Source organism: Mustelus asterias, chromosome 23, assembly GCF_964213995.1.
Source record: "Mustelus asterias chromosome 23, sMusAst1.hap1.1, whole genome shotgun sequence".
Lineage (NCBI taxonomy): Eukaryota > Metazoa > Chordata > Chondrichthyes > Carcharhiniformes > Triakidae > Mustelus > Mustelus asterias.
Window position 1 is genome coordinate 47,051,254 of NC_135823.1, and position 285,634 is coordinate 47,336,887.

Below are 285,634 nucleotides of genomic sequence, written 5' to 3' on the forward strand. Positions count from 1 at the left end.
AAATAAAACCTAGTTGCTGTATGTTGCAATTCACACAGTGAGCGGAAACACACCAATATTCTGAGATTATTTGCACATCCTGCCTCGAGTGTCACATAGCCACACAGAACCTCTGGTTTATTCATTGAACAAATGTTTTCTCCACTGATATAGGACACACTCTCTCATCAGCCCAGGTCCTGCTTGCTATAAAGTTACTGTTCAACAACCAAGGACCTGCCCTCTCTGAGTTCATTAGTTCAGGTCCTGATCTTCATAAGGTCACTGTTCATATTCAGGCACTGATTTCTGTAAGAGTGTTAAATTATAGCTTCCCAGTTGCCCTGAAGATCAGTGAAGGATTGGTTCAATTCGCAGATCTCTGTTGGCTAGATGGATTGAGTTTTCAGCCCGCACTCCCTCACATACACTCCCACATTTTGACTAAAACATCTCCAGTTATCCTAGAGCTATGGGGAAAGGAGCGGTGTCTGTACTGGCAGCCCTTGAGCTGGGCTAATCAGTTTTCAGAGGATCAGAATCCACTTGTTCAGTTGGACAAACATTGTTGGGAGTTAATGATGAAATGCGCCACTGAAGAGCGACACAATGGGCAAACAAGCATCGACTCCACAGGCCCGTCAACCGGAAGGGCACACTGCATCAGGAAGGCTGCCTGTCAGCACCGAGTCCAAACATCACCTCATCTCTCCACTGCATCACAGGAACTGCATCAAGTCCTGCACGTCACCAGGCATGGACAGGGCTGAACTGACTGTCTTTCCTACTCATCGTCCCCGAGTTCAGCCCGAGTCCTGCGGAGGCCTGGGGCCTTGAAACTAACTGAAAAAGGCTGCTTTTCTTCAGGGTGGCACTTTCACCCTCCGTCCATCCAGTCAGGTAATACTGGATTCCAGGAATCCCTCACGCATCTGACAGTGTTGGATCTAAGGAGAAAAGGAAAACGGAAAAGCATAAACAACAAAAGCAGCAAAGACATCAAAAAGGACAGGATCTAGCTTGAACATCAGAATTTATCCCCATACAGGACTGGTTCATGTGTCATTCACCTCCCTTCACTCAGCACAACCCAGCCAACCCAGATTCGGTGGGGAGTAGGGAGAATGCCAGCGAGAGAGCAGGGCCTGAACAGCACAATCAGAGCAGAGCCAGAGAGAGGGCATGGCCACATACTGGAACAGCTGCTGTACTATATGTGAAATGAAAGTGCTGTGTTAAGTACCTTAGTGTGTGCTTCACCCACCAGTGTCAGATATCGGTGGCCTGTCTCCACTCGGGCTCCTTTTGTCCGAATTCAGCAGGTTTTCCAGATTCTGTTCAACTGTTTGTACAGCTTTACCTAGAAGCAGAAACTCACAGTCAATACCGCTTCAGTTGAAATCCAATCAGGGTCACTCACTATCAGTCAGGTTGGGTCATTCCCAGTTTGGTGGGGAGTGACTCCCAGTTGAGGAGGGGCATCACTCCCATTTAGGGAGGAGTGAGGCGTGTCACTCCCAGTCAGGATCCAGCCTACAGTTCAGGGTGAAGTCAGTGAGTGACTCATATCTTTGGGATGGTTGGCATATTTCACATCTAGGCTAATAGAATATGCAGCTGACCACAAGCCTGTGGAGGTGGACAGGTAGGTAATTCCAATAGATAGCAAAGGCTAGAGAGCCTGGTGACACAGGAGCTTGGTGTGTCTGCACACCTATCGATGGGTAATTACTGTTCTCTGACAATGAAGGAGGCTGTTCCACATGTGGCTAAGGCAGCCAGCAGCCTCTGTATAAAGCAAGCTGCAATCCACACAGCTGCTGATTTTTATATGCTCACCCATTTCTCCTGTACATTCTTTAAGAGTTGCACTCAGTTCCGATATGTTTAGGGATCCTAGAAGAGATTTCCAGTTAGCAAGGCCTTCTGGAAAAACAGAAAAGAAGATTAGCAACATCATCAGCCTGGGTTACAGGTCACAGAATGTAGCAGTAACCAACTACGTAACTCCACTTGAACACTGAACAGGCAAATCATATCTTGATTACTCAATGGAGACTGCAACACTCCCTCAGTACTGCCCCGCCGACAGTGCGGCACTCCCCCTACTGCCCCTCCGACAGTGCGGAGCTCCCTCAGTACTGCCCCTCCGACAGTGCGGCACTCCCTCTGCTGCCCTTCCGACAGTGCGGCACTCCCCCCAGTGCTGCCCCTCCAACAGTGCGGCACTCCCTCTACAGCTCCTCCGACAGCGCGGAGCTCCCTCAGTACTGCCCCTCCAACAGTGCGGCACTCCCTCTACTGCCCCTCCAACAGCGCGGCACTCCCTCTACTGCCCCTCCAACAGCGTGGCGCGCCCCCAGTATTGCCCCTCCGACAGCGCGGAGCTCCCTCTACAGCTCCTCCGACAGTCTGGCATTCCCTCAGTACTACCCCTCCGACAGCGTGGCACTCCCTTAGTACTGCCCCTCTGACAGTGCGGCGCTCCCTCAGTACTGCCCCTCCGACAGTGCGGCGCTCCCTCTACAGCTCCTCCGACAGTGCAGTGGTCCCTCGGTACAGACCCATTGACAGTGCAGAACTCCTTCAGTATAGAGCATCCAATCGTGCAGAGGTCTCTCAGTGCAGCCTTTCCAACAGTGTAGAACTATTTCTGTACAGACCCACTGACAGTGCAAATGTCCCTCAGTACAATCCCTCTCAACAATGCTGATGTCCTTCAGATCCGTTGGTAGTGCAGAGACTCCAACAGTGTGGAACTCTTTCAGTTCTGCTCCTTTGACAGTGCAGAATCTTTTCAATAGTGCCACTCAATACAGACCCACCAACAGTTCAGGGGATCTCTCAGTACTGACCCTCCGACACAATAGAACTCTCAGTGCAGACCCTCTGGCAGTGCAGAACCTGCACAATACTGTCGTCCCTTTGGCAAAGTAGTACTTCCTCAGTACTACCTCTCTGTCAGTGCAGAATTCCTTCATCTTGCTCCTTGGAGAGTGCAGAATTCCCTCCATATTATCCCCCCAGCAGTGCAACATCCATCAGTATTGTCCCTCTGAAGGTGCAGACTTCCCTCAGTACTGCCCCTTCAAAAGTGCAGCATTCCCTCATATTGTCTCTCCAACAGTACAAAAGCCACTCAGTACTGCCCTTCTGGCAAAGCAGAACTCCTTCAGTAGTATCCCTTTGACAGGGCAGTACTTCCTCAGCATTACCCTTCCAACAGTGCAACAGTCCCGCAGTAGAATTCCCTCAGTACTGCCTCTCCGTCAGTGTAGAACACCCTCAGTACTGCCTCTCCGTCAATGTAGAACTCCCTCAGTACTGCCTCTCCGTCAGTGTAGAACACCCTCAGTACTGCCTCTCCGTCTGTGTAGAACTCCCTCAGTACTGCCTCTCCGTCAGTGTAGAACTCCCTCAGTACTGCCTCTCCGTCAGTGTAGAACTCCCTCAGTACTGCCTCTCCGTCAGTGTAGAACTCCCTCAGTACTGCCTCTCCGTCAGTGTAGAACTCCCTCAGTACTGCCTCTCCGTCAGTGTAGAACTCCCTCAGTACAGCCTCTCCGTCAGTGTAGAACTCCCTCAGTACTGCCTCTCCGTCAGTGTAGAACTCCCTCAGTACTGCCTCTCCGTCAGTGTAGAACCCCCTCAGTACTGCCTCTCCGTCAATGTAGAACTCCCTCAGTGCTGCCTCTCCGTCAATGTAGAACTCCCTCAGTGCTGCCTCTCCGTCAATGTAGAACTCCCTCAGTACTGCCTCTCCGTCAGTGTAGAACTCCCTCAGTACTGCCTCTCCGTCAGTGTAGAACCCCCTCAGTACTGCTTCTCCGTCAATGTAGAACTCCCTCAGTGCTGCCTCCCCGTCAGTGTAGAACCCCCTCAGTACTGCCTCTCCGTCAGTGTAGAACACCCTCAGTACTGCCTCTCCGTCAATGTAGAACTCCCTCAGTACTGCCTCTCCGTCAGTGTAGAACTCTCTCAGTACTGCCTCTCCGTCAATGTAGAACTCCCTCAGTGCTGCCTCTCCGTCAATGTAGAACTCCCTCAGTGCTGCCTCCCCGTCAGTGTAGAACCCCCTCAGTACTGCCTCTCCGTCAATGTAGAACTCCCTCAGTGCTGCCTCCCCGTCAGTGTAGAACCCCCTCAGTACTGCCTCTCCGTCAGTGTAGAACTCCCTCAGTACTGCCTCTCCGTCAATGTAGAACTCCCTCAGTACTGCCTCTCCGTCAGTGTAGAACTCCCTCAGTGCTGCCTCTCCGTCAATGTAGAACTCCCTCAGTGCTGCCTCTCCGTCAATGTAGAACTCCCTCAGTGCTGCCTCTCCGTCAATGTAGAACTCCCTCAGTGCTGCCTCTCCGTCAATGTAGAACTCCCTCAGTGCTGCCTCTCCGTCAGTGTAGAACTCCCTCAGTGCTGCCTCTCCGTCAATGTAGAACTCCCTCAGTACTGCCTCTCCGTCAGTGTAGAACTCCCTCAGTACTGCCTCTCCGTCAGTGTAGAACTCCCTCAGTACTGCCTCTCCGTCAGTGTAGAGCTCCCTCACTACTGCCTCTCCGTCAGTGTAGAACTCCCTCACTACTGCCTCTCCGTCAGTGTAGAACTCCCTCAGTGCTGCCTCTCCGTCAGTGTAGAACTCCCTCAGTGCTGCCTCTCCGTCAGCGTAGAACCCCCTCAGTACTGCCTCTCCGTCAATGTAGAACTCCCTCAGTGCTGCCTCTCCGTCAGTGTAGAACTCCCTCAGTACTGCCTCTCCGTCAATGTAGAACTCCCTCAGTGCTGCCTCTCCGTCAATGTAGAACTCCCTCAGTGCTGCCTCTCCGTCAATGTAGAACTCCCTCAGTGCTGCCTCTCCGTCAATGTAGAACTCCCTCAGTGCTGCCTCTCCGTCAGTGTAGAACTCCCTCAGTGCTGCCTCTCCGTCAATGTAGAACTCCCTCAGTACTGCCTCTCCGTCAGTGTAGAGCTCCCTCACTACTGCCTCTCCGTCAGTGTAGAACTCCCTCACTACTGCCTCTCCGTCAGTGTAGAACTCCCTCAGTGCTGCCTCTCCGTCAGTGTAGAACTCCCTCAGTGCTGCCTCTCCGTCAGCGTAGAACCCCCTCAGTACTGCCTCTCTATCAGTGTAGAACACCCTCAGTACTGCCTCTCCGTCAGTGTAGAACTCCCTCAGTACTGCCTCTCCGTCTGTGTAGAACTCCCTCAGTACTGCCTCTCCGTCAGTGTAGAACTCCCTCAGTACTGCCTCTCCGTCAATGTAGAACTCCCTCAGTGCTGCCTCTCCGTCAATGTAGAACTCCCTCAGTGCTGCCTCTCCGTCAGTGTAGAACTCCCTCAGTACTGCCTCTCCGTCAATGTAGAACTCCCTCAGTGCTGCCTCTCCGTCAGTGTAGAACTCCCTCAGTGCTGCCTCTCCGTCAATGTAGAACTCCCTCAGTGCTGCCTCTCCGTCAATGTAGGACTCCCTCAGTGCTGCCTCCCCGTCAGTGTAGAACCCCCTCAGTGCTGCCTCTCCATCAGTGTAGAACACCCTCAGTACTGCCTCTCCGTCAGTGTAGAACCCCCTCAGTGCTGCCTCTCCATCAGTGTAGAACACCCTCAGTACTGCCTCTCCGTCAGTGTAGAACTCCCTCAGTGCTGCCTCTCCATCAGTGTAGAACACCCTCAGTGCTGCCTCCCCGTCAGTGTAGAACCCCCTCAGTGCTGCCTCTCCATCAGTGTAGAACACCCTCAGTACTGCCTCTCCGTCAGTGTAGAACTCCCTCAGTGCTGCCTCTCCGTCAATGTAGAACTCCCTCAGTGCTGCCTCTCCGTCAATGTAGAACTCCCAGTGCTGCCTCTCCGTCAGTGTAGAACTCCCTCAGTGCTGCCTCTCCATCAATGTAGAACTCCCTTAGTACTGCCCCTCCGTCAGTGTAGAACTCCTCCAGTGCTGGCTATCCAAAAGCACAGCGCTCCTTCAGTGGTTCTTACAGTATCTGCCTCTGTTTCTAATAGTGTCAACAGTGGGGCTTTAATTCATAACCACCTGACTCAGATGGGAGAGTTCTATCAAAGGGATATTATTCAGCCCCATTTCTTACCTTCTACCCTTCCAAACTTTGGGTTATGGGGGCCAGGGAGGGGAAGGGGATGGGAAATATAATCAGCTAGCATTCCTTCCCAATGTCGGAAGTCAACAGCACCCTCGACATTGTTTCCCAAGGACTCAGCACCTTCAGTTTGTCTGGTACATTGGGACAGTACAGCAACACTATTAGTTACTACTGAGACTGCTAATGCGGTAATTGGTGTCATGAACACAGCCCCTAGCTAAGCCATTACTGACCTTCCTGTATGTTTTGTGGTTGCTTCCAGACCTCTGCTTTCCTCCTCTGTCCACTGCCATCTTTGAATCGGGCTGATAGTTCAGATTGACAAGCCCTAGCAAAGAAGATAAAGTGATGAGAAACTGTTCCCCAAGCTGAGAAGATGCTTGGGTGGTTCAGGGGTTAACACAAGGGGTTGAGTCTATATCAGTCAACACTGAGACACTCACCAAACACATAACACAAAAGGGAGCTCACACATTCTCCATGCTGCCCCACTCTGTTGTTGTCTGAAGATGTTAAGTCTTTCCCATCTCCACCCATCATAACCCTCCATGACAGTCACTCTGTCACACAGTCACTGAAAAACACACACAGACCATCACATAATCAACCCATGGTACCATTACTCAAGGCACCCTCACTCTGTGCACCCTCATTCCATGCACCCTCACTGCCTACACCATTACACATACAGCCCATTAGGAATTCCATATCCTTGATAACTGATAGTACTGACTCACTTGATTTGCTCAAGGATAATTGCTGTGTCTCGACAGATCCTGTGTGTATCTTCAATCTGTTCCTGTTGTTGTTTCCAGGCCATTTTATCCTCCATTAAAAACCCTTCCACCACAGCTCGCAGTTCCTGCTCCTGTGATACTCGTCCCTTCAGCAACTCCACTTCTTCACACTTCTGACAAAAGAACCACAAAGCTTCAATTAACTGATCCAGAGGCTGGGGTTCGACCTGTTCCTGGCTACCCAAAACATTCATAATCACACACCTCCTGGATAGTGAGCAGTGAAGAGGGATCTTTACTCTGTATCTAACCCCTGCTGTACCCACTATGGGAGTGTTTGACGGGACTGTGTAGAGACAGCTGCATCAAACCTAGCCTGTACCTGTCCTGGGAGTGTTTGATGGGATAGTGTACTATGCCCTCCTGAACCTGCCTGGGAATGTAGAAGGAGATTTACTCTACATCTAATCTATCTTGTACATAGGAGTGTTTTATGGAACATTGTAAAAGGAGTCTTACTTTGTATCTAACCTGTGCAATACCTACCCTGCTGCCAAGGAAATGGGGCAGTGGTTGATGGGACAATGTAGAGGGAGCTTTACTCTATATCTAATCCATCTTGTACCTCAGAGTATTTGATGGAACAGTGTAGCAGGAGTTTTCCTTTGTATTTAACCTGTTGAACTCATGCTGTATCTGCCCTGAAGTCTTTGACGGGATAGTGCAGAGGTTGTGTTACTCTGCATCTAAACTGTGCTGTACTGGCCCTAGAAAATCAATGCCTCAATTCCCAAACTTCATCACAGATACAGTTTAATTATTTTCAATCCCATGAAATAAATTGCACCTTGTGAAGTTGAATAGCCATTTCCTGCATTTCTGTCTCCAGCCGGTCAGCGTAGACCTGTTCCAGGGTGTTATTGAGAGGCAGGGCATTACTATGCCAGCGGGCAATCGCAGCCGTCATCTTTCTTTTAGGTCCAAACAACCTGCAGAGACAACAGCAATGAATCACACTCCCGGAACTTTACCAATCACCTCGTCCCACTTCCACTGCTTCTCCCCACCCTCCAACTAATACTCTTTCACTAGTCGTCTTACTAGTCATACATACCTACATACAAATTAGGAACAGAGATAGGCCACTCGGCCCATTGACTATTCACCTCCATTCATCAAGATTGTAACCTCAACCCCATGTTCCTGCCTACCCCCAATAACCTTTCGCCCCTTTGTTAATCAAGAATCTATGTCGCTGTGCCATAAAGATATTCAAAGGTTCTGCTTCCATCATCTTCTGAGGAAGTTTCAAAGGCTCACAATCCTCTGAGAAAAAATTCTCATCTGTCTTAATTTTTCTCTTCTTAATTTCTTTTGTCATTCTTTGTTGTTCTTTATACTCTGTCCAATCATCTGACCTAGCACCCATCTTTGTGCTTCCACTTTAAGTTTGATACTTTTTTAGTTAACCATGTGTGGTGGGTTTGCCCCTTGGAATTGTTATTTCTCATCGGAATGTCTCTGTTCTATTTATTCTGAAATATCCCTTTAAATTTCTGTCACTGCATTTCTATTGACCTATTGTTTGACCTCATTTGCCAGTTCACTTTCATTCGTTCCACCTTCATGCCCTCATATTACCCTAATTTAAGTTTAAAATACTAGTCCTTGATGCACTCTTCTCTCCCTCAAACTGAATTTAAAATTGAATCATATTATGATCACTGCTACTTAGGGTAGCTTCACTATGAAGTTAACAATTAATTCTATTTTGTTGCACAATACCAGGTCTAGTATAGCCTGCTCTTTGATTGGCTCCAGAATGTGCTGTTCTAAGAAACTATCCCAAAAACATTGTATGAACTCCTTGTTCTCGTAGTTACAACGCAACAGTGCTCTGTGTCCCCTACATGTTGGCTCTACCTGCTTACGTAGCACCTACTCACGTAATGCCTACTTCTTTCAGATCAGTTTCTGTCAGAGTGAGGAATATTCGCAAATCCACGTCCTGCTCTTCAAGGATGTGAAGATACTTCAGGCAGCCAATCTGCTCCAGAAACTGCGGCAAGTCCTGTAACCAGAGGGAATGTTGACAAAACTCCACAACACCACTGAGGGTATGAAAATGATGCAACAGATAGGACAGAGGAACAGGATCAGCCCATCCAACTACTCAAATTCAATGCACAGAAAAGTGGGAAGAAATAACTGAGTTCTGATGCTTCATAAGTATGGCCGAGTGGATTAGTGCTTTAAATATCATTAACCACTGCCTTAACCATATCTATGCCAGCAGAGTAACAGTATCCCAGAGTCTGCCAGAGAGGGACCACTGCATCCCAGTGTCTGTGATGTGAAGATGCCGGCGTTGGACTGGGGTGGGCACAGTAAGAAGTCTCACAACACCAGGTTAAAGTCCAACAGGCTTATTTGGTAGCTCACCTCACCTGAGGAAGGAGCAACGCTCCGAGAGCTTGTGCTACCAAATACCTGTTGGACTTTAACCTGGTGTTGTGAGACTTCTTACTGTCCCAGTGTGTGCCAGAGAGGGACCACTGCATCCCAGTGTGTGCCAGAGAGGGACCACTGCATCCCAGTGTGTGCCAGAGAGGGAACACTGCATCCCAGTGTGTGCCAGAGAGGGAACACTGCATCCCAGTGTGTGCCAGAGAGGGACCACTGCATCCCAGTGTGTGCCAGAGAGGGACCACTGCATCCCAGTGTGTGCCAGAGAGGGACCACTGCATCCCAGTGTGTGCCAGAGAGGGACCACTGCATCCCAGTGTGTGCCAGAGAGGGACCACTGCATCCCAGTGTGTGCCAGAGAGGGACCACTGCATCCCAGTGTGTGCCAGAGAGGGACCACTGCATCCCAGTGTGTGCCAGAGAGGGACCACTGCATCCCAGTGTGTGAGAGAGAGGGACCACTGCATCTGTGCGTGAGAGGCACCACTGCATCCCAGTGGGTGAGAGGGAGACCACTGCATCCTAGCATGTGAGAGGGGGACCACTGCATCCCAAGGTGTGAGAGAGGGACCACTGCATCCCAGCGTCTGAGAGAGAGACCACTGCATCCCAGTGAGTGAGAGAGGGACCACTGCATCCCAGTGAGTGAGAGAGGGACCACTGCATCCCAGCGTGTGAGAGAGGGACCACTGCATCCCAGAGTGTGAGAGAGGGACCACTGCATCCCAGAGTGTGACAGAGGGACCACTGCATCCCAGAGTGAGAGAGAGGGACCATTGCATCCCAAGGTGTGAGAGAGGGACCACTGCATCCCAGCGTCTGAGAGAGAGACCACTGCATCCCAGTGAGTGAGAGAGGGACCACTGCATCCCAGTGAGTGAGAGAGGGACCACTGCATCCCAGCATGTGAGAGAGGGACCACTGCATCCCAGAGTGTGAGAGAGGGACCACTGCATCCCAGAGTGTGACAGAGGGACCACTGCATCCCAGAGTGAGAGAGAGGGACCATTGCATCCCAGAGTGAGAGAGAGGGACCACTGCATCCCAGAGTGTGAGAGAGGGACCACTGCATCCCAGAGTGTGACAGAGGGACCACTGCATCCCAGAGTGAAAGAGAGGGACCATTGCATCCCAAGGTGTGAGAGAGGGACCACTGCATCCCAGCGTCTGAGAGAGAGACCACTGCATCCCAGTGAGTGAGAGAGGGACCACTGCATCCCAGTGAGTGAGAGAGGGACCACTGCATCCCAGCGTGTGAGAGAGGGACCACTGCATCCCAGAGTGTGAGAGAGGGACCACTGCATCCCAGAGTGTGACAGAGGGACCACTGCATCCCAGAGTGAGAGAGAGGGACCATTGCATCCCAAGGTGTGAGAGAGGGACCACTGCATCCCAGCGTCTGAGAGAGAGACCACTGCATCCCAGTGAGTGAGAGAGGGACCACTGCATCCCAGTGAGTGAGAGAGGGACCACTGCATCCCAGCGTGTGAGAGAGGGACCACTGCATCCCAGAGTGTGAGAGAGGGACCACTGCATCCCAGAGTGTGACAGAGGGACCACTGCATCCCAGAGTGAGAGAGAGGGACCATTGCATCCCAGAGTGAGAGAGAGGGACCACTGCATCCCAGCTTGTGATAGGGGGACCACTGCATCCCAGTGTGTGAGAGAGGGACCACTGCATCCCAGTGTGTGAGAGAGGGACCACCGCATCCCAGCGTGTGAGAGAGGGACCAGTGCATCCCAGTGTGTGAGAGAGGGACCACTGCATCCCAGTGTGTGTAAGTGAGTCACAGTATCTCATGATAGAATCATAGAAACCCGACAGTACAGAAAGAGGCCATTCGGCCCATGGAGTCTGCACCGACCACAATCCCACCCCGGCCCTACCCCCACCCATATCCCTACAGATTTACCCACTAATCCCTCTAACCTACGCATCTCAGGACACTAAGGGCAATTTTTTTTTTAGCATGACCAATCAACCTCACCCGCACATCTTTGGACTGTTGTCTCAATTATATATTTCACACTTAACAAGCCAATTTCAAGCCAATGAGGTGATTATGTGTCTCATTCTTAACACTGTTGACAGCTGTGATTCTATGTTAATATGATAATTAGAGAAGATGCAGAACATCAGGTTCAGATTATAGGATAAAGGCAAAATACTGCAGATGCTGGAATCTGAAACAAAAACAGAAAATGCTGGAAAATCTTGGCAGGTCTGACAGTATCTGTGGAGAGAGAATAGAGCCAATGTTTCGAGTCTGGATGACCCTTCATCGTGAGCTCTGATGAAGGGTTATCCAGACTCAAAACATTGGCTCTATTCTCTCTCCACAGATGTTGTCAGACCCCCTGAGATTTTCCAGCATTTTCTGAGATTATAGATGTTTCTGATCTCAAAGAGAAACCTAGAAAGATAACGGTCTACACAACCTAACTACTGTGCTTAAGATCAAACTGTACCTTTGGTCCTTGGTATTTCACCGCCTCCTTATTTGGAGTCTGTAGCTGTGGACTGGGAATCGTGGGAACGTCACTGTTTCCTGGACGGATGCCCTCCATGCTCCGGCCATGGCCTCTGCGAATCCTCAAATGCTTTCTGCTACTGTATTTACTGGACTGATCTGAATCCTTCAAAGGATAAGAGGATGTGATTTACAAAGAACATGGACAATGCAGCTGTTAACACAGTACTCAGAAATCATATCCCATTCCCATCATCAACATCTGGGGAGCTACTATTGACCAGGAACTCAATTGAACCAGCCATATAAATAATGTGGCTACAGTTCAAGTCAGAGGCTGGGAATTCTGCAGTGCATAACTCATCCTCTGACTCCCCAAAGCCTGTCCCGAATGTACAAGGCACAATTTGACGGAAGACAATGGAGTAGTTGTATTGTTACTAGTAATTTAGGGACCTAGAACAATGCTCTGGGGGCTGTGGTTCAAATCCCACCACAGCAGATGGTGAAGACCATTAAACCATTGTTGACTGTTGCAAAAACTCATCTGCTTCATTAACGTCCTTTAGGAAAATAAATCTAGCATCTTTACCTGGTCTGGCCTACATATGACTCCAGATCCACAGCAATGTGGTTGACTCTGAAATGGCCTATCAAGCCACTCAGCTCAAGGGCAATTAGAGGTGGGCAATAAGTGCTGGCCCAGACAGCGATGCTCATATCCCATGAATGAATTTTGCCTTGAAACCAGATCCTATGCCTTCACTCGGAAACCAGATCCATAATAACTCCAGAAGATAATTTTGCAATTGTCAGATCAAAACTATACTATTGTCCATATTAGTGCCCCAACTTCAAACTGGAACGGCTGACTGGATCTCCAGGGGGCTGCCAACGGGCAATTTAAGCAGGTTCACTTATGGTTTGGTAATACCTTGAAATCTGCATAAATGACCAGCATCTTTGTGCATCCTTTCTCACCTCGTTACTTTCCACAGATCCCTCACGGCTAACACCGAATGCCTTCACCAGCCCTTCACTGCTGCTGCCGCTGCTCCTGCGAGTGGCCACTGTGTCGGTGATGCAAAATGGATTTTCCTCTACAGAGGAGGAAAGCTGTCAGTTATTGCTAGGAACACTGTCAAAAGAAAAATACTACAAATGCTGGAAATCTGAAATAAAAACAGAAATGCTGGGAAAACCCAGCAGGCCTGGAAGCATCAATGGGGAGAGAAACAGCGTCAACATTTTAGATCAATGACTATTCTGAATAAAGGTCACAGACCTGAAATGTCTCTGTTTCACTCTCCACAGATGCTGCCTGACCCGCTGAGTATTTACAGCACACTCTATTTTTATATCAATAAAACTAATGTCATCAGCATGAGATATCCAACATGCACAACCTCACCACAGGGAAACCAAGCCAAACCACAGATCACTTACTATGCTGAGAGAGCAAATAAAACTCACTAGAAATACACAGACAAGAGCATGAGCAAAAGAGAGGAGGAAAACTGATTAATGGTTCAAGTGGGGGTCCCAATCAAAGATCTGTAGCCAAAGCAATAAACTGCCTTTTAAGCTGCTGATAATCCCATTCTCTTGAGATACACAGGTCAGCCTTGGGGAATAGGAAAGATGCACACAGCTCTGAGTGAAGAGCTGTTTCTCTCACACAAATGCATGCTTATGTGCATTTACCCATATGTACGCAGTCATGTTCATGTTTGCTCCACACATGCACACGTTGACTCACGGAAGACCCATGCTTATGCTCTCACTCACACATGATTCTCATTTGCGCACACACACGCACACACCCATCTGCAAGGAAGCAGCCAGACACTCAGACAGCAGCAGCAGCACTTACCCCTGCTACTGTTGCTCTCTACGTCATGTTCATTAATCGGGGAGGTGACATCACGGTTCCGGATATCCTCTTCATCTACTTCTTGGTTGTTTTTGAATGTGACGTACCCTTGTGGTGGGAGAGACTCTGAAAGACAGCGAATATGAGAATGCAGAGAGAAAGAATGGTGAGGGTGGGCAGGGAGCAGAAGACTTCCATTGTGGATTGATTAACACAGGACTCTCCTCTCAAACAATAGTTTCTCAATTTTTTTGTTGACCCTTTTCAAATGGATTAATCATGTATCCCCGCCTACCTAAATTAAAATACTATATAATACTCAGAATATCAAAAGCTGCTTGTAAAGAGTGCTTTAATAATGATTCAAGAAAGTAAGTATTTACATAGACATCAGTGAGATATGCCTGCTTCTCACTGCAGAGTCTGTTCATCCTTGGCACGAACCCAAGGCAGCAGCATGGGGCAGAACAGACACACAGAAAGCATTAGGGGGTAGAGAGAGAGAGAGAACGCAAGTGTACGAAGATGACTGCAGCCTGAGGAGAGAGCAGGGGCCCGGGCAGAGAGCAGGAACTGGCTTTAACTTGACCATGGTACTTTCAAATTATTTCACAGACCCTCTGAAAACTCTTTACTAACCCCACGCTGAGACTTGTGCTTTAAAAGGCAATCTATTAGTTTCCCAACACCCCCAAAGTTCACAGGGAATTTTACCCGCTGCCTCTATGCCGCCCCGTCAGATTAGATCAGTCATAGCTCAGTGGGTAGCACTTTCTCTCTCACCTCTGAGTCAGGAGACTATGAGTTTCAGTCTCACTCCAGAGACTTCAGCACAAAATCTAAGTTGACTCTTTGGTTGAGATGTTAAATAAAGACTCCTCCCACAGCCCACCCATCACACGATTCACCTTTGTTCCCCACACAGACGATCAAACCAGTTATACCGTACTGCTGTGGCCATCCCTTTGTTCCACGACCTGTGATGTGGGCCAGTGCCTGTGGCCCATCGTGAATGCTAGGGCCCTTGTTTCTCCGGGAATGTGAGTGGCGAGTGTGCGGGTGATGTGGTTGGAACGAGCAGGACTCATCGGAGGAGCTGAAGTCTTCGTCCATTCCTGTAGAGAGATTAAGCAGCTTCATACCAGTTCTTTCACACTCTACTTAGCAACCTCTTAATATGTTGCCCAGCAATCTTGCTGGGAAAATGGTTGATAGAAGCTATGACTGAATTGCTATGCATCACCCACTCCCCCTCGTGCTCGGAAAGTAAATAAATAGACCTGTTTATTCCTTGATTGGCTTTTGAGCCACAGTTGCACCAATTCTAGTGACAGAATAAATTGGATGTCTCTAATCCAGCAACAACTCCCCAATATTGCAGGTTTCTCTCTATTCCCACCAACCCTCCACCTCCAGTTTTACTGTGTGACGTACTCCCTATAGCCTTCCTGCCCCAGTCCCACGCTCTGGGATCCCTACCCTAGAGCATTCCTGCCCCCAGTCCCACACTTGGAAACTCAAGCATATGAACATACAAATTAGGAGCCAGAATAGACCATTCAGCCCCTTGAGCCTTCTCTATCATTTGATAAGATCATGACTGATCTGATTGTGGCCTCAACTCTATTTTCTGGCCTATAACCTCTTGACTCCCTTGTTAGTCATGAACCTGTCTACCTCTGGCCTTGAAAATATGCAAAAGCCATCGGTATGGCTCCTACCATTTAGAAAGCCATGTGCCTGACTTCGCAGTTGCAAAGTTCTATAGTGACTATAAATCTAGCCCTTTCAGCCCTCTTTGATAGACAGGATCAAAAATCCCTCCTTAAAAGATTTCTTGGGGTGATGAGAGGAGCTGGAAAAATGGGGGTTAGCGCACAATTTTTCCAGCATTTTGTTTAGCCTCCTTGTTGAATCAGAATTGCTGGTTTAATTGCTCTATTTTTCATCTGGCATTCCTTTAAATTCATTATGTCTGTCAGGATAATTTGTTGAACTGAACTGAATCTTAACAGTTCAAAATGCCTGAGATGAGTGTGCTGGCAGGACCCCTGTGATTTGATTACTTGCCTTTTACAATCTCTGGGGAAGAGAATTTCAAGATTCATGACCTTCTGAGAGAAAGAAAATTCCTAATTTTTAAACTGTGCCCCTTAGTTCTAGTCTCTCTCTCTCTCAAGGGGAAACATCCTTTCAGCAACCTCCTCTATCAGGTTCCCTCAGGATCAATAAGATCACTCTCATTCTTCTAAAGTCCAAAGTTCAACCTTTCCTCATAAGATAACCCCTTTTATCCCAGGAATCAGTCAAGTGAGCCTTTTATAAACTGCTTCTAATGCAATTATGTCCTTTCTTAAATAAGAAGACCAAAACTGTACATAGTACTCCATTTGTGGTCTCACCAATGTCTTATACAATTGTAGCAAAACATCCCTATTTTTTTAAGTTTCTGTTGCAATACATGACAATGTTCCATTTGCCATCCTAAACACTCGCTGTCCTCCATACTAACTTTTTGTAATTCATGTACCAGGACACCCAGATCCTTCTGTACCTCAGAGTTCTGCAATTTCTCTCTATTTAAATAATATGCTGCTTTTCTATTCTTCCTGCCAAAGTAGACAAGTTAATAATTTTCAACATCTGCCAATTTTTTGGCCATTTACTTTACCTATCTATATTTCTTTGCAAAATCCTTAGATCCTCTTCACAATTTAATTTCCTACCTATCTTTATGGCAGCAATCAATTTAGCAACCATACATTCGGTCCCTTCATCCAAATCATTGATATAGATAATAAATATTTACGGCCCCAGCACTCATCTCTGTGGCACTCTAATCATTACATGTTGCCAACCTGAAAATGACCCATTTATGCCTATTCTGTTTCCTGTTAGCCCTCCAGTCCTTCATTCATGCTAATAGATTACCCCCAAAGTACACCACAAGCTCTTATTATTTTAAGCAAACCCCAAATGTACATGAAAATGGAGCAGCCTCGTACATTGGTACTGCAACCTACCTGTGTCCCTACGGACAGATTTGGACACCGGGGCTGTGTGCAGGTCGATGAGGCTAGCTATCTTCACGTAACCATACGTCAGTGCCAAGGAGCGAGCCGTCTCCCCAATTTTATCTTTCACATCAACCTGGACATCCTGCATTCAGAATGGGGAAAAAGGAGGTAGTTTCATTATTGGAGCTATAGGATTGGCTACATGGCAGCAATGCTACTGAGCCAATAGCTACCAATTGGCTACCACTGAACCAATAGCCCAGAGGCCCAGGCTAATGCTCTGGGGATGCAAGTTCAAATCCCAGCAGCTGCAGAATTGTATTCAACCACAATATATGTAACTTTTATGGTTGGCATTTCTCTCACACGACCATGACCATTGAGGCAAAGGATCAATTCTGATTCAAAGAAGAGTGCAGAAGAGCATGTCAAGAGCAACAGCAGGCTCACCTGAAAATGAGATGTCAACCTGATAAACTACTGCAGAGGACTACTTGCATGTCAAACAGCAGAAACAGCATGCGCTAGAGATAAGCAACCCCACAACAAATGGATCAAATCAAAGCTCTGCAGTCCTGCCACAATATGCTGGTGGACAATTAAACAAATATGAAGAAGGAGATACCACAAATATCCCCATCTTCAATGATGGATGAGCACAGTTCATTAATGCAAAAGACAAGGCTGAAGCATTCTGCAACTATCTTCAGCCAGAAATGCCAAATGGATGATCCACCCTGGCCTCCTGCTGAGGACCCCAGCATCACAGTCTTCAGCCAGTTCAGTAATATCAAGAAATAGCTGACAGCACTGGATACTGCAAAGGCTATGGCCCCTGACAACATTATAATAGCAGCACTGAAGATGTGTCCCCTGAATAAGCCATGCCCCTAAACAGGCTTTTCCAGTACAACACTGGCATCTAGCCACTAATATGGAAAATTGCCCAGGAATGTCCTGTCCACAAAAAGCAAAATCCAATCTAGCCAATTACTGCTCCATCAGAGTACTCTTGATCATCTGCAAAGTATGGAAAGTGTTGTTGACAGTGCTTTCAAATGGCACTCATTCAGCAATAACCCGGTCACTGATGTTCAGTTTGGGTTGTGTCAAGGCCACTCAGCACCTGACCTCATTATAGTCTTGGTTCAAACATGGATAAAAAATGCTGAACTCAAGAGGTGAGATACGATTGATTGTCCTCAAGGCAGAATCTGACTCAGTGCGGCATGAAGGAGCCCCAGTAAAACTAAAGTCAATGGGAATCAGGAGGAAAACTCTCCACTAGTTGCAGTCATATCTAACACAAAGGAACATGGCTAAGATTGTTGGAGGCCTATCAAATTAACTTCAGGAACTCTCAGCAGGAGTTCCTCAGGGCAGTGTTTCAACTGCTTCATCAATGACCTTCCCTCCTTCATAAGATCAGAAGTGGGGATGTTCACTGGTGACTGCATAATGTTCAGTGCCATTTGCAACTCCTCAGATACTGAAGCAATCTGTGTCCATACGCAGCAAGACCTGAACAACATTCAGGTTTGGGCTGATAAATAGCAAGTAGCATTCACATCACACAGGTTACCATTGACCAGAAATTGAACTAGACCAGCCACACAAATACTGTAGCTACAACAGCAGGTCAGAGGCAGGGAATTCTGCAGTTAGTAACTCACCTCCTGTTTCCCAAAAACTTGTCCATCATCTACAAGACAATTCAGGCATGAGATGGCATTCTCCCCACTTGCTAGGATGAATGTGATTCCAACAACATTCAAGCAATTTGATGCTATTCAGGACAAAGCAGTCCGTTTGATCAAAGCCTTAAACATTCACTCCCTCAACCATCAATGCCAAGCAGCAGCAGTGTGTACCAGATACAAGATGCACTGCAACAACTCACCAAGCCTCCTTCCATAGCACCTTACAAACCCGTGACTTCCACCACCTCGAAGGACAAGACAACAAGACAGCATGGGAACCACCTACCAGTTCCCCTCCAGGCCACACACCATCCTGACTTGGAACTGTATCTTCATTCCTTCACTGTTGCTGGATCACAATCCTGGAAATCTCTTTCCAGCAGCACTGTGGGTGTAACTGCACCAGATGAACTGCAGCAGTTCAGGAAGGTAATTCATTGACACCTTCTCAAGGGCTATTAGGGATTGGCATAAATTTTGGCCTTGCCAGCAACATCCACAGCCCATGAAAGAATTTTTTTAAAATCCCTAGTGGAGCCTATTTCTAGCTGACTCAACATGAGCAACGACTGACATCTGCCTCCCTCTTCTGTGGGTCTCAACTGCTCACCACTAATGATGGGGCCTGTTGGCCTGACCCTGAAACAAATTCTGTATGGGGTCAGGACAGTAACCACATGAAGCAGGGGAAGCGTCTGTCATCATGAGATAGCCGAATGACTGTTACACCCAGCTTACCATTTCACTTCTAACCATCTGCCCACACCCAGAACTCTTAGTGAAGATAGGATAAGGTGGGAAGTGAGAGACACGTACGTGATTCAGGAGGTACTGGACTATGATCTCATGACCAGATGCAGCAGCTTCCATCAGAGGTGTAAATCCAAACACAGGCTCTCTAAAACAGAAGATGCGGTGTTAGCTCAGTGACTGGACAGAGAGAGGTTAGCAATGTTAGAGATATTGGGGAGATTTGTGTTATTTAGGAGGCAGTAGGTGTGGTGGGGCGTTGTGAGGTGGAAGGAGATGGATGTGAGGACTAGAAATATATTGAGGCAGTGCCTTGAGATAAAGGACCTGCAGTAAAAGACTCTGCAGTGACTAGACAAAACCTCCGATGCAAGGTTGACATTACAGATATTTTGCTTGGAGAGATTATTGGTCCTTCTAAAGCTGAACAGGTTAAGTAGTGACAGAGATCTTCAAGATCATGGGGGATTTTGATAGAGTAAATAGTGACTGTTTCCATTAATTGGTGAGATGGTAATGAAAGGCACTATTTTAAGATATTTTAAAAGAATTAAAGGGGATCGAAAAAAATGTGTTTACCTAGAGGGTGGGTAGAATGTTGAATTCTCTGTCCAAAACTGTGTTGATACAGAGTTTAGAAATTATTGTAAAAGGGAATTAGATAAGTTGCTTCAGAGAGAGAATACAGTATAAAGATTCCAGGATGCTAGCAGAAGACAACATTGCCATACTCTAGTTTACTCTTGGCCCTCATTTCCACCTTTTAAGTGGAAATGAGGGCCCAGTGATTAGTTTTGACTTAGCATATTATCAGCTATCTAAATGCAGATACTGTATCTGCAATATTTTTATTACTTTGTGTGAGCAGTGAACACAATATGACACATGGGGCAAACTCTGAGTGAAGGACATGCCAGCCGTATCTGTCCTATGTCTTACTTTAGGTTTGCGTCAGCCCCATTGTCCAGAAGGAACTTCACCATCTGCTGGTGTCCGGTGCTCGTGCAGTGGAACAGCGCAGTCCAGCCTCTGTCATCCTTCAGCTCCAGCTCAGCCCCTTGCTGCACGAATGGAAGAAAAGGCATTTAGTTATCAAAACTCTGATACCTTAACACTCCCAGTGAAGCTTATCCCTCCAGTGTCCTAACTCACCCATTGAAGCCCCAATTTTTATATCTGGTTCTACTTTTGTAGCTGTTTGCAGCAAGATTCTGCAATGATACGCTCTAAATTCCCTATTTAATATTTACATCCTGAATGATGCCCATTAAGTACCTCCTCCCCTCACTGTAGATTAGGGTCTTCTCTAATCTTTCCTTGTAGCTCCTTCCTTTTTACTCAATCAGCCTGTGTATCTTCTAGTACAATTTTGGTGTTGTGGTGATCATTATGTTAAATGAGAGATGCCCAGTGCATTGTATATCCCAGCATGACCACTGTGGAAACATACACAACTGTTGTGGCTTCATATCCAAGCATCCTAGTTCCATTGCTTCACTAAAATAAGCAAAATACTGTGGATGCTGGAATCTGAAACAAGACGAGGATGCTGAAAAAATTCAGTAGATCTGCAGCATCTATAAGAGAGAAAGCAGAGTTAACGTTTTGAGTCCTTTTGGCTCTTCTACACTGACTGAACATTCAAATTAATGAGTCTTATAGTCCTAGTTCCTCTATGTCTGTGCACCAATTCAATCTAATTCATTGCATAGATAGTCAGGATGTTCTGTTGCCTTGTGTGCATTATCATTCTTCATTATCTCCATCAGCTTCTATAACCTAACCTATATCTCTGACATGCCTCAGGAAGAAGTTTAACAACACCAGGTTAAAGTCCAACAGGTTTATTTGGTAGCAAAAGCCACACAAGCTTTCGAGGCTCTGAGCCCCTTCTTCAGGTGAGTGGGAATTCTGTTCACAAACAGAACTTATAAGACACAGACTCAATTTACATGAATAATGGTTGGAATGCGAATACTTACAACTAATCCAGTCTTTAAGAAACAAAACAATGGGAGTGGGGAGAGCATCAAGACAGGCTAAAAAGATGTGTATTGTCTCCAGACAAGACAGCCGGTGAAACTCTGCAGGTCCACGCAACTGTGGGAGTTACAAATAGTGTGACATAAATTCTGATTCTAGGATCGCATGATAAAGACTCAGGAGGAAAAAAGCAGAAATATTTATGTGAAATAGTGTGACATAAACCCAATATCCCGGTTGAGGCCGTCCTTGTGTGTGCGGAACCTGGCTATCAGTTTCTGCTCCGCGACTCTGCGCTGTCGTGTGTCGCGAAGGCCGCCTTGGAGAACGCTTACCCGAATATCAGAGGCCGAATGCCCGTGACCGCTGAAGTGCTCCCCAACAGGAAGAGAACAGTCTTGCCTGGTGATTGTCGAGCGGTGTTCATTCATCCGTTGTCGCAGCGTCTGCATAGTTTCCCCAATGTACCATGCCTCGGGACATCCTTTCTTGCAGCGTATCAGGTAGACAACGTTGGCCGAGTTGCAAGAGTATGTACCGTGTACCTGGTGGATGGTGTTCTCACGTGAGATGATGGCATCTGTGTCGATGATCCGGCACGTCTTGCAGAGGTTGCTGTGGCAGGGTTGTGTGGTGTCTTGGTCACTGTTCTCCTGAAGGCTGGGTAGTTTGCTGCGGACAATGGTCTGTTTGAGGTTGTGCGGTTGTTTGAAGGCAAGAAGTGGGGGTGTGGGGATGGCCTTGGCGAGATGTTCGTCTTCATCAATGACATGTTGAAGGCTCCGGAGGAGATGCCGTAGCTTCTCCGCTCCGGGGAAGTACTGGACAACGAAGGGTACTCTGTCCACTGTGTCCCGTGTTTGTCTTCTGAGGAGGTCGGTGCGGTTTTTCGCTGTGGCGCGTTGGAACTGTTGATCAATGAGTCTAGCGCCATATCCTGTTCTTATGAGGGCATCTTTCAGCGTCTGGAGGTGTCTGTTGCGATCCTCCTCATCCGAGCAGATCCTGTGTATACGGAGGGCTTGTCCGTAGGGGATGGCTTCTTTAACGTGTTTAGGGTGGAAGCTGGAGAAGTGGAGCATCGTGAGGTTATCCGTGGGCTTGCGGTACAGTGAGGTGCTGAGGTGACCGTCCTTAATGGAGCACTTCAGCGGTCACGGGCATTCGGCCTCTGATATTCGGGTAAGCGTTCTCCAAGGCGGCCTTCGCGACACACGACAGCGCAGAGTCGCGGAGCAGAAACTGATAGCCAGGTTCCGCACACACAAGGACGGCCTCAACCGGGATATTGGGTTTATGTCACACTATTTCACATAAATATTTCTGCTTTTTTCCTCCTGAGTCTTTATCATGCGATCCTAGAATCAGAATTTATGTCACACTATTTGTAACTCCCACAGTTGCGTGGACCTGCAGAGTTTCACCGGCTGTCTTGTCTGGAGACAATACACATCTTTTTAGCCTGTCTTGATGCTCTCCCCACTCCCATTGTTTTGTTTCTTAAAGACTGGATTAGTTGTAAGTATTCGCATTCCAACCATTATTCATGTAAATTGAGTCTGTGTCTTATAAGTTCTGTTTGTGAACAGAATTCCCACTCACCTGAAGAAGGGGCTCAGAGCCTCGAAAGCTTGTGTGGCTTTTGCTACCAAATAAACCTGTTGGACTTTAACCTGGTGTTGTTAAACTTCTTACTGTGTTTACCCCAGTCCAACGCCGGCATCTCCACATCATGCCTCAGGACACATGGCACAATTGCTGTGCTTGAAACAAACTGACCTGAAGCAGGAAATAGGCAATGCTCTCATTGCCACAGCTAGCTGCCAGCATCAGCGCGCTCTGGCCTCTCTCTGTCGTTGTGTTGACATCCACTCCCGCCTCCAGCAAGAGGTGGACGATGGTATCATGGCCGATATATGATGCATACATCAGAGGGGTCCAGCCTCCCCGGTTCTTCAGGTTCGGGTTTATCTTTCCTCTAAACATGACAAATAATGAATCACTCTCTGCTCACAGCAAGTCTCCCAAAAACTGATCCAGACACACACCTGCACGCTGACAAACCCACACACTGCTTGATGCAAACAAAGACAAAGACCCCACACACACTGAACCAAAACCACACCTACACACTAACCCACATAGTGACGTAGTCTGATGCCCACATATTGGGCCAGTCGCTGTCATTTGACTTCACCCACCGGCATAGTCACCGATGACTCCCTCAGCCCAGGGGTGCTCTCAATGCTGGCATCAAATTCAAAGATAAATTACAGTCTATCCAGTTTAACACTACTTTTCTCCTTCTGTAAAGCAATAAATACAGATTTGTAGGTTGGGGGTAAGGGGAAAATACCTACAGATTCCTGAAGGTGGGGACATTATTTAATGCAATTATTGATTTGAGTTTTATACTGGATTACTGATGTGGAATTTACACTGGAATTGCTGGCAGATTGACGTAATACTAACCAGCTGAGGTCCACACCAACACTTTTGAGCTGGGGCAGTTCATTCAAACATTAAAACGTTTAATCTAATGGCACATTAAAATACATAAAGGGATTAGTTTAAACACTACCAGTAGATTTAAGGCCAATTCAGAAGAATTGACATCTTTGAAATAAAAGCAATTACCGCGGATGCTGGAATCTGAAACAAAAACAGAAAATGCTGGAAAATCTCAGCAGGTCTGTGGAATCTATGGAGAGAGAGTTGGTTCTGTTCTCTCTCCACAGATGCTATCAGACCTGCTGAGATTTTCCAGCGTTTTCTGTTTTCACACCTTTAAATGTAGGAATTTACACTTGCTGATAAACTTCCTGGTATCAGACACAGCAGCCAACAATCCTCTGGCTGTTACCTCTGGATGCATTCCTTCACCACATCATACTGCCCAATGGATGATGCCGTGTGAAGGTCTAATGGCACGTCCAGATCCTCACAGCCAATCCGCTGCTCAAAGCCATTCCACATGGACAGGCTACGATTCAGAAGCTCCGTCTCACTCGACTCATCGCTCAGTTCAGACATGGTGCACTCAATTCCTGTACAGAGACACAAAATCATCACAACCCTCCATCACATCAACCCTGGGTAGAAATCCCAGTCAGTCCAGCCCAATCAGCCTGAACTTTTACAGATGCACCATAGAAAGCATTCTTTCAGGTTGTATCACAGTTTGGCATGGCTCCTGTTCTGCCCAAGATCATAGGAAACTACAAAGGATCGTGAATGAAGCCTGGTCCATCATGAAAACCAGCCTCCCATTGATTGACTCTGCCTACACTTCCCGCTGTCTCGGAAAAGCAGCCAGCATAGTCAAGGCCCCCACAAATGCCGGACATTCCTTCTTCCACCTCTTCCGTCGGGAAAAAGATACAAAAGTCTGAGGACACGTACCAACCGACTCATAAATAGCTTCTTCCCTGCTGCCATCAGACTCTTGAATGGACCTATCTCACATTGAGTTGATCTTTCTCTACACCCTCGCTCTGACTGTAACACCACATTCTGCACCCTCTCCTTTCCTTCTCTATGTACGGGTATGCTTTGTCTGTAGAACGCGCAAGAAACAATACTTTTCACTGTGTACCAATACATGTGACAATAATAAATCAAATCAATCAGGTTGGAGGAGCGAGTGTGTTCAGCATCTGTGGGGTTGATATTGTGCTCAGGCACTAGTCACAGCAGCAGCTATGTAAACTGGCCACTCTTGACACTAGATCTGCCAATGTACGGACCTCAGTGGCATCAGATTGTGCAGCATCCCAGTATGTAATCTGCTGCTGTGAGGATGCCAGGGAATGAGTGACATTGTCTCAAGATGAGAATGTCACGGGTCTGTGAAGAACCGCTAATCCACTAAAATATTTCAAATTCAAATCGATTAACTGATTTCAGGAGGTACAGGAATTTACAGTTGGCCCATCAGGGTTGCTATGGGTTACAATCATCCCTGTTGTTATGGTTACTGTGCCTGTGGCGATGTGTGTCAGTGACACCCGTTGCTATGGGTTACTGTGCCCCCCCATGTGTCAATCACCCTTGTTGCTATGGGTTACAACTCACTGTGACCGCGGCGCGAGGTTATTTCTGTTCCGATCTTCTCCTACATCCGCCACGGCCGAACCCTCTTGTCCCCCACCCCCTGCGGTGTTCGGTACCTTTGCAGATGCAGGTTTTGTCCGTTGGACAGAAAATGGCCACCGGCCTTCTCGGCGATGCTTCTCTTCCGGCTACACGGTCACGTGTTATTAACTAGCCAATAACACTGCCCGGGAGGCGTCATAAGCAACGAGAGGCTGGTGGAAATAAGAAGGGCTTCCGCTTGTCCAAAGAGCTCTGGTCCGCCAAGCACAGCACCACCACCTTGGAGGACTTCCCCCACTGACACTGATCATTTTAGCTTGTGTGGAAGGAAACTTTGCTGCTATTTCGAAGTTCTGGCTCGTTTAATGCTTCGTTTTAATAAAGAGGAATTTAGAAGCCTCAGTACAAAAGCAAAATACTGCAGATCTAAAATGCAAACAGAAAATGCTGAAAATACTCATGGCTAGTCAAGCTAGATGTGGGAAAACATTATTGTTTCTCTACACAGATGTGGCCTGACCTGATTTCAAGCATTTTCTGTTTTAATTTTGTTATAATAGCCAATAAAGGGACACGGGAGCGTCATTAATAGATCGTGCCGTGGGCTTCATGGAATATCAGTATCCCTCCTGAGCAAGTGGGAGCTCACCCAATGAGATGAGTGGTGGGAGTTTAAAATCCACACTCACAGCCTGGACTGGGTTATTATGTAGGCACAGTAAGAAGTCTGACAACACCAGGTTAAAGTCCAACAGGTTTATGGACTTTAACCTGGTGTTGTTAGAATTCTTACTGTGTTTACCCCAGTCCAACGCCGGCATCTCCACATCATTATTATGTAGGTTCAGAGCACAGGCCTTGATTTGTTATAAGCTGTTGATGCAGCCTTTCAACAACACAAACAGAAAACGCTGGAAAATCTCAGCAGGTCTGACAGCATCTGTGGAGAGGGAATAACATTTCAAGTCTGGATGACCTCTCATCAAATGCAGCCTTTCCTTTGTTTTAATAAAGCAGTGTTGTACCAAAAGATTGCCCTTGACGAGGTTATTACAAATTTCAAGAAACCACAAAATGCTTTACAGTCAATTAACTACTTGTATTTTTTCCCCAGATTGAAACATGATTCTCCGGTGCGTGTGCTGTCAGCAACCTGAAAGAGAAAAGTGGAATTGCAACTCTAGTCCTCTGCTCTAACCTCTGCTTCCCCCATGCTTGTATGCCAGTGGTGTATCCTGCCATTGATTTCCCCTCAGTCAAAGCATTCACACCTCAGTCAGAGGTTGGGGCTTCAAGTACCATGTTCAGACAGCTGAACACAAAATCTAAGCTGACGCTCCAGAGCAGCACTGGTGCATTTGTACCATCTTCCAAATATGAGGTTAATCTATGTGAGTGCCTCTTTGCCAGCTCAGGTAAAAATCGCCCACTGCACCATTTGAAGAAGAGCAAGGGAGTTTCTCCTTGGTGTTCAGGACAATATTTATTGCTCAAATAGCATCACTGAAGCAGACTATTTGGTTATTCATCACATTGCTGATTCTGGCCCTTTGTTTTACACACATTGATTGCTGTTTCCTACATCATAATAGTGACTACACTTCAACAACCCATTGTTACCTATAAGTAATGATGTGGAGATGCTGACATTGGGTGGGCACAGTAAGAAGTCTCGCAACACCTGCTCCTTCATCAGGTGAGTGGAGAGGTGGGTTCACAAACATGGCATATATATAGACAGAGACACAATTGCAGTACAGACAATATGAGTGGAGATAGGGTTAAGCACAGGTTAAAGTGGTGTGAATTGTCTCAAGCCAGGACAGTTAGTAGGATTTTGCAAGCCCAGGCCAAATGGTGAGGATTACATGTAGTGTGACATGCACCCAAGATGTCGGTTGATGCCATCCTCATGCATGCAGAACTTGGCTATTCACACCTCTTTAACCTGTAATTATCCCTCTCTCCACTCGCATTGTCTGACCTGTAAAGACTTGAGTACCTGTAAAGACTCACACATTCCAACCGCTATCTTGTAATTGTGTCTCTGTCTATATATGCCGAGCAATGCTCCGAAAGCTCATGATTGCAAATAAACTTGTTGTACTTTAACCTGGTGTTGTGAGACTTCTTACTGTACCTATAAGGGATCTTGGGGCATCCTGTGATCCTGAAAGGCATTATATAATGCAAGCTTTTTTTTGTTTTCTTCTATCATGCTGGCTCTCTTATTTGCTGCTTGGATGTAGCTAAAGCTGGCAGGGTTGCATTTATTGCCTGTCCTTATTTGCCCAGAGAGACTGTTGAGGAAGCTGCTCTCACTTTTTTCTTCTGGCACTATTTCATCACAGCATTTATATGCAAGTCTGAAATGAGCTTGTGATGAGATTCTGAATGGAGGGTTTTGATGGGACCTGAACTGAACAATGGTGAACAAGTTATTAGATTACTTTTGAGTGATGTCACAATTGAGATTCCTTTCACCATTCATGACTGGGAGCCTAATAAGACAGTCATTAGCTGTGTTAATTTGATTCTGTTCCTAGTATGAGATATCTAACCAACTTCTAGTGTTGGGTGAATGCTGTGTTATCACTGCACTAACACAGTTTGACTGGGAATGGCATGAACTACTCCAAACAACGCAGGAGAACAGTAGAGTTCAGCACCTGTGGTTTGCACCTGTGTACTTCCTTTGCCTGCTCACAGGTGGCCTCAGAAGTTCTCACATGAGATCCCATCCAAAACCTCCAATGCATTACAGAACAAGGTAAATGCAGTAACATTTTTTGCAAATTATGGGAAAAATCACATGATCAGATGTATATGATCACAAATAGATTCGGCAACATCCCTTCTCTGAGTTTTTTTAGTGTCACAAGTAGGCTTACATTAACATTGCAATGATGAGACTGTGAAAATCCCTCAGTCGCCACACTCAAGGTGCCTGTTTGAGTACACTGAGGGAGAATTTAAGCATGGCCAATGCACCTAACCAGCACATCTTCCCAGAGAGAACCCACGCAGACACGGGAAGAACGTGCAGATTCTGCACAGACAGTGACCCAAGCCCAGAATCGAACCCAGGTCCCTAATACTGTGAGGCAACAGTGCTAACCACTGTGCCATTAACCAATTCGATAGCAAGCCACAATAAAGGTATTCTCAATCCCATGAAAGTTGGGAACCGCCTCAGCCAAGTGTCCCTGCAACAACGACTGAAAGTCCTCCCAGATGCCGGCGCTATCGGGAGCGCACTTTGTAATTTTGGGGGGAGCTACCCATCTTGCGCGTCACTAGCTCCTTCTTGTTGCAATTCTTGCCAACCTCCCGTCTGATCGGCGTCCTGTAACCATGGACACCGGCGGCAGCCATTTTGTGCCGGGTGTTTTTAAACAGAACAGACCGTTAAGAGGTGAGAAGCAGTTGGGAGACAAAACAGCGGCCCAGGGGATGGGCAAACACCACGTCCTGACCCCGGGGAAGGGGGCAAACAGCCTGTAATGGAGGCAAATAGGCCACGGCTGGGGGAAACACACAGGGAATGAGGGTAAACAAAGGGGGTGCACAGGACACGGATGGGGAGGGCACAGGACATGGATGGGGGAACAAGACACGGATGGAGAGGACACAGGACACGGATGGGGGAACAAGACACGGATGGAGAGGACACAGGACACGGATGGGGGAACAAGACACGGATGAAGAGGACACAGGACATGGATGGGGGGGCATAGGACATGGATGGGGGCATAGGACACAGATGGGGGAGGGCACAGGACACGGATGGGGGTACAGGGCACGGATGGGGGCATAGGACATGGATGGGGGCATAGGACACGGATGGGGAGGGCACAGGACATGGATGGGGAGGGCACAGGACATGGATGGGGAGGGCACAGGACACGGATGGAGGCACAGGACATGGATGGAGGCACAGGACACGGATGGAGAGGGCACAGGACACGGATGGGGCGGGTACAGGACACGGATGGGGGCACAGGACACGGATGGGGGCACAGGACACAGATGGGGGTGCAGACACAGGACCCCTGGGGCAAGGGTGGCAAACACAGGTCATCAGAGAGAAGCAAATATAGGCTTCCCAGAGGGGTGGGGGCAAAGTGATTGTGGGAGGGGCAACACAGGCGTTCCCCCCTTGGGGGTGGGGATTCAAATACATACTCCTGGAGGAGAAGGGGATGGGGGAAACACAGACCTCCCCTGGGGACAGAGGATTCAAATACATGTTCCCATGAGGATGGGGAATTGTAAACACAGGTCCTGGGAAAGAAGAAACAACAGGTCTAAGTGCAGAGAAACAGGGCCTGAAGTAGGTCCAGGTGCAGGGAAACAGGCCCTGAAGGGAGGAATACAGGACCCCAAGAGGTGGGATGCATAGACCCTATACACAGACCTGGAACAAGGTGAAGCACAGGCATGGGGAAAACACTGGCCCGGGGAGGGAATGAGAGGAAACACCAGCTGTGGGATGAGGGAGTGTGGGAATGCATGCCTGAGGGGAACACAGATGAGAACTGGGTGACAGTTTGTATTTTTGCACAAAAGGTAGTGGAATTCTAAAACGCTATCCCCCAGAAAACTGTTGATTCTGGGTCAATTAAAATTTTTAAGATAGAGATCCATCAGGTGTTGTTTGGTAAGATTATCCAAAGGCAGGGAAATCAAGTTGAGGTACAGACCAGCTACAATCAAATTGAATGATTGAATGAGCTTGAGGAGCTGAATTTTCTTCTCCTGTTCCCTTGCTGCCATTTTAATCCTCTTTCCTACTGTATTTTCATATTCCATGGGTTATTAATTTACTTTTGATTATGGCAACCCTCTGACTGGAACAGGTTGTATGAAAGATTTTTCCTTTCACTCGTGGGTGCATGCATCTTTCATAGCCTGACTGGCTGGAGAACCTTTGAGCGTGTCCTGCTATCCTGGATAGATTAATCACTAAGAACGGTAAGTGATCTAAACCATTTAAATTGTTTCCGTTTCCAGATTCCTAATATATGGAGGAAACAGGGCTGTGAATAAAAATGACTTCAAAAAATCAGAAACCAGCTCATGTTGATGAAGGCAACTGTGAACTTCAGAGAACATATGACAGCTCAGAGATTGATTGTGGTAGTCTCGAATCGTATTGGGATAGGATATTCGCTCGTGTTAAGGATGAACTTCCTTCCATTGATTCAGACTTTTCATCAGTAAGTCTCAACTTTGGAATCTCACGGTTAAATGTGCTTCTTACTGAATATGGGAGTGAATTTCCTGACCCTATATTGCACTATCTCACCTGTCACCGAACATCAGCCCAACTCCTTTTATTCTTCCCCTTTACTACAATCCAATCCAAACCCTTATGTTCTGCATTTTTTGTTGCACAGTCTGGTTCAGAAGATGGTGAAATTCCTATTTTCCAGCGTGGTACCATCGGGCTAATTTCCCACCTGCCTGAGGATCTGAAGGAGATATCACTCGACGATCCAGTTCTTGAGGTAAAATGAAACTGTTCACCACAAGATATCATGCTGCCTTTGCCCTGCTCCATTTTATTTTACACAAGAATCTGACTTTTGAATTTTTCATTGCAGACATGCCTCAGCTCTGACCTAATTTCAGCTGATTCCATCTTGACTCAATGTTCACATATCTGTGATCGAGCATCTGCTCACCTGACATTGCACTAATTTGAAGTGCATGTACTTGAGGCACAATATTGAAGTGCATTGTAAATCATTCTATTGAATCAGTGAAACAGCAACTTTAGCTTATTACAGTTATTCATCAGAATTAATGCAAAGCTGAGTCTGTCATACATCGCTGTCCATGAATTGCCGGTACAGGCAGCATGGCAGCAGTTCAGCAATGTGCCTCCTTCTCCCACAAAAAAATAGGTAAGATTAATTTTTCAGACTTGAATAAAATTGGGCACGTTTTGTTCTGCCAGGTGCAAACTAGGATGGGAGCAAAACTGCCAAATCTTCTGAATAAAGGAACATCTGATTCTCACTATATTTTATATAGGACGCTAAATACAAGGTTTGTGTGTTGGTACCGAGGCACTAAACACCAATACAGAGCAAAGAATTGTGACTATCCGTATTTTACTTCTTCCTTTGGCCCATGTTCATACCAAGTGAGGCTTCCCATCCTTCTGATTTTTAAAATGTTTTTCTCACCTCTTTCCTTTTGAAGTCTTAACTCTCAGACATGAATTATCCAATTTGGTGATAATGATTTCTGAATGTCCACAGGAAATGCTGGAATCTGCAAGATACCCGCATGAGGCTTGGGCACAAGACTATAAAGAAAAACCATCTGATGGTCACCAGAAGTTTAGGAGTGAAAATTCAAGACACTTGGAAAAGTCAACCACTGCTGATAAATTTAAGATGGCTGAAGCTGGTCCTTTAATTGATAACAATGTTGAATCACAGGGGCTATCAACAGCTTTTAACACTGGTGAGAACAAGAACTCACTGGACTTTGAAATGGAATCCAGGCCTTTTAAAAAAGAGCACCCTGTGGACCCAGGAAATAATGGCGGAGGCGATCCACAATCATCCATAATACCCAAAGCCATTTACAATAAGAAACAGAAAATTCTAAGGTGTCAAGGCAGTGGAGATAGAAATTTAGATCACTGCTATATACCAACCAAAGCCACAGCTGGGCTTTCAGAATTAACAACTGAAAAGGACTTCATCCAAAATACCCCAGGAAACACACCAGAAACTGACCTGAACAAGGCAACATTGACTGAAGGCCATTTAATGAATTCCAATAGAGACCAGGAAACTCAAGTGTCGAAGGAAGGGCCAAACAGAATGAAGTCAACACGTACTGGATGGCATCCCCACAGACCGCCTATACTCTCTTTAGAGGTGAGCTGATAAATATTATCCTCTTCTGCTGCAAACTCAAGATATTCTTGAAGAGGGCAGGATGGTATTGAGTTAGAATAATGACCATAACTAATTTGGTAGAAGGTAGATACTGCCCTTTCACCTCTGGGTAGGATACTGACTCGATATGGAAGGAATCATTGTGATTATTGTGATTTTTTAAAATGCTGGTCATGTATGTTAAGAGGCAGAAGAAATTATTCTTAGGGGCTTCCCCTTATGGATACACTTTCTAAGCATTGTGTCAGAGAGGAGGAGTCCAGGTACTTCAGGTCCCACATAGCTTCCTCCAGTATTCATCAGCAGTAAGTTGGACCTTTAGGTTTATCTGCTGCTGCTATCCGACACCAATACCAAATACATTATTGGAGCATCCGGTTCTCTGACTGTCTGTCAGCTGACCTCCTCCTCACCTCCACCAATAGCATTTGGTAAAGTCCAAAGTGATGTTCTCTGTTCCAGTCCTGGTACCAATACCAGTCTCAAAGATCAAGTCTTCCTAATGTTTGTCCTTGGCTTCTGAAAGCTGCTCTTGGATTATTTTCTTTAAACAGATGCTCTCTTTTCATTTTAAATCTCATAGTATTTAGTGTGAGCTAACAAGCTAACCTCCAGCTGCTGTTGTTTGTAGTGTATAGAACAAGTAGACCTGGATGGAATCTTGCAGAGTCTGCAACAACTAGAAAACCACAGCAGTGATTTTGACAGCATCATGAATAGTTCTTCATCTGCTACATGTAAGTAGGGGTCACATTCATGTATTTACAATTTATTAATATTTGCTCTTTCTCCTTAGCCTCTGGCAACCTGTTCATCATTAAAACCCTCCTTCAACCATGGAGCAAGATAGCTTGAGCTGTACTCACCAGGATGGGATACTCTAGGGTTGGGGAACCATTCTCTCCACAGACCCTCCTCACTTGCATGAAGGCATTTTCAACAAGCTTATGGTATTATCAAACTGAATAAAATTAACAGAGCACAATACAAAATTTACAAAATAGTTCTTCCTAAAGAAGGAAACTAGGCTATTTGGATACTCATTACAATTTAACCTCCTCCAGCTAAGTGCTCTGAATTGTCTGTATATTCACCATTGTGTTTCTTGGCTGTGAGAAGATTCAGCTTGAGACTGCACTACAGGAGTGCCTCTGGACAGTGTCCAAGGTTCAACAATCTTAGCTACTTCATAGAATCATAGAATCCTGCAGTGCAGTAGAAGGCCATTCGGCCCATTGAGTCTGCACCGACCACAATCCCACCCAGGCCCATCCCTATAACCCCATGCATTTTACCCTAACTAATCCCTCCCCTAACTCTAAGGGGCAATTTGCATGGCCAATCCATCTAACCCACACATCTTTGGACTGTGGGAGGAAACCGGAGCACCCGGAGGAAACCCATGCAGAAACACAGGGAGAGTGTGCAAACTCCACACAGACAGTGACCCAAGCCAGGAATCGAACCCAGATCCCTGGCACTGTGAGGCAGCAGTGCTCACCACTGTGCCACCGTGCTGCCCTTCCATCAATGACCTACTTTCCATCATAATGTCAGAAGTGTGAATGTGCCCTGATGATTGCACAATGTTCAGCAATATTCGTGACCCCTTAGATACTGAAACAGTCCATGTCCATATGCAGCAAGACCCAGACAAAACTCAGGTGTGGCTGACAAGTGGCAAGTAACATGTACCATAAATGTGCCAGGCTATGGCCATCTCCAACAAGAGAGAATCTAACCACCTTCCCTAGAGCTGGGTCATTGTACATATTCAAGGTGAGTTAGACATATTTTTAATCTACAAGGGAGTCACGGGTTTTGGGGACAGGCTGGAAAGTGGCGTTAAGGCCACCATCAGATCAACTATGATCTTTTTGAGTGACAGAGCAGGCTCAATGCAGCCAAATGGACTTCTCCTGACTATTTATGATTTTATGATCTTAAGGTGATGAATGGGGTGCCAATGAAGTAGTCTGTTCTTTCCTACATGATGTTGAGCTTCTTGAGTGTGTTGGAGCTGCACTTACATAGATGAGTGAGAATATTCCATTATACTTGTGATCTGTGCCTTGTAGCTAGAAGCATAGAAATTAGGAGCAGGAGTAGACCATTAAGCCCTTTGAGCCTGCTTTGCGATTCATTATGATCATGTCTGATCATCCAACTCAGTAATCTGATCCCGCTTTCCTCCCATATCCTTTGATCCCTTTAGCCCCAAGAACTATATCTAACTCCTTCTTGAAAACTATGGTGGTGGGAATGCTTTGGAGAAGCAAGGAGTTGAGTTACTTGACACAGAATCTCCAGCCTCTGACCTACATTTTTAGCCACAGTACTTATATAATTGATCCAGTGAAGTTTCTGATCAATGGTAACCCCAAAATATTGACGGTGGGAACTTAGAAATGATAATACCATTGGATGTCAAGGGAAAATGGTTAGATTTTCTCTTGAAGGACATGGTCTTTGCTTGGCATTTGTGTGGCACAAATGTTACTTGTCACTAATCAGCTGAAACCTGAATGTTGCCCAGGTCTTGCTGCATCTGTAAACAGACTGTTTCAGTACCTGAGGAATTGTATATGGTACTGAACACTGTGCAATCATTAGCAAACCTCCACACCTCTGACCTTGTGATGGAGAGAAGGTCATTGATGAAGCAGCTGAAGAAATTTGGGCCTAGGATACTGTCCAAATGTCCTTAGACTGAGATGATTCACCTCCAACAACCATAACCATCATTTTTTGTGCTCAGTATGACTCCAAACAATGGAGAATTTCCCCCTCCCTGTTTCCCATAGGCTTCAATTTTGCTAGAGCTCCAGGATACCACACTTGATTAAATACTGCCTCATGCTATCTTTCTTGCATCAAGTCTTGAATTCAGCTCTTTTGTTTGGAACCAAGTGGTCCTGGTGGAATCCAAACTGAACATTGGTGAACAGGTTATTATTGTAAATGCAACTTGATAGCACTGTTATTGACACCTTCCATCACTTTGCTGATGATTGAAAGTGTAATGATGGGGTGGTAATTGGCTGGATTGCGTTTGTCCTGATTATTATCGACAGGAGGTACCTGGCAATTTTCCACATTGTGGTGAACATGTCAATATTGTAACTGTACTGGAACAGTTTGGCTAGGGGCATGGCTAGTCCTGGAGCACAGAGCATGTGTTCAGTATTATTGCCAGGAATAGTGGTCAGGGGTCATGGTCTTGGCTGTATCCAGTGCCTTCAGCCCTTTCTTGATATCACATGGAGTGAATTAAATTTGCTAAAACCTGGCATCAGTGATGTTGGGGATCTTAGGAGATGCCAAGATGGATCATCCACTCAAATCTTCTGGCTGAACCCATTTGCAAGATCCTCAGCCTAGCCTCTTGCATTGACATGCTTGAAAACGGATATATTTATAGAATCACCTTCTCAATTTAGGTCTTTAATTGTTTTGCCACCATTATGACTGGATTTGGCAGGATTGCCAAGTTTTGATCTGATCCATTGGCTTTGGGATTGCTTCTCTGTATCACATGCTGCTTCTGCTGTTTGGCATGCCTGTGTTGTAACTTCATCAGGTTGGCACTTCATTTTAGGTATTGCTCCTGGATTGCCCTTCTGCACTCATTACTGAGCCAAAGTTGATACCCTGGCTCGATGGCAGTGGTCGAGTGAAGGCCGTGACATTACAGATTGTGGTTGAATAAAATCTTGCTGCTTCTGATGGCCCAGTGCATCATGGCTGCCCAGTTTTGAGCTGCTAGATCTGTTCTGAAAAGAAGCAGATGTGATACAAGAAAAAAATATTTTCACGCACAAGAGGTTTGGGTTTGGAATGCACTGCCTGGAAGTGTGGTGGAAGCATTCAAGAGGACGTTAGCTGATTATTTGGACAGAAACAATGTGCAAGGTTATGGGAAAAAGACAGGAGAAGGCACTAAGTCATAATGCTCATTTGGAAAACCTATGCAGGCATCATGAGCCAAATGGCTTCCTTCTGGCCCATATCAATTCTGTGATTTAGCATGTTTGATGAAATCCTCAGTGTGAAGACAGGATTACATCTATACAAGCATCATATGGTGGCCATAGAATCCTTACCAATCTGAAAGAGGCCATTCAGCCCATTGAATCTGCACCAACTCTCTGACAGAGCATCTTACTCAGGCCCTAACCCCATAACTCTACATATTTACCCCAGTAATCCCCTTAATTTACACATCTTTGGATACTAAGGGGCATTTTAGCATTGCCAATCCACCTAATCCGCACACCTTTGGACAGTGGGAGGAAACCGGAGCACCCGGAGGAAACCCACACAAACACAGGAAGAATGTGCAAACTCCATGCAGACAGTCACCCAAGGCTGGAAGAGAACCCGGGTCCTGGCACTGTGGGGCAGCAGTGCTAATCACTGTGCCATCATGCTGATCAAAGTGAGGAGTGAAACATCTACTTTCAGCAGGTAGTGCCAAGTTGGGGATTGGCTAAATCAGGCAGGGAAAAATGCTTATCTTTCCATCTCCTGGAACATGCATTCATCCTATATATTTTTATTAGGATACAGTTGACTTGCTGTATTTTAAAGATGTATGGTTGATTTTCTTTTTGTTAATTGACATGCATTATGACTTTAATTTACCCATTGTAAAAGTTACAACGGATGAAAACATTTCTTGGGTAATTGCACATACTTCATTACTGCCAAGAATACAGGGCACCCCTTAGCTCAAAGTCGTAAAGAACCATACACTAATGGAGCTACACTGTCTCAGAGTTGCACCTTAACTAGCTTTTGTACAGTTACTTTATTGTGTCAAAAGTAATGCAAACCTACACCTAGTGTAAGCAGATTTCACTGTGTGTTCTCATTTTTCCCCACAGTACTTTCTCATGTTAATAGAGAGCAGAGCCTTATGGAACAGCTCACCTCACTGTCTGTCAAGCAGTCAGGAGGAGCTGTCACATTGAATAATGAAACAGCGGTATGTAATGGAGAACACCAGTCTGACAGGACAAGAAGAACCAGGCTTGATGGAGGCAGAACCAATAAACTCAAATATTTTCTGAGGTATAAAAAAGCTAGTGATTAATAATGTGTTTGTTTAATTTATTAAAAATACGGTTTCAGCAAATGTGCTTTTAAGTTTCAAGTTAGAATGGGAATCAGAAACAAAACTACTTGAAAGTCTTAGGAACTTTGGGTAATATAAATATTAAAAATTAATGAATTAAGTTCATGGCTAACAATATGTATATCTCATTCAGTGGTTAAGATATGTAAAGAACATGTCAGTAAGTGTCTCATGTAAATTAATTAATTTTGATATTCAGAATAATTGTAGGCAAACAAAGACCAATTTGCACTCAATAAACTCTCAAATAGCAAATGAGAAAAACGCCAAATTAATCAGTTATTATGTTATTAAAGGTGCTATTGGTTGACTGCAGAAAATTGGCCAAGACACCAAGAGAACTCTCTTCCTCTTTGAATATTGGCATGAGATCTTTTATACTCACTTGTACTCTGAGAGACCGATTGCCTATCCAAAGTGCCTAACAATTACTCTGACAAACCAGAACCACAATCTGTCAAAGTTGCGATGGTGAAATAGGAATAACACCAACAAAATTCCCAGCCATTATCTCAGATCTGCATAGGAGGTGTATTTGTTACCTCGCAATATAACCTTTTGTTAAATATTAGCCTTATTAACCTTTTCTGTTTTCTTATTTCATTTTCTCAGTCCTGAAACAAACATACGTACCAAGTGGATGGAAGAAAAGCTGACAAAAAAGGCTTCCGAACCAAAAACTGTGTTCATTGACTTACGGAACTGGGAGCAGGATAGAAGCACATCACAGACAGGCTGCAGAGACAGTAAGGAGAAGCTCACATGTCTGCAGAATGAAAGGTAATGGGCAGTAATCCAGGGCAATATGCTATAAATGTGTTTAGAAGAAAGTATTCAGTCTGTGCTAACAGGTTTGCTGAATTGGTTCCCAGTGCAAAACAGTTCATATGTAGATCGGCTGTACATTCTGTGAATTCTGAATACTGAAAGGTTAGACTTGACTTCTCCACATCTATACAAATAGTGTGTGACTGGAGAGCTTATTTCATAGCAGATTTTTGAGATCTAATCTCTGTCAGTTTTAAAGGGCTAGTAAGTCAAAAAATGAAGGATAGAAATGGCAGGAATCGGGAACCATGGATGACAAGGGAAATTGAAAACTTAGTTAAAAGGAAAAAAGAAGCATACGATAGATCTCGACATCTAAAAACTGACAAAACCCATGAGGACTACAGTGAAAGTAGGAAGGAACTTAAACACAGAATTAGGAGGGCTAAAAGGAGTCATGAAATGTCTTTAGCAAGCAGGGTCAAGGGGAATCCCAAGGCTTTTTATGCATATATTAGGAACAAGAGCGTATCAAGAGAAAGAGTAGGCCCACTCAAGGACAATGGAGGGAAGTTATGCGTGGAGCCACAGGAAGTGGGCGAGATCCTTAATGAGTACTTTGTATCGGTATTCTCCAAGGAGAAGGATATGATGGATGTTGATGTTAGGGATAGGTGTGTGAATGCTCTAGAGAATGTCAATATATCAAAGGAAGAAGTGTTGAGTATGTTAATTGCATTAAGGAGACAAGTCCCCGGGGCCGGATGGGATCTATCCCAGGGTTACTGCAGGAGGCAAGGGAAGAAATAGCTGGGGCCTTAACAGATATCTTCACACCCTCTTTGACCACAGATGAGCTTCCAGAGGACTGGAGAATAGCCAATATTGTTCTGTTGTTTAAGAAAGGAAGCAGGGATAATCCAGGAAATTATAGACTGGTGAGCCTGACGTCAGTGGTGGGGAAGATTTTGGAGAAGATACTGAGGGACAGGATATATGCACATTTGGAAGAAAATGGACTAGTTAGTGACGGGCAGCTTGGTTTTGTAGAGGGAAGGTCATGTCTCACCAACTTGACTGAGTTTTTTGAAGAGATGACAAAGATAATTGATGAGGGAAGGGCTGTGGATGTAGTTTATATGGACTTTAGTAAGGCATTTAACAATGTCCCACATGGTAGACTGTTACAAAAGCTAAAATCACATTGGATTCAGGGTGGGCTGGCTAGATGGATACAGAACTGGCTTGGTCATAGAAGACAGAGTAGTGGTGGAAGGGTGTTTTTTAGAATGGAGATCTGTAGCTAGTGGTGTTCCACAGGGATCAGTGCTGGGACCTCTCTTGTTTATAGTATATATGAATGATCTGAAGGAAAATGTGGGTGGTCTGATTAGTAAGTTTGCGGATGACACAAAGATTGGTGGAGTTGCTGATAGTGCTGAGGATTGTCGGAGGATACAACAGGATATAGATAGATTGGAGACTTGGGCACAGAAATGGCAAATGGAATTTAATCCAGACAAATAATGCACTTTGGAGGATCAAATTTAGGTGTGAATTATACTGTAAATGGCAGAACACTTAGGAACATTAACATACAGAGGAATCTGGGCATGCAGGTCCACAGTTCTCTAAAAGTGGCAACGCAGGTGACCAAGGTGATTAAGAAGGTAAATGCCTTGCTTATCTTTGTCAGCCGGGGCATTGAGTACAAGAGTTGGGATGTCGCATTGCAGCTATACAAAACCTTGGTTAGGCTGCATTTGGAGTATTGCATGCAGTTCTGGTCGCTACACTACCAAAAAGACATGGAAGCTTTGGAGAGAGTGCAAAGAAGGTTCACCAGGATGTTGCCTGGTCTCGAGGATGTTGACTATGAGGAGAGGTTGAATAACCTAGGATTGTTTTCACTGGAAAGACAGAGGCTGCGGGGAGACCTGATCGGGGTCGACAAAATTATGAGAGGCATAGACAGGGTGGATAGTCAGAGGCTTTTTCCCAGGGTGGAAGCATGAATTACAAGGGGGTACAGGTTCAAGGTGAGAGGGGGAAAGTTTAAGGGAGATATGCAGGGGGGAGTTTTTCAAGCAGCGAGTGGTGGGTGCCTGGAACACGCTGCCAGAGGAGGTGGTGGAAGCAGGCACGTTAGTAACATTTAAGAGGCATCTGGATGGGTACATGGATAGGGAGGGAATAGAAGGATATGGACCAAGTAAGGGCAGAAAGTTCTTTTTTTAGTTTAGTTAGGGCATCATGATTAGCACGGGCTTGGAGGGCAGAGGGGCCTATTCCTGTGCTGTACTTTTCTTTGTTCTAGATCCAGTTTAATTTAGTTGTGTACAGTTTAATGAATTAGTTCCAAATTGACCCTCTAAGATGGATTAGTTCTAACAAGACTAAACCCTAAACCATAAGGCATGACAGGACTTTGAAATAGCAAATAATATGGAAGTCTATTTAAAAAGAAAGGAAAAGATATACTCAGCAATGCATGACCGACCTTTACACCTGCATTTGAAGTGTAAATGTTCCTCAGATTCCCTCACTGACAGCGATTTCCCACAGATCTTGCCCAGGAAGCACTGAGCACCACCTTGATGATAGTCCAACTTGCAAACAACAAAATGGTTCTCGAAACCCATTTTTCTTGAATTAGCCTTGCCTCATCTCGAATCAGTTCTGTTGTAATTATTCAATTTGTCATGTTGTTACTGGTTTAATTGTACTGGATTTAGCCATTTACGTACATTGTTCCATGGGGAAGAACAATGGGACATTTCATGATCTTTCTTTTCTCTGAGTTTAGACAAGTCTTCATTCCTTCATTTGTACTGGATAATCAAAGAGGTGAATGGTTATTGGGGGTAGGCGGGAACATTGAGTTGAGGTTACAATCAGCGTCGAAACACAGTCATTAATAAATACAGAATACAAAATGACTTCATTGGCCCAGTATTAGGACAAAATGGTGTCTTGACGTTAGCTTACTTACAGTGAATATAATGCAAAAACTTTCCTATAATGATCAAGTTAAACTAAAATACTGTTCAGGTCTGCTTACAACCCATTAAACTGGTTAACAAGCATTTTGGCTTCCCCTCATGGCTCAGCAGCATTGAGAAAATTATCCATTTCTTTCCAAAGTGTCCACATTATTACTGAAATAATGACGGGTCATCCATCACTCACAAAGGGAAGTAGAACTTGTGATTTCCTGAACTAATCTCCATGTGAGTACTCTGTCACCTGGGAGCTCTGGATTGCAAAATCCACCCTACCTAAAGGAAACTTCACTGAACTTAAGTTGTCACTTGGAGTCATGAAAGTCATCAAGATATACAGCATGGAAACAGGCTGTTCAGCCCAACTTGCCCATGTCGACCAGGTTTCCTAAATGGAACAAGTCCCATTTCCCTGTGTTTGGCCCATATCCCTCTAAAACTTTCCCATCCATGTACCTACCCAAATGCCTTTTAAATGTTACAATTGTACCCGCCTCTACTATCACCTCTGACAGCTCATTCCTTATACGCACCACCCCCTGTGTGGAAAAAGTTGCCCCTCAGGTCCCTTTTAAATCTTTCCCCTCTCACCTTAAACCTGTACCCTCTAGTTTTGGACTCCTCTACTCTGGGAAAGGACCTTGGCTTGTCCACGTACTCTGGACATACTCTCTTCCACCTTCTTCCATCAGGCAAAAGATCCAAAAGTCCGAGATCATGTACTAACCGACTCAAGAACAGCTTCTTCCTTGCTGCCATCAGACTTTTGAATGTACCTACCTTATATTAAGTTGATCTTTCTCTACACTCTAGCTATGTCTGTAACACTACGTTCTGCACCCTCTTCTTTCCTTCTCCCCTATGTACTCTATGAACGGTATGCTTTGCCTGTATAGTGCACAAGAAACAATACTCTTCACTGTATACCAATACATGTGACAATAATAAATCAAATCAAAAAAAATCTATGCCCGTCATGATCCTTAAACCTCTATAAGGTCACCCCTCATCCTCCTACATTCCAGGGAATTAAGTTCCAGTCTATACAACCCCTCCTTATAATTCAAACCTTCTGGTCCTGGTAACATCCTTGTAAATCATTTTTGCACCCTTTCCAGTTTAATAACATCCTTCCTATAGGAGGGTAGTCAGAATTGTACCCAGAACTCCAAATTTAGCTTTATAGTGTCTTGTACAGTTGTAACATAACATCCCAACTCCTGTATTCAATGCTCTGACCGATGAAGGCAAGTGTGGCAAACACCTTCACCGCCGTCTACCTTTGACGCAACTTTCAAGGAACTATATTCCCTCACCCTGAGGTGTCTCTGTTCGATAACTCTCGATGTGGAGATGCCGGCGCTGGACTGGGGTAAACACAGTAAGAAGTTTAACAACACCAGGTTAAAGTCCAACAGGTTTATTTGGTAGCAAAAGCCACACAAGCTTTCGGAGCTCTAAGCCCCTTCTTCAGGTGAGTGGGAATTCTGTTCACAAACAGCGCTTATAAAGACACAGACTCAATTTACATGAATAATGGTTGGACTGCGAATACTTACAACTATTTGTAACTCCCACAGTTGCGTGGACCTGCAGAGTTTCACTGGCTGTCTTGTCTGGAGACAATACACATCTTTTTAGCCTGTCTTGATGCTCTCTCCACTCACATTGTTTTGTTTCTTAAAGACTTGACTAGTTGTAAGTATTCGCATTCCAACCATTATTCATGTAAATTGAGTCTGTGTCTTTATAAGCTCTGTTTGTGAACAGAATTCCCACTCACCTGAAGAAGGGGCTTAGAGCTCCGAAAGCTTGTGTGGCTTTTGCTACCAAATAAACCTGTTGGACTCTAACCTGGTGTTGTTAAACTTCTTACTGCGATAACTCTCCCCAGGGCTCTACCATTAACTGTGTAAGTCCGGCCCTGGTTTGTTTTACCAAAATGCAACACCTCACATTTGTATGAATTAAACTTCATCTGCCGTACCTCAGCCCACTGGTCCACTTGATCAAGATCCCACTGTAGTTTTAGATAACCTTCACTGTCCACTACACCACCAATTTTGGTGTCATCCACAAACTTACTAACCATGCCTCCTATATTCTCATCCAAATTGTTTATATAAATGACAAACAACAGTGGACCAGTACCAATCCCTGCAGCACACTGCTGGCTACAGGCCTTCAGTCTGAAAAACAACTCTCTGCAACCACCCTCTGTCTCCTACCGGCAAGTCAATTTTGTATCCAATTGGCTAGTTCTCCCTGAATCCCATGTGATCTAACCTTACTGACTAGTCTACCATGCGGTACCTTGCCGAAGGCCTTGCTAAATCCATATAGACAACGTCTACCACACTGCCCTTATCTATTTTCTTGGTCACCCCTTCAAAACGCTATCAAATTTGTAAGACCCGATTTCCCATTCACAAAGCCGTGCTGACTATCCCTAATCAGTCCTTGCCTTTCCAAATGAATCTAGATCCTGTCTCTCAGAAACCCTCAATAATTTACCCACCACTGACATTAGGCTCACTGGTCTGTAGTTCCCTGGCTTTATTCTGCCCACCTTTCTTAAAAAACAGTACATTTGCCACCCTCCAGTTTTCCGGCACCTCACCCGTGGTTGTCAACTATACAAATATCTCCACCAGGGACTCCACAATTTCTTCCCTAGCTTCCCACAATGTCCTGGGATACACTTGATCAGGTCCCAGGGATTTATCTACCTTTATGCATTTTAAGACCTCCAGCACCTCCCCTTCAATAATGTGGACACTTTTCAAGGCATTCCCACTACCCCCACTTTAATTTCCTCAGTGTGCAACTCCAAGCTGTGAGTCGCTTTGTGTCTTGGGTTCGTGAGCCTTCAGGATATTGATTCTGATGTTCAGCCATGATCAAAATGAATGGTGCAGCAGGCTCAAAGGGCTGAATGGCCTACTCCTAGTTCTGTTTTCGATGTCTCTATGTTCCATTACCATTTTGAAATGTTTTGTACTTTCCTAAGGACCTTCTGCTGCCAGGAATCCCCACAAACTGGCAGTGGGTGTGGGGGTAAATCCTTACCTTAAATTTTTGTTTCTACACCTGTTATTTTACACAGTTCTACAGAATCATCCTTTGAGGAAGACAACCAGAACAGCATGTCAGCCCAAGACAGTGACCAAGAACAGAAAAAGCCACAGAGTGACTCAGGGTAGGAAAGATTAGTCACTTTGTGAGAGAATGAGAATCATGCAATTTGAATGGATAATTGGGATTTGAGCTCTCGTAATTTGAAGTAGAACATAGAACATTACAGCGCAGAACAGGCCCTTCGGCCCACGATGTTGCACCGACCAGTTAAAAAAAAAACTGTGACCCTCCAACCTAAACCAATTTCTTTTCGTCCATGAACCTATCTACGGATCTCTTAAACGCCCCCAAACTAGGCGCATTTACTACTGATGCTGGCAGGGCATTCCAATCCCTCACCACCCTCTGGGTAAAGAACCTACCCCTGACATCGGTTCTATAACTACCCCCCCTCAATTTAAAGCCATGCCCCCTCGTGCTGGATTTCTCCATCAGAGGAAAAAGGCTATCACTATCCACCCTATCTAAACCTCTAATCATCTTATATGTTTCAATAAGATCCCCTCTTAGCCGCCGCCTTTCCAGCGAAAACAATCCCAAATCCCTCAGCCTCTCCTCATAGGATCTCCCCTCCATACCAGGCAACATCCTGGTAAACCTCCTCTGCACCCTCTCCAAAGCCTCCACATCCTTCCTGTAATGTGGGGACCAGAACTGCACACAGTACTCCAAGTGCGGCCGCACCAGAGTTGTGTACAGTTGCAACATAACGCTACGACTCCTAAATTCAATCCCCCTACCAATAAACGCCAAGACACCATATGCCTTCTTAACAACCTTATCTACTTGATTCCCAACTTTCAGGGATCTATGCACACATACACCTAGATCCCTCTGCTCCTCCACACTATTCATAGTCCTCCCGTTAGCCCTATACTCAACACATCCGTTATTCCTACCAAAGTGAATTACCTCACACTTCTCCGCATTAAACTCCATCCGCCACCTCTCGGCCCAACTTTGCAACCTGTCTAAGTCTTCCTGCAAACTACGACACCCTTCCTCACTGTCTACCACACCACCGACTTTGGTGTCATCAGCAAATTTGCTAATCCACCCAACTATACCCTCATCCAGATCATTAATAAATATTACAAACAGCAGTGGCCCCAAAACAGATCCCTGAGGTACACCACTTGTAACCGCACTCCATGATGAATATTTACTATCAACCACCACCCTCTGTTTCCTATCCGCTAGCCAATTCCTGATCCAATTTCCTAGATCACCCCCAATCCCATACATCTGCATTTTCTGCAGAAGCCTACCATGGTGAACCTTATCAAACGCCTTACTAAAATCCATATATACCACGTCCACTGCCTTGCCCCCATCCACCTCCTTGGTCACTTTCTCAAAAAACTCAATAAGGTTAGTAAGGCACGACCTACCTGCCACAAAACCATGCTGACTATCACCTATCAATTCATTACTCTCCAAATAACTATAAATCCTATCCCTTATAATTTTTTCCAACATCTTGCCGACAACAGAAGTGAGACTCACCGGTCTATAATTCTATAAGTATGTTCATAGGTGTGGTGTGAATGAATTGTGACCTATTTGTGGGACTGAGATGACATCATGTGGTACAGATTGGTAATGATATCCATCACTATAAGTTACAGCTCAGTGATGCTGCCTGTTACATTTGCATCCTGAATCTGAAATATATACCATTTTGTCCTGAAATTTAAAGAAATGTTTAACTTCCACAGAGACCAACGTACACTGGTTACCATAGGGGCTTTATGGATGAATATGCAATACTAGTGGGAACAATCAACTGCCAGCTCACATACTGGGGGAAGCAGGTGCATATGCAGCAGGGGGAATTGGGCACACATTGTTTATTCATTCATGGGATGTGAGCATTGATATCAAGGCCAGCATTCATTGTCCATCCCTAAATGTCCTTGAGCAGGTGATGGTACGCCATCTACATCTGAGTAGCCTGCTAGGCTAGTTGAGAGGGAAGTTAATAGTTAGCCACGTCGCTGTGGGTCTGGAGTCAAATATAGGCCAGACTGGGTCATAACAGTAGATTTCACCCCCTGAAGAATATTAATAAACCATATGATTTCAGCAATCCAGTAGATTCATGACCATTATTAATGAGACTAGATTTTTATTCCAAATATATTTAATTAATTTAATTTAAATTCCCCCAACTGCTGTGATGAGATTTGAACTCACTCTTGGACTATTCATCCAAACCTCTGAATTATGATTTCACCAACATTACCATTCCCTCTTATAGAATTATGAGCATACAGTGATGATTTTAACATCAATCATGCACTTAATTTTTTTTTCTCTGGCAGATACAGCAACTGTACTGGTAAAAGCATGTTATTGAAGCAACTGCGAAAAGCCTCTGTCAAGTGCTCAAAAATGCCAATTAGTGATTCTAAGTGTATAGCTGGACAGGCAGGAGCAGCTGGTGATGCGGCCAAGCAAACCCAGACGAAGAGAAGGAAAGCGAGAAGTGAAAGTAGGAAACCTGTTGGTGAGCAACTTGAGATGTCTGTGACTCCAGATTCCAATACTGAGAGAAGAGCCATAGAAGAGCTCAATTCACCAAGTAGCCAACTTGTCCTCACATCTGCTCCCACACTGCAAAACTGTACCTCAAAAGTCACAGTACCAGCTGTCAGTCAGAGTGAGCCAACACTGCCTGGGAGAGAGCAATATGCTGCAAATATAAACAGGTAAGGAAAGGAATATGTGTGAGATGGGGAAGTACATAGATGTTCTAACAAAATATCAATCTGCTCTTCAAAACGAAAGCAAAATATTGCAGATGCAGAAAATCCGAACTGAACCGAAAATGCTAGAAATACTCAGCAGGTCTGGTAGCATCTATAGAGAGAAACAGAGGTAAACTTCCAGGAAGATGACTTTTGATCAGAGTTCAGTCTGTTGTTTCTGTTTTAAAATCCACTGATTTCCTTTCTCTTTTGATTTTTCTTTCTATCTCTCTATGTCTCTCTCTCTCTCTCTCTCCCCCCCCACTCTCTCTCTCTCTGATTTATCACTCCAGTTACAGAGAAGCTATTTGCCTTCGCTGGGATCAACGATTCTATCTATGACCCAAGTTGGCTGGTGGTCCTTCAACACATTGAATTTAAAATTCGCATCCTTAACTTTAAATCCTTTCATAGCCTCGGCTGTGCCAATCTCTGGAACATTCATCAGTGATAACGTATTAGACAATGGGGGAAAAGCCAGACAATGGGATTAATGGGATAGCCTTTCAGAAGTCAGCACAGGAAAAGTGGATGAAATGACTTTCAGTTCTGTAAGATCCTATGATTCTAACCTATGAAGCTCTCAATTTCTCAGATTCTATTCTCCTTAGTTCTTTCACCCATTTAGGGTCCACATTCTGGAATTCTCTTCCTAAACTTCTCTGCATCTCAACCTTACTCTCCTTCTTTGAGAGCTTCCCTGAAAACCACCTCTTTGGCCAAATGTCTTGTCACCCTTCCTAACTCCCTTTGTTATCTGTGAAGTGCATTTGAATCTATTTTGTGCAATGAATGCAGTATAATTGCAAGCCATTATGGTTGTATTTAATGTGTCAAATCTGTTACCTCCTCAGTGACTTATTGGTGTTCAGGTCAGTGGACTATAGGAGCCCTCTAGTATTCAGTCAACGCACTAGCCTAAACAGTAACTGATGGTCGGCTGACCATCACAACAGAGCCCGAGGGAGTCACAGGTGGAGAATAATTCAATTTTGATGCTCTTTTTATCTCAGTATATCTTCTCCCCAAGAGATTAAGTCGTGACACAAGGATGGAGAGAGACTTCACCACCACTCAGGATGTGACCTTTTTAAACGAGCAATATGTATCCATGATAATTTATGGAGGAAGAACTTTTTCAAAGAATAAAAAACCTATGTTTATGACAAGTAATCTAACATTTCAGTCAGTGGATGTCAACCTTCAGCAAGATGAATTTGTGATAGGAACTCCTTACCCCTTGTAACAGAGGTTTAACTATTGTTAGTGAGTACATTGGATGTACTTATTTTGTTCCCTTTTGGAAAGTCTTTTGATTTAGAACATAACATAAGAAATAGGAGGAGAAGTAGACCATTTGGTCTCACGAGCCTGCTCCACCATTCATCGCAATCATGGCTAATCTTTAGCCTCAACTCTACTTTCCCGCCCACTCCCCATATCCTTTGATTTACTGAAACACCAAAATTCTGTCTATCTCAGCCTTAAATATATTCAGTTTTGTAACTTCCACAACCCTCTGGGGTAGAGAATTCCAAATATTCACAACCTTTTGGGTGAAGAAATTTCTTCTCATCTCAGCCCTAAATGATCAGCCCCTTATCCTGAGACTGTGCCCCATGTTCTATTTCCCCAGCCAAGGGAAACAATCTCTTGGTATCCAACAAGTCCTTTCACAACCTTGTACGTTACAATGAGATCACTTCTCATTCTTCTCGACGCCAGGGAGCATAGGCTCAATTTACTCAGCCTCTCATCCTAGCAACCAATTTAATGAACATTCACAGTAATGCTTCCAATGCAAATGTATCCATTCTTTAGACATGGAGACCAGAGCTGCACACATTAGTCTAGATGTAGTCTTACCAAAGTCCTATGCAATTATAGCAAATCTCCCTTCGTCTTGCTCTCCAGTCGCCTTTTAGTAAAGGCCACCATGCTATTTCCCATCCTAATTGCTTGCTGTATATGCATGTTAGCTTTCTTTGTTTGTTCTAAGAGCACACCCAGACCTTCTGAACATCAACATTTACAAGCTTCATGCTTCTTTAAAAAATTCTGCTTTTCCATTCTATTTAATTTTGAAACAGTAATCCATGTCGTAGTCGCAGTCTGGAGCCAAATGACCAAAGGCAGAGAGAGCACTGGAGGAAGGAGCAGCAGAGCCGACAGCGGCTGCACAGGCAGCTGGACAGCCTGAAGCCCCTGAGGTCTGTGACAGGAAAGCAGCATATCGCAGAGGGAACACCCCTCCTCTTCCACACGGTTAGTGTGAGCAATGTGTCATAGAGGGAACTCCACTCCTCTTCCACATAGTTAGTGAGGGCAATGTGGCATAGGAGAAATTCTACTCCTCTTCCACTAGTTCGTATGAACAATGTGGTATAGAGAGAACTTCACTCCTCTTCCACACAGTTAGTGTGAGCAGCACAGTACAGAGGGAATGCCACTCCTCTTTCACACAGTTAGATCATTCACAACTCATGGGACTTTCAAAGATTCATAACCCTCTGCTTTGAGTGAAGAAATTTCTCTTTGCCTCGTTGTTATATGACTGACCCCTTATTATTAATTACCAACTTGCCATTGAGCAGGTATCTATGTACTCAGAACTGCACTTGCATTAGCTGAGGATTCCTTTATTTTGCACTTTTTCACCTAAAGTGCAGGATGTAGAGAGGAAAATGAAACAAGAATAGGATTTCCTCTCCTCCTATTCATAATGTTCACCCTTTGTGATTGTCAGTGAACATATCTAAAGTTGGGACTGGAACAGAGATACTCATGAGATACAAACTGGAGGGTGACAGTGTAACACTGAGATATTGGGCAGATCTTGCAGTCTTGGTATTTGCATGAACGGAAAATTCCTCAGAATGTTTTTGCCAGGTCAGGAGCCTGGTTAGTTTAGTTTATTAGTTTATTTATTAGTGCCACAAGCAGACTTACATTAACACTGCACTGAAGTTACTGTGAAAATCCCCAAGTAGTGAACCTTCTGATTGAACTTTCTAGAAGTCAAATTTGTTCACTTCACCGTTCACTTCATGTGGGCAAGTGGAATGATGAGTTGGGATTGCAATTGAGCAAGCAGGATTCAAAGGGCCACCAGCAACCTTCACAGTGACATCACTGAGATTTGTGCTGTGGTGACTTGGAGGTGATGCTTCAGAGGAAAATGGAAGCGAGACAGAAAACGTCAGTAGCCATGTTTGAATTGTGAACATCTCGTACAGGAGCTGCCAGCAATTTCCTTACTATCAGTAATATTAACCTGCTCCTGTTATCACACTGAGAGATATAAATTAGTAGGTGACAGTGAGGGGACAAGATACTGTGTGAGTTACATGGTTTGCAGTCTCACAGACTCCTTTGATCTTTTAGATAACTGGGCAGTCAAATTCCATTTGAAACTGGAGAAATCCCTGCAGCCAATGGCTCATTCTCTTTCCTTTTCTTTTCAGGAGGCTTCCTATTTACCCAACATCAGCACTTTACCCCAGAAAGGAAGAAGTGACATGCTTCTACTAACTGTCCAACTCTCCAGCTGTGGCCAACTGGTAACAAGTGGACAGCAGGCTGGACATTTGCTGGACAGTATGATGACCACATCCAACTTGTATAATGCACTGGTGTCGTGGTTCCTTTCCCTGGTGAGTTTCTGGCTAAAAGAGGATGATGAGATACTGAACTCCAGTATTCCTAGACTGATCAGACTGTTGTCTCCACCTAGACGGCCTTAATTTTAGTTTCTTTCACATCACCTGGACAGGAGTGTGTTGGTATTTCATAACCACTTGCTCCTAATATGGTGGTCCATTTCTTAAAGACATGTTTCCTGAATTTCAGCGTGTTATTCTCCAACACTTTGATGTGTGGAAGACAGCTGACTACAAGATGATGACTAACGGAGAAAAAAAAATCCACCAAATACTTTGAATGAACTAATATTTCCAACTCAAATAAACTTTTTCTTGTTGACTAGGTGCCCACTCAGCTGGTTCCTGTGAATGGATTACATGGAGACAATGCTGAGGTTGAGGTGAGGGCACCATTTCAGGTGGTAGGTCTTCAACAGGTCTGGCAAGAAGATGGCCTGGCTCTTTATGTTTGTGTGGTGCCAATGAGTCCGGGTCCGAGCCCCAGCAAACCCACCTACAGTAAGAACCGGAAAAACAAGGTCAGTAGTGTCTGCTCATACTATCCATGCTGACTCTTCCTAATATCAATGCTGGTTTATCTTGAGGATACTGAATAAAGAAAGAACAGTACCTTGTAATGTCCTTCATGTGTGCCATCCGTAAGCTAAACTCCCTCCCTCCTATCTCAGCCCTCACAACTCGCCGGGGCACAGCATGCCACTTAGGATTTTTATTTTAAATTACTTGGGGATGAAAAAGAACTGTAATGCATGCATATTGTGTGAATAGGAGGACTCATTTACAGTGAAAATAACGTGAGCAGGACATATAGAAAGTTGTAGAACATATTAACCAGCTGCACAAAATCTGTGATGTGACATTCCAGGCTGGACATCTTCACCTCTTGTTCTCCCGGGGGCTGTATGGATTGTACTGTGCATGAAAGATGCTCATCATTTTAAAGAATGAAGATACTGCAAGATTTTAAACAGTGCTTTAGTACCTTGACCAGCTGTGCTATCCAGCCCTGCCTTTTCTCAATGGAAGGCCAGAATGTACAGAAGTAGCAGTTATTCCTGGGGTTTGGGTGACTAAGGGGGCAGACACTATTAGTTGGAGAACTGGTTACCCCAGCTCCTTTCTTTGATTATTCACAGACAAAAGAGGAACTGCGAGGAACATCGATATTTTATCAGCTAGTTGTGAAATTCTTATCCCAAACATGCCTAAAAGCAGTGATATGGTGGAATAAGCAGCTGAACAATTCTCTTCAGGAACAAATGTTCCCTCCACATATCTACCTCCCCTCAGTTCGTCTCAACTCCATGATCTCTGTCAATCCAGATCTCAAGGTGGGTTTGAATAACTGTTTTGTTCACATTGAACACTCGTGGGCCACATGAGCATGGGTCACACTGAATGTATTTGTTGTTTAGTTGTACTAGGAGGACGTGAAAGAATATAACAAGCACAGGATCCTTGAGTATGTAACTTTAATCAGGATTTGAACTTAGCTCTGCTGTCCTTTGGTTTTTACACAGACTGTTAAGAAAATATTTGAAATTGAGATGGGGTTTTATTGGCAGACAGTGGAAACAGATGAGAGCTACTGTCCCTCTGTGACTGAGGTCGGTGAGAGCTGTGAGGAGAAACCAGAGGTAAGGGCAGGATCGTACACTGCTGTTACATATCAGTGACCGTGTTAGAATGGAATAGACTTGATTGAACATCCAGTCAGGTCATAATTAATGATGGGCCACAGGAATAAAGAGACACAGATTCTGAGTGTTGTTAATGCTAAAAACTGACTTAGCATCATGTGAGAAATGACTGTTAAGGTGTACAGCGCTTGTGCACAATATCAGTACTCCAGCAAATGACTATTGGAGGAAACCAATAGTGGATCATGCTTGCCACCACACACAGCAGGAAGTTGTGGGCAAACACTTGTCAGTAAGCTTAACCTTTTATGTGTGAAGGGTAACAGATTGTTTTAGAGTAGATGCTTACTTAAAATTAAAGTGCTATTTGATTTATTCATTTGAACATTACTCTGTTTCAGGTTACCATGGCATTAGTGTTTGAGAACTTATTGATTAATCCTATGGCCCTTCATCATACACTGCAGCTCATCCTTGGCTACGGTATGGATATCTGTGGCCTTCGTCTACTTTACGCTTCACACAGACTCCTGGCTGAGAGCACAGGTAAACAGAGGGCAAAACCAAACATGACCAGTGGGCTGAGTATTGTAATGTAGTCTGAGCAGTGGAATCACTAATTAGACCTCCTAGAGAATTAGCCGACAAACCCTGGGCTGGATTCACTCACTCGAGACAGCACTCTCACAAATCTCTCAAACAAAAAATAAATTCAAACCCATAGTTACATTAATTATTTGAAACGTAATTTTTCACTTGTCTGCTGGTAGATAGAGTTACAGTGTTTTTTCTCTTCCATAGGTAAGCTGCCTTCTTCTTACACTCCAGATGATGCTGACCTTAGACCTGCATTGGCATTAGCACTGAGAGGTGTGAATGCTGGTGCACTGTGGATTGACATCGTTGGGCCCTCTGATCCTCAGCTGGCCAGTGTGACAGACCAGCACTCCATCAATGCTCTTTACTGCAAGCATCGTGATGAGCCAATCCTCTACTCACCACACCAGGAAAGCCGTATCCACTGGGAGCTCTGCGTGTGGTTTGGTGGAAGGATTCCCGAAAATGGGATTGTACGAGTTGGCATTCAGAATCCTGGAAGGAAAAGCAGTTTGAAATCCAGGTATGTAAACACTGAAATGGAAGTTACAATGAGGAATCGGAAACTCCACAGTGATTCTACCACAGTGCAGCCCTCCCTCAATTCTGCCACTACTACATTAGCAATCCTGTTGTATTAGGTGCTCAATTCCTGGAGTGCAGTTTGAACTCATGACTTCTGACTCAGAGGTAAGGGTTCAACTTAATTCAGCCAAGTTGACAGAAGAATCAAGAGAAATAAATAAAAAATATATTTTTCTTTAAAACATGCATTTGTCTAGGATTTTGATACACAGTCTGATTCTACTTCTACTGTACCAATCCTTCATCTACAGATTTCAGTCTTCAGGAACCCACATAGACTCCAGAGAAACTTGCAGGCCTCCAGCTACACTTGTTGCAACCATTAGAGGTAAATCCCACTACACAGACACAATATTGTACAAATAACTAACGGCCATGTTCCCAGTTAGGAGGCTGTGGGTTTAGACTGATTCTTGTTGGAAGGCTACAGATCTAAGCTGGCTCATGAAGAGTATATATACCATACCATTGCTGTAAGGGATTGACACACTATCCCATTCCTATAAGAACCCTTCAACTTTTGTTAAACATTTTCTGCTAGTCGTTCCTGACCCAAGGGGAGCAGTCATTTCCAGTGACTGAGATTCCTGAAATATGGAGGCAAACCCTGGCAGCAGCATGTAATGATCTTCAGTGACTCAGTGCCCTCCTGCTTAATTGCACTGCTCTACTGGTGGGGAAGGAGATGCTACTGAGAACAAATGTGGTGTTGGGAAATAGATATTTTCAAGCTGAGTGTGGCTGCTGCTATCTGCCCTCAGCAGTCATTAACATGTAGCTTGCAGGCTCCACTATAAACAAATATCACTCTATAATTTGAAAGAAGTATTGAATTTCTCACTTATGCTTGTATCCCAGCTGACGTATTTCTGCTGGTATCTCCTGCTGTGCCACCTCGTTGCTATGGAGATATAATGTCCATCTGTACCAAGCGAGGATTCAGTCTACAGGGTATGCGACGTCTTCGGTTGTCTCCAAAGAGAGCGGGGAGCCTTGGGATTACAAGTATGCAGGTACAGCACAGCAGGAGAAAGTCAGGGTCATTGTAAAAGGGTCATGACACTGTGGGAGAATGTCAGAGGTCATGGTAAAAGTGTCCTGGCACAGTTGGAGAAAGTCAAGAGGATACAGCACACTGGGAGAAGGTCAGGGGTCACAGTAAGAAGATATGATACAAATTATTCAAGAGCGAGAGAGCATGATGGTAGCATTGAGGTACAAATCATCTACAGTCTAATGTTAGCAGGCTTGAGAGACTGAATGGTCTCTTTCTGTTCCTGATTATGACTTGATCAAGGAGTGCCAGAATTTATTTGTTAAAGCAAGTCATAATTGACAAATTTAACAAAGTTTAGGTAGATAAGGACAATACTGTGGCTGGAATCCTCCAACCTCGCCCTAAAGCTAGGATTCTCCAGTCCCGCTGCTGTGAATGGAGATTTGGCTGAGTGCTAAATTCTCCATTCTCGCTGGCAGCAGCAGCAGGGTGTGCAAGACCGGAGAATTCTGGCCTGTGAGTCAGGTAGAAATTTTCTTTAAGAAGATATTCTGAAGCTTTACAGAAACCCATTTACAAAAATTGTAGCAATATGATTTGAGGAAATGTTGCATGAATGAAAGTTGTTTGAAGAACAGGAAATGAAGAGTTAGAGTAAATGGATGTTTCTCAGGTTGGAAGTGTTGGCAGGGTCAGTGTTGGATTTGTTCCTTTCTTGGTATACATTTGATTTGTATTTGAGAATCCGAAGCATCATATTGAAAAGTAGGTTTGGTGGATAGTGAGGGGGAAGGTAACAGACTGCACAGAGACATATGTTGACAGAATGGGCAGTGTGTTTTGAAGATGTGGAATGCTTGAGTGGTTGAAGCAAAGACCATTACATCTTTTAAGGGAAAATATTACATATTTGAATAGTTCCAATTTCACATAAAAGAGATCATGAGGTGGGACTTCTCCTTTGTAAAAGGGACATTGGGGTGTGACCTTGACAGTCAGAGGTGAGTGAAGGATAAAAATGTGAGTCATGTTGGGGAATATGTACTTTAATGCATTAAGTGAGAATATTAGCAAACTGTGGAATACTTGATAATGGACAGTTGAATAACTTGCAACTCATTGTTCATTTAGAGCTCTCAACAGGAAAACTCCTTTGCTGTTGCAGATCCCAGTGTTTTGTGGAACTGGAGCCCAAATTCCCCATGATTCTGCTGGTGGCCATCCCACAGCTGAGCCGTCCAGTCCCTGCTTCTTGCTACTCATAAGGAAAGAAAATGCAAGTCACCACGTTTTCAGTTTGCTGAAAGGTACAATAATCCGAATTATTCCAGCATGGAACTATTTGGTTGAATTTTTGCAGTAGTATCCTGGGTTACCAATTCCTGTACAGTCACTGGTCTGCCACCAGTATTTCAGCTCTTCATATACTATGTTGTACTCATGCTATACTTCTGTCCTGCTGTAGGTTTAGCAAATGAGCTGGCAGAACAGGGATTACTCGGAAGTGTTCGGAACAGGCTTCCTCCCGATACCGAATTTGAGATTGAATCGTGTTTTCATGTGGCTCCCTACACCGAACAAACACTGCAGGGCTTAGGTAAGGTTTCTCAATAGATGGCAAATTGGGGAAGTCGCTGAGAGATGGAGTACCAGGCAGCGGCAGGAACCCTAGAGTCCAGTGGTTTGAGCTTTTTTCAGATCAGTTCTTTACCTTTGTTCATGGGACAAACCACTGCTGCACACGTAGTGCAGGTACATCTATGGTGCTGTGAGAGGGGGGGGATTTATAGGGTTTTAACCCAGCTCTAGTGAATCAACAGCAGTGTAATTCCAAGTCAGGATGGTGTACAACTTGGAGTGGAATTTGAAGGTGCTGATATTCAACATTTCCTCTATTCATTTAAGTGCACAGGCCTTTAAAATTTTTGTGTGGCTGCACATGCGTGATAACTCTTTTGTGTGTAGCCTGCATGGGAATTTCTGGGCCAGTCATCTTAGAGTATACTTCTGTGGTGTTCCCATGCATCTGCTGCCCTTGATCTTATAGGTGGTAGAGGTCACAAGTTTGGTAGATATTGTTAAAAGACACTTGGCAAGTTGCTGCCATGCATCTAGTATATGGTACAACATGGCTGCCACTGTGAAGCAGTAATGGAAGGAATGAATGTTTAATGTTCTGGATGAGATGCCAATCAAGCAAGCTCCTTTGGTAGTTATCTTTAAATCCACATGATGTGAACATGGGAATAGCTGTGTTCCCTGAGCTCTGGTGGTGCTCATCCTTTAATCCTTTCATTTACTGCGCTCATGCAGTCCATACTTACCTATTTCAGGAGGGGGAATTCCATATTATGTCCCTGAAAGATTTCGAGCTCAACATTGGTGACAGAATACCGAGAAATATTAAGAAAATTGTCGACAAAAGGGAGCAGTCAGAAGCAACTGAGGTGGGGCCGAATCCTCAACATGGCAACTTAATCAGTGAACAGACTCTTGAAGCAGCACCCTCAAAGGCATTACAGCTGATGATTGTTAATATTGTTAAGGTCATTGATGAGAAATTCGCCTTATTAGCACAGAATATCAGAAGTGGTAATGTTATTGAACTAGTAATCCAGAAAGCTGAACTAAAAACTCAAATCCCATCTGGGGAAGTTAAATTAAATTAATGAAATAGTTCTGGAATTTTAGAAAACTTGTCTCAGTACCTATAGAACTGCAGAATACTGGTAAAAGGCTTGACAAAGCAAAGGAAAGAATCCTTACTGTCGAGAATGTAATTTCCTCAGTTGAAGCCTGCTTACAATCCTTGTAAAAATAGCTGCAGGGTATGTCAAATTCTTGCAGCAGTTTAATACAACTGAGTGACCATTTCAGAGGGCAGTTAGAAGTCAACCATATTGTTGGGGGCCTGCAGTCGTATATAGGCCAGATTGAGTAAGGATGGCAGATTTCCATTCCTGAAGAACATTAGTTAACCATATATGCCAATCTAATCATTCATGGTTTATATGCCAATCTAATCATTCTATTACTGAGACAAGTTTTCTAAAATTCCAGAACTATTTCATTAATTTAATTTAACTTCCCCAGATGGGATTTGAGTTTTTAGTTCAGCTTTCTGGATTACTAGTTCAATAACATTACCACTTCTGATGAATGGCCATTGACCTGAAATGTTAACTCTGTTTTTTGCTCCACGGATACTGCCAGGCTTGCTGAGTATTTCCACCATTTTCTGTTTTCTGGCACTATCACCTGTGAAGTTGGATAATCCATTGTTCCTCATGAGGCCTGCGTCCATTCCAGAAATGTAACCAATGTACTTAGAAATGAAAAGCATTAGCAAGTAATTTTGTGTGCTTTGGTTTGAGGTGATGGAATTGATTTCTGCCTGTGTGTAGGAGGATCTCTCAGTGCCGTGCCCCATTCTGCCAACTTGAACCTGGATGTGCTATATAAACATAGCTTTGTGTCCAATCCTGAACTGGAGCAAGTTGTTGTTCTCACACTAACTGGACCCACAGCCATGAAAAGTGCTGGGAACTATCTGCGGGACCTTCTACGACCCCTATCAAACAAATCACGTAACGTATTAGGTGAGGCCTCTTACCATGATTTTGCATTTATTTTAGCATCTTTAATGTAAAGAATAATGCAGCGTGCTTCACAGAAAGGCATAAGGAAAACATACATTGAGCCAAGAATGGAATGAGCAGGAGAGGTGACTGAAGACTTGCACAGAGAGATGGACTTTGACGTTTTTAAAGGAGTGCAACATGATGGAGAGGTCTAAGCAGAGAGTTCCAGAGAGTGGGGCTGGGGTCTGAATACAGTGTGACCGATTAGTAAAGGTCAGCCAAAGGATCAGAGAATTCAGGTAGTACACAGCTAGAGAGAATTGTAAATGTGTCGTTTGGCCAGTCTCGTTGAGGGATTTAAAGATAAAGTGAGAATTTTTAATTTATTGCACGCAGTGCAGGTCAGAGAGGACAATGGTAACATGTGAGTGGGGTAGGATGAGGATAAGTCGGAGTTTATGGAGGGTAAGTTGCCATCAAGGACAATGTTAGAGTTGACAAGTTTGGAGGTGACAAAGGATGTCCAAGGCTTTGGGGTCAAAGAGATGTGACATGTTGTATCACTGAAGTAAGTAGCCTTTGTAATAGAAATTGTGTGAAGCTCAGCTCAGCATCAAACAGGACAGTAGCTGAAAATATTGGTACGGGTGGTGGTGGTTACAGCTGAAGACAATGGCTTGGTCCTCCTGAATTTAAGATAGAGGAATTTATGGTCAGATTAAGCTTGAAGTTAAACAACTGCTTGGAATAAGCATGTGATTCGGGTTTTCACATGCCATGGTTGTTCTGAAATTGTGGGCATTTTGGGGCTGTGTCATCTGTTTTGAATCAGTTGGTCAGGTTTTAATGGTAGTGCAGTTTGATTTGTATGAGCTATAAATGTGTGTTATGCAGACAAACATGGGGGATGTCTCTAACCTCTAGTTCTCTCCTCAGGTGAAGATCTGATAGATGGAGGTTTTGAACTTCTGGGGTTGAAATGGCTGCCACATTTAAGCCGAAGCCAGGCCAAAGAATTGACCCCATTTGAAGTGGGTGACAGACCTTGGCAGGCAAGCATTGATTGCCTGGTATCCAGCCCTGCTCTGATGTGTGTGCTGCGACGTGTGAATGCTTTCAAAATATTGGCTGCAATACTCAGTGCATCCAAACCCAGGGCCAGTTTGTTCAAGGAAAACCACAGCAACCTGGAGAAAATGATGTCACCAACCCCAGAGCTGGCCTTCAGACAGGCGGCTTTGTTCTTCACTGACAGGGAGCTAATGTCAGGTATGATGCAGGTTTCATCTCAAATCATTCTTAAAAGGATAGGAACATGTTTCTCACTCTTCTTGAGAAGGGAATGTCTATATATAAGAGCCAGATTGAAATTAACCTTTATATCCATTTCTCATTTGTATTCTCCAGATTTTGTGGACTGACCATTTAACTTCTACAGTTTTATTCCATCCACTTCCAACAGCTTGGGTGTTTGTCTGATTGTTGAATTGCTCCTATAATTATAAGCATATTGTATCATCCACAGATCCAGAGGCCCGGCCTTTACTGAAGTACTTATCTCCCTGTCTCAGGTCTGGGAACACCAAGCTGGGTAGGTATAATAATCACCTGGGCATGAAGCAGGAGTTTTGGTAATGTTAAAATAATAATCCTTAGAAAATACAACAAACGCTGATCTCTGACTGTAGCTCTGATCGCCCTATGTTACTGTGTCATGAAGACTGTTAACTGAGATAACAGCTGTACAAATGGTGTAACTGTGTTTCTGTACCTGATAACAGTCTGCTGAATCCCATTGTTCATGTTATTTGTATCTTTTAAGTTTATTTATTAGTGTCACAAGTAGGCTTACATTAACACTGCAATGAAGTTACTGTGAAAATCCCCTAGGAGCCACACTCCGGTTCCTGTTCGGGTACACTGAGGGAAAATTTAGCATGGCCAATTCACCTAACCTGCACATCTTTGGACTGTGTGAGGAAACCGGAGCACGTGGAGGAAACCCACGCAGACACAGTGAGAACGTGCAGACTCCATACAGACAGTGACCCAAGCCGGGAATCGAACCCAGGTCCCTGGCGTTGTGAGGCAGCAGTGCTAACCTCTGTGCTGCCATGCTGCCCATGGTATAAGATTCAAACCCTGAGCACAGTCTGTTTGTTTCTTATCATTCTTCATCTTTTTTCAGATAAAGAAACACAAACTGTCAACACGGAATCCATCTTCAGCTACATGCTGCTTGGTAAGTCCTGATTGTCCATATCTATGACCGCTAGGGAGGTCACGTTATGCTCTCCAAACAATCCATGTACACATATCCTTTACCTCACCAAAAAAGAATGAAGATTACATTACAAGCAACAGATAAGTGTTGCTCTTGAGCCTTGGTTGATCGTCCAGAGATGCCCTACACACATTCTGCCCGCAGGTTATACATCCCTAAGCCATCTGTGTTTAATAGCTTATCATTGTTGTAGTTCATGAAATGTCTATGATTGTGTTGCTGTTGGTTGCAGGTGCCCAGCCTTTGTTGACGGTACTGGTTATCAAACCTTCTGCTTGGCCACAGCATCACCTCAAGATACTCCGCAAGTTAGACCGGGAGCACTTTTGTGTTGTTGGAATGAAACTCATCAGTCTGAATGCAGAAGAGGCCTCACTTCTGACTCCACATAGCATTCAACAGGTCAGTACAGTTGAAAGATTTTTTTTTAAATATTAAAGTGACCTAAATGACATAAACCACGAGGACTCCCCAGTGTTTCCCGGTGGAGATCACTTTGTTTTGGCTAATAGCAAGTGAAAGTCTGCAGTTAGATTGCTTAACCTGTTGAAGATATCTCTCTAGCAGCAGTGATTTCAGCTCTTCCAGTTGATATGTGCACAATAGTCATGCGTTCAGTCATTACATTCTCTCTTCAAATAGCACAGCTAGTCAGACAGCCAGGTTGGTTTAGAACCTGAGCCTTGTCCAGGTTCAGTGACTCAGATACTGAAGCAAACCTGGACAGCATTGAGGCTTGGTCTAATAAGTGCCATGTAACTGCCAGGTAATGATGATCTCCAACAAGAGAGAATCTAATCTTCTGCCCTTGACGCTCAATGGAATTGCCATTACTGAATCCCCCCCCACTGTCAACATGTTTCTAACCCATGATCTCTATCATGTAGCAGAACAAAGGCAGCAGATGCATGGGAACAACACCATCTACAAGTTTCCTTCGAAAGTCACACACTATCTTGGCTTGGCAATATATCACCGTTCCTTCACTGTCACTTGGCCACAATCTGAGAATTCCCTTCCAAACAGCACTATGGGTATATGTACACCACATGGACAGCAGCAATTTAAGAAGGCAGCTCACCGCCACCTTGTCAAGAGCAATAAGGGATTGGAAATAAATGCTGGCCTCACATCCCATGAAAGAATAAACATTTTTTAAAAAGTTCCCCATTTACCAAAGATAAAGGGGGGCAATTCTCCCCAAAAAATTCTCAAAGTGCCGAATTTGTGTGAAAACTGGAGTAAGTCCCACCAATTTTTTTTTTAGCGGGATTTTCAAAATGAATCCCCCACACTCTGATTACTGCAGAGAGCCCTTGTTAGATTCATATTGAAAATCAGGGGGCATGGCCTATTCCCGCTGGAGAGGCTGGCAGCATAGCGCTGAGCAGGCGATTGCGCATATGCCAATCTGTCAGCGCGGAGATCGGCACATGCGGAGTAGCCCTAAAATGCCGGCCTCCTAACTGCTGGCCAGCCTGATCCCCCCCCCCCACCTCCCAGCAATCCTGACCCAAACCTCCCCCCTCCCCACCCTCCAGGTAGTCATGATCACTCCCTTCCCTCCCTCTGCCACCGATCCCTATGCACCTATCCAGAGTGACAATGGGGCTCCCCTAGACCACCGATTGCCCCTTCTGACCCCGCCCCCTTAGGCATAGCCACTTTCACTCCCTTGGGCAGTGCCACGCTGGCAATGCCCAAAGGAGCATCCTCCCCTCCTTACCGCCAACCCCCTGGGCCTCTGTTCCCATCAGCGGGGTTGGCGGCAGTTCCCTGTTCGTTGGGAGCTGTTGTAAACCTCGCTGGAGTGAACCACTCCTGGCAGGGGGGAAGATGCTAGCAGACCTGAAGACTTCAGTCCCGGGCCTGCTAATGATATTCAAATGAGGATTTCAATATTTAAATCAGCTCAACACCGATTTCCGGCCAAAAATCTTCATCTGGGAGATGCGTGGAGGTTGTGGCGCCCAGTAGGGAGCCCACTAAATGGCCTCTGCTGATGTCTCCTGCGCTACAGCAATGCAGCGGGCTGGGAGAATCGGCCCCAAGACGTTGCCATGCATACATTTGATAAATTTGTTGGGGAGGTGGTGGTGCAGTGGTATTGTCACTGGACTAGTAATCCAAAGACGCAGGTAATGCATCAGGTTCAAATCCCACCATGGCAGATCTTGAAATTTGAACTCCAGAAGGAAAATAAATAGAGAATCAGTGATGACCATGAAACCATTATCAATTGTTGTAAAACCCATCTGGTTCACTAAGGTCCTTTAGGGAAGGAATCTGCCATTACCTAGTCTGACCTAAATGTGACTCCAGATCCATAGCAAATGCCTTCTGAATAACCACTCAGTTCAAGGGTGTTTAGGAATAGGCAATAAATGCTGGCCCAGCCAGTGCTGTCTGCGTGAATGAAAACCTCAATTAAAAAAAAGCAGTGTGTGACTTGAAGAACCTCCTTGTCTCTATATTCAGTGCTTCACAGATAAAATGGAGAATTCCATTTTCCTTATTTATATACTCCCTCTTTTAAGGATTCTTGTATTGACTCCACTGGATCTTCCTGTTCCTTAACTCGATTAAAGATCTTGCCATTTTCGGTAAAAGACTTTCCCAAATGCTCAGTCACTTAGCTGCCTACTCCATTAAGCTTGCTCACAATATTTCCTCCTGCTAACCATTTACAAATAAAAAAAGGAAATGCCATTAATTTGTTTCTCATATTTATTACCTTTTTAGAGTCATAGAGGTTTACAGCATGGAAACAGGCCCTTCGGCCCAACTTGTCCATGCCGTCCTTTTTTTTAAAACCCCTAAGCTAATCCCAATTGCCCGCATTTGGCCCATATCCCTCTCTACCCATCTTACTCATGTAACTGCTTTTTAAAAGACAAAATTGTACCTGCCTCTACTACTACCCCTGGCAGCTTGTTCCAGACACTCACCACCCTCTGTGTGAAAAAATTGCCCCTTTGGACACTTTTGTATCTCTCCCCTCTCACCTTAAACCTATGCCCTCTAGTTTTAGACTCCCCTACCTTTGGGAAAAGATATTGACTATCTACCTTATCTATGCCCCTCATTATTTTATAGATCTCTATAAGGTCACCCCTCAGCCACCTACGCTCCAGAGAAAAAAGTCCCAGTCTATCCAGCCTCTCTTTATAAGTCAATCCATCAGGTCCCGGTAGCATCCTAGTAAATCATTTTACAAAAATCTTCAATACAAAAATAATTTCTCCTGCAGTTCCTGTTTTCTTCTGTTGAAACATGAATATTGGCCAAAACACTGCACTTCAAATCGTGCCATGGGATCTTTTACATTCATCAGGGCACATGGGACTTCAGGTCATGTCCCATTTGACAAGTGGCACCTTTGACAGTGAGGCTGTCCCTCGGCAGCTCTCAAATGTGGAAATTGACCCAGAATCTTCTACCTCAGAAGTAACAGTACTACTGACTGAGCCAAGTTGACAGTTTTCAGAAGACTACAGGGTAAATAATGTGGCCAAGAAGTTATCTAATATATTACACATTTTGTGTGGGATTAACCATTTCCTGCCAGCACTATCTAAGACCCAAGCAGAATTTTTAAAAATCTATTCTTTCACGGATATTGACACTGCTGGTAAAGCCAGCACTTATTGCCCATCCCTAACTACTCATGAGAAGATGGTGAGCTACCTTCTTGAACCACTGCAGTCCATTTAGTGTAGATACACCCACAGAGTTGTTAGGAAGGGAGTTTCAGGATTTTAACCCAGCAACATTGAAGAAACGGCAATATAGTTCCAAGTCATGATAGTGTGTCATTTGGAAGGAAACTTGCAAGTTGTGATATTCTCATGCATCTGCTGCCTTTGTCCTTCTGGGTGGTAAGAGGTTATTGGTTTGGAAGGTGCTGTCGAAGGAGATGAGTTGCTGCAGTTCATTTTATAGGTGGTAAACACTGCTGCCACTGTGCATTGGTGGTGAAGGGAATGAATGTTCAAGATGGGTGGATGGGGTCCCAATCAAACAGGCTGCATTTTTCTAGATGGTGTTGAGCTTCGTGGATGTTGTTGAAGTTGCATTCATCCTGACAAGTGGAGAGTATTCCATCAAACCCTTGACTTGTGCCTTGTAGATGATGGATTGGCTTTGGGGAGTCAGGAAATAAGTTACTTGCCGCAGAACCCCGAGCCTCTGACCTGTTCTTATAGCCACTGTATTTAAGTGGCTGACTCAGTTCAGTTTATGGTCAATGGTCAGCCCCAGAATGTTGATGGTGGCAAATTCAGTTATGGTAAAGCATTGAATGTCAAGAATTGTTAGATTCTCCCTTATTGGAGCTGGTTGGTGCCTGACACTTGCATGACACCAATGTTAGTTGCCACTTATCAACCTAAGTCGGAATGTTACCCAGGTCTTGCTACATATGAATACAACTTTTCAGTATCTGAGGAGTCACAAATGGTGCTGAACCTTGTGCAATCTTCAGCAAAAATCCCCACTTTTTGACCTTATGATGGAGAGAAGGTAATTGATAAAGTAACTGAAAATGTTTGGGCCTAGAAATTCCTGAGACTGATATGATTTACCTCTAACAACCACACTGATCTTCCTTTGTGTTAGTTATGACTCCAACCAGTGGAGAATCTACCCTTCATTCCCATTGATGCTATACTCAGTCAAATGCTGCCTTGATATCAAGGGCTTACCTCACATCTTGAGTTCCACTCTTTGACCATATTTGGACCAAGTCTGTAACGAGTGCAAGGACGGAGTGCCCCTGACAGAACCCAAATGGAGTGTCAGTGAGGAGATTATTGCTGTGCAAAATAGCACTGCCGCCTACCCCCAATCACTTTGCTGATGATCGCGAGTAGACTGATGGGGCAGTAAATGGCCGAGTTGAATTTGATCTCCTTTTTGTGGACACTTGTTTTATGGTACACTTTTCCATTGGTGTTCTGTTCTCAATATTGACACTGGTTGGTGTATTTTTGATCTGCAATTGCTGAACATTTTTGCAGGATCCACAACTGGTGAAATGCAGTATTGATTCCCTGACGTCAGGTGCTTCTATCATTTTGTGTGTTCAACGAGATAATGCAGTGAAAAAGCTGCTTGACTTGCTCGGCCCTGAAGATCCAGGGGAGGCCAGAGGCCTAAACCAGTTCCTATGGAGAGGTCACTGTGGAACAGACATAGTCCATAATGGCTTATATGGTAAGTCATTTAAGGCATTAGCACTTTAGTCAATTTAAGGCATTAGGCACTTTAGTCAATTTAATGCAATCTATCCGTTTTACCAAATGTGTATAATGAATAAGCTGTGGATCCTGTTTTGTTGCTGTAATTTATGAATTTGTGACATCGGACTGTTCCAGTATTCAGCTCTTATGGAGTCTGTTACGACCACAGCTGAGTTAGCAAGCCAGATCTCAGATTGAAATCTGTCTCAGTTGATCGTAATCCTTTTTTTTGTATTATAGAAATGAGGCGGGATAGCTACTGAACTCAAAAGCACAGAACTCCAGTGATAACTTCTAACATTTTAAGAATTAAAATGTTTATTAAAAGGAAAGATGAAAATTAAACACATAAGATAAAAGATACACAGTTAGAAAAGAAATTACAAAATAACCTCCAAAAATGTTTTACCAAAGGACACAATGTAACTATGTTTTTGGCAACAGCCTTTATAGAATCTAAACTGAAAAATCCAAATCAAAAAATTGCCTTTCACTGCAAACCAAAGTGCAAACTACAACTTCCCAAAACCAAAACATACTGATATGATTTTCCAAAGGCAGATTCAAACAAACCGCTTCACAGGACAAATATCCTTCTGGCCTAAGACTGAGTTGCTATCTTCAGTTAAACAAATAAGCTGGCCGTCATTGAGGTATCCCCTATAGCAACTCAATCCAACTGAAAACCTGTTTCTCATAAATATGTTTTTCTTCCATCTTTGCTCTCCATTGTCTTCTCAAATCTTTAAACTTTGGTTCCCTAAATATTAAAACCATTCATGTTCCTATGTTGCCTCTATTTTGGATCAATAAAAGTTAAAATATCTGCCTCTGTTTACCCACAAACTCCTGTAATGTGCAGATGTCCCTTGTCATCTTTGAACCTTTTGAAATGTAATAGCTACACATCAATTTCAATGCTTAACCCCAAATATAAATTTCAAATTTACTCGGTTCACTTGTAACTTAAAATTCACCATAAGGCCTTATTACAAGTGCAAAAAAACCCTTTATACTCTTTCATCCCCAAGACAATTTGACAGCCAAGCTTTCCTTGTCTATTTGCGAGTATTTCCTCTCCACATTGGACAATGTTCTTGAAGTGAAGGCAATGGGCTTTTCTGCACCATCGGGCATCCGAGACAAAACAGCTCCCACTCCATACAGTGAAGCATCACACGATGCTATTAAGGCTTTGTTTGGGTCAAAATTCACTCACAAAGCAGATAATTGCAGAGCCTGTTTAATTTTGCGAAAGATTCCTTCTGTTCTTCTCCCCATTTCCACCTTTGGTGTTTTTTTCGCAGATGATGAAGTGGGGCCAAAATAGTAGAAACATTTTTCAAAAATCTGCCATAGTAGTTGACTAACCCCAGAAATGATTTCAGCTCAGATACATCTTTTGACTGAGGGACCTCCTTGATGGCTTTTACATTTTCTTCCATAGGGTGTAGGTCCTTTGAATCGATCCTGAATCCTAAGTAGATAACTTTTTCTGATTGAAATGTACATTTCTTCCGCTCCAGCCTAACTCTAAACTGTCTCAACACTTGTTCTAAATTAGATCTGTGTTCTTCAAGTGGAGTACCAGTGATTAATACATCATCCAGATAAACCACTACATTGGGGTAGCCTTGCAAAAGGCTCTCCATCGTACGCTGGAAAATGGCACAGGCGATGAAAGGCCAAAAGGCAACCTGGTATACATATACAACTCCTTGTGCATGTTGATTGTCACCAACCTTTGCAAGTCCACATCTGGCTCCAGCTGCTGATCTGAATGGCTGAGGTCCAATTTTGTATACTTTAAACCTCCTGCTAGTTTAGCCTAGAGGTCTTCAATTCTGGGTATGGAGTACCTGTCTATCTGTGCTCCTCGGTTGACAGTTAACATGTAATCCCCGCAAATGTTTACTGCCCAATCTGGTTTTAAAATGGGAGCTATGGGTACAGCCCATTTGGAGAATTGTACGGGCTTTATAATGCCCAAATCTTCCAGCCACATAAGCTCAATTTCCACCTTCTGATGAAGGGTGCACAAGTGGACTTGAAAAAAATTAGGTGTCGCTTCTTGATCCAGATAGATTTTAGTTTTAGCTTCCTGTATACATTATAATTCATCTCTGAAGTCCTTGGAGTATTTATTCAGTAGCTCCTGAAAACCTCCATCCATCAGGTTTAAAATTTCCAGCCACCGCAGCCGTATCTGTTTTAACCAATCACACCCCACTAAACAACGTTTGTGACTCTTGATTACCAAGACTGGCAGCTTCACCATCTGTTTCTGATATATCACTGTTACTGTTGCTGTACCTGAAGTCTGCAGTGTCCCTCCAGTATTCATGGACTAAACAGCACCTGACTCACTTAGTGTTAATGGTTGGAGTCCTTTTTGAAGATAACAAAATGCCTGTTTCCCTATGACTGTGGCCACCACCCCTGTATCCACTTCCATTTTTAGTGCTTTGCCATTTACCTGTAAAGCTATCTCTACTGGGCGCACTTTGCTTAGCTGAATCTGGTTTAGGGTGAACGACTCGATTCCCATGCCAGGCTCCTCATCCAAATTGTTTAAGGGAGTTAAGTTAGCAGCCACTGTCTTTTTGTTTTGCACTGATGATACAGATTGCTTTGCTCTGCACTATGCCTTTAAGTGACCTTTCGTGTTACGCTTGAAGCACACATAGTTCTTGCATCAACAAACGTTTTGGAAGTGTTCTCCCCAGATCGAAAGTGTACTTCAGCTCTCCATTGTTGCACCTCTTCTATCGGACACTGTTGGGCTGTTTTGCACCACAGCCATTTCCCGCCACAAATGGTTTACCTCATTTGGCATGCCTTGCAAAACTTGCAAATGTGTTCTGCTCCACACATTCAGTCGTTGGGCCAGCTCCACAGCTTTTTTGAAGATGACTTTGGTCTCCACCAGGAATCTTTTTTTTATTATTAAGCTATTTATACCACAGACCATTCTGTACTTTAACATTTCAATTAATGCTGGGCTGAATTTGCAGTGACTTTGATGGCTTTGCAGTGACTTTGATTGTTGATGGCATCATCGCCATGTAATAGATCGAGGGTGACTCAATGTGGTTTTAACAATAAAAGCTTTATTCCCAACAGAATAAATATATATATGTGCAACAAGGTGAGACCAGATTATAATGCGACTACTCTTCTTCACTTCCGAGCTCCAACTACGTGTCCTTCCTTGACCAGTGGTCTGCGCCCTCCTGCCAATTGGCTCACTTCCATATGGGGCAATCCATAGGATCCTTGTCAGTCATGTGGCCCTCGGAAAATGCCCCACTTAAAGGGCTACGCTTTTACACGTACCACACAAATCATAATATGTTTACAGAATCACAGATGAAGGCCATTTGGCCCTTTGTCTACTTGTTCCCTGTCAATGAGAGCAACTCACCTAGTCCCAGCCCTGCCACTTCTGTCCTTGACCCTACAAAGTTTTCTTTGAAATAATTACCCACTTCCTTTTCCAAGACTTCAATTGAATCTGTCTCCACCATAATCTCAGTCAGTACATTCCAAATCCTAATCACTTGGTGCATAAAAGAAGTTTTTCCTCATGTCACTGTTGCTTCATTTGCTAAACACCTTAAAGGGTTGCCCCTGGTCCTTTATCCTTCCACCAACAAGAAGGGTTTCTCCCTATCTACACTGTAGGACTCCTCATCATTTTGAACATCTGTATCAAATCTCCTCTTAATCATCTCTTCTCTAAGAAGAACAGCTCAATACTGGACTAACACATTATAATTTATGGGGCTAAACAGATGACCAGTAAATGTTACGATATTATCCCTCTTCCAATGGGAATGGGAAACCCACCCGACACATGCCACAAACTCCATGAGGTCAGTGCTAGAGAGCATAGTCAAGCTCGTGATACAAATTGGCAGTTGTAAGTATGTCAATTTTGCAGAATTCTGTCAGGTATATCCGAATTCAGTAGTGTTTAGTATTTATAACCCTGAACTGAAAAGTTAATATGTGAGAACATGTGACAAAGCTTTGAGAGAACATCGTTAGGACTTGTATACTTTTTGTGCATATGTTCAGTATCATTGTTATATTTGTGTGATGTAGTCAGGGATTCTAGAGTAATGAACTGGAATGCTCATAGAAGATATCCTTACAGTTTGATTAGGATTTCCCATCCTTTGGAGTTGCTCATTTGAAGTTGGAAAATCCTAGCGAGGTGCTCCCTAGAGGCAGGACATGAGACGCAAAAGAGGACTGAGTTCAATGTATGAGATGAGGGCTCTCACAACACCAGGTTATAATCCAACATGTTTATTTGAAATCACAAACTTTTGGAGCGCTGCTCCTTTGTCAATAGGCAGAGTGACGATAGCCCGACGTTAACTGGTAATCTAGAGTGTCAAAGGATAAGTACCGACAGTGTGGTGCAATGTAGGCTGGCTGAATAATAAACTTTACAAGTAATCACGAGTGGTAATAGATAAACGCAAGCAGTTAAGTATAATCAGTATGTGTAAAGTGTCGACAGGCTGTATGACAAGTGAAGAGATGACCTAACTGCCGATAACTTAAGGCAGAGAGATAATTACAAACAATCAAAGGGTAAAATGGTGCTAAACACTGTACAAACTAATTCAGTCAGAGAGATCATCACCCGGAATCAAGGTGTGCATGGTGTCAAAACAATACAGTCAGGGAGATTTTTCCCCCACAGAACAGTATGGTGGGGTTACATGGAGCGTGACATGAACCCAAGATCATGACAACGCAGAATCGCCGAGCAGAAACTGATAGCCAAGTTCCGCACTCATGAGGATGGCCTTAACCATGATCTCGGGTTCATGTCGTGCTACATGTAACCCCTCCATACTGTTCTGTGGGGGAAAATTCTCCCTGACTGTCCTGTTTTGATACCATGCACACCTTGATTCCGGGTGATGATCTCTCTGACTGAATTAGTTTGCATCGTGTTTAGCACCATCTTACTCTGATTGTTTGTAATTATCTCTCTGCCTTAAATTATCGGCTCTTTGATCATCCCTTCACTTGTTCTACAGCCTGTCGACACTTTACACATACTGATTATACTTAACTGCTTGCATTTCTCTATTACCACTCGTGATTACTTGTAAAGACTTGTTATTCAGCCAGCCTACACTGCCCTACACTGTCTGTATTTATCCTTTGACACTCTTGATTACCTGTTAGTGTCGGGCTATCATCACTCCGCCTATATATTCTGTGCCTGCGCACCTCACTCCACTTCACCTGAAGAAGGAGCAGTGCTCAGAAAGCCTGTTGGACTATAACCTGGTGTCATGTGCCCTCCCATCTTGTCCACCCCAGTCCAACACCAGCATCTCCACATGATGTATTATAGATAATGGAAATTTATTGGATGAATTTTGTACTTTCTCTGTGTTTAATTCTTTCCTTTACAGGTTCCTCATCCTTTGTCACAGCAATCCGGGATGTGAAGACATTTTTCCCAGAAGGACTTTGCTGTGAAGGGTCACAAATGATGCAGGAAGAGCAGGTAAAACCTGACATTTGTTCTGAAGAAATATGTTCCAGATGCCCCATTATTTTGTAAAGCTATATGTTTATATGGCATTACACATCTGTGCTATGTCCTATGTAATTCAGTGTGACACCTCCTGTGAAAAAAAGGGAAATGATCTAAACGTAGTCGGGCTGTACTCGCTTAGTTTTTCCAAAACCATTGGAGTAAGCATGGGAAGCCCCTAAATTGGGAGTTCCCATGCTCTGGCTCCATGTAGAACACAGAGTGGCATCATAAAAGATGCACCTCATCTCACCAGGTGTACATGAGCCCACCTGCAGGTTCAAGCTGGGATCAGTAGCCCAAAACAAAGTTGAGGAAGAAATACTTTTGTAAGTAGCAGCAGCTGCTAACACTATTAGTGGCCTCATGCTCTCTGGAGGAGGGAAAGTAGCATTGGTTCCTATGGCTGTCTTCCGTCTTGCTTGGCAAACTCCCAACCATGTTTCCAGCGTCTTCAGTGATGTAGACATTCCCGCCATAAATTCTAGAGGATTTGCCAGGTTCATCTCAATATTCTTACTAGATCTGTTGACGAAGTGCCTCTGCCTCTAAGTGCAGTAAAATCGTAGGGGAGACCTGGTATCATATGACTTGTCTTATAAGCAGACTTCTTTGAGTTTCACTTTCATAAACACAAAGTCTTCCTAAATCAACATCTTAATTTAATTTAAAGATAACAATGTGTAGGATGTGTTTGGCTTGTCACAGTTTAATGCTAATGTCACCTCTCTCTCTGCATGACAGTTCCTTAAAGCCCAGGCACATTAGGTATAGACCAAGCCCCTGCCTAGGCCTTGAGTCTGACCATTGAGATAAAATTGGGATGCAGCAGCTCTCCTGATTTGCCCATTGGGGCCTGGAAAGCCCCAGAGCCTGTTAGTGACCTTGAAGGTGCACAGTGGTCACATGACAACTAAATGAGGCAGGAAGTCAGGAACATGCCACTTCATCTGATAGGCACAGAAGAACTGGAAAAGCACCGGGACATCATGGGACCCTCAGGTAGGACCACTGAGAAAACATTAGGACATCCTAGAACCCTCGAGTAACCTCACTAGAAAAGGATAAGGACCTCCCAGGACCCCTGGGTAACAATACTGCACCTTTAACTTTCCCTAGCTGTCATTTTAATACATTCCTCAAATCTTCAATTTTTGTTTGCAGATTGACAATAACAGAAAGGACTGGCTCATCAGCCCTGAGTTCCCAAAAAAACGCAAACTGGTCAGGTCTTTAACTCTCACCCACTTGGATTCAGGAGCTCCCACATGGCAGCAGCAGCAGCAAGGTATTCCTTGAAATATGTCCTAGCCTGAATAAATCAGAGCTCCAAACTCTCAGTCCCAGTCACAATATTAGGACCCTTCACAGTAAATATTACATCTACCTTCAAATTATTTACCATTGACACTAATATCCACAAAAGAATTATTGATGCTGTCAACTAACTTGGGAACAGTTCAGAAATCACGAGCAAAGCCCCGTCATTCAGTAACCATACCAACTACTGCAAAACCCTTCCTTCATAGTAGCAATACTAGCCTGAACCACAGCCCTTCCCTCAGTGACAATACCAGCCTGTATCACAACCCCTCCATCGTTAACAATACCTGCCAATAATAATACCAACCAGTACCACAGCACTTTCCCTCAAAAACAAAACCATCCAGTATTGCAAATAATGTTGCCAGTAAGTGAGGGTGGAAACTATAGTGAGGTGCCCTCATCTGGGAATTGTATATATCTGATTGATGGAGATCTTGCCTTTGAGGTCATTTTAAAACTCTGCTACCCATGTCTTAACTTGAAGCAATTCACATTGCTCTATTCCTTCTCTGCTCACTAACCTACATCAACTCCCAGTCAAGCAATGTCTTGATTTTATAATTCTCATCCTTGTTTTCAAATCCCTTCATGGCCTTTCCTCCATCCCCATAATCCTCCAACATCTGCGTTCCTCTAATTCTAGCTTCCTGTGCATCTCCCATCATATTCCCAGGTCTTGCATTGTCTGAAATTGGAACTTCACATTTGAAATCTCAGTTTTCTAACATTAAATCAGATTTAATCTGCTGCCTTCTCTTTTTCTTTGTCCCACAGACCTGCTGATGCCCAGACCACTTTGCCAGACCATGTGCCTGCTGCTGCCCTCTCCACTCATCAGGAGATGCCACAACGCACCCTATATTGAAGTGCTGGACCAGCTGGAAAGCTGTGGTTATCAGTTGATGGGGGCAAGGATGAGTGTCCTGGACCAATCACAGGCTCAGCATGTGGCAGAGCTCATCACTGTGGACAACACCTCAGCTACAGTATGCCACTCTCGCTGATCCTCTCAGGGGCATTCACACGAATACTGAGCACATTTTTAATTATATATAGCGCGCAAGAAACGATACTTTTCACTGTATACTAATACATGTGACAGTAATAAATCAGATCAAGTCAAATCAATGGAAATGAGGCAGTAATGAAAAACGCAGTGTAAATAATAGTCTTTCTGAAAGCTCCCCAGTGATTATTGTATGACTGTTTTCACTTATTTTCTCACTTCCTTTCTTACAAACTGCATCAAACTGCATAAAGGCCTGATATTCTACACAGGCAGTGAACTTGTGCTTCATTCGAATTAATAATTGGAAAATTGCTGGGAAATATATTTGCAATTTACTTATACTTACCCCACTAGAATTGCCTGTGTAGAATATCAGGCCTTTATGCAGTGTGTAAGAAAGGAAGTGAGGAAATAAGTGAAAACAGTCATACAATAATCACAGGGGAGCTTTCAGAAAGACTATTATTTACACTGCGTTTTTCATTACTGCCTCATTTCCATTGATTTGAATTGATCTGATTTATTATTGTCACATGTATTAGCATACAGTGAAAAGTATTGTTTCTTGCGCGCTATACAAAGCATACCTTACATCGGGAAGGAAAGGAGAGAGTGCAGAATGAAGTGTTACAGTCATAGCTAGGGTGTAGAGAAAGATCAACTTAATGCAAAGTAGTTCCATTCAAAAGTCTGATGGCAGCTGGGAACAAGCTGTTTTTGAGTCGTTTGGTACATGTCCTCAGACTTTTGTATCTTTTTCCCAATGGAAGAAAGTGGAAGAGAGTATGTATGGGGTGCGTGGGGTCCTTGATTATGCTGGCTGCTTTTCTGAGGCAGCAGAAAGTGTAGACAGTGTCAATGGATGGAAGGCTGGTTTGAGTGATAGCCTGGGCTTCGTTCACAACTCTTTGTAGTTTATTGTGATCTTGGACAGAGCAGGGGCCATATAAAGCTGTGATACAACCAGAAAGAATCTGTAGAAGTTGGTGAGAGTTGTAGTGGACATGCAAAATTTCCTTAGTCTCCTGAGAAAGTAGAAGCTTTGGTGGGCTTTCTTAACAACAGCGTCTGCATGGAGGGACCAGGACAGGTTATTGGTGATCTGGACACTTAAAAACTTGATGCTCTCGATGATTTCTACTTTGTCCCCATTGCTGTAGACAGGGGCATGACCGCCACTACACTTCCTGAAGTCGATGACTATCTCCTTTGTTTTGTTGACATTGAGGGAAAGATTATTGTCATCATACCAGTTCACCAGATTCTCTATCTCTTTCCTGTACTATGTCTCTGTGTACTGTACTGTGTGATTGCACCTATCAGGCAAGATCTTTTTGAATTGCATAGAATCTGTAACAGATTCTGGACAGGCCAAAAGGCCTGTTTCTATGTTATAGAATCTGTAACAGATTCTATAACATAGAAACAGGCCTTTCGGCCTGTCCAGTCCATTGCTGATGTTTATGCTCCACTCGAGCCTCCTACAATCTTTCCTCGTCTAAACATATTATTGGTATTATCCTTCCATTCCAGCACTTCTAAAGCTATTTTCCAATATGACTCCACTTTAACATGTAAATTAGCACAACCCCAGACAAACAAAACAGCAATAAAACATGCTGTATATAATTATTAAAGTTCACACACACACATATATTATATATATATATAAATATGAACATTTGTGATGAAAATCCTGTGCCCGCAGTGACTCGTCTGCCAGTGGTTGCTAAATCTGCATCAACCTCCATCACCTCTGCTCTGAGATGCTTCTCCGGAGAATCTCTGACATATTTAGATAGACATGATGTGGAGATGCCGGCGTTGGACTGGGGTGAACACAGTAAGAAGTTTCACAACACCAGGTTAAAGTCCAACAGGTATTTGCTACCAAATAAACCTGTTGGACTTTAACCTGGTGTTGTGAGACTTCTTACTATATTTAGATAGATGCATAGTTACGTCAGAGCTTGCCTAATGAAAGCTGCCGTAGTCAATCAAAACGCCCATTGTCCAGAGTTCTACTTATGATTGGTTCTTGTGACCCCATTCGCTGCCTACAATTCCATTTGGAGTCATGACTCGCCATTTGGGAACCACTGTTCTATTCCTTTCTTTCTTCTTCAGGTGCTTATCCTGCACATCCCTTATATGGATTAATGCTATTTGCCTCAAGCTGTTGTAGTGGGTTCCATATTATCATCCTCTATGGGTGAAGAACTTTCTACTGAATTCTATATTTAATTTCTTGCTGTTTTATTTTATATTAATGACCTCTAGTTAGCCCATACCCACTAATGGAAATATTCCATATCGAATCTATCAGACCTTTCATAATTTTGAAAAGTTCCATTAGGTCACCTCATCCTTCTCTTTGGAAGAAAAGTGAGATCCAGCCTGTTAATCGTTTCTTGTTTGTTATAATCTCATATTTCTGATATCATCTTTCTAAAGGGCGGCACGGTAGCACAGTGGTTAGCACTGCTGCTTCACAGCTCCAGGGTCCCGGGTTCGATTCCCGGCTCGGTCACTGTCTGTGTGGAGTTTGCACATTCTCCTCGTGTCTGCGTGGGTTTCCTCCGGGTGCTCCGGTTTCCTCCCACAGTCCAAAGATGTGCGGGTTAGGTTGATTGGCCAGGTTAAAAATTGCCCCTTAGAGTCCTGGGATGCGTACGTTAGAGGGATTAGCGGGTAAATATGTGGGGGTAGGGCCTGGGTGGGATTGTGGTCGATGCAGACTCGATGGGCCGAATGGCCTCCTTCTGCACTGTAGGGTTTCTATGAATTCTATCTATGAAATCATTTTTCACTCACTCTAGTGCCTTTATTTTCTTTGTATAATATGGTGACCAGAACTGTACACACTACTCCAAGTAGTCTAACTCAGGCTTGAAACAAGTTTAGCATTTTTATTTTTAATTCTATCCTTCCAACTATTATGTATAGTCAATTTGTTGCTTGATAAGAGTTTACACAATTGTGTATCTTTAGTTAATTGTCACTGTTCTTCTCTTGCTGTTCTGTATGCACCCTTAGGTTCACAGTTATGTTGGCAACAAGACATTGAATAGAGAGAAGATGTTAGAACCCAGCCAAGGTAGTCTGCTGTTAACAGGGACAGACACTGAGCCAGGCAGTTCATGCAGTTGGGTAGTTCACCACATACAGTATTGCACATACTAGGTTTTTTCACTTTATCTATTTTTATCTACCTATTCATACACACTGTCCTCAGTGTGTATGGGGAGGAGTGTAGCAGTGGACAGTTATGTGTATTTTTATTTCAAGCTATCTCTTTGTCAGAAATCTATACCTGCGATTTTTTTTCCCCAGTGTTCACTGCTCACCTGCAGTCCTTGCTTGATGCTGGCTTTGGAGAGAGATAACGGAGTCTGCTGCTTTACTACACTGCTGACTAGGTGAGTAAATCTGTCACATCTTTAGTTGCATCCTTATAAATGTACCTTATGTACCGGTGTATCCTTATAAATATACCTTGGGTTATTTCATAAGAAAGGTGGATGGAAAGACAAGAGGCGGGATTCTGCAAGATGAGTACTTTTCCATTTGTCAAAAGTCAAAAGAAAAATTAGCAGTGTTATTCCCTCAGTATTTCCTGTGAAGTTTGGTTTAGTGTGAATGTTCCTTCATTTAAGACTATCGTTTCAGATGGATGTTACCCGATTTAGCCTAGAAATACCATTATTGTATTCTAACAGTTTCTAGCATAGGCAATTGCTCTCACTGATTCACAGAGGTTCACCTCTCCACCCATCAAATGCAATTGTTCTGAACCTTCTGTAGTTGCAACAACTCATTTCCATTTGTTATCTGTGATAATTGCCATTCTCCAGAATGTCTTGTTTCAGTGTCCAGGGCTGGGCTCATTTTAGCATTGTCAGTTTATCTTACAACAGAATCACTGTCTTCTCTCTCTTTCTAATCTCCTCACACTGTCCAAAGCCGGGTATAATCCTCTCCCAATCCCCCAAAAAATCAGGGTGACATGCATGGGATCCCAATTGTCATTTTGGGACTCAACTGGGCAGACCTTGCACTGAGTTCACTCCACCAAGCATACCTGACAGCTCAAGGGCAGCCAGAAAGTTTTTAATCACTATTGAGGGGCGAGGAGGATGAGGGATGCCACACAAATAATGTGGTCTGCCAGCACATTGCAATCACCCCCTGCCCCACCCAGGTCAAGTCAGGATATGGGCCTCCAAACACTGAGTTGGCAAGCTGTGACGTGAAGTCATTTTGGCACCATTCCACCATTTGGTATATCCAACCTGGGCCTGAACATGAAGCAAGCCAACAATCAGCACTACTAGCAGCTGACCATTCAATAGTTCAAATCTATCCCAATACCTTTACATCAGCAAAATCACTAAAACATCAACATGAGAGAAATGGGTATATGTGCTGCAGGAAGTGTTGTCGGAGCATCTGATTTTCCCAATGGACTTCTTGTATTTAATGAATAAAAATTGTAAGTTGTGTTGTCAAACATTCTTAGATATAGGAAGCTAAAAAACCCAGGAGTGGAAAAGTTTAGAGAAATGTTTAATTCTTTTCATAAATAATTTAAATGCATATGATAGAGTTCGAAAATCAACTGCCCCTGTCTATTTCAGCCTTCCTTGGGACAAACTGGAGCTTGAGGATTGCCTGCAGTATTTCATCTACCCGAAGAATGAGTCACAGGCAAGTACTCAGTCCAGTAGCTTCCTGCATGCTGCCCCTCACATGTTACACTCACCCACATTGTAGAACTTTCACACAATTTGCCTGTTCTGTTCTTTTTGATAATGATGTAAAATGTATTCACTTATGAATATTATATTTTATGTAAAATAACAAAAGACTTTTCTACTTTAACTATTGTTTATGGAGTGGGACAGGGCTGTGCTAGTCATTTTCTGCCTGAACTGTACGGAGATTTTCAATAACTTAATAAATCCTAATTTGAACCAAACAGTTGAAACAATTTAACTTAGTTTCATTTATTCTAATTTTGAAACAATCACAAAGGAAGCTCAGTTTCGGTTTCACAGTAATGGCAGTAAAAGCTAAAGCAAAGATTTACTGAACTGCCTATGTAACCACTACAACCTCAATGAGCAAGGAAATTGCTTCCTGAACCCCAGTCCTGTGGCTTACAACAACAATTTGTACTTAGAGTTCATCATTAATGTAATTAAATGTTCCATGGTGGTTCACAGAAGCCTTATAAAGCAAAATGTGACATTGATGGACATAAGGAGATATGGGGCAGGTGACAAAAAAACTTGGAAAAATAAATGGGTCTTAAGGAGTGTCTTAAAGGAAGGGAGAAAAATAGAGAGGAAGAGAGGATTAGGGAAGGAATTCCACTGTTTAGGGCCTTAGGAATTGAAGTGCATGACGATGGCTATGCTCTTCAGCCCTTAGGCGCTGACCTAGTGGCATTATCACTGGACTATTCATCCAGAAACCCGGCTAATGTTCTGGGGACCCCAGGTTCGAATCCTGCCATGGCAGATGGTGGAATTTGAATTCAATAAAAAAAATCTGGAATTAGTCTACTATGAAACCATTGTCGATTGTTGGAAAAACCCATCTGGTTCACTAATCTCCTTTAGAGAAGGAAATCTGCTGTCCTTACCCGATCTGGCCTACATGTGACTCCAAAGCCACAGCAATGTGGTTGACTCTCAACTGCCTTCCAAGGGTAACTAGGGATGGCAATAAATGCTAGCAAAGCCAGCGATGCCCATGTCCCACGAATGAATAAAAAATGGGAGTAGTGGGGCCATGTAAAATAGCAAGGGGATTCCAGAGCTAGGGAGTTTACATGGAGGGAGAGATTTAGAAAGGATAAGAAGGCAGTAAACTCAGAGGAGAGAGTGCACAATAAATTGAGATGAAGGTTGGAACCACCAAGAAGTCTGTCAGTGCTGAGGCTGAGGGAGGAAAGCAGTGAAGATACCTTGGTGCAAATATTTTATATTTTACCTGGGAAATAGAGGGGCGAGAGAGTTGGAAATGCTCAAAGGAGGATAAAGTGCCAGTGGATTAGGTGTTATTTGGTGTTAAATGCCACAGTGCCACTGCACAGAATCTGGTCAAAGCAAGTGGTGGAAGGCATAGGGGAAAATTGTCATCAACCCCTCATTCAGATTTCCATTAAGACCACAATTTGGATATAGTCATCCATATGCTTAATTGATGGCAAGACATGTTCACAAGTGAACAGACAATTCGGAGGGAGTTGTGGAGAGGGGCAGTGAGAACGGATTTACGGGGTGAATGATTACTCCTTGTACCTTATTCCTGTGATTTATGAGGTGACTGATTACTCTTCTTAACCTTTATTTCTTGAACAGGTGGAACACTTGGTCAGCTGTCTGTTCGACACCCTTGCTCCTCAAAGTATTCATCAGATCGTGCTCCAAGATTCTTAACCTGCTGCTCTAACAGTATTTACATCATCACCTCCATAGCTCTGAACTCCTAACACAACAAATTGCTGCTATTTCAGAGAGAGGTGGGGCAGGAATCAAAACAGCAAAATACAATTTAGAATTTTTTTCTCAATTTTTGATTTTTTGTTTCCATGTTTGAAATTTTTTCTTTCCATATTTATTATTCTGTAGTCACTCATTTGCTGTGTATTGAAATAGTCCTGACAAAACAGCTTGAACTATAGTTGGCCGGTGCTGCTTACTTCTCAGGATGGAATCTGATTAAACCATTTCTTTGAAGTTTTCTACAGAATCTTATTTCATCTCCAATCCTGTTGGTTTCTCCCCATAGTCTCCTTGTGAATGTGCTAAAGGATAAAAGCTCTGCCTTCTCCCCAGCTGCTGACAATATGGATTCAGACTGGACGACAGAACCATGTTCACTAGATAGTCTTGCCCCCTAGTGTAACACAATCAACTCAATCTGCTTCCTCTGGAAGCCTGGATAAGAACTGGTGAGTGAATGTCAATTTAACATGTTGGCAGTTGACTCCAAAGCCATAGCTGGCCAACTGTATCAGCCTACAGATTGTGTATCGGGGTAGATATCATTACATTCAACTTCTTCCTATTCTGCAGCAAAGATGGAGACATGAATCCAATTAAAAGCAGAACCTGTGAGCTGTAAGTTCTCTGATTCCTTCAGGCACACATCCATATCAGATTCAGGGCTGTGCCAGGCATTGGTTCTTTAGGATAGAAAGGTTTTCCTTCAGCTCAATCTAAGCAGCTACATTAAGCCCATAACCCCAGCCTCAACATAGATGACAGATGCTCAGTGTCTCTACGTATAACACAAGTCACATTGGAAATTGTCTGGCTTGGGAGTCACTTTGGAACAAAGTAAGCAGTTTGGGTTCAAGTTTCTATTCAGTATAAACTTAACACTGCCCTGTGCAGGGTAAGATATAGGAATTCACCAGCCTATTCCACCTGAATTAGCAGCCTCAAATATAAAAGCAAATTCCATTTTACAGATAAATGTGTCTCTTGCAAACTGGTTTTAATTGTATTTATTCAGAGTTTATTTTATGCTTCTGATTTCATAATTTCCAACTAGAGACCCAAATGAAACAAATGCTACTGTCCTGGTAAATATATATTAAATATTTTTGCTGTAAATTTTTCTTTATCTTCTATTGACACCTCGGGAGCAAAATAAATCTCAGCATGTTGCTTTGTAGTGTGCTAGTTTCATTCCAATCCGTTAGTCCTACACATTGGGGCGGCACGGTGGCACAATGGTTAGCACTGCTGCCTCACAGTGCCAGGGACCCGGGTTCAATTTTGGCCTTGAGTGACTGTGTGGAGTTTGCATGTTCTCCCTGTGTCTGCTTGGGGTTCCCCCGGATGCTCTGGTTCTCTCCCACAGTCCCAAGATGTGTAGGTTAGATTAATTATTCATGGTAAATGTGTGGGTTTACACAGATAGGATGGGAGAAAGAGCTTGGGGGAGATGCTCTGTCAGAGAGTTGGGCCAAATGGCCTCCTTCTGCATTGTAAGGATTCTATGATTGTCACAGTGCAGCAGGAAAGATTTGGTATAACTTGAGTACTGCAGCCGTGGCCTTGGTTAATCCTGAGCTTTCAGTTACTGTGCAATTACTGAGTTGCAATTGGAGAAGTTATGAATTTTATCTGGACTGCAGTGCTGATCTTCAAAATTAGCGCTTTTTTTTAGGGATGGCTTGCATCATTGGGGGTGGTGGGGAGGGTGCATGGTGGTTGTGGGGGATCTGGGATCTACATTACCCTTCCATCCACTGAGGCACACACTATCCCTCTTACAACCTCATCGTATTAACCACACAGGCCTGAATTCCAGTACGTTGCAACATATCCAAGCCCATAATTTATTCCAGTAATCTCTTATTGAGGAAGCAGATCCTTCCACATGTACAGGGACAAATGGGCTTATTTGAACCACAGGATTGTTCTCTTTCACATGATCATGGCCTTTGAAATTATCAAACATTCCTGGTTTTTCATCTGTATTTTTGGGAAGGGCACACAGAGGAAGTGAAGTGTAACATATCAAAAATACCATTTCAAAAGATGCAAAGCCTCTATTTATAAAGCCTAGGATCCCAAATACCTCGTTACCCTTTTCAACCTTGCTCTGCCTTGACACCTTCAACAATTGTGCACATTTAACCCTAGGTCTCAATCATATTGTTATCCAATTTTGTACTGACTAAAATACCATTATTTACAAGTCATTAATTCATGTGTGCTCTTCTCATTGGCATTTTGGCTCATTGTCTGCTGATGATTCATCCTGAGACATTTCCTTTGCAGTTATTCACATAAGGGACATGGGGCAGAAACACAGCTGTAGTTTTGGAGTTCTAGCATTCTGAATTATTTTCCCTACTGTAGTTTGACCAGATAGGCAGAATATCTGTTGGCTGAAGGAAGTAGGTACCATGAAACAGAAACTGAAAACCATTGCCACCAATCCCAAACCCAAATACTTAAATGGTCAAATCATTTTTATTGGTGTATTTTCTGAGAAAAGATAAATATAAATTTATACTGTAAATAACATATATACAAACAGAATGGCAATCCATACAAGCCTCCTACCTATTCTGCTACCCCGCACAGCTTGATCACACAATAATTGGTCAGGACACTGCAGTTGCTGAGTTTACAGAAAGCTGCATAATTAATGGAAGGAGATGGTGAAATGGCCTACGTTAGATCGACCAGGGGATTATAGGCAACTGTCTGCAATTTGTGAGTCTTGTCCATCAGGAGTTAGTGATCAGCTCCACTTACAATGGAGTCATAGAATGGTTACAGCACAGAAAGAGGCCATTCGATGCTCGTGTGTCCATCTGGCTCTCTGAAGAGCAAACTTTTTTATTCATTCATGGGATGTGGGTATCAGTGGCTGAGCCAGCATTTGCCCTTGAACTGAGTGGCTTGCTAGCCCATTTCAGAGGACATTTAAGTGTCAACCACATTGCTTTGGATCTGGCGTCACAAATAGGCCAGACCAGGTAAGGATGGCATATTTCCTTCTCTAAAGGACATTAGACAATTGCCATTCCCCCACTATTTCCCCATAGCCCTGCAAATTATTTCTCTTCAGATAATAATCCAATTCTCTTTTGAAAGCCACAAGTGAATCTGCCTCCGCCACATTCAGTTAAGCTGCCCTAACTGCTTTTTAAAAATCCTTATATTGTTGTTACTTCTTTTGCCAATCACCTTAGATAAGTGTCCTCTAGTTTTTGACCCATCCAATAGGAACAGTTTCTCTCTACTACTGTTCTCTGCTCTGTCTAGATCCCTCACTGATTTTGAATACATCTGTCAAATCTCTTAATTTTCTCTTCACTAAAGAGAACAGCACCTGTTTCTGCAATCCATCCACGTAATTGAAATTAGAGAACACAGAGATTGGATTTAAAGTAGATTATTGTGCATTCAGTCACTTCAAATACAGCCACTGCAAGACGTTATCCGCTCCTGTGAGGGAACCCTCCTACACTGTAGCTCGTCAGTAACTGCAGTAAAGAACAAGAAGGCGACACTTTGAGTTGGTCAATACTGCTGTGGATTCCAGTCCAGACTCTGTGGTTCATATTTCAACAACGCAAAGTGGAGATTTGCTTCTGATCTCAGCGGCGATGACCTTCGCCCCTGATTCTCCAATCCTGTTGCCCTGGAGACTGTAAGAAAAAGAGAGCCAATGGGTCAAAATGCCATAGTGCATCTGAAAAGGGGAGAAAAACCTAATTTATCACAATGAGACATGAGACAAGGTGACAGGTAGAAAGAGGATTGAGATACCGCCATATTATCACTGTCACAAGTATGTTCATGCTCAAAATTACTTCAGACAACATCAAGGAAAACAGGATCATGGCCTGAAAAGTTGTTTATAATTGATGTCTAATTGTTCAACTATCGTATTGGCCCTGATGTTAATGATACTCCCATGTGGAGTCAGTGAACAATGGTACCAAGCTAAATATCAACCACTTCGCAGATGCACTGGGTTGCTGGTGAATCACCTCTGTTAACTTGGGGGTAACTTTACTATTTGGCTGGTGTGGGAACCTCGAAGTGTGGTAAAGGGACAAAGCAGACTGTGAAATAGGCCAGAACAAGAGTAAAAGTGACACATACTTGATATGGCTGAGGCTGTGGTTGTATTTCAGAGCAATTGCAATGCACATTGCCCCATCCAGACCCAAGGAATTTTCTTGAAGGCTGCAAAACAGCAAATGCAGAAACTGAATTCTTTATTCGAGTAACTGAGAAAAGGGGCATTCCAACTGGCCAAGAAATATCACTTGTCTCAGAGCCAAACTGAAACTGGATTTTAAACCAAGACCTCCAGCTTTAATTTGCTCCATGTGAACTCAAGATCCTAAGACAAGGCTAAACTCTACTCTCACAGATTATTCCGTTGCGCATCACTGAAATTCCCACAATTCTTTAGTCTCCAACTCAATGTCAAATAAAGAATTTGAGGAATATTCTAAGAGCCCATCAGAAACTGCTTTCCGACTCCAAAACATCAGCTTTCCTTTTGTCTCTCCAGACGCTGACCCAGTTTCTGTGTATTTTCAGCATTTTGTGTTTTTCTATATTGAGTAATCAATATACTACATAGAACATAGAACATTACAGCGCAGTACAGGCCCTTCGGCCCTCGATGTTGCGCCGACCAGTGGAACCAATCGAAAGCCCCTCTAATCTGCACTATTCCAACATGTATTTAGAACTGGTACTGTTATGAGCTCAAAGATTACAGTCTTTCTAAAGTAATCTCTTTATTGAACCAAATGTAAGATGGTTGCCTGCAAAGAGTTCCTCATGCCAGAGGTCACATGGTTATGGCAAGTCAGGTAGGATATTTAGTTATGATTGCATTTCAAAAGCCGAACAGGTACAGTCCTGGGTCTGTAGCCACAAGTTTCAACATCACCAGCTGTGAAACTGATTTGAAGAAATCAGATCAATTGTGGGTTGGTTTCACTGAAAGTGATCATAAAGCTGTTGGATTGTCAGTCCAACAGGTTCTCTAATGCCTTCAAAGAAGGGAACATGTCGTTCCCCTCTGCACATGACTCCATTCCAACGCTATTGACCCTTAACTGCCCTCAGAATGACTAAGCACAGACAATAAGCGTCCACAAGTTTGTACAAGTATCAGCTTGACTTGATTGGTGGCACTTTTACCATTGAATTAGAAAGCCACTCCAGGAGATGAACACAGAATCCTGGCCAACCCTTCAGTGAAGTACTGAGGCGGTGCTGCACTGTCACCGGTGCTGTGATTTATTAAAGTGAGACCCAACCTAACTCTCAGGATTTCTAGGCACAATCCAAAGAGCAGAGGGCCCAGATATCCTGGCCCTCTTTCCAATTATTCATCTTATTCTGTTTGTGGAATCTTGCCCAGTCTGCTGCTATAACAACTATCTCTGTCCTTTCCAAGCAACTCACTGTGGAGTAGGTAAGTGTCCGACTCTAAGTCATGCCCAGTATTGCTCATAGTCACTCTCCACTCCCCTGGATCGATTGTCCAGCACTACCTCCCATACTCCTCTTACTCTAGATAATATTAAGATGATTGCATTTAATTCAAGTACTATAAATACATTTCCAAGGATGCAGGTTAAAATGAAACATGGACGTACTTGAGAGTCTGGAGGCTGTTATTGACTTTCAGACCGGTGGCGATTGCCTTCGCCCCTGCCACACCCACCAAGTTTCCTCGAAGACTGAAATAGACAAGAAACACACTAAATTCATAGGTATTGGGCACTGTCAGGGCATTCTCACAGATGATCACTTGCATATACTCACCCAGACACACACACACACACTGACACACTTTCTTAAAGTTCTGACAATGTGATGAATCACTAACAAAACTCTAGGATAAACTTGGATGGTTGGGGGGGAAGGTTGATCTACGTCCTTCCATATCCCTCAACCCACCTCTCCATATCCCCCTGTTCCACCTACCCACCAATCTTTCATATCCCCTGAATCCCACCTATCTCTTTTCCCCGTATCACTCAATCCCTTCATTTTTCAAGAATTCAAGTTTATATTCTCAGGACCCCAAATATCATATTATATTCAATCGGAATTTATTTCATAACTGTCTGCATGTCATCCTTGCCCCCAACAACTTCCCTTCATAATTTTAGCATCCTCAGGGGTTTCAACCCTTCAGCACTGGACAATGTCCCTTGATCAGTCCCAACATATTCTCCAAATTTCCAGTAGTCCATGCCAAGGTTTCCAAGAAACCGAAGCAACTTCCTGAACCTTCTATAATGAATTGAATTCCTGATCCCCAAACTCTCTGGAGGCAATTATCTCCTGCTTGTAACCCAGTGCCTGGAACAGGGCTCAATGTCCAAACCAGGTTTCAACCAGCCCTTGTACAGCATACAGAAAAAAGTCCTCTCTATGTAGGTAAGTGGCAACATTCAACAGTAGCATTAACTGTACTCACTCCAGAGTTGTAAGGCTGGTATTCACCATCAAGGCATCAGCCAAGGCCTTGGCACCTCTCACACCCACTGATGTTCCCTGTAGACTGGAATGAAAGAGACCAATTAACGACAGCCTGGGCTCATATTTCTCTGAATACACAGTGCAATTGCAGGACTCATCACGGAAGTGGTGGGATACACTCTCCACATTCAGCAGTAGGTCTGATTACTTGGGGATTGGGTGTTATCATTTCACAGCAATGTCATTGGAGCTATGGTAAAATCAGGGACACAACATTCCCTCCCAGACCAAATTCAAATCCAATGTAACTTGCACCATTTTAAACCTATTACAAAGAGCTGATCTCCACTTCACCACCGCTTCCCCAAAGATCAAATTATGAGGATAGATTGGAGAAGCTGGAATTGTTCTCTTTGCAGCAGAGGGGAGATTTAATAGACGTGTTAAAAATCAAGAGGCTGCTGTTTATTCTACTGTCAGAACAGGACCTGATGGTTGTGCATCTCTACAACTCATATGTTCCTGTTGTGGGTGTGCTTACCTTCCTTGCCAAGGATATCGACAATGTCAAGGATATCATCCGGATTTGCACCAGCAAACTGCAGGTCAAGGGGACCCTAAAGGTGGATGTGAAGGGAGCAATCTTCCACCCTCCAGAAGGCCGGGAGCTGTGAAGCACTCAATCCACCCCACACCCCAGCTCTAGGACTCCGTGAGCAGCAACAGCCTTGAGGGAGAAAGGATGGGAAAGACTTCTCTAACAGGGAACTATCCAAACCTCACACTTGATGGCACCCCCGGCTCAACACAGTGAGTGGCTGGCTGACCTTTAACAGCTATCACTGCTGCTGGTGATGTCTAGGATGGTCATTCTGGGCAGTGACTTCAACTGCATCATCAATGTGGCTGAACAATCCACTGGGTCAACAGCAGGCTGGCCACCACATCCAGATTCCTGACGGATATGGTAAAAGATGCAACACTGCGTAATGTCTTCAGCAACCCTGTAGCTGGAAAGCAGTATAGATCCACCTGGTTACGGATTGATGGGTCCATCCATTCTAGAATACACTTCCTATTTGTGCATTCACAATCCAATCCACTGATGTCAAGCCAGTGTTCTTCTCTGACCACAGCCTCTCACTGGCTGATTGTCATTTACAGGAAGATCAGAGGATTGGTAGGGACATGGAAGCTGAATGTAAGTTTGTTGATCCCAGAAAACATTGAGGAATTCAAAAGGAATTACAAAGGTCGAAGGACCGTAAAACCCCTCAAGACGTTCTGTGGAAAGTAATCAAGACAAATATCAAGAGTTTTTTCATCCTCAAAAGTGCTCAGAAGGCAGAAGGCTAAAGAGTAGCAGAGAGAAATGTCCTAATTCCAGATATGCATGCAGCATCTGCTCTGGCTGCAGTCAGTAGGGGCCAATGTCAAGGAGGATATCCAAGAGATGAAGAGCTAGCAGGCCTTGGTCTTTGCCTTGAAGGCGCCAAGGTCATCTTCTGGCCCAGAGTCTGCTCCCTGGAGCAGGATGAGACATGCTCACATTTATCCTTTCAAACAGTACCCAGAGAGAGCTCTGAAATCAACAACCTAAAGGAAAGTTAAAGTTAATTTATTAATCACCAGTAGTCTTACATTAACACTGCAATGAAATTACTGTGAAAATCCTGCAGTCGCTACACTCCGGCGCCTGTTCGGGTACACTGAGGGAGAATTTGGACGGCCAATTCACCTAACCTGCACATATTTGGACTGTGGGAGGAAACCGGAGCACCCGGAGGAAACCCACGCAGACACAGGGAGAATGTGCAGACTCTGCACAGACAGTGACCCAAGCCGGGAATCGAACCCTGGTCCCTGGCGCTGTGAGACAGTGCTAACCACTGTGCTACCGTGCTGCCCGCGGGAAGAAGACGGTTCAGCAACATCATTGCAGTCTGACATATTGCAGTTCAGCAAATCCTTCTATGCCAGGGGGATTGTATGGCGTGAAGCCTACAGACATCATGGTCTCCCAGTCCTTTGTTCTCTATTATGGAGGTTTCAGACAACACGGTGACACAGTGGTTAGCACTGCTGCATCAGCGCCAGGGACCTGGGTTCAATTCCAGCCTCGGGTCACTGTCTGTGTGGAGTTTGCATGTTCTCCCCGTGTCTGTATGGGTTTCTTCCAGGTGCTCCGGTTTCCTCCCACAGTCCAAAGATGTGCGGGTTAGGTTGATTGGCCATGTTAAATTGCTTAGTGTCGGGGAACTAGCAGGGAAAATATGTAGGGTTACGGGAATAGGGCCTGTGTGGGATTGTTGTCTGTGTGAGCTCGATGGGCCAAATGGCCTCCTGCACTGTAGAGATTGTATGATTCTATTAACAGCAAGCGGGAGAGTCTAATCAAACTGCTAACTCTGGATGAGCTGACTAAGGCCCACAACTCCTTCAAGAGGAATAAAGCTGGAAGTGACGGTTGTATTTGACTTTATGGGACTGGATCGGGCTTGTCGCAAGCGTTTGAGAGTATGCTACTGGCCAGCAACATGTCTGAATCCACGAGGAAAGGCATCATCACCCTCATCTACAAAGCAGAAGGGGGAAAGGGAGGAAATTAGAAATTTCACCGCTGAATGTGGACTACCGAATTCTGTCCAAGGCCTTTGCCAAATCTGTTCTGGAGTTGGTAATCCACCCTAACCAGACGTGCTGTGCCTGGCAGAAAGATCTCAGATAGCCTCATGGTACTCAGGGTTGCCTATGTGCGGGACAACTTTTGGACACCTACCTCATCAGTCTGGACTAGAAGAAGGCCTTTGACAGATTATTGCACCCCTACAAGGTGGGTGTGTTCTCCAAAATGGGGTTTGGGGAGGGAATCTGCAATTGAATCTAACTGCTCTACGCAAACATTTGGAATTGGAATGCTTCCCTGTCAAATCTGGAGTCAGTCCTCTTTCCCCAGTCCTGTTCATGTGTTGTATTGAACCTTTTGCGGAGTCCATCAGGAAGGATTTGAGTGTAAGGGTGATGATCCTAAGTTGTGGATGTGTGTCGATCAAAGTCTCCCTGTACGTGCGGGTGTTAGCATCTTCTGCTCAGATCCACTGTCAGTGTGAAGACTGATGAGCATCTGCAAACATCTGAACAGACCTCAGGAGCCAAGATAAATCGTGGCAAGAGCAAGGTCATATTCTTCAGGAACTGGGCTGACTGATCCTTTAGCTCCGTCATCGTCAAATCAGACTGCCTGAAAGTGCTGGGCTTTTGGTGCAGAGGGGCCAAATATAAGGAGCGAGTAGCTATAGTTAAACAAGAACTGGGAATTTGGGAGTCACACTTCCCCTTCATTGTGGATAAGAGCCTGGTTAGCAGGAATAGGGCACACTCAGTGTTGCTGTAGGCAGTGCAGGTCTGGTCCAATCTCACTCCTGTACCCTTTCGATCATTCGAGCCATCTTCCGCTTTATCTGGAGGTCAAAAATGGACCGTGTTCACAGGGACACAATGTTCAAAACTCTGGATAAAGGGGGGAAAATATATCCAACATTGCCCTCATCCTGGTGGCCACCTGTGTGTGCAGATGCATCGAGCTGTGCGTAGACCTTCAGTACGCAAGCACCAAGTATCACTACATGCTGAGGCTCTACGTGTCCCAGATGTTGTGAAAAATGGGTGTGGCCACGTAGCTGTGAAACACTCCAAGTAGTTGGACCGTTCAGTATCACCAGTCCCTCATGGAAATGTTTATGCAGAAAATCACCTTTGACCGCAAATCTATCATGATGGCAAATTCTGGCCGATTCTGTCATTTGGCAAAATGCCTCACTGCCAGAACTTTCAAACAAGCACCTAGATGTAGCATGGCAGGTGGTGAGAAAGGCCCTCCCTCTTACATCCTTCCTACATGTCCGGAGTCTCACCCAGTCCACACATTGCTGTCAAGGTGGCTGTGATGGGGAAGAGAGTATTGTTCACCTCCTTCTGCAATATGTCTTTGCAAAGCAGATCTTGAAAGGGATGATACAGTGGTTTTTGTCGAATTCAGCCTGAACAGCTCCATGAGGCAGTGGTACAGGCTGTCCCCAGGGATGCACACCAAGATAAACATCAACTAGGGCTGGAGGACCATCAACTCAGTGAGAGATGCTCTTTGGTTTGCCCGAAACTTGCTGGTCTTCCAGTGCAAAGATTTGTCCTTGACCAAGTGTTATAGTCTGGCACATTTCAAGATACAAGCCTATGTGACGGAAATATAATATTTTGCAATATTTCCCCAATACCACTGGTAAATTGTGAAACAGGCTCATTGTGTGTGCACGGGCTTGACTAATTTAATTAGACTGATAACAGTTAGACTGCAAGGGTAAACACATCAAAGGGGGGTTAGATGAGAAAACAAGGGCCCGATTCTCCCATCTTGACGCACATGTTTTTTGGTGCGCAGGTGGCATGTCAATCGGGGCCCCCTGGAGGGGTCAGGCAGAGGGGGGTGGTGCCCTCTGGGCATGGGCACCCTAAGTAAGAAGTTTAACAACACCAGGTTAAAGTCCAACAGGTTTATTTGGTAGCAAAAGCCACACAAGCTTTCGGAGCTTTAAGCCCCTTCTTCAGGTGAGTGGGAATTCTGTTCACAAACAGGGCATATAAAGACACAAACTCAATTTACAGAATAATGGTTGGAATGCGAATACTTACAGCTAATCAAGTCTTTAAGATACAAACAATGTGAGTGGAGAGAGCATCAAGACAGGCTAAAGAGATGTGTATTGTCTCCAGACAGGACATCACATCATGGGCACCCTGGCAGTGCCAGCCTGTGCCCTGACACTGGCCAAGGGGCAAAGTGCCCATGCCCAGGGGGCACCTTGGCACTGCCCACTGGGCATTGGGTAGTGCCAAGGGGGCAGGGCCAAGGCATTTGGGACCTAGGGGAAAGGGGTGGGGCCTATTGTGGGCAAGGCCAAAGGGTGGGGTCTATTGTGGGCAGGGCCTAGGGATGATCATTGGGGGTCGGGGGGGGGTCCCACTGCCACTCTGCAAATAGGATCGGTTGGGGCTGAAGGGAGGCCAGCGATCTTGGTGGGCTGGGGATGGGGTGGTCTGTCAGGGATCTGCCTCCCGTGAGAGGGGAGTCTGCCTCCCGTGGGAGTGGGGCTGCCTCCCAGGTGGGAGGGAGGCATGGCGGGGGGGGGGGATCATCACTGCTAGAGGTGGCGGGCTGGAGATCGGGGTGCTCCATGACGGGGGGGGGGGGGGGGGGGGGGGTTGTGGCTGGCCCGGGAACCTTGTGTGGGCCACGATCGGGCCGTGGGGGGAGGGGTGGAGGGGCAGCACTGCGGGGCCATGGGCTGGCCAGCGATCGAGCTGGCCAGAAAACTGCAATCTGACAGATCGCGGCCACTGCACAGCGCAGAATCCAGGAACTGTCGGACTCCAGCATGAATAGGCCCCGCCCCCCTGAGCTTTAAATGACATTCACGATTGTGACTTCTGCATTGCACAGAGTGTGAGAGATTCGAGTCTGAACTCCCACTGAAGAAACCATTGTGATTTACACCATTTTTCTCGCCAATTCAGGACTTAAATTTTTTTTGGGAGAATTGGGCCCTAAGTGTTTTAGAGTGGAGATGAACAGGGCTAAGGTAGGAGCATGAATGGAAATTTGCATTTGGAAGATAAGGGAGGTGACTTGAGTTTAATTATTGTATTGCAAAATGAAAATGTACAATTGGCAAAGATCGTAAAATGAATAAAACAAAGTACTAAGTTCATTTTTACCCAGAAGTAGTAACCATAAAAATAACATGGAAGACCTGTCTATTCTATGAAAGGGAACTTCCAAAGGGATGTAAAAACATTAAAGATGAAAGGGGAAAAACATGTTTAAAAAGAGATTTTATGTTGTATAGAGAGGTGTGGTCATGAGATCTTGAAGAGCATGTATGTTAAAAATAGACCTGTGAAGAAAGCAACTTGCAGTCACTCTCAGAGATCCTATAGCAACAGAGGATGTTTGTGGTCACTTTACTGGAATTGTTATAGGTTAAAATCTATGAAGTCAGTTGCCTAAAGTGGATGTTTAGCTTTGAGTTTAACTGGGCAGAAATTTTTTGGGAAATGTTTGTAGAACCGCTATTAGCTCTAAGTGTAATCGTGTGTGTCTAAGCTTTTTTAAAATAAATGTTTAAATTTAATATTTAAAATCTCCAGAAGTGGTTTGAAATTTTTGCTCCTGACTCCAGTGCCGACACCTTCTCATTATAAAATACAAATTGAAAATCATTGTGTAAACTTGTCCAAAGCTTCCCTTTGGGATTTAGGCAGCGCAGCAATTACCACCTGCCGTATCAAAACAACTACATGCTGAGGGATGCTTGGGGCAGCTGCTGCAGATGCACAATGGAGAAAGGTGGCTGCCTAAGGCCTTTCAACAATAGTATATTGTGGGGCTGGAAACTGTAACAACCCCTCATCCTATATACCTGATATGTGACTATTAAGAGTATTTAAATTGTATTTAGGCAGCCCTGAGAGGAACATGCCGCGTAGAGAAACGTTAAATTCTATTGCACTTTCTGTAATCTTCCATTTGAAATGTGTTGCCCTTATACCATATGCTTGACATAGAGTGTACTTGGTAAATATCAAGAGCATTACAATTGTATTGAGGCACCTAACATGCTGTATTGGAGACAAGTTGAGTTTTATTGCACTTCCTGCAATTATTAGTCAAAATGTTTTGTAATGTACTTTTTACTAATTTTATGGATAAAGTTTATTTTTAGGATGAGTCCACTGCATTTGGTGTTGACACCTGCGATGTCTCCAAATGTGGGATACTAAACTATTAAATTGGTGGTAGTGGGTAACCGTGTTCATGCTCTTCCCGATTAGAAATCAAAAAATTGAATTTAACCATCTACCTGTAGTGTTTATAGTGCATTGTCTTTCCCAAATATACCTTCCTTTGCTCAACCAAACCTTTGAAGTGGCTAAGTGGATTGATCATTGTAAATTGCCCCTTAGTGTCCCAAGATGTGTAGGTTAGATGGATTAGCCATGGTAAATGTTTTAAAAAATGGTTACGGGGATAGGGAGAGGGCCTGGTTAAGATCTGTCAGAGAGTTGGTGCAGACTCGATGGGCCGAATGGCCTCCTTCTGCACTGTAGGGATTCTATGATTCTGCAAACACCAACTGCTGCTGGAGGAGATGCTCTTTGGTCTGTCTGAAACTTGCTGGTCTTCCGGTACAATGAGTTGTCCTTGACGATGGGGGGAATTTTACCATTTTGAGTCTAAGTGCCGGACCTGGGCGTCAAATAGATCCGCGCCTGGAATCCTCTTTCCAGCGCGCCCACACGCGTTTTGCTGACTCCGGCCCGATCCGCGCTGTGTGCGGGGCTTAGCGCTGGCAGACCGATCGGAGCTCTGAACTGCGCATGCGCAGTTCGAAAAAAATCTGACCGCGTGCCCGGGCGCGAAAAAAAAGCAGAAAGTGGAGAGAGCGGCTCTCTGACGTTCATCCTCTGGTCGGGGGGTGGGAGGGGAGGGGGTGTGACCGATCATCCCCTGGTGGGGGGGTGGGGGGGGGAGGGGGGGTGACCGATCATCCCCTGGGAGGGGTAGTGGTGAGAGGAGAGGGGGTGTCACCGATCATCCCCTGGTGGGGGGGGGGGGGGGGGGGGGTGTGTGACGTCTCATCCTCTGGTCGGGGGGGTTCCGTTGCCTGTCTGCGGCCGATCCCTCCTGGCACCATCACTGGCACACTACCAGCCACAGCCATCTCTCCCGCTCTCGCACCTCCAGGGAAGAGTAATCTGTGGTTGGTAGTGTACCAGTGATGATGCCAGGAGGGATCGGCCGCAGACAGGCAGCGGAACCCCCCTGACCAGAGGATGAGACGTCACACCCCCTCTCCTCCGCCCCCCCCAGGGGATGATCGGTCACACCCCCCCCCCCCCCCCCCCCCCCCCCAGAGGATGAGACGTCACACCCCTCTCCTCCTCCCCCCACCCTCCCCCGGAGGAGATGATCAGTCACACCCCCTCCCCCCCAACCCCCCCCAGGGGATGAGACGTCACACCCCCTCCCGCCCCGACCAGAGGATGACCTGGGTCAGAGAGCCATTGCAGTCTCTGACCCCGCTCTTCGGAGGCTGCAGCGGCGACTTCAGACTTTTATTTTGCAGGTCGGTTACAGCGCGGACGCGGATCGGGCCAGAAGACGGTAAAGTGGGATTTGGCGGTAGAGTTCATTAAGTCGATTTAAATGCATGCAAATGCATTTAAATCATCGGGCCGCCCGATTTGGGCGCGCGCTGGACCCGCGCCCGAATCGGGTGTCGGTAAAGCCGCGATCTGCTCGGAATCGGGTGCAGATCGCAGTATAGGCCCGACGCCCAACTTCACCATGATTTCGCACCCGAAAACAGGTGCAAATTTTTGGTAAAATCAGGCCCTAGGTGTTGAAGACTGGCACATTCCAAGATCTGGGACTTTGCGTTGATGGATTAGTCACTGCAAAGATGCACTGAAGAAAGGCCACTGTCTAAGGCCCTACAGCCTTAGTACGCCAAGGGGCTGGAAACTGTGAAAAATACCTTGGGCTATATGGTCAACATCTAATAAGCATGGTTAATATTAACTGTAATTGTAAATGTTGTGAGTAACATACAGTATTGGAAGAAACCGATTTCATATACATTTTATGTAATATCAACTTTGAACGGTCATGTAATGCACTTTTATAAATTTTATGTATCAAGTATATTTTTGCAAAGAGAAAATCGAGAGAGTTTTAGATAGTGCAAGGAAGGAAAGACTATATCCAGAGACAGAAGGCTCAGTCACCAGTTACAGTACACATCTTTAAGATAATTGGCAAATCAGCCAGGGAGAGATGAGAATTTATTTTATTCCGTAGATTCTTGTGATCTGGAATGTGCTGCCTGAAAGGACAGTGGAAGCAGATTTAACAGTAACATTCAAAAAGGGATCTGGATAAATACTGGAAAAGGACAAGCTTGCAGGGCTATGCAGAGCAAGAACAGGGGAGCGGGACTAATTGGATAGTTCTTTCAAGGACCCAGCACAGTCACGATCGGCATAATGACTTCTTGCTGTGCAGTATGATAGTCTGAGCTGCAGGTTTCAGCTTCACATTGGGTGGGTGGGTGAATTTCCCCAGAGGGCAATGACTGTTTAGCCTGTTAGCCCTCAAGTGACCTGATTTGCATTGCTTCCTGTTTTACATCATGGACGGAAGACAAGAAACCAATACAAATGTTAATGTATTCCAAGACTAGGAAGTGTTCCAAAACACAGTCCGCTTCCTGCAAAAGATCCACGTGCATCAATCAGTAGCCTACACAAAATCAAATCCCCCAGGGTTGTATGTTAGAAAGTGATGATGCTCAGCACCCCTGCGATATGTAACAGACACAGCATGATTAATACGTACCCAGCCAATAATACAGCATATCCTCTTTCAAAGGACAAAGAACAGTACAACACAGGAACAGGCGCTTCGGCCCACCAAGCCTGTGCCGACACATGACGCCTTTCTAAACTAAAGACCATTTGCCTCTATGCAGCCTGTATCCCTCTATTCCCTGCAGTCAGCCAATATTAGGTAAAATGGGATACTGGGGTAAATTCAGTGCTCCCAGTGAAGAGCTATGGCCAGAGGAAGTGCAGGTTGTATGATCATCATTGGAGTTGCAGCCCTGTCTCCAACTCAAACTCTCTTAGAAGAAGGGCTCCCCTCCAGGTGTAATGAATTTACCTTCTAACATTTACTGTTATTAGGCTGGCTCTGCACTGATTCTCAGGTTGTTCCCTGTACCCTGTGCACTAGAATCCTCTTCACTGCAATTTTCTAGCTTAGCTGGGGCTTGCTTTTTAAGTTGAACCCATTGTGACAGGATAACTGAAATAAACGAGTAACAACAACTTACTACAGGGAGGTCAGCACCGAGTTACATCTTAGTGCAGCTGAAAGAGCAATGATTCCTTCATCTCCAATACTGTTTTCCTGAAGGCTGGAAATAAAATCAGATCATCAATCAGTGTTGAGAACATTAGCGGGAATGTAAATAGTGTAATGATTGGGGCATAGGTGGTAATTCTAATTCTGGTGTCTCACTCTTCCATCACCCCATCCTCACTGACCTGCACTGTCAAATTTAAAATTCTAATCCTCATGTTTAACTCCTGCCACAGCCTCACTCTTACACAAGGAGCTAAGGACAGCAGCAAGTGACTAAGGCACGGAAAAGATTTTCAGCAACAGAGGGACTGACACAGATGCAGCAGTGTCCCACGGCCCTGGCAGTTGGTTGGTGGTTCAGACCTAGAAATTGGGGTGTGTATTTTAGGGTTGACTTTTGACATATGACTCACTGACCTTGGTGTCAGAGTGATTCATAGAATTCATAGATTCATAGAATCCCTCCAGTGCAAAACGAAAGCCCATCAACCCCTCTACTTTCTCAAAAGACTAAGGAAATTTGGCATGTCCGTTACAACTCTCACCAGCTTCTACAGGTGCACCATAGAAAGCATTCTTTCTGGTTGTATCACAGCTTGGTATGGCTCCTGCTCTATCCAAGACCGCAAGAAACTACAAAGGGTCATGAATGAAGCCCAGTCCATCACTCAAACCAGCCTCCCATCCATTGACACCGTCTACACTTCCCGCTGCCTTGGAAAAGCAGCCAGCATAATCAAGGACCCCATGCACCCCAGACATTCTCTCTTCCACCTTCTTCCATTGGGAAAAAGATACAAAAGTCTGAGATCACATACCAACTGACTCAAAAACAGCTTCTTCCTTGCTGCCATCAGACTTTTGAATGGACCTACTTTGCATTAAGTTGATCTTTCTCTACATCCTAGCCATGACTGTAACACGTCATTCTCCATTCTCTCCTTTCCTTCTCTATGAATGGTATGCTTTGTCTGTATAGTGTGCAAGAAACAATACTTTTCACTGTATAATAATACATGTGAATAATAATAAATCTAATCAATTGATGCATCGAGACTGCACTGACAACAATCCCACCCCCAGGTCCTATGCCTGTTACCCCATGTATTTATCCTGCTGACTCCCTGACATTAAGGGGCAACTTAGCATGGTCAATCAATCTAACCCACACATTTTTGAACTGTGGGAGGAAACCAGAGGACCTGGAGGAAACCAGAGGACCTGGAGGAAACCTATGCAGACATGGGGAGAATGTGCAAACTCCACACAGAGAGTCACCTAAGGCCAGGATCAAACCTGGGTCCTTGGCATTGTGAGGTAGCAGTGCTAACCACTGTGCCACCGTGTTGCCGTGGAGGTGCAGCAGTAAATAAAATTCAGCTGGCAGCACGTGAAGGAGACAGAGACTTACTCAAGACTGGTGATGCTGTGATTGGACTGTAGTGCTTGAGCTAAAGCTTTTGCAGCTTCTGAACTAATGAAGTTCCACTGAAGACTGTAAAAGAGAACATGGACATACATTAAACGGTGAATGCTCCATCACCTCTCACATCCATATACTGCAGCTATTTCAAGAGTACAGCTCAACAACTTAAATTGATCTTATTCAAACCTTTGCAGCCATCACTGGCTGTGGGACACTGGGTTTGGTCTCCAACTTTACTTATTGTAAAATAATAAACTTGACCACTTATTCAAAATGAATGCAAATTTGTACCCATTATTTTGTATTATCTGCTGAAATTTAACGACACAATAAGCAGCAGAAATATCTCATTTAGTGAAGATTAATTCGATCACACTGTTGTTAGACACCCACTCCACTCACTCTGCCATTAACGCACTCATATTGCCATTAACACACTAATTTCACACTCTGCCATTATCATACTCACTCCACACTCACTGCCATTAGAACACTCACTCTGCCAGTAACACACTCACTCCACACTCAGTCTGCCATTAACACAATCTCTCCAAACTCTCACTCCCATTAACATAGACTCTACACATACCCTGCTGTCTATTAACACGATGTGGAGATGCCAGCGTTGGACTGGGGTAAACATGGTAAGAGTTTTAACAACACCAGGTTAAAGTCCAACAGGTTTATTTGGTAGCAAATGCCATTAGCTTTCGGAGCGCTGCTCCTTCGTCAGATGGAGTGGAAATGTGCTCTCAAACAGGGCATACAGAGACACAAAATCAAGTTACAGAATACTGATTAGAATGCGAATCTTTACAGCTGATCAGGTCTTAAAGATGTGGAGATGCTGGCATTGGACTGGGGTAAACACAGTAAGAGTTTTAACAACACCAGGTTAAAGTCCAACAGGTTTATTTGGTAGCAAATTCCATTAGCTTTCGGAGCGCTGCTCTTTCGTCAGATGGAGTACTTCTGACGAAGGAGCAGCGCTCCGAAAGCTAATGGCATTGGCTACCAAATAAACCTGTTGGACTTTAACCTGGTGTTGTTAAAGGTCTTAAAGATACAGACAATGTGAGTGGAGGGAACATTAGGCACAGGTTAAAGAAATGTGTCCTGTCTGGAGACAATACACATTTCTTTAACCTGTGCCTAATGCTCCCTCCACTCACATTGCCTGTATCTTTAAGACCTGATCAGCTGTAAAGATTTGCATTCTAATCAGTATTCTGTAACTTGACTTTGTGTCTCTGTATGCCCTGTTTGAGAGTAGATATCCACTCCATCTGACGAAGGAGCAGCGCTCCGAAAGCTAATGGCATTTGCTACCAAATAAACTTGTTGGACTTTAACCTGGTGTTGTTAAAACTCTTACTGTGTCTATTAACACACCACACTCGCACTGCCAGTTAATGGGAACTTCAGTCTCATGTCAAATTTCAATATAGTATGGTGTTTGCAATTCCCACGTATGTTCTTCCCATTTCTTTGTTGTTCAACACTGGTCAGAAGTAGAGGGGGTGAGGGGCGGGGGGGGGGGGGGGGGAGCCATGTCAGTATCTGAGTCAAGAACGGAAAAGCCATGTGATTTGGGCTAAGATTGTGCTGCAGCACAGATGGGATCCAATGAGGTAGAGATAGAAAAAAATGCAGCAGAATCAATGTACTTACTGCAGAGATGTGAGGGTTTGATTCTCTCGGATAGCTGAAGCAATGGCTGCTGTTCCTTCGTCATGTAACAAGTTCGCTGTTAAACTGAGAATGAGAAACAGAGCATTCAGCGACTCTTATACCAGAAACAGTGTCTGCCTGAAGGTGTTCCCTGGATAGGACTGCGCAATCTTACATTGCGATGAAGTTGAAAACCTTTTTCACTAAAGGGCATTGATCTAAAATGTTAACTCTGTGTTTCTCTCCCATTGCTGTATATTTGCAGCAGTTTCTGTTTTTATTTCAAATTTCCATTCACAGTATTTTGCTCTGTAAAAATTATTTTTGTACATGCTGCATCAGATGATGGCTGTGCTCCTGAAGGCTTCTGCTGGACAATGCTGGCAAAGCTACATTTATTTCCCAATTGCCAGTGGTTGTTGTGTACAATTGGTTGTCACTTGGTGACTTCAGTGTGGGACTGCAGTCACATGTAGACTAGACTGGGCACATTTCCTTTCCTGGAGGATGTCTGTGAACTAGTTGAGTTTTTACAACAATTTGATAGTTTATATACCATTAATTGCCAGACTTCTCGAATGCAATCTCATAAATAGCTCCAGTGGGATTTGGACTTATAACCTCTGGGTTGCAGAACCTATCCACCAGCCACTGTACCACACTGCTCTCAGCAGGAGACTGGTGCACAATATTAAACCTGTACTTGGGCCATTGCTGGTGCTTCACACCCTCACTTTCACCTGTTTTTACCATTTACTCAGTTAATAGTTAAAGTTGGGCAGAAACCTTGACACAGAGTTAATCCCCTCTGTGTGTATCTTAAGCAACACTTGATACTTAAACAAATATTCAAGGGCAGCGCCCAGAATTGCTTTCTGTCAGAGTATTTCTGATAACATCAGCAATGTACGCAGAGGTAAATTATTTCCAGCATGTGTTATTCTTGACTGAGTGATATAGGTTGTTGTATTTAGGAGCCGGGCCAATTCAACATGAATCATAACCCCTCTAAGATACAAAGTTCTTTCGAAGCAGGAAAGTACTTCCAAATGATAGGCTTAAAGGGCCCACATTCTATTAATAACTCAGTACAATCCATGAGAACAACTTAACACTGCCCTTTGAAAACAAGAAGTTTTTTTTATTAGGGTTAGACTTACTCCAATGCCCTGAGCACCTTGTTCACACGCAGTGCATTCGCAATTTCCCTTGCACCATTGAGGCCAATAGAATTTTCTCGAAGGCTAGAAATAGAAATACAATTTAATAAAATTGTAACTCTTCCTACAGCAGCTAAGAACAAGGCTACCCATTGACATATTGGAGGAACAACGAAACAGATACTCTAAAAGGCAATGGGAGAGTATCTACAGGAGGAATAGAGAAATATTTTTATTGAAATAAACCCCATCTCCAAAATTGTCTGTAGTGTACTCACATTTTTACTAATTTAATAGCTGCAAAAAGCCTGTTTTTTAAAAAAACTTCACATTCACTTTGTCACATTCATAAAAACTTTATGAATGTAAAATACCAGCTATACACAGCTTTTTTACGTCACTTCCACCCAAAGCCCAACTCCATTCACACAGAAACAATTAAAACCTGGTGTCCAGCATCTGGCCACCTCCAATAGATTGAGGGTCAAAACATGGAGACTTACTTCAGGTCAATGAGGCCCTCGTTCAGTTTGAGAGCTGCAGTCAGGGCAGTGGCACCATTGTTACTTATCGAATTGCTTTGGAGGCTGCAGAAAGAAGAATTACACCAGTCAACACGTGGGGAAGATTTTGTGAGCTAATTAGTAACCAGCAGCAACCAGTTAACATTTTTGTCATTAATTATTGGGAGTAAGCAAAACTTCAACCCGCTTTCAACTGAGAAACTTAGTGATACCAAGCAGCAATGTACCTTGCAAAGGTGTGAGCTTTAGCACACCTGGGATGTGAAAGATCTGGGGTATCCAGGAACAATGCAAAGATAACATGTAAAAACTGGCACCAAGATGAATTGTGATGGAGAGAGGAACTGGAGCCTGAGGCAAAAGACTCGTTGCCTATCTTACAACAAGCCCTTTCAGGATTGTGACAGAGGAGGTTAGAAGATTCCCCAGATATGGGAGCAATATGTCTGGACAGGTCTAATAGCACAGGAGTTGAGGAGAAATGATGACCATGAAAATCCAGGGGCTGCAAACCCAGCAGTTACATTTCAGATCATGCCCAATGGCTGTTGACAACATTGAGCCCACTGGAGCTTCATGATCCAGCACTGTGAGGCCCAGGCAGGCGAAGAATTCCACATTTGCACTTCGCCTTTCCAGCACCCAATCTGGAGTAGAGGAGGAAAGTTTCCCCCTTGATCTATATGTTTAATCCATGACTTCTTGCAACAACATCCTGTGATAAACCACCTGTGCCGAGAACTAGTGAGATGTTGTGGAGAGAGCATTGATGGTTAAGACACAGAGATGGACACTTACTTGAGTGTTGTGAGACTTCTGTTCACTTTCAAGGCTCCAGCTATGGCAGTGGCTCCAACATCACCCACACAGTTACTGGAAAGGCTGGAAAGGAGAGCACAGATGATCACCACAGAGCAAACTTTGCTAATGGGTATTGTTAATGGGGAGGTGGTCGCTAGTTAATGCAATAAGCTGATGGTTACTGGGTATGACTCGTGGGCACAAAAGGAAATGAGCTGATGGGTGAATGGGTACTGGAAAATTTGCTGCTTCAGTTGGATAGCCTACTGGCAATGAGCTCCACTATAAAAATTCTTCGAGATATTTAAACACTTCCCCCCCACCAACCACTGCCCACAGTTAAAGGAGAAAACTGGGAGCTGGGACTTACATGAGTTCCTTTAAGCTCCCGTTTTGCTTTAAGGCACTTGCAATCCGCTTCGCACCTTCGTGGCCAATGGAATTCTTTTGAAGGCTGAAATGAAAAAGAGAAAGAAGAGTTGAATTGTGTGAAACAAAGACATTGAGCACCTGCTATTCCACCATGGTGAACCTCACATTTGAACACAATTCAACTCTACACTATGCACTCCCTGCCCATGCCCCCAGCCCACCCTTCACCCATCTGCAAACTTTCCAATGGGGAACACCGACAGTGATTGTTAAATGGGAGGGTGTGGGGAAGGAATTCAGGCTGACTTTCACTTTCCCTCATCTGGAAACTGAAGCCAAATTCTCCACCCCCACTCCCCGGTTGGTCAAGTGGGTTAATGTGGTGCCGGGCAGGTCTCTGAGGTTAAAACTTTACCCACTGAGCAATTTCTGTTATTGCTTAGGTTCAATCTATTCAAAGTACAGCCTATTTACAGTAAGAACCCCCCCTGGCATTCACACCAGGTTCACTCTGGGAGATAGATCCAATTATGTGTCTTAGCCACGCAGTCACTTCCCTTGAACCCAAGGGTCTGGGAATTCCAGACAGGCACAGCTTCCTAGCTGAAACAAAGATACTAAGATGCCCACCCCACCCAAGACCCTCACTCTCCACCCGATCACTATGATGTACTGCAGGGAAAAACCTGCACCCACCAGACTATGGAGAGAGTTTTACTCTGACCAGAGCAGTGGAATCACGGGACGCATCCTCTAATGGGTAAACACAAAACTAGTTAATGGGAACAATAGTGCAGTGAGTGAAAGTCAAGGCTTACTTCAATACAGTCAGCTTGCGATTCACAGAAAGAGCCTCCGCAGTGAACTTTGCCCCATCTTCAGCAACAAAATTATTCTGAAGGCTGCAGGAAAGCAAAAGGAAATGTTGGAGCAACGAAAAAGCAGCCAGACATCATCAGGGTGACAGAACAAGAGGGATAAATATAGAAGTTTCACTTTAATCTTAAAAGTCCATCACATGTTTCTGTGGCTGAATAAAAGAAGAAAAAAAGAAAGACTTGCATTTATAAACACTTTTCATGCCACTGATAATCTCAAAAGTGGTTTACAGCCAGTGAAGAACTTTTGATGTGCAGGCATTTGATTTTACCTTTAATTTATAAGTAGGACATTTTTTAAAAATTTAATTGAATACAATGAACATAGAGTAAGTTCAGTTCCTTTCACTCCAACGAGGGATCCTGATTGCTGCATCTGGAATCTTCTTGACTTCTGATCAAATGAATTCAGTAAAATTACAAAATCCCAAACCACTGTTCCCTTCAAATCTCTAATGAACGTGGCAGGTCCTGCTATACCGGGGACCTGAGTGTGATGTCAATGAATTAACTGCTCTTCTGCTAATCCTCTCATTTACTAAAATCTGCTCATTTACAGCAGCTTCTCAACTCACTAAACTGCTCAGCCCCACCCCAAACTGCTCGGCCTGGTACTCCTCACACTGCGGGCCCAGGGCAGGTCCATTGAGACAAGGAGGGACTGTGCCATCTGTTTTAAGATGTGTGTCGTTCAGCAGGTCTCATGAATAGGTTCTGAGTCTTGTCTAGTTCAATGGTGTTTGTTAACTATTCGGAACTATGTACATATATAGTATAAGGTCTAACCTCAGAGCTGTCCCCATGCTTACCTTTATGCACATCTCTGGTCAGTACAAGACTGCCCTTTAGACTCAGGTCATGTGTTCCTTTACATCAGAGTGTGGCCGGTACTGGTACCTAGTCCCACGTTAATCTTTTCTATGTCTCTTATACCACATCTCCCCCAAGTCTTTATACAAAGTAGTTGCAAGCATTCCTGTTTACCCAACATATTGACTTTACTTTGTACTCCCCATCTCCCCCCATCAAGTTCCTGTATTTACAGATTCAGGCAATCTGGAGACTTTATAATTCCTGCAGTTCTTGTCTTTAGAACAGTTGGAAGAGTGGTAGACTGTGCTGTATTAGGTAAACCTTGATGAATAGGAAGTTGTTCGTTGTCATTCTGACATTTGGTTGGTTGATCTTAATTATCTTTTTTTGTTCTTTGCAGTTGAATATTCCTTCTCAACTCCCCATCTGGTATTATCGAGGGTCATTGGCTTATCCCGTTCCTCATGGGGAGAACGAAGATACTGCTCATCTATAGTGCTCATTCTATTTCTCTTCCTACGTGCGAATCACCATGATACATACTGGAATAGAAGATGTCTCTTCCTGTGTGGGTGCAACTTATCAATGGACGCACCTTGCAGTTTAGGTTTTTTTGCGACAGGGTTCTCATTGGTTTACTTTCTTGCCTCAGTGAGGTATGCTGCAGTCTCTGTTCCAGCATCGTCTGGCTAACGGTTGTGTTGTCTGAATGTTGCAGCGTCTCTGCTGTGGTGTCTTGAGGTATCTCACTCAAAGATATCAGAGCCAGAGATTGAGGCTTTTCTTGCTGCTGGTTCATTTATTGGCAGTCTTGCACTCGAGGCATTGTGGAAACCATCTGAGTGGTTGGCTGGTTTGACCAACAAGGAGCTTCTGGCATCTACAAAGAAAATGGACAAGCCAGCTCTGCAAAGAGTGAAGACAATTCAGAGCTGAAGTCCCAGTTGAGAGTATCTTTTCTGTTGGGGCTCTTGGGAACGTGTGATTCAGTGTAATTGATGGTAGAGGTTGTTCTGACGTTTTCTGCCTTTTTAGGAAGGTTCAGGGTCAGAAGAGAAAAAGATTGGTTATGGATGCTGTAATAGTTCCAGAATCATGCCTATAACCAAAGTCCAATTCCTCCGTATCCAAAGAGTGGTGCATCTGTCATTCATAGTCAGAGGTCTCTCAGCCACTTTCCTTGTCTGAAAGGACCCCAACACTGGCTCCCATGTCCAATTTAATGTTTGTAAGATGGCCATTAACCAAGATGTCCACAATCCAGAACTAAAATCCCTAATGTTCTGGACCATGACTTGCCTTCACCCCTTAAGATGAATCTATGTTGTAAACAACTTTCAGACTGCCTCAATTTGAATGGCCTTTTCGAGCGTCAAATCTTCCTTAGCTTGAAGCATGACTGAGAGCAAATCGTCCACAACTCCAACACCAATTCTGTCTCTGATTTCTGGTTACTGTAGTCACAGCCTTCAGCCATTCTGTAGAGTTCAATAATGAAGGAGCCAATAGCTTGTCCGGCTGTTGGACTGTTTGTTAAACTTTGCTCTTTCAAGTATCTTGTTACTGTTCAGAACAAAATATGTGTCAAATGATTTTAAAACTTTAGCAATTTTGCTGAGGACTAATTGATTCCTTGTCTAGCTATTATATCATCAGCTATTGGACTGACCAAATATAGCAGTGTGTTAACCTCTTCAGCTTCCATCTTTTTGTATAGACCTGAAGTAATCATGTATCTAAGGAACTGCTTTCTCCAACTTCCCCGATTTTGTGACAGGTTTAGGCTTTGGATAAGTCCAAATTGGTCTGGTAAGTCAGATTTTTGATCCATAGTCATTTAAAATTAAAAGTGTGCATAGCTTTAAATGCTGTTAGAAAATCCAAGGTGGCTCTGTTATACGTTTCTTCTCAATGAGGTTTCTTGCACTTGGCAGGTTTCCGCAGTAATGGTGTTCGCGAATTCCGTGTTTTAAAATTCTCAGCAGTGACTCTTTAGAATCATAGAATCCCTACAGTGCAGAAGGAGGCCATTCAGCCCATCGAGCCTGCACCAACCACAGGCCCTATTCCCATAACACCAAGCATTTACCCTAACTAGTCCCCTGACACTAAGGGGCAACTTAGCATGGCCAATCCACCTAACCCGCACATCTTTGGACTGTGGGAGGAAACCGGACCACCTGGAGGAAACCCACGCAGACACGGGGAGAATGTCCCAAGCCGGGAATTGAACCTGGGTCCCTGGCGCTGTGAGGCAGCAGTGCTAACCACTCTGCCACCATGCCGCTCCAAGTTTAGATCAATCGTTGAACCTTCCCTGCAGTATCTTAAGTATTTGCAGGTTATAAAACTGCTCATTCCTGGCTTTCACTGTGTTTTTTTAACTGTTGATTATTTGTTTAATTATATATTTTTTTCAATCAGAACAAACTCAGCTGCCATGTGGCCAGATGCTGACTTAGCACTTGGGCTGTTCACGGTGCATTTTAAAACAACGATTCTGACTGTTGCTGATTTGAAGCTTCTTAAAACTCATTCTGGACAAGAACTTAAGTTTTTTGAACAGACTCCTGCTAGGTCTTCTAATCTAGGAAGCTGAAGGTAGAAATAAAACTCCACACTTCAGCAGAAGACGCCACTGATTCCCATGGAAATCCAGCTTCAATGCCCAAAGAGTGTAGAACAAAGAACAAGAACGAAGAACAGTACAGCACACTCGTTTCCTTCTCTGTGAACGGTATGCTTTTCTGTATAGCATGCAAGAAACAATACTTTTCACTGTATGTTAATACATGTGACAATAATAAATCAAAACAAATCAAATCGAAAACTACTTGTAACCATATGTACATATATGTACATGTATAGTATAAGCTCGGAGCCATCTCCTTGCTTGCCTCTACACATGTCTCTGTTCAGTACAAGACTGCCCTCTACACTCAGGTCATGTGTTCCTTTACATCAGAGTGTGGGCAGTACAGTACTGTACTGTACTGGACCTAACTCTAGGTCTTTCTCTCAGGAAAGACGGAGAATGAGGGGAGACCTAATAGAGGTGTACAAAATTATGAAGGGTATAGATAGGATGAACAGTGGGAAGCTTTTTCCCAGGTCGGAGGTGACGATCACGAGGGGTCACAGGCTCAAGGTGAGAGGGGCGAGGTATAACTCAGATATCAGAGGAACGTTTTTTACACAGAGAGTGGTGGGGGTTTGGAATGCACTGCCAAGTAGGGTGGTGGAGGCAGACACGCTGGCATCGTTTAAGACTTACCTGGATAGTCACATGAGCAGTCTGGGAATGGAGGGATACAAACAAATGGTCTAGTTGGACCAATGAGCGGCACAGGCTTGGAGGGCCGAAGGGCCTGTTTCCTGTGCTGTACTGTTCTTTGTTCTTGTTCTTTGTTCTACACTCTTTGGGCATTGAAGCTGGATTTCCATGGGAATCAGTGGCATCTTCTGCTGAAGTGTGGAATTTTATTTCTACCTTCAGCTTCCAATCTTAATTTGGAACTTTTCTCTGATGATCTTTTTCTGTTTCTTCACTTCTGGTGCTTTTAATCAGGTCAGAATGCTGTTTCTTTACTTTTTCATGCTATTGGGATTACGAGGCCCATCTTTCACTGCCACCACATAAGTATTTATTAACTACTTCTTTCAGGTTGTATCACAGCTTGGATACAACCTGGATCCTGCTCTGCTCAAGACCACAAGGAACTACAAAAGGTTGTGAATGTAGCCCAATCCATCGTGCAATCCAGCCTCCCATCCATTGACTCTGTCTATACTTCCCGCTGCCTCGGCAAAGCAGCCAGCATAATTAAGGACGCCACGCACCCCGGACATTCTCTCTTCCACCTTCTTCCATCGGGAAAAAGATACAAAACTCTGAGGTCACGTACCAACCAACTCAAGAACAGCTTCGTCCCTGCTGCTGTCAGACTTTTGAATGGACTTACCTTGCATTAAGTTGATCTTTCTCTATACCCTAGCTATGACTGTAACACTACATTCTGCACTCTCTCATTTCCTTCTCTGTGAACGGTATGCTTTTCTGTATAGCATGCAAGAAACAATACTTTTCACTGTATGTTAATACATGTGACAATAATAAATCAAAACAAATCAAATCGAAAACTACTTGTAACCATATGTACATGTATAGTATAAGCTCGGAGCCATCTCCATGCTTGCCTCTACACATGTCTCTGTTCAGTACAAGACTGCCCTCTACACTCAGATCATGTGTTCCTTTACATCAGAGTGTGGGCAGTACAGTACCCAGTCCCGTGTTAACCCTTTCTACGCCAGACCATTATACTACACATCTGCTTTGCAAATGAGGGTGTGGGAATGATTGACGATGGATTCTGATATCCAGCTTCTTTTTCATTGTTAATGCCTTCCCATATCAATGTACCTTGTTGGGAAGGATATGATTCAGTTTTGCAGTGAAAGCTGGCTTTTCAGTGAATCAATGCCAGATGTCTGGACTCAGGTAGTCACGGTGCTGCTTAATCCAGGCTGCACAAACCACACGCAATGCAATACGAAGAACAACAGACGCCTCAAGAAGCAACAGTTGAGCCAACAATCACTCATATCACCGTCCAGCTCCAGGAGACGGAGGTACTGTCTGTCCATCTCCCTCACACCAGGGGGCAGAGACACTGGCCTGGCATCAAGCACTGCACTCCCTGCTACACTTCTATGCTGGCAGCCTCTATCTGGGCCCCAAGGCATTCTTGCACAGAACCAATCCCCTAGAGTCTGGGCCTCCTCACATTAGCTCAAGCCTAGAAATGCTACTTTTATCTCTGACACTTATTTTTAGATTTTTAGATAGGGATTGCAGCATTCAGAAGCAGATAGGCTGCCTGCTGGCCCACACACAAGTGACAAGCATAGGTTTCACATAACTTCCTGTCTGTGAATAGCCCACAGCTGAATTTAGTTTGAAATTTTCATTTAACAGCATTTAAATTACTAGAAATTATTACCTGCTATATCCCTTCCTGAGTTTCCCAACTGACAAATCAAAATGCATCTCCCAGCCTGGGTCCTCCTTCTCCCTCTTCCCTCCTCAGCTTCAACTCTCTCTCCCTCCCCAAGCCTGGGCCCTGACAAATGGCCTGACTCAATCTCACACTGGGCATTCTTGACACATTTATGGGACACAGAACATTGGCCCTTGAGATTCAGCCCTTTTATGCCCAAATACTCTTCCGGAAGTGGAAACATTCCCTGGTGTCTAATCTGTCAAAATGTTTCTTCTTTTAAATAATGTTTTTGAAATGTTTTCGTAGAGTTTTCACTATTGCGAGGAAAAGCAAAAGTAGGGGCCATCAATATAAGATAGTCACCAAAAAGCCCAAAGGCGAACTCAGAAGAAACTTCTTTGCCCAAAGAGTGGTGAGATGTGGGACTCACTACCATGGGGAGTATAGATGCATTTAAGGGGAAACTAAATATTGAGGAGAAAGGAATAAAGGGTAAGTTGGTGGGGCAAGATGAGGAAGGATATGAGAAAGTTGGAGTGGAGTATGAATCAGCAAGAATAGCCGGTTACTGTGCCATAGATTCTATGTAATCACTTACTTCAGTGAAACCAGACCTTGGTTTATCTTCAATGCATCAGCAAGCGCTTTTGCTCCTTTGGGGCCAATCGAATTGCTCCTGAGGCTGTCAGGGAATAACGAGCAGTTGAAGAATGATAAAAGTGCATGAAGGAAAATATTCTGAACAGCAACCGGTGAATATACTCACTCTAAAGCAGCTAGAGTCCTGTTCACCAGCAATGACCGGGCAATTGCCTTCGCCCCTTTGTTGCCAATTAGATTTTCAGCTAAGCTGCTCAAAACAAACAACATCCATAACCAGGGTTAATACAACAATCACTGTCACCTGTACAAATCAGAGCAATTGGCTGCAACCTCCCAATTTTCACTGCCCTCCGAGTCCAGTTACGACTCCCACTGCCCACCCAGCCCAATCCCGATGCCCCTGCCCTCCTAGCCCAGTCCCGACTCCCGCTGCCCTCCCAGCCCAGTCCCGACGCCCCTGCCCTTCCTGCCCAGTCCTGACTCCCGCTGCCCTCCAAGCCCAGTCCCGACTCCCGCTCCCATCCCAGTCCCTATTCTTTTACACTCGTGGTCCAACAAAAGATGTGTTATCAAACTTATTAAGTATAAAAATGCATTAGGCTGATATGATAGGGAGTTTGATAGACTAATTATCTATCGAAATGTTTGAAAAATGTTACTATTGTATAGAATTACATAGCTGAATATACAACACGGAACAGGACACTTGACACCCCCAGTCCATGTTAGCATTTATGTTCCACCCACTTCCCACTTCCATCCTTCCTCAGTTCACACTCTCAGCATATCTTTCTATTCCCTTTCTCTTTCAGTCCCCCATTAAATCATTTATGTGATCTACCCCAACCACTCCCTGTGATAGATCCACGTTCTTCCCATTCTCTGGGTAAAGACATTTCTTCTAAATTCTATAATTAATTTATTGGCATTGTCTTTTCCTTGATGGCCTCTTATTTTGTTAATTCCTACATGTACTATCTCAATATATTAGGAAACCCAGAAAGAAATGAGTGGCTTTCTTTCCGTTTCTGTATTTGTTTAAGTTATTTTTGCTGTGATTTTAGGTTTATACGAAGTGTGATGTCTGCAATAAGTTGCCTGTAGTGTGCTGTACCCTGTTTTGGGTAGCAATTAGAATGTGTAGTAGTAGTTTGAATTAATATAATATTTTAAGTATAAAAAATGTCCATAGGTGTTAACCTGGTAGTATATTTGGAAGCAATTAAGAGAATGGCATACCTAATCTTTTGGATCTGACAGTCCTTCGCACTCAACAAGCTCCCCAGTAGATCCATCACATTGTCTTTGAACTGGTTGTTTTCCAGCCTTCAAAAAGTAAATAAAGCACATCAATTATATGCTGAACCCAGCACTGTTACTTGATATCTGGCTATTCAGCAACTTGTTACTTGTCATTTGTTGTGGAGTTGACAATATATGAATGTTACAGGTCAACGATCTGTATTGGAGTTTAGGAAAACACTCGACACCCTACGCCACTTCAAGGGTAAGTATACAGCCAGGTTTCCATGATGTGGCGCAGGCAGCTACCAGCTACGTGGCCATTGGTGTTTGCACTCTCCTGCTGCAGGCTTGAGGCACTCTCGCACTGACCACACAAACTCCACTGGGTCAGCACAACCACCAAGTTCATCATCTGAAGAACATCAGGGACCACATCTCACTCAAAAGCAACTAGCAATGGAGCATTCCCTCAGTCTTAACATTTTCAGCCTTGTAGCACTCCCTTAGTCCAACATCCAGTGATACAGCACTCCCCAGTGCAATACTGATAAGGCAATCCTCCCTCTAGCCCAACCACTCCAGTAATGCAGCACTCCATCAATACTGCACCTCCCTGTGCTGTATTCTGCTCTGGGTAGCAATTAGATTGCATAAAATTGGTTTGAATTTATATAGCATTTTAAGTATAGAAAATGTCCATAGGTGTTAACCTGCTGGTATATTTGGAAGCAATTAAGGGAAAAGCATACCTAACATTTTTGCAATGCAATGCCCCCTCTGTACAACAGCCACGCAGCACCTCCATGTCCATCACCAAAAATGCATCACCTCTTCAGCTCGATACCAACAATATTGATACCAACAATACCAGCAGTCGCACTTCCCCAATGTGGCAAATCAAATTGTGCAGCACTCCCTCAGTCCAACATCAAAAATGCAACACTCCCTCAGAGCAATACTTCAAAGAATGCAGAACTCTCTAACACCAACACTGCTGCACTTCCTCAGTACAACATCTTCAGCAATGCAGCACTCCCTCAGTACAACACACCCCAGTACAGCACCTCTAACAATGCAGTATTCCCTCTGTACAGCACCTCTATTGATGTAGCACTCCCTAAATCCAACACCATCAAAGCAGCACTCCCAACAATGCAGCATCCCTGCAGCCAAAAACCAAATATACAGCAATGATACAAAAGCAAAACAGTGTGAATATAGGAATTCTGAAGTAAAAACAGAAAATGCTGGCATTACTCAGGAGGTCTGGCAGCATCTGTGGAGAAAGAAAGAGAGTGAACATTTCAAATCCGCATGATCTGAAGAAAAGTCTGAGTTCTGAAGGAGAGTCATCTGAGCTCAAGACATTAATTAAATATACAGCACCCTGTCAGTCCAACACCAACAATACAACATGCGTTTGGGCCGAAATTTTCTGGCCCTTCCCGCTGATGGCAACTTCTTGTGGTGCAGGGACATGCAAAACCCCTGCTGTTCCTCATCATGTGACATGGGGACATTTAGTGAACACTTGCTGATAACACCAAGATCTACCTCACCAATATCTCTGTCAACCTGATAACCATGATGTGGAGATGCCGGCGTTGGACTGGGGTAAACACAGTAGGAAGTTTAACAACACCAGGTTAAAGTCCAACAGGTTTATTTGGTAGTGGCATTTGGCTAGTGGCATTTGCTACCAAATAAACCTATTGGACTTTAACCTGGTGTCGTTAAACTTAACCTGATAACCACCATTGGGCTGTCAGACTCTCTGGTCAATATTATGATGGATGAAGTTTCCAGCTGAATAACAGGTAAACTAGAACCATTCCTTTAAGCCCCCCTGCCATTGACTCTGTTCCCTTGCTACTGATGCCAATCCCATCTCAAGCCTCTCACTCTAAATGAACCAAACTGGATTAAAATTTCAAGTTCTGTGCAACCCAGAGTGGACGTTCACACCCACACATCCTCTCCCTGCCCTTCACCAAACCCACTTGCCTACAGCTTCAGTTCCACAGCTCCTGAAGCCTTCAGAAACAGGTCTCCCAGAAACCCCAGCTGCCTGTAGCATATCCTGTGCAATCACCCACCCCTTCATCGGCCTAAATTGACCCTCGATCACCCAACACATTAAACCCTTATTCTTTAAAAACTCCATAGCCCCACCCCAACCCCAGTGTCAACAAGCTCCCCCAGCCCTATACCCACTTCTCTACACCCATCTAGGTTACCTGGTGGCAAATAATTCCACGTAAGTATAGAAACAAAATTAGACTTTCAGCACAGGGTCAGCAATATCGACAGCAGATTGGTTTCGGAGCTGAGAGTTAGTAAAGAGCAACATAAACTACATCTTGGAGGTTATTACATAAACAGAAAATAGTCAAACTGGGGCTCAAGATATCATTCTGCATGGCAATATATTGGACAAATACCTAAATATTATTTATAGGATCATACAGCATAATAAGGAAGCCATTTGTCATATGATGCCTGTATTAGTTATTCGAAAGGGCTATCTAGTTAATCCCATTCCTATCTATTTCCCTGTATATATTTTTTTCCATTCAAGTATTTAATTCACTATTGAATCTTCTTTTAGTCCCTTTCAGGCATCACATTCCAGATCATAACTCACTGCGTGAAAAAATCTCATCGCGTCTCTACTTCTTTTGCCAATGACCTTAAATTTGTCTCCTCTGGTTATTGACCTTACTTGCCAGTGGAACTGGTTTCACCCTAACAAAATTTCTCAGAAACTTGGACATCTTTATCAAATTTCCCCTTCAGCTTTTCTAAGGAGAATAATACCAGCCTGGTTTCCTCTTTCATTATATCTCCATGAGTCACAGTAACCCAGGACACTCAGAGATTTTTACGGTCAGAATCTATTGTTTGTGTTCTGTGTATCTCAGGGGACAGGGAGCCGTGCCTGGTTACTCAGTCTCTGAGTACAACCCATAAAGCAACAGAGAGCCATACAACTGACGAGGTGAGGTCCCAAGCTCAAGCCCTTTCTGGCAGAGCAGACCTCAGGTGCTGGCTCCAATTACACAATGATTTGAGTTGGGATCCACCACTTAAACTCATAGAGATTGGATTACAGAAAAGGGCAGGTACCTGAGGTTGTGGCAGTACAACAGACGGGGGAGCAAGCTCTTGAAGATATTGTAGCTCAGGCAATTGGAGAGATTGGTCTCTTCCATACATTCCTCGGATACCTGCAGGAGGTAGGCCAGAGCGGAGCAGTTGATGGGGGTCAGTTTCCCAGCCAGACTCCCCGTTCTGAGGGCGTCTGCTACCCCCTTAGCGATCTCAGTGTGCTGAAGTTCGTGGAGACAATGCATGACGTTGACTGTTCTCGAAGAGATGACGTAGTCAGTATTGAGGCAACATTGCAGGTGGTGCATCACTGCTGCTCGGTAGCTGTTGTGCTCATCCTTTGTCAGGAGCAGGCCCTGCAGCAATCGGTTCACTTCTGGTGAGAGCAGGCCAGAGAGAAAACGCACAAATATGTCCAAGTGACCATCTTCTGACTGGAGGGATTTACTGACTGCATTCTTAAAATGATTGTGGAAACCTATCTTGGGCCAAGACATGGCACTTTCAGTGAAGAGGTCAAATATGGCTCTTTTGGCAGCTGTGTAATAATAAATGGCAGCTAGGTACTCCTGCATGGTTATGTGTGTAAAGTAGTAAACTGTACAGATATTGGAGTCATCCTTTGTGAAGATCCTAGTGCACAAACTTCCCTGTAGTGAGGAGAGGTCAATGCCATACGCCTTAATGTCCTGCTCATAGAAAACAAACTTGCGTTTGATTAACCCATAAAATGCCAGCCTGCTCAGGTTAACAATCAGTTTCTTGTTATTGCTGAAAGTTTGATCAATTTTCAGTGCCTCCTGTTCCTTTTCCTGCCAGTCCCCATTGAGAATCATTTTGAAGAAATACGTGTAGATTTCCGTCATTGTCCTGGGGAAATTTCCTGCCTTAAGACCATCATTACTGATTCTGAGGTAGTATGCAAGTGACAGCCCAATCATCAGACAAAAGGACGGGATAGAACACATTATGTAGAGCGACTTGTGGGCCTTTATATGTGAAAAGACCCGCACAGCCATTGGTCTTTCTTCAAAGATTGTTCCCAAGAAGTCCTTCATCTCCAATTCCCCAAAACCCCTGAGTTCCGTCATTCTGTCTACAATTCCAGCTGGGATTTGGCTTGCTCCTGTTGGGCGTGAAGTGATCCAGACAGTTGCGTGGGAGAAGATGGTGCCCCGTATTATGTTGGCGATTAAGTTGTCGATCTGTATGTCTTTTTTTGGGTCAGTGCATGTCTGGGGGTTTGAAAACTCGAGTGGATACTTGAACTCATCCAGTCCATCAAAGATCAGCACCACCTTTGCCGTCCCATTCAGTATGTGCTTGGTTTCAGTGATGTGGGGAAACGTCAACTTGAGCAGCTTTTCTGCAGATATCCTTTCAAAGGAGTTCAGCTCTCGAAACATGAAGGGGAATATGAAAGTGACATCTTTGTACAGGTCCCCCTTCAGCCATTTGTACACCAATATTTTCACCAAAGTGCTTTTACCAATTCCAGCCACCCCAACCGTTAATGAAATGCGTGGTGGAATATTAACCTTTGAAAGGGGCAGGAAGAGCTTGTCCAATGAGACATGTTTTGGGCTGTTCTTCATTCCTCTGGTGGCCTCAGTTTGCATGACATCGTGCTCTTTCTGTTGGATGTCTGTCAGCCCATCAATTAGCAGGAGATTGGTGAGTCTTTCCAGGGAGGACGTTTCACACACTGCACTGATTTCATTCCCACTCCCAAACCTGCTCTGCAGGACTTCGATGTGTTTCTGTACCATTGGCTCTTTAAACAAAAAACAAACAAGATTGAAATGAGGACCTGATGACCAACGTGCACAAGTAACCAACCCGTTCAAGATGCACTGACATCAGCTATTGCCATCAGTGATTTTACCAAACAACTTAAAGCACTCGGACTTGCCACTGTAATCTGTTATAGAATGAACGCATTGACCCAACACTCAGAGTGACAGTAAGTGGATGAATTGGAAAAGGGATGAGGAGAAACAGGTGGAGGCAGACAGCAGGCAGATAAATAGATGGAAAGGAGGAAGGGGAGAAGAAGCAGCAAGGTGAGTTTAAAGTTTATTTATTAGTGTCACAAGTAGGCGAGGAAGGAGAGGGAAGAGATGGGAAAGAGAATGAGGAAGTGAGGAGGAGGAGAACATGCCATTCAAAATACTTCAAATTGTTGATATATCATCTGTGATATTATTAATTTTCTGTTGTACTTTATATCCCATTTAGCCTGAAAAACAGATCCATTCTGTTGTTCCGCTTTGGGAACAGTATGAGATGCCAGAAGATAAATGAATTTCAGTTCCTCTGTTGACAAAGTACCCAGTTGCTGACTATGCATTGAATGAAACTTCCCATTGTACATTTAAAGGACTTCATTTCAAGTCAGCTAGGTCAAGCCTCAACATCAGGTCAGGGATTGACTCCCTGCAGAGGCTCCTCCTGTCACTACAAGAAACAATATCCTGGTTGCAGTATCTGTGCGGGTGCTGTTTGCTTCATTAGTCTGTCTGGCAAATTAACATTCAGTCAAAATACCCAGTCCGTTTGTAGCCTTAGATCATGTCATTGTGGGAGGAGAAAAAAAATTGTGGGGAGCTCAGATGACAGGGATTTCATTCTCAGTTTCAGTTTGTGAGATGGAGTGTTAACAGCATCAAGTCCCTCTCTCTCTCTGTTTTTATTTTGAAAGTTTTACCAGTTAGATGAAAGCACATCTTGGTTGCCATCCTGCAGTAAAAAATCTATGTTTTGGCGTTTTGAAGACTACAAGCTGCTCTGAGTTTTCAAGATTATTTGAAATCAGCATTCAATCCAGGGAACTGGATTCCAGTATTAAGTGAGCATTAGTGAGCTATGTTAAACCTGTGAAAGGGGTTTTTAGTTGTCTATGGGTTTTGGTTTTAATTGGAACACATTAGAGATAGTCATTATGAGTTATACATTATAGTGGTTGTTTTGTTTCTTGTTTGTAATTGATCAAACCCATTGCTAATTTTCTTACCACACATGTTAACTATATTCTTAAATAAACTTTGTTTGATAAAAGCTCCCTACTGGGTCATTTGAATCATACCTGAAGTGAAACATATCATGCTTATCCTAGCCAAATTCAAGATGCAAAACTTATGGTTCAGGCAGGCTTCATAAAACATTTTGGAGTTTCTAACCTGAACCATAACACAAGTAAATTAATCTCCAGCTGCATAAGATCCACATTATTAATGATATTGAAACTCCTTTAATTTATAAACCCCAAATTGTATGAGTGGTGCCTCCATTTATAAATTCACTGTTCAGGAAATGCTGAGTTGCTTGTATAGGAGCACCTCTTCCCCAAGTTCACTCCCCTCTCCAGCCCTCTCTCCAACTTCCTCTGCCTCCTCCATGTCAATGAATTCTAATGCCCCCTTTTGTTGCCTTTCTATTTTGCTGTGAAGAGATACTGAGTTTTTTATTCATTCATGGCTTTCAGCATCACTGGCTGGGCCAGCATTTGTTTGCCCATTCCTAACTGTTCTTGAACAGAGTGGCATTTTCTGTCTTTTCAGAGGGCATTTAAAAGTCAACCACATTGCTATGGATCTGGAGTCGCATGTCGGCCAGACCAGGTAAGGATGGCAGATTTCCTTTCCTAAAGGACATTTCTGAACCAGTTGGGTTTTTTAACAATTGACAAAGATTTCATAGTCATCATTTTTAATTGTAGATTTTTATTGAAATCAAATTTCACCATTTGCCCTGGTGGAATTTTAACTCAGGTCCCCAGAGCATTACCCTTGGTCTCTGGATTACTAGTCCAGTGACAACACCACTACTCCACTGCCACTGAGGCCCTATTGCTGTGAGCCCAAGATCAGTTTTGTCAGCCTCTACAACTCAAGGAGACCAGATGACCACAGTACAGAAGAAATAGGAATGGTTCATATTTTTAAAAACACCTTACCATAAATGGTAATTGAAAGGTACAGCTGCGAATTAGTGGTTTCTATAAAGGTCTGCAATGACTCAGAGGCTGTGCTCCCTTTACCAGCCAGAACATCAATGACTGCCTTCACTTTGTCTGATAGGGCACTCAGTTCCTGAATCTGATTCACTTCTTCAGCACTGATCAGATCCTGCCTCTTCATGTAACGGATTATTGTCTCCAAAAAGGGCCCACTGATGGATTTTACCAGTTGCTTCCGATATCTGTTGATCCAAATACCTACAATGCACACAAGACATGATGGAAAAGGAAAATTCAGACTCTCAGTGGTCACTTCGCAAATAAGGTTAAAAATCAGTGCAAAAGACAAGGCTGGAACATTTCCAACCATCTTCAGCCAGAAGTGCCAAGCGGGTGATCCCAACTTTTATAGATGATGCCAATCTTCAGACAATTTGATTCAATCCAAATGATATCAAGAAATAGCTGAAGGCATTGTATAAAGACAATGGGACCAGTTCACAGCCTGGCTGTAGTACTGAAAGCTTGTGCTTCAGAACTAGCCCCCCTTTATCCCCAGCCAAGCTGTTCCAGTACGTTACATCATCTGCCTTTACCCGACACTGTTGCCCAAGTATGTCTGACCACAAAACACAGGAAAGTAAAATCCAACCAATTGCTCACCCATCACTCTATTCTCAATTTCAGTAAAGTGATGGAAGGTGTCATTGACGGTGCTGTCAAGCAGCACTCACATAGCAATAACCAATTAACCAATGCTCAGTTTGGGTTCTGCATTGGCTACTTGGCTTCAGACCTCATTATAGGTGTGGTCCAAAAAGAGCTGAATTGCAGAGGTGAGAGTGATTGCCATTGAAATCAAGGCAATATTTGACTGAGTGTAGCATCAGGAGACCCTAGCAAAAATGAAATCAATGGAAATTAGGGGAAAACTCTCCACTGGCAGGAGTCACAATGGGAGATGATTCTGGTTGTCTGAAGCTCAACCAATTACAGCTTCTTCATCAATTACCTTCTTTCCAATATAAGATTGGAAATGAGGATGTTCGCTGATGATTGCACAGTGTTCAATCCCATTCTCAACACCTCGAGTACTGAAACAGACTGTGCCTACATGCAGCAAGAACGGGACAGCATTCAGGCTGGGTTGATAACTGGTAAGCAACATTCGGGTCACACAAGTGCCAGGCAATGACCATCTCCAACAAGAGAGAATTGGCAACCCGCTCATCATTTTGGAACTGACTTTTGTAAGGGGGTGGGGTGAGTAATATGCACACCACCTCATAAAACTATTCCCCGTGGATTGAAGTCCTGCTTGATTCCAGTACTTGAGCACATAATCTAGGTTGACATTTCAATGTAGTTCTGAGAGGGTGCTGCATTGCCCAGAGGCATTGTCTTCCAGGTGAGATATTAAACAGAGGCTCTGTTTGCCAAATCACAAGATAACCTTTTAATCCTGAAGTGTATAGACCAGTAGTTCCCAACCTTTTGTATGTCATGGCACACCTCTATGCTATCAAAGAAATTTGAGGCACGCCTCCTATTTTCTCTGTCTTCTTCCCTGACTGGGAACTTGGAGGTACCAACCACAAAACTGAAGAAAAGGTTGGTTTTAGTTTAATTACATGAATTTTGAATCATTTAAAATCATTCTTCGTGGCACACTTGGTTGAGAGCCACTGATCTCGACGTCCCGAGGAGGAATATCTTGAAATGTTTCAATGAAGGGATGGATCTTTATTGCTCATTAACTCTAAAAATGACACATCTCAGATCTCATACACCAGACGTACCTTCCATTATCTCGCTCAGCAGCTACAGTATTGAGGGGTGCAACTGGCTTCTTCCAATACCCTGTGACATCATCTGTCAACCTTTGTATTACCAGTTCCAGTCAGGACAATGTTGACTTTTCACTTCTGCTCGTTCTCCAACACCAGCTCCAACACATACCATCCAGGGTGGTTTAAAGCTGCAATTTCCACAGCACCATCCACAGCTGCCCCTCAGGTCACCCTTTCTCCATTCTGCTGCAATAAAAATTAGCATTTCATTCAATGTTCAGAAGTCTGGCACACAAGCATTTTGTGTAATTTTTCTTGATTTACATCTCCCTCAATCAAAGTTACAGTTGGACAGCTCATAGGATCAGCAAAGCAATGAGTTGAGGTCTGGAATATAACTTCACTCCAATGCAGGCACAGGAAGCCAGTTCAATGCAGAGCTGCCCAGCACATATATTGCTGTTCCTTTCGCATCATTCGGACAAAATCTTTAAAGTTTAGTTTATGTTTATTAGTGTCATGAGTAGGCTTACATTAACACTGCGATGAAGTCACTGTGAAAATCCCCTATCACCACACTCTGGCACCTTTCAAGTACACTGAGGGAAAATTTAGCATGGCCAATGCACCTAACCAGCACGTCTTTCGGACTGAGGGAAGAAACCGGAGCACCCGGAGGAAACCCATGCAGACATAGAGAAAACATGCAGACTCTGCACAGACAGTGACCCAAGCCGGGAATCAAACCCGGATCCCTGGTGCTGTGAGGCAGCAGTGCTAACCACTGTGCCACCATGCCGCCCCTAAATCCTAGTTCCTCTCTAAGCACTGTGGGAGCACCTTCACTGTGCGGGCTGCAGTGATTCAAGAAGGTGGTTCATCAACACTTCCTCAAAAGCAATTATAGCAACAAATGCTCTGAGTTCTGGAATTCCCTCCCTGAACCTCTCTAGCTTTCCCTCTTCTCCTTTAAGTCACTTTAAAATCTACTTCTTTAACTAAGCTCTTGATTACCAGTCCAAGTACGTGACTCAGAATCAAATATTTATCTGATAATATTTCTATGAAGCACTTTAGGACATTAAATGTACTTTATGTAAACGAGATTTTGTGTTTTTTGTGTTCTGTGTAACAAGTGAAGCACTGTCACTGGTGTTTATTGACCTATATGCTCAAAGCATGCAAGGGCTGAATGCCTTTTATTCCTACATAACTGAGAGAAAATACTGAAACAATGGTAGAGGTGAAGCTTGATGATATTGCTGTGGGAGCGGCAGGCAGTCAAGATAATGAATTGCATTAAGAGCTTAGCTCAAAACTGAGCAGGACTTCAAAGTTGTCCAGAGGATGGTGTGTGAGCCCTTGATCTTTAAGGCAGTCTCAGTCTCATACCATAAGTGGCCATTTGTGCTGCTTGTCTCGGGATTCTGTTGGTCACCCCTTTAGAGTTACAGAGAACTTCCACTCCTCATTCTCCCTGAGTTTCAGGGCACTTATGTTAAGTCAACATTACAGCATTCTGAAGTGACAAATCTATGCCAAAGCCAAAGAAACATTCAAGAGACATTCATTTGTTTAATGTGACAGTACATGTGAGAGCTTTACTCTCTCTCTAACCCTTTCTTTTGACTGCCCTGGGTGCACCTGATAGTAAGAAGTTTAACAACACCAGGTTAAAGTCCAACAGGTTTATTTGGTAGCAAAAGCCACACAAGCTTTCGGAGCTCCAAGCCCCTTCTTCAGGTGAGTGGGAATTCTGTTCACAAACAGGGCATATAAAGACACAGACTCAATTTACATGAATAATGGTTGGAATGCGAATACTTACAACTAATCACGTCTTTAAGAAACAAAACAACGTGAGTGGAGAGAGGGCATCTGATAGGGCAGTCATGTCCCTTAAGAAAATTTCAACATGTCCAAGAGATTTGAATTCAATACCGAGGAAGCTTGGGGGTCATGTTGCAGATTCTAATTATCAAGCGAGTGCCCAAATGACCTAAGTCACAACTTACAAGTAAAAAACACATTGAAAGCTGTGGGCTTAGAAACCATCAAACCACACTGAGCACAGCAACATGCAAACTTACACAGTGCCCTGCAGCTGCAGTCTGTGCTGAATATCTACACTCAGATCAGCCACCAACTCAGTTCATTACTGGAATGGTTTTATAAACTATTAGAGCAGAGAATAAAAGAAATGTTCTTCATTTCCTCTCATTTATAAAATCCATCTTCAATTCTCTACACTGTCGCATCAAACACGCCCAGTGCAGTTACAACACGGTTTAGATACAGAATAAAGCTCCCTCTCCACTACACCATCAAACACTCCCAGAGCAGGTAAAGCATAGGTTAGATGAAGAATAAAGCTCCCTCTCCACTACCCCATCAAACACTCCCAGTGCAGGTACAATACGGGTTAGATACAGAATAAAGCTCCCTCTCCACTACCCTACCAAACACCCCCAGAGCAGGTAAAGCACAGGTTAGACGCAGAAAGAATAAACCTCTCTACACTGCCCTGTCATAACAAGAAAATATTCATTTCTATAGCACTTTTTACAACTTTAGGGTGTTTACCGTCTATTACATACTTTCGAAGTGTAGTCATCATTGCAATACAGGAAACATTGTGGAGGAGCCTAACATGCAGACATTAAAATATGTGATTCAGAGAATCACAAGGAAATAAATGGCTAATGCCCATCTGTCTACTTCACATCCCAATCATTTTATTTGTCCATTGGATTTGCAGCTTCCTTGGCACAAAGTCGATTCAGAGCAAGAGAACAAACTTAAGAGTTCCCTGTTTGCTGCCTGTCTGTTCTTAGTAATGCTGTTGTTCACACGCTGACGCTTAAGAAATCGACAATGTGTTATTGGGAATCATGGAGAAACAATAATCCTTAAAAGGAACAATTTTGTCTTTCTTTTTGTGAACCCAGTTCTATGTGCAGCACAAAGTCCTGAGCTAATAGCACATTACCATTTATGAAAAAGACCCAGGCAAACATGATCAATGGCAGTGTAGGCAAGAGGTCCTGTTTGTAGAATACCAGGAATGAGGAGCTAAATTAAACAACGGAACTTCAATGGTTAGAAACTCTGGACTATTACCTGCCCCATGTGCAAGTTAACGTTAATGTGTTAAGTGGATTTGAGAGGTGAACATGTGGCTGAAGAGTGGTGCAAGAATGAGGGTTCCATTTTTAAAAATATATTTTTTGGGATGTGGGTGTCACAGGGTAGACCAGCATTTATTGCCTATCCCTAGTTATGCTTCAGAAGGCAATGGTGAGCTGCTTTCTTGAACCGCTGCAGTCCTTGAGGTGTAGGTACACTCAGAATGCTGTTAGGGAAGGTGTTCCAACATTTTGACCCCAAGACAGTGACGGAATGGCGATATATTTCCAAGTCAGGATGGTGAGTGACTTGGAGGGGGACTTCCAGGTGGTGGTATTCCCAGGTATCAACTGCTTTTGTCCTTCTAGATGGTAGTGGTCGTGAGTTTGGAAGGAGCTGCTTAAGAAACCTTGGCGAGCTCCAGCGGTGCATTTTCTATACGGTACACACGCCTATCACTGTTCGTTGGTGGTGGACGGATTGAATGTTTGTGGAAGGGATAGCAATCAAATGGGCTGCTTTGTCCTGGATGGTGTCAAGCTTCTTCAATGTTGTTGGAGCTGCACTCATCCATTTCAGGGAACACTAAGAACAGTACTAGGACCGGAAGGAGCAGCATTACTTGGATGGGTTCCACCTGAACCAGGGTGGAATCAGGGTCCTTGCAGAAAGGATAACAGGGTGATTATAAAGACTTTAAACTCATTAGTTGGGTGGGAGTGAAGACCAGGAGAGCTCGAGGAATAGTTTGTACCAAATGAAAGGGAAGAGAATAGGGTAAGGCTGCGATTCTCCCAAATTGGGACCCCCGGAGTGTTTCCCGCTGGCGATAGGAGCATCTATCAGATGGAATTTTCCCACGACCAACCCCTCAGCAATGAGAGGCATCCTCCCCTCTCCACACCATGCAGGCATGAGATTTATCTGAATTCAGACCGCCTTGCCCCTCAGACCTCCCACACAGCCACTTTCCCTCCCAGGTCCCCCACCCTGTCAAACCCCCTCAGGATCTTATATGTTTGAATAAGGTCACCCCTCATTCTTCTAAACTCCAAGGAATACAGACCCAGACCATTTAGTCTCTCTTGATAGGACAAGCCTCTCATCCCCAGGAATTAACCTGGTGAATCTCCTTTGGACTGCTTCCAATGTTGCTGTATCCTTTTTTAGGTAGGGGGACCAAATTGTATGCAGTATTCCAGATGAGGCCTCACCAACCCTTGCAACAAAACCTCCCTTTTTTAAACTCCAACCCCTTCGCAATAAAGGCCAAAATGTCATTTGCCTTCTTAACTATTTGTTGGAAGTACCTGCTAGCTTTCTGTGATTCATGCACAAGAACATCTGGATCCCTCTGTACTTTGCTCACCTGCAGTTTCTTTCCATTTAGATAATAATCTGCCTTTTGATTCCTCCTACCAAAATGCATGGCCTCACACATCCCCACATTAAACTCCATTTTTTCACCCAGTCACCCAATCTACCTATAATCCTGTTGCAGAATCACAATATCCTCATCACGCCATGCCCTTCCACCTATCTTCATATCATTGGCAAATTTGGAAACTTTATATTATGTTCCTTCTTCCATTTACAGTCATTACTGTAAATAGTGAACAATTGTGGGCCAAGAACTGATCCCTGCAGTAGTCCACTAGTTACATCTTTCCACTCTGAAAAGGACCCATATATTCCAACACTCTGTTTTCTATGTGACAGCCAGTTTTCAATCTATGCGAACACGCTTCCTCCATTCCATGGTCTTTTACTTTATGCACCAGCCTCTTGTGCGAACCTTGTCAAATGCTTTTTGGAAATCTAAATACACTACACGGGTGAGATTTTTAATGAATATTTCTCCTTGGTGTTTACCGAGGCGAAAATCATGGGTGCGAAAGAAATAAGGGAAATAAGTGGTGATGTCTTGGGCCACATGCATATTGTTGGGGAGGTGGTATTTGCAGCCTTATAGCGCATAAATCCTCTGGACCTGATCAAGTGCATCCTTGGATCTTGTAGGAGGCTAGGGAAGAAATTGCAGAGGCCTTTGCAGAGATATTTGCTTCATTTCTTTCCACTGGCGAGGTTTCGGAAGACTGGAGGGTGGCTAATGTTGTTCCGTTGTTTAAGAAGGGTAGAAAAGACAAGCCAGGGAATTACAGGCCAGTGAGCCTGACATCAATGATGGGTAAATTACTGGAGGGGATTCTGAGGGACAGGATCTACCAACATTTGGATAGTCAAGGTCTGATTAGGGATAGTCAGCACAGCTTTGTGCATGGGATGTCATGTTTGATGAATCTTTTAGAGTTTTTCAAAGAGATAACCAAAAGAATGGATGAGAGTAGGGCAGTAGATGTTGTCTATATGGACTATAGCAAGGCCTTTGACAATATCCTACATAGCAGGCTAGTCTGGAAGGTTAGAGCGCATGGGATCCAGGGAGAGCTAGATTCAAAATTAGCTCAATGGTAAGAAGCAGAGGGTGATGGTCGATGGTTGTTTCTCGGACTGGAGGCCTGTGACTAGTGGTGTGCCTCAGGGGTCAGTGTTGGGACCCTTGTTATTCGTTATTTATATAAATGATTTGGATGTGAACGTACAATAGGCATAGTTAGTGAGTTTGTGGATGATACTATATTAGGAGGTATCGTTGATAGCGAAGAAGGTTATCAGAAATTACAGAGGGATCTTGATCAGTTAGGGAAGAGGGCCGAGGATTGGCAAAGAGATTTCAATACAGATAAGTGTGAGGTGTTGCATTTTGGAAAGTCAAACCAGGGTACGACTTATACAGTGAATGGTAGGGCCCTGGAGAGTTTTGAGGAGCGGAGGAACCTAGGAGTACAAATACATACTTTGTTGAAAGCATCGTTACAGGTAGACAGAGTGGTGAAGAAGGCATTTAGCACACTGGCCTTCATCAGTCAGGGCACTGTGTATAGGAGTTGGGACATTATGTTACAGTGGTATAAGTCGTTGATGAGGCCGTACTTGGAGTATTGTGCACAGTTTTGGTCACCCTGTTATAGCAAACACATTGATAAACTGAAAAGAATGCAATGAAGATTTATGAGGATGTTGCCAGGCTAGTAGGCCTGAGTAATAGGAAGCGATTGACCAGGCTAGGACTTTATTCCTTGGAATTTAGAAGAATGAGGGGTGACCTTATTGAGGTGTATAAAATCAATGAAAGGCATTGATAGGATGAACGCACATTGTCTTTTTCCCAGGATAGGGGAATTGAAAACTAGAAGGCATAGTTTTAAGGTGAGAGGGGAAAGATTTAAAAGGGAACAGAGGGTGGTGCGTATATGGAATGAATTGCCAGAGAAAGTATTGAGGCAGATACAATAGCAACATTTAAAAAGCATTTGGAAAAGTACATGGATGGGAAAAGATTAGAGGAATATGGGCCAAAAGTGGGAGATTGGGACGAGCTGGGAGGGCACCATGGTCGGCATGGATCAGTTGGGCTAAATGTCCTGCTTCCATGCTATATTGCTCTATGACTCTATCTCCAGGTTCCCCTCTATCTACACTCCCTGTTACATCTTCAAAGAATTCAACAAATTTTTCAAACATGATTTACATTTCATAAAACCATGTTGCCTAGATTTGATTACATTCAGCTTTCCTAAATCATTAGCTATTTCCTTTTTGACTATTGACTCCAGCATCTTGCCGATAATAGATGTTAAAGTAACTGGCCTATAGTTACCTGCCTTCTGTCTTTCTCCCTTTTTGAACAAGGACGTCATATTGGCTGTTTCCCAATATTCAGGTACCCTATCCTGGGAAAAAGACAATGTGCGTTCATCCTATCAATGCCTTTCATTGATTTTATACACCTCAATAAGGTCACCCCTCATTCTTCTAAATTCCAAGGAATTTAGTGAGTTATGAAAAATTTTAACCAATGGGGCCACTATCTCTGCAGCCAGTTCCATTAAAACTCTAGCATGCAGTTCATCAGGTCCTGACAACTTGTCTGCCTTTAGCCCCATGGGTTTCTCCAATATTCTATCCCTTGTGATTAGGGTTTTTGTAAATTCTCCCATATTATTTGAAATCAGCCTGTCTGATATCATAGGATTAATTCAATTTAAATACTGTTAGCGAGAGCTTCTGCCCTTCCGCATGCTTTCCCCTCACCAGCAAGACGTCACGCCAGCGAGAATCACTACTGCTCTGCAGTAGCAGAGACCAGGCACCATGGCCATGCCAGGGGGCTCGGAGGCCATTGAAGCCCCCGGGTGGTCGGGGCATGGTAGGGCAGCGCCAGCCTGGCACTACCCACCTGGCACCCTGCCAGTATTCACCTGGCAATCTGCCAGTACCTGGTTGGGTACCATAAGTGTGCCAGGTGCAGTGCCAAGGGGGTGTGGCCTGTGAGGATGTGGCCTCAAAGAGTGAAGGTGTGGGGGAGGGGCTATGACAGGAGGAGTGTTAATACACAAAGACCAGGGGCTTATGCAGGGGGGAGCCCTGATCAGCCATGATCTTATTGAATGGCGGAGCAGGCTTGAGGGGCCAAATGGCCTATTCCTGCTCCCAGTTCTTATGTTCTTACGAGTTGGTCAGAGAGGGGGGAGTTCTGCTAGGGGAGTGGTCGGAGAGGGCTGAACTCTGCAAGGTGGTGGTTGTAGAGGGGGGGGGGGGGTTGTCAAAGGAGGGGGGGAGGCAGGGGTGGGGGGCATGTAGGGCTGGGACTGTGCTTTGGGGGGGAGCCGCTGCTGGGGTGTGTCGCGGAGGAGATTGTGACAGGGGAGGCATGTGGTGAGTCCACCAGGGGTCCTGATGCCCCGATGTCAACAACCCGTGTTGGTGTGAGGGGCGGCAATGCCACCGATTGGGGGGGGAGCGGGGCGGTCAGTGAGCCGGGGGGGGATGGGAGGAGGTTCACTGTCAGATTAAGGCATCCTGCGCAATGGCGCCTAAGCACTCTGAAGCCAGCTTTCCTGACGTACTTAGGTTCCCCCCCTCAACCAGCCGATGCAAAGCTCCCAGCTGTCAGAAAGGCTGATGGAGTGCTGGAAGATTGCAAAGTCCAGCACGCCTAAAAGACCGTTGTGGAGGGCTCCCGTTTTCCCGCTGTAAAGACACTGGGAAGATTCCACCCAATGTTGGAAAGGGAGATATGCGAAACAGCTACTCAATAGGTTTAGGTAAGGTGAACTCCAATCAGATGAGACAGACACTATCCACAGTAAGCCGGGCAAGCCTGTTAATGGGTACTTTAGAATACCCAGAAGATCAGTGGGTATTCAAAAATAATTTAATGTGATACAGAAGCAGTTTATAAATCCATAATATAGGAGCAGAAGTAGGCCATTCAGCCCATCAAGTCTGCCCTGCCATTCAATTAGATCATGACTGGTCTGATATGATCATCCTCAATTCTACCTTTCTGCCTTATCCCTCGATTCCCTTACTGATTAAAAATCTATCTCAGCCTGGAACATACTGAACAATCCAACCTCTACAATCCTCTGCAGTAAAGAATTCCACAAATTCATTACCTTCTAGGAGAAGAAATTTCTCCTCATCTCTTTCTTAAATAGGTGACCCCTTACTCTGAGATTATGCCCTCTGGCACTAGGCTCTCCGACACAGGGAAATGACCTCTCAGCATCTCCTCTGTCAAGCCCCCTGAGAATCCTACATGTCTCAATAAGGTCACCTTCTAAACTTCCAAACAATGAATACAGGTCCAACCTAGTCAACTTCTCTTCATTAAAAAATCTCTCCATTCCTTGGATCAACCGAGTAAAACTTCTCTGGACTGCCTCCAATGTCATTTTAGATAAGGGGACCAAAACTGTTCACAGCATTCCAGGTGTGGGGTAAGTAGTGCCTTGTATAGTTTTAGCAAGACTTCCCTATTTTTATACTCCATTCCTTTTGAAATAAAGGCCAACATTCCATTTTCCTTTCCGACTACCTGCTGAACCTGCATACTAACTGTTTATGATTTATACACAAGGATATCCAAATCCCTCTGTGCTACAGCTTTCTGCAGTCTTTCAATTCAGAAGTCTTTTACTACTATATGAGATGCAAGAGATGGTCAAGAGCATTGTGGGCCTCTTGTAAAGGATGATATTGTCAATGAATGTAAGGAAATGGAAGGCATGTTGTGTCAGTATTTACAGTAGAGGATGAGGTCAGCACGCCAGACATCCCAAGGAAATAGAGAAAACGTTAATGATGCTTGCATGAATCAAAAAAAAAGACACATCCAAATTAACATAAGCAAAATAACAATAATAAAGAAAATTATGGTCATAGAGTAACAAATCCCCAGTACATGATGGTTTTCCACCCAGGGTTTTAAAAGAAGCAGGTGAAAACATTACAGATGCCCCGATTAAACTCTTCCACAGTTCTGTTGATTAGGAAACCATATTTTTAGATTGGAAAATTGTGCATATCATTACGCTAATTAAGAAAGGTGAAAAAGTGAAACAAAAGAATTAAAAATCAGTTAGCCTACCATCTACTGTATCTGCTGTCGGTAAATTACTGGATTCTATAATTAGTGATAGGGTGGCTGAACACATGATAATTTTCAGCTGATCAGAGAAAACCAGCATGGATTTGTAAACGATAGGTCATGCCCGATGAACCTTGATTTAGTTTTTTGAAAAGGTGGCTAAATAAATGGACAAGGGAATGTCTACTGATGCAATTTATATGGACTTCCGGAAGGCATTTGATGAAGTCCCTCATAAGAGCCTATTAATTAAAGTTACATAGAAACATGAAAAGTAAATGGCACAGAAGGCCACCATTTGACCCATTGTGTCTGTAGTACTGATCAGGCTAATCACACTCTCCAGTTCTTGGTCTGTATTCCTGTAAGACCTGACACTTCAAGTGAATGTCCAAGTACTTTTAAAGTGATGAGGACTTCATCGCTACCCTTTTAGGTGGTAAATTTCACAGCCCCAACAACTTCTGGGTTAAAAATTTCTCTTCAACTCCTCTATAATTCTTCCAGCAATTACTTTAAATCCATGAGGACTGGGCATCCTCTCTGATGAGAGAAATAAATGCTCCCTATCGAGGCAAAACTGTAACGGAACAATTGGCCGCCTGTAAAGCAGGCATTTTTGGCTATAGTCCCATGAGGGGTATAGAAAGGGCAAACAAATTCATAACAAAAGAGATGGAAGGCTGGATTTTTGCAACCAAGGTGGGGAGCCTGAATTAGGAAATATTCCGATTTGGCAGACTGTCTCAGTTTAAAGGGCCGCATTACACCTGATTTTTGCTCCAGGAAGGTGGGGGCAAGATAGTTAGGCCTGCTGACCCCAGAAGCAGGTCAAAGTAGCCACTGGGACAGACAACTGCCGAGATGGGCTGGTTAGAAAACCCACCTCAGTTCTTGAAGGATTTGTCCCAGTTGTTTTAGAAGTTCTCACCCTCACACTCCCTTACCACCCTCTCGCTCCCCTTGGCCCCTGCCATCCTTCATGCCCCCTCATCCCACAATGACTCCCCATAGCCCCTCCACTCCAATTCATGCCCCCATGCCTGCTTCATTCCACCTCAAAGCCCCTTGCCATCTGCGTAGCCACTCAGCCAATATCCACCATTGGCAGACTGCAGGAGCCATGTCAAGATGAAAACATAAACTTCTAACAATCTAAAAAATTGCTTACTCATTCACACAATACAAAAAAAAATCCCATTCTGGCCTGGGTGATTCACACCCTTCCCCCTGCCAGCAAAAATAAGATCTGGCAGAAATGGGGATGGGACTTCTAAATCTGGGTCCCACCTGCTATTTTGAAAAGTCTCCAGAATCAGCCCAGTTTTACAAAAAATCCATCCCAGAGAGTAAGATGAAGTAATAAAATGGTGCATATGACAGATGTCAAGTGGATAATACAATTAAGAACTAGGCTGAATATAGAAGATTCCGAGAGGAAGTGAATAAACAAATCGGAGAAGCAAAGACAGAATATGGGAAGAGACTGGCAGCTATCATAAAAGGAAATCTAAAAGTTTTGTATGGACATATAAATAGTGAAGTGGTGGCAAAAAGAGAATTGAGACTGATTAGGGACTGAAAAGGAGATTTGTACACACAGGCTGGGGGACATGGCTGAAGTACTAAATAATTACTTTGTATCTGCCTTTACCTAGGAAGAAGATGCTGCCCAAATAGCAAAACAGGAAATGGTTAAGCCACTACATGGGCTAAATATTGATTTAAAAAGAGGTTGTATTAAAAGCTGACTGTACTTGATAAGTCACCAGGACCAGATGAGGTTAAGATATTGAGAGAAGGGTGGAAATTACGGAGGGACAGGCTATAATCTTCCAATCCACCTTAGATACATAGGGTAGTGCCAGATGACTGGAAAATTGCAAATGTTACATCCTTATTCAAAAAAGGACGTAATGATAAATCCAGCAACTTCAAGATCAAAGCAAATTACTGCGGATGCTGGAATCTGAAACCAAAAGAGAAAATGCTGGAAAATCTCAGCAGGTCTGGCAGCATCTGTAAAGAGAGAAAAGAGCTGACGTTTCGAGTCCAGATGACCCTTTGTCAAAGCTAAAAGGCATAGGAAGTGGGAGATATTTATACTGCAGGTCCTGTGTGTACAATTTATACACACAATCCTGCTCCCATGCCCACATGTCTGTCCTTGGCCTGCTGCAATGTTCCAGTGAAGCTCAACGCAAACTGGAGGAACAGCATCTCACATTCCGGCTAGGCACTTTGCAACCTTCTGATCTCAACATCGAATTTAACAACTTCAGGTAATTAGCTCTACCCAACCCCTTTGTTTTCATTTCATTTCATTTTTAACTGTTCTCTACCTTTTATTGTTTTTCTTTATTTTTCTTCCCCCTACTCTTCCCTCTATTTTATCCCCCCTTTCCTTACCTTTTCTCCCCCTTTCCTTCCCCTTTTTCTCCATTTTATCTCTCTCCCACCCATCCCCCATCCCCCCATCTCCCCTCCACATCTTCATCTGTCTTAGTTTACCCTCTGATTTCAGCTTCTCGGCCGTTTGGCCATTCACACCTTTTATTCTCTCTATGGACAGCCATTAGCAGCCTTTCCCCTTGTTTTTGTGGCTATGACTCATCTTCCATTCCCTCACCCTGCAGTATAAATAGCTCCCATTTTCTATACCTTTTAGCATTGACAAGAGGTTGAGGGCTGTTTTTCAGACTGGAGGAAGGTTTATCGTGGTGGGTGGTAGGACACCTACCCTTCCTGATATATTTTAGTGACACAGACCCTGGTGTACAGGGCACAATTTCAAAATTTGTGAATGACGAAAGTTGGAAATATTGTGAACTTTAAAGAGGATAGCTTCAAAAGGACATAAACAGGTTGGTGGAGTGGGTAGACAGGTGGCCATTGAAATTTAATTTAGAGAAGTGTAAAGTGATTCATTTTGGTAGAAGGAACGTGGGGGGACAATGTAAAACAAAGGATACAATTGTGCAAGAGCAGAGGGACCTCAGGGCACATGTGTATGAATCATTGAAGGTAGCAGGGCAGGTTGAGAAAATGGTTAATAAAGCATATGGGATCCTGAGCTTTATTAATAGGCATGATGTGGAGATGCTGGTGTTGGACTGGGGTGGACACAGTAAGAAGTCTCACAACACCAGATTAAAGTCCAACAGGTTTATTTGGAATCACGAGCTTTTGGAGCGCTGCTCCTTCATCAGCTGAATGATGAACATTCATAACATTCTGGTTTGGTCTCAACTGGATATTGTGTCCACTTCCAGGCACCATATTTTAAGAATGATGTGAAGTTATTAGAGAGGTTAGAAAAGATTAATGAGAATGGTTCCAGGGATGAGCAATTTTAGTTATCTGGATAGATTGGAGTAGCTGGGGTTGTTGTCTTTGGAGAAGAGAAGATTTAAAGGAGATTTGATACAACAGATCAAAATCACGAGAGGGCTGGAACGCGTAGAGGAACTGTTCCCATTGGCAGAATGATCGAGAACCAAATGGTGCTGATTTAAGATGATTGCCAAAAGAAGCAATGGAAAAATGAAGATAAACCTTTTTTACGCAGCAAGTGGTTTGAACCTGGAACGCACAGCATGAGAATGTGGTGGTGGTAGGTTCAGTCAAGGCCTTCAAAAGAAAGTTGCATCATTATCTGAAGGGGAAAGGTTTGCAGAGCTACAGGGAAAGGGCAGGGGAGTGGGACTGGGTGAGTTGCTATAAGAGCTGTAAGATTGTATAGAACTGTATAAAACACCAGTTAGGTCACAGCTGGAGTACTGCATGCAGTTCTGGTCACCGTATTACAGGAAGGATGTAGGACACAATCTTACCTGCCGTTCATGCCACACTCCTGCTGCAGCGAAGTCGTAGAATTTGGCGGCCAAATAAGATTCCGGCTGAATACGCTGCTTTGGTGCTGCAACCATTCTATTATTCTCTAGTTAAGCCCCTCATAATTTTATACATCTTAATTAAATGTGCCTCTTCTGTTCAAAGAAAACAACAACTATCTATCTAATCTCGCCTCATAGCTAAGATTCTCCATTCTTGGCAACATCCTCATTTATGTGCTCTGTAACCTCTCCAGTATGATCAGGGCCGGAATCTTATTGTATCCTACATCCTTCCTGTAATACGGTGACCAGAACTGCATGCAGTACTCCAGCTGTGACCTAACTGGTGTTTTATACAGTTCTATACAATCTTACAGCTCTTATAGAATCACTGAATGATTACAGAAGGGGTCCATGGAATGCTTCATGTCCATGCTACCTCTCTGCTAGTCTAAATACCCACCATTTCCCTATAGCCCTGCACATTTTTTCTCTTCAGATAGTTATCCTCAGTTGAATCTCTCTCCATCACACTCTCAGGCTGTGCATTCAGGTCCTAACCACGCACTGCGTAAAAAAGGTTTTCCTCATGTCACCTCTGGTTCTTTTGCCAATCACCTTAAGTCGGTGTTCTCTGGTTCACAACCATTCTACCAATGAAAACGGTTTCTCCCTGTCTACTCTGTCTAGAACCCTCATGATTTTGAATACTTCCATCAAATCTTCTCTCAACCTTTTCTGTTGTGAGAACGGCTCCAGCTTCTCTAATCCATCTAGAACTATCCTCATCCCAGAAACTATTATTATAAATCTTTCTGCACTCTCTGCAAAGCCTTTACACCCGTCCCAATGTGTGGTGCCCAAAGTTGGACACAATAATCCAGCTAAGGCCGAACAACTGTTAAATGAAGGTTCATCGTAAGCCTTGTTTCTGTATTTTATGCCTTTATTTATAAAACCAAGGATGCTGTATGCTTCTGGGGAGATAATAGTGTAGTGGTATTGTTGCCGGATCCAGAGGGCAGGCTAATGCTCAAAGAAGATGAGTTCAAATTCCACCATGGCAACTGATGGAATTTAAATTAAACTAATAAATCTGGAATATAAATGATGACTATGATAACTACCATTGATCGTTGTAAAATCCCATCTGGTTTACTAATGTTCTTTAGGGAACATCTGCTGTCCTTACCTGGTCTGGCCTACATGTGTTTTCAGACCCACAGCAATGTGGTCATACTTAACTGTCCTCTAAAATGGCCTTGCAAGCCATTCAGTTCAAGTACCACTAAGGATGACAGTAAATTCTGGCCGTGCCAGTGATACCCGTATCCCATGAAAGAAAAAAGAATTTTCTCAACCTGCACTGCCACCTTTAACAATTTGTGTCCATATACTTCCAGATCTCTCTGTTCCTGCGCACCCTTTAGAATTCTATCCGTTATTTTATATTGGACGGAATTTTCCCAAAAAATGACCAAGGCCCGAATTCTCCGACCTTGTCTGCAACTGGGATTCTCTGGCGCTGTTGCAGTGAATGGTGATTTGGCTGAGCACCAAATTTTCTGTTCTCACTGGCTGTGGTAGTGGGGCGTGCAAGACCAGAAAAATCCAGCTAAGTGTTATTTTGGGTGATCTTCTCACATTGAGTTAATTTTTGGGAGGGGGAGGTGAGTTTTGCACCAGTTCAGAGAGGGATGATGCCTAAACACACCGGCAAGTCTGGCTTCACAGAGATCGGGGTGCCATTTTTAAGGGGGCAGATCTTTGAGGCCTGGCTGCTGTTGCAAAAAAGGTAGCTGTTTGTTATTTCTAATCCTGCAGTTTGAACAATTCCCACCATGCTGAACTTTTCTGCTCAGGGTCTAATAATTTCCCTCCCCCACTCAGGAGCTAAAGCCCCATCCTGCTCAGTACTTGAAGCTAACCCCCTCAACCCGCGCAGAAACAAAACCCCAGCCCCCTCCCTGCTCACGAGCTAAACTGTCCCCATCCAACTCAGCACCTGACGTTAACCTGCCTCAGGAGCTAAAGCTTAGCTTTGACATTTTCCTGGTGTGAACCCGTTTTAATGCTTCATTTGGGTGACTTGGTGGGGTTGGATGGAGCTCCTCAATGATAAGGGGGATATTTTAGTTCCTCAGCGGATGGAGGGAGTGGTTACCTGTTAACACCCCCTTCTGCTGATGAACTAAACACCCGCCCCCCCACCTACGGTCACACAAAACCTGAGCGTTAAACGGAGTCACTGGGAAAAAGTTTGGGAAGCACTGCATTAAGAACAATGCTTCTGCCCCCACACATAAATTACCTCCTTGGTCTTCAATTGGCCCTACTCTTTCTTTAGTTATCCTTTTGCTGTTTACATATTTACAAAATATCTTTGGGTTTTCCTTGATTTTACTTGCCAATATTTTTCATGCCCTCCCTTTGCTTTCCTCTTCGCCCCAGCACTCTTTTATATTCTTTTAGGCACTATATTGTATTGGGTCCTTGATATCTGTTTTAAGCCTATCTTTTGTAGCCTTATCCTATTCTGAATGCTGTTTACCAGAGTGATACCTGAACACCAAGAATTAAATTCTGAGGAGAGATTTCACAAATTGGGGTTGCATTCTCTGGAATTTAGGAGGTTAAGGACAATTTTGTCAAAGTTTTCAACATATTCAAGTCCAAAGATGTGCAGGTTAGGTGGCTTGGCCATGATAAATTGCCCTTTAGTGTCCAAAGATGTTTAGGTTAGGTGCATTAGCCATGGTAAGTGTGTGGAGTTACGGGGATAGGGCGTGGGAGAGGGCCTGGGTAAGGTACTCTGTCAGAGAATCAGTGCAGACGCGATAGGGCGAATAGCCTCCCTCTGCACTGTAGGGATTCTGCGATTCTGTAATATTGAGAGGAACATATTGGATAGATAGAGGGAAACTATTTCCGCTAGGCAGGGTGACCAGGACTTGGGGGCATAGTCTGAAAGTTAGAGCCAAACATTTCAGGAGTGAAATTAGGAAACACCTCTGCACATGAGGATTGGCAGAAATTCAAAAGTCTCTTCACAAATGGTAATTGATGCTTGTCAATTGAAAAAAAATTAAAACTGGCATTAATAGATTTTTGTTAACCGACCGTATTAATATATAAGAGGAAAAGGAGTGGGTATATGGAGTTAGGTTGCAGATTAGCTGTGGTTGCACTGAATGATGGAAGAAGCTGAAAGGCTAATGGCCTCCTCCTGCTTCAACGTTGTGCAAGTTACTGCCCAAGAACCGTCCTCCAATAAATTGTTTTTCAGGAACTGTACCTCAATACTATACTCCCAGTGTGAATCATGTTTGTCTAACAGCAAGCAGCCTTCCAGAATGTGTCTCTATTACACTCTTTATAGGGCTCTGTATGCACAGTACTATGTGGGATTTGTAACCCCCTCAATTTTTACTGTGTACAAATTCCTTAATTTTCATTGCTATGATATAATATCCCTGCTTGCTCTGTTTTAAATGTTCGGCTTCCATTGTGAGATTTCAGTCTTTGTCTTGGTATCGGTTGTATCTATTTCTATTTCTAAATTCAAACAGTATTGAGTCCTACTTGGCATTTGGTCACTGAAAATGTGTTTGATTGAGATCGCTTCCCATATAGTCTACTGCTGAGTTGTTAGGGAACATTTTAGAAGGACATTGTTTTAGCAGACAGTTCCAGATTTCGCCAATTCTTCGGGTGAAGAAGTGCTCTCTGACATCACCCTTGAATAGCCTAGTTCTAATTTAAAATTGTTCTGGATTCCCGCCAAGGAAAGTAGTTCTTATCTACTCCTTTAATAATCTTAAACACCTCAGTTAGATCATCCTTTAATCACCACCAAATCTAAGACCTCTAAAGCAAGAACCATTAGGACATGTTGTGTTTCTGAGCCCAGATTCTTTAGGACTGGTTTCAGTGCACACGCTCATTTCACATAGAACCCCCACAGCTAGCAGGAAAGTGTTGATTTTAAATCTAGCCCAGACTCAAAGGTGGAAGCATCACATGCTAACCGACTCCACCAGCTACAGTTGACCCATTTTAGCAGCTCTCCCACTGAATTTGCTCCTTAAATCATCGCATCTCTCCAAATAAGGAAAGATTTGCATATTTCAACATGCAGTATAATTTCTTCACTGTAACCAATGAGGTCAGAAAGCATCAATACTATGTAGTTTCACGGAAACACTTTATCTTGACAAAGAGCTAAAGGATAACTTACCTCATGTATCCTGAGTGATGCTTCAGAAATAAAACCAAATTACTCGTAAAGATTAGGTAAAATCCTGGTATTTGTCCAACAGGCCTGTTATTGAGAGCAGCCTACCCTGTAGCCGTTAAGATTATTTCCTTTCAAATGTTATTGACTGTTCAAAGAGTAAACTGCAGACAGGCTCAGTAGGTAGAAGGAAACCACAAACAGACCGACACGAGGCACACTTCTGATCAGACCTGTCTGTCACTTTTCTTTATATTTAAAATCTACACAACTTTTTTAGAAGAACTCAGGAGCCACTGGGGAACACGGTCCCAATAGACGCTTTACTGCACCTGCCAAATCTTTACAGTTCCTGCAATTTCTTGATGAAAGCAACCAGTTTGTCTTCCATTTATGACATCTCTTCCTGTTGGTTGAATTTTTTTTAATCTTCCTGTTGGTATATGACAGACGACAGGATGTCGAGAATAATCAGCACATGGTAGCTAATCATACTGCAGACAAAAATAGGACTACATAAGATGAGGTAGAATGCAAGTGATACCATCCACCTCAACACAATACTCTACAACACAATGCAACATACATGTTAGTGCAGCATTAACCACAATCATTCACCCTTGTTCGCCTTTTTAAAAAGCACTCAATTTCAGTTTTACAAGATGAATCTTACAAATTTATAATATAACACAATATGAAGTTTATATATTTTTTACCTTTGTACAACAATAAAAACAAAACTTAATCTTTTATACTTTATTCGGATTCCTGCTACGCTATCTTCACACCTCAGGAAGATGGGAATCCATCCGTCCAGTCACTTGCCTTTTGAATTCACCATTTTGTTCTCATGATCACATTTATGCACTCGGCACACTACAATGTTGCAGTGAAGCCCAACGCAAGCTGGAGGAACATCACCTTATTTTCCAATTAGACACTCTACAGCCTTCTGGACTCAACATTGAGTTCAACAACTTCAGACCTTGAACTCTGTCCTCCATTTTGAGTGCTTTTTATTTTCCTCTCCCCATCTGCCCCAAGTGCGAGTCTGTGTATTGTTCTCATGTTTTTGCTTTCAGACTGCACCATCCCTTTCTCTACTATTTTACACACTCTGCTATTTTGCTTTCAGTAAGAAGTCTCACAACACCAGGTTAAAGTCCAACAGGTTTATTTGGTAGCAAATACCATAAGCTTTTGGAGCACTGCTCCTTCATCAGATCATTTTGCTTTCAGACAGTGGTAACCTTTATTCAACTATTAACATCTACTCTGGACCAAAGCTTTTATTTTAATACTACCATTACCACTACCTTTGTCTTGTGTTCCATGTCATCTTTGTCGTTGAATTTCCCCTGGCCTCTAACCTATCCCTGATTTCCTGTTTCTCTCTATTTGCCCCTTCCCCTTTTAACAACATACATTCCATCACATTTCTACCTCTCTTCAATTCCAAAGAAGAGCCATATTGGACTCGAAATGTTAACTCTGTTTCTCTCTCCATAGATGCTGCCAGACCTTCTGAGTTTTTCTAGCATTTTCTGCTTTTATTTCAACCACATTGCTGTGGATCTGGAGTCACATGTAGGCCAAACCAGGTAAAGATGGCAGCTTTCTACCATAAAGGGCATTAGCGAACCAGATGGCATTTTTATAACAATCGACAATGGTCTCATGGTCATTATTAGACTTTTTAATTCCAGATTTTTATTGAATTCAAATTTCACCATCTGCTGTGGCAGGATTTGAACCGGGGGCCCTGGAGCGTTACTCTGGGTCTCTGGATTACTAATCCAGTGGCAATACTACTAAGACATCCCTTCCCCTTTTATTGTATGGGAATCCATGACTGCTTGAATCCGTCCTCATCCCAATTGTAAGAGAATGCTTCTTCCATCTCGTATAATGTGGGATTTATCTGCTCATTCTAACTTTCAATAAGTCTCACACCACCAGGTTAACTTCTTACTTCTTACTGTGCCCACCCCAGTCCAACGCCGGCATCTCCACATCATGGCTACTTCTAACTTTCAAAAAAGAGTGTCTCTCTTAGCAACTACATTACATGTGACTCTGGCATGTCAGTATTTATTGTTACAAAGTAATCAATGGCAACGCTCTGTGGTGGTCAGCTAACAAGCTGAGCCAGTAGAAATAGGGAGCAGATGGGGATTGGGGGGAAACACTTGTGGCCCAGAGCGTGGCCCAAGTTGCAGCGTAAAGAAGGATCTTTATTAAACTTGTACTTTGGATTTACTTTGTGAAGTTGTTTTTTTATTTATTATTGCTTGCTACTGGAGGATTCTCACTGCCGGATAAACATTTATCGTTCATTATTGCCCATTCCTGGTTGCCCCTGTGGCATTAAGTGTCAACAGTAGCATGGGACTGGAGTCACATGTAGACCAGAGTAGAACATCAGAGAACTAGTTGAGTTTTTACAACAATCTGACACATTGACAGTCTTTTCCTGCTGCTGGCTCACAAATTTGAACCGATAACCTTTGGGCTACTGGAGCAATGTCATAACCACTAGCCTACTGTCCCCTTCGTATGTCTATCCGATGGCTGAGTCAAATTGAAAATATCTTCATCCACCTATCTAATGTAAGATTTCGAACCAGCATGTGATACATGCTAGTAAGGTATTGGGAAGAGTTCTCCGGTTAATCCTTGGGTCTTGTTGTATTAACATACCATGTAGGTAAAGATCCACTCTGATTTATAAGACCACTTACAGGAGTGGTCAATGACACTATACCTAAGAGCATCTCACATGAAAGCCTGGGCTCCTGTACAGCTTATGTCACAGAAGCAGGATCTTCACTGGACCGGAGATTGGTTACAATAAAGTGATTCAACAAGAATTTGGTCCAAATTTCAACATCAATGGCAATTCATACTGTGGCCTGGCATTAAACTGTAGAGGACACAGAGAGTCCCAGATTCGTTCCTGGCCTTTTATCCACTTACCGAACTGTACTAGAGCAGTGGTTGGCACAGGTAGTGTCACAGTAACAGAGGAAACATAGGCAGCTCTCTGTGATGCCTATATGATCAATAAATGCTGGCCTAGCCAGTGACACCCACATCCCAGAAATGAATTTTTAAGAATAGTTTATTAGCCTGTCAGTACTCACTGTCGGGCAAAGACTCTTAGTACTGTAGAGGATCAGAAGGACCTTGGGGTCCGGGTCCATAGGACTCTAAAATCGGCCCCGCAGGTGGAGGAGGTGGTTAAGAAGGCGTATGGTGTGCTGGCCTCTATCAATCGAGGGATTGAGTTTAGGAGTCCGGGGATTATGATGCAGCTTTATGAGACCCTCGTCAGACCCCACTTGGAGTACTGTGCTCAGTTCTGGTCGCCTCATTACAGGAAGGATGTGGAAAAGATTGAAAGGGTGCAGAGGAGATTTACAAGGATCTTGCCTGGATTGAGTGGCATGCCTTATGAGGATAGGCTGAGGGAGCTCGGTCTTTTCTCCTTGGAGAGACGTAGGATGAGAGGAGACCTAATAGAGGTATGTAAGATGTTGAGAGGCATAGATCGGGTGGACTCTCAGAGGCTTTTTCCCAGGGTGGAAATGGCTGCTACGAGAGGACACAGGTTTAAGGTGCTGGGGGGTAGGTACAGGGGAAATGTTAGGAGGAAGTTTTTCACACAGAGGATGGTGGGCGAGTGGAATCGGCTGCCATCAGTGGGTGGTGGAGGCAAACTCAATAGGGTCTTTTAAGAGACTCCTGGATGAGTACATGGGATTTAATAGGATGGAGGGTTATAGGTAGGCCGAAGGACCTGTTTTGTGCTGTAGTTCTTTCTGTGTTCTACGTTCTAAAGACACCTGGGAAGTCACCATTACAGAAAAACAAGAAAATAAATGTTTCAGGTGGACAGTTACCGACTGCATAACAAGACAGCCTTAGAAAGTGAAATCTCAAAGTATGTGTTCGATCAGGGCTTCACCTGAAAGAGATCATGTAATATTGACTGGTGACAGCAAATCATTCTAAAATTTACAGTTCTACTGGAACTCCTGTGCGTGCAGTTTCAAGCAAAGTCATTTTTTCCACAGTAAATTACCGGAAACACATACAAATTCTGAGAAGCAGAGCTGATTGGTGCACATCTGGGTTTGTGGTAGAGGCACTGACTCTATCTGCATTAGATTCTCTGACTAATTGACGGGCTTAAGCTGCTGACAATAGCAGCCTCCAAGCAATATGCAAAGAACAAAGAACAAAGAACAGTACAGCACAGGAAACAGGCCCTTTGGCCCTCCAAGCCTGTGCCGCTCCTTGGTCCAACTAGACCAATCGTTTGTATCCCTCCATTCCCAGGCTGCTCATGTGACTATCCAGGTAAGTCTTAAACGATGTCAGCGTGTCTGCCTCCACCACCCTACTTGGCAGCACATTCCAGGCCCCCACCACCCTCTGTGTAAAAAACATCCCTCTAATATCTGAGTTATACTTCGCCCCTCTCACCTTGAGCCCGTGACCCCTCGTGATCCTCACTTCTGATCTGGGAAAAAGCTTCCCACCGTTCACCCTATCTATCCCCCTAATAATCTTGTACACCTCTATTAGATCTCCCCTCATTCTCCGTCTTTCCAGGGAGAACAACCCCAGTTTACCCAATCTCTCCTCATAGCTAAGACCCTCCATACCAGGCAACATCCTGGTAAACCTTCTCTGCTCTCTCTCTAACGCCTCCACGTCCTTCTGGTAGTGCAGCGACCAGAACTGGACGCAGTACTCCAAATGTGGCCTAACCAGCGTTCTGTACAGCTGCATCATCAGACAGGGGACACTGGCTCATAGCTCATGACTGGAGATGATCACAGCAACATCAAACATCTCTTACCTGCAATTTAAACAATTGGAACACAGGGAGCTCTGGTCGAACACAATGGATAATGTACACCATTTCTAAACATGAAAAAAACTGATAGGATCATGAAGTAGCACCAAAACATTTAACATGTCCCTATTTTTCACCACCCCAATCAGATTGTATGAAAGTTTTTTTCATAGTTGTGGGCGTAGCTGCCTAGGCCAGTATTTATTGCGCATCCTTAATTATCTCTGAGAACATGGTAGGTGATTCTTACCTGGGTCAGTGCCTTCTTGAACTGTTGCAATCCATGTGATGTAGTTACACATACAGTGCTGTTTAGAAAGGATTTCCAGGATTCTGACCTAGTGGCAAGAACACCAATACAGTTCAAAGTCAGGATGGTGTGTGGTTTGGAGGGGAACTTGCAGGTGGTAGCTTTCTCAAGCATCTGCTGCCCTTGCCCTTAGGTGGTCGCGATTCCGGGTTGGAAGGTACTGTTTAAGGAGCCTTTGTGAGTTGCTGCAGTGCATCTTGTAGATGGTACACTTTGCTGCCATTGTGCATTGGTGGTGGAGGGAATGAGTGTTGAAGATAGTGGATTGGGTGCCAATCAAATGGCTGCTTTGTCTTGGATGGTGTTGAGCTTCTTGACTGTCATTGGAGCTGCACTCAACCCGGCAAATTGAGGCTACTCCATCACACCACTGACTTAGGCCTTATAGATGGTGGACAGGCTTTGGGGGATCAGGAGGTGAGTTTCTGGTTACAGCATTCTCAGCCTTTGACCTGCTGCAGCCACAGTATTTATATGGCTGTGTGTATGTGTATATATTATATACATAGGTTCTGGGCATGGCAAGAAAAGTTGGTCAGTACTTTTGTCTGTGATATGTCCTGTTTCTTATATTTACACAGCACCTTCCAAAGTTAAAAATCACTTAGTATGTGGTCCAACCAGCAAGCAGAAATCTGTTAGAAAAGTCTTGTTTGTTTGTTCAGCTCACTATAGTTCCTACAAATAGCACAGTCTGAGTTATAAGGACTGGGGCTTGCCTATGGGAGCCTTCTGCGATGTTTAAACCCAAGTGTGAGAGAGACTAGTGAGTATATTTGGGAATTTGGTTCAAAATGGGAATTTGCTGCATAAGGGGAAAGAGGTGCTTTATTAGGTAAGGTTTACTGCAGGAGTTAACATGTGCTGAGTGGGGAGTTTGGTGAAGGCCTGGGAGGAGGTATTTTTCCTAATACTCTTTTTCAGCCTCCAATCAGTATTTGATTTCCACTTTGGTGCAGCAGAAGAAGCAGGTAAATCAGTAACTGGTATTGTTAGAAACTGGAAGTTTAATCAGTATTGTAAAGTTTACTAGCAGTGCCAAAACCTATTGGGAGGTGTAGGCTTTATTAATTATAAATTGATTAGCACTTATTAATTAATTAGCACATATCAGAAATGGCAGGGCAGGTGATGTGCTGTTACTGCAGATGTGGGAGCTGCTGGATACTGGTGTGATCCAGGCAAACACAGCTGCACTAAGTGTTGGCAGCTGCAGGAACTTGAGCTGGAGGCCGAACTGCAGACACTATGGCATATCAGGGAGGGGGAAAGTTATCTGGACACTTTATTCCAGGAGGCAGTCATACCCTTTAGGATTTGGTCAGTGGTCAGAGACAGGAGGATGTGACTGCGAGTGAGGTAAGTAAGGGGAGCCAGAGGCCGGGAGCCTCAGCCTTTGCAATTGCCCTACAGGGTTTGAGGATTTTTTCAGCTTGTTTGGATGGGAGTGGGGGGCTACAGGGTGGATAAGCTAACTGGCCATAGCACCATTGTGCAAGATGCCTTTCAAGTTGGGGAAGTAACAAGGAATGTAGTGATAGTAGGGGACAGTACGATCAGAGGGATTGACATAGTTCTCTGCGGCAAAGAGCATGATTCCAGATTGTTGTACTGCTTGGGGCTGGAGAGGAACTTACAGTAGGAGGGGGAGAACCATGTCGCCCTGGTCCATGTAGGTACCGACGATATAGGCAGGACAAAGGAGGTGGTTCTGCATAGTCAGTATAAGGAGCTTGGCACCAAATTAAGAAACAGTTTTGAGATTACAATCAGATCAGCCATGATATTATTACATGGTGGAATAGGCTCAAGGGGCCAAATGGCCTATTCCTGTTTCTCATTCATGTTAGATAAATATAGGGAGCAGAAACCCAAAGCATGCCAATGGTGGCAGCAACAAATGAGCTCACAGTGTCACTTATAGACCATCAGGATACTCAATTGTTTGAAATTTAAATGAAGTGGAGCCAATAGCAAAAGTTAAAAATATGTACATAGGTTCAGAAAGACAAATGAGCAAGTGGTTCACTTGTGGCACTTTCGCCTCTTAATTAGAAGGCTGTGGGTTCAAGCTTCATTCAGAAACTTTGACCACATGACATTTCTACCACAAACACCATTAGAAACAGGTGATCTTACAGTTTATTTCATTGCTCTTTATAGGACATTACCATGTGTACACATTAGCTGCTGTGTTTACTTACATTACAGCAGCGGCTGTCAAGTGCTATGGGATTTCTTGAGCATATGAAAGGCCACATAAATGTAGTTCTTCCTTTTCCTTTAGAATTAGCCAATGTGGCTGCAGAGGAAGTAGCAAAGAAACATTGCAAAGCAGCTAAAACCTGCTGTAACCCAAAGCTGCAAGGATAAAACAGAAAGGAATGGCACAGTCATGGACTGTGAAGAAGGGTAGATAGAATGGGCACAGATACATTCGAGATATAGAAATTTAAAGCACAGAAGGAATTAATTCGGTCCATCGTGTCAGTACCAGCAAAAAAAAGCTATCTAGCCTCTTCTGCTTTCCAGCTCTTGCTCCTGTCAGTTACAGACCTTCAGAAGCACAGTTGTGTAGTTACAGACCTTCAGGAACGCAGTCTATAGGTTCCAGGTCTACAAGAGCACAGCCCTGTAGGATACAGGTATTCAAAGGCATAGTCCTGTAAGTTACAGGTATTCAAGTGCATTTTCAAGTATATTTTTAAATGCGACGAAGGCTTCTGCCTCTTCCAGTCTTTCCAACGGTGAGTTCTCGACTCTGAGTGAAAAGATTTTCGTCAATTCCCCTTTAATCCTTCTGCCAATTACTTTAAATTTATGCCCACAGTTCTTGACCTCTCTACTAAAGGAAATATATTCTGCCCATCTACTCTATCTAGGTTCCTCATAATTTTATACACCTCATTCAAATCTCCCCTCAGCCTCCAATGTTCTAAAGAAAACATTTTGAGCCTGTTCAATCATTCATCAAAGGTCGAATTCTCCATTCCTGGCAATATTCTCGTAAATCTCCTCTGTGCCTTATTTAGTGCGAGGCCCTCTGGACCAGAAGCTCCAGGTTTGAGTCTAATGCCAGGATTTGTTGGCCACAGAAGAAGGCACAACACAGTTCAATGGGCTGATAATCAGTTCCTGAATCCTTCCACCACTTCCCCCACTACTCCCCAAAGGGTAAAAGACAAAATGTGGGTGTGAAGATAAAAAATATACTTCCTGAAATGCTGTGACCAGAGCTGTATGAAATAGTCTAGCTTTTGACTAACTACTGAGTTATACAGTCCTTGCAAAACATCCCTGTTCTTATAATCTATGCTGCAACCAAGAAAGGAAAATAATTCATTTTCCTTCTTAACCATCTAATCTATGTCCTGCTACTTTGAGAGATCTGTGGACATGCAGTCCAAGGTCCCTCTGTTCCTCTATCTATGTCAGTATTCGATCATTTACAATTAGTTTCCTTGCTTTGTTTGCCCTTCCCAAATGCATTGCCCAATGCTTCTCTGGATTGAATTCCATTTGTCACTCTTCAGCCCACCTGAGCAGTCCATTGAAATTTTCTTGCAGTCGACAAGACTTCCTCGCCACCAATTTTTGTATAATCTGCGAACTTCCTAATCATGCCCCCTACATTTAAGACTAAATGACCAATATATAGCACAAACAGCCAGGGACCCAATACTGAGCTTTGCAGGACCCCAGTGTAAACAGCCTTCCAGTAACAAAAATGTCCATCCATCATTAACCTTTGCTTCCTGCCACTGGGCCAATTTTGGATCCAACTTGCCATATGCCTTTGGATCTTATGACCATGTGGCACTGTGTCAAAAGCCTTGCTAAAATCCATGTGGACTACATTAAACACACAACGAAGATCATCCTTCCTTGTTACCCCAAAAAATCGAACCAAGTTAGGTGGACATGATCTATTGGCTGTCTTTTCTATGCCTTTCTAAAAACAATTCATACAGTCAGAATCTCTTCCAATGATAATTTAAGAGTCTATAGCATTCGCCCTGCAGTGTGATTGCCCCTTTCTGTTCCTTAGTTCAATTCTCGGCCTCATCTGATGATCATTACAGCATATCATCCCTCCTCACAGCTGTGATTTTTTTCTTAAACCAATATTGTAACCCCTTTTATTTTTATCGCCTTCACTATCCAATCTGAAATCCTATAACCAAGAATATAGAGCTGCAATTCTTGCCCTTCCTTAAGTCATGTTTGTGCAGCATTTTACATTCCCTGCCAGCAGGTTTGAAGATGGGAGTAGCTCATAAAATTCAGTGTGTGGTCTTCCCACCACCTATCTGCCTGCCCCTGATTTGTATGAAATGTTACGGTGGGGGGTGGGGGGGGTGTGCGTGTGTGTGTGTGTGAACTGAATGATGGTCACTTAAGGGTCTCATTCTACCCCCACCATTATTTTATGCATGGCAGGTAGACTGGCAGCTTTAGCTGTGCAGGCTAGTGTCAGGCATGGTGTAGAGTGGGGACAGGAACTACAGTACCCATTAAATCCAGTCCTATATCATACTCTGAAGTGTATCTGTCCCCTTAGCTCATCTGCTTTATTCATTAGACTCCTTCCTCAAGTTTAATCATTGAAAATTTCCTTTGTTACCAATTCTCTAGTCTTTTGTTACCTCCATTTTTCCTGCCTTCCACTTCCAGCTTTGCTTCCTTCCTTTCTGAATTTTCTCTTAGGTTTCCATTCATCTGTCAAGCTAGTTAAACCCTTCACAATCGGCTAACAGCAAAATGCCCCCAGCCAGGATGTTCATCCCTTCTGAGTTGAGATACAACTGGTCCCAAAGCCCCAATATCTATCCCCTCTTCTTCATTTGACCAACCACACAATCATCTGCTCTATCTTCTATTTCTGTACTCGTTAATGCATGCCACTGGGAGTAATCCAGAAATTGCTACCATTGAGATCATACTTTAAATTTCTTTCCTTGCTCCCTAGATTCTGCTGCAGGATTTCACCCTTCTTTTTATCTATGTCACTGGAACCAATATACACCTCTGGCTGTTCACCCTCAACTTAAATAATGCACTGAAGCTGTTAAGTGGTTGCAAACAGTAGACAAGAGTAAGCACTGAGTAGACATGCGTGGGCGCTGAGTGTGTAAATTGGATAGAATGTCATGTGATGATACTGTGCCTTTAAGAAATGTTTTATGTCATGTTTCTTGTGAGGGGTGTTTAGAATTCAGCACTGTACACACAGTGCCGATTTGTCTGCACCAGGCTGCTCCATGTTGAGAATGCAGGAGAATAACTGATCAGAGCTAATGGAGTGCTTGTTTTAATCTGAGTTTATGCATTTTTGTTTAATTTTGGTTTTCCCCTGGGGTTTCAGGGTAGAGTTTAATTACATTGCTTGACATGAGACAGAGTCATGTTCTAATGGGAGGAGTTAAGCTTACAGGGAAAAACAGTTAGTTTCTGCTTAGTCCTGAATAAAGCAAGAGGTGTCTTTGTCTCTCTCTCTTTCAGGAGGTTGTTGCTTGAGTGTCAGAAGACAGGCGTTGCTCTCTCTCTCTCTAGAAGTGTTCAAAGGCTCTCGGACTCATAGAATCCATACAGTGCAGAAGGAGGCCATTTGGCCCATCGAGCCTGCACCAAAAACAATCCTACACAGGCCCTATCCCCGTAACCTCACGTATTTACCCCACTAATCCCCCTGACACTAAGGGGCAAATATACCATGGCCAATCAACCTAACCTGCACATCTTTGGACCATGGGAGGAAACCAGAACACCCGGAGGAAATCCATGAAGTCAAGGGGAGAATGTGCAAACTCCACATAAACAATCACCCAAGGCTGGAAATGAACCCTGATACTGTGAGACAGCTGTGCTAACGACTGTGCCACCATGTTAACAAGTAAAAATACATAGGCCTGTGTTGTTTGCTAACTGATTTTGAAGAGGAGTTTAAGTCTAGGAGGAATATTACTTGAATTGGAATTAACAGAGGTAGGTTAGCCATTAAGAATTAAATCTTTTAATGTTTAAGTATTTCAAATGGGCAAAAGTTAAGCTAATTAATTTGTTATAATTAAATTATATTGTAAAAATAAAGTTTGTTTTGCTAAAAGCTTCCTAGTGTGTCAATAGAATCACACCTGAAATGAAACACCTTATCCTCCCTTGGTGATTATGGTCATTCGTGCACTGCTAACATCCTTAGCACTTGCATCTGACCAAACTTTTGATCGCCCCTCCTAATATCTACTCGGTGTCGGATCATTTCCCGTGTTATAGGTGCTGTATTGTCGAGAAGACAGCTGTTATTGTGCACGCCTGGGGCCAGATCAGGTCAGCCAGCTCAGGGCTGTGGTGGTTGATGCGCGGGCCCTCCAGGAGACGGCGCTGCAGGGGGAGGACCAGAGTACTGCGGAGCCTCTTGCCGCCATTGCGAGCTCTTTATTTAACTGCCAGAGAGGCGCGAGCGAGAGGCGCCTTTAAATAATGAGCGTGAAGGAGGCGATAACCGCCTTGTGCGGCCTGCTGCTGGGCCGGGAGCGGGCGGCTGCCGCAACCCTCAGCCCGGAGATATTCCGTAAGGCCAAGTTCGACCGAAATGAAGCGGTGAGAGACTGCACTGTAAAGGCGGCACCAACTCAACTGACTCACCGGGGACAGGGGCCGATTAGAGCGCGAACCTGGTCTCTATGTACCGGAGTTGTATATAAAAAGCTGCTGCCCTTTAACACGGAATTTCATAGCTAGACCTATCATTGAGGGGGGATGGAGGATTTCCGGGGGGAGATAAAAGTTTTAAAGCTTATTTATTAGTCACAAGTAGGCTAACATTAACACTCCAATAGGGCGGCACGGTAGCACAGTGGTTAGCACTGCTGCTTCACAGCTCCAGGGTCCCGGGTTCGATTCCCGGCTTGGGTCACTGTCTGTGTGGAGTTTGCACATTCTCCTCGTGTCTGCGTGGGTTTCCTCCGGGTGCTCTGGTTTCCTCCCACAGTCCAAAGATGTGCAGGTTAGGTTGATTGGCCAGGTTAAAAATTGCCCCTTAGAGTCCTGGGATGCGTAGGTTAGAGGGATTAGCGGATAAAATATGTGGGGGTAGGGCCTGGGTGGGATTGTGGTCGGTGCAGACTCGATGGGCCGAATGGCCTCCTTCTGCACTGTAGGGTTTCTATGATTCTATGAATGAAGTTACTGTTAAGATTCCCCCAAGTCACCACACTCCGGCACCTGTTCGGGTACACTGAGGGAGAATTTAGCATAGCCAATCCACATAACCAGCACGTCTTTCTGATTGTGGTAAACCGGAGCACCCGGAGGAAACCCACACAGACATGGGGAGAACGTGCAGACTCCGCACAGACAGTGACCCAAGCCGGGAATTGAACCTGAGTCCCTGGTGAGGCAACAGTGTTAGCCACTGTGCTGCCCCTTTGGGATCACAGGTGGGGTAATGGGGGATTTTGGGGAGGGGTGGGATATCATGGGGTGACAGATATGGAAAAGGGAAGTAGCACAAGGAGGGGGAATCGCTGGGGGATTGGAGGAGAGGACGGGGATCAGAAAGGGAATCATGGATATGGGGAGGGGGTCACGGACAGGAGTTGAGGTATCGTGGATGTTTGAAAGGGGGGTCATGGAGAGGAAAGCATGATCTCGTAGGGGAGGGGTGAGTGGAGGCTTCATGAAAGTGGGCAACCAGGGCTCACAAAGGGAGAGTGAAGGGGAGTTGTGGAGGATGTCAAGAGGGGTTGATTATGGCAGTCATGGGGTGTAGGGGTGTGAGGGATAACAGATTACAGGGTGTAGAGGGCATCGTAAGGGTGAGATGAGGGGGATGGTATGGGTGGGGGAGAGACATATTGCGCAGGATGCTATACAGGTCACATTATTTTCGGGGTCCCTGTTTCATTTATGTGTTTTATTTGCAGACTGCTGAGTTTTGGAAGTTGCTACATTGGCTCTTGAGGTTGGTCAATGAGGACTGGCCCTGTGAGGTCACAAATTTATGTAAGAATCAGTCCTATACCTGTACAATTTATTTAAAACCAGCAGTGATGTGCAAAATGTGATTTTTATCTGAAGACCTAAAAAGAGGGCAAAATAACTTCTCTAAATCCTGTTCCCATGACATTCATCTGTCCAATGCCACTCATCATGCAGTTCTCTTGTCTACTCCTTTTCTGGCAATAATATTAGCAGTAATGCTGGTCTTATTTTATTTATTAGTCACAAGTAGGCTTACATTAACACTGCAATGAAGTTACAGTCCCCTAGTCACCACACTCTGGTGCCTGTTCAGGTAAACTAAGGGAGAATTTAGCATAGCCACCGCACCTAACCAGCACATTTTTGGACTGCGGGAGAAAACCGGAGCACCCGGAGGAAACCCACGCAGACACGGGGAGAATGTGCAAACGACACACAGACAGTGACTCAAGCCGGGAATTGAACCTGGGTCCCTGGAGCTGTGAGGCTGCAGTGCCGGCCACTGTGCCAATCACTCAGTAGCCAGCATAATTAAGGACCGCACGCAACCCGGACATTCTCTTTTCCACCTTCTTCCTTCGGGAAAAAGATACAAAAGTCTGAGGTCACATACCAACCGACTCAAGAACAGCTTCTTCATGCTGCTGTCAGACTTTTAAATGGACTTACCTTGCGTTACGTTGATCTTCCTCTACATCCTAGCTATGACTGTAACACTACATTCTGCACGCTCTCGTTTCTGTCTCTATGAACGTTATGTTTTGTCTATATAGCATGTATGTTAATACATGTGACAATAATCAAATAAGTTGTCTATTTCAGTTCCCAAATTGGAGTCTATTAAAGAAAGATGTATGTTAATGTGATGTCTTTCACGACTTCTGGTCTTCTTTCGTAAAGTACTTTTCAAGTGTATTCACTGTAGGAAATAAAGAGGATTTGTACAATTTCCAGTCTCGTATCTAGACTCAATATTGTGGCTGTGCTCATCGACTATTATGCTCTTGCTGCTGACACAGTTCCTACTATTATCTGACTGCAAACCCTTGTGCCTAAAACTACTACACTGGTCATTTCAATGAATCTGCTTGTTGTCCGTTGCTGTCTTCACCCTGATGACAAATGGTGTGAGAGAATCTGCTGGGGTAGAAATTGGCCCTTGGGTCAATTTTCAGGGTAGAAAAATTGGGGAAGGGAGAGAAAAAGAAACAAGTTCAGTTCAAAATGTTCTGAATCTGCTTTTATAGCAGTATCACATTGGTAAAAGTGGCTTTCAGACATCTTAGGAGGTGAATAATTTTCCTACACAGAAAATGCTAGAAAAGCTGAGTAGGTCTGACAGCATCTGTGGAATAGAATCACCATTTCGAGTCAGGGTGATCCTTCGTTAGAGCTGATTTATTTTCCTACCGCTGATTTTAGACTCACCTAGCCTATTATTACCTGGCTTTTCTCCCATTTTCTTCTTGAATAATGGTAACACATTAACTGTCCTCCAGTCCTCTGGCACCTCTCCTGTGTGTGTGTGGAGATGCCGGCGTTGGACTGGGGTAAATAAACCTGTTGGACTTTAACCTGGTGTTGTTAAACTTCTTATTGTGTTTACCTCTCCTGTGGCCAGAAAGAATTTGAAAATTAGTGCCTGAACCCTGCAATCTCCTCCCTTGCCTCACACAGCAGCCTGGGAATTTATCTACTTTAAGCCCTCTAAAACTGTCAGCACCTCTTCTTCTCTATGCTAATCTTTCAATTATATCACATTCCCCTTCCCTGCTTTCTATATCTACATCGTCCTTCTTCATCGTGAACACATGCAAATTTCTCATTTAATACCTCACCTACATCTTTCAGCCCCAAACACAGGTTGCCACTTTGGTCTGTAATGGGCTCTACCCTTTCCCTGGTTATCCTCTTACCCTTAATATACTTATAAAACACCTTGGGGTTTCCCTTTTTGCCCGCCAGTGTTTTTTCATGCACTCTCTTTGCTTTTAAGTACCCCCCTTGCACCTTCTATACTTCTCTAGGGCATCCACTGTTTTGACCGCCCTGAATCTGTCATAAGTCTCCTTTTTTTCCCTTATCCAATGCTAATGATCCCTTGATATCCAGGGTTCTCTGGACTTGTTGATCTCACCCATTACCTCTGTGGGAACATGTTGGTATTATACTCTCTCCTTTTTGAATGACTCCACTGCTCTGTGGATCTTCCTACAGTCCACTTTGGCCAGATTCTGTCTTAGGCTATTAAAATCAACCTTCATCTAATTCAGAAATCTTATTTCTGGTCCATCTTTGTCCTTTTCCATATCTACATTAAACCGTACAGAGTTATGATCACCATCACCGAAATGCTGAAAAATCTCAGCAGGTCTGACAGCATCTGTGGAGAGAGAATAGAGTTAATGTTTCGAGTTTGGCTGACCCTTCGTCACTCAGTATGTGCGTTCTCCAAATCGCTGATGCGTGTGATGAGTGTGTATGTGTGTGTGAGAGGTGTGTGTGTCTGATACGAGAACCCATTTCTGCAGCCACATTCCTAATAATTTGTGAGCAAGGTTTGTTTAAACGGTTAGTAATTGAGTGAAGGAGTGCACTGTGCAACAAGCTGCCTTTAATAGTTTACCTTGTCTATTTTCTCTCTCTCCACCCCATACAGCAGAACAGGTTGAATATGTGAAGGCTGCAGTTTGCTATTATGGTTACGGATTCATGGATTTCTACCAGTTGCCAGCAGATGGCACTCGGGGTAGCCGGGAACTCCTTCTGGTTTTCTCCTGGCTACTGCAGAAAATCCACCTGTTGGAGCAGCTTCTGAATCTGCACAGGATGCATGTGGACGATCAGGCATCACTCTGCACGGTATGGACACCTTGCAGTATGCAGCAGTGCAATCCTTAGTGGCAATGTTTACAGACACAGCCATTTGTTCTGTGTAGGTGATGAGCATTTCTATATTTTGCAGATATTAAAGAGTGGGGCATGCCCAGGAGTCATTGGAGATTAGCTCTGTAAATAACAACAATATCTTTAACATAATGAAATGTCACAAGGCACTTCACAGGAACATTCTAAAAGTATGACAGTGAGCCACATAAGGAGATATTGAGTCAGGTGACCAAAGGCTTGGTCAAAGAGATGGGTAATAAGTGGCTTAAAGGAGGAAAGCAAGGTTAAAAAATGGGAGAGGAGTAGGGAAGAAGTTCCAGAGCTTGGGGCTTAGGCGGCTGAAAGCACAGCTACCAATGGAGCAATTATAATTGGGAATGCATAAGAGAGCAGAATTCAAGGAACGCAGATATCCCAGAGGGCTTGGAGGGGATTGCAGGGAGAGGCAAGGCTACTCCAGTCACTAATTTTCACTCTCTCACTCTCCTTGTCTCCATGCCTGTGGATGTCTCTGCCTCTGTCTCTCTGATTCTCTCTCTCGGGCAGTCTTTCCTGTTTTGTTGCTTTCTCTTTCAGGTGCTTTCTTAAACACTCAGGCGCTGTGCTTTCTTTCTTGCATTTAGTTTTGTCCTGCTTCCTGTTTCATTGTCTTTCTGTGTGCATGCTCTCACATTGTTTCTTATCTTGTGTCCTTGTTTTCTTGTGCTTCTTGCTGCTTTCTGTCTCCTGCTTTCTCCTGCATATTTCCCTTTGCTGTCACTATCTTAATTGGATGCTGTTTCAGGTGCTCACTCTTTCACTATCTCTAGTTCTCGCTTTCTCTCATTTGCTGTATCTCTTGCTCTCTGTCTGAAAATATTTATGGTTTATTTTGAATGAAAATCTTCAGAAAGATGGGATATTATTTTGTGTTGCTGTTTTCAGAACAGGAGGAGACCGTTTAGTCGCTAAAACCATTCAACGTGATCATAACTGAACTGCAACCTAACTCCATTTGTCTGTCTTTGTCCCCTGTATCTTATTACCTTAGGATGACAAAAATCCATCAATCTTAGAAATAAAATTTACAACTGATTCAGCATCAAATGCTGTTTGTGGAAGAGAGTTCCACACTTCTACCACCCTTTGTCAAACTATTTCCAAATTTCACTCTTGAAAACTCTGGCTCTAATTTTCAGATTATGGCCCCTACTCCATAGCAGAAATAGTTTTTCTTAATCTACTCTACCTGTTCTTTTTAATATAGAGTCATTACAGCACACAAGGAGGCCACTAGCTCCATGGATTCCATGAAATATTTGATAAAATCATCCCTCAGCCTTTCAAATTTTAGGAAATACAACCATAGGTTCTGTACTCTTCCTTGTAATTTAACAATTAGAATCCCAGTATCATTCTCGTGAATCTCGCTGCAGTCCCTCCAAGGCCAGTACATCTTTCTCAAGGTACAGTACCCAGAACTGGTCACAGTAATGCAGGTGTGATCTAATCACGGCTTTGCACAGTTGAAACGTGACTTCTATCCCTGTTGTTCTAGATATAAAGGCCAGCATTCTATTAGTCTCTTTAATTATTTTCTGCACCCGGACCTCAAGATCTCTTCTGGACCTCCACTGTTAGAAAGTATGCTGTTCTATCTATTTTAGGTTCAAAGTGGATGACCTGATATTTGCCTAGATTGAAATTAATTTGCCATAGTTTTGCTCATTCACTTGAAATTTATCAAAGTCACTGTAATTTTATATTTCCATCCATACTGCTGAACGTAGGAGCAGCAGTAGGCCACTGTATCCGTTGAGTCTAATTATTTATCATGTATGCTATTTCCTTATTGACAGTCTCACTGTTGTTGGTTGGCGTGAAGCCCACATTATTCCCGAATTGTTATTGAATGTAGTCATTTTTAAATGGCATTTCTAAAGTGATGCTTCAATGTGCAGAAGCACAGAACAGTGTGGCAATCTCAACAGCAATCACACCCTCACCTGGCTATTAATAAAGCATGGTGGCATGCGAGTCAAAGAGTATCGTGGATAGCATGTATAGAGAGGTGGTCACACCACAGGCTCAGATTCCGCAGGCAGGAAGGGAATGGGTGACCACCAGACAGAGCAAGAGAGATAGGCAGGTAGTGCAGGAATCTCCTGTGGCCATTCTCCTGCAAAACAGATATACCGCTTTGGATACTGTTGAGGGGAATGACCTCTCTGGGGAAAACAGCAGCAGCCAAACTCGTTGCACTATGGTTGGTTCTGCTGCAGAGGGGAGGGGTCCAAAGTGTGCCAGTGCAATAATAATAGGGGATTCAACTGTAAGGGGAATAGACAGACCTTTCTGTGGCCGCAAATGAGACTCCAGGATGGTATGTTGCCTCCCTGGTGCTAGGGTCAAGGATGTCTCGGAGCGGGTACAGGACATTCTGGAGGGGGAGGGTGAATTGCCACTGGCCGTGGTACACATTGGCACTAACAACATCGGTTAAAAAAAGGGATAAGGCCCTAAAAGCAGGGAGTTAGGAAGAAAGTTAAGAAATCGTACCTCAAAGGTAGTGATTTCAGGATTACTACCAGTCCCACGTGCTAGTCAGAGTAGAAATGACAGGATATATCAGATAAATACGTGGCTGAAGAGGTGGTGTCAGGGGAGGGTTTCAGATTCCTGGGGCATTGGGACGCTTCTGGGGGAGTTGGGACCTGTACAAATTGGACAGGTTACACCTGGGCAGGACTGGGACTGATGTCCTAGGGGACTGTTTGCTAGAGCGGTTGGGGAGGGTTTAAACTAATATACCAGAGGGATGGGAACCTATGTAAGGAATCAGAGAAGGAGGGAGCAAGGACAAAAACAAAAGGTAGAAGAGGGAATAAGAAAAGTGATAGGCAGAGAAACCAAGGACAAAGTTTAAACAGAGATATAGAAATAAAAATTGGGAGCAAGGCAAACGATGTTAAAAAGACAAGCTTAAAGGCTCTGTGCCTTAATGCGCGGAGCATTTGCAATAAAGTGGATGAATTAATCGCACAGATAGATGTAAACGGGTACGATATAATTGGGATTACGGAAACATGGCTGCAGGGTGACCAGGGGTCTAAATTGAATGTCCCAGGGTATTCAATATTTAGGAAGGACGGGCATAAAGGAAAAGATGGTGGAGTGGCCACGCTGGATAAAGAGGAAATTAACAAAATAGTGAGAAAGGATATTAGCTCTGACAACGTGGAGTCTGTTCGGTAGAGTTGAGAAATACCAAGGGGCAAAAAACATTAGTGGATGTTATATATACACCCCAAACTGCAGTGGTGATGTTGGGAATGGTATTAAACAGGAAATTAGGTAAGGGAATATCGGTGATCATGGGTGATTTTAATCTGCATATACATTCAGGCAAATCAAATTAGCCACAATGGCGTGGAGGAGGAATTTCTGGAGTAAATACGGGATGGTTTTCTTGACCAATATGTGGAGGAACCAACTAGAGAGCAGGCCATCTTAGACTGGGTACTGTGTAATGAGAAGGGGATCATTGCCCATCTAGCTGTACGAGACCCCCTGGGGATGAGCGACTATTACATGAAATAATTTTTTTTATCAAGATGGAGAGTGAAGTAGTTGTTTCAGAGACTAGGTGCTGAAGTGATAAATTGGGAAGAGTTACTTAAAGGGATGACAGTGGATAGGCAATGGCAAACATTCAAGGAATGCATAGGGGAACTGCAGCAACTGTTTATTCCTGACTGGCACAAAAGCAAAATGGGTAAGAGGGCCAATCCATGGCTTACAAAGGAAATTAGAGAGAGTATCCGATCCAAGGAAGGAAGAAACATACAGATTGGCCAAGAAAAATAATAGGTCTGAGGATTGGGAGCAGTTTAGAATTCAGCAAAGAAGGACCAAGGGATTGATTAAGAAGGGGAAAATACAGTATGAAAGTAAGCTTGCAGAGAACATAAAGACTGACACTAAGAGTTTCTATAGATAGGTGAAGAGAAAGAGGTTGGTGAAGACAAATGTAGGTCCCCTGAGACAGAAACGGGGGAATGTATAATAGGGGACAAAGAAATGGCCGAGCAACTGAATACATACTTTGGTTCTGTCTTCACAAAAGAGGACACAAATCAAATGCCAGAAATGTTGGAGAATGCAAGATTTAGTGAGAGGGAAGAACTGAGGGAGATCAGTATTAGTAGAGAAATGGTACTGGGAAAATTGATGGGATTGAAAGCAGATAAATCCCTAGGGCCTGATAATCTACATCCCAGAGTACTTAAGGAAGTGGCTCTAGAAATAGTAGATGCATTAGTGGTCATCTTCCAGGATTCTATAGACTCTGGAACAGTCCCTGCAGATTGGAGGGTAGCGAATGTCACTCCAATATTCAAAAAGGGAGGTAAAGAGAAAACAGGGAATTATAGACCAGTAAGTTTAACATCGGTAGTGGGGAAAATTCTCGAATCCATTATCAAGGACTTTACAGCAGAACATTTAGAAAGCAGTGGCAGGATCAGACAGAGTCAGCATGGATTGATGAAGGAGAAATCATGCTTGACAAATCTGTTGGAATTTTTTGAAAATGTAACTAGAAGAGTTGACAAGGGGGAACCAGTAGATGCGATATATTTGGACTTTCAGAAAGCGTTTGACAAAGTCCCGCACAAGAGATTATCATGATTAAAGTGGATGGGATTGGGGGAAGTATATTGAGATGGATAGAAAACTGATTGGCAGAGAGGAAACAAAGAGTAGGAATTAATGGGTGCTTTTCAAATTGGCAGGCAGTAACTAATGGACTGCCACAGGGATTGGTGCTGGGACTCCAGCTATTCACAATATATACTCATGATTTGGATGAGGGAACAAAATGTAACATCTCAAAGTTTGCAGATGATACCAAGTTGGATGGGAGGGTGAACTGACAAGGATGCAGAGATCCTTCAGAATGAGCTGGATGGGTGAGTGGGCTAATCAATGGCAGATGCAGTATAATTTGGATAAGTGTGGGGTTATTTACTTTGGACGCAAAAACAAGAAAGCAGATTACTACTTGAACGGCTGTAAATTGGGAGAGGGGAGTGTGCAGTGGGGCCTGGGTGTCCTTGTGCACCAGTCACTGAAGGTAAGCATGCAGGTGCAGCAAGCGGTCAAGAAGGCAAATGGCATGTTGGCCTTGATTGCGAGAGGTTTCGAGTACAGGAACAGGGATGTGTTGTTGCAATTATACAGGGCCTTGATGAGGCCACATCTAGAGTATTGTGTGCAGTTTTGGCCTCCTTTTCTGAGGAAGGATGTTCTTGCTCTCAAGGGAGTGCAGCAAAGGTTTACCAGGCTGATTCCGAGGATGGAGGGTCTGATGTATGAAGAGAGATTGACTAGGTTAGGATTGTTTTCGCTGCAGTTCAGACGAATGAGGAGGGAGCTCATAGAGACTTATAAAATTCTAACAGGACTAGACAGAGTAGTTGCAGGGAGGATGTTCCCAATGGTGGGGGAGTCCAGAACCAGGGGTCACAGGGTAGGCCATTTAGGACATAGATGAGGAGACATTTCTTCACCCAAGAGTGGTGAGCCTGTGGAATTCATTACCGCAGGAAGTAGTTGATGCCAAAATATTGAATTTATTCAAGGAGTGACTGGATATAACACTTGGGACGAATGGGATTAAAGGTTATGGGGAAAAAGCAGGATTAGGCTATTGAGTTGGATGATCAGCCATGATCGTGATGAATGGCGGAATAGGCTCGAAGAGCCAAATGGCCCCCTACTCCTATCTTCTATGTTTCTATGTAAGAGCACACAGATCCAGTGTACTAAAACTACCTCAGCATCTTGAAGCAATCATTCAATAAGAACTTGTTTTTTTAAAATCTGAGATAGCATTGTGATGGAATGTTTGACTGAATTGGCCACTAGTAATTGTGATGGTGATGTTTGCTTTTAGTGCAGACAGACTATACCTATCCGCTCCATGGAGAGACTGGACATTCAGGATGGTAGACACCCAATGGGAATGGATGTGCGATACCTGCAGTGTTTACAAGGGAAGCTGCGGTTCCGCTGGCGAAGTCTTTATAGTGTTCAGCAGGAGAGGTGTTCTGCTCTCTACAAGGTATACAACGACACTGACCTTTATACATCATCACTCCCAACCCCTTCACAAGCATCAGGACCAATTGGGTCTGAGTTATGCTTCATCATAGAACATAGAACATTACAGCGCAGAACAGGCCCTTCGGCCCACGATGTTGCACCGACCAGTTAAAAAAAAAACTGTGACCCTCCAACCTAAACCAATTTCTTTTCGTCCATGAACCTATCTACGGATCTCTTAAACGCCCCCAAACTAGGCGCATTTACAACTGATGCTGGCAGGGCATTCCAATCCCTCACCACCCTCTGGGTAAAGAACCTACCCCTGACATCGGTTCTATAACTACCCCCCCTCAATTTAAAGCCATGCCCCCTCGTGCTGGATTTCTCCATCAGAGGAAAAAGGCTATCACTATCCACCCTATCTAAACCTCTAATCATCTTATATGTTTCAATAAGATCCCCTCTTAGCCGCCGCCTTTCCAGCGAAAACAATCCCAAATCCCTCAGCCTCTCCTCATAGGATCTCCCCTCCATACCAGGCAACATCCTGGTAAACCTCCTCTGCACCCTCTCCAAAGCCTCCACATCCTTCCTGTAATGTGGGGACCAGAACTGCACACAGTACTCCAAGTGCGGCCGCACCAGAGTTGTGTACAGTTGCAACATAACGCTACGACTCCTAAATTCAATCCCCCTACCAATAAACGCCAAGACACCATATGCCTTCTTAACAACCTTATCTACTTGATTCCCAACTTTCAGGGATCTATGCACACATACACCTAGATCCCTCTGCTCCTCCACACTATTCATAGTCCTCCCGTTAGCCCTATACTCAACACATCCGTTATTCCTACCAAAGTGAATTACCTCACACTTCTCCGCATTAAACTCCATCCGCCACCTCTCGGCCCAACTTTGCAACCTGTCTAAGTCTTCCTGCAAACTACGACACCCTTCCTCACTGTCTACCACACCACCGACTTTGGTGTCATCAGCAAATTTGCTAATCCACCCAACTATACCCTCATCCAGATCATTAATAAATATTACAAACAGCAGTGGCCCCAAAACAGATCCCTGAGGTACACCACTTGTAACCGCACTCCATGATGAATATTTACTATCAACCACCACCCTCTGTTTCCTATCCGCTAGCCAATTCCTGATCCAATTTCCTAGATCACCCCCAATCCCATACATCTGCATTTTCTGTAGAAGCCTACCATGGTGAACCTTATCAAACGCCTTACTAAAATCCATATATACCACGTCCACTGCCTTGCCCCCATCCACCTCCTTGGTCACTTTCTCAAAAAACTCAATAAGGTTAGTAAGGCACGACCTACCTGCCACAAAACCAGATAAGATGCAGCTGAAGTTTGTAAGATAGTGACGCATTGAGGTTGGGTTAATGCTGTGTACTAAGTGATCATAGATTGTTAGTGCTGCCTCAACCCAGTCATGTGTCATAATTGCACATAAGGTTTTGTTTAGGGTGACCAGGCTTCCAAAATTAAACCTGCAATCTGAATTAAAGTGCTAGATAATCCATTGCCTATTGAAAAGAAAGGAGGCTGGTTGGGTGTGTTGCCTAGATGACTAGTGTATGGTTCAGTATAATGCAAACAGTGCAGGTTCAATACTCATTCCAGCTGAGGAATATTTTGTCCTGCCCCAATGAGTGCAAAGCAAAGGCAAATCACCACTGACAAAAACTGTCAACAAATCAGCTTAGAATAAAGCATCAACAAAAAATGAGCCAAGGACTTGCCTTTAGGCAGAGCACATATGATGATGATAATGGGAAGGGAACAGCAGTTAATAATCTTGTTTGGCCTTCGAGGAGAAGATGACCATGTTCATCACCTGGAATGTTTAGTGGGGTTCCGGGAAGTACACAAGTTATTGCTAAGGCTGAACTGCACCTAGAAGCTCCTGCTGCAAATGGAACTGGATATAGCAGATGATTGAGTTTTGGATGGTTGCTGGCTTGGAATGTTCACTTGAGTTTTCTCTTTGTTACCGATCTGTGCTTGCTTTTGAAGAAAATCACACAATTTTTTATTTGGTTACACCAAGTGCAGCAATCCTGGGTGAACTTCTCCCAGGATGCAAAGTTGATGTTAGAGCTCCTAAGTATAGCCTTCAGAATGTCCTTGTAAGCTTACTTTGACCGCCATAAGACTGCATCCCAGACTCGAGCTCTCCATAGATTAATCACTTGAAGTGAATGTCAGGCATTATGACTACATGACTAGCCCAACTCGGTTGTGACAGTCTCAGTATGGTATAGCTGCTTGAGATGTCTGCTCGGGTGAGCCCCATGGTATCTGGTATTTTGTTCTGCCATCTGCTCTTCAGAAGCTCCCAAAAGCAGCTCAAATGAAAGTGGCTGAGTTTCTTGGCATGACATTGGTACACAATCCAAGTCTCTTTTGCATAGGCAGGACGATTGCTCTATAGACTTAGTTTGATTGGCAGTTTGAAAACCCTAGATGTAGCATAAAATCGTATTCTGTTCCAAAACAGAAATGGGCCATACTGCCCATTGAGTCTGTGCCAATGTTTCTCTCCACATGAGAACCTGATCTTTTCTGACTTTCCTGCTTAATTTCTCCCTTGCCTTTATATTCTACAATGGAGGTTTTAGGGAGAACACAGGAGAATGGGACTGCATAAATTGATCCTAAGAGAGGCATAAATTAAGCACAGGTAGCAAAAGACAAATGGCCACCATGTGAGTTGAAGCTTGTTTCTGTTTGCAAGTCCATTACAGGACCAGTGAAACAACCCGTACTCTGATCTGTGATGTTGGATTTCAGATCCATTTGTACACCAGAGGATGCAGCAGCAGCCAGAGCTTGGATCACTTGTCTGCAACTGAAACACGCCTGATCCAAGATCCTAAACAGTACACTGAGGTGAGCTGGTTGTGGCCCAGACTACATAAAGATCTCCCTTTCTACAGGGGTGGTAAAGTATAATCCTATGGCTTCCTTTTTGCAGTTAATTGATAGCACACATTGAAGTAAATTAACATAATCTAATAGCCATTACGGAGACCTGGCTGCAGAAGGACAAGGATTGGGTCCTGAATATCAGGGAGTATATGATATTCAAGAAGGATAGGAAGCTAGGTAAAGGTGGAGGGGTAGCACTGTTGATCAAGAATGGCATTGGTGCAATAGTTAGAGATGATTCTGGTTCAGGAGATTGGGATGTGGAATCAGATTGGGTGAGATTAGGAATAGTAGGTGAAAGGAGTCACTAGTGGGAGTGGTCTACAGGTCCCCTAACAGTAACCACATGGAGGGGCAAAGTATATAAGAAGAAACATTGGGGGTTTGTGCTAAAGGGATGGCAATCATGGGTGACTTTAATCTGCATACAAATTGGAAAAATCAGATTGGCAAAAATAGCCTGGATGAGGAGTTCATGGAATACCTTTGACATAGCTTCTGAGAATAACACCTACCAAAGTGCAGATTATTTTAGACTTAGTATTAAGGTAAAGGTACCTCTAGGTAGCAGTAACCACAATATGATTGAGTTTTACGTCCAATGTGAAAGGGAGGAGAGTGGGTCTAAGATTAGTATTTTAAACTTAAATAAGGAAAACTTTGTGGGCATGAATGCTGAGCTAGGTGAAGTGAACCTGGGATTCTAGACTACGGGGTAGATCAATAGGGAAGCAGTGGCAGACATTTAAGGGGATATTTCAGAATACTCGGAATAAGTGTACTCCTGCTGCAAAGAAAAATTCCAAAAATAGGAGGAGCCACCATCTATGGTTTACCAAAGAAGTTAAGGAAAGCATTAAACTTGAAGAAAAAACATATAACTACACAAAGATGAGTGGAGGTTAGATGATTGGTCAGAATATAAAGAACAGTAGAGAATGACTAAAATATTAATCAGGAGAAAGAAATTAAAGTATGAGAGGAAGGTAGCTAGGAATGCAAAAAACAGATAGCAAGAATTTCCACAGGTATTTAAACAGGAAAAGAGTAAGTAAAGTAAATGTTGGTCCTTAAAGTGAGAATGGGAGATTAATAGTAGATAGTAAGGAATTGGCAGATGATATGAACAAATGTTTTGCTTCTGTATTTACTATAGAGGATACAAGAAACATTCCAGTAATAGCTGTAAATCGGGAGGTTGAGGGGAGAGAGAAACTTGGTGAAATTAAAATAACAAGGGAAGCTGTACTGAGCAAATTGATGAAGCTATGGACTGACAGGTCTCCAGATCCTGGTGGACTTCATCCTTGGTCTTAAAAGAGGTGGTGAATAAGATGGTAGATGCGTTGGTGTTAATTTTCAAAAGTTCATTAGATTCTGGAAAGGTTCCATAAGACTGGAAAGTAGCAAATATAACCCCTCTTCAAGAAGGGAGGGAGGCATAAAACAGAAACTATAGGCCAGTTAGCTTGATGTCTGTCTTGGGGAAGGTGTTAGAATTAAAGGGGTTCTAGCTGGGCACTTAGGCAAGCTCAAGGTAATTGGGAAGACTCAAACATGATTTTATGAAAGGGAAAGAAGTTTAACCAATTTAATAGAGTTTTTTGAAGGAGTAGCTGTGGATAGAAGGGAGCCTGCAGACATAATGTACTTGGATTTCCAGAAAGCATTTGATGAGGTGCCACATCAAAGGTGATTGCAAAAAAAAGCTCATGATGTAAGGAGTAACATATTAGCTTGGATTGAAGATTGGTTGGATGGCAGGCAGAAAACAAGAGTGTACAAAAATGTGCCTTTGTGTGATTGGCATGCAGGGGTATGTGCTGGGGTCTCAACTTTTTTACAATTTACCTCAATGACTTAAATGAAGGGAACAAAGGCATGGTAACAAATTTGATGACACAAAGGTAGCTAGGAAAATATGTTGTGAAGAATATCACATGGAGTTTGCAGATGGACATAGATAGGTTGGAGCACACTTGTTAGCACTGCTGTCCCACAGCGTCAGGGACCCGGATTCAATTCTTGGCTTGGGTCACTATCTGTGCAGAGTTTGCACGTTTTCCCCATGTCTGCATGGGTTCTCTTCAGGTGCTTTGGTTTCATCCCACAGTCCGAAAGACGTGCTGGTTAGGTGGATTGGCCATGCTAAATTCTGCGTCAGTGTACCCGAACAGGTGTCGGAGTGTGGCAACTAGGGGATTTTCACAGTAACTTCATTGCAACTTAGTGTAAGTCTACTTGTAACACTAATAAATAAATTTAAAATTGATTGGTCAAAATATGGCAGATGGAGTATAATGTGGGAAAATTTGAAGTTCGACAGGAAGAATAAAAAACAATATTACTTAAATGGAGGGTGGCAGAATACCAAAGTGTAGAGGGATTTGGGTGCCCTTGTGTAGGAGTCACAAAATTAGTATGCAGGTGCAGACTATTGTCAAGAAGGCTAATGGAATGCTATCCTCCATTACAAGAGGAATTGAATATAAAAGTGAGTGTTATGTTTGAATTATTCAGGGCATTGTGAGGCCGAATTACGAATACTGTGCGCAGTATTAATTTATTATTTGATTTATTGTCACGTGTATTCTTCCTTGCATGCTATACAGATAAAACGTACCGTCTATAGAGTACATAGGGGAGAAGGAAAGGATAGGGTGCAGAATATACTGTTCCAGTTACAGAGAGCTGAAGAGAAAGATCGCCTTAATATATGATAGGACCATTTAAAAGTCTGATGGCAGCAGGAAAGAAGCTGTTCTTGAGTGGGTTGGTACATTATTCAGACTTTTGTATCTTTTTCCCGACGGAAGAAGGTAGAAGAGAGTATGTCTGGGCTGCGTGGGGTCCTTGAATATGCTGGCTGCTTTTCCGAGGCAGCAAGAAGTGCAGATGGAGTCAATGGATGGGAGGCTGGTTTGCGTGATGGACTGGGTTACGTTCACAACCCTTTGTAGTTTCTCGTGATTTTGGTCAGAGCAGGAGCCACACCAAGCTGTGATGCATCCGGAAAAGATGCTTTCTATGTTGTATTTGTAAAGATTAGAGAGTGTCGTAGTGGACTTGCTAAATTTCCTTAGCCTTCTGAGAAAATGGGCTTTGGTGGGCTTTCTTAACTATAGTGTTGGCGTGGAGGGACCAGGACAGATTGTTGGTGATCTGAGCACCTAGAAACCTGAAGCTCTCTACCATTTCCACTTCATCTCCGTTGATGTAGATGGACATGTTTTCCACTACGTTTCCTGAAGTCGATGACTATCTCTTTTGTTTTACTGACATTGAGGGAGAAATTGTTGTTATCGCAACATTTCACCAGTTTCTCTATCTTTTTCCTGTATTCCGTCTTGTCATTGTTTGAGATTGATCCACTACAGTGATATCATCAGCTAACTTGAAGATGGTGTTGGAGCGGAATTTGGCCATGCAGGAGTATAGTAAGAAGTCGAAGACAGCCTTGTGGGGCACTGGTGCTGAGGATAATTGTGAAGGAGGTGTAATTATCTATCCTTATTGCTATCTATGGGTTAGGAAGTTGAGGATCCAGTCACAGAGGCAGGAACCAAGCCTTGGCCACAGAATTTGGAGATGAGTTTTGTTGGGATAATGGTGCTGAAGGCTGAGCTGTAGTCAATAAATCTACTTATTTAAGAAAAGATATAAATGCATTGGAGGCGATTAGGTTTACTAGATTGATACGTGAAATGAGCGGGTTGTCTTATGAGGATAGGTTGGAAAGACTGGGATCATTTCCACTAGAGTTTAGAAGTAAGGGGTGATTTGATTGACATACTTAAGATCCTGAATGGTCTTGACAATGCAGACGTTGAAAGGATGTTTTCCCCTTGTGCGTGAGTCCAGAAAGAGGGACACTCTTAAAATTAGGGAATGCTTTATGGAACTGAGATGTTTCTGAGGGTTGTGCAACATTGGAACTCTGCCTCAGAAGTGGAAGCAGGGAAGCTGAATATTTTTAAGATAGAGGTAGATAGGTTCTTATTTGGCAAAAGAATCTAAAGGTTATTCGGTGTAGATGGGAACTCAACACAAACAAATCCATCATGTTCGTAATGAATGGTGGAGCAGGCTGGAGGGACCAAATGGCCTACTTTTGCACCTATTTTGTATCTATAGTTGGAATGCAAATGCCTGCAACCTAGTCACAGCTAATTGTCAGTGCTCTCTATTTGGCTAATAGTAACTGCCAAGCCAAGACTTTCCCTTGCTACATGAATGTGACTCCCATTAGTTACTGAACCTGCAACCATTGCTGCTGTCTAATACTGAATGGTAGCTACATTCTGCACCAAACTGAGATGGTTGCCCTTCAGGCTTTTAAATATCAACTCTTGAGGGTGATGACACTCTGCTGGAGAATTCGATGGGAATTGTCTGGTGGCTCACTCACTGAACTGTTCACATAAGAACACAAAAATTTGGCACTGGAAGAATATTTAACTGGAAGCATCACAGCTGAGGCTGAAATTAGCTAAACCAGTTTATGTACAGGACACTTCAGCAGGGATTGCTGGATAGTGATGGAGAATGGGAATCCTGATCATATTTCCATTTTCCAACACTTGGATTTGAGGCCAGTTTTAACAGCTCCTAAGTCTCCTTGGCTAAGATCCAAAAACAGCCCAGACTTGGGCTCAAACCGAAAATAATTCTATTCTGTCTGGCTCAGCAGCTCACTGGCTGGAATTCTCTGGCCGTTCACACCCCACCACTGCTGCCAAAGAGGACAGAGAATTTGGCACTCAGCCAAATCTCCATTCACTGCAGTGGGATGAGAAAATCCTGCTAATATGAATGGCCGGAGAATCCAGCCCGCTGCCTTAACCAGAGATACTGGTGAATGCTGCCCAGACTAATTCAGTAGTGTGAATACAGGATATAAAGATCCAGCAGCTACATTGGATCTTGCAGCAACAGACAAACAATTCCTCTCGATTTGTCTCCTCAATTTGACACCAGCTAACTATACCTGACTGTGCTATCTCTGAGAATTTGATTTATTCTGTCAAGTTGTTCTGTCTTCTCTGCCTGCCCTACAGATATGACCACTGTTTCAGGTTATCAAAACAAGTCTCAGTCTCTTTCTGTTCCTTTATTAATGCCATTTTCAATGCTGTAGTTTGTGCAGCACCTGGAGCGTGAGAACATGCATTTGGAGGCTTACCTGGAGTGGAAGCGGCTGGAGCCCTTATACTGGCAGTGGATGGTAAGAGAACAATAGTGTTACTGATCAGTGTTGCCAGAAACATTACTAATGTTAAATCTTGCACAGTATGCTCGTAACAGTACAGACACGGTGTAACTGTACAAGTTGTTGCACTTGCTGTTGAAATGAGTTTGTACAGGTTTGCCCCACTGTATTTGAAATTAAAGGGCTGATTTTATTCCATTGATTTCAATGGTCAGAAGTTCATGGGGACTGAACACATCCTGAGTACGCTGGCAGATTATACAGAACTGCAGAAGTAACCTGTAGAGAAAGGACAAGACTTCACTCTGTTTTTGAAACTTGAAAGGCAAAGCAGCCCTGTTCCATCTACTGTATAGCTATGCCTGATGAGGTAGAACCTGCACAATGTACCAGCCACAGTCTTGTTTATCCAGTCCTGTTGGAACCCACATCAAGGCTGAGGCACATCGCAAAAGACACATCCAAATGGAGGGCATTCTTTAACTATCAGGCTAACCAATGTTCCCTCATTCAGCAAGAGTCTTGCATAGGGTTTCCTATTGCCCCTTCTTTCCCTTTTCCAGGAATTCCCATTATTTCTGTTGCCAGCATTCGTAATGATAGTAAATGTCCTCCATTAATGTTACAAGGCTATGGTTTAAAAGAGGACCTTTGAGATAGAGGGATTGTTGGTCTTTTTAGCCTGGTCTTTTAACGTGGAGGAAAGGATGTGATCAGTTACCCAGATTGAGATTAATAACAAACGTTTGTTCCTTCTCAGCAAAGTGTGCTGTCTGCCAAGCTGCAGGATACCCAGGAGCTGCTGAATGTAAATATTGTACCAGTCACTGGCCACTCGTTAGACCAGAGAGGGAACTGCAGAGAAAGTGATCTCTTCAGAGAAATAGATAAACTCTGCGGTGAGCTGCTGAAACTGCAATCGGAGCTGCAGGACCGAAGAACGGTGAAAGATGAAAGGGTAACCATTTGTTGTACTTTGGAGTTAAACACTCCACCCAATTGTGTTTGGACAGCTACCTCCAATCAGGTGTATAGTTGCCATAACTCAGAGCAGCTAAAAAACTGACATAAATTCACAATGTGAGGAACACAGAACATGTTATAAGTTTGTCATATGGAAAAGGATAATGACCCCTACCTTGACTGCTCCCAACAACAAAACATTCTACATTCCAGTAACCTTCTGTGTGAACATAGAAACTGGAAGCAGGAGTAGGCCATTCGGCCCTTTGAAATTCATTTTGATCATGGCTGATCATATTCAATATCTTGATCTCTACCTCCCCCCACTCCCCCCCCCCCCCCCCAACAGTCCCCCCATATCCCTTGATCCCATTAGCCCTTAGAGCTATATCTAATTTCTTATTTAACTCAGACAACGTTTTGGCCTCAACTACATTCTGTGGTAGTGAATTCAGCGACCTCTGGGTGAAGAAATTTCTCCTCACTTCGGTTCTAAAAGGTTTACCCCTTACCCTCAAGCTATGACCCCTAGTTCTGGACTCTCCCACCAGTGGGAACATTCTTTCTGAATCTACTCTGTTTAACCCTGTTAGAATTTCATAAGTTTCTATAAAATCCCCTCTCGCTCTTCTAAACTCCAATGAATATAATCCTAACTGACTTAATCTCTCCTCATATGACAGACCTGCCATCCCAGGAATCAGCCTGGTAACCCTTTGCTGTATTCCGTCTATAACAAGGACATCTTTCCTCAGATAAGGACACCAAAACTACACAGTACTCCAGGTGTGGCTTCACCAAAGCCCTATGCAATTGCAGCAAAACATCCCTATCCCTATATTTAAATCCTCTCACCATGAAGGTCAATATACCATTTGCCTTCTTTACTGCCTGCTGTACCTGCACGCTTACTTTCAGCGACTGATGCACAAAGACACCAAGGTCTCGTTGAGTATCCACCTCTCTCAGTTTACACCCATTCAAGTAATAAGCTGCCTTCCTATTATTGCTATCAAAGTGAATAACCTCACATTTATCCACATTATACTGCATCTGCCATGCATATGCCCACACACTCAGCCTGTCCAAATCACACTGAAGCATCTTTGCATCCTCCTCACAGTTCACCCTCTCACCCAACTTTGTATCATCTGCAAATTTGGAGATTACACATTCAGTTCCCTCTTCCAAATCATTAATATATAATCTGAACAGTTGGGGTCCTAACACAGATCTCTGCGGAACCCCACTAGTCGCTGACTGTCAATCAGAAAAAGACCCATTTATGCCAACTCTTTGCTTCCTATCTGCTAACCAGCTTTCCATCCATCTCATGACATTACCTGCAATCCCATGTGCTTTAACTTTACATAGTAGCCTGTGTGACCTTGTCGAAAGACTTCTGAAAGTCTAAATAAACCACATCCACTGGTTCTCCTCGGTCAACTTTACTAGTTAAATCCTCAAAAGCTTCCAATAGATTCATCAAACGTGATTTTCCTTTTGTAAATTCATGCTGACTCTGTCTGATTATACCACTGCCTTCCAAATGCTGAGTTATGAAATCCTTGATAATGGACTCTAGTAACTTCCCCAGTACCAACGTCAGGCTCACTGGTCTATAGTTCCCTGTTTTCTCTCTACCTTCCTTTTTGAATAGCAGGCTTACATTAGCTATCATCCAATCTGTAGGAACTGGTCCAGAGTCCAAAGAATTTTGGAAAATAACCACCAATGGATTTACTATTTCTAGGGCCACTTTCTTAAGTACTCTGGGATGAAGATTATCAGGACTAGCAATTTATCCACCTTCAATCCCAACTATTTCCCCAAAACCATCCTCTGCTAATGTTGATTTCCTTCAGCTCCTCGCTAAAACTTGTTTCTCTCAGAACTTTTGGTGCATTATTCATGACTTTCTTTGTGAAGACTGAAGCAAAGTATGAATTTAATTCCTCGGCCATTTCTTTATTCCCCATTATGAATTCTCCCATTTCTGACTGTAAAGGGCCTACATTCGATTTTGTCAATCTTTTTCTCTTTACATACCTATAGAAACTTTTACAATCAGTTATGTACCCCACTAGCGTACTTTCATACTCTATTTTTCCCTTCTTAATCAATCCTTTGGTCTTCCTTTGTTGAATTTTAAACTGCTCCCAATCTTTAGGCTTATGCTTTCTTGCCAATTTGTATGCTTCTTCTTTGAATCTGATACTCTCTCTAATTTCTCTTGTAATTTACCACTCTAGCGCCAAACAGGAATAAACAACTTCTGGAGTTCACCTATTTGTTCTTTAAATACCTGCCACTGCCTGTCCACTGTCTTTCCTTGCAGTAATGTTTCCCAGTCCATCATGGCCAATTCGTGCCTCATACCATCATAATTACCTTTATTAAGAATCAGGACCCTGGTCTCAGAATCAACTACATCACTATCCACCTTCACAAAGAATCCTACCATATTATGGTCACTCGTCCCCAAGAGTTCACTCACAACTAGATTGCTAACTAATCCTTTCTCATTGCACAACACCCAGTCCAAGATGGTCTATTCCCTTATTGGTTTCTCAACGTATTGCTCCAGAAAACTATCATGTATGCATTCCAGAAATTCCTCCTCTATTGTACTGTGACTAATTTGACTCTCTCAATCTTTGTGCAGATTAAAGTCGCCCATAATCACAGAAGTTCTTTAACACATGCCTCTCTGATTTCCTGTCTAATGCTTTTCCCAACATTACCACTATAGTTTGGTGATCTGTATACCACCCCCACCAATGATTTTTGCCTCTTGTTGTTTCTTAACTCGACCCATACAGATTCCGCATCATTTATGCTAATATCGTTCCTCAATATTGTATCAATATCATCTTTGATCAACAATGCAACTCCACCACCTTTTCCTTTCTGTCTGTCCTTCCTAAACACTGAATAGCCCTCCTAACCTGTCTCCTGGCTCTCTTTGATGACCCACATCACTGACTCCTGTGCCAGAGGAAATAATCTCCTCTCCTTCACTCCATCAAAACTCATCATTCTTAAAAAAAAATCTCTATTGGGTTTCCTCTCAGCCTTCCCTGCCTCTGGAAATGGTTCCTGGATCTCTTGTTTCCCCTCACAGGAAGATTTCTCTCCCTGGTGTAATCACGTAATCCTGGTGAATCTATGTCCTACTTTCTATAATGAAGGCTATTCAATGTCAGCAGTTACAATATCCCACTCTTGGTCCTGTGCCATCAAGCATTCAAATTGCAAACAATGCCTTCAGCCTCCTGCTACCTCAGCGGGTTCCAATGAGAGGCATGATTGCTTTCAGTGATTTATGTGGTGTGTCATTTTGCCTCTGGGTGGAGCCCACTCTCTTGTCGAGGCCTAACCCTATTTACCTCTTAATAACTGGTCAGCACAGCACCAACACTTTGTTCATTTTAACTTTGCCCTTCAGCTGGAGGGTACATAGTATTGGGAGCCTCGGGATTCAAAACATTGACCCACTTGCATCACTGAACAGTTAAAAGTTCCTCACTTTACACAAGGAGCAGGGCAAGTCAATGGATAATCATTCTTTTCCTTGGAAAAGAAGGTCTCTCCTCAATTCTGCTGATCTTCAGGGTGCAGCAGGTCGCAGCAGGTGGGATGAAGGCAGTTCTAAAATCAAGGAAGAACACATGATACAGGCGGGAGTTGAAATACAGTATCAAGGGTTTTCTGTTCAATTAGTGGACACAGTACAAGTTGGAACCAACCTTGGCTCATAGAAACATACAAAGTAGGAGCAGAAGGAGGCCATTCGGTCCTTCGAGCCTACTCCACCATCCATTATGATCATGCCTGATCATCCAACTTAATGCTTTTAATAGTAATTAATAGTATTAATAAAACTGATCCCACCTTCTCTCCCATATCCTTTGATCCCCTTCGCCCCAAGTGTTATATCTAACTGCTTCTTGAAAACATACAATGTTTTACCCTCAACTACTTTGTGTTAGCGAATTCCACAGGCTGACCTGGGTGAAGAAATTTCTCCTCATCTCTGTCCTAAATGGTCTACCCTGTATCCTCAGACTGTGACCCCTAGTTCTGGGCACCCCCACCATTTGGAACATCCTTTCTGCATCTACCTTGTTAGAATTTAAAAGGTTTTCTGTGAGATCCTCCTTCATTCTAACTCCAGTGAATACAATCCTAACCGACTCAGTCTCTCCTCATATGCCAGCCTTGCCAAGAATCAGTCTGGCAAACCTTCTCTACACTCCCTCGAGGGCAAAAACATCCTTCCACTGATAAGTAGACCAAAACTGCATACATTATTTCAAGTATATCCTCACCAAGACCCTGTATAATTGCAGCAAGACATTCCTGCTCCTGTACATCCTCTTGCTATGAAGGCCAATGTACAATTTGCCTTTTTAATTGCCTGCTGCACCTGCGTTCTTAGCTTTAGTGACTGGTGTACGAGGAAACCCAGATCTCGTTTCACATTCCCCTTTCCTAATTTATGGCCATTCAGATAGTAATCTGTCTTCCCGTTTTTGCTACCACATTTATCCAAATTATACTACATCTGCCATTCATTTGTCCCTTACTCAACTTGTCCAAATCACACTGAAACATCTCTGCATTCTCCTCACAGCTCACCCTCCCATCCAGCTTTGTGTCATTTGAAAATTTGGAGATATTAGCAGGAATTCTTCTGCCCTGTCTGCCACGGAATCTGAGCAGGTGAGGGGCGGACAATGGAAATGTCTGTTGACCTCAGGCAGGATTTTCTGGTCGCCTGAGCAAGGCTGTAAAATCCCACGTTTTACATTTAGTTCCCTCATCTAAATCATTAATATCTATAGTGACTAGTTGGGATCCCAGCATTGATCCCTGCAGTACCCCACTAGTCACTGCCTGCCATTGGGAAAAAGACCTGTTTATTCCTAGTCTTTGTTTTCTGTCTGCCGATCGATTTTCTATCCATCTCAATACACTACCCCAACCTCATGCACTTTAATTTTACATGCTAATCTCTTATGTGGGACTTTGTCGAAAGCCTTCTAAATAAACCACGTCTACTGGCTCTCCATCATCAACTCTTCTCGTTACATCCTCGAAGAATTCCAGTAGATTTGTCAAGTATAATTTCCCTTTCATAAATCTATGCTGATTCTGTTCAATCCTACACTGTTTTCCAAGTGTTTTGCTTTAAATCTTTGATAATGGATTCTAAAATTATCCCTACTACCAATGTCAGGCTCACCAGTCTATAATTCCTTTTGCTCTCTACTTTTTTTAAATAGTGGGGTTACATTATCTACTCTCCAAGCTGTAGGAACTGTTCGAGTCCAGAGAATCATTTCTGCTCTGAGCCAAAAGTTTTTTTGTTCAAGTCCCATTTCAGAGACTTGAGGACAAAAACTAAGCTGCACTATCAGGAGGGTCAGTACTGAGGGAGTGCTGCAGTGTCAGGAGGGGAAGTACGATAGAGCACTACACTATTGGGGAGGTGAGGAAATCAGTACTGAGGGAACGTTGCACTGTTGTTGGGGGGGGGGTGGCATTATTGAGGGAGTGCTGCATTATTAAGGTTGGGAGGTCAGTACTGAGGGAATGCTGCATTTTCAGGGGGGTTCCGTACTGAGGGTGTGTTGGACAGTCACAGGGTCAGTAATGAGGAACTGCTAATCCAATGGGACCTTTGTGTTCATGTCCACTTAACTGATCTATTGTCACTTACATTGCAAATAGATTAAGGACAAAGAGCAAGCTATGGGAGATCTTACAGGACAATGTGAAGCAATGTTCCTGACACAGCACGATCTGGAGCAGAAACTGGCAGCAGTGCGGGCCAGAATGAACCATGAGAGAAGACGACACTGCCGTGTTAGATTGGCATTGAGAGCCAACTCCACTAGTGTCAGGACTAAACCTCCCCCTACTCAACACAACTCTGGGAGTCTCACAGCATTAGAAGTGATCACGCAGCTAAAAGATGAAGCAGTTGTGTTAACCAAAGAACTCCAAGAACTGCAGCAACTTTCCAAAGAGGCTCTCGGAGAAATTTTAGAAAGGCTGGATGGAGTGATATGTATTCCTCCAATGCAGCGATGAGACTGAGTATTTAATTACTGGTTAGTGACAGTAAAATGACTAATTGGGCAAGCCATTGTCATACAGGCCAATCCTGCTTACTGCAGTCATCGACTTATTCTCAACAACAAGTGACAAGATTTGTCTAGTGAGACATCACATCCAAGAACATCTGTCTGATCTTGGCTGTGCTAAAAGGGACAGAACAAGGTTACACTCTCTCAACTCCTAGTGGTCTATCATATAGGTACATTGATGAAAGTTTGAGTTGATTGCCTGATTTCCGTTCAGGAGATGTTGTGGAGCATGTGAGACCAAAGAGGGGAAGATGTGTGCAAATTTCACTGTTTGAAAGGTCAGCTCAAACTTCCATTAGTTATGGTGTAATTTTTTTTTAGTGTCCTGTTCATCCTAATGCATAGTTGAGAGGAGGTGTAGTGATATGAATATCATCTATTCAGTAAATGGTCCTGGGCTTTGCCTCCATTGTGCTAAGAGCAAGAGGAAGCCATTCAACTCCTCAAGTCTGTTCCACCATTCATTTGTGGCTGATTTGAATCTTAACTTTCTCTACCCACCATGGTTTGTAATCCTTAATACCCTGGGCCAGAAAAATTCTATCAATTTCAGTTTTGAAATTTTCAATAGTCTTCCAGCCTCATTGAATTTTGGGGGAGAGTTCTAGAATTCCACCACCCTAATGTGCAGAACTGTTCTTAACATCACCCCCCTGTTCTATCTATCCTACTGAATCCATAAATCATAATGTTAACAAATGTATGTTATCGGATCTCCCTAATGGTTCTCTGTACAATTAAAGTTTTATGGGCCCATCGAAGTTTTGATTTCTAATTTCCATTAATTCCTGTATTGCTCAGCTTGCTAATATGAATAGATCTGGTTTTGGATCTATCCACCAATGAAACAGCAAAGCAGATAGAAGCCCCTCCTCAAATCTCCATTCAGAAATACAAGCATAAACAGGATTATGTTGCCTGGGTTTGTGGATTGGATTGCTTGACAAGGGGGCTCCAGATCAGAGATCTCTCTCACTCTCCCCCTCCCCCCACCTACACTGCAGCTCTCGCTATCTCCCAGGCCTGGTTTTTATTCTGAGTCAGTGCTGTCAGATCTTGAACTTTGATCTTATGATTTTCTTTTGTCGATTCTGTATTTGTATGAAAATGTCTGTAAATACAATGAAGATTCTTGACCAGGTGAAAATTAAGAAATATATTCTTGAGAAATAAATGAGATGTGCAATTGGCGTCATTCGTTGTATCACAAGTCCACTTGTAAAACAATCCCTCCACTGTAACAAAAAACCCTTTCTCCAGCACTTCTTTCATTTTTCTAGTCAGTTAAATGACTCAACATGTTCATCATTAACCCACTGAGCAGAACTTTGTAGGATTTGAGGTGTAAATCAAGCAAAGCGAAAGCTGCCTGCACTCACCATATGATGAGGATGATGCCAATGGACCTGGGCTTTACTAGTGCTATATATAAATGACCTAGACCTTGGTGTACAGGACACAATTTCAAAATTTGCAGATGATACAAAATTTTGGAAGTATTATGAACTGTGTGGAGGATAGTATGCCTTGAGGACATAAACAAGTTGATGGTGTTAAGGTACCAGATCAGAAACCGCACGGTATATTATGAAGTCAGACTAGACACCAGCAATTTTGCTATTTTGGCATTAATGTGAGGATATGATTCACCCCAAGTGTGATTCTACTGACACACTAGGGAGCTTTTATCAAAACAAATTTTATTTAACGACATAGTTTAACTATAACAAATTAATTTAACAATACTTAAACATGATGAGATACAATTCTTAACTGCTAACAAATCACTCTATTCCTCTTATAGATATAAACCTAAACCTCTCTTTAAAATTAGTTAGCAAAACAGGCATTCTTGCTTATCTCAGCCTCCTGCTTTCAGAACATCTCTGGCGACAAGAGACAGGATGTGGAGATGCCGGTGTTGGATGCATGTTTCTTCTGGCAGTCTAAAACAGCAACTGCTTGTATTTTTAAAAATGAAACTGAACAGCATTTCTTCCCTGCAAGCTTAGCTCCTCCCATTAAGCACATGACTCTGTCCCTGTCAATCAACCTGATCAAAACTCTACACTGAAACCCCCAAGGGACATCCAAGTAAACACAAATGCATTAGCTCAGCTTTAAAAAATCAGTCCAGGTCTGAAATGAGATCTTATCCTGTGCTCCCAGCTATCAATGTAAAGGTTTTGCTTGATAATTACAATTCTGGAGCAGATGGACCTGCATGTATATATGCATAAATCATTGAAGCTGGTAGGGCTGGTTTAGAGTGTGTCTAATAAAGCATACATCTTTCTAGGCTTTATTAATAGGGGTGTAGAGTACAAAACAAGCAGGTTATGTTAAATTTGTACAGAACAATGACACAGGGCTTTAAAAAAAACACCTCTGCTGTCAGTCAGTGAGAGCAGGAATGGACTGCAGAGGTTTGATTGGAAGAGCAGCGGTTGTGGGTGAGCCAGGGGTCAGAACTATATGACCATTCACACGAGCAGGATTTTGCAGTCCTGCTAACAGTGCAGCCTTGCTTACGTTTCCCAGCGGTGAGGGATGTATTCAACAGGAACCCTGTTGACAATGGCAGAACCAGAAGATCCTGCCAGGGGTAGGCTGTCTCCTGCTGCTGTGAAACGCACAGCGGGTTGTGTGGTAAATTCCATCCAGATCTGTAAGGAGCTGATCCTTCAAATCACATTTTCTGTCTCCCATGCTGGCTGCTTCAGCTCTTCCAATTTACAGGTTTCCTCCCTCACTGTTCCCCAATCAGATTCTGTCTCTGGACAAGGGAAGTGAACCTGTGATTTAAGGAGTTGAAGCAGTTATTTTGGCCAGTTCTGTTGCCGCTATGCAGGAGACATTCAGCACACCAGATATTGTTCAACATTAAAAGATGTCTGCGTTAGGTGGATAGGCTATGCTAAATTGTCCCTTAGTGTCAGGGAACCAGGGTAAATATGTGGGTTTACAGGGATAAGGCCTGGGTGGGATTGTTGTCAGTGCAGGCTCATTGAGCCAAATGACCGCCTTCTGAACCCTAAGGATTCTATGATCCTCCAGGAGGCTGATGAGAAGAAGCAGTAAATGAAAGAAGAGGAAGAAGTTTCTGCCAGTAATGTGGTCAGAGCAGGCCTGGGGAAGCCTTCACGCAGCTTCACACTAAGCTGGACCTGGCTGCTGTCAGTCCAAAATTGAGCCATTCCCAGGGAACTGGAGTATACTAATGTGGTCCCTTTGCTTGTAGTGATACTACATTAAGCCACCAGTTTGTTACGTTGGATAAAATTTTGGATAAGATTTTTCAGCATTTTCTTTTGGGGATTGTTATGTTGAGCAAGATGAATGTTGTGTCAATTTGTGGGGCAATCGAAAGGAGGATATAGGCAGTAACTGCCAACCAGAAGAGTGGGTAAAAAAAGGACCTGAAGGCAGTCAGCAGCATCTAGAAGAGCACATGGAAAGAGAACCTAGGGGCAGTAACTATGTCCTCGAAAAGATATCCAATCCAGTCTGGCACCAAGTGGAGTTTCTGAAGAAGAGTGACAACATAAGAAAACAGATAAGTGATTGATTGATGGATATTTTGTTTACCTTCAAAACACAATTTATTAGTAATTGTAAGGTTTTATTGTTTGCTGGCAGTAGTAAAGGTTTTTGGGAGTAGCAGTGTTTAATGATATAAAGGTGGCAGGGCAGGTGTTACGTTGTGACTGCAGAATGTGGGAATTCCTGGAAACCAGGGTGATTCAGAGTGAACAGTCTGCAGTAAGTGTTTGCGGTTTGAGAAGCTTTGGCTCAGAGTCATTGAGCTGAAGGCTGAACTGCAGATACTGTGATGCATCAGGATAAGGGGAAGTTACCCAGACATTTTGTACCAGGAGACAGTCCCTTAGGTTAGGCCCTTCTGGTTTGGTCAGAGACTGTGAGTGAGGCAGGTATGGAGACCAGAAGGTAGAATTGGAGGAACCTCATCCTTTGCAACTGTCCAACAGGTTTGAAGGTCTTGCAGCCTACATGGTTGAAAGTGGGGGCTGCAGGCTGCTGCAGCCAGGGCAGATTCTGCAAGCTTTCTAGAGTTGGGACCTATGTTTGTTTCTAGCCTGCTGAACACTTGGATGAAGAACCTCTTTATATGCCTTAAGAACATAAGAACATAAGAAATAGGAGCAGGAGTAGGCCATCTAGCCCCTCGAGCCTGCCCCGCCATTCAATAAGATCATGGCTGATCTGACGTGGATCAGTACCACTTACCCGCCTGATCCCCATAACCCTTAATTCCCTTACCGATCAGGAATCCATCCATCAGCGCTTTAAACATATTCAGCGAGGTAGCCTCCACCACCTCAGTGGGCAGAGAATTCCAGAGATTCACCACCCTCTGGGAGAAGAAGTTCCTCCTCAACTCTGTCTTAAACCGACCCCCCTTTATTTTGAGGCTGTGTCCTCTAGTTTTAACTTCCTTACTAAGTGGAAAGAATCTCTCCGCCTCCACCCTATCCAGCCCCCGCATTATCTTATAAGTCTCCATAAGATCCCCCCTCATCCTTCTAAACTCCAACGAGTACAAACCCAATCTCCTCAGCCTCTCCTCATAATCCAAACCCCTCATCTCCGGTATCAACCTGGTGAACCTTCTCTGCACTCCCTCCAATGCCAATATATCCTTCCTCATATAAGGGGACCAATACTGCACACAGTATTCCAGCTGCGGCCTCACCAATGCCCTGTACAGGTGCATCAAGACATCCCTGCTTTTATATTCTATCCCCTTCGCAATATAGGCCAACATCCCATTTGCCTTCTTGATCACCTGTTGTACCTGCAGACTGGGCTTTTGCGTCTCATGCACAAGGACCCCCAGGTCCCTTTGCACGGTAGCATGTTTTAATTTGTTTCCATTGAGATAGTAATCCCATTTGTTATTATTTCCTCCAAAGTGTATAACCTCGCATTTCTCAACGTTATACTCCATTTGCCATATCCTCGCCCACTCACTCAGCCTGTCCAAATCTCTCTGCAGATCTTCTCCGTCCTCCACACGATTCACTTTTCCACTTATCTTTGTGTCGTCTGCAAACTTCGTTACCCTACACTCCGTCCCCTCCTCCAGATCATCTATATAAATGGTAAATAGTTGCGGCCCGAGTACCGATCCCTGCGGCACGCCACTAGTTACCTTCCTCCAACCGGAAAAACACCCATTTATTCCGACTCTTTGCTTCCTGTCGGATAGCCGGTCCCCAATCCACTTTAACACACTACCCCCAACTCCGTGTGCCCTAATCTTCTTCAGTAGCCTTTTATGGGGCACCTTATCAAACGCCTTTTGGAAATCCAAAAACACCGCATCCACCGGTTCTCCTCCATCAACCGCCCTAGTCACATCTTCATAAAAATCCAACATGTTCGTCAAGCACGACTTTCCCCTCATGAATCCATGCTGCGTCTGATTGATCGAACGATTTCTATCCAGATGCCCTGCTATCTCCTCTTTAATAATGGATTCCAGCATTTTCCCTACTACAGACGTTAAGCTGACCGGCCTATAGTTACCCGCCTTTTGTCTCCTTCCTTTTTTAAACAGCGGCGTAACATTAGCCGTTTTCCAATCAACCGGCACTACCCCAGAATGCAACGAGTTTTGATAAATAATCACTAACGCATCCACTATTACCTCTGACATTTCTTTCAATACCCTGGGATGCATTCCATCCGGACCCGGGGACTTATCCACCTTCAGTCCCATTAGTCTACCCAGCACTGCCTCTCTGGTAACATTAATTGTATTAAGTATTTCTCCTGCTGCCAACCCTCTATCGTTAATATTTGGCAAACTATTTGTGTCCTCCACCGTGAAGACCGACACAAAAAACTTATTTAAAGACTCAGCCATATCCTCATTTCCCACTATTAACTCCCCCCTCTCGTCCTCCAAGGGTCCAACATTCACTCTAGCCACTCTATTCCTTTTTATATATTTATAAAAACTTTTACTATCATTTTTTATATTAATTGCTAGCCTAGCTTCATAGTCTATCCTTCCTTTCTTTATCGCTTTCTTAGTCTCTCTTTGTTGTTTCTTAAATTTTTCCCAATCACTTGTTTCTCCACTATTTTTGGCCACTCTGTACGCAACTGTTTTTATTTTAATACTCTCCTTTATTTCCTTCGTTATCCACGGCTGGTTCTCCCTTTTCTTACAATCCTTGTTTTTTGCTGGAATATATTTTTGCTGAGAACTGAAAAGGATCTCCTTAAAAATCCTCCACTGTTCCTCAGCTATCCTACCTGCCAGCCTGCTCTCCCAGTCTACCTTAGCCAATTCATCCCTCATCCTATCATATTTCCCTCTGTTCAAACAGAGGACACTGGTTTGGGACCAAACTTTCTCCTCTTCCATCTGAATCAGAAATTCGACCATATTGTGGTCACTAGACCCAAGAGGGTCCTTCACAATAAGATCCTTAATTCTACCTACCTCGTTACACAATACCAGATCCAAAATAGCTCGTTCCCTCGTCGGTTCCGTAACATGCTGTTCAAGGAAACTATCCCGACAGCATTCTAAGAACTCTTCCTCCATTCCACCCTTACCGACTTGAGTCTGCCAGTCAATGTGCATGTTGAAGTCCCCCATGATTATTGCCGTTCCGTTTTTACACGCATCCCTTATCTGCTTGTTTATAGCCCTCCCTACCTCAACATTATTATTTGGGGGCCTATATACCACACCTACTAGTGTCTTTCTCCCTCTACTATTCCTCATCTCTACCCATAATGATTCCACGTTTTGTTCCTCAGAGCCTATGTCATCCCTCAGTACTACCCTGATATTATCTCTTATTAATAGCGCGACCCCACCACCTTTTCCTTCCTGTCTATTCTTCCTAAACGCCTGATACCCCTGGATATTCATCTCCCAGTCCTGGTCGCCTTTCAGCCACGTTTCTGTAATGGCCACTAGATCGTACCCACTCGTGCTGATTTGCACCATCAACTCATTTACCTTGTTCCGAATGCTTCGTGCATTCAGGCAAAGTGTCCTTATTCCAGCTTTTATCTGGACCCGCTTTGATGAGTCGCGAACACCCTCTCCCTCTACTCCCTTATCTAAATTACCGCCTTCATTCACTTGCACCCTCTCCTCTACCATTAATTTTGTAATTCCCCTTACCCTTGCATCCTCCACCCCATCAATTAGTTCCTTGATCCTAGTCAACTCTTCTAGCTCCCCTCCCCCCAACCTATCTAGTTTAAATTCTCCCCAGCAACCTTAGCCAACCTACCGGCCAGGATATTGGTCCCCGTGATAGCCTTGATAGGCTTTCACCAGAGCACTGGGGACAAAGAGTGGTTTTGTTGTTCTCCAACCTTTGCAATTACCTTTAGCTCCTAGATGCTTTCTGGGGTAAGCAAACTCAAGTTCAGTTTCCATGCCCCCAGGCCAACCCTCTGGTCTTCCTGCAGTGACAGTCAGCCAGTAGGAGGCAGTGGTCAGAGAAGCCTAATGTCAGTTGATCTGACCATGAATGCCCAAGTCTATCCTGGAATAGATGAACCCATTTGGCTGTGACCAGGTATATTTACATTGCACTTCTCTGCAGTGTTGCTGAAGTTGTGCAAATTGCCATCATTCATTGTTTCCATCAGAGGTCTGTACGTGTTCTCCAGTTTGGAGACTTTCTAACCTACAAACCGTAGTCAGTAAGGACAGGCAACAAAACCTCCACGATCATCCTCAACACCAGTACTCTGCAAAGTTGTGTCCTCAGCCCCTTATTATACACCTTTAACTATATGGCCAAATTCCCCTCCAACTCAATTTTCAAGTTTGCTGATGACACCACCGTTGTGGGTCAGATCTCAAACAATGACAAGACACAGTATAGGAAAGAGATAGAGAACCTGGTGAACTGGTGCAAAGACAATAATCTCTCCCTCAATGTCAACAAAACAAAGGAGATTGTCATTGAATTCAGGAAGTGTAGTGGAGGGCATACCCGTCTACATCAATGGGGACAAAGTAGAAATGGTCGAGAGCTTCATGTTTTTAGGTGTCAAGATCACCAACAACCTGTCCTTGTCTCTCCACGTGGATGCAATAGTTAAGAAAGCCCACCAATGCCTCTACTTTCTCAGGAGACTAAAGAAATTTGGCATATCCGCTACAACTCTCACCAACTTCTACAGATGCACCATAGAAAGCATTCTTTCTGGTTGTATCACAGCTTGATATGGCTCCTGCTCTGTCCAAAATCACAATAAACTACAAAGGGTCGTGAACGAAGCCCAGTCCATCACTCAAACCAGCCACCCATCCATGGGCACTGTCTACACTTCCCACTGCCTCAGAAAAGCAGCCAGCATAATCAAGGAAGCCAAGCACCTTAGACATACTCTCTTTCACCTTCTTCCATTGGGAAAAAGATACAAAGTCCGAGATCATGTACCAACCTGACTCAAAAACAATTTCTTCCCTGCTGCCATCAGACCTTTGAATGGACCTACCTTGCATTAAGTTGATCTTTCTCTCTGTAACACTACATTCTGCGCACACTCCTTTCCTTCCCTATGTACGCTATGCTTTTTATGTATAGCGCACAAGAAACAATACTTTTTGGTATATACTACTACATGTGACAATAATAAATCAAATCAAATCAAGTTTATCCACAGCCCACATCAATGATGCAGTTGAAGTCATTACCTAGAATGACTGACCTGGATGTCACCAACAGTAGTGAGAGCTGCTAAAGGATGCTCAACTGCTCACTTTTTTTGAGCTGGGTTAATATACATTAATTAACTGAAGTGGAACACTATTGTACATTGCTTCTTCTACAAGGAAACACCCGCTCACCATCTCTTCAACTGCGGAGCTGAAGTTGCCTCCCCGCAGCAGAATACCCAAGCTGGAGGAATATAAATTACTCTGTCTTTCAGGGACGTAGGAAGCAACTGACGCCTGTTTTTTCTCCAAAGTAAACTATTCTCTCTCCACAGGTGCTGTCAGACCTGCTGAGATTTTCCAGCATTTTCTGTTTTTGTTGAAGGTGGGGCTAGGCGGATGCCTTCCTGATTTAATTTTAACCATGGAATGCATTACTCTCGCTTACAGTGTTGACAATGGCCACGATAGTAATTGTGAAGCTTGTCTGCAAGATTTAGTATGTCCCAATAACAGCGCTCCCTGGAGCTTCTGCAAAATGTAACGGCAGGACCTTATTTAAATATTTCATATTGGTTTCCCAGCTGCAGCCAATTAGATGAATGATATCGAAGTGAAACAAAAGCAAACTCTGGAGATTTGAAATAAAATCAGAAAATGCTGGAATTAGTCAGGAGGTGTTTTCAGCTCCCCCTCTGTTTATTTACTTTGGCCGGAATCATGGCGGCTGCCGGAAGTGCGTCACAGAGTTCCTCTGAAAGCGGTCTATCGCCGGCGCGGGCCGGGGGAAGGGTTTACTGTCGGACACGGAAGAACTTCCGGTGGTGGATGCGTGAGAAGAGAGGTGAGAGGAATCGGGGAAGGGGGGAGAGAGTTGGAGGGGAATTGGGGAGAGAGTTGGAGGGGAATTGGGGAAGGGGGGAGAGAGTTGGAGAAGGGGGGAGAGAGTTGGAGGGGAACTGGGGAAGGGGGGAGAGAGTTGAAGGGGAATTGGGGAGAGAGTTGGAGGGGAATTGGGGAAGGGGGGAGAGAGTTGGAGAAGGGGGGAGAGAGTTGGAGGGGAATTGGGGAAGGGGGGAGAGAGTTGGAGAAGGGGGGAGAGAGTTGGAGGGGAATTGGGGAAGGGGGGAGAGAGTTGGAGGGGAATTGGGGAGAGAGTTGGAGGGGAATTGGGGAAGGGGGGAGAGAGTTGGAGGGGAATTGGGGAAGGGGGGAGAGAGTTGGAGGGGAATTGGGGAAGGGGGGAGAGAGTTGGAGGGGAATTGGGGAAGGGGGGAGAGAGTTGGAGGGGAATTGGGGAAGGGGGGAGAGAGTTGGAGGGGAATTGGGGAAGGGGGGAGAGAGTTGGAGGGGAATTGGGGAAGGGGGGAGAGAGTTGGAGGGGAATTGGGGAAGGGGGGAGAGAGTTGGAGGGGAATTGGGGAAGGGGGGAGAGAGTTGGAGGGGAATTGGGGAAGGGGGGAGAGAGTTGGAGGGGAATTGGGGAAGGGGGGAGAGAGTTGGAGGGGAATTGGGGAAGGGGGGAGAGAGTTGGAGGGGAATTGGGGAAGGGGGGAGAGAGTTGGAGGGGAATTGGGGAAGGGGGGAGAGAGTTGGAGGGGAATTGGGGAAGGGGGGAGAGAGTTGGAGGGGAATTGGGGAAGGGGGGAGAGAGTTGGAGGGGAATTGGGGAGGGGGGGAGAGAGCTGGAGGGGAATTGGGGAGGGGGGAGAGAGCTGGAGGGGAATTGGGGAGGGGGGGAGAGAGTTGGAGGGGAATTGGGGAGGGGGGAAGAGAGTCGGAGGGGAATTGGGGAGAGAGAGTTGGAGAGGGGGGAGAGAGTCGGAGGGGAATTGGGGAGGGGGGAGAGAGTCGGAGGGGAATTGGGGAGGGGGGAGAGAGTCGGAGGGGAATTGGGGAGGGGGGAGAGAGTCGGAGGGGAATTGGGGAAGGGGGGAGAGAGTTGGAGGGGAATTGGGGAGAGAGAGTTGGAGGGGAATTGGGGAGGGGGGAGAGAGTTGGAGGGGAATTGGGGAGGGGAATTGGGGAAGGGGGGAGAGAGTTGGAGGGGAATTGGGGAGAGAGAGTCGGAGGGGAATTGGAGAGGGGGGAGAGAGTCGGAGGGGAATTGGGGTGGGGGGAGAGAGTCGGAGGGGAATTGGGGAAGGGGGGAGAGAGTCGGAGGGGAATTGGGGAGAGAGAGTCGGAGGGGAATTGGAGAGGGGGGAGAGAGTCGGAGGGGAATTGGGGAGGGGGGAGAGAGTCGGAGGGGAATTGGGGAGGGGGGAGAGAGTCGGAGGGGAATTGGGGAGGGGGGAGAGAGTCGGAGGGGAATTGGGGAGGGGGGAGAGTCGGAGGGGAATTGGGGAGGGGGGGAAGAGAGTCGGAGGGGAATTGGGGAGAGAGAGTCGGAGGGGAATTGGAGAGGGGGGAGAGAGTCGGAGGGGAATTGGAGAGGGGGGAGAGAGTCGGAGGGGAATTGGGGAGGGGGGAGAGAGTCGGAGGGGAATTGGGGAAGGGGGGAGAGAGTTGGAGGGGAATTGGGGAGAGAGAGTCGGAGGGGAATTGGAGAGGGGGGAGAGAGTCGGAGGGGAATTGGAGAGGGGGGAGAGAGTCGGAGGGGAATTGGGGAGGGGGGAGAGAGTCGGAGGGGAATTGGGGAGGGGGGAGAGTCGGAGGGGAATTGGGGAGGGGGGAAGAGAGTCGGAGGGGAATTGGGGAGGGGGGGAGAGAGTCGGAGAGGAATTGGGGAGGGGGGGAGAGAGTCGGAGGGGAATTGGGGAGGGGGGGAGAGAGTCGGAGGGGAATTGGGGAAGGGGGAGAGAGTTGGAGGGGGGGAGAGAGTTGGAGGGGGGGAGAGAGTTGGAGGGGGGGAGAGAGTTGGAGGGGGGGAGAGAGTTGGAGGGGGGGAGAGAGTTGGAGGGGGGGAGAGAGTTGGAGGGGGGGAGAGAGTTGGAGGGGGGGAGAGAGTTGGAGGGGGGGAGAGAGTTGGAGGGGGGGAGAGAGTTGGAGGGGGGGGAGAGAGTTGGAGGGGGGAGAGAGTTGGAGGGGAATTGGGGAAGGGGGGAGAGAGTTGGAGGGGAATTGGGGAAGGGGGGAGAGAGTTGGAGGGGAATTGGGGAAGGGGGGAGAGAGTTGGAGGGGAATTGGGGAAGGGGGGAGAGAGTTGGAGGGGAATTGGGGAAGGGGGGAGTGAGTTGGAGGGGAATTGGGGAAGGGGGGAGAGAGTTGGAGGGGGGGAGAGAGTTGGAGGGGAATTGGGGAAGGGGGGAGAGAGTTGGAGGGGAATTGGGGAAGGGGGGAGAGAGTTGGAGGGGAATTGGGGAGGGGGGGAGAGAGTTGGAGAGGAATTGGGGAGGGGGGGGGAGAGAGTTGGAGGGGAATTGGGGAGGGGGAGAGAGTCGGAGGGGAATTGGGGAGGGGGGAGAGAGTCGGAGGGGAATTGGGGGGAGAGTCGGTGGGGAATTGGGGGGGGGGGGGAGAGTCGGAGGGGAATTGGGGAGGGGGAGAGAGTCGGAGGGGAATTGGGGAGGGGGGAGAGAGTCGGAGGGGAATTGGGGGGGGAGAGTCGGTGGGGAATTGGGGGGGGGGGAGAGTCGGAGGGGAATTGGGGAGGGGGGAGAGAGTCGGAGGGGAATTGGGGAGGGGTGAGAGAGTCGGAGGGGAATTGGGGAGGGGGGAGAGAGTCGGAGGGGAATTGGGGAGGGGGGAGAGAGTCGGAGGGGAATTGGGGAGGGGGGAGAGAGTCGGAGGGGAATTGGGGAGGGGGGAGAGAGTCGGAGGGGAATTGGGGAGGGGGGAGAGAGTCGGAGGGGAATTGGGGAGGGGGGAGAGAGTCGGAGGGGAATTGGGATGGGGGGAGGGGAGAGAGTCGGAGGGGAATTGGGGAGGGGGAGAGAGTCGGAGGGGAATTGGGGAGGGGGAGAGAGAGTGGAGAGGAATTGGGGAGGGGAGAGTCGGAGGGGAATTGGGGAGGGGGGGAGAGAGTTGAATTGTGGAGGGTTGAAGAGGAATTGGGGGGAGGGGGAAAGAGTATTGGTATGGGGAAAGAGGAGGCAGGGGACAGGCAAGAGTAAGGGAGGATGGGTGGATAGAAGATGGAGGGGTGAGAGAGGGGAGGGGTAGAGAGAGAGAGAGAGCAGGGTATAAGAGGGGGAGGTTGAGTGGGGAATTTGGGAGTGGGTGGAGGTGAGAAGGTGGAAGGGGCAACAGGAAGCAAAGGAGAGAAGGGGGAGTGGGGGAATAGGGATGGCGAGCGAGGGGGAAGAGAAAATGAATGGGAGATGGAGTGGGGTAGAGTTGGGGGTAAAGGAGGAAGGGAGCAAAAAGAGGAAAGTTTGAATAAGAGAGCAGGAGGAAAGGGAGGGAAAGAAACAGGATGGGAGATTGGGAGGAAGAGATTGAGGGAAAGATGGAAGGGGAGGGAGTGAGTGGGAAAGAAAAAGAGCAGGGTGGGATCGTGTAACCTTTTCCCTATTCTCCCATCCTCGGTGTAACTGCTGAAGCAGCTGCTCAGTCAGTGCGTGTGGAAAGAGGAGAACATAACCCAAAAACAATTTTGACCAAAGGCCACTGACTTGAATATTAACTGTTTTTTCTTTCTGGAGGTGTTGCCTTTTCAATATTTAGGACATGTTAACCTTTCAATTGACCTTAGTTCAAGCGCTGCTGAAGCCTTTGTCCAAGCCTTTGAAACTCAAGTATTGACTATTCCAGCATTGTGTCCCATATTCTATCCTTCATGAACTTCCAGTTATCCAAAACTCTGTTGCCTGTGTCCTTGGTTACATCAAGTCCCATTCACCCATCACCTGTGTTCGCTGAACTCCCATTACACCATACCTTGATTTTAATATTCTCATCATGATTTTATATTATTTTTGTCACTTCGTGCAGACAGAGTACTTACAGCAATAAACTTGTCCATTGACCCAGATGCTATAACAATAAAAGCACCAACTTTGCTTATCTAAATGCATGTAGAATTCATAAGTCGGATGACTTGTGGCATAAATAGGATAAATGGGTATGATCCGAGGGTCACCTTGCAACCATGTCTTTGTAATGGCGAAGGTAGGGAAATGAATATTCAGAAAAACTTGACATTTTGGAAGGAAAGGCAGAAAGGAAAAGAGGTGGGGTAGCTCAGCTAATAAAAGATGAGTTCAGTATAGTCATGAGAAATGATCTTGGCTCAGAGGATCATGAGGTAGAATCAGTTTGGGTGAAGATAAGAAATAGCAAGGGAAAGAAGTCACTGATGGGAGTGGTCTATCGGCCCCCTCCAGCTGCACTAGAAGCAGCATATGAAGGAAGAAATAATGGGGATCTTTAAGAAAGATACTGCAATAATTGTGGCCAATTTTAATTAATTTTTATTTATTTTACGGCATATGGGTGTCGCCGGCTAGATCAGCATTTATTGCCCATCCTTGTTTGCACTTCAGAAGGTGTTGGTGACCTGCCTTCTTTAACAACTGCGGCCCCTGAGGTGTGGGTACATCCGTATTACTGTTAAGGAGGGAATTCCAGGATTTTGACCCAGTGACAGTGAAGGGATAGCGATATAGTTCCAAGTAAAGATGGTGAGTGACTTGGAGGGGAATGTCCATGCGGTGATTTTCCTAAGTATCTGCTGCTCTTGTCCTTCAAGATGGTCGTGGGTTTGGAAGGTGCTGCCTAAGGAATCTTGGTAGATTCCTGCAGTGCATCTTGTAGATTGTGCACACAGCTGCCACTGTTCTTTGGTGGTGGAGGGTTTGAATGTGGAATAGGTAGCAATCAAGTGGGCTGCTTTGTCCTGGATGGCGTCAAGCTTCTTGAGTGTTGTTGGAGTTGCACTCATCCAGGCAAGTGGAGAGTATTCCATTACACTCCTGACTTGCGCTCTGTCGATGGTTGACAAGCTTTTGGGCGGGGTCAGGACATGAGTTACTTGCTGTAGGATTCCTAGCCTTTGACTTGCTCTGGTAGCCGCAGTATTTATGTGGTTAGTGAGGGATTTGTTCATTCAGCAGTAGGGATACTTAAGTAGCACGCAATAAAAGAACTAACTTCAGAAAGTAAATCAAAGAAAAATGTTTAATAAAGCAACTTCATTACTCCAACACTTGAGGCCACACCCTGGGCCATACAAGCCCCCCACAATTCCCATCTGCTTTTTATTTCTACTCAGTCAGCTGACCCTCACGGCATGTTACCGTTGGTTACATTATTACAGGATTCAGTGATGGTAATGCCATTAAATGTTAAGGGCGATGATTAGATCCTCTCTTGTCGGAGATGGTCATTGCCTGGCACTTGTGTGACACATATGCTACTTGTCAGCCCAAGCCTGAGTATTGTCTGAGCTGCATTTGGATATGAACTGCTTCAGTATCTGAGGAGTCATGAATGGCCTGAACACTTGTTCGCTAATGACTGCATATGCGCACTTCTGACCTTATGATGGAAGGATGGTCATTGGTGAAGCAGCTGAAGATGGTTAGGCGCTCCTTGAGGAACTCTTGCAGTGATATCCTGAAGCTGAAATGATTGATCTCCAACCACCCGGCTTGGGTCACTGCCTGTGTGGAGTCTGCATGGGTTTCCTCTGGGTGCTTCGGTTTCCTCACACAGTCCGGAAGACATGCTGGTTAGGTGCATTGGCCATGTTAAATTCTCCTTCAATGTACCCGAGCAGGTGCCAGAGTGTGACGACTAGGGGATTTTTCACAATTACTTCATTGCAGTGTTAATGTAAGCTTACTTGTGACACTAATCAATAAACTTAAAACTGATTTCTCACTCTGATTCACCACGCTGCTCTGAATTCTCACTCTGATGCACCGCGCTCCTCTGAATTCTCACTCTGATGCACCGCGCTCCTCTGAATTCTCACTCTGATACACCGCGCTCCTGAATTCTCACTCTGATGCACCGCGCTCCTCTGAATTCTCACTCTGATACACCGCGCTCCTCTGATTTCTCACTCTGATTCACCGCGCTCCTCTGAATTCTCACTCTGATACACCGCGCTCCTCTGGTTTCTCACTCTGATTCACCGCGCTCCTCTGATTTCTCACTCTGATACACCGCGCTCCTCTGAATTCTCACTCTGATACACCGCGCTCCTCTGAATTCTCACTCTGATGCACCGCGCTCCTCTGAATTCTCACTCTGATACACCGCGCTCCTGAATTCTCACTCTGATGCACCGCGCTTCTCTGAATTCTCACTCTGATGCACTGCGCTCCTCTGATTTCTCGCTCTGATTCACCGCGCTCCTCTGAATTCTCACTCTGATACACCGCGCTCCTCTGGTTTCTCACTCTGATTCACCGCGCTCCTCTGATTTCTCACTCTGATACACCGCGCTCCTCTGAATTCTCACTCTGATACACCGCGCTCCTCTGAATTCTCACTCTGATTCACCGCGCTCCTCTGAATTCTCACTCTGATGCACCGCGCTCCTCTGATTTCTCTCTCTGATTCACCGCGCTCCTCTGAATTCTCACTCTGATGCACCGCGCTCCTCTGAATTCTCACTCTGATGCACCGCGCTCCTCTGAATTCTCACTCTGATGCACCGCGCTCCTCTGACTTCCCACTCTGATTCACCGTGCTCCTCTGATTTCTCACTCTGATACACCGCGCTCCTCTGATTTCTCACTCTGATTCACCGCGCTCCTTTGATTTCTCACTCTGATTCACCGCGCTCCTCTGATTTCTCACTCTGAAACACCGCGCTCCTCTGACTTCCCACTCTGATTCACCACGCTGCTCTCTGATTTTTCCTGATCGCGGAGCTGCATATTGAAGGGGTAGCTGCCTCCTGTCGGCTATCCTCGGTCTTAACATTGTTAAAACAGTGCCCTCGAAGACGTCCATATGACCAATGACATGATTTGATGATCTGAGACTAGTATTGAGTGCTGAAAAATACCGTCATGACAAGAATTTGCTGGGCTGTGCATTTACTGTAACAGCGCATCATCCTGAGCAGAAAAACTATTACAAAATGCCACACTGACTCTTTCATTCTTGACCAACAGCTTAGTGACAGCACTGAGTCACTCACCACTGACAGCACTCACCGCTGAGAGCACAGAGCTAGTGGAATTATACAGCGAGTCTTTTCTTTCCCTTCAGGGCACTGAAGTTGACTGATCTGGGGAGGTGTCCAGGCTGACCACCGATCTGATAAAGTGCCAACGGTCTTCTGGATACTTTGATGGAGGAGGTGAGTGACACATTGGGAATCACTTTTATTCATGGCTCTCTCTACCTCTCCTGGCCTTACTGCATGTCAGTTGCTCATTTTTCTTCTTCGCACTCTGGGCTTCTCCCCAGTTAGGGAAGCGTCTGGAGAGGGGCAGGATCCAGAAGGGAGAGTAGAACCCATGTCTGTGCTGAATTATTGTATCACGATAAAACTATTGTGAATCGTCAGAGGTTTTCTGCTGCGTTATTTGATGAATGGATCTTCACCAATCTAATAACCATTTCTGAGACTCGCTTTCAATTCCAGATTTTATGAATTGAATTTAAATTCCATCATGACCCAGGACATTGGTCGGTATCTCTGGATTGCTAAAGCAAAATACTGCAGGTGCTGGAAATCTGAAATAAAACAGAAAATACTGGAAAAACTCAGCAGGTCTGGCAGCATAAGTGGAGAGGGAAACGGAGTTAATGTTTTGAGTCTGTGTGACGACTTCATGGTTGAAGAGAGGTAAAAATGTGATGAGTTTTATATTGTTGAAGGGAGGGGTGGAGCATAATAGAAGGCCCGGGGTAGCTCAGGAGAGGGAGATTTGACAAAGAGTCAATGGGGCAGGAACTGGCTGAAGCAATTGGTCTACCAGGGCAGTCCTGTTGGTGGATTTTGGAAAGAAGGCAGAAGTGGGCTATGCAGAGTTAGGGAACTGTGAGGTTGGAAGCTGTGGAGAGAAGATCTTCTGCTGTGAAGCTGTGAGTCATACGGACCTGTTTCTTTTTCCACCGATGCTGCCAGACCTGCTGAGCTTTTTTCCGGTATATTCTGTTTTTATCTCTGGATTACTAGCCCAGTGACATTACCACTACACCACTGTCTCCCAATGGGATATATCTCTGACTTTACACATTCATGACTCAATACTGACCTCCTATGGGGAACTGTGCCGTGCAGGGGGTTAGACATTTCACCCAGGACCCCAGGTCAAAGTATTGAGTATGAGAGTTGGAATATTATGGTGAGATTGTATAAGACATTGGTGAGGCCGAATTTAGAGTATTGTGTGCAGTTTTGGTCACCTAATTACAGGAAGGATATTAATAAGGTTGAAAGAGTGCAGAGAAGGTTTACAAGGATGTTGCCGGGACTTGAGAAACTGAGTTACAGAGAAAGGTTGAATAGGTTAGGACTTTATTCCCTGGAGCGTAGAAGAATGAGGGGAGATTTGATAGAGGTGTATAAAATTATGATGGGTTTAGATAGAGTGAATGCAAGCAGGCTTTTTCCACTGAGGCTAGGGGAGAAAAAAACTAGAGGACATGGGTTAAGGGTGAAGGGGGAAAAGTTTAAAGGGAATATTAGGGGGGGCTTCTTCATACGGAGAGTGGTGGGAGTGTGGAATGAGCTGCCAGATGAAGTGGTGAATGCTTTTAACACTTTTAACATTTGAGAAAAACTTGGACAGGTACATGGATGAGAGGGGTGTGGAGGGATATGGTCCAGGTGCAGGTCAGTGGGACTAGGCAGAAAAATGGTTCGGCACAGACAAGAAGGGCCAAAAGGCCTGTTTCTGTGCTGTAATGTTCTATGGTTCTAAATGAGTTTGATCAATCACAGCTTATCGGCAAGAGACTGGCTCTCTCTCTTGCCAGCTGTTCGATGGGCACTGCTAAGCTATTGCTCAGGATGGTGTGAGGAATGTGAGGTGAAAGTCTCTCCTCCCAGCTCCATTCTACTTGTCCACAGTTTGGTTTGCTAAAGCTTTCTGTCTGTTACAGGCCCTCAACAAGACCATCCAGGAGGAGCTGGATTGGGGTATCCAACAGATGGAGACTGGAATCTGCCAGCTCAAATTGTCACCAGAACAAGGTAAGCAGTCAGGAGTGTGCAGCCTGGCCCACAGCCCAGGGCCAGCGGGTGGTAAGAAGGCCTGGTTACCAATACTTCAGCACCAGGTCCTGTTCATGGGGTGTGACACTGATCACCCACTCACCCTCCTTCAACTCACCCTACCTTTAAACATTAACATCAGAGAATCATAGAATCACTACAGTACAGAAGGAGGCCATTCAGCCCATCGAGTTTGTACCGACCACAATCCCACCCAGGCCCTATTCCCGTAACTCCATGCATTTACCCTGTCACTGGGGACACATCTGGCATGTGCTGTGCTGAAATCTCATGATGTTGCAGCAGGTGAACAATACAATATGGGATGGAGGAGATCCAATCCTTATAACTTTGGACAGTCGTTTTAGTGTTGGATTATCTGTCTCGAATGCAGTGAAAGAGATCAGTGAGACTTTGCGGTCAAGGAACGTGCCTCGGCACGTGCAAGTGTTCCGTTGTGCCGGCCGGCCTCGCATTGCGCCATGCCCTGTCATGCTCCAGGCGCGCATGTGCCATTTACCGTCCCATGGCCCCCTTGCACGCTCTACATTCCCTCATACATACTGTTTTCCTTCCTCCGATGCCCCTCGTGCAAACTGTTTTCTACCCCATGCCCTCTGTTGCCTCTGTCTCAGGGTTGTGAGCAAAGTTGTTTCTTCTTGAATAACAAGATCTTCCTGATGTCAGAAGAAGCAGGAGTAGCCATTCGGCCCATCAAGCTTGTTCTGCCTTTTAATTTGTTCATGGCTGATCTGATTGTGGCCTTTGACTCTCTCTGGAAGAGAATTCCAAAAACCTACTGTTCCTTTTCAAAGTACTGAAAGGAATTGAAAAAGCTCATCGAGAGAGCGAGGGAGGGTTCAAGCTGCTGGAGACTTTAACCACGGGGCAGATTTGAATAAATCAGGAAGTCGGAAAATTATTTCACAATAAATATATTCGGCAAATTGAATAATTTACCTGAAAATGAGATTTGGAGACGATTCAAAATAAATGCAGGATGTATGCGGCATTGTTTCAGGGACAGGTTGGTCTTTTCCTTTATGAAATGTCTTGTAGTTGAATGACCAGTTGTTTTTATTTCAACAGCTCTCAACCCGTCCCTGGCAGCAATTCCACAAGTCGATTCTACTGACCGTGGGCACGTAGCACGTGAGGGATGCACCAGAGGCCTCGATCAGTCACACAGTGACTTCCACTTCAGTTTCACTGGACCCAAGGGGTTGAGCGATGATTCCACTGAAACACACCCAGCTTGTGGCCGCCTGAATTTTGATACCACTGACTCCAGCAGGCAGCCACAAGATGGCAGTGGTGATGCTGTAAATGATTCTGAACCGGTTGCAGAGGAGGAGCAGCTGAAAACCCTCACACCAGCTAAAAGCCAAGAGTCTGATTTTAAATTTGATTTTGCGATCCCTGAGGCTGATGCTGGACCGCAGCGGGGAGAGTGTATAAGACAACCTGCGTCTGTGGTTCAGAGCGTAGAAGAGGCAAAGGCAGATCCCATGCCGCTAAGCCATCAAAAGGCCAAACAGCCCGTGGATTATGTGCCCTCACAGAAAAAGAAAAGGAAAGCACGGTGCAGTAAATGCCCAGCTGGACCTGTGAAAGGTGGAGAGAGACAAAGTGGGGAGAGCGATGGGAGAGAGAGGAACCCCACAGCTCACAGAGAAGGACAGTGCCTGGTAAGGACACGCAGGCAACCATTTGGGAACCTGCAACTCTTGACTTGTTATGGGGAGGGAGGCACGTTTTGATTTCCAGGTTGAAATCACATGCTGAATGAACGGATTAGAAAGTTAGTTTAGCATGGTCTCAGCCTGCTGTTCTATAGATCAGACCATAAAACAGCTCCTGCTCAGCAGGCGTTCTCCTTTTGATGTGAGAAATTGAAATATAACAGGGACACGTCTTGGATAGAGTTCAGATGGATTGATGGGATGGTGTAGAGGTAGCTTTATTCTGTATCTAACCTGTGCTGTACCTTCCCTGGGAGTGATTGATGGCTAGGATCCCACTAAAAAAGGGGCCAAGAGTAGGCCATTTGGCCCCTTGTGCCTGCTCTACCATTTAGTAAGATCATGCCTGTGACATAACTCTTATTTTCCTGCCTGACCCCCATAACCCTTGATTTCCCTATAATTCAAAAATCTGTCTAATTTAGGCTTGAATATATTCAATGACCCAGCCTCCACTGCTGTCTGGAAGAGAATGCCAAAGACTAACAACACTCAGAGAAGAAACTTGTGTGTATCCTCACAACTTGCTTTCCTACCTATCTTTAGGTGGGGGCGGCGCAGTGGCTACCAGTGGTTCAGAACCAGTGCATTGGATAAAAGGTGCACTTTCATGTCTCTCACAGCCTTTGTCACACAGTGGTATAATCCACATATGGAGCAAAGTCATAACGAACATGTTTATTGGAGCACCCCTTGTTAGAATGTCTCAACCTGATCTCAATGTGCTGCTGTAACTTGCTGATATTTCCTCTTTCAGTCTTCAGACGAGCAACTGCGGCGGGAATTGAACTGGTGCATTGAGCAGCTCGAACTTGGGCTGCGCACTCAGAAAGTCAAACAGAAACAAGGTGTGTTCTAGAAGCTTCAATACTCGCAATTGGATTAGTGCGTCAGTGGCCTTTTCCCCATTCCTTTCTTCATCTATAAATTGACCTCTAAGGAGTGAGGTATCCAACAAAATCATGAACATTACCCAAACAGTACAGGCTGTTACTGACAGGATAGATACAATAAATCAATGATACAACTCAGAAGGAGGCCACTTTGCCCATCAAGTCCACGCCAGATTTTAAAGAGCAACTCCTCTCTCTACACATCCCCGGCAATTTCTTCTCCTTCAAGTATTTATCCAATTTCCTATTGATGGTTATTATTGAATCTGTTTCCATCACCCTATCAGGCAATGCGTTCCAAAACCTAACCACTCATTGCATAAAAAAGTTTTTTCTCACCTTAAATTGTGACCTTCATTGTGTTCATTGTGCTTTGGTCATTGGAAACAGTTTCAAAGAACAATACAGCACAGGAACAGGCCCTTCGGCCCTCCAAGCCCGTGCCGCTCCCTGGTCCAAACTAGACCATCCTTTTGTATCCCTCCATTCCCACTCCGTTCATATGGCTATCTAGATAAGTCTTAAACGTTCCCAGTGTGTCCACCTCCACCACCTTGCCTGGCAGCGCATTCCAGGCCCCCACCACCCTCTGTGTAAAATATGTCCTTCTGATATCTGTGTTAAACCTCCCCCCCCTTCACCTTGAACCTATGACCCGTCGTGAACGTCACCACCGACCTGGGGAAAAGCTTCCCACCGTTCACCCTATCTATGCCTTTCATAATTTTATGAAGTCTATTAAGTCTCCCCTCATCCTCTGTCTTTCCAGGGAGAACAACCCCAGTTTACCCAATCTCTCCTCATAACTAAGCCCCTCCATACCAGGCAACATCCTGGTAAACCTCCTCTGTACTCTCTCCAAAGCCTCCACGTCCTTCTGGTAGTGTGGCGACCAGAACTGGACGCAGTATTCCAAATGCGGCCGAACCAACGTTCTATACATCTGCAACATCAGACCCCAACTTTTATACTCTATGCCCCGTCCTATAAAGGCAAGCATGCCATATGCCTTCTTCACCACCTTCTCCACCTGTGACGTCACCTTCAAGGATCTGTGGACTTGCACACCCAGGACCCTCTGCGTAACTACACCCTTTATGGTTCTGCCATTTATCGTATAGCTCCCCCCTACATTATTTCTACCAAAATGCATCACTTTATTTACTCTAAACTTTTCTTCAACTCTGCCGTCAAATCTGCTCTGTGTGTGTGCAATACTGCAATCAAAGATCAACACACATAGCAGTTGTACTGAAAGCATGTTAGCTTGGTCACTTCCTCATTCCTTTCTGCTCCCCTCATTCTCCAAAGCAGAGTGCAAATTAGACCAATGATTTGTCAGATAACCATCTGCCTCACAGGCCCCTTACTGTGTTGGGTTGAATAGGCAATGTGTAAGGGCAGAGAATGAATACTGTGATGCTTTTTGTATTGCAGCTGATGGGGCTCTTCGTGCACTGAGAACCCTCCGCAGTGAGAAAGCGCCACTTGTGAAGAAGCGGCAGGTGATGAGGTCCATTTTTGGAGACTACAGGAAAAAGATGGAGGAGGAGTGGCAGAAACAGTTCAAATTGATGCTTGCAGGTCAGTGGAGCTACTCGGGTGCAGTTTAGGGATATGTCAATATAGCTCCAGTGGGAAGGGCAAAGATTGAGAGAGGGAAAAGTGAACAGCATTGTGCTGGGGCGGGCACTAATAATTGAGTTGAAACGTGTGTGTTGATTTTGTGAGACCAACTAGGGAGCAAATTGTTTATGATGTTCACTGAGATTGAGTGGTAGGGTTGAGGATGATTGGGCCGTGGGCTGGACGTTGGGGTTAATAGCAATTTGCTTTTCTCACTACTTCCAGCTACAAAATCTGCCAACATCAAACCAGTTGAAAAGCCGTCAAAGAGCAAAATCTTCCGAAAATCCGTGAGCAAAGTGACAAAGGGCGGGGCCTTCACTGAATCTGAATCCATGAATTCGGCGAGAAGTACAATTCAGTCTATGTGCGAGTCTGACCAAGACCACCAATGTCACTTCCGGTTTAATTTCTTCTGAATAACGGTACGGTAATTGAAGTATATGTGATGAAAATCTATGTCACAGACCTGGGCTTTCTTCCTGAGCTAGGGAACCTGCGTGAGAATCACTTTCATGGAGTTTTCCACTCAAAACTCGCCACACCAATGGACACACCCATTTCCACCTGTGACAGTTGCTCCTGGGCTACAGATTTATGTAGGTCCAGGAACTGGATTGTGTAGCATTTGCCAGTTAGAGGTTGATGTATTGGGATATTGCCACTCTTCCAGTTAAAGAGCTTTGGTGAATGGTAAGCAGATCATGTAAATAAGAGTTAGGAGATGTACTTGAGAACTGGTCTTCCCAGAACCCCACACTCAAGCTCTGAGTGCTGTTCATTCTAAGCCAGTGTCACCATTGGATGTAGAGAGAGAATCAGTGAGGGGGATGGGGGAGCAGATGGAGAAGGCTGCTGCAGAACTCGGGTTTCCTGTTCACTTACTCTTCATACCACCATTGCTATTGATTTTCATTTGTTCTGTTATCAGTTACATTTTCATATTCTCAGTGTTAAGGAGCAGGTTTAACAGGCAGGAAAATGACTGCCTCGTCTCAAACTGGAACCTTGTTTTAACCATCTATCTGAATAAGGACACATGAATATTGCACTTGAAGCCCTTATTTCTCAGTTGTTTTGAGTTGAGTTCACTTCTGTGACAGTCTATATCTAACGGTGAATAAATGAACATTTTCTCTCCTGTAAAGTTAATTCTGGTGCATTTACTGCATTCAAAACTGAGAAACCAAAGTGAAGCACTGCAACCTTGTGGGTCAGATGCTGGTTACCTTTAGCCATCAAACACTCCTACAGAACAGGTTCGATACACAGTATAGCCTCCACTGTACTGTTGCATTAAACACTCTCAAAGCGTGGGTTACATGGTGTGAAGCTCTCTCTACATCAGTGGGCTAACTTTTTGGCTTGAGGGCCACCTCTGGATATGGAAGTTGTATGGGGGAAAGTGTGGCCATAAACACTCAAGAATCAAACAATTAAAGGATTAATTTTGGTGCAAATAAATATACACATAATTATACCATCCTAATGATATACATTTGTGAAACCAAACCTTTGCACCTTTTCTTGACTGAATATGAACAGTGCAGTTGGTCACCCCTCTTTACTGTGGCATCAAAGTCGCTTTTTTGTCTCTCTCTCCGGAGATGCTGCCTGATCTGAGTGCTTCCAACATCTTGTTTTTTTTTTCACATTTCCAATATCTGGAATATTTTGCTTTTGTCTTGCTCATAAAAATGCTGCTTTATTGTTTTTCCCCTTGGGGGTTCTAATGAAGAAAATGTGGAGAGATCAAGAAGCATCACAAAGGCAGTCGGCACATTTTGTGGGGAGTGCAGTGATCTGCATCCTCTCCATATACCTCCCATTCTAACATGAAGTTTAAAAATCTCGTGGCACATTTTAAAAGAGGTGCTACCAAGTGCATCTGTAATTTGTTCCATGCCCGTTAGAGGACATGTTACTTATTTACAATTTTCTCAAACGCAATCCTAACCTAAAACCCCATACTCTTCACTTCCTACTATGATCATCATCTTCTTTCTAAAAATCTAAATCTTAGCTGCATCTCTGGCATGACCAGAAAATACTTTTTCAATTCTAATTTTCAGAAGGGCATTAAATGAAATGCCCATTTCAAAATATTTAACCAAGATTGCTTGCAGAGGTGACCTTTGGTCATACTTCCTCTTAGGACTTGTTGTCGGTCGCAGTGTTTGTTTCAATATCTCAATCCATTGTTGATCACGTTTTTTGCTGGCTTACAAATTTGATACCATAGAGTTCTTTTGTCAATTACCTTAAAGCTGCATCTTCTTCCACCAGAAACAGTTTATCTATATTCACCTAATTAATATCCTTCATAATTTTGAACACCTCTATTAAATCTATCCTTCTCTGCCCAAAGGAAACAAAACCAGCTTTTCTCATCTCCCCACTTAACTGAAGTTCCACCTATTTGGTAAATATAGCTATAGGAATTCATAATACAAAAGGTTGACAGGTCAGACACACATGCAAGTTTTTAATAGATTATAGATAGAATCATTCTACTGGATAAAAGCACTTTTAGGTGTATTACTACGCCAGTGCACGCCTGAAAATTCCCAGGTTCAAATTCAGGACTGTCATGACACAAACATTGCAAGAATCAGCCCTTTCAATGATGGAATGAGAAAAATGAGAAACAATCTTATGAGAGTTGACTTGACTTTTCCTAACTGGTGTTAAGACAATTGTAAAAAACATTCAGACATTACTGTGAACATACTGGCAAATCCAAAATGAAAATAAAAGCTGCAGTAATGTAATGGCTGCACTGACCTCAGTGTTACTGCATTGTAACCTTGCCTATTTTAGCATGGCAGTCACATGTGTTCCCCAAGAAAAGCCTGCCTCTGATCCAATGGCCAACTCCAATGTACCCTGAAGTTGACCTTGAAGCTCTCCAAGATTTGCGTCTTATTTTCAGAACTGATGCCAATCAGCCAGGTACCAGGAAGTTGCAGATGTGCTCACGCACCTTACGTGCTTTTCCTAGTGCAGCCATTGTTTGCCCAGATCTGCTCTACGTCGATTCTATCAAACATTCCCAGGGCAGGTACAACATGGGATAAAGAAAGTAAAGTTCCAGCTGCAATATTGCACAACATTCTTGGTGGGATTACATTGCAGGATAGAAACAGACCAATATCTACCCATCCACACAGATTAAAAGCTGCTTTAAAGACTAGATATGGTAAACAATCTTGATTTTATTTTATTTCTTTTCAGATTAATCATCCAACTTGATTTATTTTTACACATACACAGGCTCAGAAGAGATGCAAGTTCACTTTTAAAGAGTCACACCTGGACTGTGGTTTGGTCACAAACTGCACCGCCTGTCTTCCAGTCAGGACAGGACAGCCTTTCAAACACTGGATCTCCCTTCAGAGTCCTGTCTCATTCAGTTCACCAATTTTAAGCACTGCAATCCTTCCCTTTTCCAACCTTTAGTTACGGTGTAAGAAAATAGAACTCATTGCATAGTTAGAAAAACATTAATGATACACTGCTCAGCTCACCACAAGGATGAATCAGTCACCCAGCTGAATGGAGCTCTTAAAGGCACCAGGTGTGTACCCCACCAGCAAAAGATTTAGAATTAATTTAATCTTCTGTTCCGTGACAAAAATTAAAACCAAGTGCAATCTCCATTTGTTGCCACCTTCTTATGCCTAAAGAAGTATATCCAATCTAACATCGTTAAAGGCACACCATCCTTCCCACCGAGACATTTTGGGGATAATGTACTGTATTTTTACAGAGCATCTCTTAAGCAACTGAAAATTTTGGGGTGAGGGGCCTGCACCACTTTCTCCAATTTAGCTCCTTTGGTTCAGAGCTGGGAATTCTTCCGATTAAACAGCACAGCCTGGTGCCAGGAATGCCAAAGGCAGCTGGTCACACATCCCAATTACTCACTCACCAACTTATAGGGCAGTGGATGAAGAGGCAAAATTCTGACCTGAACCCAGCTGAAGTGGACGAGAGTAACCTGTGTGGGGACAGGGGCTGGGCACACAAGCCCAGGCTTTAAAGACAAAAGCTACAGAGCTGGAAACACATGTCAAGGAAATGGGATAGCATTCCTAGGATTCTGGAAAAAAGCTCATTCCCCAAGCACCCCACAGTTTTAGAAAATAAAAATCTGAGTAGGGGCAGATGTTTCCATCGTTATCTAATCTGAGGTCTGGGCAGAAACTAACTACAAGCAATCAGAAGGCTACAGAAATAAAGCAGGAGGATATTGGAGGGAAAACAAGAAAACACCTGCAGAGGTGGCATTAACTGGTGCAAATGGACTGTTTAAATATTCTCTGAGTACCACATCAGGCCCATGTCCAGGCAAGCCTTTGCATCTAAAAATACCCCCCCACACCCACCCCAAGGGTGGGCTGAGGCACCATCTTATGAATGCTGTCAGAGGCTGTGTTATTATTGGTAGTGTGCTGGTTTAGCTGGTTACCCAGAATGCTGTCATTGGCTCCTCCTTTACTGGGCTTTTAAGGCAGGTGTGAATAAAGTGGTTTTAGTACATCAGAGGGTGTTTGCACATCACCACGACAGGTGCCTGTTAAATCACATGTACCACCCTCAGTTAATAACATTGGAATACTGTAAACATCTCCCAGGTGGATGGAGCAACTGAACCTCTTGCTCGAGAACAGAAAGCAACTTAAATCTGTAAATTAAAATGGAGTAAGAGCAAGATCTGATTAAGTGCAAACTACAGTCATGAATGATTTGTCTCTTTACAAATAAGCAACAAACTGGCACTGCCTCATTAACTGAGTCTTTAAGAATTTTTAACATTCATAATTTTTGACAAGGCCAGCAGTGCTAATGAGATACTTTATCAATGGTGGGTGTGCTTTTACACCGCCTCTGCTCAGTGTCACTCACATTGCAAGTGCCAGCACCACACCCTTTTATCTGATAACGCTCTTCCACTATTGTCAGCAATAGTAAAGTGGACCTCACCCTTGCTCCCAGCTGGGGCCTTGTTTGGATAATGATCTCTGTGAAGCTCAAGTACCTGCTCTGCTGTTCATTAACACTTCTTCCAAGCATGCAAAGTCCTGCTTATTGCTCACATTCAAGCTGTTCGAGGGTGACTACTAATTGATCAACACCAACATCAGTATGGACTGGCATTACAGGTGTTAACCTCACCGTTGGAGACAGACGGGTCCAAACCTCTTTTCCCCCACCCAGGGGTTGAGGTGACAGGAGGCTGTTCTGCTGGAGGAGGGAAGAAGGGTGACCAGCTCCCACTACTTCAATTCCAATCGTCAACGCCTTGAAAACAGGACAGTAGTGAGAGGAGTGTGGCACTCACTGTAACAGAGGAAGCTATTAGCATAGCAAGGGTGTGCTGCAAATCTGTTGGTACCTTGGTAGCAACATAGGGTGGTGTGTTTCAAATCCATTAATGCTCGCTGGATGCATAGGGGAAGGGGATGACAGTAGAAGTAGACATGATTTATTCACAACTCTTCCCATTTCAAAAGCACAATATACTGTAGCATAAGCAAAACTGGAATTTCATCTCGCGATAGCACAAAACGGGTTGGACAATGAAAACCAAATTCCTGCAAAGGACCAGATGAACTTTAGAGGAGTGTCGACTCCTTGGGAAGGAGGCAGCTGTTCCTTGAACGGGATGGATGCATGCATCCACGATCAAGGACCCCTGTGTGATAACCAATTAATGCTTTTTTTCTCCATTCTTTTCAAGGCACGAGATGGGTATAGCTGTAGTTTGGGCCTAGATACTCCACAATGTCATCAGATGTATGCTGGTACAAACAGAGTACATAATGACCCTTCAAGAACAAAATAAAGAGAAATCTCTGTTGAAACAATAGACATTTCTGGCAGTCTTGCCCACAGACTTGCTGCTTTATTGCTCAATGGCGAGAATTTCACCCAGTCGAAGCTGAGAAGTCAACGGTCACTGTAGAGAGTCCCAGTTGATCCAGGTTTTACAAAAAATGTCTTCGCTGTGTGTGAATCACAGAGTAGGGAGAGATCTGAAGAAGTCCAGATGTTAACTGGCTGCTGACGCTCTGCCCGGCAAAAGGAGGCCGTTCCTGACTGACTTTAGGACGAATTCTGAATATTGGCCAAGAACTGCTTTGCCCACCACTCTTCCAGATCGATCGGGACAAAGTCTGGGAAACAAAGTGGGCAACATTTTAACACAGGACCTGCTGAAACCGTGCGGGGATCCTAGGAGACTCGCATGCACAAGTGACCCCTCACTTACACCACAAGTTTTCATTTACATAAACACCCAGGGCAGGTACAGGTTATTTATATACATCAGTGCCCTTATCACTAATAATTCATCACAATCACCATTCTTCACTTGTGAGCTCCATGGGTTTTATTCAGTGAGTTGCCCACAGAGGGCAGCAAAGCCACACCTGATTCAGTGCACAGTGATCTGAGCACGCACACTCCCAGCCAAGGCCACAGACACAATCAGGATTGATGATACTAACCAATACTTCCCCTCACCACCCCAGAGGCAATTCAAGCCTCTACTGCATCCCCATCTCAGATCAGCCAATTTCAGCAGAGTTCAGATTTCAACCAGTGTGGTTCTGGTCTGTGTCTCAGCTACAGGCTTGATAAACTAGTTGGACAAAGGGGGCCACCGACTCGCAGTTGTCTTATTCCTCGAGATTTTATCACCTGACCTCATCTTTTTATTTATGTTGTCTCCAATTGTTTTATAACTAAGGGGCTAAAAGAAATTGGAATAAAACGCAATCCATTTTAATTGTTGTGTCAGTCATGGCTCGCAGTGGGTAGCGTTCTCATCGGAGTCAGAAGGTTGTGTGTTCAAGTTCCACTCTTGATATTTGAGTCCATGAGCCAAACTGACACTTCCTATGCAATACTGAGGGAGTCCTGCACTGTTGGAGGTGCAGTCTTATGATCAGACATTAGTGACTGGGAGATGAATCTTTAATGCACCACCACCTGTGAGTTTCCCTGCAAGTCACAACATTCCTTCACTGTCGCTGGGTCAAAATCCTGGAACTCCCACCCTAACAGCACCGTGGGTGTACCTGCACCACGTGGACTGTAGCAATTCAAAGCAGAGGCTCACCACGACCTTCTCTGGGGAAATGAAGGATCACTGATAAATGCAATACTTTTAAATCCTGAATATTCCAAGACAATCGTGGAGGGTTGGCAAAGCCCAGACAACATCCACCCCTCTATAAAGGTCTATATATTCAAAGTTACCCCTGGAACCTACTCTTCAAGTTCTGGTTTGGCGTTTTCTCCACGTACTGCACTGGTCCGTGAGTGCACTGTCCATTCTCCAGTTGCTGGTTGGCTCCTAGCTCTTCTTCCACCTGTTGCCATGCTGGGAGAGAGAAAGACAGAATTGCAATCATTGAGAATTACACACAGATAGAAAGGGGCAACATTACTGGAAACACAAGGATACCCAGGATACATGACATAGCTGTGATCCACAGGACAAAAAGGAAGGAAACAAAACTTGGATTTAAATAGTGCCCTTCACCACCTCCAGCCATCCCAAAGTACTTTACAGCTAATTAAATACTTCTTGAGGTACAAGTAGCCAATTTGCACACAGAAAGCTCCACAAACATCAGCAAAATAAGCATTCTGATTTTCTGAGTAAGAAATATTGGTCAGAGCACGATGGAAAAATTCCCCATTCTTTTTTAAATTGCGCCGTGGGATCTTTTTCATCAGAGGGGGAACATGGGTCTTTGGTTTAAAGTCTCATCCAAAAAAAAGGGCACTTCAGGCAGTGCAGAGTTGCACATCTTTGGACTGGGGAGAATGGGAACGAGCAAGAGAAAGAGAGACTGACTTGTGCACTTCTGCAAATCAGAGCAGCCCCCAAATATGACAACCATGCAAATATCCTGATAATTAAGATCATAAAATGACATTACAAAAGAGGCTATTCAGCCCAGCATGCCGGTTCTAACCAGCCACACTCTCCTGATAATCCTACAAATTACACATTTCTCATTCATGCATCCAAGTCTAATTGGCTTTTAGTGATATTTGGAACTTTCCAATGTTGTGAAAGACCCTTCAAGGAAAGCCAGTTTCTGGGACTTCTGAGAATCGGACTTCCAAAGGTTATGCACCATGCATCAGGAAGGATTTATTGCTCTTGGAAATGTGGCATAGGTTTACCAGAATAATATCTGGATTCTAAGGGTTCAATTATGATGAGTAATTTTACAATACAAAGTTGTATTCCTTAGAATAATTAAGGACCCCATGCACTCCGGACATACTCTCTTCTATCTTTTAACTTTGGGAAAAAGATACAAAAGTCTGAGGTCACGTACCAACCGACAGAAGAACAGCTTCTTCCCTGCTGCCATCAGACTTTTGAATGGACTTACCTTGCATTAAGTTGATCTTTCTCTATACCCTACCTAGCCATGACTGTAACACTACATTCTGCACTCTCTCCTTTCCTTCTCTATGAATGGTATGCTTTGTATAGTGCACAAGAAACAATAATAAATCAAATCAAAAGAATTTAAAAGCTTATGAGGTGATTTGGTCCAAGTTTTCAAAATATATAAAGGGCAACATTAAGGTGAATAGAAACAAACTCTACTGATTGGGCTGTCCAAGACCAGAGTGCATCAGTCTAAGAATTAGAGCCAGATCATTCAGGAGTGAAATTTGGAAACGCTTCTACTCACAAAGGGTTATGGAAGTTTGGAACTCTCTTCTGCAAATGGCAATGGATGCTAGATCAACCGAAAATGAATAACAAGAATCTATCAATCTCAGATTTAACAAAGGTATTAAAGGATGTGAGGCAAAGGGCACAGAAGGTTAGATAAGCCATGATCTCACCCAACAGCAGAGAAGCTCGAGGGGCTAATTGGCCTCTTCCTGTTCCCAAGTCACAGTCTGTTCTGAATTTGCTGCTCTGATTGCAATAACCGAAGATGCTCCCAAATACTTGGACTCATCCCGATCAGTGAGCTATCAGGATATATAGCCTCAGGCTAGTTCTGTAACAGTTTTAAGTCAGTATTTTCATATCTATTTTCCAGTATAAAACAGTGAGCAGTGAACAAAAAAACCCCACATGCCTTTCTTCTACCAGTAAAGCTTAGAATTATCAGTGGTTTACCAGTGACCTATTAAACTTCTAACTAAAATTACTTATTGCTCAAGGTTTAATAATTAAACAGAGTATGTAATTAATGATACAGTTGTTTGACTGTAATTATATTTTTCTGAAATCAGATGTGTGTCCCCCCCCCCCCCCCCTCCCCCCACATCCGCAGACCTCACATCCCCTTCAAATCTGCCCAATATCCAAAGAGTGATCCTAGGAATCAAACTTTGTCACTGTACTCTGGTTTACTGGAATGTATCACATCCCACAGCATGAACTCCTCATCAGCAGTAAAGTTATACCCTCTATCAGACCGCAGCTTGGGCTATAAACCAACAAAGTGAGGTAGCATTGAATAGGTAAATGAACAGAACTCAAATGTAAACTAGAAATTTACAGTTAGTACAAACAGAATTGTTCTTCACAATACATCGCCACACTGCTCCCTTACCACACTTTGAACATTGAAATAATGTTCCTCCTCCCCCCCCCATTCCACCAAGGTAAAACCAGCCCAATATATCTTTGCTGGCTTGAGCTGCATTAACTAAGTTAAATTGAATCATCACAGGAGCATTTCAAATTTTTTGTTTTTTACACGGTGAATCAAGAGTCCATGTACAAAAACATTGCATTCTAACTTAAATGGCTAGCCATTTTTTTAAACTGAGTAGGATGCTTGAATGGGATGACCTGTTTCACATGGAATTTTCTGATAGGTCCCCATCCACATGCAACAGCTGCAACAACTTGCATTTATATGCTGCTTATTAATAGAGTAAAATGTCACAAGGTGCTTCATAGGAGCACAATCAAACAAAAATTGACACCAAGCTACACAAGATAATCTTAGGACAGATGATCTGTCCTAAGAGTCAGGTTTTAAGAAAGCAACAATTAACAGCAGCCCCAGGGCTTTGGAATTCCTTTCCTAAACCCCTCTGCCTCTACATCGTCTTTGAGGCGCTCTTCAAAACCTACCGCTTTGATCAAGGTTGTGGTTGTCTATCTTAATATCTCTTTGTGGCTCAAATTCATATACAGCATAGAAGGAGACTTTTCGGCCCATCAAGTTTATACCAGCTATCAAAGGGACAGGAGTAGGCCATTCAGCCCCTCGAGCCTGCTCTGCCATTCAATAAGATCATGGCTGATCTGTGGCCTAATTCCACGTACCTGCCCTGGGCCCATATCCCTTGATACCCCTGCTCAATAAAAAATTGTCCATCTCAGACTGAAGCCTTACAATTGAACCAGCATCCACCGCCATTTAAGGAAGAGAGTTCCAAACCTCCACCACTCTCTGCTTGTAGAAGTGTTTTCCAACATCTCTGCTGAACTGCTTGGTCCTAATTTTTAGATTATGGCCCCTCGTTCTGGAGCCTTCAACTAGTGGAAACAGTTTATCCTTATTCATCCTGTTGTTCTTATTTTGTAGACTTCTATCAAGTGACCCCTCAATCTTCTAAAATGAGAGTAAAAGCCTAATCTCTCCATGCAGTCATTCCCATTTCCTCACTCTATCCTGGTAGCCCTGCACATTTATTTCTTTCAAATGCCCATTCAATTTCCTTTTGAATTGTCTCTGCTTACACCATCCTTGTGGGCAGCAAGTTCTAGGTCATTACCACTCACTGTATAAAAAAGTTCTTCCTTATAACCCTAAATCTGTGTTCCTTAGCTCTTGTACCATCAGTTATTGGGCATTGGTTTATCTTTGTCTACTTTATCCAAACCAGTCCAAAATCTTGTACACCTCTTCTCAAACCTTTCCTCAATCTCCTTTGCGCCAAGGAGAACAAACCCAACTTCTTCAATCTAACCTTCTAGCTAAAATCCTGATCCCTGGAACCATTCTACTAAATCTCCTCTGAATCCTCTCAAGGACCCTCACATTTTTCCTGAAGTGTGCTGACCAGAACTGGATGCAGTACTCTAATTGTGGCCTAACTAGAGTTTTCTAACTGTTCAGTACAACTTGCCTGCTTTTACATTCAATACCTCTATTTATGAAGCCCAAGATCCTATGCCCTTTGATAACCAATCTCAATATGTCCTGCCACTTTTAAAAATCAGTGCACCTAAACCCTAGCTCTTTGTCCCATAGAGTCTGTATTGTCTTTCCTTATTCCTTCTGCAAAAATATATCACCTCACACTTCTCTCTATTAAGTTCCATTTGCCACCTGTCTGCCCATTCTGATGGCCTATGTCCTGATGCAGTTGATTTGAACCATCTTCATCGTTAACCACTTCTCCAAGTTTGGGATCATCGGTAAATTTTGAAACTTTTCTCCATGTTCCAATGTCCAAATTGTTTATATAGATCAAAAAAAGCAGTGATCCTAGCACTGACCCTTGGGGAACCACTGTCTACCACTCTGAAAAACAACCATCTACCATGACTTGCTATTTTCAGCTTATTTTCATCCAAGTTGATAGTGACCTCCTATTAAACGAACCATAATTTTGTTAACCAGTCTTTTATGTGGTACTTTGTCAAATGCTTTCTTAAAGTCCATACAGACAACATCCATTGCATTTCTTTGAAACTTTTCTGTTACTTCATCAAAACATCCATTACATTGTGCTTGAGAGATCTGTCGTTTAAAATCTGTGCTAGTTCTCCTTAAATGAATTAAACCTCTCCAAGTGCCTGTTGATTCTGTTTTCAGATTATTGTTTCTAAAGCTTTATCCACTGCATAAAAGTAGTGGCAGCAGCGAGAATGAGAGACTGGCCAGTGGGAAGGATAAGACCAGTGGGCAGGAAAAGAGAACAGTTACAGCAGGTGTACTGGCTCAGAGCAGATGGACTATGTTCAAAAAAATCTTAATGTAATATCAAAGAAGGTAAATGATTGATTAGTGAGTATTTTCTCTTTTCTTTCTCTAAACTACAGTATTCACTCAAATTAGGTGTTGGGAAATTAAAAATATTCAATTAGGCTTCACATAAAGTAAACTAATACAGGGAGTAGGTCTGGAGATATTTTTACATTTGCATTATTTTTACAGTTTTTTTTACATGGAAGACCTATTGTTTGTGACTCCTGCATCACGTGGGAACTTTAGGACATTTGAGACATCTTGGGCGAGCATGCATGCAGGAAGTATCTCCTGTTGCCCGAGCTCTGAATTTCCAAGCTTGAAGGGCAGCTGGAGTCACTGCAAAGCTATGATGACGATTCTTACCCAAGTGTTCCCCCAGAGAAACATGGTCCGACCTCATTTCCCATCATCATCTCCAGCAATGGCTGACAACATACTAATCTAGAAAGTTCTCCTGAACATATTTCAGAAATTCTTCTCTACTCTAGTATTATCTCAATCAATATCTGAGATGGAGTGAGTCCTATTAGGGAAAAAGAGGGTGATACATGCTTAGGGGCATAGGCAAGGCTAGAATATTTAATCAGTGTTTACTAAGGAAGAAGGTTCTGACAAAATATCAGTTGAAGCAGAGATCATGGAAGAATCATAGAATCCCTACAGTGCAGGAGGTGGCCATTGGGCCCATCAAGTCTACACCGACCACAATCCCACCCAGGCCCTATTCCCGTAACCCCACACGTTTACTCTGCTAATTCCCTGACACTAGGGTCAATTTAACATAGCCAATCAACCTAACCCACACACCTTTTGTACTGTGACAGGAAACTGGAGCATCCGGAGGAAACCGACGCAGACACAAGGAGAATGCGTAAACTCCACACAGACAGTGACCAGAGGCCTGAATTGAACCCAGGACCCTGGCATTGTGAGACAGCAGTGCTAACCATTGTGCCAATGTGTCGCCCCCTTGATAGTGGAGACAATGAATAGTATGAGAAACCAAAAGGGAGGAGATCTTGGTAAGGCTGGCTGTGTATGGTGTAGATATGTCACCTGTTCCACATGATTTAAATCCTAGGTTGCTAAAGGAAGTGGAGGTGGTGATAGCGGAATGGCTTGCATTAATGTTTCAATCTTCCCCAGATATGAGGGAGGTGCCAGAGGATTTGTGTGTGGCAAATATGTTACCCTCATTCAAGAAAGGGATAGTCCCAGCATGGGTATGATTTTGGAATCTATAATCAAGGAAAAAAATCAATAGACACTTTGAGGGATTTGGGTGAATTAAGGGGATACAAATCCAGCATGGATTTGTAAACGGCAGATTTACTTGACAAACCTAATTGATTTTTTTGATGCAGTAGCAGAGAGGATTGAAGAGAATGATGTCTAGATGGATTTTAAGAAAACATTTGACAAAGCGCCACATAAACAGTGGGTCTGAGAGTCTGTATCCAATTGGCTTAAGGACAGAAAACAGTGAGTCATGATACGTGGTTGTTTTTTGGACTGAAAGGACTGCGATGATCGTCAGGGGTGAGTGCTTGGACTACTGCTTTTTTCTGCTATGTATAAATGACTTGGATCTGAGAATACCGCGTACATTTTAAAATTTAATTCCAATACCAAACTTGGCGGGCATAAAATTGTACGGACAACATGAATCATATACAACAGGGCGTAGATAGACTAGTGGAATGAGCAGACAAGAATAGAATCACGACAGTGCAGAAGGAGACCATTTGGCCCATCAAGCTTGCACCGACAACAATCCCACCCAGGCCCTATCCCCGTAACCCTGTGTATTTACCCTGCTAGTCCCCCGACACCAAGGGGCAATTTAGAATGGCCAATCAACCTAACCAGCACATCTTTGGACTGTAGGAGGAAACCAGAGCACCCGGAGGAAACCCACGCAGACACAGGGAGAATGTGCAAATTCCACAGACAGTGAATCGAGGCCAGAATTGAACCCGGGTCCCTGGTGCAGTGGCAGATGGAATTTAATAGAGAAGTGATACATTTGTGCCGGAGGGATAGGGAGAGGCAAGTGGACATAATGGCACAATTTTAAAGAATGTGCAGGAACAGTGGACCTGGGTGGGTGGTGGGGGGTCTATGCACATCAATCTTTGAAGATGGTAGGGCATATTGAGTGAGTGGTTAGCTAACCATACGGGAATCGGATTTCATAAATGGGAGCAATGTATACAAAAGCAAATGTGAAATCCAAATTCAAGAAAGGGTGCAGGACAGTACTACAGGCAAGTTAGGCTAACACCATAGAATTATAAGAGTAATTTTACATGCTGTTTGGCCCAATCAAGAGTGGTGGAAGAGGAAATAGTCTAGTTTGACCCCAACTAAAGGATTGTGTCCAGTTCTGGTCACCACACTTAATGAAAGCGTGTGAGGGTGCAGAGGGGATTTACCAGAATGGTTCCAGCTTAGGGGCGAGGCTGGAAAGACTGAGGTTGTTCTCCTTGGAGTAAAGGAGATTGAGGGAAGATTTGATAGAGATGTGCATGATTATAAGACACTCAGATAAGGAAGACTAGAAAAAAAAACTCTTCCCGTTAGCTGATGGTACAAAGATTAGGGGACACAGATTTTAGATTCTGGGCAAGAGACGCAGGAGGGAATGTCAGGAAGAACATTTTTGTTTACTCAGAGAATGACCTGGCACTCACCGTTTCTTCTTCCACCACGCTTGTGGACAATCCTTGATTGGGCCAAATAGCCTGTAAAATTACTCTTATGACTCTATGGTGTTAGCCTAACTTACCTATAGTTACCAGGACTGTCCTGCACCCTTGAATTTGGATTTCATATTTGCCACTCTCCAATCCTCTGGCACCTTCCCGAACAGGCGCCGGAGTGTGGCGACTAGGGGATTTTCACAATAACTTCATTGCAGTGTTAATGTAAGACTACTTGTGACTAATAAATAAACCTTTACATGGTCACTCTTACCAGTGTTCCCCCACAGATTCTTGGCCCACTTCATTCCCCAGCACCAGAACCATCAATACCTTCTTTCCAATTAGACTGAAGATTAGATCAAGGAAGTTTTCCACAACATATTTCAGAAGTTCCTTCCCCTCATTACCTTTTACTCTAAAACAATTATAATCAATATTTGGGTATTTAGAGTCCCCAGTATCACCACTCTATAGTTCTTGCGCATTTGTGTGGCACGGTGGTTAGCAGGGCTGCTTCCTAGCGCCAAGGACCCAGGTTCGATTTCCGGCTTGCATCACTGTCTGTGGAATTTGCACATTCTCCCCGTGTCTGCGTGGGTTTCCTCCGGGTGCTCCAGTTTCCTCCCACAATCCAAAGATGTGCGGGTTAGGTTGATTGGCCATGCTAAATTGCCCCTTAATATCAGGGGGACTAGCTAGGGTAAATGCATGGGGTTGTTGGCGTGGGGCCTCGGTGGGATTGCGGTCGGTGCAGACTTGATGGGCCGAATGGCCTCCTTCTGCATTGTAGGATTCTACGATAATCTCTGTGATTTAACTGCAAATTTACTCCTCTATATCTCTCACTATTTGGAGGCCTGTAGAATATCCCCAGTAGCTTAATTAAATAATTTTTGCTTCTGAACTCGAAGCTAATGAATTTTGTCCTTGCCCCCTCAAGGACATCCTCTCTTTCCAACATCTCAATGTCCTTCCCTAATCAGTACTGCAACCCATCTGCTTCTTTTTCCCTTCCAGTGTCAAACCTTGCTTCATAATGCTCCTGTGAAATGTCTTGGGACATTTTACTATATTAAAGGCACTATATAAATATATGTCGTTGCTGTTAAGACCTATGCCAGTACATGTTTTGGCCTTGGTGCAAATATTAGCCAGACTGTCATGTTGCAGAGAATAGCTGGTAATACCTGACCTTAACTCTGTGAAAATATTGCAGCCAGAAAGGAGGCCTGCCCCTTTAACACTGATGTCCAAACAGCAGCTAACCTTCAAACATATTTGACAGCACTGACTGGAACACACTGTCAAACATTTTCTTAGATGAGGCAGTATGGGGTTGGGACAAATATAAAGAGCAAGAGGATAGCCAGGGAGAGGGTTGACCCCTCAAGGACAGGGGAGGGAGTCTATGCGTGGAGCCAGAGGATATAGGCGAGATATTAAATGAATACTTTGCGTCAGTATTCACCAAAGAGAAGGACTTGATGGACGATGAGTCTGGGAAAGGGTGTGTAGATAGTTTGAGTCATGTTGAGATCAAAAAGGAGGTATTGGGGTTCTTGAGAAACATTAAGGTAGACAGGTCCCTGGGGACTGATGGGATATACCCCAGAATACTGAAAGAGGCTAGGGAGGAAATTGCTGGGCCTTGAGAGAAATCTTTGTATCCTCACTGGCTACAGGCTACATACTCTTGCAACTCGGCCAACGTTGTCTACCTGACACGCTGCAAGAAAGGATGTCCCGAGGCATGGTACATTGGGGAAACTATGCAGACGCTGCGACAACGGATGAATGAACACCGCTCGACAATCACCAGGCAAGACTGTTCTCTTCCTGTTGGGGAGCACTTCAGCGGTCACAGGCATTCGGCCTCTGATATTCGGGTAAGCGTTCTCCAAGGCGGCCTTCGCGACACACAACGGCACAGAGTCGCTGAGCAGAAACTGATAGCCAAGTTCCGCACACACGAGGACGGCCTCAACCGGGATATTGGGTTCATGTCACACTATTTGTAACCCCCACAGAGTTTCACTGGCTGTCTTGTCTGGAGACAATACACATCTTTTTAGCCTGTCTTGATGCTCTCTCCACTCACATTGTTTTGTTTCTTAAAGACTTGATTAGTTGTAAGTATTCACATTCCAACCATTATTCATGTAAATTGAGTTTGTGTCTTTATATGCTCTGTTTGTGAACAGAATTCCCACTCACCTGAAGAAGGGGCTTAGAGCTCCGAAAGCTTGTGTGGCTTTTGCTACCAAATAAACCTGTTGGACTTTAACCTGGTGTTGTTAAACTTCTTACTGTACAGGGGAGGTCCCAGAGGATTGAAGAATAGCCAATGTTGTTCCTTTGTTTAAGAAGGGTAGCAAGAATAATCCAGGTAATTACAGGCTGGTGAGCCTGATGTCAGTGGTAGGGTAATTATTGGAGAGAATTCTTTAAGACAGGATTTATTCCCACTTGGAAATAAGTGGATGTATTAGCGAGAGGCAACATGGTTTTGTGAAGGGGAGGTCGTGTCTCACTAACTTGATTGAGTTTTTCGAGGAAGTGACGAAGATGATTGATTGAGGGTAGGGCAGTAGACGTTGTCTACATAGACTTCAGTAAGGCCTTTGACAAGGTCCCTCGTGGCAGATTGGTGTAGAAGGTGAAGTTGCTTGGGATCAAAGGTGAGCTGGCAAGATGGATACAGAACTGGCTTGATCAAAGAAGACAGAGGGTAGCAGTGGAAGGGTGCATTTCTGAATGGAGGGCTGTGACAAGTGGCGTTCCTCAGGGATCAGTTCTGGGACCTTTGCTGTTTGTAATATATATGATTTGGAGGAAAATGTAACTGGTTTGATTAGTAAGTTTGCGGACGACACAAAGGTTGGTGGATTGGCAGATAGCGATGAGAACCATCAGAGAATACAGCAGGATATAGATAGGTTGGAGACTTGGGCGGAGAGATGGCAGATGGAGTTTAATCCGGACAAATGTGAGGGAATGCATTTTGGAAGGTCTAATGCAGATAGGAAATATACAGTGATGGCAGAACCCTGAAGAGTATTGATAGGCAGAGGGATCTGGGTGTACAGGTACACAGGTCACTGAAAGTGGTAACGCAGGTGGAGAAGGTAGTCAAGAAGGCATATGGCATGCGAGCCTTCATCGGCCGAGGCATTTAGTTTAAAAATTGGCAGGTCATGTTGCAGCTTTATAGAACCTTAGTTAGGCCACACTTGGAATATAGTGTTCAATTCTGGTCGTCACACTACCAGAAGGATGTGGAGGCTTTGGAGAGGGTACAGAAAAGATTTACCAGGATGTTGCCTGGTATAGAGGGCATTAGCTATGAGGAGAGGTTGGAGAAACTTGGTTTGCTTTCACTGGAACGATGGAAGTTGAGGGGGCGACCTGATAGAAATCTACAAGATTATGAGGGGCATGGACAGAGTGGATAGTCAGAAGCTTTTTCCCAGGGTGGAAGAGTCAAATACTAGGGGGCACAGGTTTAAGGTGCGAGGGGCAAAGTTTAAAGGAGATATATGAGGCAAGTTTTTTTTTTACAGAGGGTGGTGGATGCCTGGGGGAGGTAGTGGAAGCAGATACGGTAGTGACTTTTAAGGGGCGTCTTGACAAATACATGAATAGGATGGAAATGAAAACAGACACCACGGCTGGAATTTTCCAGCCATTCACGCCCCACCACCTCTGCAAGCGAGAACCGAGAATTTGGTGCTCAGCCAAATCTCCATTCACTGCAGCGGGACAGAGAATCCCACTGGCGTGAACGGCTGGAAAGTTCCGTCCCATGTAAATCACGAGGTGCTGAATGGGCTTCGTCTTGTGAAATGAGGGAGAGTTGAAAGATCTGTGAAGATCAAATACGTAAAACAACTGGCAAAACTTTCACAATGAATCAGCTCAAACTGATAAGACATAGTCCAAATGGTTAATGATTAAAGTTCTGTAACAACCACAAAAATAAAACAACTCAAAGTCAGAAAGGGCGAAACGCTTACTCTCATATCAATGGAACACTCAAACAAGATCCACCCTCCAATGCACAATCAACCTCAAACACATTTAACTGGACAGAACTGGTGTCAGCCCACAGAAATTATCAATCTACACTTTGAAATACCACTCCAATCCCACATCAGACATCAGTAAAGGGATGGGCTTATGCACACCCCACACCCTCTCACCAAAAATCATTGAACAGCCTGTCCTTGGGAACAAACAAGTATTCAAGGGACAAACAGGTATTCTCGGCTCCCTTACTGAGAGCTGGCATTAGCCAGATCAGTGGTCACAAGTCTCAGTGCAGGATTAAGAGGTATCTCATTCATGAGACCCACCTCCTGTTCTCTCAATCCTATTCCTACCAAAGTTCTGGTCAGATTATTTTCCTTACTAGCCACTGGACTAGCTGACGTTGTAAATAGTTCACTTTCCTCGGATATTTCCACCATTGCATTCAAAACCAATATAATTACACGTGTGCGTGTAAATGTATCAAGTATACTGGCAACTGCAGGGGAAGGAGGGAAATGCGGTGCTGATGATCTCCCACTCAGCTGACGAAGGAGCAGCGCTCCGAAAGCTAGTGGTTTTTGCTGCCAAATAAACCTGTTGGACTTTAACCTGGTGTTGTTAGACTCCTTACTGTGTTTATCCCAGTCCAACGCCGGCATTTCCACATCATGAACTCCAATCCATCCAGAGTCCACTCTTCAGCAGAGATGAGCATGAGATGGCACATTGAGGGGGAACAGCCTGCTGCGAGCTTATCTTTTTTCACAAGGTTTAAACCTGCTGAGTGTTTCTAGCATTTCTGTTGAAACAAAGCCCCCTTTCTGCTTTGCTTTCTGCCAATCTGACAGGCTGGTCAGAGGCTGCTGAGACCACTGAAATATTACTCAGCATTTTGCGGATGTGGGTGTTTAGAGATGGGGGCAGAAACAGACATACGTGACCACCCAGACACGGACAGGTAGACAGCCACATAAGACGACATAAAGGGGAATGGGAGGGGTGGGGGATGGAAGAGGTAGAGGGGAGTTGGAGGGCTGGAGTGGGGGGCGGGGGGGAGGAGCTGCTGTGACAGAGGGGGAGATAGAGACAGAAAAAGAGAAAAAAAATTCCCCTAATCTGCACAGCATCTGGTCCTGGCTCGACCTCTCTTACCTTCGTAAACAAACCGGACATTCTCTTCATGAGCTGGCGTGTGCTCCTCTTCCAGAGTGTCAGTGATTCCTGGTGTGGGACAGCGCTTCCCATTCACTCGGTTAAACACCAGCTTCGGTGCTGGACAACTGGAAAAAAGGAAGACAGACTGTACAAACTGTGTGCAATCCACGCCAAGCTTAGAAGAGCAGTGTCACAGATAGGGAGGAATGGAGGACAGAGTAATCAACTTCATCAGAGGCCACATGGAAAGATCCAGGCAGGTAGAGCTAATGCAATTGCACAGAATTGTGACCATGACACAGGCAGATTCAGTGTCTAAGGCTAGAGGAATTCGCACTGGAGGTAATGGGAGAGTTGGGCAAGGAGAGAAGATAATGGGGGAGGGGGGCAGGGGGTGCTCCAGGAATATGGAGTTGTTCTGCAGAGAGAGAGAGAGAAAAGGAGAAAGACTAGAAATGAGGCAGTATTTTGAGGGTAGATTCAGAAAAACTAGTCTGCCAAGTTTCCCAAATTAACTATAACTTCAGATTTGCCAAGTACAGTGCGTTCCCACTGGAATTTGAATCTTTCCGAACACAGTCCCTCCCTTGCGCAATCTCATCTGAAGCCCAATCCAACTAGGCACAGGACATTTGCCAGAGAGTTAAAATTAGATGATCCAGCTACTCACACGGGCTCAGCATTCAAGTGTACCTGTGAATATAATAACTTGCCCAAAGCCAGGGGACAGGTGCTAAATCAACACAGCTGGAGAAGCCCACCTGACGTCAAGCCTCTTTTAGATCACATTCACTGTCATGAGCCAAACATCTAATTGGATTTAGGTCTAGGGTTACAGACAGCTCACACCCTCTTCACTGCTTCCCCCACTCCTTCAACATCACAGACACCTACACATCAATAACTTAACCTGTGCTTGGATAGACTTTGAATGGACCACCACAGCTGTGATATCAGAGGGACCCAAAATATCATTAACAGTCCCTCCGCTCAGGGAGGCAATGGCCTAGTAGTATTATCGCTAGACTATTAATCTAGAAACTCAGCTAATGTTCTGGGGACCTGAGTTCGAATCCTGCCACAGCAGATGGTAGAATTTGAATTCAATAAAAAAAATCTGGAATTAAGAAGCTACTGATGACCAAGAAACCATTGTCAAAAAAACCCATCTAGTTCACTAATGTCCTTTAGGGAAGGAAATCTGCTGTCCTTACCCAGTATGGCCTACATGTGACCTCAGAGCCACAGCAATGTGGTTGACTCTCACCTGCCCTCCAAGGACAACTAGGGATGGGCAATAAATGCTGTGATGTAGAGATGCCAGCATTGGACTGGGGTAAACACAGTAAGTCTCACAACACCAGGTTAAAGTCCAACAGGTTTATTTGGTAGTAAAAGGCACTAGCTTTCGGAGCGCTCGCTGCTCCTTCGTCAGGTGAGTGGGATTTCAGTTCACAAAACAGGGCATATAAAGACACAAACTCAATTTACAAAATAATGGTTGGAATGCGAGTCTTTACAGGTCCTTCAAATCTTGATTAGCTGTAAAGACTCGCATTCCAACCATTATTTTGTAAATTGAGTTTGTGTCTTTATATGCCCTGTTTGTGAACTGAAATCCCACTTATCTGACGAAGGAGCAGCGCTCCAAAAGCTAGTGGCTTTTGCTACCAAATAAACCTGTTGGACTTTAACCTGGTGTTGTGAGACTTCTTACAATAAATGCTGGCCAGCCAGCGACACCCATGTCCCACGAATGCTACTGTGCAGAGGGACCTGGGGGTCCTTGTGCACGAATCGCAAAAACTCAGTCTGCAAGTGCAGCAGGTGATCAAGAAGGCGAATGGAATGTTGGCCTTTATCGCGAGGGGGATAGAATATAAAAGCAGGAAGGTCTTGCTGCAACTGTACAAGGCACTGGTGGGGCCACAACTGTAGTACTGTGTGCAGTTTTGGTCCCCTTATTTGCGAAAGGATATATTTGCCTTGGAGGGAGTGCAGAGAAAGTTCACCAGGTTGATACCGGAGATGAGGGGTGTAGCTTATGAGGAGAGATTGAACAGATTGGGTCTGTACTCATTGGAGTTTAGAAGGCTGAGGGGTGATCTTATAGAGACATATAAGATAATGAAGGGACTGGATAGGGTAGAGGTAGAGAGATTCTTTCCACTTAGAAGGGAAACCAGAACTAGAGGGCACAGCTTCAAAATAAGTGGGGGCCGATTCAGAACAGAGTTGAGGGGGAACTTCTTCTCTCAGAGGGTAGTGAATCTCTGGAATTCTCTGCCCATTGAAGTGGTGGAGGCTACCTCGTTGAATATGTTTAAATCACGGGTAGATAGATTTCTGATCGATAAGGGAATTAAGGGATATGGGGAGCAGGCGGGTAAGTGGAACTGATTCGCTTCAGATCAGCCATGATCTTGTTGAATCGCGGAGCAGGCTCGAGGGGCTAGATGGCCTACTCCTGCTCCTATTTCTTATTTTCTTATGAATGAAAAACTTCAGATTTTTAAATGAACAATTCTCGCAACAGCTCCTCCAAGGGCAAAGAGCTTGGACTAGATGCACACTGGGCCTTGCACAGGGCTCTTCAAGGTGATCTGAATAAATCAACTGAACTTTTGACTGTTCAGTTATTTGTCACAGCTGTTTACAGAGCCTTTGTCCAAACATATCCTCCAACCTCTCATGCTGCTGGATTCAGATCAAAATTTAAACTGTTTGCAAATCCAGTTGTTCCCAAATGCTCAATTATTAAATTTTCTAGAAATATCCCTATTCCCACAGTACTCTGGATGAAGATCCACCAGCAGTCACACTGATCTCAAAATAAAACGGGACTACTACAAAATATCAACACCACCATGCAATTAACCAGTCACCAAATGAGCCAAGGGGCGAGTTGAGGAGAAAGCTAGTTCCTCTGAATCAGCGAATGAGCAAATGGCACAGGCACATAACCAACTAATCAATAAGTACGCCAGCCATTAAGCTAATCAGTCAGGGAATGAGTGAACCAATGAGTGAGCTGATGAGCCAACCTGTGAATGAGTTGGTGAGTCAGCAATGAATGAAGTTAGTAAATCAGTCACATACATTCAATTAATCAGCCAATCAATGTGAGTCACATTAAGTCAGTTGTAAAAGTGTATCACAAGTTATTGGTCTGGGGCTGTGGTTTTTGCGCCAACTTTAGCATATCTGGTAATTAATATTACTCCTACAGAATGACATGGTAACACTTCAATCTGCTGATCGCGTTTGCCTAGTATAATTTTTTTTGCGGGGGGGGGGGGGGGGATTATTTGGTGATTTTGCTAACAGATTTTTTGATTGTGAGACTAAGCTAAACCACTCCAGCCCATTTCTAGATTAGAGTGGCCAAACATCCAGGAAATATTTCAGGGGATGGGAGTAAACCAGAGAAGATGACATTAGACAATGCTCTGTGTCTAAAGCCATGCTATACCTGCCCTGGGAAAGTTTGATAGGATAGTGTGGAGGAATCTTTATATCTAAACCCGTGCTGAAGCTGCCCTGGGAGTGTTTGATGCGACAGTGTAGAGGGAGCTTTACTCTGTATCTAAACCCATGCTGTACCTGCTGTGGGAGTGTTTGACGAAACCTACATCTTTTCCCAATTTGGCCTTACAACAGCAGAAGATCCATGTTAATAAAACAAAATATTCTGCAAAAAATAGCAAGTAAAGCTAAACTCGGAACTCTGTGAATTTCTGCTCTCCAATAATTAATCATTTTCCAAAGCATTTGTGGCAATGGATGCAATCAAATTTTTTTTTAAAAAGAAAGCTACCAGCGCCAAGCAAGGAATTGCTGATTAATCATCAGGTCAAGAAAGCAGAGATAGAGTCATAGAGATGGCTCAACAAAACGTCTGGGATGGTGAGATTGAGGCAGCAACATGCTGACAGGCAATGGGAGCAGCCAGATACCAGCTGACACTCAGAAATTGGACTGTTACTCGAGATTTATGGAGGGCTCTCTGTTTCCCCAACTCGTGTCCTTCCTATATTTACTGGTTTGAAGGCCATTCCTGTTGTTGAAGATTCCAGCTGGAACTAGCATTACCCAGCTGATCCTCTGAACTAATAGCGCCTGTAATTTAGAGTAGGCTAGTTCTGGTCAGTTTGTGGCCTTTATCCAACCAGTTCTGATATTGTGTTGTAGTGGCATCATCAGGAGGAGTGGAATGCAAACTACTATCAAAACTGGAGAGATCATTAGCCATTTTGTAAGAGTTCCAAGAAAGTCCTGACATAAATCAAAGTGGAAGCCAACAGTTCAAAGAGTGTGGCACTATCAATATTGTATTAGGTCATAAAGTAATAAACTACAGAATATCAAACTCCTGAATGAAAAGTTTTACAAATGGGTCGAATGGGATCTGTCTATGATTCAGTAACATATCTCTGACATTGTGATTTAACTCCAGTTAACCAACATACAGATTTACTGATTATAAGTCCTGTCTCTCTGTGAGTAGCCTGAAACCACCAACAAGTATGCTCTAACCAAAGAAAGTATCAGAACATCAAAAGTGAGATAAGGTGAACTGATCACAGGTAAACACAGGGAGCTAAAACTTAACCACAATGTGTGCATCTTCATATCTGCTATGCAGTTCAATAACAGCGGGACTGCCCTCTGAATCGTAAAAGGGTTACAGCACAGGGAGGCGGCCATTTGGCCAGTCTAGTGCATGCCGGCCCTCTGCAAGAGCAATCCTGCTAACTCCACTTCCCTGCCCTTTCGCCATAGCCAGGCAATGTTTTCCCCTTCAAGTACTTATCGAATTTCCTTCTGAAAGCCACAATTGAATCTGCCTCCACCACACTCGGGCAGTGCATTCCAGGTTCTAACCATTTACTGCCTTTTTTTCTGACGTTGCCTTCAGTTCTTATTTACTTTAAATTAGTGCCATTGGTTCTCAACTCTTCCGCCAGTGGGAACAGTTTCACTCCATCTGCTCTGTCTAGACCACTCGTGTTGAACACCTCTATCAAATCTCTCAGCCATCTCTGCCCTAAGGAAAGCAATACAAGGTTTCCCTCTCCATTCAAGTAACTGAAGTCCCTCAAGCCTGGAACCATTCTTGTAAATCTTTGCTGCGCCCTCTCTAAGGCAGCGGTTCCCAAACTGTGGGCCAAGACTGGATTATGGGGATGGTGGGCCTAGGTAAGGTGCTCTTTGTAGAGTCAGTGCAGACATGATGGGTCGAATTGGTCTCTTTTTGCACTGTAGAGATTCTGTGGTTCTAAGACTGTAAAGGACAATTGAGATGAGCAGACTAACAGCTCCAAAGCCATGAGACAGGTGACTATCCTTTTGCTACAGTGCATTGCCTCCATTAGTGCGTGGCCTCCATTAGTGTGTGGCCTCCATTAGTGTGTGGCCTCCATTAGTGCGTGATGCAGGAGCACAGTTCAAGAGTTTCAGCAAATGTTAGAGTTGGGGGTGCAGGTGGGCTCATGTGGGTCAATCAAATCAAATGGCGGGAAACCTGTGATTGGACAACCAGTGAGTGGGTGAAAGGTGAAGCTGTGATTGGGCAGGGCTGAGAAAGAGCCGCTGTAGAAAGTTCCAGAGCTCCTGATTCGCCTCGTCTTCCTCTGTTCTGCAACTCATCAACCGTACTGCCATTTTGATAATTAACAGCAACTTGCTTTGAAAACCATGACTTTCACAAGTGTTTTTTTGCCAAATCCAAAGAAAAGCCAGAATGTCCGGTTGTCTGCAAGTGCTGTCCAGCAAAGAATGAAACCAAATGAACTAAAGCGATACTGGGAGATGGTTCACGAGGAATACATCGGAAACCACCATCATTTTCCCAATGATGAAAAGAGGCGCTGTTGCAGCAACACGTTCAGTTTAAGAAGGCCTCAACTGTCTTCCAATAAGCTCAAAGGTGAGCTATGAGATTGCACAAAGTATCACGCATTTGCAGCAACTTTGATTTTACCCATGACAATTGATATGGTTAAAATAACAGTAGGGAGGTGGAGGCAAAGAAACCGTAGCTGTGGAAATTTTTGCTGTTTTGTTAGCATCTGGGGTCATGTTAATTTTCAAGCACGAAAATGGGATCACATTGCAAAATAATTTGGGAAGTCCTACATCTTTCCTAGAACTAAGGTGAGAAATTTCTTCACCCAGAGGGTGGTGAATATGTGGAACTCACTTGTACTTGTAGAAAGTCGTTGAAGCCAAAATGTTGTGTGATTTCAAGAAAAAATTAGAGCTCTTGGGGCTAAAGGGGTCAAGGGATATTGGGGGGTGGAAGGGGAGAATCAAGATGTTGAATTTGATGATCAGCCATGATCACAATAAATGGCAGAGTAGATTTGAAGGGCTGAATGGCCTACTCCTGCTTCTTGTTTCTATGTGGTGCCCAGCATTGGACACAATACTCTAGTTGTCGCTGAACCAGCGTTTTATGAAGGTTCATCATAACTTCTTTGCTCTTGTATTCTATGTCAGTAATTATTAGGAGATGTCACACGGCACCAGGTTATAATCCAACAGGTTTATTTGAAATCAAAAGCTTTCGAAGCACTGCTCCTTCATCGGGTGAAGTAATTACTAAACTTACAATGCAATATCCCTTTTTATGACTATATTTTCAGTCCTCTCTGTCACCATCAACGCTTATTAAACATGTTCCCCTTGTCTCTCTGTTCTTCCATTCCCTTTAGAGTGTACCTATTAGATTATATTGCCTCTTTCTACCAGAATGTATTGCTTTGTACTTTGCTGCACTAGATTTCAACCACCATGTGTGCACCCATTCCACCAGCCTAATGAGCTCTTAGAAGTTAATGAGCATCCTCCACACAGTGCACTATACTTCCAAGTTTTGTGTCATTTGCAAATGTTGAAATCGTGCTCTAATCACCCAAATCCAAGTAATTGATACACATCACAAAATGCAGTTGTCCTAATACCAACCCCTTCGTAACTTCCTCCATCTGAGAAACAACCATTCATCACTACTCTCCATCTCCAGTCAATCGACCAATACGCATCAATGCCGCCATCTGTCCCTTTTATTCCATGGACTTCAATATTGCCAACAACTCTACTCTGTGGAACTTCATCAGATGCCTTTTGGAAGTCCATGTACACCACATCACTCTCATCTAGAACGAGAGGTCATTGTTTTAGGATTTAAAACAGAGATGAGGAGAAATCACTTCTCTCAATCTGCGGAATTCGCTACCTCAGAGTGCGGTGGATGGCGGAACATTGGGATAGATTTTTAATTAAGTTGAGGGGTGAAGGATAACGGAGAATAAATAGGAAAGTGGAGTTGAGAACGAGGCAAGATCAGCTATGATCATATCGAATGGCGGAGCAGGCTCGACAGGTTGAATCAACTCTGTTACTTCAACAATGATGCCGGCGTTGGACTGGGGTAAGCACAGTAAGAAGTCTCACAGGTTAGACTTTAACCTGGTGTTCTGAGACTTCTTACTTCAACAAAAAAGTCAAGCAAGTTAGTTGAACATAATTTGCCTCCCAGTAGGAAAAACAGTTCAGACCAGTATTCTCATTTCCCTAATTTTTAACGTCTTTTTCCTTCAGGGCTTGAACAAGTATATGTTGGTTTTGTTTAATTAATTCTCAATTGTCCAAATGACTGTTAAATTTGACCTGAATTATTGTTTCTAAAAGCTCCTCAACTCTGACTCCACTCTTCAGCGATATGCACTGGCAGTAATTAGTATTTTTTTTAATTGCTGATTTTACAAGAAACATGATATGCGAAGCAATTAGACAAAGGAACAGAATACTCTGCATGGTCCCAGAAACACTGCCAAAGCAGATACAGGAGATTAGAAACAGAGTAAAGCTCTTTGCACTCCTATCAAAAACTCCCAGGGCAGGTATGTCACTTTCAGAGGCTTCCCAGTTCTGAAACATTAAGTTAATGTTTATTTTTTTGCTGTTCTGACTTTTCACCAAGCTTCTTTGGTCCAATTTAGCATGGCCAATCAACCTAATCCACATTCCAAAGATGTGCGGGTTAGGTTGATTGGCCATGCTAAATTGCTCCTTAGTGTCAGGGGGACTAGTAGGGTAAATACATGAGGTTAAGGGGATAGGGCCTGGGTGGGATTGTTGTTGGTGCAGACTCGATGGGCCGAATGGCCTCCTCCCGCACTGTAGGGATTCTATGACTGTAAGTCCACAGCTGTTGGATCAGACTCTACATACTGCTGACACACGTGTTACAATGTCTGAGAAACTAAAGAGTACAGCTCAAGGCATCTCTCAGCAGTCCAGGTCTTTTGGAATGTCCAAATTACCAATGTACCCCTCCCCCCATGTAAAAACACAACATGGGGCTTTTTTATTCGGAGACACAAGGACTCTCCCTCAGCCTCTCTTCACACAGCTGCAGACACAAAAGGAATGAAGTTACATGAACACCGACACACCCTGTGCAGCTGTGACAGACACCACCGTAAACTCATCTAACTTAAAGATCCAGTGGCAGAGCAAAGTAAAATTCCCTTCTTAAAACTACCCTATGGATTAGAGGGAAAAACACGTACTTCCCCAGCTGGAAGGGGAGATGGCTGAAGGGACGAGGGGGAAGCTGTGCCCTGAGCCACCACTTCAGCCTTGCTGAACTCACCATCAGATCTTTAGAAGTTACACATAGAACAAAAAGAAAAACTGAGTGCTGGAACAGGGCTTCAGGTCTGTCCACATCTTAAAGATGTGGAGATGCCGGCGTTGGACTGGGGTGAACACAGTAAGAGTTTTAACAACACTAGGTTAAAGTCCAACAGGTTTATTTGGTAGCAAATACCATTAGCTTTCGGAGCACTGTTCCTTCGTCTTAAAGAGTTAGTCTGTCTTTCGGATTAAGTCTATTCATCATATCTCCACAAACTATTGACCTATATTTCAGACGGACACTGACCCACCGTATAATCCTGGCACTCTTGTTTCCTGTTTTTTTTAAAGACAGGAGACACTCAGCAGAGAACCCAAACATAAGGAGGCTCATCAGTTTATGAGTGACTTTTCATTGTGTCCCGTTGTACCCCATTCACTCCTGTGTTTCGATATGGGTGGTAATTTTCAATTAATTTTCTAGAAAAGGAAACACTGAATATTTCTTTGCTCAGTGTGAACAGGCCAGTGAAGTCCAAACCTTGATCCCGACAGACCAGTAACAACCTGTCTGCTTGACTTAAAGAGCAGATATCCACTCCATCTGACGAAGGAGCAGCGCTCCGAAAGCTAATGGCATTTGCTACCAAATAAACCTGTTGGACTTTAACCTGGTGTTGTTAAAACTCTTACTGTGCTTGACTTAAAGTCAGACCATAGGTAGTCCTGTTCACAAGGACCAGAGATGGATCCGCATTATATGAGGTTAGTAATGTGAACTGCAGCTGCCTGGACCAAGAGCCTGAATCTGAGGCAGGTCGACAGGGGCCTCCATATGAGCAAAATACAGCTGGCAGCAGACATCCAGGCCTTCCAGTGTCAGCTGAACTCTGCACTATGAATACCCCAATGTGCAGGAAACCACTTACATTGTGTTGTGGAAATGTTGGTTTAAAGAGTGGCAGTTTCAGTATCCTCAGTGCTCCTCAGTCAGTGCTGGATTTGAAATTTGGTTAACATTGGGAAGTCCAACATAACCAGCATCAGAATAAAAGGTAAAGGGTACAGAGTGATGCACAGTTGTCCCTGTACCTACATAGTAACAGTGAGAAATCAGCAGTGTGAAGGCAAGTTTTCTTTATAACTTACTGCAATGATAAGAACACAGTTTGAAAAATAAGATTGGGAAGTACCTTAAATATTATAATAGCAGTTCTGAAAGTGTATTCTCATATTTTCAAAGCTTTCCAAACTAACTGTCTGAATGGAATAATATTTGGCTTACAAAAGAGAAATTTACGGCTTGCGGGGTATCTCTCTCCCTTCTACCAACACTCTCGTTTAGAAGCTTTCTGCATGCGGTAATATGTTGCAATCTTTCATTCTCCAGCAAGCCTGTGAGCAGCAGCAATTGTGAAGGTCAAACTATTCACAATTTACAACCCAAACACTGAGCATGAAATTCCACATGACACATGCACACCAGGCAATTGCTCCACATTATAGAAATATAGATGAGCATGGAGCACACTGCTGCATATCATACAACACAGTAAGAAGTTTAACAACACCTCCACATCATGACTATCATACAACACACACCGAACACACTGTTCCACACTAAACAACCGAGCACACAGCGCCACGCTACACACACGTACTGTGCACACAGTTCCACATTACACACCGAGCATGCTCCACTCTAAACTCACTGCTCTGTATTACACACACTGAACACACTGCTCTGTATTACACGCGCACACTGCTCTGTATTACGCACGCACACTGCTCTGTATTACGCACGCACACTGCTCTGTATTACGCACGCACACTGCTCTGTATTACGCACGCACACTGCTCTGTATTACGCACACTGCTCTGTATTACACACGCACACTGCTCTGTATTACGCACGCACACTGCTCTGTATTACGCACGCACACTGCTCTGTATTACGCACGCACACTGCTCTGTATTACGCACGCACACTGCTCTGTATTACACACGCACACTGCTCTGTATTACGCACGCACACTGCTCTGTATTACGCACGCACACTGCTCTGTATTACGCACGCACACTGCTCTGTATTACGCACGCACACTGCTCTGTATTACGCACGCACACTGCTCTGTATTACGCACGCACACTGCTCTGTATTACGCACGCACACTGCTCTGTATTACGCACGCACACTGCTCTGTATTACGCACGCACACTGCTCTGTATTACGCACGCACACTGCTCTGTATTACGCACGCACACTGCTCTGTATTACACGCGCACACTGCTCTGTATTACACGCGCACACTGCTCTGTATTACACGCGCACACTGCTCTGTATTACACGCGCACACTGCTCTGTATTACACGCGCACACTGCTCTGTATTACACGCGCACACTGCTCTGTATTACACGCGCACACTGCTCTGTATTACACGTGCACTGCGCACACTGCTCTGTGTTACGCACACTGCTCTGTATTACATGCGCACTGTGCACACTGCTCTGTATTGCGCACTGCGCACATTGCTCTTTTGCGCACTGTGCACACTGCTCGGTATTACACACGCACACTGCTCGGTATTACACACACTGCTCTGTATTACACGTGCACTGTGCACGCTGCTCTGTATTACACGTGCACTGCGCACGCTGCTCTGTATTACACGTGCACTGCGCACGCTGCTCTGTATTACATGCGCACTGCTCTGTATTACACGCGCACTGCGCACACTGCTCTGTACTACACGCGCACTGCGCACACTGCTCTGTACTACACGCGCACTGCGCACACTGCTCTGTATTACACGCGCACTGCGCACACTGCTCTGTATTACACGCGCACTGCGCACACTGCTCTGTATTACACGCGCACTGCGCACACTGCTCTGTATTACACGCGCACTGCGCACACTGCTCTGTATTACACGCGCACTGCGCACACTGCTCTGTATTACACGCGCACTGCGCACACTGCTCTGTATTACACGCGCACTGCGCACACTGCTCTGTATTACACGCGCACTGCGCACACTGCTCTGTATTACACGCGCACTGCGCACACTGCTCTGTATTACGCGCACTGCGCACACTGCTCTGTATTACACACACCGAACACACTGCTCTGTATTACACACACCGAACACACTGCTCTGTATTACACACACCGAACACACTGCTCTGTATTACACACACCGAACACACTGCTCTGTATTACACACACCGAACACACTGCTCTGTATTACACACACCGAACACACTGCTCTGTATTACACACACCGAACACACTGCTCTGTATTACATGCGCACTGCGCACACTGCTCTGTATTACACATGCACTGAGCACATTGCTCTGTATTACACATGCACTGCACACACTGCTCTTTATTACACGTGCACTGCGCACACTGCTCTGTATTACACACACTGAACACACTGCTCTGTACTACATGTGCACTGTGCACACTGCTCTGTATTACACACACTGAACACACTGCTCTGTACTACATGTGCACTGCGCACACTGCTCTGTATTACACACACTGAACACACTGCTCTGTATTACACACACACACCCACTGAGCACAGCTCTATACTACATGCACACTAAGCACACTGATCTACATTACACACAGTGCTCTGTATTACACAGGCACTGAGCACACTGCTCTGTATTACACACACACACACTGCTCTGTATTACATGCACACTAGGGTTAGACTACTCCACATTTTAACCTTACACCACCCCCCGGGTGCTGTTGACATCTATCTGGCTGATTGATGATTATCTGTCAGGAATCTCTCCTCCCGGCAGGGGAATGGAAAGCTGAGGCCGGGCTGCCGGCTCTCCAGTGCCGAGTTCCCCAGTACAAGTGTCACCTTCACGGCAAGGTCACGGTGCGGACTGTCAGTGACCGCCCGCTCCAGTCCCGGTCCCGGTCCCAGTCCCAGCTCCAGCCCAACCCTGCACTCACCTCCCCGCCGCTTTCTGCTTGAGCTCGCAGGCGGACTTGGCTTCGATCTGTTGGGATGGACCTGCGGAGAGAGAGAGAGTGAGACGGAGCCGGGGCTGAGCTCAGGGCCGGGCGCTGCGCTGCCTCTTACCGGTCCTCCGCTGTGTGGCCAGCCTGCTGGGTCCCCGGGTGATGGTGTACATGGTCAGCTTGAGCCTGCGGGACTGCAGCAGCGCCGGGGCCCGGACTCAGTCACCGCCTCCCCAGCTGACAGAGACCCACCCCCTGAGCAGCCTCCCCGGACCCGCCCCTACAGCCAGCCCAGGGAACAGCCAGTCCCCTCCCAGACCAACCCTAACCCGACCAACCCCCCAGACCAACCCTAACCTTACCCCCCAACTCAACCCAAACCCAACCAACCCCCAGATCAACCCGAACCTTAGCCCCCAACTCAACCCAAACCCAACCAACCCCCCAACTCAACCCAAACCCAACCCTTGAGCAACCTCCCCGGACCAGCCCCTACAGCCAGCCACAGGGAACAACAAGCCCCAACCCTAACCCCCCAGCTTAACCCAAACTCCAACCAACCCCCCAGCTGAACCCGAATGCCCCCCCAGCTCAACCCTAACCCGCCCCAGCTCAACCCTAATGCCCCCCCCAGCTCAACCCTAACACCCCCCCCACCTCAACCCTAACCAACCCCCCAGCTCAACCCAAACTCCAACCAATCCCCCAGCTCAACCCAAACACGAACCAACCCCCCAGCTCAACCCGAACACCCCCCCCCAGCTCAATCCTAACCCCCCCAGCTCAATCCTAACCCACCCCCCCAGCTCAACCCTAGCCCCCCCCCAGCTCAACCCTAACCCCCCCCCAGCTCAACCCTAACCCCCCCAGCTCAACCCTAACGCCCCAGCTCAACGCTAACCCACCCCAGCTCAACACTAGCCCCTCCCAGCTCAACACTAACCCCCCCCAGCTCAACACTAACCCCCCCCAGCTCAGCCCTAACTCCCCCCAGCTCAGCCCTAACCCCCCCCCAGCTCAGCCCTAACCCCTCCAGCTCAGCCCTAACCCTCCAGCTCAGCCCTAACCCCCCCCAGCTCAGCCCTAACCCCCCCCAGCTCAGCCCTAACCCCCCCCAGCTCAGCCCTAACCCCCCCTCCAGCTCAGCCCTAACCCCCCCCAGCTCAGCCCTAACCCCCCCCAGCTCAGCCCTAACCCCCCCCAGCTCAGCCCTAACCCCCCCAGCTCAGCCCTAACCCCCCCAGCTCAGCCCTAACCCCCCCAGCTCAGCCCTAACCCCCCCAGCTCAGCCCTAACCCCCCCCCAGCTCAGCCCTAGCCCCCCCCAGCTCAGCCCTAACCCCCCCCAGCTCAGCCCTAACCCCCCCAGCTCAGCCCTAACCCCCCCCAGCTCAGCCCTAATCCCCCCCAGCTCAGCCCTAACCCCCCCCAGCTCAGCCCTAACCCCCCCCCAGCTCAGCCCTAACCCCCCCCAGCTCAGCCCTAACCCCCCCCAGCTCAGCCCTAACCCCCCCCAGCTCAGCCCTAACCCCCCCAGCTCAGCCCTAACCCCCCCCAGCTCAGCCCTAACCCCCCCCAGCTCAGCCCTAACCCCCCCCAGCTCAGCCCTAACCCCCCCCAGCTCAGCCCTAACCCCCCCCAGCTCAGCCCTAACCCCCCCCAGCTCAGCCCTAACCCCCCCCAGCTCAGCCCTAACCCCCCCCAGCTCAGCCCTAACCCCCCCCAGCTCAGCCCTAACCCCCCCCAGCTCAGCCCTAACCCCCCCCAGCTCAGCCCTAACCCCCCCCAGCTCAGCCCTAACCCCCCCCAGCTCAGCCCTAACCCCCCCCCAGCTCAGCCCTAACCCCCCCCAGCTCAGCCCTAACCCCCCCCAGCTCAGCCCTAACCCCCCCCAGCTCAGCCCTAACCCCCCCCAGCTCAGCCCTAACCCCCCCCAGCTCAGCCCTAACCCCCCCCAGCTCAGCCCTAACCCCCCCCAGCTCAGCCCTAACCCCCCCCAGCTCAGCCCTAACCCCCCCCAGCTCAGCCCTAACCCCCCCCAGCTCAGCCCTAACCCCCCCCAGCTCAGCCCTAACCCCCCCCAGCTCAGCCCTAACCCCCCCCAGCTCAGCCCTAACCCCCCCCCAGCTCAGCCCTAACCCCCCCCAGCTCAGCCCTAACCCCCCCCAGCTCAGCCCTAACCCCCCCCAGCTCAGCCCTAACCCCCCACAGCTCAGCCCTAACCCCCCACAGCTCAGCCCTAACCCCCTCCAGCTCAGCCCTAACCCGCCCCAGCTCAGCCCTAACCCCCCCCAGCTCAGCCCTAACCCCCCCCCCAGCTCAGCCCTAACTCCCCCCCCAGCTCAGCCCTAACCCCCCCCAGCTCAGCCCTAACCCCCCCCAGCTCAGCCCTAAACCCCCCCAGCTCAGCCCTAACCCCCCCCAGCTCAGCCCTAACCCCCCCCAGCTCAGCCCTAACCCCCCCCAGCTCAGCCCTAACCCCCCCCCAGCTCAGCCCTAACCCCCCCCAGCTCAGCCCTAACCCCCCCCAGCTCAGCCCTAACCCCCCCCAGCTCAGCCCTAACCCCCCCCCAGCTCAGCCCTAACCCCCCCCAGCTCAGCCCTAACCCCCCCCAGCTCAGCCCTAACCCCCCCCCAGCTCAGCCTTAACACCCCCCAGCTCAGCCCTAACCCCCCCCCAGCTCAGCCCTAACCCCCCCCAGCTCAGCCCTAACCCCCCCCAGCTCAGCCCTAACCCCCCCCAGCTCAGCCCTAACCCCCCCCAGCTCAGCCCTAACCCCCCCCAGCTCAGCCCTAACCCCCCCCAGCTCAGCCCTAACCCCCCCCCAGCTCAGCCCTAACCCCCCCCAGCTCAGCCCTAACCCCCCCCAGCTCAGCCCTAACCCCCCCCCAGCTCAGCCCGAACCCCCCCTCAGCTCTAACCCCCCCTCAGCTCAGCCCTAATGCCCCTCAGCTCAGCTCTAACCCCCCCCCAGTTCAACCCTAACCCCCCCCAGTTCAACCCTAAACCCCCCCCCAGTTCAACCCTAACCCCCCCCCCCCAGTTCAACCCTAACCCCCCCCCCCAGTTCAACCCTAATCCCCCCCCCCAGTTCAACCCTAATCCCCCCAGCTCAACCGTAACCCCCCCCAGCTCAACCCTAACCCCCCCCAGCTCAACCCGAACCCCCCCAGCTCAACCCTAACCCCCTCCCCAGCCCAACCCTAACCCGCTCCCCAGCCCAACCCTAACCCGCTCCCCAGCCCAACCCTAACCCGCTCCCCAGCCCAACCCTAACCCCCTCCCCCCCAGCTCAACCCTAACCCCCCCCAGCTCAACCCCAACCCCCCCCCAGCTCAACCCCAACCCCCCCCCAGCTCAACCCCAACCCCCCCCAGCTCAACCCCAACCCCCCCAGCTCAACCCCAACCCCCCCCAGCTCAACCTCAACCCCCCCCAGCTCAACCCTAACCCCCCCAGCTCAACCCTAACCCCCCCCAGCTCAACCCTAACCCCCACAGCTCAACCCTAACCCCCCCCAGCTCAACCCTAACCCCCCCCAGCTCAACCCTAACCCCCCCCAGCTCAACCCTAACCCCCCCAGCTCAACCCTAACCCCCCCCAGCTCAACCCTAACCCCCCCAGCTCAACCCTAACCCCCCCAGCTCAACCATAAACCCCCCCAGCTCAACCCTAACCCTCCCCAGCTCAACCCTAACCACCCCCCAGCTCAACCCTAACCCCTCCCCAGCTCAACCCTAACCCCCCCCGGCTCAACCCTAACCCCCCACGGCTCAACCCTAACCCCCCCCGGCTCAACCCTAACCCCCCCTCCAGCTCAACCCTAACCCCCCCTCCAGCTCAACCCTAACCCCCCCTCCAGCTCAACCCTAACCCCCCCTCCAGCTCAACCCTAACCCCCCCTCCAGCTCAACCCTAACCCCCCCTCCAGCTCAACCCTAACCCCCCCCTCCAGCTCAACCCAAACCCCCCCTCCAGCTCAACCCTAACCCCCCTCCAGCTCAACCCTAACCCCCCCTCCAGCTCAACCCTAACCCCCCCTCCAGCTCAACCCTAACCCCCCCTCCAGCTCAACCCTAACCCCCCCTCCAGCTCAACCCTAACCTCCCCCAGCTCAACCCTCACCCCCTCCCCAGCCCAACCCTCACCCCCTCCCCAGCTCAAACCCTAACCCTTTCCCCAGCTCAACCCTAACCCCCTCCCCAGCTCAATCCTAACCCCCTCCCCAGCTCAACCCTAACCCCCTCCCCAGCTCAACCCTCACCCCCTCCCCAGCTCAACCCTAACGCCCTCCCCAGCTCAACCCTAACGCCCTCCCCAGCCCAAACCTAACCCCCTCCCCAGCCCAACCCTAACCCCCTCCCCAGCCCAACCCTAACCCCCTCCCCAGCCCAACCCTAACCCCCTCCCCAGCCCAACCCTAACCCCCTCCCCAGCCCAACCCTAACCCCCTCCCCAGCCCAACCCTAACCCCCTCCCCAGCCCAACCCTAACCCCCTCCCCAGCCCAACCCTAACCCCCTCCCCAGCCCAACCCTAACCCCCTCCCCAGCCCAACCCTAACCCCCTCCCCAGCCCAACCCTAACCCGCTCCCCAGCCCAACCCTAACCCCCTCCCCCCCAGCTCAACTCTAACCCCCCCCAGCTCAACCCTAACCCCCCCCAGCTCAACCCTAACACCCCCAGCTCAACCCTAACACCCCCCAGCTCAACCCAACCCCCCCCAGCTCAACCCTAAACCCCCCCAGCTCAACCCTAACCCCCCCCAGCTCAACCCTAACCCCCCCCAGCTCAACCCTAACCCCCCCCAGCTCAACCCTAACCCCCCCCAGCTCAACCCTAACCCCCCCCAGCTCAACCCTAACCCCCCCCAGCTCAACCCTAACCCCCCCCAGCTCAACCCTAACCCCCCCCAGCTCAACCCTAACCCCCCCCAGCTCAACCCTAACCCCCCCCAGCTCAACCCTAACCCCCCCCAGCTCAACCCTAACCCCCCCCAGCTCAACCCTAACCCCCCCCAGCTCAACCCTAACCCCCCCCAGCTCAACCCTAATCACCCCAGCTCAACCCTAACCCCCCCCAGCTCAACCCTAACCGCCCCCAGCTCAACCCTAACTCCCCCCCAGCTCAACCCTAACCCCCCCAGCTCAAACCTAATCCCCCCCCAGCTCAACCCTAACCCCCCCCCAGCTCAACCCTAACCCCCCCCAGCTCAACCCTAACTCCCCCCAGCTCAACCCTAACCCCCCCCAGCTCAACCCTAACCCCCCCACAGCTCAACCCAAACCCCCCCCCAGCACAACCCAAACCCCCCCCAGCTCAACCCTTACCCCGCCCCCCAGCTCAACCCTTACCCCGCCCCCCAGCTCAACCCTTACCCCGCCCCCCAGCTCAACCCTTACCCCGCCCCCCAGCTCAACCGTAACCCCCTCCCCAGCTCAACCGTAACCCTCTCACCAGCTCAACCGTAACCCCCTCCCCAGCTCAACCGTAACCCCCTCCCCAGCTCATCCCTAACCCCCTCCCCAGCTCAACCCTAACCCCCTCACCAGCCCAACCCTAACCCCCTCCCCAGCCCAACCCTAACCCCCTCCCCAGCCCAACCCTAACCCTCTCCCCAGCCCAACCCTAACCCCCTCCCCAGCCCAACCCTAACCCCCTCCCCAGCCCAACCCTAACCCCCTCCCCAGCCCAACCCTAACCCCCTCCCCAGCCCAACCCTAACCCCCTCCCCTCCCCAGCCCAACCCTAACACCCTCCCCCCCAGCTCAACTCTAACCCCCCCCACCTCAACCCTAACCCCCCCCCACCTCAAGCCTGACCCCCCCAGCACAACCCTAACCCCCCCAGCTCAACCCTAACCCCCCCAGCTCAACCCTAACCCCCCCAGCTCAACCCTAACCCCCCCCAGCTCAACCCTAACCCCCCCCCAGCTCAACCCTAACCCCCCCCCAACTCAACCCTAACCCCCCCCAGCTCAACCCTAACCCCCCCCAGCTCAACCCTTACCCCGCCCCCCAGCTCAACCTTCACCCCGCCCCCCAGCTCAACCATAACGCCCTCCCCAGCTCAACCCTAACCCCCTCCCCAGCTCAACCCTAACCCCCTCCCCAGCTCAACCCTAACCCCCTCCCCAGCCCAACCCTAACCCCCTCCCCAGCCCAACCCTAACCCCCTCCCCAGCCCAACCCTAACCCCCTCCCCTCCCCAGCCCAACCCTAACCCCCTCCCCCCCAGCTCAACTCTAACCCCCCCCAGCTCAAGCCTGACTCCCCCCAGCTCAACCCTAACCCCCCCAGCTCAACCCTAAACCCCCCCAGCTCAACCCTAACCCCCCCAGCTCAACCCTAACCCCCCCCAGCTCAACCCTAACCCCCCCCAGCTCAACCCTAACCCCCCCCCCAGCTCAACCCTAACCCCCCCCAGCTCAACCCTAACTCCCCCTAGCTCAACCCTAACCCCCCCAGCTCAACCCTAACCCTCCCCAGCTCAACCCTAACGCCCCCCCAGCTCAACCCTAACCCCCCCAGCTCAACCCTAATCCCCCCCGGCTCAACCCTAACCCCCCCCGGCTCAACCCTAACCCCCCCCAGCTCAACCCTAACCCCCCCCAGCTCAACCCTAACCCCCCCCAGCTCAACCCTAACCCCCCCCAGCTCAACCCTAACCCCCCCCAGCTCAACCCTAACCCCCCCCAGCTCAACCCTAACCCCCCCAGCTCAACCCTAACCCCCCCCAGCTCAACCCTAACCCCCCCCAGCTCAACCCTAACCCCCCCAGCTCAACCCTAACCCCCCCCAGCTCAACCCTAACCCCCCCCAGCTCAACCCTAACCCCCCCCAGCTCAACCCTAACCCCCCCCAGCTCAACCCTGAAGGACATATTTCACACAGAGGGTCGTGGGGGCCTGGAATGTGTTGCCGGGCAAGGTGGTGGAGGCGGACACACTGGGAACGTTTAAGACTTATCTAGACAGCTATATGAACGGAGTGGGAATGGAGGGATACAAAAGAGTGGTCTAGTTTGGACCAGGGAGCGGCACGGGCTAATTGTTCCTTGTTTCTCGTTTCAAGGCTTCATTCTATGATCATCTTGCTGGTGCCAGTACAGTGCGAGACTGCGGATAGTTGGGAACCTGTCTCGGGGGCAGGGAATTCATATGGTGTTCGTGGAAGTGGAAATGACTAGGGTTGGGAAGCATTTTCCGATCAGGGCCATTGTGATCTCCTGGACTCGTTTCGATCGCCTCAGGGGTCGGAGAGGAATTTCCCAGATTTTTTTTCCCCATATTGGCCCTGGGGTTTTCACTCTGGGTTTTCGCCTCTCCCTGGAGATCACATGGTCTGGAATGGGGGGGGTGGGGGTGAGTTAATAGGTTGTGATGATCAAAGCATCGTAGCTGTGAGGGACAGCTCGGTGGATAGGATATCGGTATGTAGATAGGCTGGAAAATTGGGCGGGGATCCTGGATTCAGGATTCAATCCTGGACCGGGGAGCGGCGCGGGCTTGGAGGGCCAAAGGGCCTGTTCCTGTGCTGTATTGTTCTTTGTTCTTTGTTTGTTCTAACCCTAACCCCCCCAGCTCAACCCTAACCACCCCCAGCTCAACCCTAACCTCCAAGCTCAACCCTAACCCCCCCCAGCTCAACCCTAACCACCCCCCAGCTCAACCCTAACCCCCCCCAGCTCAACCCTAACCCCTCCCAGCTCAACCCTAACCCCCCCCAGCTCAACCCTAACCCCCCCCCAGCTCAACCCTAACGCCCCCAGCTCAACCCTAACCCCCCCCAGCTCAACCCTAACCCCCCCCAGCTCAACCCTAACCCCCCCCAGCTCAACCCTAACCCCCCCAGCTCAACCCTAACCCCCCCAGCTCAACCCTAACCCCCCCCAGCTCAACCCTAACCCCACCCCAGCTCAACCCTAACCCCCCCTAGCTCAACCCTAACCCCCCTAAGCTCAACCCTAACCCCCCCCAGCTCAACCCTAACCCCTCCCCAGCTCAACCCTAACCCCCACCAGCTCAACCCTAACCGCCCCCCAGCTCAACCCTAACCCCCCCCAGCTCAACCCTAACCCCTCCCCAGCTCAACCCTAACCCCCTCCCCAGCTCAACCCTAACCCCCTCACCAGCTCAACCCTAACCCCCTCCCCAGCCCAACCCTAACCCCCTCCCCAGCCCAACCCTAACCCCCCTCCCCAGCCCAACCCTAACCCCCTCCCCAGCCCAACCCTAACCCCCTCCCCAGCCCAACCCTAACCCCCTCCCCAGCCCAACCCTAACCCCCTCCCCAGCCCAACCCTAACCCCCGCCCCAGCCCAATCCTAACCCCCTCCCCAGCCCAACCCTAACCCCCTCCCCAACCCAAACCCAACCTACCCCCAACCCATCCCTTGAGCAACTTCCTTGGACTCGCCCCTACAGCCAGCCCTGGGGAACAACCAGCCCCCTCCCAGACACCCAACCCTAACCCCCAGCTTAACTCAAACCCAACCTACCCCCAACCCACCTCTTGAGCAACCTCCCTGGACCCGCCCCTACAGCCAGCCCCGGGGAACAGCCAACACCCAAACCTTCACCGCCCAGCTCACCCCCAGATCCAAAAAAAAAGTCTGCCCCTCTACCGCGGCTACGTTCGCGGCCAGGTGTCCCTGGAGAGGGAGCATGCGGTGTCCACGGGCACGGTTGACGCCTTCCGTGCCCGTTGGGCACCGCAGGGGTTGGGGTGCGTTATCGACCCTAATAACCACATTTTAATTTGATGTTTTCAAGTTTCCTTTGTACTTTGATTTTTGTTCGGGCTGTTCCCCCTCCTTTTGGAGAGCTGCCCCTATTACTTTGTCCTGACTTAATTTGAGTTTGTTTATTTGGTTTGACCTTAAAAGAGGCCAACCCAATCCCAACCCTAACACAACTCAACCCACCGGCCCAAACCCCAGCCCCAAGGAACGAGACCGTCAGCCGAGGAACAGCCAGTCCCCAACCCTTACCCAAACCCAGACTCACCCCCTCCCCCCACCCAACTCATCACCTCACCCAACCCACCACCTCAGGACTACCCAAACCTGACTCAAACCCAACCCACCAGCCCAGGCCTACCCAAACCTGACTCAAACCCAACCCACCAGCCCAGGCCTACCCAACCCCAACCCGCCTACCTAACCTCACACCACCAGACCAATATCACCCAACTCCAACCCACCAGCTCAAGATCATCCAACCCCAACTCATCAGCCCAATAGCCTAGGCGCACTGGCCTCATTCTAACAACTTGGGACCACCCAATCCAAACCAGGATTCTGGGGCCATTTGACTCATCACCCTCTGACCACCCAAACCAACCCTCAGAGACACCAACCCTAATCCATCTTCCTGGGCACCACCCAAACCAATCCACCCCAAGCATCTTAAGACAACCCAACCCATCACTCCAGGATAATTTGTCCATGATAGTATTGGTAGGAGGGATCACCACACTACCCTTATGGAAACAAAGTCCCATCCTCACGTTGAGGATATTCTCCAAGTGTGTTGTGCGACACTATCACTAAGTGGGATACATTCAGAACAGATCTAGTGGAATTCACGACCACAGAATGTAGTTGAGGCCAAAACATCTGATTTCAAAAAGAAATTAGATATAGCGCTATGGGGGTAAGGGAGGGGGCGGGGTATCAGGATATTGAATTTGATGATCAACCATGATCAAAATGAATAGCGGAGCAGGCTTTAAGGGCCGAATAGCCTACTCCTGCTTCTTGTTTCTATCTAGCAGCAGCAGAATTGCCTCCCACCACAGTCTGAAACTCAAACCCTGGCATATTCCATTACCATCAAATTGGGAGACTCACACTGTTTCAGTGAGAAGTGTTGGAGAGCTTGCCAGAAGCAGCAGCAGGAATACATAAAAAAGGATGTGAAGAGTATATAAGGAAGTTACAGACAGATGTGGATAGGTTGAGTGAGTGTGCAAAAATCTGGCAGATGGAATATAGTGCAGTAATTGTCATATGTTGAGTAACATCTCGAATACAGTGTACAATTTTGGTCTTTTTAAGGAAGGATGCAAATGCATTGGAGGCGGTCCAGATGATACTGGATTAATACCAGGAATGAGTGGGTTGTCCCACGATGAAAGGTTCGACAGGCTTGTTTCCACTGGAGTTCAGAAGAGTGAGGGGTGACTTAATTGAGGTATATAAGATTCTGACTGGTCTTGACAAGGTGGATGATGTTCACTCTTCTGGGTGAGTCCAGAACTAAGGGGCACTGTTTTAAAATTAGGGGTCAACCTTTTAGGACAGAGATGAGGAACTTCTTTTCTCTGAGTTGTGCAACTTTGGAGCTCTGCCTCAGAAGGAGGTGGTGCCGGGATCATTGAATACTCATAAGGCTGAAGTAGATAGATTCTGTTATTGGGGATAGATGGGAATGCGGAATTTGAAACACAAACAGATCAGCCATGATATTGTTGAATGGAGGGGCAGGCTCGAGGGGCCAAATGGCCCACCTTTGCTCCTATTTCATATGTTTGTTCAGAAGTCACACTGTTGATGTCTGGTACTAAAAATCACAAACATCTTTGAAGTTTTATGCAAAATTAGTTTAAATGACTGAGATATAATCTCCAATTATAGATAGAGAATTAAGAAACAATGTTTTGACATCTTCAGGTTTTGCTGCTGTTTAGTGTTATGTTTATTGCTAAATGTTTTCCACCTCACTGAAGTGGTATTTTACAGAAGGAAAAACTCTCAAGCTAATAACTGCGGTATAAGGGTGTTGGGCGGAGTAAGGGTATTAACCCTTGGGATTGGAGAACAGTACTGCCCTAGGTATGATGTAGAAAGTCATATGATGGTAGACTGTGTGTGTGGATGAAGGGACCAATTGTATGGTTTCTAAATCTTCAGATGACACAAAGATAGGTAGTAAAGTAAGTTGTGAAGAGGACATAAGGAGGCTATAAAAGGATATGGTTAGGTGAGTGGACAAAGATCTGGGAAAACATGAAGTTGTCCATTTTGGCAGTTCAAACAAAAAGAAGCATGTTATCGAAATGGTGAGAAATTGCAAAGCTCTGTGGTGCAGCGGGATCAGGGTGTCCTAGTGCATAAATCACAAATGTTTAGTATATAAGTGCAGCAAGTAATCAGCAAAGCTAATAAAATGTTATTGATTATTGCAAGGGGGATTGAATATATGAGTGGGGAGGTTATGCTTCAGTTATACAGGGCATTGGTGGGACCACATCTGGAGTACTGTGTACAGTATTTAAGGAAATATGTAAATGCAATGGAAGCAATTCAGAGAAGGTTTACCAAGAATGTCAAGAGAAGGCTGAACTGTCGCAAGAGAAAGTAAATGTTCTAATAAAGGACTTAGGACTGGAGACTTAGAAACAACAGTTAGAAGTAAAATTGAAGAATATGAACTTGAAGGATAGCAGACAGGAATTAGGCACTGCTAAGGAAAAGCTGTTCAGTGTAGAAAAGCAACTTTCACGTATGGAAAATGGGTTTGATGAAGTGTTGGATCTTTATTGTGACATTCCTGAACTCCTGTCCAATCTGAAGAAAATAAAAGATGAGATGCACAGTGTGGAAGAGCATACCCAGACTTTAAAAGAGATAACTGTGCAACAAAGACAACCAGAGTAGCTGCTGAGCTGAATGAAAAGATTAATAACTTTGAAAGAAAGATTGCAAAAGAGTGAACAACTGTTTGGTTGAAATTATGAAAGGAGTGGGAATAAAGGTTCCATTTGGGAACGTCAGCATCCAGCAAACATGTGGTGAACCCTGCAGAGAGAAAGAAACTCCGAGTCCACTCTGGGAATAAGTCGAGCGACCGTTCTCGTTGGAAAATACAGGACAAACCCATGGTGTTGGTACATAGCAGAAAGGTTGTCAATAAAGAGAAATGCAACCTGAAGGAACAGAAAAAGTGAATCAAATGGAGGCAACCAAGTGCTGGGAAACACAGAAACTACAATTTCAATACCAAACTGACAAAAGTCAGCCCAAAACAACTGAGACTACCATTCCTCCAAATGTGACATCACGAGATCTGGGAGAATTGTCAAGCCTCTAGACCCTCTGAATTTATAAAGTCAGAGACTTGAGGATGGAAGAAGGAGTAGCAAGTAAAGTCAAAATTGTATTGTACATATATTTGGGGAAGGACTGGAGGGAGGTGTGGTATAAAGTTGGTAGGCAGAGTAAGGTTTAATGTGGGACTGCAGAACAGTACCGCCCACAATATAATGTCGACAATCACATGGTGGTTGATCATGTTCATCGTGTGAGAGATTCCCGTAATGGCCACTAAATCACGCACAAACACAGAAACGCAAATCTCAATGCGGGGAGATATGAGTTTCCGAGTTTCTCTGCCTCCTGCCGGTGGCGTGATCAGGTTCAAGCCCTGTCTGTGATGTGCATACTTTTAAATAAATTATAATTCACCTGGTGGTGCGATGTCACCCCGGTGTGAATCAGTACTGGTTTTTGAAAAACAGGCAGATGTACCTGTATACCCCAGGAGTTGAAGGACATGGCTGGACTGCCAAGAAGCACTGCCAGGGGGCACCATTGGGGGAGGGGTTACCTTCCTCCATAGGGGGTTCCACATATCCATGAGGGGAGGCATGTGGGTGAAAGGGGAGAATCCCTTTGTCCACCGGGGGTCCCGATGTCCATATGGGAGGGGAGGGTCCTTTAATTAAAGTTGGAGATCGGGGTGCCCTTTAAAAAGGGCGTCCTGATCAATGATTCCCAGCGCTGCCGGCTTTTTTGGCCCCGCCTCTCCAGCTGGCTGTGTGAACCGACTTACACAGCTCACCTGACGAAGGAGCAGCGAGCGCTCCGAAAGCTAGTGGCTTTTGCTACCAAATAAACCTGTTGGACTTTAACCTGGTGTTGTTAGACTTCTTACTGTGTGTGAACCCAGCCTGTCCTTTGAAATTGAACAGAGCGCCATTAGATCTGGCGAGAAAAGCCGGCTGTGAAACCTGCAAGGTTCACTCAGGTTTTCTCACCTGATCCAGCACTCTGCCAATTTTTGTACAATAGAGTCTGGAAAGAGCCAGCATGGAGAGAACATGCATGGCAGTACCTTGGAGATGTATATAGTTATGGGTTACCAAGGAACTTCCTAAGCCTCCAGGCCCTTTAGACACCAAACAACCTTACAACAGTAACCAGTCCCTTTCAACAAACTGTCCGAATATAACGCTGGCAGAGGTTAGCTGTCGCAGTCAAAGAGCTTACTGTGTTTTCACCTTATGAACTTAGCTTCATATCAAGTTCACATAGGAAATCTTTCTATCTAATCCCTAATAGACAAATTAGCAATCTTTACAAGACCACAAGAATGATAAGATGGGAAATGGAAGTGTCCTATTTCTGGGAGTGTTTGAAATGCAGCGACTGACAGAACATTACTGTCTGTCTCTACCCTTTACATGTTCTGTGCCCTGAAGCTGTGTTTGACTGATCCAACACCTTGAGTGGGAGTCTTATATAATTCAATTCGGGTAAGCGTTCTCCAAGACAGCCTTCAGGACACAAGACAATGCAGAATCGCCGAGCAGAAACTGATAGCCAAGTTCCACACACATGAGGACGGCCTCAAACGGGATCTTGGGTTCATGTCACACCACCTGTAACCCCCATGACTTGCCTGGGCTTGCAAAATCTTACCAACTGTCCTAGTTTGAGACAATTCACACCTCTTTAACATGTGCTTAACCCCCTGTCCACTTGCATTGTCTGTACCTGTAAAAATTTGATTACCTGTTAAGACTCGCATTCCAACCATTATCTTGTAATTGAGTTTGTGTCTATATATACCCTGTTTGTGAACCCAATCCTCCACTCACCTGATAAAGGAACAGTGCTCCGAAAGCTCATGCTACCAAATAAACCTGTTGGACTTTAATCTGGTGTTGTGAGACTTCTCATTGTGCCCACCCCAGTCCAACGCCGGCATCTTCACATCATAATTCAATCGATGAGCTGGGCAACTTAACAACCACAAAACTCTCATTTCATATATTCAAAGTATACGATATATAATTTTTGAAAATTTTTAATTGAAAAATGTTGAATGCGCAAGATGTAAACCAGGATGAAACATTGCCACTTGCTGGAAACCAGTAGAACTGCAGTTTTCTGTAGCTTCCACAGAGCACCCAACACAGATGTTGCTTGAAGTCACTGTAACTAGGGCAGAGGCCACAGTAGTTTGACTCTGGTTGATGTACATTTTAAGAAGTCTCACAACACCAGGTTAAAGTCCAACAGGTTTATTTGGTAGCAAATTTGTGTTCACCCCAGTCCAACGCCGGCATCTACACAACATGATGTACATTTCACAGGCATTCTTGATCAAACACAATTGGTTTAGGCAATGAAGCAATATTGCAATGCATACTTAACTGAGCCTTGACCCTTGATCTTGCTTTTATACAACTTCCCAGCCGCACTATGCTGTTACTTGGTTTTTCTCCTAGTTTACTCTGTGCGTTGATTGATGAATTCTGTTCTGACCTCCCCCTCCCACTCTTCCTCACTCTATTTCTTCCAATACCAGAATTTCCTCAATCACTCACAATCTGTCTCTTACTGATGAGTCCTGTCTATAAACATGGACTACCTTTAGGTTGAATGCACTTATTCCACACAAACCTTCCTTTGGATGAAGAGGGAAACCACTTCACTGCATTCTGATGCCTCCTGGACACATCAGCATGGTTTATTTGGTTTGCCCTAAGAGAGGCACATCAGCATGCCAACAACACAGCTGGTTTTGGCTTTTGCACTTGGGCTGGGAGGGCTTGGGATGAATCCCAGAGGATTCCCTCAGCTTTTCGATCATCTGAACAGGATAGAATGTGTCTTATGATGCTGGCTTAAACCAGGAGATCTCAAGGTCTGAGGACTGTTGGTCACATTGTCACAACGCTTCCTATGTGGCTACAAAACTCTTCACACTCCCAACCAGCACCTGACCCATTCTCCAAGGAGAACATCCTTCACTCTCTGAAAGAAAAGCCAAGTCCTCTGAGTTTAGTTTGAAATTGTTTATTTTTTTTAAAAATGAAACCAGCCTACACCTGCAGCTTTTCAAAATATTCCTCCAATATGTTCTTCCCAATTCCAAAAGGACAGGAGAAGTGGACTAGAAAGTATGCCTTGCCCTCAAATCTGATGGGGCGTTCAGTCTCCTCTGTACCTGCACACTTAGTTCCACTGTGGTTTTCGTAGACATAGGCAAGTACACATAGAGCGTGGTTGGAAGAGAGAGTTGAGCTGTTTATCTGTCTCTTTAAATCTATCTCCACACACCATTAAATCAGAAGTTGTGTTATTAAACATATTTACAGTAACGTACAGGGTATACTCGCATATGTGAAAAAGTTAGTCACAAGCTGTGTAACTAGGTCCAAAGCCGCTTTCCCACAGTGTCAGAGCTGATCTCCACTGAACTGTCATTGGGAGCCATCACCTCAAGAGAGGGAGGGAAAGAGGAGAATCTGTTGAGACAGAGAACTGGAAATGAGAAGCAAGAGAAAAATACAAAATAACTAGAGCTGACAGGCACAATATGATGAAATCCTACATGCCCTTGAATGAAAGTTGACTGGGGGACATCATTGGGCGTGTTGTTATTTGTGTATAATATTTATAATTCTGTGTGGGGGGTGCGCAGATGGGTGAAGATGGAGGTCATTCGAAAGCAATACTCTGTATGGCGTTAACATAGTCAGTTTCAGGACAAAGTTCAATTCTTTCTTTGATAAGCACATTCCCATTCGCTGCCACAGGTTACTGTGTGAATGATAGTCCTACTGTTCTACCCTGAGCCTCACTCTTTTAGATGCAGGGTTTTTTGAATTCTGCAAGGTTTTTAGTTTTGTCTCCAAATCCCTCCTCTGTGCCAGAATTCCCTCCAGTATATGCAAGGTCTGCAAAACATTCGTGTCCTCAGGTGAAACATCTGGAGATGTGCAGGTTCCTGTCAGAGATTCAGCCTTTTTTGGGGTTTGTGCTTTCATCTGAAAAAGAAAGGGGGATTTTTTAAGAGAGATTTTGCACTTATATAATACATTTCACACCCACAGGACGTCACGAAGTGTTTCGCCGCCAATTAATTAATTTTAAAATGCAGTCGCTGTTACGCAGCTCAGTTGCATTCAGCAAGGTCCAACAAAGAGCCGGTGATGAATAATCAAAAGAATTGGGGGACAGTTGAGAATTTTTTCCATAGGACCATTAAGACACTCTATTTTGATCTCCCACTTGCCATTCGTGCCCGAGAGGTCTAGGGTGACTGACTTACAAGTATCTACCAATGCATTTTAAAGTTGTTTAATCAAAGTCAAAGGAGGCTGAACTTCATTCCACTCTGCTGGGGGCTTGTGCCAATTGTTGGGAATGGTAGTGTTACGGTTAATGTTAATAGACTGGTAATCCTGAGCTAATGATCTTCAGACAAGTTTAAATCCCATCACAACAACTGGGGAATTTAAATTTAATTAGCTAAATCCAGAATAAAATCTAGTCTTCGGCACTGGAGTGTGGCGACTAGGGAATTTTCACAGTAACTTCACTACACTGTTAATGTAAGCCTACTTGTGACATTAATAAATAAAATTTAATTTAATAGTGGCCACAAAACTACCAGATTGTTGTAGAAACCCATCCAGTTTGCCTTTAGGGAAAAGAAGCTGGTCTGGCCAGAACCCAGAGCCACAGCAATGTGGTTGACTCTTAACTGCCTTTTGAAATGGTCTAGCAAGTTGTATTAAACTGTTACTGAAATGTTGAATAAGGATAAAACTGGATGGACCACTCTGTATTCAGTAGTTGTATTACTGAGCCACTCTTGGCAATGGACATCGATGCTCCCCCCCAACCCCACCCAGAATATATCCAGTTTCGCATGCAAATATTCTGTGCGTATCTGTCTAAGCGGGAGGCTCTGTTCACCGTCAACTAATAATTCCCACACAGACGGACCAAATTGTCAGGTTTTAAAACTGGGACTACTGGCGCAGCCCGTTCAGCAAATTGTACTGGGTGTATAATGCCAAGTTCCACTAGACATTCCAATTCGGCCTTTACTTTGGCACATAGGGCATAAGGAACCGGTCGTGCCTTGGAGTATTTAGGTTGGCCCTCTGGGCCCATTTTGGTCTGAGCACCTTTAATTTTGCCACGGCCTTCCTGGCACACTTCAGGATACTTCCCAATGACTTTGTATAAACTGCCAGTACCCATTTTAAAAATCTGTTGCCAATCCAGGAGGATTTTCAGTAGCCAATCCCTTTCCAAAAGGCTGGGCCCTGGTCCTTGCACCGCTATTAGAGGGAGTCAGACTGTCTGTTGCCTATGTGCAGCTGTGGTTGCAGTGGTCCCAATAATACATAAGGGCTCCCCGGTGTATGTGGTCAGTCAAGCCTTGGTTTTTCACAGGCTTAAAGGCAAGATGCTCATTCGGAGTTTCCTAAATGTTTGTTCCCAATGATAGTGATGTTATCTATGATAATCATAGTATTAGTGATACTGTGGCACCTGTGTCTACTTCCATGTCTAGCGGGTGGCCATTTGCCTGGATTATAATCTTGATTGGAGCTACTTTGGGTGCAGTGATGCAATTTATTTGCATCAATTCCTCATCCTCAGGCTGATTTATTTGCAAGCCCCTGTCTTGCGATGGCTTTGCCCTTCGCCCTGGGAGATAATCATTTTGCCTGTTTCGAAAGGTTTGTCTGGGGTGCACCCTATGACTACAGCATGGATGTGCTTGCTCCTCACTATATTGTGGAGAAACTTCCTGTCCAGTTCTGGAATCTCACGGCCTCTGACTCCAATCACCCTTCCATGGCAACAAATGGGAGATGCGAGTGTCATCCGCTGGAGACTTGCTTTTGCGGTATGTGGGGTCGCCCAAGGCTGAGGGCAGTACAGTCTATGAACCCCTGAAGCTCCTGGGCCCCTTTCTCCACATTTTCGTGAGAAAGGGCCAGTTCTATGACTTTCTTAAGTTCTAGATCCAGCTCAGTCGGTAGCTTCTTTTGGATCGCAATATTATTTATTCCACATGCTAAGCGGTCCCTTAATATTTCCAGAAGTGCTGGCCTGTACTCACAGCGTTCCACCAATTTCCACAGTATCGTCAATAATTCAGTAACTGGTTCCCCAGAAAGTCTATTTGCTGTGTTAAAGCTGGAGTGCTGCAATACAACAGTAACTCCCTTACCTTCAACCACTTAGAAGAACAGAGCAGCAGACACAAGTTACCTCGCGGTCAGATACCACACTTGGAATTATAATGATGTTCCTTCACTGTCACTGGGTCAAAATCCGAGAACTCCCTCCAAAATAGCACTGTGGGTGTAACTACACTGCTATGATCCTAGTTAATGTTATTGTTATAACTGGGTAGGAAGATCCCAGAATTGAACCCTGGCTCAAAAGACCATAACTTTTACTTTTTTTTAATAAAGCATGGAGGAATAGAGTCGCAGGATCGCAGGACCACTCATTAGTTTTCACAACAAGAAAAAAACATTTATTAAATATTAAAAGTTGAATTATTGTACAATATTCCTATTCCCCCCCCAGATTAACAATTGCACACAGGTGTTATGATTAACATGGATGACAAAGTACATTTGAAGCTACAATGGTCTCATTAACACAAAGTCCTTTTTAATGCATACAGATTAGCTGTGGTCAAATACACACACTGCTCTTAACCCAAGTTAGTGTCTGTGGATTTCTCCTTTCTCCTCAGAATCCACCAAGATGATTGTCAAATAGGAGTTTTCAAAATCCACTCCCAAAAACACACTTTAAAAACCTTCTCTCATAATAATATTTAGGGGGCGGTGCGGTGGCACAGTGGTTAATACTGCTGCCTCTCAGCACCAGGGACCTGGGTACGATTCCCACTTGGGTCACTGTCTGTGCAGAGTCTGCATGTTCTCTCCATGTCTGCATGGGTTTCCTCTGGGTGCATCGGTTTTCTCCCACAGTCCGAAAGATGTGCTGGTTAGGTGCATTGGCCATGCTAAATTCTCCCTCAGTGTACCCGAACAGGCGCCGGAGTGTGGCAAATAGGGGATTTTCACAATAACTTCATTGCCTCATTGCAGTGTTAATGTAAGCCTACTTGTGACTAATAAATAAATTTTAAACTTTACTTTAATATTTTCCATTATCAGGTTGCAGTCCAGAATCCAATCCAGGTTTTTCAAATGACATTTTTAAACAAAGCTCCTGCTTCACTTTTACCAGCAAATCCAGTCCAGGATTTTACACCAACTTCTTTCAGATTTCTTTGCTTTGACTGCTGACCAAACTGGTCACAACTGCTTCAACTCTCAAACCCTAGGCTCTTAATAGAATGACCTCAAACATTTTCACCCACCTTTGAAAGTCTGCTGTCCCACTTTAAATCTAGTTAATGCAATTGTCTCTTTAACTCAGAGCACTTTATTTACTCTTCCTTGAGTTCTTTAGAATATTCCAGGCCCGATTTTACCATCAAGTTGCGCCCGTTTTCAGGCGTGAAAACTTGGTAAAGTCGGGCGTGAGGCGAGTAGCACGATCTGTGACCGCCTCCGCGCCAGTTCCCCCTTTACCAAGGCCCGAAAATGGCTGCAATCGGGGCCGTGTCCGATACGGGTGCGACAGCCATTTAAATGCATTTGCATGCATTTAAATTGATTTCATGGGCTACACGCCCAACCTTACCGGCACTTCCCCCTTTACTACTGCATTCGCCCATCCAGAATCGGCACGAAACAGACATGCTGCGCAAAAGTCTGATTTGGGCGCTCCATTTAGTGAGGAGGTAAGTGCCTAGTGTCTGACAGCTCTCTGCTTGAGATCGGGGGGGGGGGGGGGGGTTTCGCTGCCACTCTTCCTGAGATCAGTGGGGGGGAAGGAGGGGTCCGCTGCCACTCTTCCCGAGATCAGTGAGGGGGGGGGGGGGACCGCTGCGCTGCCACTCTGCCTGAGATCAGTGAGGAGGAAGGGTGGGATGGGCCCGCGATCAGTCTGGGAGGTGGAAAGAGGTGGGGGATAAGGGGGTCAGTAATGTTGGGGGGCATGGGGCAATGTCTGTGGGGGCCAGGGGGAGGCATTGTGCAGCCCAGGAGCGATGTGGCAGGGAGCCACATGCTATCATTTTTCTTTACGGCGCCAACAGGCTTGTGCAGCACCATTCGGAGTCGCTGTTATTTTTTCAGGCAGAGTGCGTATGTGGGCGCCTGAGAACGGGTCTAAAAGTCAGGTCTGAAACACGCCCAGTTTCAAGTCCGCCCAGCACTTAGAATCAAAATGGTAAAATAGGGCCCTCTGTCTCTGTTCACTTAATTTCAGTCATCTGAAACACTCTTTCCATCCCAATTCCCTGGTTATCTGGACTGTATCTTGTTACTTAAGAAGCCTGCGTCTTTGCAACTCCTTTATCCTGTCCAACTTCTCCTGGCAGAGTTGAGAGTTGCTCATTCCTCAGTGATCTGTCTCCAACTGCTCTGGCTTCCAGTTAAAACTAAAGAACAAAGGAAAGCTCTCCCCTCTGGGAAGTGGGCCTCCCGTTGCAACATCCCTGCTACTATATTTATTCTTCATACCATAACTCTCTCTAAGCACAATTGAATCAGATAGAAGGAACATAACCAACCCCCATACATACATACACCTTTGTCCAGAATGGATCCGAGTACAGACACATCAAATTAAATCCACCTAAAACTATGCCTTATTTCTAATATTTACCAATACAAATATACATCTTCAAACTACCTTTGGTTTCCTAACAACATCACCTGGAGTGGTTCAAGAAGGTGACTCACCAGGACCTTCTTAGGAGCAATTAGGCTCATATCCCAAGGGTGAGTAAAAAGCAATTCATCAGTACTTTGGGGTGGTTTTCATCAGTATTTTGGGGCAGCACATCAATCCCTAGAGGGGGGAAATTTGCACCATACCTCCACTCCTTTCAGTCTTCTCATCAGGAAATGGAGACACAAGGCCAAAGGTAGAACTCCAAGAAACCCAATGAAGTACAACCACTCCTGGATCTCAGCCTCATCTTCAAAGCATACTTTGTTCAGAGGATATGGCAAGCAGTATTGAGGTTTAGGTTTCATGCTAATACCCAGTAAATCCTTGAGAAAAAGATCCATCATAAATTTGCATGAGTTCGAATGGCTGCAAATTGGGAACAATAAGCTGAACAGGTTAAACATGTATGAAGCAGTTGCTGTGACATGTTCAAGAGAAGGAGTCAAGTCAACTTATCTGAGGAACCTTTGATCATCATTGTTTGGTTGCTGGGTGGAGACGACATGACATCACAAAGCAACATTTTGTTTACTATAATTGCAGTGACGTCACAGTGGATATATTTATTCTGATGAAGGGATTGTCCTATGAAGAGAGATTGAGTAGACCTGGACCTGGACTAAATCCCCGAGTTCAATTCCGGCCTCAGGTTACTGTCTGTGTGGAGTTTGCACATTCTCCCGGTGTCTGCGTGGGTTTCCTCCGGGGTGCTCCGGTTTCCTCCCACAGTCCAAAAATGTGTGGGTTAAGTTGATTGGCCATGCTAAATTGACCCTAGTGTCAGGGGGATTAGCAGGGTAAATATGAGGGGTTACAGGGCCTGGGTGGGATTGTAGTCGGTGCAGACTCAATGGGCCGAATGGCCTCCTTTTGCACTGTAGGGATTCTATGAAATTCCTTGGCGTTTGGAAGAATGAGATGATATAATAGAAATGCATAAAATTCTTAAGGAATTTGACAGTGTAGGTGCTGAGAAAATGTTTTGTCTGGCTACAGAATCGAGATTTCAGTTGCAGAATAAGGGGACAGTCATTGAGGCCTGAGAGATTGTGAATCTTTGGAATTCTCTATCCAAGAGGGTGGCACAGTGATTTGCTCATGAGTTGTAACATACTAGACAGACAAAGGATGAAGCTTGGAAGAGACCTCTTCATTCTCACTGGGACTGATTATTTCGTACATTCAACCACTATTCCGACTAGTGGGAGTTAGACCAGCTGCAACTATCAGAAACATCATAGGATGACTGAAAACACACTTCAGTTATCATGGCATCCTTGATATTGTGATGAGTGACAATGACCCTCAATTCATGACTGTAGAATTCAGACACTTTATTAATGACTGGGAAATTCAGCACTCCACATCATCAGTCCAAAGATGTGCGGGTTAGGTTGATTGGCCAGGTTAAAAATTGCCCCTTAGAATCCTAAAATGCGTAGGTTAGAGGGATTAGCGGGTAAATATGTGGGGGTAGGGCCTGGGTGGGATTGTGGTCGGTGCAGACTCGATGGGCCGAATGGCCTCCTTCTGCACTGTAGGGTTTCTATGACTCTATGATTTCTATGATCTTCACACTATCACCAGCCAAATGGAAAGTTTGAGGTAGTAGTGAATATTGCCAAAAGGATCATCAAAAAATCAATTCAATCCAGCACAGATGCATACAGGGCAATCTTAGAATGGAGAAAATACTGAAGACATGGAAAGTAGTCCATTTCATTGTATCATAGAATCCCTACAGTGCAGAAAGAGGCCATTCGGCCCATCAAGTCTGCACCGACAGCAATCCCACCCAGGCCCTATCCCCATAACCCCACATATTTACCCTGCTAATCCCCCTGAAACTAAGGATCAATTTAGCATGGCCAGTCAACCTAACCTGTACATCTTTGGACTGTGGGAGGAAACTGGAGTACCTGGAGGAAACTCACACAGACACGGGGAGAATGTGTAAACTTCATAGAGACCATCACCCAAGGCTGGAATCAAACCTGGGTCCCTGGTACTGTAAGGCAGCAGTTCTAAATACTATGCCACCCTAATTTCAGCTTCTAATGTCACATTGCATCCAGACTACTCTTCCAACAGGCAAAGAAAAACAGGAGTGAGTGATGAGATTAAAGTGAAACAACAAAAGCCAGATGACACATTGATAAAGCTGTTAAATTGATGTCAGAACTGGGGGTTGCAGAGCTGGTCAGTACAAATATTCAACACACTCAACAAAAGTCAGCCCACTTGGCAACTTGAGACTTGTGTAGAGAAGTTGTCACCCGATCGTACATGGTAAAAGTGACCAACAGATCTATTGTTGCAACCGCAGACATGTACTTGGAGAAGCTGCTCCTTCACAATAGACAGTGGATGAAAAATATTTGATTTTGCCAATTGAGCAAGGAATTGAACGACCATCAGTCCCAGAGATCAACAGCAACATTCACCTTGGCAACAACATTGGGCGGCACGGTGGCACAGTGGTTAGCACTGCTGTCTCACAGCACCAGGGATCTGGGTTCAATTCTGGCCTTGTGGAGTTTGCATGTTCTCACCGTGTCTGCGTGGGTTTCCTCTGTATGCTCCATTTCCTCGCACACTCCAAAATGTTAGATGGATTGGGAATGCAAAATTGTCTTTAGTGTCCTGGAATGTGTAGGTTAGTTGGGTGAATGTGTGGGGTTACGGGGACAGGGTGAGGAGTCTGGGTAAGATGCTCTGTCGGAGAGTTGGTGCAGACTTGATGGGCTGAATGGCCTCCTTCGACACTGTCGGGATTCTATGAACATTCCCCAAAGAAGCAATGCCACCTCTGGAACCAACAGACAACAGAAAAACAGCCAACAACAACTTGTATGCATGCTTTTAGAAAACATGAACACTTTAAAGATTGTGTGTTCACTGTGTGTAGGGAGAAGCAAAACTGGGAGAGTCTAAAAACAACAAGCAGTGTTTTGTTGATGTGTACAGTAAGTAGTCTCACAACGCCAGGTATAAGTCCAACAGGTTTATTTGGTAGCACAAGCTTTCGGAGTGCTGCTCCTTCATCAGGTGAGTGACTCATCTGATGAAAGGAGCAGCACTCCAAAAGCTTGTGCTGCCAAGTAAACCTGTTGGACTTTAACCTGGTGTTGTGAGACTTCTTACTGTGCCGACCCGAGTCCAACGCCGGCATCTCCACATCATTGTTGATGCGTGGTAATTTTCTTTGTGGGCAATGTATGTAGAATAATTTGGAAATTATCTCCTGCTTCTATGATGATCTTATGGTGCATGCATTTTTTAAATGAAAAAATAGCTCTTTGGATAAATACTTTTGTATATACTGCGGCTTGCCAAACTCACGAGCTCTGCTGTCTTGATGTGTAAATAAAGGGTTTGTGCAGTTGCACATATTATGGAAATGGCCAGTGGAAAGGTGAGTTTGAGGGAGATCAGCTATCATCTCATTGAATGGCAGAGCAGCTCCATAAGCACACTGTGACGTCACGCCGAGCACGTTTCACGATGACGTCATTACAAAGTTGCGTCGCACCTCCCAGAATGCATTTGGTGTAATCGCGTCTCTGGGGTTTCCATGGAAACGCGGTCTAATGGCGGTGGGCGGCCCAGCCTCGGAGAGCCAGGGAAACAGGGCCGGGGCCAGGGAATGGACGGCTGGGACAGGAGTTAGAAAAACATCCAGCGGGAAGGACAGACAGCGGGTCCGGTGTAGAGGAAAACCCGGGTCAGGGAGACACTCCGGGCCCAGGGATCCGGGGGGCGGGGCTGCGGATAGGCCCGGGGGCTGCGGATCGGGGACCGGCCCGGGGGCTGCGGATCGGGCACCGGCCCGGGGGCTGCGGATAGGGGACAGGCCCGGGTTCGGGGACAGGATTGGGGGAATTGGGTACGGCAGATGTAGAGTTTTTTTCTGCATTCGGTGAGCCAAGATTTGAGCGAGAAAAGGGAGGGCGAGACCCGTGAGACCGGGCCCAAGAAGGCTGCAAATTCCGGCGGCACCATGTCGTTCAGGGACCTGAGGAGTAAGAATGTGTTTCATACCCGAGAGTTTGGGCTGTGGGCAGAGGCAAAGGCGGGTTACCAGGGGTTCTGCCTGGGTCAGGACCCCTATTCATCTCTGCGGGGCGGGGAGGAGGCTTCAATCTTTATATATTTTGAAACGTTATTGATATCCATAAACAGGCATCACATTTTGCACTCTAGAGTAGACACAGTTAAACAGCCTTGCCGTTATACATTATGTATATTTGATGTATTACACATTTTCTCTTGTACCACCTGTCCAGTTTTGGAATCTGTGGTCATTAATGAGAATAAGATTTACTCCAATAGTGTCTGCACTCTCTCACACTGTTCTTTCAACTTTATTTGTTTCCAGAAAGCTGAACAATTTGAAGCAGGATCGGATAATCTGTGGGGCACAATAATTTGGCATTAGTTCCACGTAAAAGTGCTGATGCGTTTAATTACCATTAGGTTCTTAGACTTGTCAATATTGCATCCTCAAAACATATTTAGAATGAGAGCTTTAGGAATGTGAGTACAAATGTGGAACTCCACTCACCACACCCTCCGGTTTAACATTGTATGCTTTCAGAGTGTTCTCACGAGATGTGCATTGTTGGGCAAGTTTCAGAAATAGTCTCACGTACCACTGAGACAAAGTTTTGGACACCCTTCCCCTGTGATGACCCATTGTTTGTGTAAACAATCTGTTATCTTTCCCCCCTCAGACTTCACTGAGATGATGAGGGCTCTGGGATACCCTCGCCTCATCTCCATGGAAAACTTCAGGATTCCAAACTTCCCTTTGGTAGCAGAGATTCTCATCTGGCTTGTGAAAAGGTTTGTAATCCTACAAGTGTATTAAGCTGTAAAGCACATCATGGTTAGGTGAAAGAACAAGCCAAGCTTTCTTTTAGAAATTGCTCTGAATACTTAATGTGCCATCAGTTGTTGAATTAAGCCTGAGGCTGTGGGGTGAAATCCACTCTGGTATATGAACTCATCAAGGCTGCTTCTCCTGTGCAGGAATGCTCCCTATTTGGAGGATTCAGAAGCCAGGGTTATCAAAACATGTCATCTAATCATTCATCATAAAGAGAGGTTGGATAGACTGGGTTTTTTTTTCTCTGGAGCGTAGAAGGCTGAGGGGTGATCTTATAGAGGTCTATAAAATAATGAGGGGCATAGATCGGCTAGATAGTCAATATCTTTCCCCAAAGGTAGGGGAGTCTAAAACTAGAGGGCATAGGTTTAAGGGGAGATGCACAAAAGGGTGCAGAGGGGCAATTTGTTTCACAGAGAGGGTGGTGAGTGTCTGAAACAAGCTGCCAGAGGTAGTAGTAGAGGTGGGTACAATTTTGTCTTTTTAAAAAGCGTTTAGACAGTTACATGGGTAAGGTAGGTATGGAGGGATATGGGCCAAATGCGGGCAATTGGGACTAGCTTAGGAGTTTAAAAAAGAAGGGTGGCATGGACAAGTTGGGATCAAGGGCCTGTTTCCATGTTGTAACCTCTATGACTCATCTTATTTGATAATTTTGGTACCACCCTGTGTGCAAATTAGCTGCGGCATTTATCTCTGTAATAACACTGAGTACACATTAAAAATAATTAAGCCACCGTGAAGCTCTTTGTGATACCCTGAGAGCAGCGTTATCTGCTTTTCCCTTCTTAAAGCTGATCCAAACCTCCCTCTTGTCCTAAAGGTATTAGCCCTTGTCTAGACGAAGCAGGCAGTTAGTTAATTATTACAGAAGCCTTTGGAACCTGACCCCAGCAAAGAGTTAATACCTTCAGGGCAAAAGGGAGGTTTGGATCAGCTTTAAAAAGGAAGAGCAGATAATTCTGATCACTGGATGGAGATGAGCTTTTAATTCTCACTGGAAGGCATGAGATTTTAGTTCTGCTCCACCATATTCTTAATGGTCGGTGTGGTTTACTATGACCCTCCTGGGTGGGGATAAATGACCGTTTAGCTGTGCCCTTTGAGAGTTCTAAATCTAGTCAGAAGTTAGGGAGTGGTTGGGAGAAAAGGTACATGGGTATACACTGAATAGGATGGGAATAGAGGGATAAAATACATGAATAGGATGGGAATAGAGGGATATGATCCCCGGAAGAGTAGGGGGTTTTAGTTAAGTCGTGTAGCATGGTCAGTGCAGGCTTAGAAGGTCAAAGAGCCTGTTCCTGCACTGTAATTTTCTTTGTTCTTTGTATGGGGAAATAAACTAATGTTGCTTAGTGTTTTGCTTTACTAGATATGAGCCCCAAACAGATATCCCAACAGATGTGGATTCAGAACAGGACCGAGTTTTCTTCATCAAAGCTGTAGCTCAGTTCATGGTAAGCATTAAAGAGCTCTTCCTCTGCCCAGTATGTGTCAACTGTAGAACAATATGAACCTAGGGATTAGATTGGAGTTTGATTAAGTGCATCAGTATGTTTGTGCATATATTTATTTCATTGTATTGTAGGCTACTAAAGCTCACATTAAACTCAACACCAAAAAGCTGTATCAAGCTGATGGTTATGCGGTGAAAGAGTTGCTGAAGATTACTACCGTTCTCTACAATGCCATGAAGACAAAGAGATTGGACAGAAGTGAGGATACTGAAGAAGATAGTTCGAAATTCAAATTTGACTTGGGGTCAAAGGTAAGCAGTGTTAAAGGATTCATCATTTAAGGAAGGATTAGCACAGGAGAGGATTAACACAGGAGTTTGTTTTGTTTAATTGACAATACTGAATGAGAGAATCTAGGGACACATTCAGTAGAGCTCTTTGGTACTGCCACCAGACAGGAGCACCTCTCAGGACCAAGACTAGACCTATCTCTGACTCATTGTCCTTTTTAATGAGACTCTGCTCTCAGGAGCTTCACCTTGTTGAATTTGCACAGTATTTTGACTGAAAGGAGTATGTTTAACACACTAGCTTTGCTGTTAGTGTTGCTACAAGGTCAAATTAATAATCTGACACTCCACCTTCTAACTTGCAGCAGTGAGATGTTTTAACCCTGAATACAGTAAACATGGTCTCTAAACCTACAGCAAGGTCAAGTCATTGGCTCTGGATTCATGGATGCAATAAATATATAAATGAACCCTAACATTTACAGATGGAGACTTTCAGAGCTAATCTAGAATCTGCTTTCAGTGTATACCCATAATAATGTTTGAAAAATGATGTCAATATTTTGCATCTTGTCACCCATCACAGATTTCAGATTTGAAAATTGCAAGGCAACTGGCCTCTGAGATTACCTCCAAAGGAGCAACAGTATTTGATTTACTGGGAAAAGAAGTAGATCTGAGGGTGAGTGGGTAGAATCCTTATCACCAAATTACTGACAACTGGAAGATATCGATATCCTAGAATGAAAGATGAATGGTTTTACTGTGTTCAATATGAATATATAATGCCAGTTCAACAAAACATTGCTCCAGGTCTAATTCTAATATAGTGTCAAAAACCTTGCTGTAGTTTTTTTGTGGCCATAGTTAAGAGCACTTGCTTTTGAATTTTGAAATCAAATCAATGATGGATTGGTAATTCAGGCTACAGCAGAATACTGTGAATACCGGAAATATGAAATGAAAACAGGAAATGTTGGAACACTTGTGAGCACTTGGAACAATGTGGATTGACACATGGAAGTGTGATATTGTTGCCATCAGAGAAACATGGTTGAGGGAAGACAGGACTGGCAACTCAACATTCTGGAGTATAGGATCTTTAGGTGAGAGAGAGGTGGTGTAGCACAATTAATTAAGAGTCAATTACTGCTATAAGGAAAGATGATATCTTGGAAGGATCTTCAAACGAGGCTTTGTGGGTAGAATTTAGGAATATAAAGGGGCAACCACATTACCAGGAGTGTATTTATAGGACCCTAAAGAGTTAGCAGGAAATAGAGGAACAAATATGTAGATGGTTCACAGAGGTGTGTAAGAGTAATAATCGGGTAATTATACTAGGGGATTTCAACTTATGACACATTTCTAATTCCTCTCTGGCCACAGGGGGAAGTACAGTAAGAAGTCTCACAACACCAGGTTAAAGTCCAACAGGTTTATTTGGTAGCAAATACCAGGGGGAAGTGCCAGAGGACGAGAGGATGGCTACTGTGGTTTCATTTTTCAAGAAAGGTGGTAAAGATGAACCAGGAAATTACAGACTAATGAGACTTGCGTCAGTAGTGGGGGAACTACTGGAGAAAATTCTGAAGGAGAGAATTAATATGCACTTGGGAAGGCATGGATTAATTAGGGATAGTCAGCATGACTTTGTTAGAGGGAGGTCATTCCTAACAAATTTGTTAGAATGTTTCAAAAATGTGATCAAGTGTATGGATGAGGGAAGTTCAGTTGATGTAGTTTATATGGATTTTAGCAAAGCTTTGACAAGGTCCCACATGGGAGGCTGACTGAGAAGTTTAAAGTACGTGGAATTCAGGGAAACTTGGCGAGATGGATTCGAAACTGGCTTAGTAATCGGACACAAAGAGTAGTGGTAGAAGGCTGTCCAAGTGACTGGAGGCTGGTGTCCATAAATGGTATAGATGAAAATGTAGGGGAATGTTAAGCATGTTTGCAGACAACACCAAGATTGGTAGGGTGGTTAATAGTGAAGAATACAGGATAGTTGAGAAGGCATATAGGACCGTTGCTTTTATCAGTCGTGGCATAGAGTGTAAGAGCAAGAAGATGATGTTAGAATTGTACGGGGGGTTGGTTAGGCCACAGCTGGAGTACTGTGTGCAGTTCTGGTCACCTCACTATAGGAAGGATGTTTTGATTTGATTTATTATTGTCACGTGTATTAGTATACAGTGAAAAGTATTGTTTCTTGTGCACTAAACAGACAAAACATACCGTACATAGGGAAGGAAAGGAGAGAGTGCAGAATGTAGTGTTACAGTCATAGCTGGAGCGTAGAGAAAGACCAACTTGATGTGAGGTAGGTCCATTCAAAAGGCTGATGGCAGCAGGGAAGAAGCTGTTTTTGAGTTAGTTGGTACGTGTCCTCAGACTTTTATATCTTTTTCCCAATGGAAGAAGATGGAAGAGAGAATGTCGGGGGTGCGTGGGGTCCTTGATTATGCTGGCTGCTTTTTCCAAGGAAGCGAGAAGTGTAGACGGTGTCAATGGATGGGAGGCTGGTTTAAGTGATGGACTGGGCTTCATTCGGGGTGGCACAGTGGTTAGCACAGCTGCCTCACAGCGCCAAGGACCTGGGTTCGATTCCTGGCTTGGATGACTGTGTGGAGTTTGCACATTCTCCCTGTGTCTGCGCGGGTTTCCTCCGGGTGCTTTGGTTTCTTCCCATAGTCCAAAGACGTGTGGGTTAGGTTGATTGGCCATGCTAAATTGTTCCTTGGTATCAGGGGGACTCGTACGGTAAGTATGTGGGGTTGCGGGGATAGGGCCTGGGTGGGATTGTTGACGGTGCAGGCTCGATGGGCCGAATTGCCGCCTCCTGCACTGTAGGGATTCTATGAGTCATTCAGACCCATTGTAGTTTGTTGCGGTCTTGGACAGAGCTATACCAAGCTGAATACAACCGGAAAGAATGGTGCATCTGTAGAAGTTGGTGAGAGTTGTAGCAAACATGCCAAATTTCTTTAGTCTCCTGAGAAAATAGAGGCTTAGGTGGGCTTTCTTAACTATAGTGTCCGCATGGAGGGACCAACATAGGTTGTTGTTGATCTGGGCACCAAAAAACTTGAAGCTCTCGACCATTTCTACTTCGTCCCCATTGAAGTAGAAAGGGGCATGCCCTCCACTACCCTTCCTGAAGTCGAATGACTGTCTCCATCATTTTGTTGACATTGAGGGAGAGATTATTGTTGTCACACTAGTTCCCAGATTCTCGTCATTGTTTGCGATCCAACCACAACGGTGGTGTCATCAGCAAACTTGAAAATCGAGTTGGAAGGGAATTTGGCATACAATCAGAGGTGTATAGGGAGTATAGTAAGGGGATGAGGACACAGTTTTGTGGAGAACCAGTGTTGAGGATGATCGTGAAGGAGGTGTTGTTGGTTATCCTTACTGACTGCGGTCTGTGGGTTAGGAAGTCTAGGATCTAGTCGCAGAGGGAGGAGCTGAGCCCCAGGCCATGGAATTTGGAGATGACTTTCGTAGGAATAATGGTGTTGAAGGCTGAGCTGTAGTCTGTGAATAGGAGTCTGCTCGGGCTGCAGTGGAGAGTGACAGTTGGTGTCTCACTGTGGGAGTGCTGCTCGGGCTGCAGTGGAGAGTGACAGTTGGTGTCTCAGTGAGGGAGTGCTGCTCGGGCTGCAGTAGAGTGTGACAGTTGGTGTCTCACTGTGGGAGTGCTGCTCGGGCTGCAGTAGAGTGTGACAGTTGGTGTCTCACTGTGGGAGTGCTGCTCGGGCTGCAGTAGAGTAATTAATTTATTTAATTATTTTTCAGTTCAATTAGTGAAAAAAATCGGAGGTTTTTTTTTCTAAACAGGAAATAGGCCCAGCAGCAGCCTGGGAAGATTTTGGAGGGTTTAAAAGTAGGCCGCACCTTTGAGCGGGCAGCGTCGTTAGCGGGCAGTGGAGTGAGCAGGGGACAGAGTGAGAGCTAAAAGGGCTTTGGCTCACAGGGCTTCGGCGAGGAAGGTTGTTTGTTTGTTTTTCTTCGGTTACACCCCCTTTTTGTTTTATCCCCAAAACTAAAAAGGACATGGCTGGTATGAGTGGGAGGCCAGTATACTGCATTCGGTGTGGGATGTGGGAGTTCCTGGAGACAACTTGCCTCCCGGAAGTCCATATCTGTGCCAGATGTGTGGAACTGCATCTCCTGAAGGATCGTGTAAGGGAGCTGGAGCTGAGGCTCGATGAACTCAGTTTAGTTAGGGAAAATGAGAGAGTCATAGATAAAAGTTATAGTCAGGTAGTGACACCAGGGTCTCGGAAGGAAGACACGTGGGTCACGGTTAGGAGGGGTAATAGTCAGAAGGGTGATGTGCCAGAAAGCACCCCAGTGGCAGTGTCCCATAAGAGAAAGGGATGGGCAACAGATGGGAGAAGGGAAGGGAGTGAGCAGTCTGTGGAGGGATCCCCTGTGGTTGTCCCCCTCCACAATAGGTATATTGTTTTGGATTCTGTGGAGGGGGATGACCCTCCAGGGGTAAGCCACGAGGACCAGATCGCCTCCACGGGGACAGGCTCAGGGGTCCGGAAGGGAAAGAAGGGGTTTAGGAGAGCGATAGTTGTGGGGGACGCAATAGTTAGAGACACGGACAGGCGCTTCTGTGGGACTGAACGAGAATCCAGGATGGTAGTCTGCCTCCCTGGTGCCGGGGTACTGGATGTCTCCGAGAGGGTAGGAAGCATATTTAAAAAGGAAGGTAGTCAAACGGATGTGATTGTACACATTGGGGGAAATGATGTAGGTAGGAAGAGCAGGGGGGTCATACGAGAGAAATTCAGGGAGTTGGGTGCTAGGCTAAAAAGTAAGACCTCCAGTGTAGCAATCTCTGGACTGCTCCCGGTGCCTAATGCAAGTGAGGCTCGGAACAGGGAGATTCTACAGTTGAACGCGTGGCTAAAGGACTGGTGCAAGAGGGAGGGTTTTAAATTCATAGATAACTGGGAAATCTTCAAGTCAGGATGGCAACTGTACAGAAAGGATGGGTTACACCTTAACTGGAAGGGAGCAAATATCCTGGCTGGGAGTTTTGCTCGAGTGTTTCGGCAGGATTTAAACTAGTGTGGCAGGGGGGTGGGGAACAAAACAGGAGGTCAGTAAATACTGAGGCTGGGGTCGAGCTGGGGGCCAGGGCAAGGCTAGCTAAGAAGAGGAGCACTCTGGAGGAGGAGGACCTGACTGGGCCTGGAGGTCTGGAGTGCATCTGCTTCAATGCGAGGAGTGTAACGGGTAAAACAGACGAACTTAGGGCCTTAATGCTTGTGCGGAATTTGGATGTGGTTGCGGTGACGGAAACTTGGTTAAAAGAAGGACAGGACTGGCAGCTGAATATTCCGGGGTATCAGTGTTTTAGGCGAGACAGAGGAGGGGCTAAAAAAGGTGGGGGAGTAGCGATATTAGTTAAGGAGCATATTACCGCGGTGCAGAGGGTAGACAACTTAGAGGGGTCATGTACTGAGTCGCTGTGGGTGGAACTCAGAAACAGGAAGGGTGCAGTCACTATGCTGGGGGTGTACTACAGACCACCCAACAGCCCACGGGAAGTGGAGGAAAGGATATGTCAGGAGATTCTGGATAGGTGCAGAAAAAATAGGGTTGTTGTAGTGGGGGACTTTAATTTCCCTGGCACAGACTGGAAAGTGCTTAGAGCTGGGGGACCGGACGGGGAGGAATTTGTAAAATGCGTACTGGAAGGTTCTTTGGAACAGTATGTAGATAGCCCGACTAGAGAGGGGGCTATACTGGACCTAGTTCTGGGAAATGAGCCCGGTCAGGTCGTCAAAGTTTCGGTAGGGGAACATGTGGCAAATAGTGACCACAACTCTGTTAACTTTAGGATAGTAATGGACAAGGATGAGTGCTGTCCTACGGGCAGGGTGCTAAATTGGGGGAAGGCTGACTATAGCCGGATTAGGCAGGAATTGGTGGATGTTGATTGGGAGAGGATGTTCGAGGGTAAGTCCGCGTCTGGCATGTGGGAGTCTTTTAAGGAACTATTGATAAGGCTGCAGGATAGGCATGTGCCTGTAAAAAGGAAAGATAGGAAAGGTAGGATTCGAGAGCCGTGGATAACCAGGGAAATTGAGGATCTGATTAAAATGAAAAGGGAGGCGTACGTTAAGTCCAGGCAACTGAAAACAGATGGAGCTCTGGAGGAATACAGAGAGAGTAGGAAAGATCTCAAACGGGGAGTTAGAAGGGCAAAAAGAGGGCACGAGATGTTCTTGGCAGGCAGGATTAAGGAGAATCCTAAGGCATTCTATTCATACGTTAGGAACAAAAGAGTTGTCAGGGAGAAAATCGGACCTCTCAGGGACAAAGGAGGGGAATTATGCTTAGAAGCCAAGGGAATAGGGGAGATCCTAAATGAATACTTTGCATCGGTATTCACGAAGGAGAGGGGCGTGTTAACCGGGAGTGTCTCGGAGGGAGGTGTTGACCCGTTAGAGAAAATCTCCATTACGAGAGAGGAAGTGTTAGGTTTTTTAGGGAACATTAAAACTGACAAAGCCCCAGGGCCTGATGGCATCTATCCTCGACTGCTCAGGGAGACGAGAGAGGAAATTGCTGGGCCTCTGACGGAAATCTTTGTCGCTTCTTTGGACACGGGTGAGGTCCCTGAGGATTGGAGGATAGCGAATGTGGTCCCGTTGTTTAAGAAGGGTAGCAGGGATAACCCAGGAAATTATAGGCCGGTGAGCTTGACGTCCGTGGTAGGGAAGTTGTTGGAGAGGATTCTTAGAGACAGGATGTATGTGCATTTAGAACGGAACAATCTCATTAGTGACAGACAGCATGGTTTTGTAAGAGGGAGGTCGTGCCTTACAAATTTGGTGGAGTTTTTTGAGGAAGTGACAAAAACGGTTGATGAAGGAAGGGCCGTGGATGTCGTCTATATGGATTTCAGTAAGGCATTTGACAAAGTCCCACATGGCAGGTTGGTTAAGAAGGTTAAGGCTCATGGGATACAAGGAGAAGTGGCTCGATGGGTGGAGAACTGGCTTGGCCATAGGAGACAGAGGGTAGTGGTCGAAGGGTCTTTTTCCGGCTGGAGGTCTGTGACCAGTGGTGTTCCGCAGGGCTCTGTACTGGGACCTCTGCTATTTGTGATATATATAAATGATTTGGAAGAAGGTGTAACTGGTGTAATCAGCAAGTTTGCGGATGACACAAAGATGGCTGGAATTGCGGATAGCGAAGAGCATTGTCGGGCAATACAGCAGGATATAGATAGGCTGGAAAATTGGGCAGATGGAATTTAATCCGGATAAATGCGAAGTGATGCATTTTGGAAGAAATAATGTAGGGAGGAGTTATGCAATAAATGGCAGAGTCATCAGGAGTATAGAAACACAGAGGGACCTAGGTGTGCAAGTCCACAAATCCTTGAAGGTGGCAACACAGGTGGAGAAGGTGGTGAAGAAGGCATATGGTATGCTTGCCTTTATAGGACGGGGTATAGAGTATAAAAGCTGGAGTCTGATGATGCAGCTGTATAGAACGCTGGTTAGGCCGCATTTGGAGTACTGCGTCCAGTTCTGGTCGCCGCACTACCAGAAGGACGTGGAGGCATTGGAGAGAGTGCAGAGAAGGTTTACCAGGATGTTGCCTGGTATGGAGGGTCTTAGCTATGAGGAGAGATTGGGTAGACTGGGGTTGTTCTCCTTGGAAAGACGGAGAATGAGGGGAGATCTAATAGAGGTATACAAGATTATGAAGGGTATAGATAGGGTGAACAGTGGGAAGCTTTTTCCCAGGTCGGAGGTGACGATCACGAGGGGTCACGGGCTCAAGCTGAGAGGGGCGAAGTATAACTCAGACATCAGAGGGACGTTTTTTACACAGAGGGTGGTGGGGGCCTGGAATGCGCTGCCAAGTAGGGTGGTGGAGGCAGGCACGCTGACATCGTTTAAGACTTACCTGGATAGTCACATGAGCAGCCTGGGAATGGAGGGATACAAACGATTGGTCTAGTTGGACCAATGAGCGGCACAGGCTTGGAGGGCCGAAGGCCTGTTTCCTGTGCTGTACTGTTCTTTGTTCTTTGAAGGGGGGGAGGTTTAACACAGATATCAGAAGGACATATTTCACACAGAGGGTCGTGGGGGCCTGGAATGTGTTGCTGGGCAAGGTGGTGGAGGCGGACACACTGGGAACGTTTAAGACTTATCTAGACAGCTATATGACCGGAGTGGGAATGGAGGGATACAAAAGAGTGGTCTAGTTTGGACCAGGGAGCGGCGCGGGCTAATTGTTCCTTGTTTCTCGTTTCAAGGCTTCATTCTATGATCATCTTGCTGGTGCCAGTACAGAGCGAGACTGCGGATAGTTGGGAACCTGTCTCGGGGGCAGGGAATTCATATGGTGTTCATGGAAGTGGAAATGACTAGGGTTGGGAAGCATTTTCCGATCAGGGCCATTGTGATCTCCTGGACTCGTTTCGATCGCCTCAGGGGGTCAGAGAGGAATTTCCCAGATTTTTTTTTTCCCCATATTGGCCCTGGGGTTTTTCACGCTGGGTTTTCGCCTCTCCCTGGGGATCACATGGTCTGGAATAGAGGGGTGGGGGTGAGTTAATAGGTTGTAATGAACAAAGCATCGTAGCTGTGAGGGACAGCTCGGTGGATAGGATATTGGTATGTAGATAGGCTGGAAAATTGGGCGGGGATCCTGGATTCAGGATTCAATCCTGGACCGGGGAGCGGCGCGGGCTTGGAGGGTCGAAGGGCCTGTTCCTGTGCTGTATTGTTCTTTGTTCTTTTGTTCTTTGATATGGGATGGGTATCTTTGTTATTCTAGGTTCTAGGGTTGAGTGTAGGCCAGGGAGATGGTGTCTGCTGTGGACATGTTACGGCAATAGGTGAACTGTAGTGGATCTAGGCAGTCTGGGAAGTATGAATTGATTTGTGCTATGACTAACCTTTCAAAACAGTTCATAGTGATGGATGTCAGAGCCACCGGATGATAGTCATTAAGGCATGCTGCCTGGCTTTTCTTTGATCCCGGAATGATGGTTGGCTTCTTGAAGCAGATAGAGACCTCAGATTGGTGTAAAGAGAGGTTGAAGATGTCTGTGAATACCCCTGCTAGCTGGTCCGCACAGGACCTGAGTGCTCATCCAGGTAGCCCATTTGGGCCAGTTGCTTTCCATTGGTTGACTTTTGAGAAGGCTGCTCTGACGTCAGCAATGGTGACCTCTGATACAGGTTTGTCTGAGGCCTCCAGGATGGAGGGCATGTTCGTGCTGACCTCTTGCTCAAAATGGGCATAGAATGCGTTGAGTTCACCGGGGAGGGGTGCGTTGGAGCCGGCGATTTTACCTACCATCATCTTGCAGCCTGTTATGTCTTGCAGACCTTGCCATAGTCGGCAGGAGTCCATGTGGCTAGCTTGGGATGTGATTGTACTAGAGGGGGTTCACCAGGATGTTGCCTGTGATGGAGCATTTAAGCTATATGGAGAGACTAGATAGGCTTGAATTGTTTACTTTAGAGAAGAGAAAGCTGAGGAAGGACATGATTGAGGTGTATAACATTGAGGGTTATGGATAGGATGAGTAGGGAGCAGCTGTTCCCCTTGGTTGAGGAGTCAATCACGAGGGGGCATCGTTTTAGGGTAAGGGGCAGGAGATTCAAAGGGGTTTGAGGAAAAACTGTTTTCCACTAAGGGTGGTGAGAATCTGGAATGCACTGCCTGGGAAGGTAGTGGAGGTGGAAACCTCACAACCTTGAAAAAATATTTGCATGAACACTTAAAATATTATAATTGAGGATATGGGATGAGTGCAGGAAAATGGGATTAGGTCACCTATAGTGGTAGATATTGTTGGTGCAGACTCAAAGGGCCTTTTCTGCATTGTATGACTCTATGGGATGAATTTTCCCGTTATGCTCACCGTGGGAATTGTAGCAGGTGGAACATGTAACGGTCCGTTTACCTCTGGCGGGATTTTCCAGTTTCTGGGCAAGCGCAGCCAGAAAATCCCACCCCATGACTATAATCTCTGACTTAGCAGCCAGGCAGCATTTCTGGAATGAGAAACCGAGTGAACACTTCAGGTCAATGCTAACTGTCTGGCTTCAGATAATTGCATAGAAATTACAAACTGGAAACATGACATTCAGCCAATTGGCCTAAACCTAATGTTTGTGCTCCACAGGAGCTTCATCTCACCCTATCAACATCTTCTTTTCACCTTCATGCACTCGTCTAGCTTCCCTTTAAATGTATCTTTGCTACTTCCAAGTTACTTTCACACTGTGCTGAAGTGCATACAAATGGAACAGGGCTTCCAGCATATCCGTGTGACCCAGTTAGCAGCAGCTCAGAACGAAATGTTCTGGTTTTGCTAAATCTGGTGATCAGGCTGATCCAGTAACAACAAGGGCTGAATTTTTATCTCCCAATGGAAATATGAATTGCTGAACTTTTATTTTGCTGGAAAAACAATTTTCCTCCGCCTTCCTGAGCCACTCCATTCATGTAGTCTTTTTGCGGGCAGAAAAGGCCTTGGGTGAAAAACCTAGATGCAAACACGCGGCATGGTGGCACAGTGGTTAGCACTGCTGCCTCTCGAGCGCCAGGGACCTGGGATCGATTCCCAGCTTGGGTCACTGTCTGTGCGGAGTCTATACATTCTCCGTGTCTGCATGAGTTTCCTCCGGGTATTCCAGTTTCCTCCCACAGTTCCAAAGATTTGCTGATTAGGTGCATTGGTCATGCTAGATTCTCCCTTAGTGTACCTGCACAAGCGCTGGAGTGTGGCGACGAGGAGATTTTCACAGTAACTCCATTGCAGTGTTAATGTAAGCCTGACATTAGTGTTATTGTGACACTAATAAATAAACTTTAAACACACACACTCCACTTCTGTGTTTGGGGTCACTATTCTCCATTTCCCCGCCCATACCATTTTCGTGTGCTGGTGTGGGCTTTGGAGTCCTAAAAATAGGACACCTCCTTGGAGAGTTTGTGACCACTGGAGGGGCAGCCTGCTGAGGAGTGGGGAGCATTTTATACAAGGTAAGTGTAAACTTTTTTGACTGCTTCAAATGTCATTGCTAGATGCTCTATTGTGACATAGATATGTTCTTAATTCACTGATTCACCATGGGTATCTGACCTGCAAACATAAGTTAACCCTTACATTGATTAGCATTGGGCAATTATTGTTGTGCATTACACTACTTTTCCAATTCTCAAACGTGTTATAAATGTCAGAAAAATGTCCAGTCAGCCTCTGCTATCATATTCTGTAATGTGGTTTAAATCGACTGATAGTCCTGCTTGTTTTTTTTTTAGAAATGCTTTTTGAAAGTTGAAAAAAAAAATTCTGCACCTGCTCATTTCTATTGATTGACGAACACAATGCTTTGAAGTGGAAATGGGACTTCTGTCAGTTTCAGGCAGTGTAGCTGGGAGTTTTTGTTATGACAGCTATAGCAATTATGAATGCTTGGCCGGGTTTCAAACGTTTATAATGGCTTCTTCAGCTCAGCAAGTGTTCTATTGATTTAAGAACAATTGAAACTTTTAAGAGGTTGTAATAACAGATTCTACCTTTGATGTGGTTTCTTGTTTTTTTACAAACATAATAGGCACTTAAAGGATTTTTTTACAGTGGAACATTATTTTAATTCCAGTATCCATGTTAGTGTGTTTGAATTTTGGGTTTAGAATTTTAAATCTTGAATTTTTTTCCAATTATTTTAAAATAATTCCCATTGCTGCTACATGGTTCAGGCACTGTACATATTTCATACTGGGTGAATAGCTGGGTGTATACAATGGGATAACAGGTGGCATGGGGATCTGATCTGAGATGGGATGGGGGGTGTTGAGAGGTACAGTTTAGGAGGCCTTTAAATCATGCTAGGAGCTGGGCTGCTATGTTGGGAATTGAGTCAGGCCTTCTTACTGGCCCACCTTCACACCCACACTCCTCACAGACTCCATCACCACTCACAAAATGCACTGCAAACCCAACCCCTGTGTGAAAAGGCAAAAATCCTGGACAAAGTCTCCTGTGGGCAGGTGTACATTTTGGAACATGCAAAAGTGTGCAGATTAGGATTTTGCAAGCCCACATGAAAATCTGGATGCTGACCTCAGTGCAGTACTATTAATGTTACAGGATTCCAGATAGCTGGAGGAAACAGTTATTTATTCCAAATATAATTTCACTAGAATACTGGCTTATCAAAGGAGGCAATAATGTCAAGCCAGCTATTTTTAGTTTCAATTCTTAAGCATGTAATAAACATTTTTTTTGTATTTGCATTGATAATTCACCACTTTGCTGCAGACCGATGAAATGTAACAAAAAGCATAGCTATAGCATCATAGATTGCAGAGATTATTGGGCTGGTCCCTTTCCCATCTGTAAAAAAATGTTCCTGAGGAAAGAAGCTCTTTGCAAATGGAACATCAGAATGTTTCAGAGCAGCAAACATCCAGAGAATACTCGCCTCACTTCTTTCCATCAGTCAATTCCATCCTATTCCTATCACTGTATCCCTCAATCCTGCTCTTTTAGGACTGCTTCCAAATGCCTCTTGACTCCACTGACACTGTCGACTTCAGTGTCCTTTCTCCATAATTTCAACACCCTTAGACAGAACCAGGGAGCACAAGTTTAAGAAACATAAGCACAGAATTAACGTAGATGTTAGCAGGAACTTTCTTTCAAAAAATCAAGCAAGTTCAGGAGCAAGTTTCTCTCTCAGTCAGTGCAGATTCTCTGCAAATATTCCAGAGGGAACTGGTTTAGTTCCTGAGTGTGAACAACATAACCTAATTTAGAAGGCAGTTAGGGATTGGGGGCTTTGTCTCCCTGTCAATGTGGGGCACCAGAAGTTTGTTTACTCTCCATCAGGAGTCGGAGGAATGCCCCAGAGGTTTTTCTAAATTGGCATAATGTTCCCCGTCCCCTGTCTCAGGAGGTAGCATGTTGGATGGGGGATTGCGTGGTCACATGGTGACAACATCAGACTGGTCTGATACTGCTAGCTGGTCTTTATCTGTCCTTTGTTTCTGTGTGTTTTTTATAGTTTGTAATGTGTTGTTCTGCCTTTTTTTACAGGAGATGAGAACAGCAGCAATAGCCAGGCCCCTGGAAATCAATGAAACTGAGAAGGCATTAAGAGCTGGAATTAAAGAAATTATAGTGAGTGACTATATCTCTTTGAATCAAACAAAGTCAGGAAAAATCTTGAGATATTTAATTGGAACAGTTACTGATTGTTTCATCTGGACTGAATGGGATAAGTGGAGAATGAAGCTTGAAAGCACAGGGAAGATTCCATATATTGAAAACTAATTTACTGAAGTATTCATTACTACACTGGGAGAGTGCTGCACCGTTGGAGGCTGTCTTTCTTATGAAAAGTTAAACCAATGGCACTATTTTGAAGAAGGGGAATGAAAAGCGTTATATAAATGCAAGTCATATTTTTGATTGAAGCTGATGTTCATGGATATTGAACTGAACTTTCAATGACAGAAAACGTTCAGTTATCAACTAATTCGTGATTTTTGTCCTCTTCCCTCCGGGGGGGTAATTGCCAAATTTATTCAGGGGATATTTTGAGCCTGTGATTTTAAGCATTGGAGTAAGTCATCTGGGGCAATTATCCCATGTTTGGAAATACATAATATTTTGTTGCTGTTTCTGTTCCAGGAGCAAGTACAAAAGACCAAGGAAATGCTGAACAATGTTGCCTCTGATGAAGCAAATCTGGAGGCTAAGATTGAAAAGAAGAAGATGGAGCTGGAGAGGAGTAAAAAGCGACTACAAACCTTGCAGAGCGTCAGGTTAGACTCTGAAAGGGCAGTTAGTCTCCTGTTCTGGGCATGGCTTTTACAAGTTGCTAATCACAACATTGCTATTCTATTCATGGACCTTGCATGATAGCATTGTGTGGGCTAGTAACTTATGGCAGCTTCACTTGAGGGGGTCAGCGAGGTGGGTGTGGTGGAGGAAGAGGTGGTGACGTTATGAAGATGCTTTCTTTTCCCCTCAGTGAATTGATAGCTTCGCCAGGAAATAGTAGAACAGTCCATCCTTTGTCCCGGCATACTGTATTCAAATGACACTTTCATAGCTGACAGTGCCTGCAAGTAGGTTAGTCCAGAGGAGTGGTGGAAGCAAGTACAATGATCAATTTTATTACAGTAGGTTGGAGCAGTAGTGTAATATAAATGGACCATTGAGATATTAATCAAAATCATTTAATCAAAATCATTCACCAATAATCTGCTTCCAGTTGTTTCCAGCATCCCTGATAGCCCAACCCAAAAAATGCAGTTCCACAATGTAGGTGACACTCTTGATGCCATGATAATGATAAGACTAGAGGTCAATACTCAGACTTATGGAATCAATCTTCCTCACAATTCTGTGTGGACTATGACTTGTACAGATTGGAATAGATACATTATTTGCTCCATATTAACTATTCATTACATCCATGTTCAGGATAAAGCAGCCTGCTTGATTGGCACCCTATCCACAAACATTCACTCCCTCCGCCTCTGACGAATAGTAGCAGCAGTGTGTACCATCTACAAGGTGCACTGCAGGAACTTAGCAGTGTTCTTTATGTAGCACTTTCCAAACCCATGGCCATTATCATCTAGAAGGACAAGGGAGATACAATAATCTCAGTTTTCCAATCATGACGCATTCTAATAGATATTTAGAAACAGGCTTCAGTTGCATCAACTGGTGGGCTAGTGTTCCAAACATTGGAATGATTCAGAATTTTCGGTGACCTTAAATAATTGGATCTGTTTCTCAATCGTTGGGAAGGTTGATCATTTTAATCAGCTACTATTAAAGATTTGCTGCCCTGCTAAACAAAATGAGGAATTGTAAACCAGCGAAATTCCATCCCACTGGATCTGACTGGTCTACCATTTGCTACAGGCAGTGAGATAGAAATCATAGAAACCCTACAGTGCAGAAAGAGGCCATTCGGCCCATCGAGTCTGCACCGACCACAATCCCACCCAGGCCGTACCCCCATATCCCTACATATTTTACCCGCTAATCCCTCTAACCTACACATCTCAGGACACTAAGGGGCAATTTTAGCATGGCCAATCAACCTAACCCGCACATCTTTGGACTGTGAGAGGAAATCGGAGCACCCGGAGGAAACCCACGCAGACACGAGGAGAATGTGCAAACTCCACACAGACAGTGACCCAAGCTGGGAATCGAACCCAGGTCCCTGGAGCTGTGAAGCAGCAGTGCTAACCACTGTGCTACGGTGCTGCCCATTGATGATTAGAGGAGACTAACTGATTTATGTTTTTAAATGTCAAGACTCTCTGGGTTTGTTTTTGCATCCTCAGGCCGGCCTTTATGGATGAATATGAAAAGATTGAGGAGGAGCTCCAAAAACAGTATGAGACCTATGTGGAAAAGTTCCGTAACCTGTGCTACCTGGAGCAGCAACTTGAAGACCTACACAGGATGGAACAGGAAAGGTTTGAGGCAAGTGATGGTGGGTAACCAACTAAGAAAGGAGTAGCAGAGATGCAAGGTGCAGTCTGTCTTTGTAACTGGGGATTCTGTGAGATGACAAAAGGGTTAATTCCTGCTATCACAAATGTTTAAGAAAAGCTTCTGGAATACTGTATGGTTAAACTTTGTCCTTGAAGCTTTGTCCCTCTGTAAACTTGAGGTCATCTAAATGTCTGCCGCCTGTGTTTTAACACACTGAGTTCCGTTCCCTCAATCACCCGTGTGCTCACTGACCTACACTGACTTCTGGTTGACCAACATCTCGATTTGAGATTTTTCATGTTTGTTTGCAAATCTCTCCCTACCTCCGTTTTCTCCTCCAGTCCCACGACTGTCTGAGATACCTGCACTCCTCTAATTCTGGTTTTTTGTGCACCCTCCATTTTAATTGCTCCACCAGTGGTGGCCATGCCTTCAGTTGTCCGGGCCCCAAGCTCTTTAATGCCCTCCCTACATCTCTTTGGCTACCTTATTTTCCTCCTTTTAAGACACTCTTTAAAACCTAACTGTTGACCAAACTTTTGGTCAGTTGACTGAATATCTCTATGTGGCTTGGTGTTGTACTTTGTTTTATAATGTCCCTGTGATTGCCTTGAGACATTTTATTATGTTAAAGGTGCTATATAAATGCCAGTGTTGAAGGATCCTGCCCCTCTCAGACTTGGTGTTTTGTTCGTCACTCTCGCTGCCTAATCTCGCTTCAGTAAATGTTTTTTAATTCTGTTGTTTCAAAACTGAGTTTTTGGTTATAATAATTGTTCAATCATTGACTCTTTGTCAAGTGACTACTGTTGTAACCAATGCTTGGGCATTTCCCAGGAAACTGAAAACACATTGCGTCTGATGCAGAATAAACTGAAGGAGGAGGAAAAAAGGCTGATGAAAAATTCAGGTAAAGTGATGCTCTGTCGTGTTTTTCTATTACTCATTGTTTCAGGTACTTAAAGCTGTTTTGCTTTGACAGAAAGTCCAGCAGTAACTGTCTATTGGATACGAGAGTGAACCTGTGAGTAGCCAGCTATATTGATAATAGGTCATTGTTTCACAAGTTGGACAGAGTAGAACAGACTGTTTAAGTTCAGAGCGCTTGGTATGAGTTGAAAACACAATATACAATGCATGTGCCTATAGTAATGTATGTGTATATGTCTGATGTGCAATGTGTGAATGAACAATATATATCATGTGCAGGAATAGGGTATGTATGGGCCACATTTCCCTACATTGCAATATGGCGCTCCAAAAGTATTACATGGGCTGTGAAGCACTTTGGGACACCCCCTGAAATTGAGAAAGGTACAGGAGAAATGCAAGTTCTTTGTGTCCCGAGTTCTGAAGCTGACAAGCATTGAAAGGTGCTTCATTTTTTTTAATGATTGTCACACATAAAGCAGGGACTAGTGCCACCCTTCCAGCAGTGCTCAGTAAGTGGCTGTTCCAGCCCCAGTTTTGTCTCTCCTGCGACACTGATCTGAAGTAAGGGGAGTACGAGATGCAAATGATCTTTCATTGTGATGATATCTTGGTGCAATGACCAAGCTGTCACAGCTAGTCTGTATACTAGGATCCCCTTTCAAGTTGGTTCACATAGGCTGGCTAAACAATTGGAAGCTTGATTCAGGAGAGGAGGACACTGGGTTCTCCATAGATCCAGAATGTAATTTCAACTTAAAAACTTAACTGTTCCCACTCTTCGGGTAACATTCCTGCCTTCAAATCTGTCATCATCAGCCCCTCCCCTCAAAAAACTCCAATCCTTGACCTCTCTCCTTGCACAATGTCACCCCCATCTTCCATTTTCTCCTCAATATCCTGAGTGTGATTGCCTTTCCTGGGACTTCATGTTTAAATCTCTCCAGCCGGGTTTGCTCTCTTGGTATGAAATTGGCCAAGTCACAATTCTTATCCTATGTAACTGTGACAAAAGGCAAATTATTATCCCTCAGCCCTCTCTATCAATCTGCACCTTTTATCATTATTGACGATGCCATCCTTTTAAAACCTCTGCTGTGCCAACCAGCTGGTTTGGACTGCACTGGCTAATTGCACTCTACTAGTTCCATTCTTATCTGTATCCAGTTGGAGCAAGTGAATGTTCGTCAAGGGGATCTCTTCCTACTTTGCACATTTACTTTTGGTGTCCTCTCAGGATCCATCGTTGACCCTCATTTCACACCATCATCATCCAAAAACTGACAGTTTTCACATGCTGGTGATGCCCAACTCTAGCTCATCACCACCACCTGCCTCGACTCCTCCACCACCTCCAAATTATCAGACTGCTTGTCCAGCATCTAGTATTGGATGAACAGAAATTTCCTCCAACTATATATTAGGAAGATGAAAATTATTGTCAATCCTTGCCACAAACTCCATCCCTCTCCCTGGAAAATGTCTAAGACTGAACTAGTACTGTAATCTTGGTGTTGTATTTGACCCGCAAAATGAGCTTCTGATCACGTTTATGCTGTCACCAAGATGACCTACTTTCAACAGGAGATGGTGGCATAGTGATATTGTCACTTGATTAGTAATCCAGAGACCCAGTGGAATACTCTGGGGACCCAGGTTCGAATCCTGCCATGGCAAATGGTGAAATGTGAATTCAATAAAAAATCTGGAATTAAAAGTCTAATGATGACCATGAAATCATTGTCAATTGTTGTAAAAACCCTTCTGCACACGTGACTGCAGATCCTCAGCAATGTGGTTGACTCGTAAGTGCCTTCTGAAATGGCCTAGAACGCTACTCAATTAAGGGATTAAAATTTTTTTTTAATTGCCTGACTTTGCAATGTTTCCCCTAGACCTGACCGCTTCAAAGCTGGCCTCCCAGCTTCCACGCTCCATACACCTTTATTTCAAAATTCTCATTCCCCTACGACCTCCCTCTCCTCATCTCTAATCTACTCCAGTTCTACAACCCTCCATGGTATCTATACTGTTCTAATTTTAACCTCCTGCACATCTTTTAATTTTAATCACTCCACGATTGGCAGCCATATCCTCAGCTGTCTGGTTCCGAAGATCCGCAGTTCTTTTCCTAAATCCCTCTCTCCTCCTCTAAGTCACTTCAAACCTACCTCTTTAACTAAGCTTTAGGTCACCTGTCCTAAAATCCTAATTGTGTCAGATTATGTTAATGTTCTTATGAGGTGCCGTGGGATGTTTTACTGTATTAAAGGTGTTTTATAAATACAAATTGTTAACTCTAATAAACTCTTCTACCTTGAAACAGCGAAAGATGATGATTCTGACAATGAGATACAGGAAGATGAGGGCTCAGATAGTGATCTAGAAGATAGAAGACCACTGAAACCACGGCTCACTAGGGAACTGCCCATTCAGGGTATGTGGTATCTTTTTGTTTTAGGGAGGCTTTAATAATGCTGTGCTTTGGAGTTTTGTATATAGGTTTCAAACACATTCCTTTATAAGTCATAGAGTCATAGAGGTTTACAGCTTGGAAACAGGCCCTTCGGCCCAACTTGTCCGTGCTGCCCTTTTTAAAAAACCCCTAAGCAAGTCCCAATTGCCTGCATTTGGCCCATATCCCTCTATACCCATCTTACCCATGTAACTGTCTAAATGCTTTTTAAAAGACAAAATTTTACCCATCTCTACTACTACCTCTGGCAGCTTTTTCCAAATACTCACCACTCTCTGTGTGCGGGGAACAAATTGCCCCTCTGGACCCTTTTGTGTCTCTCCCCTCTCACCTTAAACATATGCCCTCTAGTTTTAGACTCCCCTACCTTTGGGAAAAGATGTTGACTATATAGCTGATCTGTGCCCCTCATTATTTTATAGACCTCTATAAGATCACCCCTCAGCCTCCTACGCTCCAGGGGGAAAAAGTCCCAGTCTATCCAGCTTCTCCTTATAACTCAACCCATCAAGTCCCGGTAGCATCTTAGTAAATCTTTTCTGCACTCTTTCTGCTTTAATAATATCCTTTCTATAATAGGGTGACCAGAACTGTACACAGTATTCCAAGTGTGGCCTTACCAATGTCTTGTACAACTTCAACAAGACATCCCAACTCCTGTATTCAATGTTCTGACCAATGAAACCAAGCATGCTGAATGCCTTCTTCACCACTCTGTCCACCTGTGACTCCACTTTCAATGAGTCATGAACATGTCCCCCTAGATCTCCTTGTTCTATAACTCTCCCCAATGCCCTACCATTAACTGAGTAAGTCCTGCCCTGGTTTAATCTACCAAAATGCATCACCTAACATTTATCTAAATTAAACTCCATCTGTCATTCGTCAGCCCACTGGACCAATTGAACAAGATCTCGTTCCAATCCTAGATATCCTTCACTGTCCACTATGCCACCAATCTTGGTGTCATCTGCAAACTTACTAATCATGCCCCATATATTCTCATCCAAATCATTAATATAAATGACAAATAACAGTGGACCCAGCACCGATCCCTGAGGCACACCGCTGGTCACAGGCCTCCAGTTTGAAAAACAACTCTCTACAACCACCCTCTGGCTTCTGTCATCAAGCCAATTTTGTATCCATTTAGCTACCTTGCCCTGGATCCCGTGAGATTTAACCTTATGCAACAACCTACCATGCGGTAGCTTGTCAAAGGCCTTGCTAAAGTCCATGTAGACAGCATCAACTGCACTGCCCTCATCTACCTTCTTGGTTACCCCTTCAAAAAGCTCTATCAAATTTGTGAGACATGATTTTCCACTCACAAAGCTATGCTGACTGTCCCTAATCAGTCCTTGTGTCTCTAAATGCCTGCAGATCTTGTCTCTCAAAATACCTTCTAACAACTTACAGATGTGAGGCTTATCGGCCTGTAGTTCCCAGACTTTTCCCTGCAGCCGCTCTTAAACAAAGGCACAACATTTGCCACCCTCCAATCTTCAGGCACCCCACCTGTGACTATCGATTCAAATATCTCTGCTAGGGGACCCGCAATTTCCTCCCTAGCCTCCCACAATGTCCTGGGATACACTTCATCAGTCCCGGGGATTTATCTATCTTGATGCGCTTTAAGACTTCCAGCACCTCCTTCTCTGTTATATGTACGCTCCTCAAGACATCACTATTTATTTCCCCAAGTTCCCAAACATCCATGCTTTTCTCAACTGATGAGAAATATTCATTTAGGATCTCACATCCGCACATAGATGACCTTGTTGATCCTTAAGAGGCTCTACTCTCTCCCTAGTTACTCTTTTGCCCTTTATGTATTTGTAGAAGCTCTTTGGATTCTCCTTTGCCTTATCTGCCAAAACAATCTCGTGTCCCCTTTTTGCCCTCCTGATTTCTCTCTTAACTGTACTCCTACACCCTCTATACTCTTCAAGGGATCCACTTGATCCCAGTTGCCTATACATGTCATGTGCTCCTTCTTCGTCTTGACCAGGGCATCAATATCCCGAGTCATCCAGGGTTTCCTACTTCTACCAGCCTTGCCCTTCACTCTAAAAGGCATGTGCTGACCCCGAACCCTGGTTAACACGCTTTTGAAAGCTTCCCAGTTACCAGACGTCTCTTTGCCTTCCCACAGACTCCCCCAATTAACTGTTGAAAGTTCCTGCCTGATACCATCAACATTGGCCTTGTGCCAATTTAGAATTTTAACTTTTGGGCCAGACCTATCATTCTCCATAGCTTTCTTAAAACTAATAGAATTATGGTCGCTGGTCCCAAAGTGATCCCTCACTAACACTTCTGTCACCTGCCCTTCCTTATTTCCTAAGAGGAGGTCAAGTTTTACCCCCCCTCTAGTCAGGCCATCCACATACTGAATGAGAAATTCCTCCTGAATACACTCAACAAATGTCTCTCCATCCAACCCTCTAATACTATGGCTGTCCCAGTCAATGTTGGAAAAGTTAAAATCCCCTACTATTGCCACCCTAATTTTCTTGGAGATATCTGTAATCTCCTTACATATTTGCTCCTCAATTTCCCGTTGATTATTTGGGGGCCTATAGTACAACCCAATCAAAGTGATTTCCCCCTTCTTATTTCTCAGTTCTACCCATATAGACTCAGTGGGCAAACCCTTGGATATATCCCCTCTCAGTACTGCCGTGAGGTTTTCCAAAATCAAAAGTGCAACTCCCCCTCTTCTCTTACCTCCTGTTCTATCTTTCCTTTAGCATTTGTACCCTGAAACATTGAGCTGCCAGTCCTGTCCCTCCCTTAGCCATGTTTCAGTAATTACTATAATATCCCAGTCCCATGTACCCATCCCTGCTCGGAGTTCATCTGCCTTGCCCGTCAGGTCTCTTGCATTGAAATAAATGCAGTTTAATCTGGACTTCCCTTGCTCTCTGTCTTGCTTTTGCCTGATCTGTCTGGTACTAGGATTACTGACACTGTCTTTGCTATTTAATGTGCTCTCTTTAACTTCTGTGCTGTCCTCAACCTTCTCTTATGTCTCCCTAATGCTTTGAGTCCCACCCCACCCCGCCAAACTAGTTTAAACCCTCCTGAGTGGCTCTAGCAAATGTCCCCGCCAGGATGTTAGTCCCCCTCCAGTTCAGGTGTAACCCGTCCCTCTTGAACAGGTCACCCGTTCCCCAGAAGAGATCCCAATGACCCAAAAATCTAAATCCCTGTCCCCTGCACCGGCTTTCAAGCTACACATTCATCTGCCTAATCTTCCTATTCCTACTCTCACTAGCATGTAGCACTGGTAGTAGTCCAGAAATTACTACCTTCGAGGTTCTGCACTTTAGCCTTCTGCCGAATTCTCTATATTCACACTTCAGGACACTTTATCTCCCTTATAGAGACAGTTGGCAAGCACTGGAAAACTCTGCAGACCATGATAGCTGGTAAAAGGGAAGATACAGAACCAGTACCGAATACCACAACCCAAACACTTCCTTTAATAAATGACTGCCCAATTCCCTGACATCCAGTTTCATTACATGGCCCGTCTATCCTACTTAGTTTGTGGTTTTGTCTGTGTTTATTCTAATCTAGCTTCTGTCCCCAATGAGATCGCAAACAAAAGCAAAAGACTCTGGATGCTGGAAATGTTCAGCAGGCCAGGCAGCCTTCTGTGAAGAACGAAACAGATTGAACATTTCCAAGTCTAACCTTTCATCAGAACCTTGAGGTCTCCCCGGCTGCGATTTCTGTGGCCAGCATTTCCATTTTGCTTAAATTCTTCTTGGAGCCCTGGTATCAGTTTGGCCTCCCTCTCACCCTCTGTAGAACCAGGATGTGTGCTGTGTGTGCCAGCACCCAGAATGTTATAGTGATTCACTACCCTTGCATTATATTGCTTCAACGTCACTAAGTTAATCATTTAAATTGGAGATCTGATAGCTTACCCACTTTTAATGCAAAAATAACACATTGATTTTTAAAATATAATTTTAATCCTGTCATCCAATAGATGTAAGGCATTGTGATGCTGCCAGGAATGGTCTCGATGCTTGGTGTATCCTATGATGGTACTAAGTACATTGGCCTGTGGTAAGGTGGCTTTGTCAGAACCTCAGTGGAGGATCACATACTGAATTTGTACTTTTATTATGGGTTTGGGGTGTGAACAATGGGATGGAACCTGGCCTTTTGATGGATTACAATTTATCTAGTTTGAATGATCAGCAGTTGCAGAGGCTGGGGTATGTACCTATCTTCTGATTAACATGAATAAACAGGGTCCATTGTCTGCGTTTGAGTTTTCCTGAAAGATGACCCTTGCCCTTCGGATCATGTCTTCTTCCCCTTCTAGATTCTGGTTTAGGTTGCGCTCTGTTAGGATTTCTCCAAGGAACAGTGACATTGCTGATCTTTTGAGACTTTTGAACCTGTAGCCAATGCAGGAACCAGTTCAAATGAAGTTTTAGTCATGATCAGCAACATTTCAGTAATGCCCCTTGTGGCAAATGGATTGAAACTTGTGATCAACATTCCTTTTAAATTTGTTGCTACCTCCTCACACCACACACCTGCCCTGTAAAAACTGTACCTGCTTACACTTTTGCGTACTCAAAACTTAATCTTTGCTTGGTCAGTGAACTTTGCAGGTTGAAATATGCTCACCAGTTTCGTGCCCGAGGCACAGACATCCAGCATGTTAGCATTTTGTTAGACACTATGAAGTAATGAGATATCTGGACTCTTAATAAATCAATTTCACATTCACAGGCAGAGTTGGTGGTCGAGTGGTTGGGACAATGCATGGAGGTGATACTGAGGATGAGGTGAGAGACTCTAGCTGCTTTTATAGCCTTAATGTTTAGTGATCCTGTAGATTACACTTTAGCCCCATTTTGACTGTGGATTCTGGCCTCAGACACTTTACAACTGATCAAAGTCATCCTGCATCTGCAACCACTCTAATGCATCCAATGTAAAGAACAGCCAAGAGTCCTTCAAGAGGTGGACCGTTGGGAGTCTGGAGAATGGAGACCCTTTGCCAAGAAAGCAATCTGAGGAATAAACTTTTATTTGCACGTATGTTGTCACATTCAACATGTGAGCAAGAGTTATGCAGGCAATGTTTTCGTAACCCAGGTCCAGCCTTCCAGCTGATGACTTCATTATCACTTGATTATCATCTTACTTTTTTTTGCTGTTTAAGATCATCAGCTGGTTTTCTTTTTGCTGTGATAGTTGTGTGTCTTGGCTTTTACTGCTTCCCCATTCTTTCTGGAGATTTGGTAATTGGTGTTTTGGTGGTGATCTCAACACCAAAAACAGCAACAATTTCTGCCCTGTAAACTGCACCTTATTCCACCTTTAATCAACTCCAAACAGGAAACAGGGAGCAGGCTGCTTGTGTGCTAGGGTAGTAGCATGTTAAATATTTGTAATTGTGGAATGCTGTTAGCTGTAGTAGCTTGTTTTCTCTACACAGAATCTGTGCAAGTGACAAAGTCCCAGACTCATTACTTTTATCAGTGGCTTTTTGTTTGATTGTTTTCTTTTGAGTTTAAATCTGCTTTTTTCTCTTCTGTTGCTTTCCATTATTGCTTTCATAAAGCTCCAAACATTATCTGCTCAGTCAAAGGAAGTCAAGAATTCCAGCAGCAGCAAGGTTGGTTCAGATATAGAGACTTGGCATTTCATTCTATTATTGTAGCTCATTCTGCAATTATATTGATGTTTACTATAGCCATTATCATCACAGGGCATTAGCTATGCAATTACTTCTTGTTTTGTTACTTCCAGTAGAGGTTCAAGGCTTCAGTGCCACTGAGTAGTTAAATCATGCACTATTATCACAGTAGGCACTTGTGCTATGGTAAACCTTGCACTTGTCATCTCCAGGCCGTTCCAGCCCCAAAGACAGGCCTGTACCACCAGTAGTTCACACTGGTGTTATGCAGCTCCTTAGCTATCAGCCAAGTTTGGAGGTTGAGTTTATTATATGGCCGGGTGTTTATCACTTTATAACCGTGGGCAGGGAAGGCTGCTGCCGAAATCTTGCATGTTAGCTTGAGCTGTTCTTTCAGAACAATCCAAACCCTTAATTAGTTGCTAGCCTATAATTCCTCGTCATCTGCTTGCTATTCAGTGTATAGCCCATCCAAAGCCTCACGTGAGGTTGATAAGGTTATCACTGGTGAGTGAAGGTGTTGCCCTTGGTTAACACTCCATCCTTTTCTATGTGACAGGCTCTGTTTGAAGCAAATGGTTAATGAAATCTCTTACTCTCCAGGAGGATTCAGATGACAGCGAGATTGATGTTGAAGATGAAGAGGATGAATATGAAATTGCTGAAGATGATGATGAAAGCATTGATATTCAGCCAGAACAGCCCTCAAGCAGAATTCACAAACAGGAGCTTGACGAAAGTGACAATGACTTCTAGTCCCAACCCTGAGCAAGTTTTAAAATTCATTTATGGGATGTGGATGTTGCTGGCTAGGCCAGCATTTATTGTTTATACAGTGTACTGTACAAGATGCTGACTGCTGCTCCCGATCTTCCTCCAGCTCTCCTACTGTGTTATACAGTGAAAATGACCCAAAAGTCAATGTGTGCAGTTGTTAGAATCAAGACACCCAGTTCCATTTCAGGGAGTGGAGTCTGTTGAAATGATAAACCCATTTTATATTGACACCTATTGTATGTTAATTAGATAAAATTATTTGAATTGATAAAATGAGGCAAGTCTTTTTACTCCAATCCACACACTTGTACTACTTTACAGGATGTTGTAGTAATAACACGTCAACTACAATAAATTGCAACAAAAGTGAATATTTCATTTAATAATCAGGCAGCATCGACATGGTTTTAAAGAGCAAAATTAGGTTTGACTAATTTATTGGAATGCTTTTAGGAAGTTATAAACAATGTGTGTGGATGAGGGGGAAATCTTTGGATTTCCAGAAGACATTTGACAAGGTGCCACAGCAGAAGTTACTGAAGAAATGGGGCATTTTTAGGTTGGCGAGATGTGACCGATGGAATGCCATAGGTTTCAGGGCTGGGACCACAACTATTTACAATTTCTAATCAATGCCTTGGATGAAGGGACTGAATATATGGTTGCTAAATTTGCTGATGAGAAGTTAGGGAAGAAAGCAGGTTGTGAAGTGGACATAGGAGGCTGCAATGGGATGCAGGTATGTTGAGTGGACATAATTTAGCAAATGGAGTACAATGTGGGAATATGTGAACTTAACCACTCTGGCAGGAAGAATCAAAAAGCAGCAAATTATTTAAATAGAGAGATTGCAGAACTGTGAAATACAGAGGCATCTGGTTGGCCAAGTACATGAATCACAAAGGTTGGTGTACAGATACAAGAAGTGATTAGAAAAATAGATGGAATGTTGTCATTTATTGCAAGGGGAATGGAATATAAAAGTAGGGACGTTTAAATGCAATTGTAGTGGTGATAGCATACCTGGAGTACTGTGTACAGTACAGCTTGGGTGGTGCTGGTGGGGGAAGAGAAGGAATGCGAGTTATTCTCAAGGTTATTGTATCCATTGGTGTTCAGAAGATCTTACTGAAACTAGATTCTGATGGGACTTGACAGGGTGGATGTGGAAAGGATGTTTTCCTTTGCGGGAGAGACTAGAACTAGGGAACAGTTTAAAAATAATGGAGCTCCCATTTAAAGATGGAAATTTTTTTTGCCTTAAAGGTCAAGTCTTTGGAATCCTTTTCCCCAGACAGCAGGAGAGGTAGGATCATTGATGTTTTTAAGGCAGAGGTAGGTAAATTCTTGACTAACATAGGAGTCAAAGAAATGTGGAGTTGAGGCCATAATCAGATCAGCCATGAGCTTATTAAATGGGATAACAGGCTCAAAGGAGCCAAATAGCCTATTCCTGCTTTTCATGTTCCCGAGGAAATGGAATTAATGGAGTAGCTTTAAAGGGGGAAACATTGCCCTCCAGAGCCATATCTGTGCACTAATCCCATGGAATAGTTTTCCATTACAAGCCATTTTTATATACGTGGTGAGCACATATGCTTGTAAAAAACAATACAATTGAACATCAGTGTTAACATTGATGGTAGGAAAGCTTTAACTAACAATAAGCTAGAACAGAATCACTTAGACAAATGTGTATTAAAGGAAAGCCAGCATGGATTTAAGAATAAATGTTTAACTGAGCTTTTTGATGAGGATTGATGAAGGTAATGCAATAATTTGTTAAAATACCACCTAACAGGCTAATCAGCAAAGTTGGAGCTCATGGAGTAAAAGGGACCATAGTAGCATGGACACAAAATTGGCTGAGGGACAGGAAATAGCAGTGGTGAATGTTTTTTAGACCGCAGGAAGGTATTTTTTAATTCCCATAGGATGTGGGTGTCACTGGTGAGGCCAACATTTATTGCCCATCACTAATTGCCCTAAAGGTGGTGGCCAGCTGCCACCTTGAACCACTGCTGTTCATGGATAGGTACACCCACAGTGCTCTTGGGAAGGAAGTTCCAGCTTTTGACCCAGCAATGGTGAAGGAATGATTTATTTCCAAAACAGGATGGTGGGTGTCTTGGAGAGGAACTTTGAGGTGGTATTCCTATGTCTACTACCCTAGTCCTTCTGGATGGTAGTAGTCATGGTTTTGAAAGGTACTGTTTAAGATGGCTTGGTGAGTTCCTGCAGTGCATCTTGTAGATGGTACATGCTGCTGCTGTAGTGGGAGTGAATCTTTGTAGTTGGAGTAAGAATCAAATGAATTGCTTTGTCCTGGGTGGTGTCAAGCTTAGTATTGTTGGAGCTGCACTCATCCAGGCAAATGCTATCATACTCCTGACTTGGGCTTTGGAGAGTCAGGTG

At 44.9% G+C, this 285,634-nt stretch overlaps 7 protein-coding genes across 19 annotated transcripts; 4 read left to right on the plus strand and 3 right to left on the minus strand.

Moving 5' to 3' along the window:
* Window positions 1–1,248: 1,248 nt before the first annotated feature.
* Window positions 1,249–25,313, minus strand: anks3 (ankyrin repeat and sterile alpha motif domain containing 3). The gene is given in 17 exon segments (XM_078240431.1): window positions 1,249–1,280; window positions 1,283–1,339; window positions 1,819–1,905; window positions 6,305–6,399; window positions 6,809–6,981; window positions 7,656–7,797; window positions 8,755–8,879; window positions 11,744–11,911; window positions 12,727–12,845; window positions 13,619–13,744; window positions 14,563–14,733; window positions 16,642–16,777; window positions 19,152–19,233; window positions 20,025–20,146; window positions 22,848–23,046; window positions 23,932–24,115; window positions 25,143–25,313. Coding segments are annotated over 16 exon segments (2,004 nt in total). The 5' UTR covers window positions 24,102–24,115; window positions 25,143–25,313.
* Window positions 25,314–28,524: 3,211 nt separating this feature from the next.
* On the plus strand, window positions 28,525–81,056 carry LOC144510387 (dynein axonemal assembly factor 8). Its single transcript, XM_078239824.1, has 32 exons — window positions 28,525–28,578; window positions 30,177–30,382; window positions 30,563–30,673; window positions 31,433–32,062; window positions 32,715–32,820; window positions 36,970–37,156; window positions 37,833–38,000; window positions 44,097–44,189; window positions 46,453–46,839; window positions 48,969–49,143; window positions 50,343–50,531; window positions 50,864–51,058; window positions 51,677–51,871; window positions 52,061–52,177; window positions 52,582–52,726; window positions 52,982–53,300; window positions 53,614–53,690; window positions 54,221–54,375; window positions 55,525–55,666; window positions 55,825–55,956; window positions 57,764–57,958; window positions 58,877–59,209; window positions 59,466–59,531; window positions 60,129–60,182; window positions 60,457–60,626; window positions 65,243–65,438; window positions 70,909–71,003; window positions 72,198–72,321; window positions 73,134–73,345; window positions 76,702–76,787; window positions 78,006–78,075; window positions 79,737–81,056. The coding sequence occupies exons 2-32, from the start codon at window positions 30,215–30,217 to the stop codon at window positions 79,812–79,814; spliced, it is 5,370 nt and encodes a 1,789-aa protein (XP_078095950.1). The 5' UTR covers window positions 28,525–28,578; window positions 30,177–30,214; the 3' UTR covers window positions 79,815–81,056.
* A 1,294-nt stretch (window positions 81,057–82,350) lies between these two features.
* On the minus strand, window positions 82,351–137,800 carry nlrc3 (NLR family, CARD domain containing 3). The gene is made up of 19 exons (XM_078240435.1): window positions 137,396–137,800; window positions 119,710–119,946; window positions 117,908–118,168; window positions 113,971–115,726; window positions 110,839–110,925; window positions 109,763–109,846; window positions 109,595–109,678; window positions 103,121–103,204; window positions 102,301–102,384; window positions 101,928–102,011; window positions 101,109–101,192; window positions 100,606–100,689; window positions 99,446–99,529; window positions 97,760–97,843; window positions 96,317–96,400; window positions 86,365–86,448; window positions 85,535–85,618; window positions 84,015–84,098; window positions 82,351–83,554 (listed from the first exon to the last, which is right to left on the minus strand). Exons 2-19 carry the CDS (start codon window positions 119,714–119,716, stop codon window positions 83,464–83,466), a joined length of 3,294 nt encoding a protein of 1,097 aa, XP_078096561.1. The 5' UTR covers window positions 119,717–119,946; window positions 137,396–137,800; the 3' UTR covers window positions 82,351–83,463.
* Window positions 137,801–149,014: 11,214 nt separating this feature from the next.
* tedc1 (tubulin epsilon and delta complex 1) lies at window positions 149,015–176,005 on the plus strand. Of its 3 annotated transcripts, XM_078239825.1 has the most exons (8): window positions 149,015–149,166; window positions 150,492–150,570; window positions 153,209–153,411; window positions 159,374–159,541; window positions 162,351–162,449; window positions 167,626–167,712; window positions 168,458–168,655; window positions 174,397–176,005. In XM_078239825.1, exons 1-8 carry the CDS (start codon window positions 149,047–149,049, stop codon window positions 174,757–174,759), a joined length of 1,317 nt encoding a protein of 438 aa, XP_078095951.1. In that variant the 5' UTR covers window positions 149,015–149,046; the 3' UTR covers window positions 174,760–176,005. The 3 variants fall into 3 exon arrangements, with proteins under 3 accessions (XP_078095951.1, XP_078095952.1, XP_078095953.1); XM_078239826.1 differs by lacking the exon at window positions 159,374–159,541 and having other exon boundaries at window positions 149,018–149,166; XM_078239827.1 differs by lacking the exon at window positions 150,492–150,570 and having other exon boundaries at window positions 149,036–149,166.
* An 8,271-nt stretch (window positions 176,006–184,276) lies between these two features.
* Window positions 184,277–209,656, plus strand: c23h8orf33 (chromosome 23 C8orf33 homolog). Of its 8 annotated transcripts, none has more exons than XM_078240445.1 (8): window positions 184,277–184,324; window positions 191,493–191,680; window positions 193,435–193,525; window positions 194,636–195,234; window positions 196,046–196,136; window positions 197,619–197,765; window positions 198,033–198,232; window positions 209,639–209,656. In XM_078240445.1, the coding sequence occupies exons 2-7, from the start codon at window positions 191,672–191,674 to the stop codon at window positions 198,224–198,226; spliced, it is 1,131 nt and encodes a 376-aa protein (XP_078096571.1). In that variant the 5' UTR covers window positions 184,277–184,324; window positions 191,493–191,671; the 3' UTR covers window positions 198,227–198,232; window positions 209,639–209,656. The 8 variants fall into 8 exon arrangements, with proteins under 8 accessions (XP_078096571.1, XP_078096568.1, XP_078096570.1 ...); XM_078240442.1 differs by lacking the exon at window positions 209,639–209,656 and adding an exon at window positions 203,551–204,598; XM_078240444.1 differs by lacking the exon at window positions 209,639–209,656 and adding an exon at window positions 201,042–201,465.
* Window positions 203,680–230,659, minus strand: mcrip2 (MAPK regulated corepressor interacting protein 2). The gene is made up of 5 exons (XM_078240447.1): window positions 230,441–230,659; window positions 230,311–230,371; window positions 217,681–217,808; window positions 205,087–205,197; window positions 203,680–203,986 (listed from the first exon to the last, which is right to left on the minus strand). The coding sequence occupies exons 1-5, from the start codon at window positions 230,490–230,492 to the stop codon at window positions 203,916–203,918; spliced, it is 423 nt and encodes a 140-aa protein (XP_078096573.1). The 5' UTR covers window positions 230,493–230,659; the 3' UTR covers window positions 203,680–203,915.
* Window positions 230,660–254,748: 24,089 nt separating this feature from the next.
* cluap1 (clusterin associated protein 1) lies at window positions 254,749–283,590 on the plus strand. Of its 4 annotated transcripts, XR_013500680.1 has the most exons (14): window positions 254,758–255,205; window positions 255,917–256,028; window positions 257,447–257,531; window positions 257,663–257,842; window positions 258,408–258,503; window positions 270,933–271,016; window positions 271,530–271,663; window positions 273,209–273,350; window positions 274,200–274,272; window positions 276,619–276,729; window positions 281,530–281,585; window positions 281,678–281,838; window positions 282,368–282,421; window positions 283,046–283,590. XR_013500680.1 is itself a non-coding variant. In XM_078240432.1 (13 exons), the coding sequence occupies exons 1-13, from the start codon at window positions 255,184–255,186 to the stop codon at window positions 283,196–283,198; spliced, it is 1,302 nt and encodes a 433-aa protein (XP_078096558.1). In that variant the 5' UTR covers window positions 254,758–255,183; the 3' UTR covers window positions 283,199–283,486. The 4 variants fall into 4 exon arrangements, 2 of the variants coding, with proteins under 2 accessions (XP_078096560.1, XP_078096558.1); XR_013500681.1 differs by lacking the exon at window positions 282,368–282,421 and having other exon boundaries at window positions 283,046–283,487; XM_078240432.1 differs by lacking the exon at window positions 281,678–281,838 and having other exon boundaries at window positions 283,046–283,486.
* The last annotated feature ends 2,044 nt before the right edge of the window (window positions 283,591–285,634 follow it).

What these genes read in the sequence shown, in the direction of transcription:
- LOC144510387 (XM_078239824.1), top strand. Translation starts at nt 30,215, where the DNA reads ATGACTTCAAAAAATCAGAAACCAGCTCATGTTGATGAAGGCAACTGT. An exon ending in ACTCCTGGCTGAGAGCACAG is followed by an intron (nt 52,727 to 52,981) that starts GTAAACAGAGGG and finishes TCTCTTCCATAG; the next exon opens with GTAAGCTGCCTTCTTCTTAC. An exon ending in ACTTGTTGCAACCATTAGAG is followed by an intron (nt 53,691 to 54,220) that starts GTAAATCCCACT and finishes CTTGTATCCCAG; the next exon opens with CTGACGTATTTCTGCTGGTA.
- nlrc3 (XM_078240435.1), bottom strand. An exon ending in AGGACTCTAGCTGCTTTAGA is followed by an intron (nt 109,679 to 109,762) that starts GTGAGTATATTC and finishes ATTCCCTGACAG; the next exon opens with CCTCAGGAGCAATTCGATTG. An exon ending in GAGGGCCTCATTGACCTGAA is followed by an intron (nt 100,690 to 101,108) that starts GTAAGTCTCCAT and finishes TTCTATTTCTAG; the next exon opens with CCTTCGAGAAAATTCTATTG.
- tedc1 (XM_078239825.1), top strand. Translation starts at nt 149,047, where the DNA reads ATGAGCGTGAAGGAGGCGATAACCGCCTTGTGCGGCCTGCTGCTGGGC. An exon ending in CCTTATACTGGCAGTGGATG is followed by an intron (nt 167,713 to 168,457) that starts GTAAGAGAACAA and finishes GTTCCTTCTCAG; the next exon opens with CAAAGTGTGCTGTCTGCCAA. An exon ending in GAACGGTGAAAGATGAAAGG is followed by an intron (nt 168,656 to 174,396) that starts GTAACCATTTGT and finishes CATTGCAAATAG; the next exon opens with ATTAAGGACAAAGAGCAAGC.
- c23h8orf33 (XM_078240445.1), top strand. An exon ending in ACAGAGAAGGACAGTGCCTG is followed by an intron (nt 195,235 to 196,045) that starts GTAAGGACACGC and finishes TTCCTCTTTCAG; the next exon opens with TCTTCAGACGAGCAACTGCG. An exon ending in GAAAGTCAAACAGAAACAAG is followed by an intron (nt 196,137 to 197,618) that starts GTGTGTTCTAGA and finishes TTTGTATTGCAG; the next exon opens with CTGATGGGGCTCTTCGTGCA.
- mcrip2 (XM_078240447.1), bottom strand. Translation starts at nt 230,492, where the DNA reads ATGTACACCATCACCCGGGGACCCAGCAGGCTGGCCACACAGCGGAGG. An exon ending in AAGCAGAAAGCGGCGGGGAG is followed by an intron (nt 217,809 to 230,310) that starts GTGAGTGCAGGG and finishes CCTTTTTTCCAG; the next exon opens with TTGTCCAGCACCGAAGCTGG. An exon ending in GCCAAACCAGAACTTGAAGA is followed by an intron (nt 203,987 to 205,086) that starts GTAGGTTCCAGG and finishes TTTGTTTCCCAG; the next exon opens with ACTTTGTCCCGATCGATCTG.
- cluap1 (XM_078240432.1), top strand. Translation starts at nt 255,184, where the DNA reads ATGTCGTTCAGGGACCTGAGGA. An exon ending in AATTTGACTTGGGGTCAAAG is followed by an intron (nt 257,843 to 258,407) that starts GTAAGCAGTGTT and finishes CACCCATCACAG; the next exon opens with ATTTCAGATTTGAAAATTGC. An exon ending in AGAATTCCAGCAGCAGCAAG is followed by an intron (nt 282,422 to 283,045) that starts GTTGGTTCAGAT and finishes CTTACTCTCCAG; the next exon opens with GAGGATTCAGATGACAGCGA.